This window comes from Carassius carassius, chromosome 27, assembly GCF_963082965.1.
Source record: "Carassius carassius chromosome 27, fCarCar2.1, whole genome shotgun sequence".
NCBI lineage: Eukaryota > Metazoa > Chordata > Actinopteri > Cypriniformes > Cyprinidae > Carassius > Carassius carassius.
Window position 1 is genome coordinate 28,782,633 of NC_081781.1, and position 268,771 is coordinate 29,051,403.

At 41.2% G+C, this 268,771-nt stretch overlaps 7 protein-coding genes and 68 non-coding genes across 76 annotated transcripts in view; 72 read left to right on the plus strand and 3 right to left on the minus strand.

The window, feature by feature from the left end:
• Positions 1–17,740: 17,740 nt before the first annotated feature.
• Positions 17,741–45,251, minus strand: lats1 (large tumor suppressor kinase 1). Its single transcript, XM_059513332.1, has 8 exons — positions 45,063–45,251; positions 43,953–44,381; positions 37,382–37,532; positions 34,252–35,594; positions 30,611–31,193; positions 29,024–29,206; positions 28,312–28,418; positions 17,741–19,613 (listed from the first exon to the last, which is right to left on the minus strand). The coding sequence occupies exons 2-8, from the start codon at positions 44,295–44,297 to the stop codon at positions 19,116–19,118; spliced, it is 3,210 nt and encodes a 1,069-aa protein (XP_059369315.1). The 5' UTR covers positions 44,298–44,381; positions 45,063–45,251; the 3' UTR covers positions 17,741–19,115.
• LOC132107127 (E3 SUMO-protein ligase ZBED1-like) lies at positions 40,677–43,839 on the plus strand. Its single transcript, XM_059513333.1, has 3 exons — positions 40,677–41,625; positions 42,092–42,720; positions 42,808–43,839. Exons 1-3 carry the CDS (start codon positions 40,767–40,769, stop codon positions 43,192–43,194), a joined length of 1,875 nt encoding a protein of 624 aa, XP_059369316.1. The 5' UTR covers positions 40,677–40,766; the 3' UTR covers positions 43,195–43,839.
• Positions 45,252–53,848: 8,597 nt separating the features above from the next.
• On the plus strand, positions 53,849–65,598 carry LOC132107129 (protein-L-isoaspartate(D-aspartate) O-methyltransferase-like). 2 transcript variants are annotated; one of them, XM_059513337.1, is made up of 8 exons: positions 53,849–54,193; positions 56,692–56,796; positions 56,974–57,005; positions 57,097–57,201; positions 58,589–58,709; positions 61,012–61,097; positions 61,260–61,477; positions 63,511–65,598. In XM_059513337.1, exons 1-7 carry the CDS (start codon positions 53,956–53,958, stop codon positions 61,437–61,439), a joined length of 867 nt encoding a protein of 288 aa, XP_059369320.1. In that variant the 5' UTR covers positions 53,849–53,955; the 3' UTR covers positions 61,440–61,477; positions 63,511–65,598. The 2 variants fall into 2 exon arrangements, with proteins under 2 accessions (XP_059369320.1, XP_059369319.1); XM_059513336.1 differs by having other exon boundaries at positions 53,850–54,193; positions 61,260–61,429.
• A 790-nt stretch (positions 65,599–66,388) lies between these two features.
• On the minus strand, positions 66,389–75,806 carry lrp11 (low density lipoprotein receptor-related protein 11). The gene is made up of 9 exons (XM_059513335.1): positions 75,039–75,806; positions 73,522–73,679; positions 72,558–72,699; positions 70,876–71,001; positions 70,641–70,784; positions 70,172–70,342; positions 70,023–70,079; positions 68,487–68,603; positions 66,389–68,375 (listed from the first exon to the last, which is right to left on the minus strand). Exons 1-9 carry the CDS (start codon positions 75,631–75,633, stop codon positions 68,221–68,223), a joined length of 1,665 nt encoding a protein of 554 aa, XP_059369318.1. The 5' UTR covers positions 75,634–75,806; the 3' UTR covers positions 66,389–68,220.
• Positions 75,807–84,671: 8,865 nt separating this feature from the next.
• Positions 84,672–84,753, plus strand: trnas-uga (transfer RNA serine (anticodon UGA)). The gene has a single exon. It is a non-coding gene; the product is annotated as a tRNA-Ser (tRNA).
• Positions 84,754–85,777: 1,024 nt separating this feature from the next.
• Positions 85,778–85,859, plus strand: trnas-cga (transfer RNA serine (anticodon CGA)). Its single transcript has one exon. It is a non-coding gene; the product is annotated as a tRNA-Ser (tRNA).
• A 480-nt stretch (positions 85,860–86,339) lies between these two features.
• On the plus strand, positions 86,340–86,417 carry trnas-cga (transfer RNA serine (anticodon CGA)). The gene has a single exon. It is a non-coding gene; the product is annotated as a tRNA-Ser (tRNA).
• A 477-nt stretch (positions 86,418–86,894) lies between these two features.
• Positions 86,895–86,976, plus strand: trnas-cga (transfer RNA serine (anticodon CGA)). The gene has a single exon. It is a non-coding gene; the product is annotated as a tRNA-Ser (tRNA).
• A 986-nt stretch (positions 86,977–87,962) lies between these two features.
• trnas-cga (transfer RNA serine (anticodon CGA)) lies at positions 87,963–88,044 on the plus strand. Its single transcript has one exon. It is a non-coding gene; the product is annotated as a tRNA-Ser (tRNA).
• Positions 88,045–88,521: 477 nt separating this feature from the next.
• Positions 88,522–88,603, plus strand: trnas-cga (transfer RNA serine (anticodon CGA)). The gene has a single exon. It is a non-coding gene; the product is annotated as a tRNA-Ser (tRNA).
• A 477-nt stretch (positions 88,604–89,080) lies between these two features.
• On the plus strand, positions 89,081–89,162 carry trnas-cga (transfer RNA serine (anticodon CGA)). Its single transcript has one exon. It is a non-coding gene; the product is annotated as a tRNA-Ser (tRNA).
• Positions 89,163–89,644: 482 nt separating this feature from the next.
• trnas-cga (transfer RNA serine (anticodon CGA)) lies at positions 89,645–89,726 on the plus strand. The gene has a single exon. It is a non-coding gene; the product is annotated as a tRNA-Ser (tRNA).
• A 477-nt stretch (positions 89,727–90,203) lies between these two features.
• trnas-cga (transfer RNA serine (anticodon CGA)) lies at positions 90,204–90,285 on the plus strand. Its single transcript has one exon. It is a non-coding gene; the product is annotated as a tRNA-Ser (tRNA).
• A 481-nt stretch (positions 90,286–90,766) lies between these two features.
• Positions 90,767–90,848, plus strand: trnas-cga (transfer RNA serine (anticodon CGA)). Its single transcript has one exon. It is a non-coding gene; the product is annotated as a tRNA-Ser (tRNA).
• Positions 90,849–91,325: 477 nt separating this feature from the next.
• trnas-cga (transfer RNA serine (anticodon CGA)) lies at positions 91,326–91,407 on the plus strand. The gene has a single exon. It is a non-coding gene; the product is annotated as a tRNA-Ser (tRNA).
• Positions 91,408–91,889: 482 nt separating this feature from the next.
• trnas-cga (transfer RNA serine (anticodon CGA)) lies at positions 91,890–91,971 on the plus strand. Its single transcript has one exon. It is a non-coding gene; the product is annotated as a tRNA-Ser (tRNA).
• A 477-nt stretch (positions 91,972–92,448) lies between these two features.
• On the plus strand, positions 92,449–92,530 carry trnas-cga (transfer RNA serine (anticodon CGA)). Its single transcript has one exon. It is a non-coding gene; the product is annotated as a tRNA-Ser (tRNA).
• A 481-nt stretch (positions 92,531–93,011) lies between these two features.
• On the plus strand, positions 93,012–93,093 carry trnas-cga (transfer RNA serine (anticodon CGA)). Its single transcript has one exon. It is a non-coding gene; the product is annotated as a tRNA-Ser (tRNA).
• A 477-nt stretch (positions 93,094–93,570) lies between these two features.
• Positions 93,571–93,652, plus strand: trnas-cga (transfer RNA serine (anticodon CGA)). Its single transcript has one exon. It is a non-coding gene; the product is annotated as a tRNA-Ser (tRNA).
• Positions 93,653–94,134: 482 nt separating this feature from the next.
• On the plus strand, positions 94,135–94,216 carry trnas-cga (transfer RNA serine (anticodon CGA)). Its single transcript has one exon. It is a non-coding gene; the product is annotated as a tRNA-Ser (tRNA).
• Positions 94,217–94,693: 477 nt separating this feature from the next.
• trnas-cga (transfer RNA serine (anticodon CGA)) lies at positions 94,694–94,775 on the plus strand. Its single transcript has one exon. It is a non-coding gene; the product is annotated as a tRNA-Ser (tRNA).
• Positions 94,776–95,256: 481 nt separating this feature from the next.
• trnas-cga (transfer RNA serine (anticodon CGA)) lies at positions 95,257–95,338 on the plus strand. The gene has a single exon. It is a non-coding gene; the product is annotated as a tRNA-Ser (tRNA).
• Positions 95,339–95,815: 477 nt separating this feature from the next.
• trnas-cga (transfer RNA serine (anticodon CGA)) lies at positions 95,816–95,897 on the plus strand. Its single transcript has one exon. It is a non-coding gene; the product is annotated as a tRNA-Ser (tRNA).
• A 1,597-nt stretch (positions 95,898–97,494) lies between these two features.
• Positions 97,495–97,576, plus strand: trnas-cga (transfer RNA serine (anticodon CGA)). Its single transcript has one exon. It is a non-coding gene; the product is annotated as a tRNA-Ser (tRNA).
• Positions 97,577–98,057: 481 nt separating this feature from the next.
• trnas-cga (transfer RNA serine (anticodon CGA)) lies at positions 98,058–98,138 on the plus strand. Its single transcript has one exon. It is a non-coding gene; the product is annotated as a tRNA-Ser (tRNA).
• A 477-nt stretch (positions 98,139–98,615) lies between these two features.
• On the plus strand, positions 98,616–98,697 carry trnas-cga (transfer RNA serine (anticodon CGA)). The gene has a single exon. It is a non-coding gene; the product is annotated as a tRNA-Ser (tRNA).
• Positions 98,698–99,352: 655 nt separating this feature from the next.
• trnas-cga (transfer RNA serine (anticodon CGA)) lies at positions 99,353–99,434 on the plus strand. Its single transcript has one exon. It is a non-coding gene; the product is annotated as a tRNA-Ser (tRNA).
• A 1,033-nt stretch (positions 99,435–100,467) lies between these two features.
• On the plus strand, positions 100,468–100,549 carry trnas-cga (transfer RNA serine (anticodon CGA)). The gene has a single exon. It is a non-coding gene; the product is annotated as a tRNA-Ser (tRNA).
• Positions 100,550–101,031: 482 nt separating this feature from the next.
• Positions 101,032–101,112, plus strand: trnas-cga (transfer RNA serine (anticodon CGA)). Its single transcript has one exon. It is a non-coding gene; the product is annotated as a tRNA-Ser (tRNA).
• A 477-nt stretch (positions 101,113–101,589) lies between these two features.
• trnas-cga (transfer RNA serine (anticodon CGA)) lies at positions 101,590–101,671 on the plus strand. The gene has a single exon. It is a non-coding gene; the product is annotated as a tRNA-Ser (tRNA).
• A 655-nt stretch (positions 101,672–102,326) lies between these two features.
• Positions 102,327–102,408, plus strand: trnas-cga (transfer RNA serine (anticodon CGA)). Its single transcript has one exon. It is a non-coding gene; the product is annotated as a tRNA-Ser (tRNA).
• Positions 102,409–103,441: 1,033 nt separating this feature from the next.
• trnas-cga (transfer RNA serine (anticodon CGA)) lies at positions 103,442–103,523 on the plus strand. The gene has a single exon. It is a non-coding gene; the product is annotated as a tRNA-Ser (tRNA).
• Positions 103,524–104,004: 481 nt separating this feature from the next.
• Positions 104,005–104,085, plus strand: trnas-cga (transfer RNA serine (anticodon CGA)). The gene has a single exon. It is a non-coding gene; the product is annotated as a tRNA-Ser (tRNA).
• Positions 104,086–104,562: 477 nt separating this feature from the next.
• Positions 104,563–104,644, plus strand: trnas-cga (transfer RNA serine (anticodon CGA)). Its single transcript has one exon. It is a non-coding gene; the product is annotated as a tRNA-Ser (tRNA).
• Positions 104,645–105,125: 481 nt separating this feature from the next.
• On the plus strand, positions 105,126–105,207 carry trnas-cga (transfer RNA serine (anticodon CGA)). The gene has a single exon. It is a non-coding gene; the product is annotated as a tRNA-Ser (tRNA).
• Positions 105,208–105,684: 477 nt separating this feature from the next.
• On the plus strand, positions 105,685–105,766 carry trnas-cga (transfer RNA serine (anticodon CGA)). The gene has a single exon. It is a non-coding gene; the product is annotated as a tRNA-Ser (tRNA).
• Positions 105,767–106,247: 481 nt separating this feature from the next.
• On the plus strand, positions 106,248–106,329 carry trnas-cga (transfer RNA serine (anticodon CGA)). The gene has a single exon. It is a non-coding gene; the product is annotated as a tRNA-Ser (tRNA).
• Positions 106,330–106,808: 479 nt separating this feature from the next.
• Positions 106,809–106,890, plus strand: trnas-cga (transfer RNA serine (anticodon CGA)). Its single transcript has one exon. It is a non-coding gene; the product is annotated as a tRNA-Ser (tRNA).
• Positions 106,891–107,545: 655 nt separating this feature from the next.
• On the plus strand, positions 107,546–107,627 carry trnas-cga (transfer RNA serine (anticodon CGA)). The gene has a single exon. It is a non-coding gene; the product is annotated as a tRNA-Ser (tRNA).
• Positions 107,628–108,660: 1,033 nt separating this feature from the next.
• On the plus strand, positions 108,661–108,742 carry trnas-cga (transfer RNA serine (anticodon CGA)). The gene has a single exon. It is a non-coding gene; the product is annotated as a tRNA-Ser (tRNA).
• Positions 108,743–109,223: 481 nt separating this feature from the next.
• On the plus strand, positions 109,224–109,305 carry trnas-cga (transfer RNA serine (anticodon CGA)). The gene has a single exon. It is a non-coding gene; the product is annotated as a tRNA-Ser (tRNA).
• Positions 109,306–109,782: 477 nt separating this feature from the next.
• On the plus strand, positions 109,783–109,864 carry trnas-cga (transfer RNA serine (anticodon CGA)). The gene has a single exon. It is a non-coding gene; the product is annotated as a tRNA-Ser (tRNA).
• A 481-nt stretch (positions 109,865–110,345) lies between these two features.
• On the plus strand, positions 110,346–110,427 carry trnas-cga (transfer RNA serine (anticodon CGA)). The gene has a single exon. It is a non-coding gene; the product is annotated as a tRNA-Ser (tRNA).
• Positions 110,428–110,906: 479 nt separating this feature from the next.
• Positions 110,907–110,988, plus strand: trnas-cga (transfer RNA serine (anticodon CGA)). Its single transcript has one exon. It is a non-coding gene; the product is annotated as a tRNA-Ser (tRNA).
• A 655-nt stretch (positions 110,989–111,643) lies between these two features.
• trnas-cga (transfer RNA serine (anticodon CGA)) lies at positions 111,644–111,724 on the plus strand. Its single transcript has one exon. It is a non-coding gene; the product is annotated as a tRNA-Ser (tRNA).
• Positions 111,725–112,201: 477 nt separating this feature from the next.
• On the plus strand, positions 112,202–112,283 carry trnas-cga (transfer RNA serine (anticodon CGA)). Its single transcript has one exon. It is a non-coding gene; the product is annotated as a tRNA-Ser (tRNA).
• Positions 112,284–112,764: 481 nt separating this feature from the next.
• trnas-cga (transfer RNA serine (anticodon CGA)) lies at positions 112,765–112,846 on the plus strand. The gene has a single exon. It is a non-coding gene; the product is annotated as a tRNA-Ser (tRNA).
• A 477-nt stretch (positions 112,847–113,323) lies between these two features.
• trnas-cga (transfer RNA serine (anticodon CGA)) lies at positions 113,324–113,405 on the plus strand. Its single transcript has one exon. It is a non-coding gene; the product is annotated as a tRNA-Ser (tRNA).
• Positions 113,406–113,886: 481 nt separating this feature from the next.
• On the plus strand, positions 113,887–113,967 carry trnas-cga (transfer RNA serine (anticodon CGA)). Its single transcript has one exon. It is a non-coding gene; the product is annotated as a tRNA-Ser (tRNA).
• A 477-nt stretch (positions 113,968–114,444) lies between these two features.
• Positions 114,445–114,526, plus strand: trnas-cga (transfer RNA serine (anticodon CGA)). The gene has a single exon. It is a non-coding gene; the product is annotated as a tRNA-Ser (tRNA).
• Positions 114,527–115,007: 481 nt separating this feature from the next.
• Positions 115,008–115,089, plus strand: trnas-cga (transfer RNA serine (anticodon CGA)). Its single transcript has one exon. It is a non-coding gene; the product is annotated as a tRNA-Ser (tRNA).
• A 477-nt stretch (positions 115,090–115,566) lies between these two features.
• Positions 115,567–115,648, plus strand: trnas-cga (transfer RNA serine (anticodon CGA)). The gene has a single exon. It is a non-coding gene; the product is annotated as a tRNA-Ser (tRNA).
• Positions 115,649–116,129: 481 nt separating this feature from the next.
• trnas-cga (transfer RNA serine (anticodon CGA)) lies at positions 116,130–116,211 on the plus strand. Its single transcript has one exon. It is a non-coding gene; the product is annotated as a tRNA-Ser (tRNA).
• Positions 116,212–117,242: 1,031 nt separating this feature from the next.
• trnas-cga (transfer RNA serine (anticodon CGA)) lies at positions 117,243–117,324 on the plus strand. The gene has a single exon. It is a non-coding gene; the product is annotated as a tRNA-Ser (tRNA).
• Positions 117,325–117,803: 479 nt separating this feature from the next.
• On the plus strand, positions 117,804–117,885 carry trnas-cga (transfer RNA serine (anticodon CGA)). The gene has a single exon. It is a non-coding gene; the product is annotated as a tRNA-Ser (tRNA).
• A 481-nt stretch (positions 117,886–118,366) lies between these two features.
• trnas-cga (transfer RNA serine (anticodon CGA)) lies at positions 118,367–118,448 on the plus strand. Its single transcript has one exon. It is a non-coding gene; the product is annotated as a tRNA-Ser (tRNA).
• A 472-nt stretch (positions 118,449–118,920) lies between these two features.
• Positions 118,921–119,002, plus strand: trnas-cga (transfer RNA serine (anticodon CGA)). The gene has a single exon. It is a non-coding gene; the product is annotated as a tRNA-Ser (tRNA).
• Positions 119,003–119,481: 479 nt separating this feature from the next.
• trnas-cga (transfer RNA serine (anticodon CGA)) lies at positions 119,482–119,563 on the plus strand. Its single transcript has one exon. It is a non-coding gene; the product is annotated as a tRNA-Ser (tRNA).
• A 654-nt stretch (positions 119,564–120,217) lies between these two features.
• trnas-cga (transfer RNA serine (anticodon CGA)) lies at positions 120,218–120,299 on the plus strand. The gene has a single exon. It is a non-coding gene; the product is annotated as a tRNA-Ser (tRNA).
• Positions 120,300–121,331: 1,032 nt separating this feature from the next.
• Positions 121,332–121,413, plus strand: trnas-cga (transfer RNA serine (anticodon CGA)). Its single transcript has one exon. It is a non-coding gene; the product is annotated as a tRNA-Ser (tRNA).
• A 481-nt stretch (positions 121,414–121,894) lies between these two features.
• Positions 121,895–121,976, plus strand: trnas-cga (transfer RNA serine (anticodon CGA)). The gene has a single exon. It is a non-coding gene; the product is annotated as a tRNA-Ser (tRNA).
• Positions 121,977–122,455: 479 nt separating this feature from the next.
• trnas-uga (transfer RNA serine (anticodon UGA)) lies at positions 122,456–122,537 on the plus strand. The gene has a single exon. It is a non-coding gene; the product is annotated as a tRNA-Ser (tRNA).
• A 481-nt stretch (positions 122,538–123,018) lies between these two features.
• trnas-cga (transfer RNA serine (anticodon CGA)) lies at positions 123,019–123,100 on the plus strand. The gene has a single exon. It is a non-coding gene; the product is annotated as a tRNA-Ser (tRNA).
• Positions 123,101–123,579: 479 nt separating this feature from the next.
• Positions 123,580–123,661, plus strand: trnas-cga (transfer RNA serine (anticodon CGA)). The gene has a single exon. It is a non-coding gene; the product is annotated as a tRNA-Ser (tRNA).
• A 480-nt stretch (positions 123,662–124,141) lies between these two features.
• On the plus strand, positions 124,142–124,223 carry trnas-cga (transfer RNA serine (anticodon CGA)). Its single transcript has one exon. It is a non-coding gene; the product is annotated as a tRNA-Ser (tRNA).
• Positions 124,224–124,703: 480 nt separating this feature from the next.
• On the plus strand, positions 124,704–124,785 carry trnas-cga (transfer RNA serine (anticodon CGA)). The gene has a single exon. It is a non-coding gene; the product is annotated as a tRNA-Ser (tRNA).
• A 655-nt stretch (positions 124,786–125,440) lies between these two features.
• trnas-cga (transfer RNA serine (anticodon CGA)) lies at positions 125,441–125,522 on the plus strand. The gene has a single exon. It is a non-coding gene; the product is annotated as a tRNA-Ser (tRNA).
• Positions 125,523–126,555: 1,033 nt separating this feature from the next.
• On the plus strand, positions 126,556–126,637 carry trnas-cga (transfer RNA serine (anticodon CGA)). The gene has a single exon. It is a non-coding gene; the product is annotated as a tRNA-Ser (tRNA).
• A 481-nt stretch (positions 126,638–127,118) lies between these two features.
• On the plus strand, positions 127,119–127,199 carry trnas-cga (transfer RNA serine (anticodon CGA)). The gene has a single exon. It is a non-coding gene; the product is annotated as a tRNA-Ser (tRNA).
• A 477-nt stretch (positions 127,200–127,676) lies between these two features.
• Positions 127,677–127,758, plus strand: trnas-cga (transfer RNA serine (anticodon CGA)). Its single transcript has one exon. It is a non-coding gene; the product is annotated as a tRNA-Ser (tRNA).
• Positions 127,759–138,938: 11,180 nt separating this feature from the next.
• On the plus strand, positions 138,939–139,020 carry trnas-cga (transfer RNA serine (anticodon CGA)). The gene has a single exon. It is a non-coding gene; the product is annotated as a tRNA-Ser (tRNA).
• Positions 139,021–142,300: 3,280 nt separating this feature from the next.
• On the plus strand, positions 142,301–142,383 carry trnas-gga (transfer RNA serine (anticodon GGA)). The gene has a single exon. It is a non-coding gene; the product is annotated as a tRNA-Ser (tRNA).
• A 22,377-nt stretch (positions 142,384–164,760) lies between these two features.
• Positions 164,761–207,962, plus strand: LOC132107130 (mitogen-activated protein kinase kinase kinase 5-like). The gene is made up of 30 exons (XM_059513338.1): positions 164,761–165,747; positions 174,395–174,534; positions 176,120–176,143; positions 181,125–181,318; positions 186,415–186,583; positions 188,004–188,110; positions 188,889–189,059; positions 189,227–189,339; positions 190,220–190,379; positions 191,747–191,900; positions 192,120–192,227; positions 193,100–193,152; positions 193,337–193,432; positions 193,816–193,897; positions 194,000–194,133; positions 196,185–196,312; positions 196,427–196,563; positions 196,736–196,841; positions 197,031–197,188; positions 197,469–197,649; positions 198,371–198,388; positions 198,570–198,747; positions 198,907–199,075; positions 199,424–199,609; positions 200,396–200,501; positions 200,698–200,941; positions 202,125–202,237; positions 205,523–205,635; positions 205,722–205,798; positions 206,956–207,962. The coding sequence occupies exons 1-30, from the start codon at positions 165,351–165,353 to the stop codon at positions 207,014–207,016; spliced, it is 4,077 nt and encodes a 1,358-aa protein (XP_059369321.1). The 5' UTR covers positions 164,761–165,350; the 3' UTR covers positions 207,017–207,962.
• Positions 207,963–255,162: 47,200 nt separating this feature from the next.
• On the minus strand, positions 255,163–266,940 carry LOC132107134 (S-adenosylmethionine decarboxylase proenzyme-like). Its single transcript, XM_059513345.1, has 9 exons — positions 266,616–266,940; positions 259,532–259,618; positions 258,365–258,491; positions 257,381–257,483; positions 257,244–257,286; positions 256,886–257,030; positions 256,685–256,777; positions 256,444–256,599; positions 255,163–255,958 (listed from the first exon to the last, which is right to left on the minus strand). Exons 1-9 carry the CDS (start codon positions 266,723–266,725, stop codon positions 255,818–255,820), a joined length of 1,005 nt encoding a protein of 334 aa, XP_059369328.1. The 5' UTR covers positions 266,726–266,940; the 3' UTR covers positions 255,163–255,817.
• A 534-nt stretch (positions 266,941–267,474) lies between these two features.
• LOC132107135 (cyclin-dependent kinase 19-like) overlaps positions 267,475–268,771 on the plus strand; it is a 51,447-nt gene continuing 50,150 nt past the window's right edge. Inside the window, exon 1 of the mRNA XM_059513347.1 lies at positions 267,475–267,752. Coding sequence (XP_059369330.1) covers positions 267,625–267,752 — 128 coding nt within the window. The 5' untranslated portion in view covers positions 267,475–267,624. The remainder of the gene's footprint in view (positions 267,753–268,771) is intronic.

Genomic DNA, 268,771 nt, shown 5'->3' on the forward strand with positions numbered 1-268,771 from the left:
CCCAGATTTCTGACTGTAGAGGAAGTAACAGTACATCCGTCTAGTTGCAGATTGTAATCTACAAGATTCTGTGTGGTGTTTTTTGGTCCAATAATTAATATCTCTGTCTTATCCGAATTTAATTGGAGAAAATTATTTGTCATCCAATCTTTTACATTTTTAACACACTCTGTTAGCTTAGATAATTGGGAAGTTTCATCTGGTCTCGTTGAAATATATAGCTGAGTTTCATCAGCATAACAGTGGAAGCTAATTCCGTATTTTCTAATAATATTACCAAGGGGCAACATGTATATTGAAAATAGAAGGGGACCTAGGACGGATCCTTGTGGCACTCCATATTTTACTGATGATAAATGAGATGACACCCCATTTAAGTAAACAAAATGGTAGCGATCGGACAGGTAGGATCTAAACCATCTTAGAGCCTGCCCTTGAATACCTGTATAGTTTTGTAATCGATCTATGAGTATGTCATGATCTATGGTGTCGAACGCAGCACTAAGATCAAGTAAGACTAGAAATGAGATGCAGCCTTGATCTGACGCAAGAAGCAGGTCATTTGTAATTTTAACAAGTGCAGTTTCTGTGCTATGGTGGGGCCTAAAACCTGACTGAAATTCTTCATACAGATCATTTTTATGCAGGAAGGTGCTCAATTGAGCAGACACAACTTTTTCTAAAATTTTAGACATAAATGGAAGATTTGAAATAGGCCTATAATTTGCCAGTACACTAGGATCTAGTTTTGGTTTCTTAATAAGAGGCTTGATAACCGCCAGCTTGAATGGTTTTGGGATGTGACCTAAAGATAACGACGAGTTAATGATATTGAGAAGCGGTTCTTCGGCTACAGGTAACAGCTCTTTTAGTAATTTAGTGGGTACAGGATCTAATAAACATGTTGTTGGTTTAGATACAGTGATAAGTTTATTTAGCTCTTCCTGTCCTATATTTGTAAAGCACTGCAGTTTATCTTTGGGTGCGATGGATGAAACTGAAGTGTTAGACGCTGTAGAATCTACATTCGCTATTGTATTTCTAATGTTATCTATTTTATCAGTGAAGAAATTCATAAAGTCATTACTATTTAACGTTGGTGGAATATTTGAATCAGGTGGCGTCTGGTAATTTGTTAATTTAGCCACTGTGCTAAATAAAAACCTTGGATTGTTTTGGTTATTTTCAATGAGTTTGTGGATATGCTCTGCCCTAGCAGTTTTTAGAGCCTGTCTATACCTGGACATACTGTTTTTCCATGCAATTTTAAAAACTTCTAAGTTAGTTTTTCTCCATTTGCGTTCAAGACTACGAGTTACTTTCTTGAGAGAGTGAGTATTACTGTTATACCATGGCACAGTACGTTTTTCTCTAACCTTTTTCAATTTGATGGGGGCAACAGCTTCTAATGTTTTAGAGAAAATAGTGCCCATGTTGTCAGTAATTTCGTCTAATTCATGTGTATTTTTGGGTACAAATAGCAGTTGAGATAGATCAGGCAGGTTATTTGCGAATCTGTCTTTGGTGGCTGGAACAATAGTTCTGCCCAGACGGTAACGCTGAGACATATAGTTAATATCAGTTATACGCAGCATGCACGATACAAGGAAATGGTCTGTAATATCATCACTTTGGGGTACAATATCTATAGCAGTAAGATCGATTCCATGCGATATAATTAGATCTAGTGTATGATTAAAACGATGAGTGGGCCCGGTGACATTTTGCTTGACTCCAAAGGAGTTTATTAGGTCAGTAAACGCAAGTCCTAATGTATCATTTGCATTATCAACGTGAATATTAAAAACTCCCATGATTAGCGCCTTATCAACTGTAACTAGAAGGTCTGAGAGGAAATCTGCAAATTCTTTTAGGAATTCTGTATACGGCCCTGGTGGTCTATACACAGTAGCCAGAGCAAGAGATACATTAGACTTCTTTTGCATGTCTGACAGTGTAACATTTAGCAGAAGTATTTCAAAAGAGTTAAACCTGTATCCTGTTTTCTGGGTAACATTGAGAATATCACTATATATTGTTGCAACACCTCCTCCACGACCAGTCTGACGGGGCTCATGCTTATAACAGTAGTTTGGTGGAGTAGACTCATTTAGACCAAAATAATCTTTTGGTTTTAGCCAGGTTTCAGTCAAGCAGAGTACATCAAAACTATTTTCTGTGATCATTTCATTTACAATAACTGCTTTGGGTGTGAGTGATCTAATATTTATGAGCCCAAACTTTAAAAACTGTTTTTGTTCATTTACTTTACATTTTTCTGGTTTAATTACGATAAGATTTTTTCTAGATCCTACATTATATTTTGACCTCACTATTCGGGGAACAGACACAGTCTTAATAGTTTTTACAGCACAAGTACTTTTATCATTTAAGCGGGTGGAACAAAACTCATCATAATAGTTATTAGAGAATTGTCTTACTAGTCACATGGAGCGAAGTGTCCTGGAGATGTTGTCAGAGAGCAGCTCCGCTCCGATTCTGCTGGGGTGTAATCCATCAGCACGAAACAGCCTAGGACGCTCCCAGAAAAGATTCCAGTTATTAACAAATAGCAGTTTCTGTTCTTTACACCATGACAACAGCCATTCATTTAAAGCAAAAAGTCTACTGAACCTTTCGTGTCCTCGTCGATACGTGGGCAGTGGTCCTGACACGACGATCGTCGCCGCGGGCGTCGTGCTGCGAACCGTCTCGATCAGGCTGCTGAAGTCCCTCTTCAGTGTCTCCGTCTGCCGCAGCGTGGTGTCGTTAACCCCGGCGTGAAGCACGACCGCTCTGGGGCTCTCGTCGACCTTCAGGATCGCGGGTATCTGCGCAGAAACATCGAGAACACGAGCACCAGGCAAACAATGAGTGTGCACTTTACCTTCGGCTAACGTAGCACTTACGTGTCGGACGATGGAGTCTCCGATGATCACAGCGTCGCGTCCTGTCTCGCGGAGGGGAGCGAAGCGGTTCCGGATGGAGATGTCGAAGGCAGGAGGGGGAGAAGTCGTCGCCCGGGACCCGGCTCGCGTCCTCCGCTGTGGATGCACCCAGGGTCCGTGGTGTCCCGGCGTCGCAGTGAAGGACATCTGGGAAGATCGCGTCCTGGGTGCACCGGGCCTGTGCAGAGAAACACACGGAGTAGACGTGGTGGGACTGTTAGCAGATCGCTGTATACTTACCCCGGACTTGTGAGCGTCAGCCCGGGATGATTCCAGCGCGGTTCTCCGCTCTCTCAGCTGGGCCTGCCTCACCTCCAGGTCGCGAATCTGCTTTCCCACGGCCTCGAGCTCGAGCTGCACAGAGTGGAGACATTCATCTGCCATTAAAGCAAGTAACAGTGAGTACAGCAGTGATAATGTGTGTGAATAGAGTATTAGCAATGTTAGCGCAGTTAGCTGCAACTACGCCGCTGATGCTAACGGGCTAAAAGCTAATAGCGGACCCGGGAGATCAAAATAAAACTAGTGATAGCGAGGCGCTCTGATTGTTTTTGTTGTAGAATACAATAGAGGATATATTCACACGTTATATAAACGGAAACGATGATGTATAAAATTGATTTTTGAGTTAAAAATAGTCAATGAAAAGAAAAGAATATAGTGACGGAGCTCAAACGCAGTACAGCCGCCAACAACAAACAGGAAGTGACGTCCACTTAAGCAGCGTTTGTGAGCTCAGCCCTGCTTTGTTTATTGGGGAAACCTCTATTTCTCGCGCTTTAAAGCATCTCCTGTTTAACACTTCTTCCATGTTTTATTTTTAATAGTAAATTCCCTTTGTTTACCAAAAAATAAAGTTTTCTTAATTTTTTAATATTTAAAAGAAAATCTAAATGAATGTTTTATGCCTTCATTTGATAACCAGAAAAATGTAAATACACAACAGAATTTCTGAGGGGAAAAAGCCTTATTTCATAAGGCTATTTTAAGAAAAAATTAATAAATGAAGTTGTTTTTATTCATTTAAATAATTACACATGCTAAAAAAAAAACTTATGGTGAAGAAAAAATAAAATATTTCATAGGGCCCTAAACATGTATTTTTTTTTCCTTTTAATTAATTGCTGTGAAAATGTGTAAGTGTTATGATTTAAATTAATTAAGACATGCTTTTTGATTAATACAATTAAATTTAACCATTAAAAAGGAGTTGAGAAAAAATAAAATGGAAACAAATGGAATCCAGAAAAATTCAAACGGGAAATGGAATTTGGAAAAAATTAAACGGATTTTATAGTGCCCTAAAAAAATGAAAGTAGTGAAGTTACTTTTCAAATGCAGTAACTAGTAAAGTAATCTCATTACAATTTACAGAAGTAACTAATAACTAATTAAATTTGAGTAACTACCCCAACACTGAATAAAGATATAATAACAAATAAAAAAAATCACAATTGCTGATTCTCCACACATTAGTGTCATTACTATGACAACCAAACTGCTGCAGTTTGCTGTATAACATTTGGAAATGCATCAGTTTTGTTATTTAGGATTTGAGTGTTTACATAATCAGTTTTATGTTATTTTGTATGTAATCTTAAAGTGACCTGTTACGCCTTTTCGACTACTACCTTCCATGCAGTGTGTCTTGTGAAGCTGACAGTACATGATAGATAAAAGTTATTGTCTGTCAAAAAAAAAAAAGTGTCGGCTCACGATCACCGAAACGAGTCGTCAGGAACTTTAATCTTATTCTGTTAGCTCTACATCACAAAGTAACATTTGCATAATGTCTACCCATTTTTAGGTCTTTAACTTGCATGCCCACAAACACAGTAAAATTTCTTACGCTGTGAGAGTAAACTTGTTTGATCACATCTCATACAGTAATTACCACAAACTTGTCACTGACCACTGAGAAATGTCCTGCTCCAGTCGTGCTTGTGAATCGGTCTCTTGTCAATCAGCCAGTTCAACCTTTTCATCATCAGACTTGAGTTGCTAAGGTACAATCCATACCATCTTTTCTATGTATTGACAAGTCTCCAGGGCTGTCATTCTGTCATGGCAATGAGTGTTTCATTTCCGACACGTGCTGTATGCGGTAGACCAATCCAGAGCCAATCTCTCTACGGCTCTGGACCAATCACAAAGGACTGTGGCATCTGACCAATCACAGCAGTGAGGGGCTCAAGGAAAGGAGAAGTTTAGAGAGACTGATTCCTTGAACTGCTTTAGAAATGAGTTAAAATTAAATCTATTTTCTCAGAAAACTAACATGTTTTTTTTACCTTGCATGCATGTAAACCTGTTTTAGGAGACTCATAAAACAATATTAGCAACCTTAAAAATGGCATAATAGGAGCACTTTAAGTGACCTTGTCTGGGAGTGGTATGGGGGACGCCAATAGTGATTTTGCCTAGGGCATCAAAATGGCTAGAAACAGCTCTGGATGCTCAGCCTTCGCATGATTTCCTAATTGCGCCATCAGAGGTTCCCCATTACCTCTCCTGTTGCTGAGCAAGGGTGCAAGAGCACAGTTGCCATATTGACAGGACAGGTGCCGCCAGAATTGTTCATTTTAGTTTTTATGTTTTATCTCATAATAGTGGTGCCGGTAATGTACCTCAAGCTTAGTCAAGACCGAGGCAACAATATTTCATGTATAATAATGTTTCTCTTTCAATGCCACTGGGAAATGAGGGCGGTAAATGAGGTGTCAAACGGTGTGTTTCCACCACAGTGTCAAATCTTCGCTGGAAATGCTACAACGCCACTGCTTTGGGGCGTGTCAAATTTAGGGCAGAGCACACCTCATAAAACAATGTTTACACCCTGTTTGCATTTCATCTACTTTTTCCCACGGCGATTGGTTGCTGGCCAGTGTTTTTCGATCAAAATTTGCATAAAGTCAAGGAATGTACAAATGCTTTCCACAAATGCTCTCGGCCGCTCTCAATGCTTTCCACTTTCAATGCTGCACCACTTTAAATCCCATAATGCACTGCACAAGCGTTTAAGCTCAACTTTCATAGGAAGTAATTCAAAATGCTCGTTCCCCTGTGCTCTCTACATGCCAGTGGAAACGCACCATAAGGCAAGTATTCCCTGTCCCTCTTTCCAACAATTTGGTGCTGTAATCTGTGCTAGGGCTGCATGCATGAAGACTGGTAATGTTACTGAACCAATAAACTTCTTACCATTCAATTTTTAAATCTGAAGTACAATAATTCAGTATTTTTTTTATAGTGCAAGCTTTTTTTTTTTTTTTTTGATGCAACAGTATTTCCTCAATAAAAACTGTAGCCAACAGTGCATACATTATATTTGTCAGTGTCTTACTTAGCTAGCCAGGAAAATGAAGTGGCTGGATTTTACATAAACGTTTCATAAACGGTCATATGTTTTCAGCAGATTTGGCAGCACTGGCTCTTCATGTTAAGGACAGACTGGATGATCAGATCAGACCTCTTTGTTAAGCACTGGCTGTTGTCAGACAAAAATCTCACTTGATTATCACAAAATCGTGAAAATCGTGAAAATCGTGAAAATCGGGAAGTCGTGGCCTAATGGTTAGAGAGTCGGACTCCCAATCGAAAGGTTGTGAGTTCGAGTCCCGGGCCGGCAGGAATTGTGGGTGGGGGGAGTGCATGTACAGTTCTCTCTCCACCTTCAATAACATGACTTAGGTGCCCTTGAGCAAGGCATCGAACCCCCAACTGCTCCCCGGGCGCCGCAGCATAAATGGCTGCCCACTGCTCCGGGTGTGTGCTCACAGTGTGTGTGTGTTCACTGCTCTGTGTGTGTGCACTTTGGATGGGTTAAACGCAGAGCACAAATTCCGAGTATGGGTCACCATACTTGGCTGAATGTCACTTCACAATAAGTGCAACTATTAACTGGTGAAAGTACTAGTGTTCTAATAATTTTGGCCACTATTTAGGTGAACCACATGGAACAAAATCAAAATGTTTAATAAATGTATGATATGACCCGTTTAATGACAAATCAGCTGATGTAGTGCTAACAACTGCACAAACCTCCCTCTCTTCAGTGTCACATTGTCTACAGTCACATCCGCTTTACTCTGGAAAACGATGGATGCTGTTATGATAGTTGTGCCATTTCCTGTTTCCCTACAGGCTTCTCCAAACGACATGAGGGTTAGATCCCTCCAAGAGCTGGACATCTATGGTTCCTCTCTCCACATATCCCAAGGCAGAGGGACTCATTCCTGTTTCTGATCCCAGTTATTCCCACCTCCCCAAGTCTTTCCCTAATTCATGAGCCAGCAGGATGCATCATCTGTGCAAGCCCTCTCTGACTGTCTCCTCATAGCCTCGTACAAGGGCCAAGCTGATCATGTGGTTCAGCTCATCAACAAAGGGGCCAAGGTAGCCATTACCAAGGTGAGTAACATGCTTTAGGAAACTTAGTAATATACTGTGTAACTACTCGCTGGTCATTAAACAGTCCATGTTTCCAAAGTACTGATGTCTATTTGTTTTATTTATAGATATGGAACACCGTGAAAACTACATACAAACAGAAACAAAAGAAATAGTTTTACACGCACACACACAACAATACGAAGGACATCAATGCAAATAAAGAAATATACAAAAATTAACACCTTTACCGTGTTGGCCTGGTTACCAGCAGTAGAATGGTGAAGAGCTCTAACAGGTGTATCTAAATTCAAATCTCATCATTCAATTTGCAGCACTTCCAGGTTAAATCTAATAAGGAAGGGTCACATGACCTTCAATTTAATAAAACTTAGCAGTACCACAAAATAAGCACATCAGAATTAATACAATAGACACACACACACAGTATTATATTTAAATTGTAAAGTTTTCAAAATACAAAAATAGCAAAACCCTGATATTACAAATACCTTATACACAAGCCATAAATGACCTAACAGGGTCAGCTATACTCCCACCAAATAACCTTTGATCTATTCTATAAACATATAGAATGCAACAATTCGAAAAATCAATGGAAATTTCCAGGCATCAACACAATATATGAAACAACTAACATGATTCTAACACACTCTTCAGTTAAAATGAACAAATTGTTCACCATATCTCACATTGTTTTAATATTAAATGCATTACAAATCAACATGTGACCAAAATGCCAATACCTACATGATATCAATACACCTGAATTTCTAATAAAGTGATAAGGCAATTTAACTTTTAGCTACAAGCCCTACTAACTTTTGAATAGGGCGTTCAACAATAGAGGGTTTAGTGAGGCGCACCCCTTTTTCCCAACCCTCGATTCCCCATCTGTATTGTGGCCCTCCGCACCAATCCATCATCATCCTTGCGAACTTTAAGAACCCTAGCCAACCTCCATTCATTACGAGGAACTTCCCCTTCCTTCACAATGACAATATCACCATCCTGCACATTCCGTCTTGGTGTGTGCCATTTTTGCCTGAGGGAAATGTTGGCAAGATATTCTGTCTTCCATCTGCTCCAAAACTGTTCACATAAATACTGCACCTGCCTCCAACGTTTCTTCGCATAAAGATCTTCTTTAACGAATGTACCTGGTGGAGGGAGTGGAACAGATGACTTCATGGTAAGCAGGTGGTTGGGGGTTAGAGGCTCTAAGCTTGTGGGATCACTGAGGCCATCTAGTCAATGGACGGTTATTGACTATAGACATAGTCTCATAAAAGGAACGTACGTAAAGAAGCACAATTTAGTCTCCCAGCAACCTGTGCCAAAACAAAGCTCATTACACCTTTAATGGTTTGTATCTGCCGCTCCCAGATACCTCAATCATGACTTGAACTGGGTGCATTCAGACAAAAATCACACTGCTTAGTTGCCAAATACGCTGCCACTCTCTCTTCACTCCCTTCTTTTAAAGCATCCTTCAACTCACTCTTGGCCCCTACAAAGTTAGTTCCTCGGTCTGATCTAATTTGTCTGACAGCTCCACGGATAGATATAAAACATCGTAAGGCATTAATGAATGCATCAGTTGTCATGTCTTCCAACATCAAGGTGTACCGCTCTAGAGCAGAGACAAGTAAAAAGAAGACCATAACGTTTACATTCCTTACAACCTTGCTTAGTGTAAAAAGGACCAAAACAGTCCATACCACAATAAGCAAATGGCAGGGAGGGATCAGTACGGTCACAGGGCAAATCTGACATCCGTTGTTGTTCTGGCCTACGAGCTCTCCTACAAGAAACACACTGCCGTATATACTGGGCTACCATCTTGCTGCCACCAGTAATCCAGAAGCCATTGACTCGCAATTCATTCAGAGTCTGTCCCCTGCCTTAATGTTGAACTTTTTGATGATAGTGTGCCAGAGTAAGGCGAGTGATGATGCCATCCTTTGGAAGGATTGCTGGATGCCGTAATTCAAGAGGGGCAGATGCTCTCCTCAGTCGTCCTCCCACCCTCATTATTCCATCTTTCATAAATGGATCAAGCTGATACAGAGGATGGTTACAAGGCAGCCTCCCAGATTCATGGCCAAGTACATACATCTCTTCTTTGAAGGCATCTTGTTGTGCTAAACGAATGAGCGTGTATGAAGCTCTTCTTCTCTCCTCCACACTTAAAGGCTCGGATATCTTCACCTTCTTTACTAGTCTTTGAATCCGGGCAATGACATTCACAGCTGTAGTCCATCTTAAGAACCGTGCTAGTCGCTCTTGAAAATCCACTTGAATTATGGCCTCGGTCTTCAATACTTGAACAACCTTGACCTCAGGGTCACCCACCGACACCCATCTAACATACCTTGTTTAGCAACCACCTATTTCTCCCAGAGGAATCTGGGCCCTGTGAGCCAGTTTGAATTAGTAAGCTCTTCTATAGTGAGGCCCCTTGAGTCATGATCAGCAGGGTTTTCTCCTGTATTGATGTAATACCACTGTCTCGGATCGGTGGACTCCTGGATTCTCTGTACACGATTTGCAACAAAGACATGAAATCTTCGGGCTTCATTATTGATGTAACCAAGGACTACTTGGGAATCGGTCCAAAAATATTCTCGGTCAACTTTAAGGGCCAGCTCCTCCTTCAGCATACTACTCACAGCAGCAGAAATCACTGCTGCTGTTAACTCTTGGTATGGTGACAACTTTTGTGGGGGCAACTCTCGCTTTCCCCATGACTAAGGCACAATGTACCTTGGTATCACTCAGCAGTCTGATATAGGAACACTGACCATAACCTTTACTACTTTTACTGTCAGAAAAGTGGTGCAACTCAGTTCTCAAGATCTTCCCGAAGTTTGAAGGTGTGAAACATCTTGGTATCTGTATCTTTTCTAGATTAGACAAATCCTTCAACCAGCTCTCCCACCTTGATCTCAAATCAATGGGTAGTGGTTCATCCCAACTGATGCCCTTATGACATATCTCTTGCAGCACCTTCTTACCGGATATGATGAATGGAGCCAAGAACCCTAATGGATCATAAATGGAAGCCACAATGGAAAGAATACTACGTCGTGTGGCAGGTTTCTCATCAAGCACAGAATTAAAGGTAAAGGCATCATTCTCCACATCCCACCTTACTCCCAGAACATTCTTTACTGGAAGATAATCATTATGGAAATCTTTCACCTCAACAGCACGGTCACTCTCACTGATGGACGCAAGCACTTCTCTATTGTTGGAAACAAATTTGTGAAGGTGTAGCTTTCCTTTAGCACACAGAGCTTGAGCTTCTTCCACCAGCCTTATTTGCCAGCTCAACGGATTCCAGACTTATGAGACCATCATCTACATAGAAATTATTTCTGATGAAACTAGCAGCTAAAGGATACTCCCTCTCATTAATGCTGGCGAGATACTTCAGGCCATAATTGGCACAACCTGTTGAGGATGTTGCTCCAAAGGGATGTACTTTCATTCGATATTCTCTGGGCTCTGTGTTTAGATCACCATTTAACCACCACAGAAAACGCAGGTAGTCCCGTTCTTCCCTAATGACATGAAATCTATTTAACGCTTAATTTGCTTATTAAACGTCATGTAATCACATTTGAATTGAGGATCCTTGTCCAATTTCCTTTTAAGATATTTCAGCCGTACTAATGCAAGCTTCTTATTATTTGGAAGTTGGGGATGAGTTTTAAAAGGAAGGGGCATCTCAAGATGGCCACATTCATTTTGTTAGACACCTTCCTTTAGAACCTGCAGAAACTGAACATCATCCTGAGATATGCTCTTTTCTCCTAACTGACTATCTACAAAATCCAGCTCAAGGGCTTTAATAACAACAGCAGGTGTCACAGAGGGAAGCTCCCTGACTGATATGCGGTGACATATACTGGTCACATCCTTGTGGAGTACCTCCTATGATGCTCCAGCCCAGGTCGGTCTTGATGGCATAAGGCTCTTCATCACCTCCATTGATGACCTGTTGAGGTGCCAATGCTCTGGAGCAATCATAGCCCATCAAAAGACCTACTCCACAATCCATTAGTGCAGGCATTTCATTAGCAATAACTTCTAGATGTCTCCACCTTTTAGCAGTCTCACAGGTGGGAATATGGATGCGCTCAAAAGGAATGAAATCCCTTGTATAAACGGGAGGCAGGTAGATAGAGCTGTCTAAAGAAAACCCTCTCACTCGAAGTCCACAGACTCTCTGACTCTCCACAATGGAGTCTTTTCCCATCATAGTGGAAAGCTTTAGTTTTACTGGTTCCATTGATGCCCGCAAACTTTCACACACTTCCTGATCAATAAATGTGTGACTACTTTGAGTGTCTAATAAGGCATAAACAAGGATTTCAGACTCTGAGCCAGAAGACAGCCATACTGGAACAATCATTTATGTTGTACCACCTTCTCCTCCATTTCACACAGCATGATAGGGAGGATGTACTCTCTTCAGCCTGCAAAACCATCTGTGAACGTAACTCATTTACTGGCTGACTATCTTCATGCAAAGGAGTTGGGTGGTGCTTCTTACATACAGCACAAGGAAGAGAGACTACGGCTCCTTAAATTAGGTAAGACAAAAAGCTGTATTTTTTGCAACAGGTTTATTGACTTGTAATAGCAATTTAAGCTGGAATATGTGACAGTCGGGTCTGTGTCTCCCCGGCGGGTTCGGGTCCAGATTTCAAATAATATACGGGTCTGGGTCGGGTCCGGGTAGGCATTTCTCGGATCTACATGGGTCCAGATCCAGCTTTTGAAATATTAGACGGGTCCGGGTCGGTTCGGTGTAGTCCATTATTGGTCTCTTTCGGGTTCGGGCACAAATTTTTGGACCCGTGAAGACCTCTACACTGAATACACCGGATCTGAACACAGTGGCACACTTCCCTCTGAAAAACGCAGTGCATCAGTTACACTTTATTTTAGGGGCCAATTCACTTTTTGCTTATTAGCATGCATACTGGTGTTAGTTAGTTCCCTGTAAAAAAAAATAATAATAATCAGTTGCCAGCAAGCCTGTAAATTAACAAAGAGTACCATAAATTACCAATTACAATTATACTGTAAAAACACAGTTCTATATTGTAATAAACTTTACAGTATGTGACTAATAATACCATGCACTGAGTTAACTCATTTAATTTAAGGAAACTGATTGCCTTAAATTTCCTTATGAAGAATGCATAGACTTCACAGGCACATGTGCGATTTGGGACAAAACCATATTCTTGAAATACAATATTTTATGCAAATAAGCTCCAAAACCAGTACAGAAATGGAAATCGCTCTACCATGTCCACAGATGGTGGAATGACAACTTCTCATATTTGTGAACCCAGTATGTAGTTGACCCTGTTAGATCATTTACGGCTTGTGTATGAGGTATTTGTAATATCAGGGTTTTGCTCTTCTTGTATTTTTAAAACTTTACAATTTAAATATAATACTGTGTATGTGTGTCTATTGTATGAATTCTGATGTGCTTATTTTGTGGTACTGCTAAGTTTTATTAAATTGAAGGTCATGTGACCCTTCCTGATTAGATTTAACCTGGAAGTGCTGCAAATTGAATGATGAGATTTGAATTTAGATACACCTGTTAGAGCTCTTCACCATTCTACTGCTAGTAACCAGGCCAACACGGTAAAGGTGTTAATTTGTGTATATTTCTTTATTTGCATTGATGTCCTTCGTATTGTTGTGTGTGTGTGTGTGTGTGTGTGTGTGTGTGTGTGTGTAAAACTATATTTCTTTTGTTTCTGTTTGTATGTAGTTTTCATCCCGATGGGGGACTTTCTCACGCAGCCTGATTCATCCGTATATCAGCAGGTCAGACTATAAAATATTAAATGTTATCTTTGGTAAATAATGGATGGTTTTAGAAGTTAAAATAAAATTGTTACAAGACAAAGCTGCCTATAATCAGAGAACAATGAATGTAAGAAAGAAATGTCCTAGTGACAATTGGTTCTTAATTTGCTTAATTGAAATGGTGTTTAAAGTTACATTTAAGTGGCATTACTCTATTTAAGAGTGTTATTTATTGTGATTTCATTATGTTTTGTATTGAGTGAAAATGTCAGTTCAGGGTGATTTAGCAGAGCAAAATGAATCTCCGTTACAAAAGCAAACAGTCTTAATTGGTGATACACCAGGGAATCAAGTTTATGAGTGTGTTGTGAGAGATCGACATGCATCATGTACCACATGCACTGAAAAATCTGAGGCAAGACTTAAAGAGCTTAATTCAGCTTTATTAAAGACCAATGAAATAAGAAAATCTTCCCGTGATAAACGTTTAACACCAAAGATGCAGGAGTTAAAAGCGCAAGAACTGGTTCAAAGGGAAAACAAGTTCATATCTGCATATGAGAATTGGAAGATCCATGTCAGAGATGTTCGTTTAAAGTTAAAACAGGAGTGCTCCGAAAGTGATTTGTGTGACATGATGGATGGGGTTGAGAAGAAAGAGTCTGAATTGAAAGACCTATATGATAACATGCGACTCCAAGCAGTACCAAGTCAAGAAATTAGGAGAAAAATTGATGCATGTTCAGCTGTGACGGCAGACTTGATTAAAATAATGAGGGTACGCTTAGTGGAGGATGGCATGGAGTTTGATGCCGAAGCTGAGAAGGCAAGATTGCGTATGTTGTTGGACTGTGAGTATGCTAGGTCCATATATGGATCCACAGTTTCTAGAGCCACAGTTTTTAGTAATCACTCTAAACCCTCTTCAGGGTCTGCAAGCATTTCCGCTAGAAGAGCAGAGACTGCTGCGTTGTTAGCTGCAAAGAAAGTAAAAATGGAAATGGAGGCTGACATTGATGCACAAAGGCAGCGATTGAAGAAGCTTGAAAATCAAGAGACATTGAGGTTATGGAAGCAAGGCTTCGAGTGTATACTGAGGAGGAGTTAAGAGTAAGAAGTCAGCAGTGTGGTTTAGCATGTAGTGATGTGAGCAACTCCAGTCCCCTGGTTACTAATACATCAAGTTTGAGTCAGCAAGTCACAAAAAGTGAGCTATCCGTAGTACAGGCATTGCAAGAGTCAATGGCCCTATCTCGACTTCCCGTTCCAGAACCCTTTGTATTTTTTGGTAACCCACTTAAGTTTATAGAGTGGAGCACAACCTTTAAGGCTCTTCTAGAGAGACAGGCTGTTCTATTTGCAAAATTATATTGATGGTGAAGCAAGATCAGTTTTGAAAGGTATTTTTTATAGGAAAGATGAACAAGCTTATCAGCAAGCCTGGAAGAAGTTAAATGCTAGATATGGTCACTCCTTTGTGGCACAACGTGCCTTTAGAGAGAAACTTAATCGGTGGCCCAAGATTGGTGCATCAGTAATAACAATAATCCACAAGTAATCCACAGCACTCCAGTCAATCAGTTAACAAGGTTGCATGTTTTTAAGAAACAAATACATCAAGGCATGTTTGCCTTCAAACCATTGCTTTCGTCTAATATATGAGTCCACAATAATGATTCCTCCAGTGAAGAACTTTTGGACTCTTTTGACTTGTAAATGGAGTTTAATCTGTGCATATGTCTCTCCTGATTCAGACCAGAACTCCTTTTCTCCAGAGAAAATAATATTATAGATAGAGGACTTGTATTTTAACCAAAAGCAATGATTTAATGTCTTACTGATGGATGTGTTTAGTTGTGTGGATTACTTGTGGATTATTGTGATGTTTTTATCAGCTGATTGGACTCTCATTCTGATGGCACTCATTCACTACAGAGCATCCATTGCTGAGCATGTGATGCAATACTACATTACTCCAAATTATTTATAAGATTTATTTCAATTATTTAGAGAGCGAAAGTTTGTGTGTGCAACATTTCCTCATTGCTGAGAAATAATAATGGTGCAATTAAGTAGCAAATCTTATAAAATGTATAAGAAGTCCATGGTATTAAGATTTTTGTTACTTAACAATTGCATCTGGTGCTTGTGTCAATGTGTATGCTGCAAACCTTCTGAAGCTGTTCTGTCTTTTCAGAAAAGCAGTCAGCACAGAATCAATCTACACTCCAGTCTCCTTGTATAGTCCGACCTAAGCAAAGATCCTTGACCTGCAGTGACCCTCACCGAGCGCCAGATGAGCCACTGGAGCTGGGACCTGTCCCCGATCAGTGCTGCGAGCACAGGGACCTCAAAAGAGCAAAGAGCAAACAAAACGCTCAAACAGTGATGAGTTCAGGAGACCCGCACACCGCCTACAGATGTCAGCCACAAGACAAGAGTCTTATATGTGATATTTCAACTACACACCAAGTAATTATGACTCAGAGTCAATGTTTTTGGCTTTTATTAATATTTGACAAAGTAAAAGAATGAGCACTCAAATATTATTACATTTATATAAATGCCAGATATCATCCTTTTTTTTTTAAAAGGGACAGTTCACCCAAAAACTGATATTTAACTAATTAATTATCACCAGTCTCACACACGTTCCAAATCAAAAACGACTTTTGTTCATCTTCAGTGAAACCGCAGATTTCTGTCCCTCAGTTTAAAGTCCAGTCACCATAACACTGACACATTAAAACATTAATACAGACAAGACACAATGCCTTTATACTTCGCTTTGAACCGTTTTAATTTAGACATTTATTTACCTATAAACAATGATCGACACATTCATGTAGAACAACAAATATGGAAAACGAAAGCTCAAACTGCTTCATTGATGCATGAGACAAAATGAGATTATTACAAATATCTTTGTACTTCGATGAATAAGATGTCATTTGAGTGGAAGTCGTATATCTCTGGAATGACATGAGGGTGAGTAACTTATGATAGAATTTTAATTTCTGTCTGAACTATCCTTTTAATAAATGGTGACCACTTCGATTTCCAGATAAACTCTGAATTGGATGCCAGTGAGATCTGCCAATTTCTAGTATCCAACCAATGTAAAGACAAAAGCTTGAACAAATCCATCAAGGAGTTTCTAATCTTAAACCATTGCTTACGGAAAAAAGAAAACACTGTGGACCAACACTAGCAGATGACATGGCACCCCAAACCATCACTGACTGTGGAAACTTTACACTGGACCTCAAGCAATGTGGGTTGTGGGCCTCTCCTCTCTTCCTCCAGACTCTGGGACCCTGAAATGCAAAATCTACTTTCATCAGAGAACATAACTATGGATCACTCAGCAGCAGTCCAGTCCTTTTTGAAGCAAGACGCTTCTGACGCTGTCTGTTGTTCAAGAGTGGCTTGACACAAGGGATGCGACAGCTGAAACCCATGTCTTGCATACGTCTGTGTGTAGTGGTTCTTGAAGCACTGGCTCCAGCTGCAGTCCACTCTTTGTGAATCTCCCCCACATTTTTTAATTGGTTTTGTTTCACAATCCTCTCCAGGGTGCAGTTATCCCTATTGCTTGTACACTTTTTTTTTTTTTTCTACCACATCTTTTCCTTTCCAGACGTTCATGCATCTCCTTTAAAGTTACTTTAAGTTTCTTGGCAGCCAACATGTTTTCATCTGGTGTCCTGTTCTTTGGAATGTGTTTGCTGCACCCTTCTGACACTTGTTTACGATGCCATTATTGCAAATACCTATGTACTTGTGTAATTTCTCAATTTCAAACAGAGTACCATGTCTTATAAAAGGGTGTGCATATTCAGGCAATCAGGTAATGTTAGATTTGTATTTTTCTGTACAAATCTAATAAATATACTTTCTATTTATTTCTTACAAAGTTTGTGTTTGTTTCAATAATTCAATAGAAAACGATCTGATTTTAATCTATGTAGCACATGGTTATGCTGGAGGAACTCCTCACACTTGCGTTCTACATCTCATCTCAAAAAACCTTTCTGGACTGGAACCAATTTATTATTAATGCACTTTAGAGGTTAAGCTTAAACTATAATTTCAGCACCCTAACAATGTATTTTGCTTAAGTACTACATTTAAGCTTTTTTTATTCTATTAATTTGACTTGTCATACAGTATATGCCTATATTCTAATGTCCCATTCTTTGAATGTGGTACACTCAGTCTACCATTTACACACACAAAACTGAAGGTTTGAATGGTGTGTGTGTATATATATATATATATATATATATATATATATATACAAATGTTCCAAATGTTGCATAAAGTGAGCTATTAAGGGTGTCGCATTCTTAGCCAAAATTTTATTGTATCGTTCCATCAGTGCCATAAACAATTCTTTACGTACTAAAATAATAATAATAACACACACTGATAAATCAGTTATTAGCACAGCAACATTCCATTTGAATAAATGTAAATTTTGAATTCATAGCAACTTGCTGGATTTACATTTATGTGTCCTGCATTTTTACACTGAATTATGTAGTCTGTGCTTAAGACCTTTTATTTATTCTTTCTCCCATTCAAGGCAAATTTACACTCAAAAAGTAGCTACAGATTCTTTTCCTGGGAATAAGACCACCAGCTTAATCAGGAAAAGGCTTTCCTTATTACATTATGAGATGCACAGGATATTAGAGAGAAATCAGAAAAATAAAATACTAAAACAATGACTCCAGAAGACTGTTCTTGAGGAAAAACAGAAGGCTTTGGTAGTGACAGCAAAATCTCTTCAGAAAAAGGAGAGAAACCAAAAGTCTTGTGCTCATCTGTAGTGATATGTACTGTATTGTTTTGACATCATATCCTGTTGAACAGAACAGTATGTAGCCCATGGTTTCTTTCCTAAACCGTTGGGGCTAAAAAAAAAAAGGGCGTATAGTACTAGGCTAATTTACACTGCATAACTTATATATACAATATCTGTGTATAAATAAAAATACACAGCACAAACATTTACAAGGTTTTTTTCTTTTTCTTGGGAACTCTAAATTTACCAGCGTACACCATAATCTCCCTCATAGTTTTGGTGAAAGAAAGGGAAAAATCGAAATCCCTGTGCAGTCTAGTGCCCTGTGCCACTCAGAACGAGAAACAAATCCACACAATCATAAATAAAGACATAAATTCAGGAAGAAAATATTCAACTTGTTTCAGCTACCATTAAAAAAAGTCTTTAAATAAATTAAAGAGGAGTAAAAATACAGAGCTCCACTGCATCATTATATTCTCGGTTGTTTAAAAGGCACCAGACAAGTGCATCCTGAACGAAACATAATAAATACAGCACAAAGTGTCAAAGCACACTCCACCAGTCACCACCAAAGAAAGAGAGAGAACAAACACACAAACATAAAACACACTCGCATCCTACACAGGTCCGTCTCGTGAAAATATGTACTGATGTTATCCATAAATCAAAAGAAAGAAGAAATCATATTTTACATAATAAAAATCAAGCCCATTTAAGAGCATTTAAAATTGTTGCCATGTTCATGAGAATTAAAGAAATTTACGTTGTGTTCAAATGTTTTCCTTCTGAAACATTTTAATTGTTTTAAATGGCGATTTGACTTACTGTAATCATTTTAATTACATAAAAATATGACTAATGCATCAGAATAAAGATTAAAAAAAGAAAAAAAATACTACCATGATGAATAATAATGATCTATTATTATTAAAATCTATTTGTTTGCATTGCAGTTAAGAGAAATGGAGGTTTGAAATTAACTTACGATGACAATCACAATGCTAATATGAATGCTCCTACATTACAGGCTCACGCAAAATATCATTTCTGGTTGGTTTCTTTTGATTTCTGTGTTCGTTTCCCCCACACACACATTCACACTAAACATAGACTAAATCCCGCCCCTGTTCTGGTCCGAACCCCTTCGATGGGTTGACCGGCTCGTCGTCCTCCCCGTCTGAATCCTCACACTCGATGGGCTTGGGACAGCTGTACGGGTGGCCGTTGTCATCGAAGAAGCGGCGGAAGGTGAACTCGTAGAAGGCGTGCTCGGGGTGCTTGCCATTCTTGAACCAGCGGTTGAGTGTGTCGTGGTTGCTGTCAGCATCGTCGCTCCAGAGCTTGTCGGGGTCAACGGGGTCAAAGTTGGAGGTGTCAGTGCAGTGTGTGATTTTGGGGATGTAAGGCGCATGGTGTTGCTGCCGCATGTCTGTGGAGAAGTCGATGTGTTTGAAGAAGGGATGGGCTTTAATCTCATCGGCTCCGTTTTTCCCAAGCCGGTCTTCAGGGCCACGGCAGAGCTTCAGGATCAGGTCGGTGGCCTCCGGACTCAGCTTGGCCTGCGGGGGGATGTGTAGGGCCGTCTGCCAGTTTATCACCTGAGACGGACACACAAACACACAGCGAGATGATTAAACTCCGTAACTGCACTGACTGACAGCATCTGTTGATTTACTTGGCCAAGTGTCCACTCGGCTCGTTATAATGATGCACAAAGTGGTGGCCAAAATTGTAAGAACACTTGGCATATTTGAGGTTTTCAGATGTTTTTGTTGAATTGACCATTACAATACCATAAAACAAACTACCAGCGGCGGAAGGAAAATGATGGACTGGGCCCCTCAAAGTCCAGACCTCAACCCTATCAAGCAAATTTGTGGCAACACTTCTATTGTACCTTCAATGGAAAGCCTGTGGCTTGAGTTGCAGAAGGCATGGGATAACATTAGTGTTGAAGTTCTCAGGAAATACTGTATATTAACTACGCCAGAGAGACATCTCAATATTATCTGGGATTTTATCGATAATGATAATTAGGTGATATTTTGCTAAGTGTGTAATTGTGTTGGTATCTTAAGGACTGCCGTGGACATAACTCCTTGAGTTTTTGATATTCTTCATGTTCCGTGTCAGTTCACACTGACAGAAATTAATCTTTTCCAATAAGTTTCATTTTTCATTTTAAACATTTAAAAAGTTTATTGATTGTTAAAGTTTATGAGCATTTTTACCTTTCTAAAGCCATTTATCTTTGGTGTCAAATTCTTCAATGTAGTCAGTGAATTAGAATAATAGGGGTGCTCCGATCACGATCGGCCGATTATGATCGGAGCACCCCTATAGAATAATAAGACATTTGGCCTGTTACCAAGCTAATTACATCAGTATCAACAAAATTCATCTTTGCAATGCAGAGGAAACACAGAAGCTGCATCTAAAGTGGCGTTTAGGTGGATTCACATGCTGTTTAATGCTGTACATGAATGCTCTTAAACTGCAGTTACAAATGCAGAAATAACACTTTGATCTATTAAACAAACATTTTAAATACTAATATTTAAATAATAAAAGAGACTTCAAATTTAAAATTGAAATGAAAACTGCCAGTAGGTGGGAGCAAGTCACTTTTAATGAGTGAGTCATTGCGACTGAACAGAATAAATTAAAAGGTTGATTAATTCAGGAATGAAATGCCCTCATGCTGCTCAGAGACGTAAAACAGTGCAGGGCTGTGTTTGGAATTAAAATGTTTTTTTTTTCAAGACAACACAAAAACAGGCAGTATGGTGTAGGGCTGCACGATATTGGGAAAAAATGACATTGCGATATTTTATTTTTCTGCAATATATATTGCGATATGAAATCTAATCTAATTTTTTCTTACAAACAAAAATGGGGTGAGCACACTTATATTCTCATTTTAAATGATTTAAACATCGACACCATATGCACGAGGGAGAGAGAGCAAGACAGCGCTAGTGTTGTTTGAAGACGTGAGCGTGCGGCCGGGGCTCTCTCTCTCTCTCTCTCTCTCGGGTGTGTTGCATGCTGGGAAGCGAGAGTGTGGCGTGGGGTGTGAGAGCGGTGCATTTGAATTCGTTTCAATTTTCCCTTTTTTATGGTGGGGTTTTATTTTTTTCATTTATCACTTTTTGTCTCTTATTTTTGAAAAAAAAAAGAAAAGAAAAAAAATCGTTAAAATCCGTTTGATGATTTAGAAAACTATGGAAAGAAAGAAATTGTGGGACATGGAAAAATAGTCTCGGCCTCCAGAATGAACAAAGCCATCGTAGTTTTTCTGAAAGAGGAAAATTTAGTGAACAGGCTTGTTGAAAACGGAATTGTTGTGTCAGACACTTTGGTGCAGGTAACGCCGTTGCGCGCACCTGCTACTAAAGTAAAGATTTCAAACGTGCCTCCTTTCATTTCTAATAAAGAAATAAAAGAACTTGGTCATTTTGGTAAGTTTGCTAGTTCCAACAAAGCAGTTCCACTTGGATGCAAAAATACTGCATTGAAACGTGTTGTCTTTTCAAAGACATGTTTTCATGTTTTTAAATGTACCCTCTAAGACTTTGGAAATATCTTTTCACATACAACATGGAGATAGTTCGTACATGATATTGGCAACAACAGATAGTATGCGCTGCTTTGATTGCGGAGTTTTGGGGCATAAGAGATTTACTTGCCCGCATAATAAAAAGACGGAGAATGAAGTGAAGGTCGGAAATATTGAAGAGCACGTAGATCGAACCGAGAATACTGAAAATCATGATAAGGAAAAAAGACTTAACATTGTAAAAGACAACGATTCCACCAAAAAAACAAGAGAGGCAGGAAACTCAAGGTGAGGATATCGAGGCATTTGTTTATGCCAGTGGATTTCCTCAACCCAGCGAAACAACCCAGGTTAAATCCTCAACTGAGCAAAGCGCTTCAGAACAGAGTTCAAAATCAGAGATGAGTGCTTCTAATTTATCTAAACAAGATGCTGAAAACAAAGGAGGCTCAATTGTGCCGAAAAATGTAGTTGATTCTGTAAAGGACAGTGGACGGAGTACTGGTGTTGAGGATGAAAGTGGTAGTGGTTTGCAGTCTGCTTTGGTAGTAGATGAAGATAGCGATGAGGCTCAGATGGAGGGATGTGATAGCGGCTCGGAGGTGTCTGAATTTGATTACAGTCAGTCGATCAATGACGTTTTATTCTGTGGAAGAATTAAATGAATTTCTGGATCAAACTAAAGGAAAAAAAATTTATGTCTTAAAATACGTCGTTGATGGTAACAAATTTGTTAAATCGGTAATGATTGCTCAGAAGACTGTTGGTTACGAAGTGATTTCGAAACAAAAAAGATTTAGGCTGAAAAAATTCATGACGGCTGTACGTAAAGCTCAAAATGATCAGGCAAAAATGTCAAGGCGGAAAAAATAAAAAGCACATGGGTGTGGGATCTATTTTTGCTTTTTCTTTTTTCTGCTTTTACTTTTTCTGTTTCTTTTTTCTCTCTCCTATTATGCAGATTCTAAGAGTGGGATCTTTAAATGTTAATGGGTTTGAGGGATGGTGGAAAGAGCTTTACTATCCAAATTTCTTAGGCTTAAAAAAAATAATGTAATATTTTTACAAGAAACGCATAGTGATTCCAATAATGAATCGCAGTTGAATTTGTTGTGGGAAAGCGTTCTAAGCCATGGCACAAATGTCAGTGCTGGAGTAGCGATCCTATTTTCAGCTAATATTATTGTTAATATTTTAATCAATAATAGAATTGGAGAAAGGGCGGCTTTTGATTGTGAAAGCTGAAATTCATAATCAAGTATTTGTTTTTATAAATATTTATGCTCCAAATAGAGGTACAGAAAGAACTTTGTTATTCAAAAAGTTGGGAGATATTTTAAAAACTTTTACCCTGGATGAATTTATAATTGTCGGTGGTGATTGGAACTGTACTCTTAATTTTCTTTTAGACAGAAATAATGAGGAACCAGATACTGTTTCAGCTTCTTTCTTAAAAAGTATTATTGTTAAACATGATTTAATAGATGTGTGGAGAGAAAAGAAAAATTTTGTAAAACAATATACATGGACAAGAGTTTCACAAGGGAGGATTAGCGCAGCTAGACTTGACCGGTTCTATGTCAAGCGTACAGAAAATAATAGATTAATGGAGTGTAACATCTTTCCATGTTGTGTATCAGATCATCATTTTATTACTGTGAATATTGCTTTGACAAATCAAAAATATAAAAGTACATACTGGAAGTTTAATGTAGCGTTGTTAAAAGAAAAAGATTTTTTAGAAAAATGTGAATTGTTTTGGAGTGAGTGGGTTTCCCAAAAGGATGATTTTGAAAGTTTGATACAGTGGTGGGAGACAGGAAAGACCCAAATAAAAGTTTTTTGTCAACAATTTACTTTCTTGTCTACCAGAAAAATTCAACAAAAAATATCTGAAATAGAGCAAGAGATTTTTCAGATTACATCTGGAATGATCCAACAGTCAGATCCATCATTGGATGGAAAGTTATCTGAAAAGAAGCAAGATCTTGAAACTTTATCGCAAGTTCGGGCTAAAGGTGCCCTGATAAGGGCTCGTTTTATGTCTATACATGACATGGATGCTCCCACTGCGTATTTTTTTAATTTAGAAAAGGTCTTAAAGAAACAAAATGAAATGCACTGTTTAACAACACCAGATGGACTAAAGACCTCTGATTCAAGAAAAATGCGGAAGATTGCAGTGGATTTTTATTCAGAACTATATAAAAAGGAGGACACCGATACTGGATGCATTTCACAATTATTACAACAACTTCCTACCATCTCTAAAGAGCGGAGTCAGTCTCTGGACAGTGCTGTTTCTTTTAAGGAGTTAACTGATGCAGTAATGCAGATGAATGCTGGCAGTGAACCTGGAATTGATGTACTACCAGTGGACTTTTATAAGACTTTTTGGAAGATCATTGGAAGAGACTTTTATGAGGTGGTTCAAGAATGTTTTAAAGATAAACTACTTCCCAAAAGTTGTCAACGGGCAGTGTTGTCACTGATACCTAAGAAAGGAGACTTGAGTTTCCTAAAAAACTGGAGGCCTGTTTCAATTCTAACATCTGACTATAAGATAATAGCTAAGTTATTGGCCAATAGAATGAAATCTGTTTTGGGGGATATAATACATCAAGACCAGTTCTATTGTATTCCTGAAAGAACGATACATGATAAATTTTCTTGATCAGAGATATTATGGACTACTCTAAACTTTATGAAGTGGATGTAGGTTTTTTGTGCCTGGATCAGGAAAAAGCCTTTGACAGAGTTGACTATGGTTTTCTGTTCGAAACATTACATGCGTTTTGTTTGGAAATATTTTTATATCTTGGATCAAAATCTTGTATATGAATGTATCTTCTATTTTAAAGATTGGTGGTGGTTTAAGTCAACCAATAAGAATACAGAAGGGTATTAGGCAAGGGTGTCCACTGTCAGGTCAGCTTTATGCTTTAGCAGTGGAACCACTTTTATGTCTACTAAGAAAAAATCTGACTGGTTTAAGGATTGGTGATGATATGTATTCTGTTAAACTGACTGCGTATGCGGATGACATTACTGTAATTGTGAAAGAACAAAACGATATTGATATTATTAATTACAGTATTGGATTGTATGAGAGAGCATCTTCCACAAAACACAACTGGGGTAAAACAGAAGCATTTTGGTGTAATGATAAAACAACATTCTCAGGGATAACTGGTAAATGCATTTTTAAGTGGGTAAAAACTAGGGATGTCCAGATCCGATCACGTGATCGGAAATCGGGCCCGATCGTGTGGTTTCAGACTCGGACGTTACCTCCAGATCAGGACTCGGATATATATATATATATATATATATTCTCATTAATTTTTAACACATCTTTTGTTATGCGGTGGCACAGAGTTAGACCCTTTTGACTCCGCACAGAAACAGCAACCCGTGCGGCATGACATCACTTTGTTTTCAAGAGCTGGTGTGAATAAATATAGATTCAAACTCAAAGAGACATGATAGTTTGCGCATGACCTGATATTTCATTCGGACCCAGGATACAGCGAGATGAACATCACAGAGCGCTAAACTCTCATGCAGTGTGTGTTTCATTCATACTTGAAGCCGGAGCGCGCTCTCACGCTGATATCAGGATATTCCTAATATGGACAAAAGCGTCCAGCTATCGATGTGGTGCTCACAGGAAAACAGAAACTTATGCAAACACGAAGATCACGACAATAAATTGTTCTTCAAGTCATCTCCAGCAGGTGATAAATAAAGTATGAACAATGCAGTGCTGATTGACACAGCAATTATTACAGTATAGAAACTATTCTGCATTATGTGATAAACAGTGTTTGTAGTATATAAACAAATCATTATTATTTGTTATTGTCCAGCATTTATAGATTTCTAAGCCAATAAAATGCTAGAAATTAGAGAAAAAATAAAGTTGCCTATACTACCAGTCAGAAGTTTTTGAACAGTAAGCTTGTTAAGGTTTTTTTTTTTTTTTTTAAGAAGTCCCTTCTATTCACCAAGCCTGCATTTATTTGATCCAAAGTACAGCAAAACAGTAAGATTTTGAAATATTTTTACTAGCCTATTTAAAATAGCTGTTTTATATTTGAATATATTTCAAAATGTAATTTATTGAAGATCCTGGATCTGTTTTTTCGCTCTTCTTTATTCTTTTTTTATGTATTATAGAAGGGAAAGTTGTGGCCTAATGGTAAGAGAGTCGGACTCCCAATCGAAAGGTTGTGAGTTCGAGTCCCGGGCCGGCAGGAATTGTGGGTGGGGCGAGTGCATGTACAGTTCTCTCTCCACCTTCAATACCACGACTTAGGTGCCCTTGAGCAAGGCACTGAACCCCCAACTGCTCCCCGGGCGCCGCAGCATAAATGGCTGCCCACTGCTCCGGGTGTGTGCTCACAGTGTGTGTGTGTGTGTTCACTGCTCTGTGTGTGTGAATTTTGGATGGGTTAAATGCAGAGCACAAATTACGAGTATGGGTCACCATACTTGGCTGAATGTCACTTCACTCACTTAAGTATCGGATCGGGACTCGGTATCGGCAGATACTCAAAATCAAATGACTCGGACTTGAGGACAAAAAAACCTGATCGGGACATCCCTAGTAAAAACTGGTTTTAAGTTTTTAGGTATTTTTATGGGTTCTGAAAACTACCAAAGAAAAAACTGGGAAGGTGTGAAGGACAAAGTTTGTGCCAGATTGTCAGAATGGAACTGGATTTTGCCTCAACTCTTGCCGCCTTTATCCTATGGCATCGATTAATTGTATTGAATCCACCGAAAGATTTTATTGGAGGAGTCCAAAAATTGTTTGTAAATTTTTTCTGGTCTGGACAACATTGGCTACGAGAGTTAGTTTTGTATCTGCAGGTTCATGAAGGAGGTCAAGGTCTTATGGATATTAAGTCTAAAGTGGCTGCTTTTAGACTGCAAACTGCTCAGAAACTACTTTATCATCAGTGTCAGAGCTGGATAAGAGTGGCTTGTGCCTTATTGAATCGAGTGGGACGGTTGAATTTGGATCGACATCTCTTTTTAATGAATTTAAAGGAGATGGATCTTAGTGGGCTCCCATCTTTTTATGCCTCAGTACTCAATGCATGGCAGATTTTTATTGTTAAAAGGGAGACTTCTGAAACACAGACTCTTTGGGATCTTGAAGAACCCTTAATTTTTAACTCTCACCTACCCAGTGCGATATTGGATACTCAGACTGTACGCACAAGTTTGGTGAGAGCAGGAATTTATAAGATCTGCCATCTTAGGTCAAATGACCAGTGGATTAGTGCAGAAAAACTGGCCATAAAGACTGGTATACATTCTTTCGAGTTGTGCAAAAGCTGCTAGCTGAAATTCAAGTCTTTTTTCCTGTTCTGCCACTAAAAGTTGAAAAGTCGAAGAATGTATTCCCCAAGATCAGTGTGACTGTGGATGTAATAGACTTGCAGGAGTTTGAAGGAAGTCTGCTCTCTTTTAGGACGCCTGAACTTGGTCTTTTTAATATTACTTCTAAGAAAGCTCTTTATTGTGTTTGTGTAAAATATCTCAATTTAAGAGCGTTAAAAGAACTTCCAGAAACTAAGTGGACTGAATTTGTTGAGTCTGGTACTTCCCCAAAAGGTAGTTGGAGGTCCTTATATAAGATCGATATAAGGCACGTTTGAACCCTTTGCAGGAGGAAGAGTGCTTGTGGAATTTCAGAAACTGCGTTTCATATTTTTATTGGTTGTTCAAGGCTAAAAGAAATATTTAGTGTATTAAGAGAATTGTGTCATAGTTTTGGTTTCAACTTTACAAATGGTCTTTTTGTTTTTGGACCAAAATATAGTGCCTCAAGCAGAACACACACAGTTTTGATCAATTTTTTGTTTGGTAAGGCAAAAATGGCTATATGGCTGACGAGGAAAAATAGAACACTTCTTAATGGAGAAACTGATCCTTTATATACGTTTAAGATTTTGGTAAAAAGTAGGTTAATTATGGAGTATAAATTTTATGAATTTGTAAATGATACTGATTTTTTTTTCTTTTTCTTTGTGGGGTACTAAAGGTATTTTATGTCAACCAAGTGAAGAGAGAGGTTATGTTATAATGTTATGAAATGAAATTAATTTTAATGTGAGCTAATAACCTATTCATGTATATGTAGATAGGATTTTATTTGTTATTGTGTAACATAATATTTATTGTTTTTTATTAAGTGTCTGTGAATAAAAGAAGCTTAAAAGTCAAAGTCTCTCCCTCTGTCTCTCTCTCGCGCGCTCTCGCTCTCTCTGCAAATGATAAACTTTCACTCTATGATGGTTAAGCTGTGCAATTAATCCGCGAATCACATTTCTCAAGGGCCGTACAGTTAATGAATAACGGATCAACTACGACAGCCTACATCGCACATCCTGCGATGTGACTATCGTGGATTTGTACATCGCGATAACGATGCTTAAACGACACATCGTTCAGCACTAGTATGGTGTCTAAAATGCAAATCTATTAAGTAAACTTGTTTATTGAACTGTTGTAAAAAAAAATCAATATCACATTTGCAATCATGGTAATTGTTGGAGAAAAATGGCTCAGAGAAACCAGCTGCATGTTTCATGAAAATTATGAAATAAAATTATGTTTTTTAGGCAAAAAAAAAAAAGGCCAATAATAATTTTGGCCACCACTGTATGTGTTACAACATGAGACCAAACACATATCCACCTATAAAGACCAGCATATATTCTCACCTTCATCTGGGTCTCAAGAGGAGCTGTTGCCAGAAAAGGAGGCTGACCGACTATCATCTCATAGAGGATAACACCCACACTCCACCAATCGCAGAGCTGGGTGTAACCTTGAATTAATAAAACAAGTAAATGAATAAAACACTCAGAAAAACAGTATGTTTGTGCCACTATTATAAATAAACACAAAATTCTGCAAAAATGTACATTATTCCGGTTTTAAATATATATGTGCAAATAAACCAGTTACTGTAAACTACACATATTCCATCACACAAATAACAGCATTGATAAAAAAAAGGCAAGGCCATAATGAATACTGAAAATTTAAAAAAATGGACAGAAGTATAACTGTGCCTTCATTCTTCCTGCTCAACTGATGAGATCATTTGGTAGTTTGATATTGTCTTTTGTTTCCTAACAAGAGATGAACAGCCTTAAAAATGTTCTGATTATTTGATTTGTTTCAATGTATGCAAAAAAAAAAGATGCAATGAGCATGAATGTCGTCTCAGTCACAAACATCTTCTGAAGACTGAAAGTCATGGAGGTTTTGAATGAAGTGGGTGAGTATATTTATGTGTGAACTACTTCTTACATGAAAGATGCATTTCATTGTCAAGCAATCTTTGTGAGTATATGAAAAGTGCTTGATAAATGAAGTTTATTATGGTTTGCGATTAGGTGCTAACTACACACACACACACTGACGTACCTGTGCGCAGCAGAACCTCAGGTGCGATGTAATTGGGAGTGCCCACCAATGAGTGTGCCAAGCAGCGATGATGTTGTCTAGCGGCTCTGCGCTCCAGTGGTTTCAAACGGTCTCCACAGCGACAGTTAGCACTGTCTTCCCACTCCTTACTGAAGTCCATACTGTCCTGACGCACATGATCACCTGACAAGACACCGATAGAAAAAGTTGAACACCTTACCCTAGTAGAACCAACCTTTATCAATTCTCCAATGCGTTTCGTTCAACAGTACATTCAGGATCTATTAATGTTAACAAAGTTACACTGATGTGATGGTGAAATGTGACTGTTACGTTTGAAGACAACTCCTCACCAAAACTCACTGTTGAGAAGGCTTTTTCACCAAGACATGGAAGTTGGAAAATCTACACATATCCAAGTTTTGACAGTTATTTTTCAAATCTTACATTTTTTGCTACTGTTTGTTTAATAATGAATATAATTAAGAATTAATTAACTACAGAACAGCACGAGCCGAAAGAGGTGCGCCTCTTGCAAGCAGGGCTTATATGCTCCAAGAACGGACACAGCACTAGTGATACAAAAAAACCTGTGTTGAGACCAATATTTTTAATACAAGCAAAATATTATTAGGCTCGGCTACTGTAATTTTTTTTTTTTTTATGACTGCCATATTTAATGCCAACCCACCCAAGACAGTAGAAAGCGCACCCTGTTCGTTTAGTTTATTTTACAAAAGCACAATGTTTTGTTGTTAATGTCAGTGTACACAAATAAAAGTAGGCCCTTTTTAGAGTCGATTCATTTTATCTCATCTGTATCCGAGTATTTAATGTTCAATTTAATAATCTCTGTGAATCAGAAAAAACTGAAAGTGAACGTTCACAGAGTTAAAGACGCTGCATTCAGTTATTAGACTGTAAATTCAGATTTTAAATGCAATATTGATTTTAGAATTGTTTAAATTATTTACAGTACGTAACGCAAGTACTTCATAAGTAACCAATTTCTTTTTTTCCGGACTATATGTCGCACTTTTTTTCATAGTTTGGATGGTCCTGCGACTTATAGTCAGGTGCGACTTATTTATCAAAATTAATTTGACGTGAACCAAGAGAAATTAACTAAGAGAAATGAACCAAGAGAAAACATTACTGTCTCCAGCCGCCAGATGGCGCTCTATGCTGCTCAGTGCTCCTGTAGTCTACACTGAAGACATAGAGCACCCTCTCACGGCTGTTATGTTTTCTCTTGGTTCTAAATAAATGCGACTTATAGTCCAGTCCGACTTATATGTTTTTTTTTCTTCATCATGACGTATTTTTGGACTGGTGCGACTTATAGTCCGAAAAATACGGTAAATTGCCTAAAAATTAACAGTACTTAACTTTTTCAGTGGAGAAGTAATTTAATTACAGTAACACGTTACACCCAACACTGATTACCGTTAATTTAATAAACAAATGTTATGCTCTATGCATTAACTATTGGCAATAAAAGGTAGCTATTAGTCTACAATAGCACAAAATAATGGGGTTAATTTAGCATAAATATATTTTGGTCTTTGAGTTGTATGCTAGGCTCACCGCTTTGGTAGTATTTGGAATCATGAGTCCATCGGAAACCAGTGCACAGGCCAAAGTCTGTCAGTTTAATGTGTCCATCACGATCAATTAAAATGTTGTCAGGTTTGATGTCTCGATGGATGAAACCCATTTTGTGGACGCTTTCCACAGCACAGGTGAGCTCTGCGATGTAAAACTGAGCCAAGTCCTCTTGGAAAATGCCCATTCTGATCAAAAGACTCATCATGTCCCCACCAGGGATGTAGTCCATCACAAAATACAAGTTATCCTTATCCTGAAACGAGTAGTATAACCGGACGACCCACTCATTATCAGCTTCAGCGAGAATATCCCTCTCAGCTTTCACATGAGCCACCTGGTTCCGCAAGAGGACATCTTTCTTACGGAGGGTCTTCATGGCATACAGCGCTCCCGTGTCCACTTTCCGAGCCAAACACACTTCTCCAAATGCCCCGATTCCCAAAGTCTTGATCTTCTCGAACATGGATTTGTCCATTTTGGCACGCTTGAGGCGGATGTAGTTGGATTCTTTCTGGCACAGCATCATGCGCATCTGCTCCTGAGCGTCATTTGAAAGTCCCACCTGGACACACAACACATTGTTGAGAGACCAGTCCTAACACAGCAGATACTTACACATAGGTTTAAATACAACACACAAAGACAGATTAAATTAACTTCTGAAATTATTTGAGAAAACATACAAGCCATTCAATCATGTAATATTCACAACTTTGGCAGGCAGCAGCATCCAGCACTGAAAAAAACGCATGCAATGCACAGGGTTTCCTACAGTGATCAAAACTACCTCAGTACTCTTTTTTTTTTTATAATACTTTGCCACTGATCGTGCTTGCACAACTAGGAAATGCAAATGTACTTGAAAAGTCAATCAGAATTTGCAATGTTGCTAGAATTTCAACTGTAATATGTTTCCCACATGCTTCAGCATGACTGATACTCAGTGTCACTTGCTGGCCGTCTGGATTTCATTTCATGCACATTTTAACACAAGTATGCATTTTACAGGTGCATCTCAAAAAATTAGAATATCATGGAAAAGGTCTTTTTTTTGTAATGTATTATTATTATTTTTTTTTTTTTAAAGCAAACTTATATTCTAGATTAATTGCACAATCTGAAATATTTCAAGAGTTTTTTTTTTTTTTTTAAATCATTTGAGCTTGATTTAATTGATTAGTAATTTTGAGTATAAATACTGGGTACCTCCTGGGCTAGTTTAGAACATTCAACCACAATTATGGGAAAGACTACTGACTTGACAGTTGTCCAGAAGACAATCATCAACATCCTCCACAAGGAGGGTAAGCCACAGAAGGCTTTGATGAAAGGCCTGGCTGTTCACAGAGTGCTGTATCAAAATATATTCATAGAAAGTTGACTGGAAGGAAAAAGTGTGGTAGGAAAAGGTGCACAAGCAACAGGGATGACCACAGCCTTGGGAATATTGTCAGGAACAAAACGATTCAAAAAGTTGGGAGAGCTCCACGAGGAGTGGACTGAAGCTGGAGTCTGCGCATCAAGAACCAAGCCACATTCATAGAACCAAGCCACTTCTGAACCAGAAAAAAACGTCAGAAGCATTTCATCTCGGGTAAGGAGAAAAAGAACTGGACTGTTGCTCAGTGGTCTACAATCCTCTTTTCAGATGAAAGTAAATTTAGCATTTCATTTGGAAATCAAGGTCTGGGGGAAGACTGGAGAGGCACAGAAATCCAAAGTCCAGAGTGAAGTTGCTGAAGTCAGAGATGATTTGGGGTGCTGTGACGTCTGCTGGTGTTCATTGTGGGTCTATAGTGTTTTATCAAGTCAAAAGTCAATGCAGCCATCTACCAGGAGATTTTGGAGCACTTCATGCTTCCATCTGCTGGCAAGCTTTATGGAGATGCTGATTTCATTGTGCAGAAGTACTTTAGTAAATGCCCACAGTGCCAAAACCACTTCCAAGTGGTTTGCTGACCATTGTATTACTGTGCTTGATTGGCCAGACAGCATGCCTGACCTGAACCTCACAGAGAATCTATGAGATATTGTGAAGGGAAAGATCTATGAGGTATTGTGAAGAGCTGAAGGCCGCTATCAAAGCAACCTGGTCTTCAAAACGCCTCAGCAGTGCCACAGGCTGATTGCCTCCATGTCACGCCGCATTGAAGCAGTTATTCGTGCAAAGGAGCCCCAACCAAGTATTGAATGTATAATTAAACTTGCTTTGGAGATCTTGAACATTTCTGTTTTGTAAATCTTTTTTTATTGATCTTTGTGAAAATATTCAAATTTTTTGAGATACTGAATTTTTTATTTTCCTAATCTTTAAGTCATAACCATCAGAATTAAAACAAAAAAAAAACTCTTGAAATATTTCAGTTTGTGTGCAATGAATCTAAAATATAAGAACATTTGCTCTTTTGAATTAAATTACAAAAAATAAAAAACTTTTCCATGATATTCAAAAATTTTTAGATGCACCTGTTTATTCTCTTATCACCTCCTAACACCTACTATACGTTTCTGTTTGAAATATTTTGTCTAAACTAATATTACTTTATCTACCAGTAAATGTGTAGTAACTGCATTCATACACATTACTACCCAACAGACAACAATCAGTGCAGAAAATGTGAAAAGAGAGGACAAACCCCACATGGGCATAGATGGGAACTTACAGAGCTGCAGGAAACCCTTGAGATCTTAGCTTTGTCCTTAAACCCAGTGAGCTGCCTCGCAGTCCATTGTCTAGATAGATAGCTTTTTTTAATCATCACTGAACTGATTTTCATAACAATGTACGCATGACACCATGAAATGCTGTCTTGGTAGGCAGCTCACTAGGCTTTAGAACGGAGCTCTTAAGAATATTTGAGGAACATATACATGCTGTCCAACTGACAGGGTCTTACGTTGCCACACTTGAGTGAAGATTACTCCAGAAGAAACCTTTAAATGTGAAATATGAAAGCCAGTTGATCACACATAGAAAAGAAACTAGGCTTGCGGAGGAGATCCACAGACTGAAACATATAGAAGACAGACAGAGAAAGGAAGCATAAAGGGGAGGAAGGAAAAATTGAAGAAAGTCAATAGAAAAGTTAAGTCAATATGAAATTAAAGGGTTAGTTCACCCAAAAATGAAAATCCTGTCATTAATTACTCACCCTCATATCATTCCAAACTCATAAGACCTTCGTTCATCTTCAGAACACAAAATTGAGATATTGATGAAATCTGAGAGCTCTCCAATTCTGCATAGACCGCACCACAACTGTTGAATTAAGTCACTATTTTTGTTTTCTTAGCACACAAAAAGTATTCTTGTAGAATCGCAAAACTGAAATTGAGCCACTGATATCACAAAGACCATTTTACCAATGTCCTCACTACCTTTCTGGACCCGGGAACATTGCAGTTGCACTGCTGTCTATGCAGGATCAGAGAGCTCTCAGATTTCTTAAGATCTAATTTATGTTCCAAAGGTGAACAAAGGTCTTACAGGTTTTGGACGCCATGAAGTTGAGTAATTAATTACAGGATTTTCATTTTTGGATGAACAAACCCTTTAACAGCAGAGCAGAGAAGCAAAGAACATTGTGAGAGGATGTGTCAGTGAAGAAATGCATGCTAACCCTCTGCATCTCGCTCTCCAACTGCTTCTTCCTTCGGATCCTCTGCTGGTGGTTCTTCAGGATGTTCTCCACATGCTGCTCCATAAAGAACTTGAAAGCCTGCGGGGAGTACATAGGAACTCTGCTTTCGCCCTTGCGCTCCTCGTCACGTTTACAACGCCGCACCGGCACAGGAGATGTGGTGATCTGTTTCTTCTCGCGCTCCTCAGAGACCTCAGCGCGCTCGCTGGAGCAGGTGCTATCAGTGTCATTGTCGTGGTCCACCCCGTCGTCCTCTTTGTTGCTGGGTTTTGGGCCGGGGTTGGGGTCGTACCCCGGTGGAGGCAGGTGTTTAGGGTAAGGCGGAGGAGGGCCTTGGTAGCTCGGGACTTCGGGGGCAGCTGTGGAAGCAGACGGATTTTGATAAGCAGAGGGCGGAGGCTGTTGTATCCATGGTGGGTGTGTAGGGGCCACGGCCGTGTGCAGCTCTGGCTTCTGCACTCGCATACTCTTCACCGGCTGCAAAATGGGGGCCTGAGTAATGGTGGTGACGGTCGTGCCGGAGGGTTGAGAGCTGGGCACAGACAGGCACTGACGTCCATTGGGCTGGGCATTGGTGAAGGAGTTGGAGCGCCCAGGAACGCTGTGGGGCCGTGATGAAGGAACGTCCTGACCAGGTGAAGTCTGAGGCTGCTGCACAGAAGGTCTGACCTGGGGAAGTACCCCAAGGTTGTACATATCAAGGTTGAGGCTATTGCGGTTGGGCACCAGCATGCTTGGGGGAAGGTTGGCTCCGTTCGAGGGTGAAGCAAGAGCGCTGGATTGCATTTGCTGGGCCGTGGGACTCGGTCTGTTAGTCTGGTACATGGGATACGGAGGTGGTGGTACGCTTTGTATGTTGCCATTCTGGGGCCAGGATGGAGGGAAGGTGAACTTGTTGCCCCCATTGATGATGGGTTGCCGACCCACAGGCACTGGACTGATCCCTTGCTGCGCCGGGGACGGAGGGTTTATATAGCCATCGGGTCGGGGCCCCTGAGGCACAGGAGAGAGCCGAGGCACCATGTAATCCAAGTTTGCAGAATACCGCTTGGTTGAGGGATTGGAGTCCCATGAGGAGGGAGGAGGAGTGATGCTACGCACCTGCCGTGGGAGGGGAGGATTCACTCGTTGACCGCTGGCCGCAGCGGAAAAATTTTGAGGAAAGGTAGCAGGCCGTGAGAGGTCACTTTGAGGTCCAGGGCTACTGGGACGGTAAATCATACCATCAGTCATTAGAGCACCGTGTCGCTGTGGGGCCAGAGACTCCTTTGAACCCTTCCAGCTTTGGCGCCGCAACACTTTCGGTAGAATTTGGGACGGACCTGGAGAAGGAAACATCCTTATATCAACAACAGGGACCTGAGAAGACTTTAACAAGTCATCTTAATCCTGTTCATTTAAATCTTAGGTGAACTATACCTTTAATGAAAAAAAAAAACACTCCGGTAAAGCTTTACAGGGAACCCTGCCAGGTGGTACATTATTATAATATTAAAGGTTAAAAATAAGAAGTCCAAACTATTCAATTTGATTGCCATTTCTTTTTAGATAACATTTATTTATAACTCAGAGGCATATTTTATTCCAGTAGGCAGCATTTATGTTTAATGGTATTATGTTATAATAATTTAAAAGTTGGCTGTCAGAAAATTATTTTCATGACATTATTAAACATACTTTAAATAAGACATCAGAAACAGATTAAGTAAAAATGTTATGAATATGTAATACAGGGCATATATTTAGCCAAATTCTTCTCTCTAGAGCAAATTCCCCCCCTAGAGAAATAACAAGCTATTAACACTGAATGGCTTTTGAGAGGTAAATACAATGCCAATGACATTTGTTTTACTGACATTTCCCCAAGTTTAAAATACTGATGGAGATATTACAAGATGTTTGTAAGCTGCATTCTATCTTCTAACATACCTTGTTCAGTCATGCATATTTTATGGCAATAACTAGCAGTAAAGAGGAAAATATTTTTTCACATTCAAGCACATTTCTTTGTGTCACATAATTACTATGCATCATACTGTTCTTTTCATGAAATATCTGCTTAAGGTAATGTTCAGAAAAGCATTTATGTAAATTGTTGTATACCTGGAATACCTAGATACCTATAGATAACCTAAATAAGTTGGCAAAGTGACAGCAAACTGATTGCTTTATTCTACAACGCATGCACACAATGCACTCAACCTTTCATTACCAGTGGGATAACAAATTTTTGATCAGACTGCCAAATGTTTTACAGGGTATATACAGGAATCATGGAGTTAAAAGAATACCTTTAAATTAATTAAATTAATAAAATAATACCTTTTAAGACCTTTTTTAAGACTCTTTCCATACATTTTAAGACCTCATCGCCACAAGTTTTACATCACTTTAACTTACATTTACTATATATTTATTGTAATATAGCACAACTAAACAGACTTACTTTGTGATAACTCGTTATCAATACAACATAATTCAGAGGGGAGGGAATGACAAGCACAAGATAATTAATTGAGTGACTAACTGATGCAACCCAAGAAACAAGAATTGGACCAATAAACAAAACTGACAAAACTTATTGATGAGGGAAAATAAAGCTCTCTGTGCTAACGGGGCAGTAAGTTCACAGTACATTTAAAAGATAACTGTCTGCACACCATAGCTCTTTTGTGAAACACTTCTCATGACAACCATCTGACTGATTTGACTGACTGAGCAGACAGTTTACCTGTGATTAGGACTGCTTGATTTGATGCAGACTTGAGACCGAGTGTCAGTAATACTGCTCCTGATCCTGTCTGAATGATCAGGGAAGGTCAAATAATGATCACAGCTATTACATCATTTAGATTCTCTAAATTGATTTATCAACTTTTAATACTTCTCAAGACCCCACCGACACCCCGTTTTAAATATGGCCAGTGTTGAAGATGCCTCTTTTTATTTAGGCTGGTTAAAGTTCAAGTGCACCAGAAAACAACTTATATAGTTTGACCCCATAACTGCTGCCCCCAAACAATTCCAGCAATTTATATCTACATGTTATGTAGCTATCAAAAGGAATGAATATATCAGATTGTTTATCTGGCTCTTGTAGTATACCTACCTGCTTGTTTTATGGCTGTGTTGTCGGGCCGAGCTGCGGTGGCTGTTATCTGCTCCCTCGCAGGCTCCTGGAAGTTCATCCTGCAGATGTACTCTATGGCTGCCTCCACACTATGACTGTTCGTCTGCTTCAGAGCGCGAACCACCATCTCCTGTACAAACACACAAATACATCTATTCATTTACTGCTACTGAGAATCAATAGACTATGGCGGCACTCATTAAAGGGTTAGTTCACCCAGATAGCAAAATTATGTCATTAATAACTCACCCTCATGTTGTTCCAAACCAGGGAGACCTCCGTTTATCTTCGGGACACAGTTTAAGATATTTTAGATTTAGTCCGAGAGCTCTCAGTTCCTCCATTGAAGCTGTGTGTACAGTATACTGTCCATGTTCAGAAAGGTAAGAAAAACATCATCAAAGTAGTCCATGTGACATCAGAGGGTCAGTTAGAATTTTTGGAAGCATCGAAAATACATTTTGGTCCAAAAATAGCAAAAACGACGACTTTATTCAGCATTGTCTTCTCTTCCGTGTCTGTTGTGAGAGAGAGTTCAAAACAAAGCAGTCTGGATATCCGGTTCGCGAACGAATCATTCAGTTCACCAAATCGAACTGAATCGCTTTAAACGGTTCGCATCTCTAATATGCAGTAATCCACAAATTACTTAAGCTGTTAACTTTTTTAATGTGGCTGACACTCCCTCTGAGTTCAAACAAACCAATATCCTGGAGTAATTCATGAACTGCTGTGAAGAGAGAACTGAAGATGAACACCGAGCCGAGCCAGATAAGAAGAATCGAGGAGCTGATGATACTGCGCATGTGTGATTCAGCGTGAAGCAGACTGACACACAGAGCGCATGAACCGATGCACGAATGATTCTTTTGGTGATTGATTCTGAACTTATTCTGTGCTAGTGTTATGAGCGCGGATTACGTCGAGTGCAAAAGAACCGGTGAATCGTTTTCTTCAACCGGTTTATTCAATCGAACTGTCAGATAGAACTACTGGTGATCCGAAAACCGGTTCTTGACTCGTGAACGAGTCAGTCTTTTGTTCGTTATCTGGCTCGGCTCGGTGTTCATCTCTCTCTTCACAGCAGTTCAGTCAGTGTACTGTTTGAGTGCATGCATTACTCCGGGATATTGGTTTGTTTGAACTCAGAGGGAGTGTCAGCCACATTAAAAAAGTTAACAGCTTAAGTCATTTGTGGATTAATGCGTATTAGAGATGCGAACCGTTTAAAACAATTCCGTTCGATTTGGTGAACTGAATGATTCGTTCGCGAACCGGATATCCAGACTGCTTTGTTTTGAACTCTCTCTCACAACAGACACGGAAGAGAAGACAATGCTGAATAAAGTCGTCGTTTTTGCTATTTTTTTATGTATTTTCTATACTTCAACAAATTCTAACTGATCCTCTGATGTCACATGGACTACTTTGATGATGTTTTTATTACCTTTATGGACATGGACAGTAGACCGTACACACAGCTTCAATGGAGGGACTGAGAGCTCTCGGACTAAATCTAAAATATCTTAAACTGTGTTCCAAAGATGAACGGAGGTCTCACGGGTTTGGAACAACATGAGGGTCAGTTATTAATGACATACTTTTGCTATCTGGGTGAACTAACCCTTTAACTGGCATTTAAATGGAAAACATCCAGAGCTGCTGATCGAGATAATCATAATCTCCCGAAAATTTCCTTTGCTTTGTTATGACACTGTTTTACTATTTCATAGCTCTCTGGAAAACTAGTCAATGGCATTCTATGGTGTGATATTTGTGCATTATGCACACTGTATAACTGACGGCTGTCCAAGGAAAGTGATTCCCTACTGTACACAGCTGTGCTAGATTCATGTCCACCCATATACAGTGTGCCACAAAAGGTATATAATCTGCAAATCAATATTATATGTCCTTCCACTTTTAGTTATTTGGCAAACAACTACGTACAAATCGGAATTACGTGCAGACAGTCGATTTACATTGAGTCCTGATCACCATGTCTCTGACTACACATTATCCTTTACAAAAGTATTTTCATATAAGGCCTAAAAAAAAAATTTGTTTGGTTCCGGTTTCCGACCGACCCTGTCAATTTATGTGCGACCCAAATTTATTTTATGAGACTGGGGAAGAACGGTCTTTCACACATCGTTAATTAAATTACAGTTTCCTTTAAATGCTGTTTTACACTTTAGTAATCCGTTAAAAACCATTAAGTATTGCATCAAAACCCTTTAACTGTCAATTCCTAAAGTGAGCTATAACTTAAGGTTTGGAAATCTTAACATTAAGAGAAACACGGGGGGGGGGGGGGGGGGGGGGGAGTCAACAATATATCGCGGAACAGAGAGGGCACTGACAACATGCTGACAGACAGGACATTAACATTACCAGCTTACTTTTAATATGAAACAAAGTCTCATTTGGTTATTTCACCTTTCAAATGTGGTCATGTTTTAAAGAAATGTAAACAATAAATACCGTTTTGTGGCTCTTGAATGTGTCGAACAGATCGCTGTAAGTTAGATCATCAGTTAAAACTAACTGATCGTCTCTTGCTTCTAGTTAATTTATAGCATCAAAATCAAATAAACCACATAAATGAACATAACAAAGAATGTTGTTTGACTACAAAAAGATGTCTGTACACTCCGTTTTTCAAGTTCAAATCCTCCATGTTAATCTACTATGAGATCGCCTGTCAAACTCCCGCGAAGGCTTTTTGTGTGTGTGTGTGCGTTTTGCGCGTCTATGGCAACAACAGACTTTAAACGGGAATACAGAATCACTGTCGTAAAAGTACCGGTACACACATTTAAAATCAGTGCGTGTGTGTGTGTGTGTAAAACTGCCACTGGAGAAAAAAAAAAAAAATTAAAAAAAAAAATATACATCCCTACCGACCAATGACCTCAACTGACAACCAACCGGAACCAAACTTTTTTTTTTTTTAGGCCTAATCAAATGAAATTAACCTGTAAGGTTACAATGATGGTTTTCCTGTTTTTCTGCTTGTACAACCGCAGCAAGGGACCAAAATTTGTTTTGACAACCTTTGCGTAACCACCACATCAAAAAAAACTAAATATGTACATCACACCCAGTGTTTAATGAGCATTTGAGTATGACATGCTGAGCTCCTTTCTTCAACCAGAGCTGGTCTGGCAACATACCATTTCTGTCATTCCTCAAAAAGGCTGAACGATTAATTGCATTTGCGATAATATCGCGATATGAGAAAATGCGATTTTCTAATCGCTACGTGCGCGATTTGAGGTGGGCACGTGACGCGAGCGAAAGAGCGGAGAACTCGGCTGCAACAACTTTTCATCCTGTCAGTTCATCTTTAACCTGTAGCGCAATGGCCTCTGCCTCGACGGAACAGTCAGTAACTGACACAGCTGCGACTTTAATCTCAAAGAGGAACAGCACGTCGGTGGTGTGGAACTATTTTGGTTTCAAAAAAGAAGATGCTGCACAGCTTCAGGTGTTATGCAGAGCATGCCGTGCTCCCGTTGCGACTTCACGGGGTAACACTACAAACTTGTTTCAGCACTTAAAAAAATACCACAAATCAATGTATGACAGTTGTATGACCAAAATACCGAGCACCAGTGCGCCAGACAGGCCAAATACCTCAAGACAGGGATCACTGACCGAAATGTTCGAAAGTGTCACTCCGTATGAACGTAATTCAAAACGGCACGGGGAAATCACTCGGGCAATAACCGAGTTCATAGCCAAAGATATGATGCCTCTCAGCACGATGACCAAGCCTGGATTCGTGGCATTGACATATACGCTTGATAAACGGTACAATATACCCTCCCGTACATACTTCAGTCAGACTGCCATACCGGAGCTGTACAAAAAGTGTAAAGAGAAAGTCGCCGCGGAGGTTAAAACGGTGGAGTTTTTTGCTAGCACTACAGATATGTGGTCAAGCCGCACAGCTGAGCCTTACCAGAGTCTTACAGTCCATTTTATTGATGAAGATTTCAACCTCAGAGCTCGCTGCCTACAAACTACCTACTTCCCAGACGACCACACAGGGGAAAATATTGCAGCCGGCCTGAGAGAAGGGCTTGCCAGCTGGGATCTCCACGAGGAGAATCACGTCTGCATCACGACGGACAACGCGTCAAATATGGTTCTGGCTGCGCGGCTTAATGAATGGACGAGGCTCCAGTGTTTTGGGCACAGATTACATCTTGCCATTGGTAAGTTATGTCGCGCGTGTGTGTGTGTGTGTGTGTGTGTGTGTGTGCGTGCGCGCAAAAGAGAGAGATGCGTCGATTAGTAATAAGCTGGATACAAATATATAAATTATGTGTAGTTGGGGATTCATTAAATTAATATTTCCTCCCACTCCTTTTCTAATATGTAAATTGAAATATTATGTTTTGATTTTATGTCTGTTGTGGAATGGCCACCTGCATTTTTGTTTTTTTGTTTGTTTTTGTTTTTTTACATGTTCTAAATAAACACAAAAAGTGTGTGTGTGTGTGTGTGTGTGTGTGTGTGTGTGTGTGTGTGTGAGAGAGAGAGAGAGAGAGAGAGAGAGGACAGGGGTGTGGATGTGTGCATTTTAGAATGACAGAGAATGTGAGTGTGTAATAGTGATAGCCTTGAATCACAAAACTCAAATTTAATTGTGTGTAATACACTACTTTCTATTTCTTTCAGAAAATGCACTCAAAGATGACAGAGTGTCAAGGGCAACAGCACTGTGCAGGAAGCTGGTGGGACACTTTTCCCACAGTTGGAAGAAGAAGGCAGCACTGATGGAGGCACAGAGGGAGCTCAAACTCCCTGAGCACAACCTCATAACGGAGTGCCCAACAAGATGGGGATCTAAAGAAATGATGATTGCTAGAGTGCTTGAACAGGCCAAAGCCATTTCTCAGGTATTGTCTGGAGATCGATATGCACGCTCCCTCATCCCAACCTGGCAAGATATTGATGTGTTGGAGTCGATTCACAAGGCACTGCATCCTCTACTGGAATTTACTGATGCTCTTTCTGGAGAGGAGTATGTGAGCATCTCCTACCTCAAGCCAGTTCTTCACCTTTTTGCCACATCAGTCCTGGCTGAAGATGCTGAGGACACTGACCTGACTAAATCAATAAAAACCAAAGTCCTAGCATACCTCAATAATAAATATGGAGACCCAAACATCCAGGAGCTTTTGGATGTTGCCTGTTTCCTGGACCCTAGGTTCAAAATACAGTACATCAGTACTGACAACATCCCTGCTATCAAGACCCGACTGAAGACAGAGATGGTAGACTTAGCACAGCGTACATATCATCGGGTAAATGATAATTATGTATTTCACAAAAACACAATTTTTCTGTAAAATCTAACTGGAAAACTAATGGCTGTTGTTTTTATCTAATAGGAGAAGAGGTCTCGTACTGAAACTGTTCAGATGCCTCAAAGTGCACAGCCCTTGGGGGAAAAGGCGAAGAGGTCTCTTGGCAGTTTTTTCAAGACCAGTGCAGCCTCTCCTTCTTTGCCTGTTGAAGATGTCGCAGAGGCAGAGTTAAACAATTACCTGATGACTCCTACCATTGATGGAGAAGATGATCCCTTGGCTTGGTGGAGGGTGCACAAGATCAGCTACCCACAGTTGTGCATCATGGCCCGCAAGTATCTTTGTGTACCTGCCACAAGCGCTCCCTCAGAGCGTCTTTTTAGCACAGGAGGGAATATTGTGACTTGCACTCGCTCATCCTTGAAGCCAGCAAAAGTCAATATTCTGGTTTTCTTAGCAAAAAACCTGTGAGCCACTGAGAACAAAACTGTTGGATCATTATAGCTGGCAGTGCCATACTCGTAGTGAACTTTAGTCTGTGTGGTGTGTTATTGTTGTGTACTTGATAAGTGAGGTTGATCTATTCCAAATTATAATATTCAAATAGTTTTTGTCTAATTTAAAAGTGCATTTCTCCATTTTTTTATTTATAACTTTATTTATTTTGATTTTACTAAATATTTTCAAAGCAAATGCTGTTGCAGTTGTGTGAAATGTTACTGACTTTGGAGCAGTAAGATAATTATTATTTTTAATTATTTTTTTCTTCAGACTGTAAATTTTGCACACAGTGTTTACAAAGTGCGCATACCTTTGTTTAAATTATTGAAATGCACAGTGGCAAAGCCATAGATGTTTCTGCAACGAGCAGTTCAATAAAAATGTCATTTATTTCAAGTCATACATGTTTTAATTTAATTATAACAAATAGGCCCAGCCTATGGGAAAGAACATTTCACACTAAATGCATCTAATATTGTGTTGGTCATATTTAAATAATTCATTACGTTTTGTTGGGGAAAAAAGAGGATAAAAAAATCTTTACAAAACAAATCGCATATTAAATCGCAATCGCAATATTGGGGAAAAAAATCGCAATTAGATTATTTTCCCAAATCGTTCAGCCTTAGACAGTAGAGAACATTCCTGGCACAAGTGATTGTTACGACACATTCGGTGGGAAGAGCACACAAACTTCTCTTCGTACCAAACTCCACAAGGTCCATTACCTCATCGAAGCCGGCGTCCTGCAGCTCTTGAAGCATGTGTCTGTTGATATCTGCGTAGTTTCCACTGGAAGGCGTTTCATTAGCGAATGGCAGTAGTGACCTGCGGATCTCCTGCAGAGCTCGGTGATGGTGGGGGTTCCTGGGGTTGTTGCTGCGCCCCTGTTGTCTGGGATCGTCCTGCGGTCCCTTCCCGGCGCTCACGTCGGTTTTGGGAGCATCTGACGACCGGGAGAGGTTCCTCAAGCTCTCTCGGATCTCCTGCAGCATCTGTTTACTATTATCACTCACAGGGAACGTCTTGGGTCGCATCTGTCTGTATCCCTCGGATTTCTCGCCCCTCTTCATGTAAAATCATATGTTAAGTGCCAAGGTGGTGATGAAGACACTTCTGGGTGGAAGAGAGAAACGGTCTGGATCTCAATGTTTCACCTGCACATTAAACAGTGCATCAGTAAACATGCGTAAGGGTTATACAGAAGCACTGTTATAAACATTAATATAACTTCAACTGCCTAACTAAAGCTTGTAATAACTACTCAATTAATAATAGTAAAGCCTTTTTTAAATCATGTGTTTCTACATTAGTTTTTAGTAATGTCGGTAGTTCAAAACTATATTAAAAAATACTTCTGTGGTGGGTCTCGATTTGTGTTCATGTCTAAAGCTGCCTACACCACTAACATTTAAGACTCAATAAAAAGCTGATTGATACCAGTGATTGTCAAGATCATAATAAGCTACCTCTGTGATAAATACGTTATATTTATTTTATTCTCTAATGTTGTGTTAAGTTCTGCCTAACTAGACAGCATCACAGGACACGTTAAGAGACGCCTCAGATGGCCAGAAGTGCTGTCTAGGAAGGCATCTCTACAGGGTTTGAAACACAGTCGTAGTGTACAATTAACTCACGCACTGCTAACTCAGACCCGAAACTGCTGAAATGTGCACACATAAAACCCTTAAAAACTTTAAACATTATTCCAACGGCACAATAAACATTTTAAAGCGGGTGAATACTTTTTGAATCGGTACAACAGGTGACCGAGGCCTAAAGTTGAGGCGATAGCATAGTGCTATCATACACCGTTTAAAAACGAATTAACTTACCATTTAATGTTGGCGAGGCATCGTGTTTGGACATGTATAGACCCCTGTGAGTTTTCAAAAGGCGAATACCCCCTCTGCTGTGTCTGACAGAGACATGTATTTGTTGATGGACCGTCTGCTTCTCTTTGGTATTTACTGTCGTCTCGAGTTTTACAACGGCTTGTCATGCGCGTCACAAAAGCCCGGATGTTGCGGAAGCCCCTCCCCCGGAGGATCCCCTCTCCAGAGAAGAGGCTCTTCTGTATGGAAACAGTTCGTTGTATAATATTATACGTGTTAGATTTGCATAACATGGTCATTTTAGAGTAAGCTATATTTGAAGTTTACTACGAAAAATATGTATTTTAGATAGTGGTGTCAAACGAGTAATCGCATCCAAAATAAAAGTTTTTATTTACATAATATATCTGCGTGTACTGTGTATATTTATTATGTATATATAACTACACAGACACACATATTTGAAAATATTTACATGCATATATTTATATTCATATTATTAATTTTATATAGATTTAATATATAAACGTAACATATTTGTACTTAAATATATACATGCACGGTTGTGTATTTATGTATACATTATAAATTTACACAGTAAACGCACATAAGCTTTGCCACTAGCCAATTTAAACATTCAAAAGCGTTTAAAGCATTCAAACACGAGACTCGGAACGAGCTCTCCTTCAGGAAGCTCTCCTCTAAGCTCCTCCTGCACCTGAACGAACAAATACACATCACAATCACAATAAAAGATGTGAAAGAGCCTGATTCAGCACCGCGGTGTTCAAGTATTCAGGGCCCACGCAGAGAGAGGCGGCTCAAAACACTTGAACACCGAATTTGCCTCTTTTTGCTCTTGTACGACAACTACATAAAAATATGTCAAAATACCCGCTTTGGAAAGTATGTTCGAAAAAACTATCGGTTATGTCTGAAAGTAAACAAATCGGATGTGTATTATATGTTATGCATTCATTGTCTCTTAAAGTGACCGCGCCTAATTTAGCTACTAGCTGCTGTAATGTTAATCCAAGAAAAGAAAAATTAAAAAATTAAAATGAAAGAAAAAAAATCACTCACTGCTCTTGACTGAATTACTTTGTAGTTTTAAAAATAATTAATGCATAGTCAAACCAACAATTATTCAGACACCAGATACCTTTTTATTTTATTTTATTTTTACTAGAACATGCAGGACACTAATTAATTTATGTGAGTATAGCAAAATAAAGTGAACTGTGGCATATTATACCCAAAATATTTCATACAGTGTATTAATAGTAAAATTGATAAAAAATAAAAAAATAAAAAAAATAAATTGGGACCAAAAATTATTCAGACACTTTGACCACTAGTTTTGCTTACATGATTTTATTTTTTCCGTAATTGCTAATGCAACCTTTTCACACCCCAGACTGAACAAAATTAATCATTGCTTGGTAATTGGTCAACAAAGTATTGACAGTTGTCTGAAGTTTTGTTTGATTGATTGATAATCCATTACATATCTTTCTATCAAAGTTATCTGATATTAGGATGATATTAAGATTAATTTGTTCTGAAAGTCTAACTCTGAGTTCTTGTCAAATTTTATTACCATTTTCTAAACTAGAGCAAATAAACTGTGATAATGTGAGAAATGTTGAAGGTATCTGAAAACATTTTGGTTTGGGTGTATATTTAATTTTTACAGTGAAGACTCCCTTACGAAAATTAACCATGGTTTTACTACAAATAAAACCAAAAAACCATGGTTACTACAGTTAAACCATGGTAACCACAAATTAACCATGGTTTTGCAATATTAACCATGGTTTAACCATGGTATTTGTAGTAAATCTGTGGTTATACAAATGGTAGTCAACACGCCAAAAAACCATGGGTTACTACAGTTTTACTATAATAAAACCATGGTTATTTTTCGTAAGGGCTATGTCGTGCTATTTTAAATGTAATTATTCGGTTTCTGTACCTGGACACTTACAAACTTGAAAAAAACTTAAACACTGTGTAAATAGCACAAATAAATAAACAGAACGGACATACAAATTAAACACTTTCAAACAGGGCCCACTGGTACAACCTGCACCGGGGCACCGCTAACCCCAGCAATGGACCTGCACTTAAGTTCAAAAGGTTACAGGATGTCAGTACTTTTCTTGATTCAGTTCAAGACTATCAGGACTGTAAAGCACCTAAATACTATCAGAACATATCCACCTATTTTCCTTTTTTTTTTTTTTTTAAGGTACTTAAATATGTATTCACAACATTGTAAAGCAGCACTAGTTTTTCATCAATCATATTGTGGTAATTTTTAAGTTTCTAATACAACAGCTGTGGGAGTGACTGTAAATTTGACATAATTTTCTCTTCTGGCTGCTGTTATCAATCTCTCTCCATTTTCATCTTTTAATACTGATGTGGATGTCATGATTCTGCCTTCATGTCCTGATTTTTCTCTAGTCTTGTGGCAGGATCATGACAGGCCCGTGTTTTGTGTACAAGCACATGGCCTTGTCTTTGGGCCATGTGCTTGCGTTGTCTTGTCATGTAACCCCGCCCCCCTTGTGATCCTCGTTTTGTAATTAATAGCGTATCAGTTCCACCTGTTGTGTTCATTACTAGTCTCCCTTTATAACCTCGTGTGTTTCTCTGTCCTTTGTTGGTTCATTACCAAACGTTGTTAAAGATTGTCAATCATTGTCTGATATTGTCAAATACTGTCTACATTGCGTGTCTACCTGTGTGAGATCTGTCAGTGAGTAAGTCTTGTCTAAGTAGGAGTGTGATCCTGTTTTTGTTATAGTGTAGTTTGTCAAGTGTTAGTCTAGTTTATCTCTCGTCAGTCTTGCCCTTGTTTTGCCCCCTCGTGGGTTTTGTTTTCCTGTTTTGTGTACAATAAACTGTGTTGCTGTGACAACAGTCTGCATTTGGGTTCATCCTCCACCATCCATATAACAGAATGAACCGACCAGCAAGGAACCCAGCAGACAGTATGTCCTCCTTTGAGCACAACACAGACGACCATGCACAATGGTGGCGGAGGGCTACCGACGATGCAAGGAATGGCAAGCTGCCAATTCCTCCCCAGGGAGAGCGGTCCCTGAGAGAGTACGCTCGGGTCGCGAACGAGAGGAGGCTGTTTCTACCAGATAGTCTCCTCAACCGCTACCTCATAGCGGGCCTCAACACTCCTCCACCCCTGGCAGAACGGGAGAAGCTGGTCTGCTGCTCGTTTGGCGATATGGTGGATTGTCTGTCGCAGAGGGAGTCGCAGGGGTCCACCTTATTGTCACGCTCACCCAAGCTGCCAGTGATCCCGGAGGGTCATGTCCTGGCGGTGGTTACCCAGGGGAATCAGGTGTTCTCCACTTCCACCCCTGAGGCTTCAGTCGTCCCCGAAAGTCTTCGTGGCAAACGAGGGAGACGGATCTCGTGGGATTCTTCATCAGAGTCTTCCTCGACTGAGTCAGCGCTGCCTGTGACTGCCCTCCCCACTCAGGTAACAGATCCCGCTGAGCTTCTCCGGCCGGTCTCAAGTCCGGCTATGACTACCACACCACGACCTAAGAGGAAGAAGAGGAGAAAGGGAGCCTCTCGTCCTTCATCTCAGCAGGTCCCAGAGCCCGCCACTGCAAGCGCTGTTCCCGAGCCCGCCTCTGCAAGCGCTGTTCCCGAGCCCGCCTCTGCAAGCGCTGTTCCCGAGCCCGCCTCTGCAAGCGCTGTTCCCGAGCCCGCCTCTGCAAGCGCTGTTCCCGAGCCCACCTCTGCAAGCGCTGTTCCCGTGCCCGCCTCTGCAAGCGCTGTTCCCGAGCCCGCTGTCGTGAGTGCTGCAGAGAGAGCAGCGGCCGATTCAGCTGCTGAAGCTGTCTTGCGGGCTGTTTCCGCGCATCAAGAGATGCCTGTCCTCGTCGCTGCTGACACTTTGGCGGAATATCTAAAGCATCTTGTCCAGATTCTCGAAGCCCCTGGCAAGTCTGTCATGTCTAGTACTGAGTCCAAAGATGCCGTGAGCGCCGAACCCCAGTCAGCTGCCGTGAGCGCAGTACCCCAGTGTGCTGCGGACGATGATCTCCCCGATGTAGAGATGGGGAGCGCTGATACTGAGCCGTCGTTGGGGGGCTCTATTTTTGCTTCTGCTCCAATATCACCCGCAGTATACCCTGTCTTGTCTTCTGTCGTGTTGCCTCCTGTCTCCCCTGTCAAGCTGTCTACTGTTTCCCCCAAGTCATCCCCTCATGTGTCTCCAGCCAAGTTCCCCCGGAGTCCCAGTCCTCAGTCCTCGTCCCGGAGACCCAAGACCCCCAGTCCTCCCATCCACCCTGGACTGCCCTCTAAGGACTTTGTGCTTCCCCCACCTCCTCTGCCTTGTTTATTGTTTTTGATTTTGCACCCTAACCCTGTGATTGTTTTTTCATGTTTGCCTTTAGTGTTATTTGTCATGTTTTGTTGGTTTGTGTCTTTGTCCCAGTCGGTCGTGTCCCGTGTTTGATGTTCCCTTGAGGAGCGTCTGGAAGCCGCTCCTTAAGGGAGGGGTTCTGTCATGATTCTGCCTTCATGTCCTGATTTTTCTCTAGTCTTGTGGCAGGATCATGACAGGCCCGTGTTTTGTGTACAAGCACATGGCCTTGTCTTTGGGCCATGTGCTTGCGTTGTCTTGTCATGTAACCCCGCCCCCCTTGTGATCCTCGTTTTGTAATTAATAGCGTATCAGTTCCACCTGTTGTGTTCATTACTAGTCTCCCTTTATAACCTCGTGTGTTTCTCTGTCCTTTGTCGGTTCATTACCAAACGTTGTGAAGCTTTGTCTCTGTCTATCTTTAATGATACCTTGCTGTGAGTATTTTGTCTAGAGTTCAGTTCTACGTATAATGTTAATTGTTTTGTTGTTAGTTTAGTCTTCGTCAAGTCTTAGTCAAGTCCTAGTCAAGGCTTTTGCCTTTTTGTCTTGTTTTGCCCCCCTCGTGGGTTTTGTTTTCCTATTTTTGTACAATAAACTGTGTGCTGTGACTACTGTCTGCATTTGGGTTCATCCTCCACTCCATCCACATAACAGTGGAGTTTTACTATTGCTATCAGAACTAATGGGAACAGAAAAAAATTCTAAAATGTAACAAGTAGTGTAACCATTTCAATTACTTTATTAATGAAACTGATTACTTTTTGATTACTTCACCAAATTTCTAATGTTTTCAACTATTCATCATCTTCAAACATGTAAACCAGGCGGGGTTATCCTTACAGTAGTGTTCAACACTGATTACTGTCACTTTCAAAATCCTTCATCACTTGAATCAAGATTATAATAATTTAATGTCAAAGCCCAGTCCGCACAAAATCAGACTTTAGCACCTCTTTTTTACTTTGAGATCATTCTGAGGTTAAATACTGATTAAAAAACAAAGCAAGATGATACTGTTTTTTAAATCGAATCTTGCATAGTTATGACAGGAAACACTAGATCTAAGAAAAAAATAGTGATGTAACGATTCACTCGATTCAAGATTCGATTCGATTTTTTCAAACAAAATGAAATTGAAGACATACAATAAATGAGAAGGTAGGTGTCGTTTTTTTAGGCTACTGCTTCACGTTTCTTTGTGAAACTGAAATATTACAAAACTAAACTTAAATTTTAAAACTAGCAAGTTACATAAATAAAATAAATTTATTCATATAAACAAACTAAGGCTTTGTCTGTGCTCTTTCCATTTAATATTAGAGGCAACCACTGCATTTTAATCATCATCTAAACAAAGATGCAGCATGAGCAGTTTTTAATCTGAAGTAGACTGTATAATTTCACAATCTGAAGCAAAAACAGAGTGGTCTGACTTTATTTTTGTTTAACTATACTACATAAAACATATTTGAACTATAAAAACAGCAGACGCTCTGAAGGAGTTGCAGATTCACTCTCTGACAGCAGGTGGCGCTCATGAGCAATGAGACAGCGTTTCCTTGGTTACCGCTGTAAACAAAACAGTAACCTTACTTTAATATGCACCATTGAGATGTTTAGCATCTGAACCAATTTTAATCGTCACATATTTTAATCGATTTTCAACCAGCTCACTGTTCATCGTTACATCCCTAAAGGTAGTTGTTGAATAAACGTGTCCTATCTCCTGAAACAAAGACATCAATTATGTGGGTGTGTGAAAAAAAAAATCTGATGTAAACTCATTTGTAATCGTTTACATTTTCAACTGTAATTTTCTTTAACTATAACAGATTACAATTACTTTTAGATTAAATTAGGTAATTTAGTTAAATGCAACTAGTTACTCCCCAACCCTGCTAATATACAGGTGCTGGTCATATAATTAGAATATCATCAAAAAGTTGATTTATTTCACTAATTCCATTCAAAAAGTGAAACTTGTATATTATATTCATTCATTACACACAGACTGATATATTTCAAATGTTTATTTCTTTTAATTTTGATGTTTATAACTGACAACTAAGGAAAATCCCAAATTCAGTATCTCAGAAAATCTGAATATTGTGAAAACGTTCAATATTGAAGACACCTGGTGCCACACTCTAATCAGCTAATTAACTCAAAACACCTGCAAAGGCCTTTGAATGGTCTCTCAGTCTAGTTCTGTAGGCTACACAATCATGGGGAAGACTGCTGACTTGACAGTTGTCCAAAAGACGACCATTGACACCTTGCACAAGGAGGGCAAGACACAAAAGGTCATTGCAAAAGAGGCTGGCGGTTCACAGAGCTCTGTGTCCAAGCACATTAATAGAGAGGCAAAGGGAAGGAAAAGATGTGGTAGAAAAAAAGTGTACAAGCAATAGGGATAACCGCACCTGGAGAGGATTGTGAAACAAAACCCATTAAAAAATGTGGGGGAGATTCACAAAGAGTGGACTGCAGCTGGAGTCAGTGCTTCAAGAACCACTACACACAGACGTATGCAAGACATGGGTTTCAGCTGTCGCATCCCTTGTGTCAAGCCACTCTTGAACAACAGACTGCATCAGAAGCGTCTCGCTTCAAAAAGGACTGGACTGCTGCTGAGTGATCCATAGTTATGTTCTCTGATGAAAGTAGATTTTGCATTTCAGGGTCCCAGAGTCTGGAGGAAGAGAGGAGAGGCCCACAACCCACGTTGCTTGAGGTCCAATGTAAAGTTTCCACAGTCAGTGATGGTTTGCGGTGCCATGTCATCTGCTGGTGTTGGTCCACTGTGCTTTCTGAGGTCCAAGGTCAACACAGCTGTATACCAGGAAGTTTTAGAGTACTTCATGCTTCCTGCTGCTAACCAACTTTATGGAGATGCAGATTTCATTTTCCAACAGGACTTGACACCTGCACACAGTGCCAAAGCTACCAGTACCTGGTTTAAGGACCATGGAATCCCTGTTCTTAATTGGCCAGCAAACTCCCCTGACCTTAACCTCATAGAAAATCTATGTGGTATTGTGAAGAGGAAGATGCGATATGCCAGACCCAGGAATGCAGAAGAGCTGAAGGCCACTATAAGAGCAACCTGGGCTCTCATAACACCTGAGCAGTGCCACAGACTGATCGACTCCATGCCACGCCGCATTGCTGCAGTAATTCAGGCAAAAGGGAGCCCCAACTAAGTATTGAGTGCTGTACATGCTCATTCTTTTCATTTTTATACTTTTTAGTTGGCCAAGATTTCTAAAAATCCTTTCTTTGTATTGGTCTTAAGTTATATTCAAATTTCCTGTGATACTGAATTTGGGATTTTCCATTAGTTGTCAGTTATAATCATCAAAATCATTAAAATAAATGAATGTGAAATATATCAGTCTGTGTGTAATGAATGAATATAATATAAAAGTTTCACATTTTGAATGGAATTACTGAAATAAATAAATTTTTGGATGATATTCTAATTATATGACCAGCACCTGTAAATCTGCTCCTGATCTCCCCAAAACAAACCAGAGATGTTTTCTTCACACGTTCTTCACTTTCTGACTGTGATGTAGTGCTGTGATAAGATTGCCATGCTGCTGTTCACATTTATTTGTACAGCATTTTCCACAATGTATATCGTTTTAAAGCAGCCTCAAAGAACAATGAGTAAAATTAAGCGAGTACAAGTGTGTTTGAGTGTGGGTAGGTTAATCAGAAGATTGTGAACAGTGTCAATGGTCCATTTGAAAGGTAATGCGTTTATAAATCTGCAATCAGCCATAAATAAATTCTCAAAATTAGAAAACAAATTTAAACACTAATTTCCTCTGAAGTCGTGGCATAGTGGTCCTAACCCTAGGGCCATAACCCTTGAGCAAGGCACTGAACCCCCAACTGCTCCCCGGGGGCCACAGCATGATGCCCACTGCTCCAGGTGTGTGTTCACAGTGTGTGTGTGTGTTCACTGCTGTGTGTGCGCACATTGGATGGGTTAAATGCAGAGCACAAATTTGAGTATGGGTCACCATACTTGGCTGAATGTCACATCACTTTTTAAGTCTCAGCTTTGCATGGTGCCCATTAAAAATGTTTTTTAAGTGAATTGTAGTAGACCTATACATTTTATAATAAAAGTACCATAATAATAATAGTAATGTAATAATTTTTATTCATTAATTGGACATGCCAAATACTCTCGATATCATCAAAAGCTGATGCTTTTTATTATTATTATTATTTTATATATCTTTGGCTGTCGTCCAGTGTCATCGTCTGCGCAGTGTGAGCACGTAAAGCGTGAGCTTTGACTTCACATCGCATGCGATCTGCTCGTACACTGTGTGAGTTGGGACTTTGATGAAATCGCACAGTGTATGTCCGGTCTAATACGTCACGCTTTCTTCCTCTTGGCGGCGCACAGTAAAGCGACTCTACATAAAAGCTAGAAATTTGCCTGAAAATGTGCACAGATATGATCCTATGAGAGAACGCGAGCCTCGCACCGGAGGAGCTGATCAGCGTGTCGCGGTAGCACAGACTGTAGTGCAGGACATGTCTGGTGACGTCACCGCGCTGGACGTGCTGACGCTCGTCGGAAGAGCGGTGTGCACAGGCGCGGCGCTGACAGCCGCACTCTACCTGATCCGCAGAGTCTGTCTAATAATGGCCTGGAAATCCGGAGGAGCGAGCCACGCGGAGCTCGTCAACAACCTCCGCAGTGAGTTTGACCCGTTCTGCACGTTTGAAAGAGCAGAGTCAGTCACGCGCACTGTAGAGCTTAATGACCGGGGTTTGTTTACGTCGCTGTAGTGAAGGTAAGCGCGCGTCTGTGAACTAGCATCGCGTTACAGCCGAGGGGAAAGTGCGCTGATGAGTCTGGGATGGCATGACTCCATCTCAGCTCTGTTTCTGCGTCTGTTTCCGTTTCAGACGAGCACATGGTGGCTGCTGTTTAAAACTTACAGTGCGCTTCATTTCTGTTAGCTAGCTGCTAGCAGTCTATGTGATCGTCTCTCTCAAAACACCTGCTAATAATCCGCTATGTTTAAACGATCGCTGGAACATATAACGTATATGAAATATTTCTCATTTCGGTTCACATGTTGTGTTGCTTAGACTGAACAAACATGGTTTTGTTCACTTCCATGACACAGCAGCACCTGTGTTAGCATTCCTTACTGTATCTAGTCGTTCCTGCAGGTGTCAATATCTGTATACAATAAAGAATTAAGTGCATTTTTCTTTTTTTTTAATCAGTAAAAGTGCGTAGTTGTTTAATGGTCGTATGTGCTGTTTTATGTGGAGTTGTTCAGTGGGCGTGGCACACCACATGCTGCTGATGCCATCGCTTGATGACGCCATCCTGGACTTCATGCATCTGCAGTTTAGTATTTTAAACCTTGATATTATTAAAGCGATGTATGTCTAATATATATATTCTATTATTTAACATATGCTTTTGGCTTACCTGCATTAAGCAGTTGACCACTGGCCAGAGAGACTAATAATAATACCCTTCTGGCATGTGACCCATCCTCCTGAACTCCTGGCTTTATTCTGGGGTCAAGTGGTCAGTGTGCTATATTTAGGGCTGGTCACTAAGACGAGTATCACTGTTACTGTTCCTGCTACTTAGGGTTAGAGATTTGAACAAACTGCTAGCTTAAACTTGTAACTTGTCCTACCAATGGAGTTCAATGGTTTCTCTCACCACTGTGTGCTGGGACATGTTTGACTCTTGGTCATACTCCACAGTTTGTATGCTTAGTCACTTTGGGCTACAGAAGAAAACAAGTACTTGTCTACTTGCAGATTCTCCAAGAGACTCTAGCACTCATAGATACTGACTAATGACTCTGTTTTAGATGGATTACTAACAAACATCCATGAGTGTTTAGTAACATGAAAGATGTCTGTCATTGCCAGTATTGATTTACATCACTTACATGCCTGCTGGAAATCCAGGTCAGAGGTTAGCCTGGAGATGCTGTGCCTGTATATAAGGATTCACTCCCATTTAACTTGCCAAATAATTAGCTAGACACAACTACATCATCTCTACGAAAGTTGGTTAAAATTTTGAAAAGGTTTACTAGAGATATGGGTTACATCAAGTCTGTGAGTGATCATCTGTCTGAAAGTGTAAATGTGTGGCATTTACTATGTTTAAATATGCACAGACTGCTATTAATAGTGTGTAAGTCTTGAATCCCAGGATTGCTGACGTGCTTTTGCTACTCCAGTATTTCTGGTACCATCCCATAAGCACACAGAAAGATGTACTGTAAATGTTAAGACGCAGATCTATAAATTAGTGCTGTCAATCAATAAAAAACTTAAATGAGTTAATCACACTTTTTCCTAAAATGAATTGGGATCCCACCTAACCTTGAAGCTTTTAAATATACATTTATATTGCAATAATTTTTTACAAGCAATTTTCAAATGAATGTAGAAATATAAAAAAAAGAGGCAAAAAACTTTTCAAGGTACTGTGTGTGTATATATATATATATATACGATGTATATAAACGATGGTATACTGAACAAATTACTATTTCTTTAAATTAAATTGTTATAGTTAAAATTTCCTTAGGATTAAAATGTTAGCTCAGCTTCTGCAGGAGCTCTTTTAAATTACTGTAAGATTACAATTAACAACAGTGACTTATACTACTTCAGTCTGTGTGCATTGAATTTATTTAATACACGAGTTTCACAATTTGAGTTGAATTACTGAAACAAACGAACTTTTCCACGTCATTCTAATTTATTGAGATGCACCTGTAAATATAATTAATTGTAGTACTATAACATTTAGCAAAATGCTCTTCACTAGACTTAATTTCGCAAGCAAAAAACGAGCTGTAGACACTCATCATGACTAGTCTGAGGGAAATTAAATTAAATGTGACCTTTTGTTTAAAAGCCCTTTAAAAGCTCGTCTTTCTGCAGTTGAAACACTAATTGAGAGATTATGACTAATTCATTCATGTTTATTTTGTGTAAAACTAGTAATAAAGAGGAAGGGATGGTCGCACCACATCAAAGAGTGCCACAACAGCATTTATTGTCAGAATTTCCTGAAAAATGGAGCAATTTGTTTGATACACATGCATACAGACCTGTGCCAGGAATTACATTACATATTTAATGTATTGTATATTACAATAGTATTAAGCCATCAGTTTGAATGTGTTTGTGTGTTTTGTCCAGAAAATGGGATTATTAAATCAGACCGTGTGTATGAAGTTATGTTGGCCACAGATCGTGCCCACTTTTCCAGATGTAACCCATACATGGACTCGCCACAATCTATAGGTAAGCTCCAGTCCAGGGTTATTCATTTGTTGGCACAATGGAGGTGTCTAATGTGGCCAAAGCTTAGTGACACAAAATTCCTGGTTTCTGTTTTTCCTGCTCTGCACGGCTACACCAGTATTGTGTTTTCTCTTTGGGAGCTTTGGGATGAAAGTCTTTTTTTGTAATTTTGTGCAGGTTATCAAGCAACAATCAGTGCACCACATATGGTAAGTTAAAATGGCTTTAGCAGGATTCGGGGCTAGCAGTTACTGGCCTGTTTGAGGTAGGTGCTGATGAACGCTCATCTGTGTGCTGTAGCACGCGTATGCTCTCGAGCTCCTCCATGATCACCTGTATGAAGGAGCGAAGGCTCTGGATGTGGGATCAGGCTCCGGGATCCTGTCCGTCTGCTTCGCCAGAATGGTGAGTCTCTTCACTGCCAGTCACAAACATGGGATTGCTTAGGATTTTCACAGTTCTGTTGGATAAAATGTAGAGCAATGGCACGCAACCAGTTTATGACATATGAACTACTCTTGTACGTTAGAACAGTTAAACAGTGTGTCTGATACGGAGGAACACTGGGAACCCTGTGGTGACGTAATGTAGTGTTAACCATGTTTTATTTTCTTTCTGACATTGTTTCTGCACACGATACAGTAGCAAAAACAACAACTAAATAGATTGGTACTTCCTTGGGTTTATTATAATTGTTGTACATGCAACAAGAAAATACTTTTTTCAGAAAATCATTGCACCTTTTGCACACTATAAATAAACACGTACACAAAGGGTAAAACTCAAACCATTCATCTTTTTAGCAGCTGTGATGCTAGTACTGTACACTTAAAACATTGTTAATGTTTAGCTTTATTTATTGATTTAAGAAGAAAAAAGTACAGGCACAGTTGCTGAAACCACAGACGCCGCACTGATGACCTATTCTCTGTGGATTTACTCCATTGAGCAAACCCTTAAAAAGGCTTGTACCTCGCTGATGACTCTTCTCTTCTTTGGTTTGTTCTGCATGTGCATCCAACCAATCACAGGCTACAGCACCTCTCAGTTTTTATATGCAAAATATGAGTAGTTCCTTTGAAGTTTCTGAAATGTAGTTCTTGCAGTGGGAAAAAATGCAAGTAAAATTGTATTTTGTTATTTCATATGGATGTTAAATTAAGTTATTAAGAATTTAAGTTGGTGAGAGAGTTCACCCAAAAATAAAATTCTCTCATTAATTACTCACCCTTGTGTCGTTCCAAACCTGTAAGACCTTCATTCATCTTCAGAACACAAATTAAGATATTTTTGATGAAATCTGAGAGCTCTCTGACCCTCTCCATAGACGGCAAGGATCCGAACATGATCACAGTCCAGAAACGTAGTTAGGACATCGTTAAAATAATCCATGGGACATCAGGGGTTCATCAAAGCTCTGCGAATACTCTTTTTTTTGGCTTGAAGAAAACAAAAATAACAACTTTATTCAACAATGAATCTCCTCCACGTCACCCTGGTGCCATTAAGGAGAGTATCACATGTGTAAATAACATATGTATACAGACATGTTGTTTACGTTTTGATCTGAACGTAAACATCATATCCGAAGATGAACAAAGGTCTTACTGGTTTGGAGCGACACAAGGGTGAGTAATTAATGACAGAATTTCATTTTTGGGTGATCTATCCCTTTAATTCAGAGCAACATTAAATGAAAAATCATTAACTTAGTCTACTTCTGCCAGTTTGGTCCTCCATAGTAGTTTGATGAGTGTGTGCATTACAGTGGATGTGTTGTGGTGTTTTACAGGTTGGGCCGAAGGGGAAGGTGATTGGCATTGATCATATAAAGCAGCTTGTGGAGGATTCTATAGCTAATGTAAAGAAAGACGACCCTAGTTTGATCTCTTCAGGGAGAATCAAACTCATTGGTTGGTCTGCTTGCCTATCTTTGGTCTCTACAGTTGTGTTTTACATTGTGTTTTATAATGTACCCATCTTTTAGGTGTGGGCAAAATTTTGGCTGATTTTGATTGGCCAATGATCAATGCTATTTATATGTATTATTAGGGATGCAACAATACGGTTAGTCCACAGCTCAATACATACCTTGGTTCTTAAACATGGTTTTGGGTTCGGTTTGGTTCTGATAGCTTGGCACATCAGAGTTTTTTTGCAACAAATGAACAACAAAAAAACTCCTGTACACTGGAAAAAGCATGTTTTTTTTATATGTCTGTTTAGTATTTCTTTTGAAAGAGGAATTCTTTTTCCAATTCTTACCCAAAATTAGGGTTCGGTATCGATTGGGTTTTTTATGATACCGGTGCCATATCGATACTTTAAAACGGTACCGGTGCCTAAACGGTGATTGAATCGATACTTAAAAAAAAAAGCCACAAAAAACTATGGACAACATTAAAGAACGTTAAAAATATTCATAATAAATCCATAGCTTTCACACGCTTTTTGGATGCTCTTATTTCCCAAGTGCTTCCATTACTCTAAGTCTAATAAATGTATTTCATGATTTGGGTCATTTTTTTAATTAAAAACCACACGTAATGTTTCTATTGTCAATCACTCTGATATTTAGTTAAAATGAGTGCTGTCTGTCACTGTCTTTAATCAGTTTTGTGAATGACTGTATGCTCATTCTTTATAAAGTAGCAGCAATGTCATTTGTAAAGTACAGTACTGTGCAAAAGTCTTAGGCACATTAGTACTTGCACATTTTTTTTTGTTCAGCTAGCTTTGCTGGAAGGTTTCTTCAAGTGTCTTGGAGATACGACCACAGTTCTTCTGGATTTAGTAATAACCGACAGATTCAATGATGGTGAGATCAGATTTCTGTGTGGAGCACCGGCCATTGTCAGACTGCTTGTGCAATCAAAAATCTCACTAGATTATTATTGAAATTAATGGCAAAATGAATGTTTGGAAATGTAAACTGATATTTTCTACTGACACACTACAGCAAAAGATAGAAATAACTGGCCGAACACCATTTTTTTGGGCGAAAATACTAATGTGCCTAAGGCTTTTACACAGTAAAGTATAATTAAATTAAGTATATTTAAATAAGTTCATATGTGTCAAGGGCTAGATTGTCGCTGGAGGAAACAGCGGTGGTGTGATGAGCGTTGAACAGCGAAAACAGTAGATGGGAAACCGACTGCTCCCTCGTGACCTTTTGTAAACTGTATTTATGACAAAGAACTGCACACATACAGATATTCTAACAATCTATCGATAAACACACACTTTGTGTCCTCGGTTTGTGTTTGAGACCGCTCGCGCTGCTCCACCGCGGTCTATGGATTGCGCTGAAAGATGAGGGGGAGACATGTCTGCTGCCGTTTTCATATGAAATTTAAGGGGACTGACTGAGGCGATCATAAATATGTGTACAGTTTATGGATCTAAATGCTACAGCCCCACTTAAAAAGCCTAGCGACGCCCATGCTTCTTGTGTACATTTCGGAGAACCAGGACAAATATTCCATTTGATAGCTCAAGCATTTAAGAGGCACCGAAATCTGCATTTGGTTTGGTTCATAGCGGTTCCATAGGTACCGGTTTCGGTACCCAACCCTACCCAAAATAGGATGGATGGTCCATTATTGAGTGCTATAAGCACATGAAATGTGTGTTTCATTCATTCTGGACACCAGAGGGCGCCCTCGTGCAGAAAATCCACATATCCATCACAGAAGTAATAGAAGTAACTGATGATGTTCCAGGAAATCCCTAATATGGATAAAGGCATGGCTGTCGCTCTAACTGAATAAAAAGAAGATATAACATTAAACGTTTTGAATAATGAAATTTAATGGGCAATAAACACTAAACAAGTAATGTTCTCTTTTGCTGGTTTAGAAAGTAATTTATCAGTACTCATTGCATGTCATTACAAGGGAAGATGCTCGGCAAGTGTTGATAGCCAATTCTGAGAGAAATAAAACACACGGATATTATTTAAATGCAAAACCGAAAAAACAAATGTACAGAAGGGTTAGATATTGTATCTTGAATTGTGACATCCCTAGTATTTATACATATTTAAAAATGACTCGCATATTTTAGCACATGTAAATTCATTCCTCAGACTTTTTTTCCTCAGATTTTTTTTTAAGTTGTGACATTTATAAGACAAATGTACATTCATAGACAGGCCATAGGAAATGAGCAGAAGAGCTGTGTTACTGTGTAATGTTGTCTGTATGTGTGCAGTTGGAGATGGAAGAATGGGCTTTACAGAAGAGGCACCTTATGACGCCATTCATGTCGGAGCTGCAGCTCCCACAGTGCCACAAGCAGTATGTTTTCTTCCAATCACAAATACACTTAGATTCCTAGCCATATTTGTACCTTAAGCGTTATCTTTGAAGGAATAATTCATTCACAAAGTAGAACTTTGTCATCATTTACTCCCCATGTATCTGTATCTTCACATGTAAGTGTGTTTGTTTGTGTGGTAGTTGCTGGACCAGCTGAAGCCAGGGGGGCGTCTGATTCTGCCGGTCGGGCCAGCAGGAGGGAACCAGATGCTGGAGCAGTATGACAAATTGGAGGATGGCAGTACCAAAATGAAGCCACTGATGGGCGTGATTTACGTGCCTTTAACAGACAAAGACAAGCAGTGGTCAAGGTGGAAGTGACTTCCTGTCCTCTGTCCCTTCTCTCTTCTAGGGCACAGGTGAAACGGTGTGGTCCGGAGCAGACAGAGGCTGCATTTGCCGCTTGTCATCTTTTTTGCTGCTCCATACCATGATGAACAGCTGCACTGTTTTTTTAGTTTTTTTTTAACCGTAACCCACCAGCCTGATTTGACCAAACAAAACAAAAACAACATATAATGTTTTAAATGTCTGGTTTGCCATTAACTGCTGGAATGGGCTTGGTTTATTTTTTATTTTAGTTTTTTTCTAAAAAGCTTTCTGAATGATGAGACATGAAAGCATGAAGACATCAAAACCTATTTAGACTTGGCATTATGTCTTGGTTCGCACTGGCAGCCCAGATCGGTTTATTAAGGCAGATCAGAGTCAATTCCAGAAATTTTTCATTCATGGCATCGCTTAAAACTCAACAAGCGAAGCTTAGAAAGTCTCTGTTCCTGAAAATACATTCTAATTAAATTGATTACAATTTGTGTTACTTTAATTTGTGAGACCAGTAATTTCCCCTCAGCACAATTGCACAGCTAACTTCCCCTTCAGATTTCCACCCTGTTAGAGAGCTGCCAATGTGGCGTGTATGTAATGTCATATACAGCGAGCGTGGAGCATTAGTGTGTAGATGTGAATGTGTAAAAGAATGTGTTCTTTGTTGCATTGAACGCATCCAAACCGACAGTTTCTACTGTCTGTTTTTGTAGAAGAAAGTATCTTGGCTTTGTGTTGATGCCTACATTGTGACTGTAGCAGCCAATATAAATACACCAGATATCGAGTCCACTGTCTGAATCTGGTTTCATCAAGTGCCGACCACTGCAATTTGACAAACAAATTGCATGCAGTTTGATCAGCCTGCATTGCACATTAAAGGGTTAGTTTACCCCAAAATTAGCCCATGTTTTACTCCCTTGAGGCATCCTAGGTGTATATGACTATCTTCTTTCAGACAAATCCAGTCAGAGTTACCGTATTTTTCGGACTATAAGTCGCACCTGAGTATAAGTCGCATCAGTCCAAAAATACGTCATGATGAGGATAAAAACATATATATAAGTCGCACTGGACTATAAGTCGCATTTATTAAGAACCAAGAGAAAACATTACCGTCTACAGCCGTGAGAGGGCGCTCTATGTCTTCAGTGTAGACTACAGGAGCACTGAGCAGCATACAGCGCCCTCTCGCGGCTGGAGACGGTAATGTTTTCTCTTGGTTCATTTCTCTTAGTTCATTTCTCTCGGTTCATGTCAAATTAATTTTGATAAATAAGTTGCACCTGACTATAAGTCGCAGCACCAGCCAAACTATGAAAAAAAGTGCGACTTATAGTCCGGAAAATACGGTATATTAAAAATTGTCCTGGCTCTTCCAAGCTTTATAATGGCATGGGTGCGTGTTTCTGTTCAACTGTCCAAAAGAAGTCAAATAAAGCACATCCATCCATATTAAAACATGTCTCACATGGCTCCGGGGATAAATAAATACCTCCTGTAGCAAATTGATGCATTTATGTAAGGAAAATGTTATGAACCATTATCGCGTTCTGCATTCATCACTAATCACCAGCATGTGCGCTACGCCTACATCATCCGACCAGAACAGCTTCCACCTACGACAGTGAGAGAATAGTGTTTATAACGATTATTGATATCTTTCTACAAGAGGCCTTTATTCACCCCCGGAGCCATCTAAGGCATGTTTTATTATGGATGGATGTGCTTTATTTGATGTCTTTTGGAGTGTTGAACAGAAAAAAACCCATCAACTGCCATTGTACAGCTTGGAAGAGCAAGGACAATTTTTAGTGAAAATCCGGCTGGATTCGCCTGAAAGAACAAAGTCATTTACACCTAGGATCCCCGAGGGTGAGTAAAACATGGGCTAATTTTCATTTATGGGTGAACTAACCCTTTAATACCTTCAAGGCTGCTGAAACTAATTGTTGCATGTCTTTTGTTTATACTATGCACGTCAGTCATTATGTTTTCAATGATAGCATCTTATTGTGTATCTTTGATGTTCACAGTAACTTTTTTTTCTCTTTTTTTGTTGTAGGGATGAACTTTGAAAGGATGATCTTTGAAAGGATGATCTGGCAATACTCATCGCACCACATGCACACACACACACACGCACACACACACACACACATCCAACTGGACTTCACTGAGGAGAGCTTGTATAAATGCTCTATTTCCATACCTGTGACAGTCTGATGGTTGTGAAAGACTGATGTATTGATCAGATTCTTTTATTTAAAAAGGAAAAAGTGGAATAGGGCTTTGTGCTGAGATTTTCATGCCTGCAGTTTGAGAATTGTGTGAATGCAGTTTTTTTTTTTTTGGACGCAGGTGCATACTTCTTGTGATGACTTCAGTATTACAGTCAATTGGATTGTTCATGCATCTCAGCATAATGTATTATAAACAGAACACGGGGCCGGCCTTTGTGCTGAATCCAGCCTGTGATTAAAACAGTTCACTGCTGCATTATGTGTAGGGATGTCTTTGCTTTACAAATCCGTGTTAATAGTAATGGCTTGTGCTTTCAGCTGAAGCATGTGATGCTCAGGTAAAATAAACCACTTAACATTTGATAATTTCAGCAGAGGATTCTAGAGTAAGCCATGTGTTACAATGATTTGACCATGGTTATGGGTTGCAAACTATGGGTCATTATAGCAAACTGAACCCCTAACAGTAAGCAGAACTGTTATTCCTGGATGCTTACCAACCAAATAAATAACATGAATTATTGAAAAGTAAGAAAGTGCAGAATTATATAAGAAATTGTTTATCTGGGCCAATGGTCAATTATTCTCTTTAGCATAATTATAAAAATATGTACAAATCACAGAATGCTGCCATACAGCAAACACAATCAGGTATTTCACAGAACCGTGTCTAATGATTGCTTTTAGAGCAGAAGCAATGGGAATATGATAAAAGACTCTAATGCTAAAATAATAACTACCTTTATTAATAAATAAATAATGAGTATACCAATGTTACAATAAAAACATTTCTCCAGGCAAGTAATATAGTCCATTAGCTATAACTTTAGGCTGTTTACAGTTGGTATTATATTGGTATTCTAGACTGATGGCCACAGGTGTGTGCGTGTGTTTAGAGGTTTTGCAACGGGTATTTTACAAGGCGTATTCAATCAGACTCTACAGTCTGAACTAGAGTTTATGCACTATATTGGCAAAAGTATTGGCACCCCCTTCTAATGAACAGGTTTGACTGCTTTAGTGATCTCCATGAATACAGATCTTAATAAATAAACATCATTATATATGCACTATAAAATTAGAAGCACACAGCTCCCTAGAATATAATTATATTAAACATTAAGATCTGTACTCATGGATAGTCAAACCTGTTTATTAGAAGGGGTGTCCCGAACCCTTTTGCAAATATTGTGTGTCGTATAAATTTAAGAAATAAACTCCAGAATACTAAAATAATTTTGTCATCATGTTTTTCCAACCTCATATTATTATCTTTGTTTTGTGAAAACAAATAATCATGCAGCTGCTTTTCTGCATGATGAAATATGATGTTTTATATCGTCAGCTTTTAAAAAATTAGTGTCCAACTCTAGTCGCCTTTAGATTTGATGTTGTGGAACCCCAACAATACTGGTTCTCGTGTTCTCGGCATGTATGATAAACATGAGGTTTGAGAGCTACTGTATGCCGGAAGGGAATGGATTTTGGGATTTGACAGAATGCATGAGATGTATGGATGGACTACTTTTATGGTATGTTTGTTGACAGCAAAAAAACAAAATCCGCTTTCTTGATTTGTAAAACAGAATCTTGAACATTTCGTGTATTTCACAGGAAAAAGAAAATCATACAGGGTTGGAATGATATGAGTAGAGTTGGGTCACAAGTTTAGAGCACATGTCTAGCAATATTACTGCTCACTTTGAAATGTGTTTCACTTCACTGCACTGCTCACAGTAGGTTTGCCTATATCATCTAACATGCAGCTAGTAAAGTTCCACTCGGATCAACACTTGCAAACACAGCTAAACCTTCAGTGGTCATTTTCAAAGCCAAATCTCTGCATGTTTGTGTGTAATCTGCACACACAAACGTGGCTTTTGGCAAATAAACTCACTGCTAAGCAATGATCTGTTCATTCACTGGTCTCTTCTTTCACACAGTCTGACCTATAGAAAAGCTGAATTGTGATAACAAAATCAACTAAATTGCTTCTCTGTCAATCTCCTAGGTAGAAGTTAGTCGGATCACATGCCAATAAATGTTCATCATCAAAAACCTTGAGCGATAAAAGAGAAATAGGCCTATTACTAGTTTCTTAGTAATTCTGGTGATGCACTTCCATTTCTAAATTTGTCTCAATAAAATCTGGGGGAAACCTAACTTTCGGTTAAACTTAATTAGACCATTGTAATGCACTATTGTCTGCCTAGATGTTTATTGGTGTCTTTCGTAATCCAGTAACCCTAAAATGGATTAAAGTCTATTACTATTTTACTTTTTTTTATTTTATTTTTTTTTACTATTTTGTTTATTTATACAAAGTAACATTTTGTTACATTTATGGCATAGAACTGTACACAGAATAGTTAGAAATTTGGCACACAGAAGACCATTTATTCAGCATTACAAATTTTGAAGCCAATCTCTCAAATCTTCTAGCACCAGCAATAGCTCAAACTTTCACTTATGTTTATGCTAATTAACTATTGTACTGTGAGACCTAGAAACAATATTCAAATGCACAAAATGGATAAAAAATTGTGCTAGACGAGTCATTGGATCTTCACAGAATTTAGCTACCTCGTATGATAAGCTGATTTGTGTTACACCATAAAAAAAATCTGAAAGAAATTTTGCTTTTCATATTTGTGTGTGCAGTATGCATGTGACATTAATAAAACACTCTGGATACTCATATAGCTAGTCTACATTTAATGGGGTTTTTAAATGTATTTCTCCAAGATTATTAAATTTTATATTTTACAATCATATATGTTATAAGGTTTCAAAACATGTTTGCACAATTACACTGATTATACAGACTAGTATTTAATATCACAGTAAGCCATTAAACCACATTGGAAACATTGCCCTAACCAGATATTCTAGGATATAAGGCCATTATCAGGGCCAATAAAAAAAAGGGAAAAAAAGCCAAAATTGTAATCTAGACCTTTTAAGATGGCACCAATGATTACATTAACTAAAGCTGTATTCCCTGGACTGAGATTATTAATGAACTCCTACATATGATCATATAAGGATGCAGAAACAAAATGGTTTAAATGTTTATCCTATTAAGGCTGAGCACTTTTTTTTTCTTTCAGAAATTCTCCCAGAATAAGCAGAAAAATACTCTCATTAAAGGTCAAATTCCCAGGTCAAAAAATATCAGGCATGCTTTTGGTATATATCATGCTTCCTTAAAAAAAATAAAGCTAAATTCAAATTCAGTCACTTCAAAAACAAGTATACTCTTCAGTATGCGTTAAGCCAGTATTTAGACATATTATCAAATAATACAACTGCATCTTTATACCATAGGAACCTTTGTTGCAGTCACACACATCTGCATAATTACTACCAAGATAACTCTATAACAGATACAATTTTCTCAGAAACAGTGTCCATAAACGTTTGAAATGTTATTTTCCGGATAGCATGAATTGAGATTCACTTAATTTGGCATCCTATATAGTGAGAGAGTAAAGAGATAGTTTTGTCATTTTGCACGTATATTAAGGTCATGAACACTTACCATTAATCAATAGATCAGTAGTCGTCAACCCTGCTTTTGGAGAACTACAATACCTTCCTGCAGAGTTAAGTTTCAGGCCTGCACCAACACCCCGTCTGTAGTTCTCCATTAACTCTGAGCACCCTGGTTACAGGGGGTCCAGGTCTGTTTGATTAGCATTGGAGCAAGGAAGCTCTATAGGGTTGTACCAACCATTTGCAAGTTCTTAAGGTGGAACATAAAGTCCACTTGGGGCGTATTAATTACTACCGGTAACTAGTTTGTAACTTTGTACTTGTTTTTGAGAATGCAGAATGTAGCTAATAGGTTGTAAGCTCTCTGTAAAGTAATGTGTAGTCGCTGGATGTTTACCTTCTATCCAACAGTAGCCTTCAAATTTATGAACAGACTTGTGTTGTTGTGAATTGGCTTGTTAGGGTTGATCCTTTTACTTGAACTTCTTTTACTTCATGTAACTAATGTTAAAAAGGACACATGGAAATATGATACTAGCTCATGAAAAAAAAAAACTAAAACATAACAGGTGTTTTAAATGTAAATAACATTCATAAAAATAAATTAGCTTTATTTATTACGATTGATCCCTTTTGGATTCCAACATGAGGGATTCCCACTGAGGTGCACTGTTTAGATCTGGGTTCATGTTGAAGAGCTTCAAACTTATTTATGCACATAATGTTCTCTCTTTGTAAATGCCAACATTATATGTATTAAGCATGGTCTGCTGGGTAAAACATTAAACATTAAATTAATGCAGTTCAATTAGTCAGCCGTTTTATTCAATGCATTATTCTTTGTTGGAGGAAATATTTATTTTATATTTGAATGGTGCAGTTTATTGCCCCTTTATGTCATAACTAGGCTGGTGCACCTGGCCCCAGGAGCAGGGTTGACTAGCTGTGCATTTGATGGTTTTGTCAGCTGTACACACACTGTCACACAGATGGTGCAGCAGACTGGACGGGTGATTGGCTGAGAGGTGGCTGTTCTGCTACAGATACATGCCATTGATGAGGTAATCAGACTCTTCTGTGGTGAGAGGCAAAGCTTTCTTCAGTCTGCGGCGCACAAGACAGAGCCTGCAGCCCACCATCAGTAAGAGCAGAGCGCTGATGATCAGACCCAACGCCAGGGGTAAGATCGCACCTTCACACATACACAGAAAGACACTTGAAGAATCGGAGAAAACTGACAAACACACAAAAGTACAAATGACATTTATTTAGTGCTGTATGTGACTCGGATGATAAAACAGACCTGATTCAGGGGGTGGGTGTCCTTCCAGTACACGATGTAATTTAGACGATGGCAGTGAATTTCGAGATTCTGTTAGAGGATCATGCAGTTTTTCCTTATGGACAAAAGCAATGGGAGCTGCACAAAAACAAAAAAAAAAAAGGTTATTTTTTATATTACATGCTGCTGGCATTAAATTGAATCATTTAACACAAGGGCATTAAAGAGTCTAAAGGTCCCTTCACTGCAAGCACAAGAATAGCAGTGTCCACAGCACAACTATAATGTAACAAAGGAACAATATTGTTTTTTAATCTGTTGAACGAAAGCCAGTCAGAATTAATTCTGCTCTAAACAGCTCAAGCACTAATGCTGCCTTCACGTGATATCAGAATTACTGTAAATACAAGCTTCCTAATCAGAAATTAGACATCAACGGACTCTCAAGACATATTCACATCTCAGAAACCCTAACTATTAATCAATTCGTTTTTGATTACTAATTATAATTTTGATACCAGAATTTCCGAGCCCTGAATCAGCCTCAGGCTGAAGGAAAATTCGAAGGTCAGCAGTAAAGACACTGGTTAATAAAATGGGATTAAATACATGAAGGACATTTGTGTTATTCAGAATTTAATTATTACAGGTTTGCGTCATATTCTAAGTTGCATTTCATGGTTTTTATTAATTTTGAGGAATTCTGAATCTGAATTTTTATTTAAAAAATGTTTTTCAAGTGGGATGAATCAATGCATATTTACATTTATTCTAGAACTACAGTAACATCGTACTCTTAATTTCTCTCACCATGAGGACAGGAGGGCTGTCAATCAATTAATGGGAAAACTGGCATGACTTATTTGAAAAAATTAACTTTTTTCTATTTTCTTGTAAATTAAAACGTAATGCGTTACTTTACTAGTTACTTGAAAAAAGGTCATCTAATTATGTAACTTACTTATAATACGTTAACCCCAACATTGGCTGTCATTGTGTTTCTTTATTCTTTTTTTATCACAACTACATGACTGTCTTGCTGCTAAAGTAGTGTATTTATAGGCTATATATGAACAATCATTTGAAGCAAATTGTCAGAAAGCTGATTATCTATATGCTGTGATTTTTTTTTATATGATTGTCAAACAATGGGATGCTACATTTAATTTTTTCTGACAACAAAGCACTTGAATGCAACAACCTCATAATCATGACTGCATTAGTGAGAAATAGGACATTTCTGATAGCATGTGAAGGCAGCATTAAAGTGACGATATACATGCAGAGAGGACGCTTATACACACACACACACATAGATCAGGGGTGTCCAAACCTGTTCCTGGAGGAGCACTGTCCTGCAGAATTTAGCTCCAACCCTAATGAACCGCACCTGAACCAGCTAATGAAGGCCTTCAGACTCACTACAAACTTCCAGGAAAGTGTGATGGAGCTAAACTTTGCAGGACATTGTCTCTCCGAGAGCAGGGTTGGACACCCCAGGCATAAAGAAAACAGAATATTCTATTCTTAACTCTTAACTGATATTGTTGTACATACGTGTGTATGTTTTCACACTGGGTAACGGAGTTGCAGTGCCCTGATGTTTTGTTACTGCTGAAAGATGGCAACAGAACAACTGTTAGCATCAGAGAATTCAACTGAATGATTTATACATTCAAAAATCAGCTAAACCAATCAAGTCTCACGTGGTTTCTGAATGCACTCATTTATGCAATCAGTCTTCTGGAGGAAGTTGTTGTGGTTTCCTTTGCAGCCACCGTACTGGAAGTGCTGGCACTCTCCTGTTTTAGATTCGTAATACCAGCGTGGGAAAACACCTTTACACGGGCCGACCGCAGGGGGCGCTGCACAGGGATCTGCCACAAAGAGGCAGAGACATTTGCTCTCACAGTATCAGATGACTAGACATAGAGGCTTTGTTCATAAAAGCTGCCCGAAGAGAAAGGAAGCAGTGGAGGAATTTTGTGAGCTCATGATTAAAGCAACATCTGTAGTTTTTGAGCAGTCAGTGTGCTTTGTCTTCAATAGAGTCTGCATTAACATTCTTCGAAACATTTAAAGGAACAACATGAGATTGAGTAAATAAGGACACAATGAATTTTAAATTTGCCATTGCTTTAAACGTGTCTTTGAGTGATGAATCGTATGTCGTACCTTGTGAACTGAAGTCATAATGTAGATGTTGTTCAGATTTAGGGCTCTCTTCGAGCTGTATTTCTGTGGGCGTCTGGGCTTCTGCTTCAGTTTGTGTATCTGGTCCATGTTTAGAGGCGGGGTTGGACTTATGACCACTATCAACTATAAAACAGACCCAACCATTTTCATTTTTCTGTAAATAATTAAGATTCTGAAAAGATGGTAGGAGAGTGGCTTGGTGATCTAGGCTTACAATTTTGGCAGAAATCTTCATCTGATCGGTCAGGGCAGTGTTGCTTTCCATCGCAGGCATAACCGATGTCTATACAGCAGCCATCATCACACATGAACTGATACCGAGAGCAGTGACCTGTACACACTTCAGAGGAACAACACACACATCTGTGACACATCCAGATCCAATTAAAACAGTCAGGGAGTAATCTGCACCAAACAGACTCAACTCAAGACACTTGAGAGAAAACAAAGTACAGCAGTAAAGAACAGTGTTTTAGACACTGAATTATGAATAAACTAAAACAGTTTTACATACCGTATTTATCGGACTATAAGTCGCACCTGAGTATAAGTCGCTCCAGTCCAAAAATGCGTCATGATGAGGAAAAAAAACATATATAAGTCGCACTGGACTATAAGTCGCATTTATTTAAAACCAAGAACCAAGAGAAAACATTACCGTCTCCAGCCGTGAGAGGGCGCTCTATGTCTTCAGTGTTGACCTCAGTAGCGCCCTCTCAGGCTGGAGATGGTAATGTTTTCTCTTGGTTCATTTCTCTTTGGGTTCATGTCAAATTAGTTTCGATAAATAAGTCGCACCTGACTATAAGTCGCAGGACCAGCCAAACTATGAAAAAAAGTGTGACTTATAGTCCGGAAAATATGGTATAATAATATATGGACATATACATGCAGAAAGTGGGTCAAGGATGATGACTACTTGACCTGTCAGTTAGTGTGGTCTAAGTGTGTGTAAGTTTCTCATCAGAGAGATCATTATAACAGCTAAACCTTCCTAAAGTTAAAAGAAATGTTTCTTTCCAACCGCTATCAGACTGCTCAATAAACATCACTAAAATAAACATCTTATGACTCATATTTACAAGCATATCAATGTTATCTGTTACTATATTGCATCATTTTCTACTTCATCTCAGTCTTCTGCATACACTGCTCATTTGAACATAAAGAGATTCCAGAACGTTTTGGTAATTTTCAGTATTCACACGGCCAGAGGTTTGCCTTTTTTGTGCTCTCCTTCACACACATCCTAAACAGTCCCTCTTTCATTTTTGTATCATTCCATCAAAAAATGAAAGACTTGGGGTTTGTGTCCTCATTTTTCTCTTTTGCATATTGCATTTTTGAATATACATATTCTTCTTAGCCCTTCACCAGACAAATAATCACTCAACGTCATCATTACCAAATACATTTTTACGGTCATGAAATCAACTGATTATTTTCAACAATATATTTTAATACAGTCAGACTTTTTATTTATTTATTATTTTTTAATGTTAGTCCGTGTACCCATGTATACAGAGATTGTGCCAGATCTCTCTTTGAATGCTGTTTAATTTGAGGTTATTAATAAAACCTCTTAGGACCCCTGTGTTCTGCTCTGTTCAGTTTAGCTTCAAATGAACAGCTCTAGAAAAACAACTAATCGATGTCCAGTCAGCATGGTCCTAAACCAGCCTAAATATCCCTGACACAAGTCGTCTCTCAGACAACCCACCAGCTAGCTGATATTGAAAATATGTAGGTTTTCATATTCCTAACATGCAAGCTCTCTCTCTCTCTCTCTCTCTCACACACACACACCAAATACTAATCATCCATGCTTAGATGTGACCATTTAAAAAAAAAAAAAAAAAAAAGACAAGGAAGGTTTAGAGACAAGTCATTTCTGACCTTCTGCGTTTGGAGCAGGGGCGAGCACACTGACAGACACATTGTCAGATCTCTTCTGTCCCGCCGTGTCGGTGACGGTCAGCTCAAAGGTGTAAATGCCTTCTCTAAGACCACTGAGTTTCAGCAGGCCTGGGTGAGTCACCTGCACACATCACACAGCACCATCAAGACCAGTGAACTTCACATGTTACTCAGTTATGTCTCTCTGACCCTCTGAAGTCTCTGTAATTACTGGTCCACTCAAAGCTACTGAAATATGCAGTACAATTTAAATGCAAAATGATAATGGCTCATTAGCCTTTTCTGAAATGGTTTTCACGCCATCATTTTAACTGGACAGTACCATGAGTTTCTTATCTATCTTGACTAAACTTGAGTAAAATATCGGGTCACAGATATTATTTATTACAATGAAGAAATCTGGTAAAGGATGCTACATATGGTATGAATATTTTGGTCATGATATTACTCAAGCCTATATTTTGCAGTCTCTGCAGTAGTGCACTGCAATGTAACTGACACAACCATAAAATGAATAAACCGAACAGCCTAACTGGCTCATATATTTCAGTAATATTTCAAAAGTTCATATATTTCAGTAATTCAACTCAAATTGTGAAACTTGTGTATTAAATAAATTCAGTGCACACAGACTGAAGTAGTTTAAGTCTTTAGTTCTTTTAATTGTGATGATTTTGACTCACATTTAATAAAAACCCACCAATTTACTTTTATTTATTTAATACACAAGTTTCACAATTTGAGTTGAATTACTGAAATATATGAACTTTTCCACAACATTCTAATTTATTGAGATGCACCTGTATTAAAAATCCCAACAGTACAGCAATCCTTGTTCAAACACTCCCCAGACTTCTATTGGTTGAGCCAATGTGGCTTCGTCCAGCTGTTCAGGTTGCTCAAACAAAGCAATGTCACAGTGTTAAACTTTGAGAGAGTTTACCTTCATTTTAACGGCAGGATCTCCTTTCACAAGAGCCCACTCGTAATGAATGATGTCATGATCATCGGTGCTGTCTCTGCCGTCTAGCACAGCCCAGTCTGTCGGCAGCTGAACCACCAAGTCCTGTCCCGCATCACTGCGAGGCGGCTCATCCAGAGCTGTCAAACCCAAACACGCAGGTCAAGGTCAACTTCTTTTGTGACAATACAAACTTTGGAGGCAGGAAGTGGAGTTTCTTGAGCTTCAGTATAACTTAACAGTAGTAAAAAATAATAATAATTATAATACTAATAATAAATAAAACTAAATATGTCATCTTGTATTCACCCTAAAGGTGTTTCAAACCAGTATGAGTTTATTTCTTCTGTTGAACACAAAATAATATGTATTAAAGAATGTTGGTTAACCAATCAGCTGCTAGTGCGAAGAAAAAAAGAAAAAGAAAACAACTATGCAAGTCTAAGGCTACCAGCAACTGTTTACTTCAGAAAATGATGACGCATTTTAGATTTTCAGGTGAACTATCACTTTAAAGTTTTTCTCTAAGGACTATATGAAATCAAAAATACTATCTGCTAGATTCAAAGTCATCTAAAGTCACCAACTCTGCTGTTACACTTCCAAATAATGACAATTAAGGTGATATGTTAATATTTTTATCTCTTGTTATCTCTTTATCTCAATTTACTATATGTTCACAAATGATAATTAAGTAATATGCTAACGATTAACAAATCTGTCATAACTAATCACTTATAAATGACTTACAACTGAACATTATTATAAAGTTTTAAAGACCGGCCCACTTTTGTTCATGACTGATTATATTAAAACTATGTAATTAAAACCTCATTATATAAGTCAACACAAGTGCCCTGTTCTCTACAGCCTCATAATAATTCATTGTATTTTTATAGAGCTTTCGTTTTGATGTAGAAATGGAAAATAAGGGACAAAATCTTTTTTTTTTAGGAATTAAGGGACTAAATAAGGGACACTCAAAATATTTATACTGTACCATAATGCATGTCTCCCTGCAGTTAAAATGTCCCCAGAAAAAAGGAAAAAATAATATGTTTTGCTTAACCTATTATGCACAATTATTCTAAAAAATATTTTTATGTCACACACAAAAAAATGTCATCTCTTCGGAGTAAATCGTACCATTACTACAGAATTGTGACTGCAATTTGTACTTCAGTAATGAGTTTTTTTTATTATTATTATTCTCTCTCTCTCTCTCTCTCTCTCTCTCTCTCTCTCTCTCTCTCTCTCTCTCTCTCTCTCTCTCTCTCTCTCTCTCTCTCTCTCTCTCTCTCTCTCTCTCTCTCTCTCTCTCTCTCTCTCTCTCTCTCTTAACACAACATTAAATTACATTAGTGGAAGACGTCTTTCCTCAGCTAGATTGAATGTTGGGCTCATGATCAATAGGTTGTTTGCATTCGATACCAAACAACAACAAACCAACATTTTTCCGTCTCTATTGTGAAAGCCCGTGATTAATCGGAGAAACCCACCCTCATCGATCCCATATGAGGGTCTCGTGGCTGAAGTGCTTGGGCTGTCAGTGGCAGCAGAGTCAAGGCCGGGCTCGTGGGGTCTAGAGCTGCTGTTGTCCACCCGACTGTAGGTGCTGAATCCCGGCTGGAAGGAAAACGAGCACACATCCCTGCCCCTGTACGTGCAGTTGAAGAGATAACAGCGCAAACTGTCATCGGGCGCCTTGAGGTCCTCCTGGATGATGGCGGATGTGCAGTGCGGGTGAGAGCAGCAGGCGTGCGCGCAGTCCCTCCAGCTGAACACCCTCTGCGGCGCGGACAAGAACGCGGCGCCCTGCTCGATGGACGCGCTGGCGCGGATGATGCGCTCCTCCGCCGCCCTGAAGCCACTGATACAGCGGTCTCCATTCTCCTCATCCACCCTCGAGTCCGACTCATCCTGCTGTAGCTGCTTACGGAACTCCTCCAGCAGTTCCTCCACGCCAGATATTTTGGATTTGAGGTCGGATGTTGAAGAGGAGCGCGTCATGCCCGTCGTCGTCAAACAGAGAAGAAGAGAACAGATGAGCGCTCGCTGGATGTGATGCGACATGATGACGCTGTAAACACTCATTTGTCAAGATGGAAACAGTGGCACTCTATTTCTCACATCACATTCGAGATTCAAAGTATTAGTTTACGATAAAAGAATCAACGTTTTGCGCATTTTGGAAGAACAACACAAAGCACCTGCACCTGTCGTTTTCACGGCCAACTGAACTGAAAGGAGCGCAGCGGTTAATGCAGCGTTATGCTGCGAAGCCTGTTAGTCCCTGTAGGCGGCTCTCTGTGGCTCAACACAAACACCACTGCACTGACTTACATAATCATATATCTTCTTGAGTATAATGAAATATACGGTGAAATATAGCCGCAAGCAGATTATTGGGGTCCAAGCATCAGTGGCTAGGTGACACTCAAATATGAGTCTAAAAATGTCTCTTTATAGAAGTATGCATTATGATAAATATGACAAATAAAAGACAAATTAAATTATCTCTTTGTTTTAATTGGACAACAATACAACAATAAAACATACAATAAATAAAAGTTTTTAATATTTTTTATATATTTTTTAATGTTTCTAATATCATTCATTTAACTAAAATTATTTTGGAGATCACAGATTTGTTTACAAGCTGATATATATATATATATATATATATATTGAAGTCAGTCAATGTAACTGTACAGTACATCCGGTTGATTAGACTTGTAGCTGAACTCTGCAGGGCTGGATGGAGCAGGAATATTTTGTGATGGAGCAACAGATTTTTGGGCACAGGGCTGTGTTCTACACCCCTAATGATGCAGATTGTAATTTAAGAGATTTACTGTGAATTTCAACATTAGTACTACTGCCTTTTTATAATTCCTATTGACAAAACTGTATCAAATTTGTCGTGCTTCCCCAAAACGTCACTGTGTTTCAAGATTTGCATTCACAAAATATAGGCCAATTATGAGCCACACCCAAAGATGTAGCCTGTCTCCCCGATAGGTAATAAATAATAAGTAATTAAAAGTAGTGTTACTTGTAATAAGCCTATACGTATTGCTGTGAGTACTATGCATTATGTACAGCAGTTTCTGAATTGTCCATACATCTTCTATACCACTTCACTAGGATTGTGTGGAGGCTGGAGCTCAGCATCTTATGCTGAAGGGAGGTGTCCAGTCTTTGCAAAGAAAGACCCAAAAGCATAAGAATGCTTAACTCTAGTTTACTGAAGCACAATAATAAACACAGTACGCACCAGTTCTGGACTAGGAGGAGACAGGATAATGGTCAAACAGACAAAGGTCAGAGTCTGGGCAGTCCACCTGCTAACAAATCTGATTTCGAAGGAGAGGAATCAGGCTCTTATGATAATCAGGGTGTCTTTGTTCCCCTATTTTGGTACTGTGTTAAACATTTATTTTTAAATGCATTTTGTTCCCCATTGTTTCCAGGTTTGCTTTCTGTGTCCTTTTCCTATTTCCCTGGCTGTATGCTATGGAAGGATTTTCCGGACTATTTTCAAATGGAATTCCAAATTGTATTTTCATTTGCGTTTGCAATTCCATTTGAAAATAGTCCGGAAATTCTTTCCATAGTATTCGAAATTGCCCCCATACCCTCAAAAAGGGCACTATTTGAATAAATTGCCCCGTCTCGCCAGAAGATGGAGCCCACAGCTGGATCATCCATCCATTTAGTTTACAAAGCACATATCCACAGTGTAATACTGTGCAAAACAAAACAGGTACAAGTATACAGTATACAGTATATACCACTGTGTTTCATTTGTACATTTGTCCGTCATTGTTTGGTGTAGATCAGGGGTCACCAAACTTGGACCTGTGATCCGGATTTAATCTGCCATGATGACATTATAATGTGACTTAGGACATTATAATAAGCGTAACAACTTAAAACAGTGGTTCTCAATTCCAGTCCTCGCTCCCCCCAGCTCTGCATATTTTGCATGTCTCTCTCTGTTAACGCACCTGAGCCCTATCATCAAAGAAAAATAGAAAGACACTCCGTCACAATTAATGTAATTAAAGTAAAACATGATGTCCAAAAAGCCTTTTATAGTGCTTATTTTTTTCTTTCCTAGCAGATGCCGTGATGACCAACTTCCCAACGGCAACTGAATTAGACTTGAGTAATGGCATCGGGGAGCATTTTAAACAAGCACCAGGAAGAGCGTGGGGGGGGGGGGTTATAGAAATAAAAATAACAGTGAATCACTTCACTCTTGATAGTTTGTCTCGTGATCTGTATTGGATTTAATATTTTTCCATGTTGTCCGAATATTGGTTGTCCTGTTTTTTATTACAAGTTAAAATCTTACTTTATATATATATATAATTACGTTGTTTATATTTTGTTATTGTCACAAATATATTATTTCTTATGTTTTTCATTTTGTATTTAGTCTTCATTATACATTTTTTTGCTTCTATTAATAAAAGCTTTATATTTCATTTGTTTGTTTTAATTGTTATCTTTGAGAAGAACGTTATATTTAGTTAACAAAAAATATTTTAGGTATTGTTTTGTTATCTATTATGTAGGCATTCATAATATGTCTATTTGATGATTATGGTTAGACGTCTATTGGATTTTCACTGACAGCCCAAATTCAGCCTTGTTTTAGCCTAGACACCATCTATAACACCTATACATGTAGTCTTTTAATAGCGGTCTATTTGATGACTAGGCTTTTCTTAGGTTATGATTAGACATCTATTAACTTTTTACTGATAGCCCAAATTCAGCCTTGTTTTAGCCTAGACGTCTGGGCTGTGTTTAGACGGCTATTAGATGTCTTTTAAACCAAAAATTGCTTGCTGGGAAACGTCTGAAGTAATAAGAGAAACATAGAAAATGTGCAAAGCAGGGGACGTGAGGACTGGAACTGAGAACCATTGACTTAAAAGATATGAGCGAAAGGTTTAATTCATCTACGAAAACTTCTTCATTGGTTTTCTTTATTTGGTAATATGTCTTGGGTATGCCAAATAAGTTTTGTATTAATAACAAAATTAAGGAAGTGTCTTACAAAAAATACTTCATATATGATTTATCCTGCTAAGCATGTTTTGGAAAGATTTAAGCTCAATATTTCATACACTGTTAAAAATCGCTGTAAAAACAGTAACATGCTGTTTTCCATTAAAACAGTGCATTCTGTGTAATATTCGTCATTTTCGATGACTATATATCGTTAATTAACAGTGTTCAAAGTCGACACTCAGAGACTGTGTCTCAAATCACACCCTACTCCCTCGTTCACTATTCCCTACATGAGTTTACTAATATAGTCCACCTGACAGGGAGAATGAACACTAATGAGTGAATTCAGTCACTGATGAACAGCTGCTGTTAACAAGCAGAATCACTGAAGAAAAGAGAAACAAGACACACACAGGAACTACAACTGACTTCAGCCACAGCCTTAGATTAAAACAACTGAAGATTTAAACAATCAACAAACAGCTTTACCAGCTTCACACATTACTAACCAGACTGACTTTATTTCTGGCAGATGTCTACAGAAGATCTTAATGAGAGTTACAGCGATTTAGATTATGATATTTGTTTAGTTTTCAATGTTTTTTTTTCTTGTGATTTGTAGTATAATATCAAATATGTAACAACCAGAAATTAAAGAATAATAATAAAAAAAAATTGGTTTAAAACATTTTGATCTACCATGCCATTGACACTTAAAGAGACACATCAACAATCAGCATATGAATCTCAACAATGATGCAATGCATGCTGGGTACCAGCAAAGGGCAAAACTCATCCATGACTCCCAGCATGCATTGCAGCATGAATAAATTATGCCTGTGAATTGTCCACTTATTTTCTTGAATTCTTACTATGTGCTTGTATTTGTGCTTCTGTCTTGCGTTTTAGTAGCATGTTTAGTGATGTCCAGAACGTATCTGTTTATTTATTTTGTGGATTGTCACCATTGTTGAGATTCATACACTGATTCTTGATGTGTCTTGATTTCTTGTTATTGTCTTAAAGGGTGATGTCTTTTTAATGATCTGTTATTACTGACGGCTCAGCACTGCTTGTTCTTCTGCTCTATTATCAACATTCAGTAAGACACTGGATAAAATTAGTGACTCTAAATTAAAGAATGCTTGTTCTTATCAATCTTTAAACAACAGTACCATTGTTTTTCTTTTGTTCCTTTTTTGCTGTAACAAAAACATTTAAAAACCACATTGATACTGCAGACAAAAAAAAAAAAAAAGAAAATTAAAAGGTCATGGTGTTCAAGACCTCAACTAAAGTAAACACTGATTTCCATCATAGTGAGACAAAAAAAACATCTAAACATCTGTAACTCTCAATAAGACCTTCTGTAGACATATGACAGAAATAAAGTCACTTTGGTTAGTAATGTGAAGCTGTTTTATGAGTTGTTTAATCAGATCTTGAGAGATTTAATCTAAAGCTGTGGCTGAAGTCAGTTCTTGTGTGTGTTTGTCTTTCCTACTGGGATTCTGCTTGTTAATAGCAGGTGTTCATCACTAATGCTCAATCATTTATTAATTAATCACACAACATTAGTTCAGAGGACCCCCGATGATGCTAACCCTAAATCAACAAACAGAACTAACAAATATTGCTACAAGTGTGACTGGATCATATAATAATTATTATATTATTAAAAGGCTGACTACGTCTTGTATTAATTTTTCAAAAAATCCTGTCATACGTGCACAAACTGACAGTCACCACTTATAAGCTACTACAAAATATCGTAGAAACAAAAGTTGTTTAGTAACGTAAAGTTGCTTTGTAACGATTTGTATTGTAACAAAGCGCTATACAAATAAACTTGAAAAAAATAATAATAAACTTGAATATTATCTCATTAACTTCACTGATTCAGTGTTGCTCTAACATTCTGTATTGTGTAGTTGTTTTACCATAAATCTACCATGGAAATTAACTCAGCTCCAATTGCTTCAAACAGTTCGAGTTTAAAAACTAGCATTCAGACAATGTTAGTATTGTGAACTTATTTCATAACTCATTTCATAATGTGCAATAGTAAAGTAAATAAAAACCTGATTCTTACTCATCTATTCATCTCATCTAATCTTTGTAGTTAATTGTCAGCTATAGCACACAAGTATGTGTTCATGTACTTATCACAGGGATCATCATTGTATCAGCAACTCCACCGTTATTGTTTTGCAGTTGTTGTTGCAGTTTTTTAAAGCAGCAGAACATCAGTGTTTGATATTTTGCATAACATTTTTTCTATGGATGTTCTCAAATATTTCGATCAAATTAACTTTTTTTTTTTTTTACTTGGTAAATCTGACTCTGACACAGCAACAAACTGTGTGTCTCATCTGTCCCTGTAACATCCAGTTACCTCTGTGATTTTTCTGTTCAGTACTACAGTTAATTTGAGCTAGTTGCTGATATATTAACTCACTTTTTATCAAACACAAATGTTCCTCAATTTATCAATAGTCCTAATGGACAAATTGAATATATAAATTATGTTTAGTTACTCTATGTAGATTTATGTACATTACTTACATTAATTTAAAGCAGTGTTGACTGCAGTGTCACTGTTGTAGAATACAACAGTGAATTCTACATTATAGCACACATACATCACACACTCAGATGTCTGTTCATGTTATAATGTGCTCATCTGCAAATATTATATAAAAAAAATCCTTTCACATATTAAATAGAAATGTAATCATCTTTAAGATGTACAAGGTTTATGTGAATGCACATTGGAGACGTACTTGTGCTTAGTGGAGTTCCGTTGTTCGCTTATACATAATAAAATGTGTTTTTACAGGAAAAATAACAAATATACTGTAACGTTACTGTCTAGCGTCTTACACCTTAAGCAAATCAACAGTTTACTATACAGTAGCTCAACAAATATGATTTTAACACGAGGAACCGTGTTTTTGGTTTGTAATACTCAAATTTGTGTATACCCTTGTCGTTGTTCTCCATGACGTCCACTGGTGAGGTATCCTCTCCCATGGGCTTCCGGAACCCCAAGGATTTCTTGGCTACACTTTTATGAATACTATGGTTTTGGACATATTAATCTGTTCACGTACTGTTTTCTCCTACTATATAGCAGGTAAGTAGGCATATTAGAATGCAAATTAAGTATACGTATGTCCTAATCTCACAAGATTTAGTGCAATTTTCTCCTACTCTGTAATGAATACTGAGGATTCAAATATACTTACTCGCTTGCCTTCAGAATTTTGCCTACTATATAGTAGGGAAGTATGCCATTTTGATTGCACTTTCTGAGCAAACCCTGTTCAAATCCAGGTAATGGCAGCCTTTTGCGACGAGAAACAGGGACGCCAGGCTCCTTTTAGTCACCTCATCCTCAACTCAATTTTGTGTCTGAAGCTTGGTGGCATCCTTGCTTCCCTGCCCCCAGCCAATAAAGCTTGCTAGCTGCGGCTGAGCAAAGTTGTGGCTGAGAGGTTAAGGTGATGGCCTTGAAATCCATTGGTGTCTCCCCGCACAGATTAAAATCCTGCCGACTACCGTTCTTTCACTGCCCTTTTGTGCTGATAACTGTGCCTTCCAGGGCCTTTGCTCTCTCTGCCGTAATTTCTTGTAAGATTCTGCATGGCAGTTTGTGGAGATACTGCAGTTATATAAAAGATTATATAAAAGTTATATATTATATAAAAAATCCATTGGGGTCTCCCCGCACAGGTTTGAGTCCTGCTGAATAATTTGTTCACCTACACATCCCTAACAAGCATTTATGCTCCTCCTCTGCAATGGACAAATATGCCGCTGGACCGTTTTGGATCTGTGGACTGGTGGCAAGATGTGATCGCATAGTGGTTAATACTCTGTGCTGAAACTGCAACAACACTTGTTCAAATCTGGCTAATGATATCCTTTTGCATCGAGGAAACTGGGACGCCAGGCTCCTTTTAGACACCTCATCAATCCATTGGGGTCTCCCTGCGCAGGTTCAAACCCTGCCGACTATGTTTCCTTCACTGCTGTTAATTGTGGCATCCAAGACATTTTGCTCTCTCTGTCATCATTTCTTGTAGGCTTCTGCAGTTTGTGGAGATATGCTGTTATATGAAAGGTATAAAAAATACATAAGGTTCTCCCCACACAGGTTTGAGTCCTGCTGACTACGTTGTTCACCTGCACGTCCCCAACAAGCATTTATGCGCCTCCTCTGTAACGGATAAATATGCCGCTAGACTGCTTTGCATCTGAGGCCCAGTGGCACACTGTGATCTTACAGTGTTTAGTACTCTGCGTTGTGGCTTCAGCAACCCCTGCTCAAATAGGGGTAATGACAGCCTTTTGTGTCGAGAAAACTGGGACGCCAGGCTCCTTTTAGCCACTTCATACTTCAGCTGGATTTTTGTCTCAATCTTAGTGGCATCCTTGCTTCCCTGCCTCCAGCCAAGAGAGCTGTCTGGCTGTTGCTAAGCATAGTTGTGGTCAACAGGTTAAGGCGATGGACTTGAAATCCATTGGGGTCTCCCCGCGCAGCATCAAACCCTGCCGAATACGGTTCCTTCACTGACGTTTTGTGCTTATAACTGTGCCTTCCAAGTCATTTCTTCATCTTTGCCATAATTTCTTGTAAGATTCTGCATGGCAGTTTGTGGAGATACTGTGGTTATATAAAAGGTATAAAAAAATCCACTGTAGCCTCCCCACACAGGTTTGAGTCCTGCTGACTATGTTGTTCACCTGCACACCCCTAACAAGCATGTATGCGCCTCCTCTGTAAATAACAAATATGCCGCTGGTCCATTTTATAGCAGTGGCCCAGTGGCACGCTGTGAGCTTGAAGGGTTTAGTACTCTGTGTTGTGGCTGTAGCAACCACTGTTCAAATCAGGGTCATGGCAGCCTTTTGTGACAAGAGCTGGGACGCCAGGCTCCTCTGCAATGGCAAATATGCCACTGGACCATTTTGTAGCAGTGGCACGCTGTGATCTTATAGTGGTTAGTACTCTGCGTTTTGGCTGCAGCAACCCCTGTTCGAATTCACATAATAGCAACCTATTGCATCGGGAAACTGGGACGCCAAGCTCCTTTTAGCCACCTCATCCTTCAGCTGGATTTTGTCTCTCAATCTTGGTGGCATCCTTGCTTCCCTGCCTGCAGTCAAGAGAGCTGTTTGCTGCTGTTAAGTGTAGTCCTGGCTGAGAGGTTAAGGAAATGGTCTCAAAAGCCATTGGGGTCTCCCTGCGCAGGTTCAAACCCTGCTGACTATGTTTTCTTCACTGCTCTGTTAATTGTGCCATCAAAGACATTTTGCTCTCTCTGCCGTAATTTCTTGTAGGCTTCTGCTCGGCAGTTTGTGGGCATACTGCTGTTATATGAAAGGTATGAAAAATCCATAGGGGACCTCCCTGCACAGGTTTGAGTCCTGCTGACTATGTTGTTCACCTGTACGTCCCCAACAAGCATTTAATGCGCCTCCTCTGCAATGTACAAATATGCTGCTGGACCTTTTTGCAGCAGTGGCCCTGTAGCACGCTGTGATCTTATAGGGGTTAGTATTCTGCATTATGGCTGCAGCAAACACTGTTCAAATCGGGGTCATGTCAGCCTTTGGTGTCGAGCATCAGGGATGCCTGGCTTCTTTTAGCCACCTCATCCTTCAGCTGGCTTTTGTGTCTGAATTTTTTTGGCATCCTTGCTTCACTGCCTGCAGCCAAGAGAGCTGTTTGACTGCTGAGCATAGTTGTGGCCAAGAGGTTAAGGCGATGGACTTGAAATTCATTGGGGTCTCCCTGTGCAGGTTCAAAACCTGTCGACTCCGGTTCCTTCACTGCCCTTTTGAGCTGATAACTGTGCCTTCCAAGGCTTTTGATCTTTCTGCTGTCATTTCTTGTAAGCTTCTGCATGGCAATGTGTGGAGATACTGCGGTTATATAAAATGTGTAAAAATGTGTGTAATGACAGCCATTTGTGTCGAGAAACTGGGACGCCAGGCTCCTTTCAGCCACTTCATCCTTCAGCTGGATTTTGTGACTCAATCTTGGTGACATCTTTGCTTCCCTGCCTCCAGCCAAGAGGGCTGTTTGACTGCCACTAAGCGTAGTCGTGGCTGAGAGGTTAAGGTGATGGACTTGAAATCCATTGGGGTCTCCCCGCGCAGGTTCAAACCCTGCCGACTACGGTTCCTTCACTGCACTTTTGTGCTGATAACTGTGCCTACCAAGGCTTTTGCTCTCTCTGTCATCATTTCTTGAAAGATTTTGCATGGCACTGAATGGAGATACTGCGGATATATAAAATGTATAAAAAAAATTCATTGGGGTCTTCCCGCACAGGTTTGGGGCCTGCTGACTATGTTCTTCACCTGCATCTCCCCAACAAGCATTTATGCACCTCCTCTGCAACAGACAAATATGACACAGTGGCCCATAGTGGCACGCTGTGATCTTAAAGGGGTTATTACTCTGTATTGTGGCTGCAGCAACCACTTTTAAAATCGGGGTCATTACATCCTTTGTGTCGATAATCTGAGATGCCAGGCTCCTTTTAGCCACCTCATCCTTCAGCTTGCCTTTGTTTCTGAATCTCTGTGGCATCCTTGCTTCCCTGCCTTCAATCAAGGGAGCTGTCTGTCTGCCACTAAACGTAGTTGTGGCCGAGAGGTTAAGGCGATGGACTTGAAATCCATTGGGGACTCCCCGTGCTGGTTCAAACCCTGCAGACTACGGTTTCTTCACTGCACTTTTGTGCTGATAACTGTCCCTTCCAAAGCTTTTGCTCTCTCTGTTGTCATTTCTTGAAAGATTCTGCATGGCACTGTGTGGAGATACTGCGGTTATATAAAATGTATTAAAAAATTATTGGGGTCTCCTCGCACAGGTTTGAGTCCTGCTGACTACGTTCTTCACCTGCACGTCCACAACAAGCATTTATGCACCTCCTCTGCAACGAATAAATATGCCGCTAGACTCCTTGCATCTGAGGCCCAGTGGCACACAGTTATCTTACAGTGTTTAGTACTCTGCGTTGTGGCTTCAGCAAGCCCTGTTCAAACTGGGGTAATGACAGCCTTTTGTGTCGAGAAAAACTGGGACGCCAGGCTCCTTTTAGCCACTACATCATTCAGCTGGATTTTGTGACTCAATCTTTGTGGCATCTTTGCTTCCCTGCCTCCATCCAAGAGGGCTGTCTGGCTGCAACTAAATGTAGTCGTTGCCGAGAGGTTAAGGCGATGGACTCGAAATCCATTGGGGTCTGCCCGCGCAGGTTCAAACCCTGCCGACTACGGTTCCTTCGCTGCACTTTTGTGCTGATAACTGTGCCTTCCAAGGCTTTTGCTCTCTGCCATCATTTCTTGTAAGATACTGCATGGCACTGTGTGGAGATACTGTGGTTATATGAAATGTGTAAAAAAAATTCATTGGGGTCTTCCCGCACAGGTTTGGGGCCTGCTGACTATGTTCTTCATCTGCATTTCCCCAACAAGCATTCATGCGCCTCCTCTGCAACAGACAAATATGACACTGGACCGTTTTGCAGCAGTGGCCCACAGTGGCACGCTGTTATCTTAAAGGGGCTATTACTCTTTATTGTGGCTGCAGCAACCACTTTTCAAATTGGGGTCATTACATCCTTTTGTGTCGATAATCGGAGACGCCAGGCTCCTTTTCAGCCACCTCATCCTTCAGCTTGCTTTTGTTTCTGAATCTTTGTGGCATCCTTGCTTCCCTGCCTGGAGTCAAGGGAGCTGTCTGGCTGCTGCTGAACGTAGTTGTGGCCGAGAGGTTAAGGCGATGGACTCGAAATCCATTGGGATCTCGGCAGGTTCAAACCCTGCCGACTACGGTTCCTTCACTGCACTTTTGTGCTGATAACTGTGCCTTCCAAGGCTTTAGCTCTCTCTGTCATCATTTCTTGAAAGATTTTGCATGGCACTGTGTGGAGATACTGCGGATATATAAAATGTATAAAAAATATTATTGGGCTCTCCCCGCACAGGTTTGAGTCCTGCTAACTATGTTCTTCACCTGCACATCCCCAACAAGCATTTATGCGCCTCCTCTGTAACGGATAAATATGCCGCTAGACTCCTTGCATCTGAGGCCCAGTGGCACACTGTGATCTTACAGTGTTTAGTACTCTGCGTTGTGGCTTCAGCAAGCCCTGTTCAAACTGGGGTAATGACAGCCTTTTGTGTCGAGAAACTGGGACGCCAGGCTCCTTTTAGCCACTTCATCTTTCAGCTGGATTTTGTGACTCAATCTTTGTGGCATCTTTGCTTCCCTGGCTCCAGCCAAGAGGGCTGTCTGGCTGCCACTAAATGTAGTCATGGCCGAGAGGTTAAGCCGATGGACTCGAAATCCATTGGGGTCTCCCTGCGCAGTTTCAAACCCTGCTGATTACGGTTCCTTTGCTGCACTCTTGTGCTGATAACTGTGCCTTCTAAGGCTTTTCTCTCTCTCTGCCATCATTTCTTGTAAGATACTGCATGGCACTGTGTGGAGATACTGCGGTTATATGAAATGTGTAAAAAAAATTCATTGGGGTCTTCCCGCACAGGTTTGGGGCCTGCTGACTATGTTCTTCACCTGCATTTCCCCAACAAGCATTCATGCGCCTCCTCTGCAACAGACGAATATGACACTGGACCGTTTTGCAGCAGTGGCCCACAGTGGCACGCTGTGATCTTAAAGGGGTTATTACTCTGTATTGTGGCTGCAGCAACCACTTTTCAAATTGGGGTCATTACATCCTTTTGTGTCGATAATCGGAGATGCCAGGCTCCTTTTAGCCACCTCATCCTTCAGCTTGCTTTTGTTTCTGAATCTTTGTGGCATCCTAGCTTCCCTGCCTGCAGTCAAGGGAGCTGTCTGGGTTCTCCCCGCGCAGGTTCAAACCCTGCCGACTATGGTTCCTTCGCTGCACTTTTGTGCTGATAACTGTGCCTTCCAAGGCTTTTGCTCTCTCTGCCATCATTTCTTGTTAGATACTGCATGGCACTGTGTGGAGATACTGGGGTTATATGAAATGTGTAAAAAAAATTCATTGGGGTCTTCCCGCACAGGTTTGGGGCCTGCTGACTATGTTCTTCATCTGCATTTCCCCAACAAGCATTCATGAGCCTCCTCTGCAACAGACAAATATGACACTGGACCGCTTTGCAGCAGTGGCCCACAGTGGCACGCTGTGATCTTAAAGGGGTTATTACTCTGTATTGTGGCTGCAGCAACCACTTTTCAAATCGGGGTCATTACATCCTTTGTGTCGATAATCGTAGTTGCCAGGCTCCTTTTAGCCACCTCATCCTTCAGCTTGCTTTTGTTTCTGAATCTTTGTGGCATCCTTGCTTCCCTGCCTGGAGTCAAGGGAGCTGTCTGGCTGCTGCTGAACGTAGTTGTGGCCGAGAGGTTAAGGCAATGGACTCGAAATCCATTGGGGTCTCCCCGCGCAGGTTCAAACCCTGCCGACTACGGTTCCTTCACTGCACTCTTGTGCTGATAACTGTGCCTTCCAAGGCTTTAGCTCTCTCTGTCATCATTTCTTGAAAGATTTTGCATGGCACTGTGTGGAGATACTGCGGATATATAAAATGTATAAAAAATATTATTGGGCTCTCCCCGCACAGGTTTGAGTCCTGCTGACTATGTTCTTCACCTGCAAGTCCCCAACAAGCATTTATGCGCCTCCTCTGTAACGGATAAATATGCCGCTAGACTCCTTGCATCTGAGGCCCAGTGGCACACTGTGATCTTACAGTGTTTAGTACTCTGCGTTGTGGCTTCAGCAAGCCCTGTTCAAACTGGGGTAATGACAGCCTTTTGTGTCGAGAAACTGGGACACCAGGCTCCTTTTAGCCACTTCATCTTTCAGCTGGATTTTGTGACTCAATCTTTGTGGCATCTTTGCTTCCCTGCCTCCAGCCAAGAGGGCTGTCTGGCTGTCACTAAATGTAGTCATGGCCGAGAGGTTAAGGCAATGGACTCGAAATCCATTGGGGTCTCCCCGCGCAGGTTCAAACCCTGCCGACTACGGTTCCTTCACTACACTTTTGTGCTGATAACTGTGCCTTCCAAGGCTTTAGCTCTCTCTGTCATCATTTCTTGAAAGATTTTGCATGGCACTGTGTGGAGATACTGCTGATATATAAAATGTATAAAAAATATTATTTGGCTCTCCCTGCACAGGTTTGAGTCCTGCTGACTATGTTCTTCACCTGCACGTCCCCAACAAGCATTTATGCGCCTCCTCTGTAACGGATAAATATGCCGCTAGACTCCTTGCATCTGAGGCCCAGTGGCACACTGTGATCTTACAGTGTTTAGTACTCTGCGTTGTGGCTTCAGCAAGCCCTGTTCAAACTGGGGTAATGACAGCCTTTTGTGTCGAGAAACTGGTACGCCAGGCTCCTTTTAGCCACTTCATCTTTCAGCTGGATTTTGTGACTCAATCTTTGTGGCATCTTTGCTTCCCTGCCTCCAGCCAAGAGCGCTGTCTGGCTGCCACTAAATGTAGTCATGGCCGAGAGGTTAAGGCAATGGGCTCGAAATCCATTGGGGTCTCCCCGCGCAGGTTCAAACCCTGCAGACTATGGTTCCTTTGCTGCACTTTTGTGCTGATAACTGTGCCTTCCAAGGCTTTTCTCTCTCTCTGCCATCATTTCTTGTAAGATACTGCATGGCACTGTGTGGAGATACTGCGGTTATATGAAATGTGTAAAAAAAATTCATTGGGGTCTTCCCGCACAGGTTTGGGGCCTGCTGACTATGTTCTTCATCTGCATTTCCCCAACAAGCATTCATGCGCCTCCTCTGCAACAGACAAATATGACACTGGACCGTTTTGCAGCAGTGGCCCACAGTGGCACGCTGTGATCTTAAAGGGGCTATTACTCTGTATTGTGGCTGCAGCAACCACTTTTCAAATTGGGGTCATTACATCCTTTTGTGTCGATAATCGGAGACGCCAGGCTCCTTTTAGCCACCTCATCCTTCAGCTTGCTTTTGTTTCTGAATCTTTGTGGCATCCTTGCTTCCCTGCCTGGAGTCAAGGGAGCTGTCTGGCTGCTGCTGAACGTAGTTGTGGCCAAGAGGTTAAGGCGATGGACTCGAAATCCATTGGGGTCTCCCCGCGCAGGATCAAACCCTGCCGACTACGGTTCCTTCACTGCACTTTTGTGCTGATAACTGTGCCTTCCCAGGCTTTTGCTCTCTCTGTCATCATTTCTTGAAAGATTTTGAATGGCACTGTGGAGATACTGCGGATATATAAAATGTATAAAAAATATTATTGGGCTCTCCCCGCACAGGTTTGAGTCCTGCTGACTATGTTCTTCACCTGCACGTCCCCAACAAGCATTTATGCGCCTCCTCTGCAACAAATAAATATGCCGCTAGACTCATTGCATCTGAGGCCCAGTGGCACACAGTTATCTTACAGTGTTTAGTACTCTGCGTTGTGGCTTCAGCAAGCCCTGTTCAAACTGGGGTAATGACAGCCTTTTGTGTCGAGAAAAACTGGGACGCCAGGCTCCTTTTAGCCACTACATCATTCAGCTGGATTTTGTGACTCAATCTTTGTGGCATCTTTGCTTCCCTGCCTCCAGCGAAGAGGGCTGTCTGGCTGCCTCTAAATGTAGTCGTGGCCGAGAGGTTAAGGCGATGGACTCGAAATCCATTGGGGTCTCCCCGCGCAGGTTCAAACCCTGTCGACTATGGTTCCTTCGCTGCAATTTTGTGCTGATAACTGTGCCTTCCAAGGCTTTTGCTCCCTCTGCCATCATTTCTTGTAAGATACTGCATGGCATTGTGTGGAGATACTGTGGTTATATGAAATGTGTAAAAAAAATTCATTGGGGTCTTCCCGCACAGGTTTGGGGCCTGCTGACTATGTTCTTCATCTGCATTTCACCAAAAAGCATTCATGCGCCTCCTCTGCAACAGACAAATATGATACTGGACCGTTTTGCAGCAGTGACCCACAGTGGCACGCTGTGATCTTAAAGGGGCTATTACTCTGTATTGTGGCTGCAGCAACCACTTTTCAAATTGGGGTCATTACATCCTTTTGTGTCGATAATCGGAGACGCCAGGCTCCTTTTAGCCACCTCATCCTTCAGCTTGCTTTTGTTTCTGAATCTTTGTGGCATCCTTGCTTCCCTGTCTGGAGTCAAGGGAGCTGTCTGGCTGCTGCTGAACGTAGTTGTGGCCGAGAGGTTAAGGCGATGGACTCGAAATCCATTGGGGTCTCCCTGCGCAGGTTCAAACCCTGCCGACTACGGTTCCTTCACTGCACTTTTGTGCTGATAACTGTGCCTACCAAGGCTTTAGCTCTCTCTGTCATCATTTCTTGAAAGATTTTGCATGGCACTGTGTGGAGATACTGCGGATATATAAAATGTAAAAAAAAAATTATAGGGCTCTCCCCGCACAGGTTTGAGTCCTGCTGACTATGTTCTTCACCTGCACGTCCCCAACAAGCATTTATGCGCCTCCTCTGTAACGGATAAATATGCTGCTAGACTCCTTGCATCTGAGGCCCAGTGGCACACTGTGATCTTACAGTGTTTAGTACTCTGCGTTGTGGCTTCAGCAAGCCCTGTTCAAACTGGGGTAAAGACAGCCTTTTGTGTCGAGAAACTGGGATGCCAGGCTCCTTTTAGCCACTTCATCTTTCAGCTGGATTTTGTGACTCAATCTTTGTGGCATCTTTGTTTCCCTGCCTCCAGCCAAGAGGGCTGCCTGGCTGCCATTAAATGTAGTTGTGTCTGAGAGGTTAAGGCGATGGACTCGAAATCCATTGGGGTCTCCCCGCGCAGGTTCAAACCCTGCCGACTACGGTTCCATTGCTGCACTTTTGTGCTGATAACTGTGCCTTCCAAGGCTTTTGTCTCTCTCTGCCATCATTTCTTGTAAGATACTGCATGGCACTGTGTGGAGATACTGCGGTTATATGAAATGTGTAAAAAAAATTCATTGGGGTCTTCTCGCACAGGTTTGGGGCCTGCTGACTATGTTCTTCATCTGCATTTCCCCAACAAGCATTCATGAGCCTCCTCTGCAACAGACAAATATGACACTGGACCGTTTTGCAGCAGTGGCCCACAGTGGCACGCTGTGATCTTAAAGGGGCTATTACTCTGTATTGTGGCTGCAGCAACCACTTTTCAAATTGGGGTCATTACATCCTTTTGTGTCGATAATCGGAGACGCCAGGCTCCTTTTAGCCACCTCATCCTTCAGCTTGCTTTTGTTTCTGAATCTTTGTGGCATCCTTGCTTCCCTGCCTGGAGTCAAGGGAGCTGTCTGGCTGCTGCTGAACGTAGTTGTGGCCGAGAGGTTAAGGCGATGGACTCGAAATCCATTGGGGTCTCCCCGCGCAGGATCAAACCCTGCCGACTACGGTTCCTTCACTGCACTTTTGTGCTGATAACTGTGCCTTCCAAGGCTTTTGCTCTCTCTGTCATCATTTCTTGAAAGATTTTGAATGGCACTGTGGAGATACTGCGGATATATAAAATGTATAAAAAATATTATTGGGCTCTCCCCGCACAGGTTTGAGTCCTGCTGACTATGTTCTTCACCTGCACGTCCCCAACAAGCATTTATGCGCCTCCTCTGCAACAAATAAATATGCCGCTAGACTCATTGCATCTGAGGCCCAGTGGCATACAGTTATCTTACAGTGTTTAGTACTCTGCGTTGTGGCTTCAGCAAGCCCTGTTCAAACTGGGGTAATGACAGCCTTTTGTGTCGAGAAAAACTGGGACGCCAGGCTCCTTTTAGCCACTACATCATTCAGCTGGATTTTGTGACTCAATCTTTGTGGCATCTTTGCTTCCCTGCCTCCAGCGAAGAGGGCTGTCTGGCTGCCACTAAATGTAGTCGTGGCCGAGAGGTTAAGGCGATGGACTCGAAATCCATTGGGGTCTCCCCGCGCAGGTTCAAACCCTGTCGACTATGGTTCCTTCGCTGCAATTTTGTGCTGATAACTGTGCCTTCCAAGGCTTTTGCTCCCTCTGCCATCATTTCTTGTAAGATACTGCATGGCATTGTGTGGAGATACTGTGGTTATATGAAATGTGTAAAAAAAATTCATTGGGGTCTTCCCGCACAGGTTTGGGGCCTGCTGACTATGTTCTTCATCTGCATTTCACCAAAAAGCATTCATGCGCCTCCTCTGCAACAGACAAATATGATACTGGACCGTTTTGCAGCAGTGACCCACAGTGGCACGCTGTGATCTTAAAGGGGCTATTACTCTGTATTGTGGCTGCAGCAACCACTTTTCAAATTGGGGTCATTACATCCTTTTGTGTCGATAATCGGAGACGCCAGGCTCCTTTTAGCCACCTCATCCTTCAGCTTGCTTTTGTTTCTGAATCTTTGTGGCATCCTTGCTTCCCTGTCTGGAGTCAAGGGAGCTGTCTGGCTGCTGCTGAACGTAGTTGTGGCCGAGAGGTTAAGGCGATGGACTCGAAATCCATTGGGGTCTCCCTGCGCAGGTTCAAACCCTGCCGACTACGGTTCCTTCACTGCACTTTTGTGCTGATAACTGTGCCTACCAAGGCTTTAGCTCTCTCTGTCATCATTTCTTGAAAGATTTTGCATGGCACTGTGTGGAGATACTGCGGATATATAAAATGTAAAAAAAAAATTATAGGGCTCTCCCCGCACAGGTTTGAGTCCTGCTGACTATGTTCTTCACCTGCACGTCCCCAACAAGCATTTATGCGCCTCCTCTGTAACGGATAAATATGCTGCTAGACTCCTTGCATCTGAGGCCCAGTGGCACACTGTGATCTTACAGTGTTTAGTACTCTGCGTTGTGGCTTCAGCAAGCCCTGTTCAAACTGGGGTAAAGACAGCCTTTTGTGTCGAGAAACTGGGATGCCAGGCTCCTTTTAGCCACTTCATCTTTCAGCTGGATTTTGTGACTCAATCTTTGTGGCATCTTTGTTTCCCTGCCTCCAGCCAAGAGGGCTGCCTGGCTGCCATTAAATGTAGTTGTGTCTGAGAGGTTAAGGCGATGGACTCGAAATCCATTGGGGTCTCCCCGCGCAGGTTCAAACCCTGCCGACTACGGTTCCTTTGCTGCACTTTTGTGCTGATAACTGTGCCTTCCAAGGCTTTTGTCTCTCTCTGCCATCATTTCTTGTAAGATACTGCATGGCACTGTGTGGAGATACTGCGGTTATATGAAATGTGTAAAAAAAATTCATTGGGGTCTTCTCGCACAGGTTTGGGGCCTGCTGACTATGTTCTTCAACTGCATTTCCCCAACAAGCATTCATGAGCCTCCTCTGCAACAGACAAATATGACACTGGACCATTTTGCAGCAGTGGCCCACAGTGGCACGCTGTGATCTTAAAGGGGCTATTACTCTGTATTGTGGCTGCAGCAACCACTTTTCAAATTGGGGTCATTACATGCTTTTGTGTCGATAATCGGAGACGCCAGGCTCCTTTTAGCCACCTCATCCTTCAGCTTGCTTTTGTTTCTGAATCTTTGTGGCATCCTTGCTTCCCTGCCTGGAGTCAAGGGAGCTGTCTGGCTGCTGCTGAACGTAGTTGTGGCCGAGAGGTTAAGGCGATGGACTCGAAATCCATTGGGGTCTCCCCGCGCAGGTTCAAACCCTGCCGACTACGGTTCCTTCACTGCACTCTTGTGCTGATAACTGTGCCTTCCAAGGCTTTAGCTCTCTCTGTCATCATTTCTTGAAAGATTTTGCATGGCACTGTGTGGAGATACTGCGGATATATAAAATGTATAAAAAATATTATTGGGCTCTCCCCGCACAGGTTTGAGTCCTGCTGACTATGTTCTTCACCTGCACGTCCCCAACAAGCATTTATGCGCCTCCTCTGTAACGGATAAATATGCCGCTAGACTCCTTGCATCTGAGGCCCAGTGGCACACTGTGATCTTACAGTGTTTAGTACTTTGCGTTGTGGCTTCAGCAAGCCCTGTTCAAACTGGGGTAATGACAGCCTTTTGTGTCGAGAAACTGGGACGCCAGGCTCCTTTTAGCCACTTCATCTTTCAGCTGGATTTTGTGACTCAATCTTTGTGGCATCTTTGCTTCCCTGCCTCCAGCCAAGAGGGCTGTCTGGCTGCCACTAAATGTAGTCATGGCCGAGAGGTTAAGGCAATGGACTCGAAATCCATTGGGGTCTCCCCGCGCAGGTTCAAACCCTGCCGACTACGGTTCCTTTGCTGCACTTTTGTGCTGATAACTGTGCCTTCCAAGGCTTTTGCTCTCTCTGCCATCATTTCTTGTAAGATACTGCATGGCACTGTGTGGAGATACTGCGGTTATATGAAATGTGTAAAAAAAATTCATTGGGATCTTCCCGCACAGGTTTGGGGCCTGCTGACTATGTTCTTCATCTGCATTTCCCCAACAAGCATTCATGCGCCTCCTCTGCAACAGACAAATATGACACTGGACCGTTTTGCAGCAGTGGCCCACAGTGGCATGCTGTGATCTTAAAGGGGCTATTACTCTGTATTGTGGCTGCAGCAACCACTTTTCAAATTGGGGTCATTACATCCTTTTGTGTCGATAATCGGAGACGCCAGGCTCCTTTTAGCCACCTCATCCTTCAGCTCGCTTTTGTTTCTGAATCTTTGTGGCATCCTTGCTTCCCTGCCTGGAGTCAAGGGAGCTGTCTGGCTGCTGCTGAACGTAGTTGTGGCCGAGAGGTTAAGGCGATGGACTCGAAATCCATTGGGGTCTCCCCGCGCAGGATCAAACCCTGCCGACTACGGTTCCTTCACTGCACTTTTGTGCTGATAACTGTGCCTTCCAAGGCTTTTGCTCTCTCTGTCATCATTTCTTGAAAGATTTTGCATGGCACTGTGTGGAGATACTGCGGATATATAAAATGTATAAAAAATATTATTGGGCTCTCCCCGCACAGGTTTGAGTCCTGCTGACTATGTTCTTCACCTGCACGTCCCCAACAAGCATTTATGCGCCTCCTCTGCAACAAATAAATATGCCGCTAGACTCATTGCATCTGAGGTCCAGTGGCACACAGTTATCTTACAGTGTTTAGTACTCTGCGTTGTGGCTTCAGCAAGCCCTGTTCAAACTGGGGTAAAGACAGCCTTTTGTGTCGAGAAACTGGGATGCCAGGCTCCTTTTAGCCACTTCATCTTTCAGCTGGATTTTGTGACTCAATCTTTGTGGCATCTTTGCTTCCCTGCCTCCAGCCAAGAGGGCTGCCTGGCTGCCACTAAATGTAGTTGTGTCTGAGAGGTTAAGGCGATGGACTCGAAATCCATTGGGGTCTCCCCGCACAGGTTCAAACCCTGCCGACTACGGTTCCTTTGCTGCACTTTTGTGCTGATAACTGTGCCTTCCAAGGCTTTTGTCTCTCTCTGCCATCATTTCTTGTAAGATACTGCATGGCACTGTGTGGAGATACTGCGGTTATATGAAATGTGTAAAAAAAATTCATTGGGGTCTTCTCGCACAGGTTTGGGGCCTGCTGACTATGTTCTTCACCTGCATTTCCCCAACAAGCATTCATGCGCCTCCTCTGCAACAGACGAATATGACACTGGACCGTTTTGCAGCAGTGGCCCACAGTGGCACGCTGTGATCTTAAAGGGGTTATTACTCTGTATTGTGGCTGCAGCAACCACTTTTCAAATTGGGGTCATTACATCCTTTTGTGTCGATAATCGGAGATGCCAGGCTCCTTTTAGCCACCTCATCCTTCAGCTTGCTTTTGTTTCTGAATCTTTGTGGCATCCTTGCTTCCCTGCCTGCAGTCAAGGGAGCTGTCTGGCTGCTGCTGAACATTGTTGTGGCCGAGAGGTTAAGGCGATGGACTTGAAATCCCTCGGGGTCTCCCTGGCAGGTTCAAACCCTGCAGACTACGATTTCTTTTGTACTTTTGTGCTGATAACTGTGCCTTCCAAAGCTTTTGCTCTCTCTGCCGTCATTTCTTGTAAGATACTGCATGGCACTGTGTGGAGATACTGCGGTTATATGAAATGTGTAAAAAAAATTCATTGGGGTCTTCCCGCACAGGTTTGGGGCCTGCTGACTATGTTCTTCACCTGCACGTCCCCAACAAGCATTTATGCACCTCTTCTGCAACGAATAAATATGCCGCTAGACTCCTTGCATCTGAGGCCCAGTGGCACACTGTGATCTTACAGTGTTTAGTACTCTGCGTTGTGGCTTCAGCAAGCCCTGTTCAAACTGGGGTAATGACAGCCTTTTGTGTCGAGAAACTGGGACGCCAGGCTCCTTTTAGCCACGTCATCCTTCAGCTGGATTTTGTGACTCAATCTTGGTGGCATCTTTGCTTCCCTGCCTCCAGCCAAGAGGGCTGTTTGACTGCAGCTATTTTAGTCGTGGCTGAGAGGTTAAGGCAATGGCCTCGAAATCCATTGGGGTCTCCACGCCCAGGTTCAAACCCAGCTGACTACGGTTCCTTTACTGCACTTTTGTGCTGATAACTGTGCCTTCCAAAGCTTTTGCTCTCTCTCTCATAATTTCTTGAAAGATTCTGCATGGCACTGTGTGGACATACTGCGGATATATAAAATGTATAAAAAATATTATTGGGCTCTCCCCGCACAGGTTTGAGTCCTGCTGACTATGTTCTTCACCTGCACGTCCCCAACAAGCATTTATGCGCCTCCTCTGTAACGGATAAATATGCCGCTAGACTCCTTGCATCTGAGGCCCAGTGGCACACTGTGAACTTACAGTGTTTAGTACTCTGCGTTGTGGCTTCAGCAAGCTCTGTTCAAACTGGGGTAATGACAGCCTTTTGTGTCGAGAAACTGGGATGCCAGGCTCCTTTTAGCCACTTCATCTTTCAGCTGGATTTTGTGACTCAATCTTTGTGGCATATTTGCTTCCCTGGCTCCAGCCAAGAGGGCTGTCTGGCTGCCACTAAATGTAGTCGTGGCAGAGAGGTTAAGGCGATGTACTCGAAATCCATTGGGGTCTCCCCGCGCAGGTTCAAACCCTGCCGACTATGGTTTCTTCGCTGCACTTTTGTGCTGATAACTGTGCCTTCCAAGGCTTTTGCTCTCTCTGCCATCATTTCTTGTAAGATACTGCATGGCACTGTGTGGAGATACTGCGGTTATATGAAATGTGTAAAAAAAATTCATTGGGGTCTTCCCGCACAGGTTTGGGGCCTGCTGACTATGTTCTTCACCTCCATTTCCCCAACAAGCATTCATGCGCCTCCTCTGCAACAGACAAATATGACACTGGACCGTTTTGCAGCAGTGGCCCACAGTGGCACGCTGTGATCTTAAAGTGGTTATTACTCTGTATTGTGGCTGCAGCAACCATTTTTCAAATTGGGGCCATTACATCCTTTTGTATCGATAATCGGAGACGCCAGGCTCCTTTTAGCCACCTCATCCTTCAGCTCGCTTTTGTTTCTGAAGCTTTGTGGCATCCTTGCTTCCCTGCCTGGAGTCAAAGGAGCTGTCTGGCTGCTACTGAACGTAGTTGTGGCTGAGAGGTTAAGGCGATGGACTCGAAATCCATTGGGGTCTCCCCTGCAGGTTCAAGCCCTGCCGACTATGGTTCCTTCACTGCACTTTTGTGCTGATAACTGTGCCTTCCAAGGCTTTAGCTCTCTCTGTCATCATTTCTTGAAAGATTTTGCATGGCACTCTGTGGAGATACTGCGGATATATAAAATGTCTAAAAAATATTATTGGGGTCTCCCCGCACAGGTTTGAGTCCTGCTGACTATGTTCTTCACCTGCACATCCCCAACAAGCATTTATGCGCCTCCTCTGTAACGGATATATATGCCGCTAGACTCCTTGCATCTGAGGCCCAGTGGCACACTGTGATCTTACAGTGTTTAGTACTCTGCGCTGTGGCTTCAGCAAGCCCTGTTCAAACTGGGGTAATGACAGCCTTTTGTGTCGAGAAACTGGGACGCCAGGCTCCTTTTAGCCACTTCATCTTTCAGCTGGATTTTGTGACTCAATCTTTGTGGCATCTTTGCTTCCCTGCCTCCAGTCAAGAGGGCTGTCTGGCTGCCACTAAATGTAGTCGTGGCCGAGAGGTTAAGGCGATGGACTCGAAATCCATTGGGGTCTCCCCGCGCAGGTTCAAACCCTGCCGACTACGGTTCCTTCGCTGCACTTTTGTGCTGATAACTGTGCCTTCCAAGGCTTTTGCTCCCTCTGCCATCATTTCTTGTAAGATACTGCATGGCACTGTGTGGAGATACTGCGGTTATATGAAATGTGTAAAAAAATCCATTGGGGTCTCCCCGCGCAGGTTCAAACCCTGCCGACTACGGTTCCTTTGCTGTACTTTTGTGCTGATAACTGTGCTTTCCAAGGCTTTTGCTCGCTCTGCCATTATTTCTTGTAAGATACTGCATGGCACTGTGTGGAGATACTGCGGTTATATGAAATGTGTAAAAAAAATTCATTGGGGTCTTCCCACACAGGTTTGGGGCCTGCTGACTATGTTCTTCACCTGCATTTCCCCAACAAGCATTTATGCGCCTCCTCTGCAACAGACAAATATGACACTGGACCGTTTTGCAGCAGTGGCCCACAGTGGCACGCTGTGATCTTAAAGGGGTTATTACTCTGTATTGTGGCTGCAGCAATCACTTTTCAAATTGGGGTCATTACATCCTTTTGTGTCGATAATCGGAGATGCCAGGCTCCTTTTAGCCACCTCATCCTTCAGCTTGCTTTTGTTTCTGAATCTTTGTGGCATCCTTGCTTCCCTGCCTGGAGTCAAGGGAGCTGTCTGGCTGCTGCTGAACGTAGTTGTGGCCGAGAGGTTAAGGCAATGGACTCGAAATCCATTGGGGTCTCCCTGCGCAGGTTCAAACCCTGCCGACTACGGTTCCTTTGCTGTACTTTTGTGCTGATAACTGTACCTTCCAAAGCTTTTGCTCTCTCTGTCATCATTTCATGAAAGATTCTGCATGGCACTGTGTGGAGATACTGCGGTTATAAAAATGTATTAAAAAATTATCGGGGTCTCCCCGCACAGGTTTGGGTCCTGCTGACTATGTTCTTCACCTGCACGTCCCCAACAAGCATTTATGCACCTCTTCTGCAACGAATAAATATGCCGCTAGACTCCTTGCATCTGAGGCCCAGTGGCACACTGTGATCTTACAGTGTTTAGTACTCTGCGTTGTGGCTTCAGCAAGCCCTGTTCAAACTGGGGTAATGACAGCCTTTTGTGTCGAGAAACTGGGACGCCAGGCTCCTTTTAGCCACGTCATCCTTCAGCTGGATTTTGTGACTCAATCTTGGTGGCATCTTTGCTTCCCTGCCTCCAGCCAAGAGGGCTGTTTGACTGCAGCTATTTTAGTCGTGGCTGAGAGGTTAAGGCAATGGACTCGAAATCCATTGGGGTCTCCACGCACAGGTTCAAACCCAGCTGACTACGGTTCCTTTACTGCACTTTTGTGCTGATAACTGTGCCTTCCAAAGCTTTTGCTCTCTCTGTCATCATTTCTTGAAAGATTCTGCATGGCACTGTGTGGACATACTGCGGATATATAAAATGTATAAAAAATATTATTGGGGTCTCCCCGCACAGGTTTGAGTCCTGCTGACTATGTTCTTCACCTGCACGTCCCCAACAAGCATTTATGCGCCTCCTCTGTAACGGATAAATATGCCGCTAGACTCCTTGCATCTGAGGCCCAGTGGCACACTGTGAACTTACAGTGTTTAGTACTCTGCGTTGTGGCTTCAGCAAGCTCTGTTCAAACTGGGGTAATGACAGCCTTTTGTGTCGAGAAACTGGGATGCCAGGCTCCTTTTAGCCACTTCATCTTTCAGCTGGATTTTGTGACTCAATCTTTGTGGCATATTTGCTTCCCTGGCTCCAGCCAAGAGGGCTGTCTGGCTGCCACTAAATGTAGTCGTGGCAGAGAGGTTAAGGCAATGTACTCGAAATCCATTGGGGTCTCCCCGCGCAGGTTCAAACCCTGCCGACTATGGTTTCTTCGCTGCACTTTTGTGCTGATAACTGTGCCTTCCAAGGCTTTTGCTCTCTCTGCCATCATTTCTTGTAAGATACTGCATGGCACTGTGTGGAGATACTGCGGTTATATGAAATGTGTAAAAAAAATTCATTGGGGTCTTCCCGCACAGGTTTGGGGCCTGCTGACTATGTTCTTCACCTCCATTTCCCCAACAAGCATTCATGCGCCTCCTCTGCAACAGACAAATATGACACTGGACCGTTTTGCAGCAGTGGCCCACAGTGGCACGCTGTGATCTTAAAGTGGTTTATTACTCTGTATTGTGGCTGCAGCAACCATTTTTCAAATTGGGGCCATTACATCCTTTTGTATCGATAATCGGAGACGCCAGGCTCCTTTTAGCCACCTCATCCTTCAGCTCGCTTTTGTTTCTGAAGCTTTGTGGCATCCTTGCTTCCCTGCCTGGAGTCAAAGGAGCTGTCTGGCTGCTACTGAACGTAGTTGTGGCTGAGAGGTTAAGGCGATGGACTCGAAATCCATTGGGGTCTCCCCTGCAGGTTCAAGCCCTGCCGACTATGGTTCCTTCACTGCACTTTTGTGCTGATAACTGTGCCTTCCAAGGCTTTAGCTCTCTCTGTCATCATTTCTTGAAAGATTTTGCATGGCACTCTGTGGAGATACTGCGGATATATAAAATGTATAAAAAATATTATTGGGGTCTCCCCGCACAGGTTTGAGTCCTGCTGACTATGTTCTTCACCTGCACATCCCCAACAAGCATTTATGCGCCTCCTCTGTAACGGATATATATGCCGCTAGACTCCTTGCATCTGAGGCCCAGTGGCACACTGTGATCTTACAGTGTTTAGTACTCTGCGCTGTGGCTTCAGCAAGCCCTGTTCAAACTGGGGTAATGACAGCCTTTTGTGTCGAGAAACTGGGACGCCAGGCTCCTTTTAGCCACTTCATCTTTCAGCTGGATTTTGTGACTCAATCTTTGTGGCATCTTTGCTTCCCTGCCTCCAGTCAAGAGGGCTGTCTGGCTGCCACTAAATGTAGTCGTGGCCGAGAGGTTAAGGCGATGGACTCGAAATCCATTGGGGTCTCCCCGCGCAGGTTCAAACCCTGCCGACTACGGTTCCTTCGCTGCACTTTTGTGCTGATAACTGTGCCTTCCAAGGCTTTTGCTCCCTCTGCCATCATTTCTTGTAAGATACTGCATGGCACTGTGTGGAGATACTGCGGTTATATGAAATGTGTAAAAAAATCCATTGGGGTCTCCCCGCGCAGGTTCAAACCCTGCCGACTACGGTTCCTTTGCTGTACTTTTGTGCTGATAACTGTGCTTTCCAAGGCTTTTGCTCGCTCTGCCATTATTTCTTGTAAGATACTGCATGGCACTGTGTGGAGATACTGCGGTTATATGAAATGTGTAAAAAAAATTCATTGGGGTCTTCCCACACAGGTTTGGGGCCTGCTGACTATGTTCTTCACCTGCATTTCCCCAACAAGCATTTATGCGCCTCCTCTGCAACAGACAAATATGACACTGGACCGTTTTGCAGCAGTGGCCCACAGTGGCACGCTGTGATCTTAAAGGGGTTATTACTCTGTATTGTGGCTGCAGCAATCACTTTTCAAATTGGGGTCATTACATCCTTTTGTGTCGATAATCGGAGATGCCAGGCTCCTTTTAGCCACCTCATCCTTCAGCTTGCTTTTGTTTCTGAATCTTTGTGGCATCCTTGCTTCCCTGCCTGGAGTCAAGGGAGCTGTCTGGCTGCTGCTGAACGTAGTTGTGGCCGAGAGGTTAAGGCAATGGACTCGAAATCCATTGGGGTCTCCCTGCGCAGGTTCAAACCCTGCCGACTACGGTTCCTTTGCTGTACTTTTGTGCTGATAACTGTACCTTCCAAAGCTTTTGCTCTCTCTGTCATCATTTCATGAAAGATTCTGCATGGCACTGTGTGGAGATACTGCGGTTATAAAAATGTATTAAAAAATTATCGGGGTCTCCCCGCACAGGTTTGGGTCCTGCTGACTATGTTCTTCACCTGCACGTCCCCAACAAGCATTTATGCACCTCTTCTGCAACGAATAAATATGCCGCTAGACTCCTTGCATCTGAGGCCCAGTGGCACACTGTGATCTTACAGTGTTTAGTACTCTGCGTTGTGGCTTCAGCAAGCCCTGTTCAAACTGGGGTAATGACAGCCTTTTGTGTCGAGAAACTGGGACGCCAGGCTCCTTTTAGCCACGTCATCCTTCAGCTGGATTTTGTGACTCAATCTTGGTGGCATCTTTGCTTCCCTGCCTCCAGCCAAGAGGGCTGTTTGACTGCAGCTATTTTAGTCGTGGCTGAGAGGTTAAGGCAATGGACTCGAAATCCATTGGGGTCTCCACGCACAGGTTCAAACCCAGCTGACTACGGTTCCTTTACTGCACTTTTGTGCTGATAACTGTGCCTTCCAAAGCTTTTGCTCTCTCTGTCATCATTTCTTGAAAGATTCTGCATGGCACTGTGTGGACATACTGCGGATATATAAAATGTATAAAAAATATTATTGGGGTCTCCCCGCACAGGTTTGAGTCCTGCTGACTATGTTCTTCACCTGCACGTCCCCAACAAGCATTTATGCGCCTCCTCTGTAACGGATAAATATGCCGCTAGACTCCTTGCATCTGAGGCCCAGTGGCACACTGTGAACTTACAGTGTTTAGTACTCTGCGTTGTGGCTTCAGCAAGCTCTGTTCAAACTGGGGTAATGACAGCCTTTTGTGTCGAGAAACTGGGATGCCAGGCTCCTTTTAGCCACTTCAACTTTCAGCTGGATTTTGTGACTCAATCTTTGTGGCATATTTGCTTCCCTGGCTCCAGCCAAGAGGGCTGTCTGGCTGTCACTAAATGTAGTCGTGGCAGAGAGGTTAAGGCGATGGACTCGAAATCCATTGGGGTCTCCCCGCGCAGGTTCAAACCCTGCCAACTATGGTTTCTTCGCTGCACTTTGGTGCTGATAACTGTGCCTTTCAAGGCTTTTGCTCTCTCTGCCATCATTTCTTGTAAGATACTGCATGGCACTGTGTGGAGATACTGCGGTTATATGAAATGTGTAAAAAAAATTAATTGGGGTCTTCCCGCACAGGTTTGGGGCCTGCTGACTATGTTCTTCACCTGCATTTCCCCAAAAAGCATTCATGCGCCTCCTCTGCAACAGACAAATATGACACTGGACCGTTTTGCAGCAGTGGCCCACAGTGACACGCTGTGATCTTAAAGGGGCTATTACTCTGTATTGTGGCTGCAGCAACCATTTTTCAAATTGGGGCCATTACATCCTTTTGTGTCGATAATCGGAGACGCCAGGCTCCTTTTAGCCACCTCATCCTTCAGCTTGCTTTTGTTTCTGAAGCTTTGTGGCATCCTTGCTTCCCTGCCTGGAGTCAAAGGAGCTGTCTGGCTGCTACTGAACGTAGTTGTGGCCGAGAGGTTAAGGCGATGGACTCGAAATCCATTGGGGTCTCCCCTGCAGGTTCAAGCCCTGCCGACTATGGTTCCTTCACTGCACTTTTGTGCTGATAACTGTGCCTTCCAAGGCTTTTGCTCTCTCTGTCATCATTTCTTGAAAGATTTTGCATGGCACTGTGTGGAGATACTGCGGATATATAAAATGTATAAAAAATATTATTGGGGTCTCCCCGCACAGGTTTGAGTCCTGCTGACTATGTTCTTCACCTGCACGTCCCCAACAAGCATTTATGCACCTCCTCTGTAACGGATAAATATGCCGCTAGACTCCTTGCATCTGAGGCCCAGTGGCACACTGTGAACTTACAGTGTTTAGTACTCTGCGTTGTGGCTTCAGCAAGCCCTGTTCAAACTGGGGTAATGACAGCCTTTTGTGTCGAGAAACTGGGACGCCAGGCTCCTTTTAGCCACTTCATCTTTCAGCTGGATTTTGTGACTCAATCTTTGTGGCATATTTGCTTCCCTGCCTCCAGCCAAGAGGGCTGTCTGGCTGCCACTAAATGTAGTCGTGGCCGAGAGGTTAAGGCGATGGACTCGAAATCCATTGGGGTCTCCCTGCGCAGGTTCAAACCCTGCCGACTACGGTTTGTTCGCTGCACTTTTGTGCTGATAACTGTGCCTTCCAAGGCTTTTGCTTTCTCTGCCATCATTTCTTGTAAGATACTGCATGGCAATGTGTGGAGATACTGCGGATATATAAAATGTATAAAAAAAATTCATTGGGGTCTTCCCGCACAGGTTTGGGGCCTGCTGACTATGTTCTTCACCTGCACTTCCCCAACAAGCATCCATGCGCCTCCTCTGCAACAGACAAATATGACACTGGACCGTTTTGCACCAGTGGCCCACAGTGGCACGCTGTGATCTTAAAGATGCTATTACTCTGTATTGTGGCTGCAGCAACCACTTTTCAAATTGGGGTCATTACATCCTTTTGTGTCGATAATCGGAGATGCCAGGCTCCTTTTAGCCACCTCATCCTTCAGCTTGCTTTTGTTTCTGAATCTTTGTGGCATCCTTGCTTCCCTGCCTGCAGTCAAGGGAGCTGTCTGGCTGCTGCTGAACGTAGTTGTGGCCGAGAGGTTAAGGCGATGGACTCGAAATCCATTGGGGTCTCCCCGCGCAGGTTCAAACCCTGCCGACTACGGTTCCTTCACTGCACTTTTGTGCTGATAACTGTGCCTTCCAAGGCTTTTGCTCTTTCTGTCATCATTTCTAGAAAGATTTTGCATGGCACTGTGTGGAGATACTGCGGATATATAAAATGTTTAAAAAATATTATTGGGGTCTCCCCGCACAGGTTTGAGTCCTGCTGACTATGTTCTTCACCTGCACATCCCCAACAAGCATTTATGCGCCTCCTCTGTAACGGATATATATGCCGCTAGACTCCTTGCATCTGAGGCCCAGTGGCACACTGTGATCTTACAGTGTTTAGTACTCTGCGTTGTGGCTTCAGCAAGCCCTGTTCAAACTGGGGTAATGACAGCCTTTTGTGTCGAGAAACTGGGACGCCAGGCTCCTTTTAGCCACTTCATCTTTCAGCTGGATTTTGTGACTCAATCTTTGTGGCATCTTTGCTTCCCTGCCTCCAGTCAAGAGGGCTGTCTGGCTACCACTAAATGTAGTCGTGGCCGAGAGGTTAAGGCGATGGACTCGAAATCCATTGGGGTCTCCCCGCGTAGGTTCAAACCCTGCCGACTACGGTTCCTTCGCTGCACTTTTGTGCTGATAACTGTGCCTTCCAAGGCTTTTGCTCTCTCTGCCATCATTTCTTGTAAGATACTGCATGGCACTGTGTGGAGATACTGCAGTTATATGAAATGTGTAAAAAAAATTCATTGGGGTCTTCCCGCACAGGTTTGGGGCCTGGTGACTATGTTCTTCATCTGCATTTCCCCAACAAGCATTCATGCGCCTCCTCTGCAACAGACAAATATGACACTGGACCGTTTTGCAGCAGTGGCCCACAGTGGCACGCTGGGATCTTAAAGGGGCTATTACTCTGTATTGTGGCTGCAGCAACCACTTTTCAAATTGGGGTCATTACATCCTTTTGTGTCGATAATCGGAGACGCCAGGCTCCTTTTAGCCACCTCATCCTTCAGCTTGCTTTTGTTTCTGAATCTTTGTGGCATCCTTGCTTCCCTGCCTGGAGTCAAGGGAGCTGTCTGGCTGCTGCTGAACGTAGTTGTGGCCGAGAGGTTAAGGCGATGGACTCGAAATCCATTGGGGTCTCCCCGCGCAGGTTCAAACCCTGCCGACTACGGTTCCTTCACTGCACTTTTGTGCTGATAACTGTGCCTTCCAAGGCTTTAGCTCTCTCTGTCATCATTTCTTGAAAGATTTTGCATGGCACTGTGTGGAGATACTGCGGATATATAAAATGTATAAAAAATATTATTGGGCTCTCCCCGCACAGGTTTGAGTCCTGTTGACTATGTTCTTCACCTGCACGTCCCCAACAAGCATTTATGCGCCTCTTCTGTAACGGATAAATATGACACTGGACCGTTTTACAGCAGTGGCCCACAGTGGCACGCTGTGATCTTAAAGGGGTTATTACTCTGTATTGTGGCTGCAGCAACCACTTTTCAAATCGGGGTCATTACATCCTTTGTGTCGATAATCGTAGACGCCAGGCTCCTTTTAGCCACCTCATCCTTCAGCTTGCCTTTGTTTCTGAATCTCTGTGGCATCCTTGCTTCCCTGCATTCAGTCAAGGGAGCTGTCTGGCTGCCACTAAATGTAGTCGTGGCCGAGAGGTTAAGGCGATGGACTCGAAATCCATTGGGGTCTCCCCGCGCAGGTTCAAACCCTGCCGACTACGGTTCCTTCGCTGCACTTTTGTGCTGATAACTGTGCCTTCCAAGGCTTTTCTCTCTCTGCCATCATTTCTTGTAAGATACTGCATGGCACTGTGTGGAGATACTGCGGTTATATGAAATGTGTAAAAAAAATCCATTGGGGTCTCCCCGCGCAGGTTCAAACCCTGCCGACTACGGTTCCTTTGCTGTACTTTTGTGCTGATAACTGTGCCTTCCAAGGCTTTTGCTCGCTCTGCCATTATTTCTTGTAAGATACTGCATGGCACTGTGTGGAGATACTGCGGTTATATGAAATGTGTAAAAAAAATTCATTGAGGTCTTCCCACACAGGTTTGGGGCCTGCTGACTATGTTCTTCACCTGCATTTCCCCAACAAGCATTTATGCGCCTCCTCTGCAACAGACAAATATGACACTGGACCGTTTTGCAGCAGTGGACCACAGTGGAACGCTGTGATCTTAAAAGGGTTATTACTCTGTATTGTGGCTGCAGCAATCACTTTTCAAATTGGGGTCATTACATCCTTTTGTGTCGATAATCGGAGATGCCAGGCTCCTTTTAGCCACCTCATCCTTCAGCTTGCTTTTGTTTCTGAATCTTTGTGGCATCCTTGCTTCCCTGCCTGGAGTCAAGGGAGCTGTCTGGCTGCTGCTGAACGTAGTTGTGGCCGAGAGATTAAAGCGATGGACTCGAAATCCATTGGGGTCTCCCCGCGCAGGTTCAAACCCTGCCGACTACGGTTCCTTTGCTGTACTTTTGTGCTGATAACTGTACCTTCCAAAGCTTTTGCTCTCTCTGTCATCATTTCATGAAAGATTCTGCATGGCACTGTGTGGAGATACTGCGGTTATAAAAATGTATTAAAAAATTATCGGGGTCTCCCCGCACAGGTTTGGGTCCTGCTGACTATGTTCTTCACCTGCACGTCCCCAACAAGCATTTATGCACCTCTTCTGCAACGAATAAATATGCCGCTAGACTCCTTGCATCTGAGGCCCAGTGGCACACTGTGATCTTACAGTGTTTAGTACTCTGCGTTGTGGCTTCAGCAAGCCCTGTTCAAACTGGGGTAATGACAGCCTTTTGTGTCGAGAAACTGGGACGCCAGGCTCCTTTTAGCCACGTCATCCTTCAGCTGGATTTTGTGACTCAATCTTGGTGGCATCTTTGCTTCCCTGCCTCCAGCCAAGAGGGCTGTTTGACTGCAGCTATTTTAGTCGTGGCTGAGAGGTTAAGGCAATGGACTCGAAATCCATTGGGGTCTCCACGCACAGGTTCAAACCCAGCTGACTACGGTTCCTTTACTGCACTTTTGTGCTGATAACTGTGCCTTCCAAAGCTTTTGCTCTCTCTGTCATAATTTCTTGAAAGATTCTGCATGGCACTGTGTGGATATACTGCGGATATATAAAATGTATAAAAAATATTATTGGGGTCTCCCCGCACAGGTTTGAGTCCTGCTGACTATGTTCTTCACCTGCACGTCCCCAACAAGCATTTATGCGCCTCCTCTGTAACGGATAAATATGCCGCTAGACTCCTTGCATCTGAGGCCCAGTGGCACACTGTGAACTTACAGTGTTTAGTACTCTGCGTTGTGGCTTCAGCAAGCCCTGTTCAAACTGGGGTAATGACAGCCTTTTGTGTCGAGAAACTGGGACGCCAGGCTCCTTTTAGCCACTTCATCTTTCAGCTGGATTTTGTGACTCAATCTTTGTGGCATATTTGCTTCCCTGCCTCCAGCCAAGAGGGCTGTCTGGCTGCCACTAAATGTAGTCGTGGCCGAGAGGTTAAGGCGATGGACTCGAAATCCATTGGGGTCTCCCCGCGCAGGTTCAAACCCTGCCGACTACGGTTTGTTCGCTGCACTTTTGTGCTGATAACTGTGCCTTCCAAGGCTTTTGCTTTCTCTGCCATCATTTCTTGTAAGATACTGCATGGCAATGTGTGGAGATACTGCGGATATATAAAATGTATAAAAAAAATTCATTGGGGTCTTCCCGCACAGGTTTGGGGCCTGCTGACTATGTTCTTCACCTGCACTTCCCCAACAAGCATCCATGCGCCTCCTCTGCAACAGACAAATATGACACTGGACCGTTTTGCACCAGTGGCCCACAGTGGCACGCTGTGATCTTAAAGATGCTATTACTCTGTATTGTGGCTGCAGCAACCACTTTTCAAATTGGGGTCATTACATCCTTTTGTGTCGATAATCGGAGATGCCAGGCTCCTTTTAGCCACCTCATCCTTCAGCTTGCTTTTGTTTCTGAATCTTTGTGGCATCCTTGCTTCCCTGCCTGCAGTCAAGGGAGCTGTCTGGCTGCTGCTGAAAGTAGTTGTGGCCGAGAGGTTAAGGCGATGGACTCGAAATCCATTGGGGTCTCCCCGCGCAGGTTCAAACCCTGCCGACTACGGTTCCTTCACTGCACTTTTGTGCTGATAACTGTGCCTTCCAAGGCTTTTGCTCTTTCTGTCATCATTTCTAGAAAGATTTTGCATGGCACTGTGTGGAGATACTGCGGATATATAAAATGTTTAAAAAATATTATTGGGGTCTCCCCGCACAGGTTTGAGTCCTGCTGACTATGTTCTTCACCTGCACATCCCCAACAAGCATTTATGCGCCTCCTCTGTAACGGATATATATGCCGCTAGACTCCTTGCATCTGAGGCCCAGTGGCACACTGTGATCTTACAGTGTTTAGTACTCTGCGTTGTGGCTTCAGCAAGCCCTGTTCAAACTGGGGTAATGACAGCCTTTTGTGTCGAGAAACTGGGACGCCAGGCTCCTTTTAGCCACTTCATCTTTCAGCTGGATTTTGTGACTCAATCTTTGTGGCATCTTTGCTTCCCTGCCTCCAGTCAAGAGGGCTGTCTGGCTGCCACTAAATGTAGTCGTGGCCGAGAGGTTAAGGCGATGGACTCGAAATCCATTGGGGTCTCCCTGCGTAGGTTCAAACCCTGCCGACTACGGTTCCTTCGCTGCACTTTTGTGCTGATAACTGTGCCTTCCAAGGCTTTTGCTCTCTCTGCCATCATTTCTTGTAAGATACTGCATGGCACTGTGTGGAGATACTGCAGTTATATGAAATGTGTAAAAAAAATTCATTGGGGTCTTCCCGCACAGGTTTGGGGCCTGGTGACTATGTTCTTCATCTGCATTTCCCCAACAAGCATTCATGCGCCTCCTCTGCAACAGACAAATATGACACTGGACCGTTTTGCAGCAGTGGCCCACAGTGGCACGCTGGGATCTTAAAGGGGCTATTACTCTGTATTGTGGCTGCAGCAACCACTTTTCAAATTGGGGTCATTACATCCTTTTGTGTCGATAATCGGAGACGCCAGGCTCCTTTTAGCCACCTCATCCTTCAGCTTGCTTTTGTTTCTGAATCTTTGTGGCATCCTTGCTTCCCTGCCTGGAGTCAAGGGAGCTGTCTGGCTGCTGCTGAACGTAGTTGTGGCCGAGAGGTTAAGGCGATGGACTCGAAATCCATTGGGGTCTCCCCGCGCAGGTTCAAACCCTGCCGACTACGGTTCCTTCACTGCACTTTTGTGCTGATAACTGTGCCTTCCAAGGCTTTAGCTCTCTCTGTCATCATTTCTTGAAAGATTTTGCATGGCACTGTGTGGAGATACTGCGGATATATAAAATGTATAAAAAATATTATTGGGCTCTCCCCGCACAGGTTTGAGTCCTGTTGACTATGTTCTTCACCTGCACGTCCCCAACAAGCATTTATGCGCCTCTTCTGTAACGGATAAATATGACACTGGACCGTTTTACAGCAGTGGCCCACAGTGGCACGCTGTGATCTTAAAGGGGTTATTACTCTGTATTGTGGCTGCAGCAACCACTTTTCAAATCGGGGTCATTACATCCTTTGTGTCGATAATCGTAGACGCCAGGCTCCTTTTAGCCACCTCATCCTTCAGCTTGCCTTTGTTTCTGAATCTCTGTGGCATCCTTGCTTCCCTGCATTCAGTCAAGGGAGCTGTCTGGCTGCCACTGAATGTAGTCGTGGCCGAGAGGTTAAGGCGATGGACTCGAAATCCATTGGGGTCTCCCCGCGCAGGTTCAAACCCTGCCGACTACGGTTCCTTCGCTGCACTTTTGTGCTGATAACTGTGCCTTCCAAGGCTTTTCTCTCTCTGCCATCATTTCTTGTAAGATACTGCATGGCACTGTGTGGAGATACTGCGGTTATATGAAATGTGTAAAAAAAATCCATTGGGGTCTCCCCGCGCAGGTTCAAACCCTGCCGACTACGGTTCCTTTGCTGTACTTTTGTGCTGATAACTGTGCCTTCCAAGGCTTTTGCTCGCTCTGCCATTATTTCTTGTAAGATACTGCATGGCACTGTGTGGAGATACTGCGGTTATATGAAATGTGTAAAAAAAATTCATTGGGGTCTTCCCGCACAGGTTTGGGGCCTGCTGACTATGTTCTTCACCTGCATTTCCCCAACAAGCATTCATGCGCCTCCTCTGCAACAGACAAATATGACACTGGACCGTTTTGCAGCAGTGGCCCACAGTGGCACGCTGTGATCTTAAAGGGGTTATTACTCTGTATTGTGGCTGCAGCAACCATTTTTCAAATTGGGGCCATTACATCCTTTTGTGTCGATAATCGGAGACGCCAGGCTCCTTTTAGCCACCTCATCCTTCAGCTTGCTTTTGTTTCTGAAGCTTTGTGGCATCCTTGCTTCCCTGCCTGGAGTCAAAGGAGCTGTCTGGCTGCTACTGAACGTAGTTGTGGCCGAGAGGTTAAGGCGATGGACTCGAAATCCATTGGGGTCTCCCCTGCAGGTTCAAGCCCTGCCGACTATGGTTCTTTCACTGCACTTTTGTGCTGATAACTGTGCCTTCCAAGGCTTTTGCTCTCTCTGTCATCATTTCTTGAAAGATTTTGCATGGCACTGTGTGGAGATACTGCGGATATATAAAATGTATAAAAAATATTATTGGGGTCTCCCCGCACAGGTTTGAGTCCTGCTGACTATGTTCTTCACCTGCACGTCCCCAACAAGCATTTATGCACCTCCTCTGTAACGGATAAATATGCCGCTAGACTCCTTGCATCTGAGGCCCAGTGGCACACTGTGAACTTACAGTGTTTAGTACTCTGCGTTGTGGCTTCAGCAAGCCCTGTTCAAACTGGGGTAATGACAGCCTTTTGTGTCGAGAAACTGGGACGCCAGGCTCCTTTTAGCCACTTCATCTTTCAGCTGGATTTTGTGACTCAATCTTTGTGGCATATTTGCTTCCCTGCCTCCAGCCAAGAGGGCTGTCTGGCTGCCACTAAATGTAGTCGTGGCCGAGAGGTTAAGGCGATGGACTCGAAATCCATTGGGGTCTCCCCGCGCAGGTTCAAACCCTGCCGACTACGGTTTGTTTGCTGCACTTTTGTGCTGATAACTGTGCCTTCCAAGGCTTTTGCTTTCTCTGCCATCATTTCTTGTAAGATACTGCATGGCAATGTGTGGAGATACTGCGGATATATAAAATGTATAAAAAAAATTCATTGGGGTCTTCCCGCACAGGTTTGGGGCCTGCTGACTATGTTCTTCACCTGCACTTCCCCAACAAGCATCCATGCGCCTCCTCTGCAACAGACAAATATGACACTGGACCGTTTTGCACCAGTGGCCCACAGTGGCACGCTGTGATCTTAAAGATGCTATTACTCTGTATTGTGGCTGCAGCAACCACTTTTCAAATTGGGGTCATTACATCCTTTTGTGTCGATAATCGGAGATGCCAGGCTCCTTTTAGCCACCTCATCCTTCAGCTTGCTTTTGTTTCTGAATCTTTGTGGCATCCTTGCTTCCCTGCCTGCAGTCAAGGGAGCTGTCTGGCTGCTGCTGAAAGTAGTTGTGGCTGAGAGGTTAAGGCGATGGACTCGAAATCCATTGGGGTCTCCCCGCGCAGGTTCAAACCCTGCCGACTACGGTTCCTTCACTGCACTTTTGTGCTGATAACTGTGCCTTCCAAGGCTTTTGCTCTTTCTGTCATCATTTCTAGAAAGATTTTGCATGGCACTGTGTGGAGATACTGCGGATATATAAAATGTTTAAAAAATATTATTGGGGTCTCCCCGCACAGGTTTGAGTCCTGCTGACTATGTTCTTCACCTGCACATCCCCAACAAGCATTTATGCGCCTCCTCTGTAACGGATAAATATGCCGCTAGACTCCTTGCATCTGAGGCCCAGTGGCACACTGTGAACTTACAGTGTTTAGTACTCTGCGTTGTGGCTTCAGCAAGCTCTGTTCAAACTGGGGTAATGACAGCCTTTTGTGTCGAGAAACTGGGATGCCAGGCTCCTTTTAGCCTCTTCATCTTTCAGCTGGATTTTGTGACTCAATCTTTGTGGCATATTTGCTTCCCTGGCTCCAGCCAAGAGGGCTGTCTGGCTGCCACTAAATGTAGTCGTGGCAGAGAGGTTAAGGCGATGTACTCGAAATCCATTGGGGTCTCCCCGCGCAGGTTCAAACCCTGCTGACTATGGTTTCTTCGCTGCACTTTTGTGCTGATAACTGTGCCTTCCAAGGCTTTTGCTCTCTCTGCCATCATTTCTTGTAAGATACTGCATGGCACTGTGTGGAGATACTGCGGTTATATGAAATGTGTAAAAAAAATTCATTGGGGTCTTCCCGCACAGGTTTGGGGCCTGCTGACTATGTTCTTCACCTGCATTTCCCCAACAAGCATTCATGCGCCTCCTCTGCAACAGACAAATATGACACTGGACCGTTTTGCAGCAGTGGCCCACAGTGGCACGCTGTGATCTTAAAGGGGTTATTACTCTGTATTGTGGCTGCAGCAACCATTTTTCAAATTGGGGCCATTACATCCTTTTGTGTCGATAATCGGAGACGCCAGGCTCCTTTTAGCCACCTCATCCTTCAGCTTGCTTTTGTTTCTGAAGCTTTGTGGCATCCTTGCTTCCCTGCCTGGAGTCAAAGGAGCTGTCTGGCTGCTACTGAACGTAGTTGTGGCCGAGAGGTTAAGGCGATGGACTCGAAATCCATTGGGGTCTCCCCTGCAGGTTCAAGCCCTGCCGACTATGGTTCTTTCACTGCACTTTTGTGCTGATAACTGTGCCTTCCAAGGCTTTTGCTCTCTCTGTCATCATTTCTTGAAAGATTTTGCATGGCACTGTGTGGAGATACTGCGGATATATAAAATGTATAAAAAATATTATTGGGGTCTCCCCGCACAGGTTTGAGTCCTGCTGACTATGTTCTTCACCTGCACGTCCCCAACAAGCATTTATGCACCTCCTCTGTAACGGATAAATATGCCGCTAGACTCCTTGCATCTGAGGCCCAGTGGCACACTGTGAACTTACAGTGTTTAGTACTCTGCGTTGTGGCTTCAGCAAGCCCTGTTCAAACTGGGGTAATGACAGCCTTTTGTGTCGAGAAACTGGGACGCCAGGCTCCTTTTAGCCACTTCATCTTTCAGCTGGATTTTGTGACTCAATCTTTGTGGCATCTTTGCTTCCCTGCCTCCAGCCAAGAGGGCTGTCTGGCTGCCACTAAATGTAGTCGTGGCCGAGAGGTTAAGGCGATGGACTCGAAATCCATTGGGGTCTCCCCGCGCAGGTTCAAACCCTGCCGACTACGGTTTGTTCGCTGCACTTTTGTGCTGATAACTGTGCCTTCCAAGGCTTTTGCTTTCTCTGCCATCATTTCTTGTAAGATACTGCATGGCAATGTGTGGAGATACTGCGGATATATAAAATGTATAAAAAAAATTCATTGGGGTCTTCCCGCACAGGTTTGGGGCCTGCTGACTATGTTCTTCACCTGCACTTCCCCAACAAGCATCCATGCGCCTCCTCTGCAACAGACAAATATGACACTGGACCGTTTTGCACCAGTGGCCCACAGTGGCACGCTGTGATCTTAAAGATGCTATTACTCTGTATTGTGGCTGCAGCAACCACTTTTCAAATTGGGGTCATTACATCCTTTTGTGTCGATAATCGGAGATGCCAGGCTCCTTTTAGCCACCTCATCCTTCAGCTTGCTTTTGTTTCTGAATCTTTGTGGCATCCTTGCTTCCCTGCCTGCAGTCAAGGGAGCTGTCTGGCTGCTGCTGAACGTAGTTGTGGCCGAGAGGTTAAGGCGATGGACTCGAAATCCATTGGGGTCTCCCCGCGCAGGTTCAAACCCTGCCGACTACGGTTCCTTCACTGCACTTTTGTGCTGATAACTGTGCCTTCCAAGGCTTTTGCTCTTTCTGTCATCATTTCTAGAAAGATTTTGCATGGCACTGTGTGGAGATACTGCGGATATATAAAATGTTTAAAAAATATTATTGGGGTCTCCCCGCACAGGTTTGAGTCCTGCTGACTATGTTCTTCACCTGCACATCCCCAACAAGCATTTATGCGCCTCCTCTGTAACGGATATATATGCCGCTAGACTCCTTGCATCTGAGGCCCAGTGGCACACTGTGATCTTACAGTGTTTAGTACTCTGCGTTGTGGCTTCAGCAAGCCCTGTTCAAACTGGGGTAATGACAGCCTTTTGTGTCGAGAAACTGGGACGCCAGGCTCCTTTTAGCCACTTCATCTTTCAGCTGGATTTTGTGACTCAATCTTTGTGGCATCTTTGCTTCCCTGCCTCCAGTCAAGAGGGCTGTCTGGCTGCCACTAAATGTAGTCGTGGCCGAGAGGTTAAGGCGATGGACTCGAAATCCATTGGGGTCTCCCCGCGTAGGTTCAAACCCTGCCGACTACGGTTCCTTCGCTGCACTTTTGTGCTGATAACTGTGCCTTCCAAGGCTTTTGCTCTCTCTGCCATCATTTCTTGTAAGATACTGCATGGCACTGTGTGGAGATACTGCAGTTATATGAAATGTGTAAAAAAAATTCATTGGGGTCTTCCCGCACAGGTTTGGGGCCTGGTGACTATGTTCTTCATCTGCATTTCCCCAACAAGCATTCATGCGCCTCCTCTGCAACAGACAAATATGACACTGGACCGTTTTGCAGCAGTGGCCCACAGTGGCACGCTGGGATCTTAAAGGGGCTATTACTCTGTATTGTGGCTGCAGCAACCACTTTTCAAATTGGGGTCATTACATCCTTTTGTGTCGATAATCGGAGACGCCAGGCTCCTTTTAGCCACCTCATCCTTCAGCTTGCTTTTGTTTCTGAATCTTTGTGGCATCCTTGCTTCCCTGCCTGGAGTCAAGGGAGCTGTCTGGCTGCTGCTGAACGTAGTTGTGGCCGAGAGGTTAAGGCGATGGACTCGAAATCCATTGGGGTCTCCCCGCACAGGTTCAAACCCTGCCGACTACGGTTCCTTCACTGCACTTTTGTGCTGATAACTGTGCCTTCCAAGGCTTTAGCTCTCTCTGTCATCATTTCTTGAAAGATTTTGCATGGCACTGTGTGGAGATACTGCGGATATATAAAATGTATAAAAAATATTATTGGGCTCTCCCCGCACAGGTTTGAGTCCTGCTGACTATGTTCTTCACCTGCACGTCCCCAACAAGCATTTATGCGCCTCCTCTGTAATGGATAAATATGCCGCTAGACTCCTTGCATCTGAGGCCCAGTGACACACTGTGATCTTACAGTGTTTAGTACTCTGCGTTGTGGCTTCAGCAAGCCCTGTTCAAACTGGGGTAATGACAGCCTTTTGTGTCGAGAAACTGGGACGCCAGGCTCCTTTTAGCCACTTCATCTTTCAGCTGGATTTTGTGACTCAATCTTTGTGGCATCTTTGCTTCCCTGCCTCCAGCCAAGAGGGCTGTCTGGCTGCCACTAAATGTAGTCATGGCCGAGAGGTTAAGCCGATGGACTTGAAATCCATTGGGGTCTCCCCACGCAGGTTCAAACCCTGCCGACTACGGTTCCTTTGCTGCACTTTTGTGCTGATAACTGTGCCTTCCAAGGCTTTTCTCTCTCTCTGCCATCATTTGTTGTAAGATACTGCATGGCACTGTGTGGAGATACTGCGGTTATATGAAATGTGTAAAAAAAATTCATTGGGGTCTTCCCGCACAGATTTGGGGCCTGCTGACTATGTTCTTCATCTGCATTTCCCCAACAAGCATTCATGCTCCTCCTCTGCAACAGACAAATATGACACTGGACCGTTTTGCAGCAGTGGCACGCTGTGATCTTAAAGGGGCTATTACTCTGTATTGTGGCTGCAGCAACCACTTTTCAAATTGGGGTCATAACATCCTTTTGTGTCGATAATCGGAGACGCCAGGCTCCTTTTAGCCACCTCATCCTTCAGCTTGCTTTTGTTTCTGAATCTTTGTGGCATCCTTGCTTCCCTGCCTGGAGTCAAGGGAGCTGTCTGGCTGCTGCTGAACATAGTTGTGGCCGAGAGGTTAAGGCGATGGACTCGAAATCCATTGGGGTCTCCCCGCGCAGGATCAAACCCTGCCGACTACGGTTCGTTCACTGCACTTTTGTGCTGATAACTGTGCCTTCCAAGGCTTTAGCTCTCTCTGTCATCATTTCTTGAAAGATTTTGCATGGCACTGTGTGGAGATACTGCGGATATATAAAATGTATAAAAAATATTATTGGGCTCTCCCCGCACAGGTTTGAGTCCTGCTGACTATGTTTTTCACCTGCACGTCCCCAACAAGCATTTATGCGCCTCCTCTGCAACGAATAAATATGCCGCTAGACTCCTTGCATCTGAGGCCCAGTGGCACACAGTTATCTTACAGTGTTTAGTACTCTGCGTTGTGGCTTCAGCAAGCCCTGTTCAAACTGGGGAAATGACAGCCTTTTGTGTCGAGAAAAACTGGGACGCCAGGCTCCTTTTAGCCACTATATCATTCAGCTGGATTTTGTGACTCAATCTTTGTGGCATCTTTGCTTCCCTGCCTCCAGCAAAGAGGGCTGTCTGGCTGCCACTAAATGTAGTCGTGGCCGAGAGGTTAAGGCGATGGACTCGAAATCCATTGGGGTCTCCCCGCGCAGGTTCAAACCCTGCTGACTACGGTTCCTTCGCTGCAATTTTGTGCTGATAACTGTGCCTTCCAAGGCTTTTGCTCCCTCTGCCATCATTTCTTGTAAGATACTGCATGGCATTGTGTGGAGATACTGTGGTTATATGAAATGTGTAAAAAAAATTCATTGGGGTCTTCCCGCACAGGTTTGGGGCCTGCTGACTATGTTCTTCATCTGCATTTCCCCAAAAAGCATTCATGCGCCTCCTCTGCAACAGACAAATATGACACTGGACCGTTTTGCAGCAGTGGCCCACAGTGGCACGCTGTGATCTTAAAGGGGCTATTACTCTGTATTGTGGCTGCAGCAACCACTTTTCAAATTGGGGTCATTACATCCTTTTGTGTCGATAATCGGAGACGCCAGGCTCCTTTTAGCCACCTCATCCTTCAACTTGCTTTTGTTTCTGAATCTTTGTGGCATCCTTGCTTCCCTGCCTGGAGTCAAGGGAGCTGTCTGGCTGCTGCTGAACGTAGTTGTGGCCGAGAGGTTAAGGCGATGGACTCGAAATCCATTGGGGTCTCCCCGCGCAGGTTCAAACCCTGCTGACTACGGTTCCTTTGCTGCACTTTTGTGCTGATAACTGTGCCTTCCAAGGCTTTTCTCTCTCTCTGCCATCATTTCTTGTAAGATACTGCATGGCACTGTGTGGAGACACTGCGGTTATATGAAATGTGTAAAAAAAATTCATTGGGGTCTTCCCGCACAGATTTGGGGCCTGCTGACTATGTTCTTCATCTGCATTTCCCCAACAAGCATTCATGCTCCTCCTCTGCAACAGACAAATATGACACTGGACCGTTTTGCAGCAGTGGCACGCTGTGATCTTAAAGGGGCTATTACTCTGTATTGTGGCTGCAGCAACCACTTTTCAAATTGGGGTCATTACATCCTTTTGTGTCGATAATCGGAGACCCCAGGCTCCTTTTAGCCACCTCATCCTTCAGCTTGCTTTTGTTTCTGAATCTTTGTGGCATCCTTGCTTCCCTGCCTGGAGTCAAGGGAGCTGTCTGGCTGCTGCTGAACGTAGTTGTGGCCGAGAGGTTAAGGCGATGGACTCGAAATCCATTGGGGTCTCCCCGCGCAGGTTCAAACCCTGCCGACTACGGTTCCTTCACTGCACTTTTGTGCTGATAACTGTGCCTTCCAAGGCTTTAGCTCTCTCTGTCATCATTTCTTGAAAGATTTTGCATGGCACTGTGTGGAGATACTGCGGATATATAAAATGTATAAAAAATATTATTGGGCTCTCCCCGCACAGGTTTGAGTCCTGCTGACTATGTTCTTCACCTGCACGTCCCCAACAAGCATTTATGCGCCTCCTCTGTAACGGATAAATATGCCGCTAGACTCCTTGCATCTGAGGCCCAGTGGCACACTGTGATCTTACAGTGTTTAGTACTCTGCGTTGTGGCTTCAGCAAGCCCTGTTCAAACTGGGGTAATGACAGCCTTTTGTGTCGAGAAAAACTGGGACGCCAGGCTCCTTTTAGCAACTACATCATTCAGCTGGATTTTGTGACTCAATCTTTGTGGCATCTTTGCTTCCCTGCCTCCAGCGAAGAGGGCTGTCTGGCTGCCACTAAACGTAGTCGTTGCCGAGAGGTTAAGGCGATGGACTCGAAATCCATTGGGGTCTCCCCGCGCAGTTTCAAACCCTGCCGACTACGGTTCCTTCGCTGCAATTTTGTGCTGATAACTGTGCCTTCCAAGGCTTTTCTCTCTCTGCCATCATTTCTTGTAAGATACTGCATGGCACTGTGTGGAGATACTGCGGTTATATGAAATGTGTAAATAAATCCATTGGGGTCTCCCCGCGCAGGTTCAAACCCTGCCGACCACGGTTCCTTTGCTGTACTATGGTGCTGATAACTGTGCTTTCCAAGGCTTTTGCTCGCTCTGCCATTATTTCTTGTAAGATACTGCATGGCACTGTGTGGAGATACTGCGGTTATATGAAATGTGTAAAAAAAATTCATTGGGGTCTTCCCACACAGGTTTGGGGCCTGCTGACTATGTTCTTCACCTGCATTTCCCCAACAAGCATTTATGCGCCTTCTCTGCAACAGACAAATATGACACTGGACCGTTTTGCAGCAGTGGCCCACAGTGGCACGCTGTGATCTTAAAGGGGTTATTACTCTGTATTGTGGCTGCAGCAATCACCTTTCAAATTGGGGTCATTACATCCTTTTGTGTCGATAATCGGAGATGCCAGGCTCCTTTTAGCCACCTCATCCTTCAGCTTGCTTTTGTTTCTGAATCTTTGTGGCATCCTTGCTTCCCTGCCTGGAGTCAAGGGAGCTGTCTAGCTGCTGCTGAACGTAGTTGTGGCCGAGAGGTTAAGGCGATGGACTCGAAATCCATTGAGGTCTCCCCGCGCAGGTTCAAACCCTGCCGACTACGGTTCCTTTGCTGTACTTTTGTGCTGATAACTGTACCTTCCAAAGCTTTTGCTCTCTCTGTCATCATTTCATGAAAGATTCTGCATGGCACTGTGTGGAGATACTGCGGTTATAAAAATGTATAAAAAAATTATCGGGGTCTCCCGCACAAGTTTGGGTCCTGCTGACTATGTTCTTCACCTGCACGTCCCCATCAAGCATTTATGCACCTCTTCTGCAACGAATAAATATGCCGCTAGACTCCTTGCATCTGAGGCCCAGTGGCACACTGTGATCTTACAGTGTTTAGTACTCTGCGTTGTGGCTTCAGCAAGCCCTGTTCAAACTGGGGTAATGACAGCCTTTTGTGTCGAGAAACTGGGACGCCAGGCTCCTTTTAGCCACGTCATCCTTCAGCTGGATTTTGTGACTCAATCTTGGTGGCATCTTTGCTTCCCTGCCTCCAGCCAAGAGGGCTGTTTGACTGCAGCTATTTTAGTCGTGGCTGAGAGGTTAAGGCAATGGACTCGAAATCCATTGGGGTCTCCACGCACAGGTTCAAACCCAGCTGACTACGGTTCCTTTACTGCACTTTTGTGCTGATAACTGTGCCTTCCAAAGCTTTTGCTCTCTCTGTCATCATTTCTTGAAAGATTCTGCATGGCACTGTGTGGACATACTGCGGATATATAAAATGTATAAAAAATATTATTGGGGTCTCCCCGCACAGGTTTGAGTCCTGCTGACTATGTTCTTCACCTGCACGTCCCCAACAAGCATTTATGCGCCTCCTCTGTAACGGATAAATATGCCGCTAGACTCCTTGCATCTGAGGCCCAGTGGCACACTGTGAACTTACAGTGTTTAGTACTCTGCGTTGTGGCTTTAGCAAGCTCTGTTCAAACTGGGGTAATGACAGCCTTTTGTGTCGAGAAACTGGGATGCCAGGCTCCTTTTAGCCACTTCATCTTTCAGCTGGATTTTGTGACTCAATCTTTGTGGCATATTTGCTTCCCTGGCTCCAGCCAAGAGGGCTGTCTGGCTACCACTAAATGTAGTCGTGGCAGAGAGGTTAAGGCGATGGACTCGAAATCCATTGGGGTCTCCCCGCGCAGGTTCAAACCCTGCCAACTATGGTTTCTTCGCTGCACTTTTGTGCTGATAACTGTGCCTTTCAAGGCTTTTGCTCTCTCTGCCATCATTTCTTGTAAGATACTGCATGGCACTGTGTGGAGATACTGCAGTTATATGAAATGTGTAAAAAAAATTCATTGGGGTCTTCCCGCACAGGTTTGGGGCCTGCTGACTATGTTCTTCATCTGCATTTCCCCAACAAGCATTCATGCGCCTCCTCTACAACAGACAAATATGACACTGGACCGTTTTGCAGCAGTGGCCCACAGTGGCACGCTGTGATCTTAAAGGGGCTATTACTCTGTATTGTGGCTGCAGCAACCACTTTTCAAATTGGGGTCATTACATCCTTTTGTGTCGATAATCGGAGACGCCAGGCTCCTTTTAGCCACCTCATCCTTCAGCTTGCTTTTGTTTCTGAATCTTTGTGGCATCCTTGCTTCCCTGCCTGCAGTCAAGGGAGCTGTCTGGCTGCTGCTGAACGTAGTTGTGGCCGAGAGGTTAAGGCGATGGACTCGAAATCCATTGGGGTCTCCCCGCGCAGGTTCAAACCCTGCCGACTACGGTTCCTTCACTTCACTTTTGTGCTGATAACTGTGCCTTCCAAGGCTTTAGCTCTCTCTGTCATCATTTCTTGAAAGATTTTGCATGGCACTGTGTGGAGATACTGCGGATATATAAAATGTATAAAAAATATTATTGGGCTCTCCCCGCACAGGTTTGAGTCCTGCTGACTATGTTCTTCACCTGCACGTCCCCAACAAGCATTTATATGCCTCCTCTGCAACGAATAAATATGCCGCTAGACTTCTTGCATCTGAGGCCCAGTGGCACACAGTTATCTTACAGTGTTTAGTACTCTGCGTTGTGGCTTCAGCAAGCCCTGTTCAAACTGGGGTAATGACAGCCTTTTGTGTCTAGAAAAACTGGGACGCCAGGCTCCTTTTAGCCACTATATCATTCAGCTGGATTTTGTGACTCAATCTTTGTGGCATCTTTGCTTCCCTGCCTCCAGCGAAGAGGGCTGTCTGGCTGCCGCTAAATGTAGTCGTGGCCGAGAGGTTAAGGCGATGGACTTGAAATCCATTGGGGTCTCCCCGCGCAGGTTCAAACCCTGCCGACTACGGTTCCTTCGCTGCAATTTTGTGCTGATAACTGTGCCTTCCAAGGCTTTTGCTCCCTCTGCCATCATTTCTTGTAAGATACTGCATGGCATTGTGTGGAGATACTGTGGTTATATGAAATGTGTAAAAAAAATTCATTGGGGTCTTCCCGCACAGGTTTGGGGCCTGCTGACTATGTTCTTCATCTGCATTTCCCCAAAAAGCATTCATGCGCCTCCTCTGCAACAGACAAATATGACACTGGACCGTTTTGCAGCAGTGGCCCACAGTGGCACGCTGTGATCTTAAAGGGGCTATTACTCTGTATTGTGGCTGCAGCAACCGCTTTTCAAATTGGGGTCATTACATCCTTTTGTGTCGATAATCGGAGACGCCAGGCTCCTTTTAGCCACCTCATCCTTCAGCTTGCTTTTGTTTCTGAATCTTTGTGGCATCCTTGCTTCCCTGCCTGGAGTCAAGGGAGCTGTCTGGCTGCTGCTGAACGTAGTTGTGGCCGAGAGGTTAAGGCGATGGACTCGAAATCCATTGGGGTCTCCCCGCGCAGGTTCAAACCCTGCCGACTACGGTTCCTTCACTGCACTTTTGTGCTGATAACTGTGCCTTCCAAGGCTTTAGCTCTCTCTGTCATCATTTCTTGAAAGATTTTGCATGGCACTGTGTGGAGATACTGCGGATATATAAAATGTATAAAAAATATTATTGGGCTCTCCCCGCACAGGTTTGAGTCCTGCTGACTATGTTCTTCACCTGCACGTCCCCAACAAGCATTTATGCGCCTCTTCTGTAACGGATAAATATGACACTGGACCGTTTTACAGCAGTGGCCCACAGTGGCACGCTGTGATCTTAAAGGGGTTATTACTCTGTATTGTGGCTGCAGCAACCACTTTTCAAATCGGGGTCATTACATCCTTTGTGTCGATAATCGTAGACGCCAGGCTCCTTTTAGCCACCTCATCCTTCAGCTTGCCTTTGTTTCTAAATCTCTGTGGCATCCTTGCTTCCCTGCATTCAGTCAAGGGAGCTGTCTGGCTGCCACTAAATGTAGTCGTGGCCGAGAGGTTAAGGCGATGGACTCGAAATCCATTGGGGTCTCCCCGCGCAGGTTCAAACCCTGCCGACTACGGTTCCTTCACTGCACTTTTGTGCTGATAACTGTGCCTTCCAAGGCTTTAGCTCTCTCTGTCATCATTTCTTGAAAGATTTTGCATGGCACTGTGTGGAGATACTGCGGATATATAAAATGTATAAAAAATATTATTGGGCTCTCCCCGCACAGGTTTGAGTCCTGCTGACTATGTTCTTCACCTGCACGTCCCCAACAAGCATTTATGTGCCTCCTCTGCAACGAATAAATATGCCGCTAGACTCCTTGCATCTGAGGCCCAGTGGCACACAGTTATCTTACAGTGTTTAGTACTCTGCGTTGTGGCTTCAGCAAGCCCTGTTCAAACTGGGGTAATGACAGCCTTTTGTGTCGAGAAAAACTGGGACGCCAGGCTCCTTTTAGCCACTATATCATTCAGCTGGATTTTGTGACTCAATCTTTGTGGCATCTTTGCTTCCCTGCCTCCAGCGAAGAGGGCTGTCTTGGCTGCCACTAAATGTAGTCGTGGCCGAGAGATTAAGGCGATGGACTCGAAATCCATTGGGGTCTCCCCGCGCAGGTTCAAACCCTGCCGACTACGGTTCCTTCGCTGCAATTTTGTGCTGATAACTGTGCCTTCCAAGGCTTTTGCTCCCTCTGCCATCATTTCTTGTAAGATACTGCATGGCATTGTGTGGAGATACTGTGGTTATATGAAATGTGTAAAAAAAATTCATTGGGCTCTCCCCGCACAGGTTTGAGTCCTGTTGACTATGTTCTTCACCTGCACGTCCCCAACAAGCATTTATGCGCCTCTTCTGTAACGGATAAATATGACACTGGACCGTTTTACAGCAGTGGCCCACAGTGGCACGCTGTGATCTTAAAGGGGTTATTACTCTGTATTGTGGCTGTAGCAACCACTTTTCAAATCGGGGTCATTACATCCTTTGTGTCGATAATCGTAGACGCCAGGCTCCTTTTAGCCACCTCATCCTTCAGCTTGCCTTTGTTTCTGAATCTCTGTGGCATCCTTGCTTCCCTGCATTCAGTCAAGGGAGCTGTCTGGCAGCCACTAAATGTAGTCGTGGCCGAGAGGTTAAGGCGATGGACTCGAAATCCATTGGGGTTTCCCCGCGCAGGTTCAAACCCTGCCGACTACGGTTCCTTCGCTGCACTTTTGTGCTGATAACTGTGCCTTCCAAGGCTTTTCTCTCTCTGCCATCATTTCTTGTAAGATACTGCATGGCACTGTGTGGAGATACTGCGGTTATATGAAATGTGTAAAAAAAATCCATTGGGGTCTCCCCGCGCAGGTTCAAACCCTGCCGACTACGGTTCCTTTGCTGTACTTTTGTGCTGATAACTGTGCCTTCCAAGGCTTTTGCTCGCTCTGCCATTATTTCTTGTAAGATACTGCATGGCACTGTGTGGAGATACTGCGGTTATATGAAATGTGTAAAAAAAATTCATTGGGGTCTTCCCACACAGGTTTGGGGCCTGCTGACTATGTTCTTCACCTGCATTTCCCCAACAAGCATTTATGCGCCTCCTCTGCAACAGACAAATATGACACTGGACCGTTTTGCAGCAGTGGACCACAGTGGAACGCTGTGATCTTAAAGGGGTTATTACTCTGTATTGTGGCTGCAGCAATCACTTTTCAAATTGGGGTCATTACATCCTTTTGTGTCGATAATCGGAGATGCCAGGCTCCTTTTAGCCACCTCATCCTTCAGCTTGCTTTTGTTTCTGAATCTTTGTGGCATCCTTGCTCCCCTATCTGGAGTCAAGGGAGCTGTCTGGCTGGTGCTGAACGTAGTTGTGGCCGAGAGGTTAAAGCGATGGACTCGAAATCCATTGGGGTCTCCCCGCGCAGGTTCAAACCCTGCCGACTACGGTTCCTTTGCTGTACTTTTGTGCTGATAACTGTACCTTCCAAAGCTTTTGCTCTCTCTGTCATCATTTCATGAAAGATTCTGCATGGCACTGTGTGGAGATACTGCGGTTATAAAAATGTATTAAAAAATTATCGGGGTCTCCCCGCACAAGTTTGGGTCCTGCTGACTATGTTCTTCACCTGCACGTCCCCAACAAGCATTTATGCACCTCTTCTGCAACGAATAAATATGCCGCTAGACTCCTTGCATCTGAGGCCCAGTGGCACACTGTGATCTTACAGTGTTTAGTACTCTGCGTTGTGGCTTCAGCAAGCCCTGTTCAAACTGGGGTAATGACAGCCTTTTGTGTCAAGAAACTGGGACGCCAGGCTCCTTTTAGCCACGTCATCCTTCAGCTGGATTTTGTGACTCAATCTTGGTGGCATCTTTGCTTCCCTGCCTCCAGCCAAGAGGGCTGTTTGACTGCAGCTATTTTAGTCGTGGCTGAGAGGTTAAGGCAATGGACTCGAAATCCATTGGGGTCTCCACGCACAGGTTCAAACCCAGCTGACTACGGTTCCTTTACTGCACTTTTGTGCTGATAACTGTGCCTTCCAAAGCTTTTGCTCTCTCTGTCATAATTTCTTGAAAGATTCTGCATGGCACTGTGTGGACATACTGCGGATATATAAAATGTATAAAAAATATTATTGGGGTCTCCCCGCACAGGTTTGAGTCCTGCTGACTATGTTCTTCACCTGCACGTCCCCAACAAGCATTTATGCGCCTCCTCTGTAACGGATAAATATGCCGCTAGACTCCTTGCATCTGAGGCCCAGTGGCACACTGTGAACTTACAGTGTTTAGTACTCTGCGTTGTGGCTTCAGCAAGCTCTGTTCAAACTGGGGTAATGACAGCCTTTTGTGTCGAGAAACTGGGATGCCAGGCTCCTTTTAGCCACTTCATCTTTCAGCTGGATTTTGTGACTCAATCTTTGTGGCATATTTGCTTCCCTGGCTCCAGCCAAGAGGGCTGTCTGGCTGACGCTAAATGTAGTCGTGGCAGAGAGGTTAAGGCGATGTACTCGAAATCCATTGGGGTCTCCCCGCGCAGGTTCAAACCCTGCCGACTACGGTTTCTTCGCTGCACTTTTGTGCTGATAACTGTGCCTTCCAAGGCTTTTGCTCTCTCTGCCATCATTTCTTGTAAGATACTGCATGGCACTGTGTGGAGATACTGCGGTTATATGAAATGTGTAAAAAAAATTCATTGGGGTCTTCCCGCACAGGTTTGGGGCCTGCTGACTATGTTCTTCACCTGCATTTCCCCAACAAGCATTCATGCGCTTCCTCTGCAACAGACAAATATGACACTGGACCGTTTTGCAGCAGTGGCCCACAGTGGCACGCTGTGATCTTAAAGGGGTTATTACTCTGTATTGTGGCTGCAGCAACCATTTTTCAAATTGGGGCCATTACATCCTTTTGTGTCGATAATCGGAGACGCCAGGCTCCTTTTAGCCACCTCATCCTTCAGCTTGCTTTTGTTTCTGAAGCTTTGTGGCATCCTTGCTTCCCTGCCTGGAGTCAAAGGAGCTTTCTGGCTGCTACTGAACGTAGTTGTGGCCGAGAGGTTAAGGCGATGGACTCGAAATCCATTGGGGTCTCCCCTGCAGGTTCAAGCCCTGCCGACTATGGTTCCTTCACTGCACTTTTGTGCTGATAACTGTGCCTTCCAAGGCTTTTGCTCTCTCTGTCATCATTTCTTGAAAGATTTTGCATGGCACTGTGTGGAGATACTGCGGATATATAAAATGTATAAAAAATATTATTGGGGTCTCCCCGCACAGGTTTGAGTCCTGCTGACTATGTTCTTCACCTGCACGTCCCCAACAAGCATTTATGCACCTCCTCTGTAACGGATAAATATGCCGCTAGACTCCTTGCATCTGAGGCCCAGTGGCACACTGTGAACTTACAGTGTTTAGTACTCTGCGTTGTGGCTTCAGCAAGCCCTGTTCAAACTGGGGTAATGACAGCCTTTTGTGTCGAGAAACTGGGACGCCAGGCTCCTTTTAGCCACTTCATCTTTCAGCTGGATTTTGTGACTCAATCTTTGTGGCATATTTGCTTCCCTGCCTCCAGCCAAGAGGGCTGTCTGGCTGCCACTAAATGTAGTCGTGGCCGAGAGGTTAAGGCGATGGACTCGAAATCCATTGGGGTCTCCCCGCGCAGGTTCAAACCCTGCCGACTACAGTTTGTTCGCTGCACTTTTGTGCTGATAACTGTGCCTTCCAAGGCTTTTGCTTTCTCTGCCATCATTTCTTGTAAGATACTGCATGGCAATGTGTGGAGATACTGCGGATATATAAAATGTATAAAAAAAATTCATTGGGGTCTTCCCGCACAGGTTTGGGGCCTGCTGACTATGTTCTTCACCTGCACTTCCCCAACAAGCATTTATGCGCCTCCTCTGCAACGAATAAATATGCCGCTAGACTCCTTGCATCTGAGGCCCAGTGGCACACTGTGATCTTACAGTGTTTAGTACGCTGCGTTGTGGCTTCAGCAAGCCCTGTTCAAACTGGGGTAATGACAGCCTTTTGTGTCGAGAAACTGGGACGCCAGGCTCCTTTTAGCCACTTCATCTTTCAGCTGGATTTTGTGACTCAATCTTGGTGGCATCTTTGCTTCCCTGCCTCCAGCCAACAGGGCTGTTTGACTGCTGCTAAGCGTAGTAGTGGCCGTACCTTCCAGCGATCGGACGGCTGAACACTTCCTAACACTTCCTAACAACATTTGAATACTTCCGAACAAGGTCGCAACACTTCCTAACAAAGTCAGAACGAAAGTCCGAACACATCCTAAATTAATCCGAACAGGTCCTAACGCAAATCCGAAACTTTCGAACAGATGGGGCAAAGGAGCCAATCAATTCCTACCGAGAGGAAAGAGCCAATCAGCAAAGTTGACATGCCAATCTCGCCGCTGATTGGCTGAATGAGTTTCGTGATATTCCAGCTGTTTGTAACTCACTGGACATCTGCTATGCGGAGATTCAAGGTAAGCGTTATCACAATACAAATCCGTGACATCAGTGTTAACCTATTTGTTCTAACATTAATTCATGATTTGGAATAAAGATTATTCTGATCGTTCTACGCTTGCGTAGCAAGGCAAGCTAACTTAACGTGTCGCTAACTGATGCTTGTTAAGCCTTCGATTCATAACAAGTTTTTATTTTCTATATCTTTGCAAGAATTTCATTTCATCATTCAGTATTCCAAGTATCCATTCCCTATGTTATTTCAGTCATGACTGAGTGATTCTTTACTGAATGTATTTAAATCTTTTACTATTCCAGGTATTCATTAAATATCTAGTTTTTTCCCCCCTTCTTACTTTATATACAAACACAGTTTTTATAATTATACATCAAAAGCTATTTGCAATTTTTTGCAAGTAGGAACATATTTACTGCAGAAAACTATTAACCTGCCACATATTTCACCACTCAACATGTCTGCTTTTATATACTTGATGTGAGTCTTATATATATATATATATATATATATATATATATATACTGTATATGTGTGTGTGTGTGTGTGTGTATATATATATATAAATATAAAACTCCAATAAACTCCTTTCTACTGTTGCTATGTTAACACATATTTAACCACATTGATTTGTTCCCCATTATTGTTCAGATATGACCAAAACAGGCAAATCCTCTGCTTATTGGAACGACATCTGCCACAGGTATGCCCAGGGCACCTTCCAGTTCAGTACAGGAAAAAGGCCTGGAAGCAGAAAATGGAAGGAGGTCCTGGAGCGGATTGATGCCTGTCCCCTGCAAAGGGGGAATAAGGTGGACCTGTTTGGCAGGCACATAGTGTGCACTTGTGGGTTCCATAAGGTAGGTATATGATATAATATATCAAAGGCATGATAAGTCCCTGTATCATGTAATACACTATTTTATGCACCAACCCCTGATATATTCTCAGAATATATTCTCAGTACAGTTCTGCAGAGTAATTGGTGTAATTATTTAACATGAATAGTAAGACATTGTTTTGTTCCTAATATTAATTTTCTCCCAGTCAACAGATAAGGTCTTGATTGAGTCAGGGCCTAAGGTAAAGGCAGGCGGCAGCTCAGAGGAGACCGGGACATCACAGGAAGTACATGGGGTGAAATGTTCTCTGTGTAGTGTGGTTGTGGAGGCAGAGAAGTTCTCCGAGCACCTCTCTGACCACCACGTTGAAGAGAGGTGTGACAGCTGTGGGGTCAGGGTCCAGGGTGCCGTCGGACTCCTCCAACACATTGAGTCGAGCCATTATGGGGCTCTATTGGCTCCACGTGTCAGCCCTTCAAAAAATCCCACACCATCTCCTTGCCCCTCACCATCTCCATGGCTGCCTCCACCTCCACAGCACTTGCCGTCTCCAATGCCAGTACCAGTGTCTCCATCCCCAGGGCCCACTCCATTCCCACACCACTCTCCAGCTCCAAAGCCCTCACCACCACCTCCACGGTGCTCTCCATCTCCACAGCCCACTCCATCCTCACATCCAGTACCCTCACTGCAGCCTACACCATTTCTGCCTCAGGCTATTACTGACTGGGAGAGCTTTCTTCCCAGTCAGTTCAAGAGAGTCCTCCAGCCAGCAGATTGGGTGTGGATTGCCAAGTGCCTCTATGAGCCCACAGGGCAGCTGAGGCAGAAGATCCAGGTGAACTGGTTTTATCCATCGATGCAGCCCAAGCCATGTCCTCCTGAGCCCGGGTGGTACTTCCGACAGAGGATGTTCTTGTGGGCACCAATGAGGATGTGGGGCATTCCTCTTAAATGCCCACAGTGTGGCCGGAAGATGCACCATTCAGGAATTTACCCGAAGGTCAGGGAGGTGATTGACATGGATAGCCGCTATTACCTTGTGGGTGGGGACTATCCACGCTGCAGTGCATGCAAGTTGCCAGTATGCCCATGGAGCCAGGACATCCTTTCACAACTGGATGTGGCACACAGGACCATGTTTCCAGCGGTGCTGACCACTCAGCTAGCCCTGGACATGTGTGACTTTCCTCAGGCCAAGGACCAGTGGTAACAGTTCCTCCTACTTCCAGTCAGCAGTAGAGGAAGCCCACAGTGAGGAGTGGGCACGACGCACCATCCAATACCTCTCTGATTGTGAGCATCATTTGAGAAAGGTTACCCTGGTCCAATCTGCAACGGCACCTGCCTTTTCTGCACCCGCACCCTTCAGGCCACTTCCACTCGCCCAGTGGTTTGAGACTGTCCACTCCAAAGATATCCTCAGCCATTTGGACGAGATGAAGGGGGTGATTACCTCCACCTATGGCCGAATCCTGAAGATGGATTCTACAAAGAAGGTACAATACATGAAGGTTTCAGCATGAGGTTTATTTTCAGCCAGAAAGAATTTCAACATGATGAAAAATGTTGTGTTATATACATTTGTGTTATATATATATTATAATGTACCATAACAAATCAAAGAAAATGTATAATTAAGCTTGTCAGAATGTCTTTATTTTTCCTTCTTTTTGTTTTTCAGATCACCAAAAGCTGGCTGGTGGCATTGGGGACACGGCTGCATGGATGACCAACATTGGCAATGAGCTCGGCCAGGTTCTGAACAGTGTTCTGACAACAGCTGAAGGCGCAGGACTGGAGGAGCTGTACCAGGGCATCGTCAAACACTACCAGAATGCTGGCGAGCCAGAGCCTGAGGTCATCTATGTTGACCGGGATTGCTGCAGTCAGTCAGGTGAGATTTTCAAATTACTACTTTATCAAATGTGCACTGCAATATATTTTATAAAAGTTAATAGTGGTGTAAAAAAGTTCCCCTTTCCCTTTTGGTGATGGTAATTAATTAGTATTATTTTTACAGCCAGTGTATTAAAAATTGTAATAAATTATATTGACTGAAAAGTATGTTTGAAATTAAATCAAATGCATGTTTTTTATTTTTTCTCCTCCACAGGTGCATCTTCAGTGTTAAAACTTTTTCGGCCATGGAAGTCTATTGTAAGGCTAGATATCTTCCATTTTATGAGATGATTCAACTGTGGCCTTACTACAGAGCACCATCCTCTCTATGATACCTTTTGTTCAAAACTTTCCTCCTGTATCTTTGAGTGGGATCAGGAGGATGTGAAAGAACTTAAGGCTGCCAAGAGAGGGGAGTGGAAGTGCAGCCATGGTGGAAAGGCTCCCACTGAGGCTCAGCTCATGGCCAGCATCAGCCCAGGTGAACTCGTGAAGCACTGTAGGCGGCAGACACGCAGGGCTGAGGAGATCCGGGCCATGATTTCAGGGCTGCTGGAATCAGTGTGGGAGCTAACTGACACTACAGGGTTTCGCCTGGTTAACCCTGACAGCATGCACCATGTCTGGGAGATGCAACAAAAACACCTCGAGTGCATCCAGGACCCTCCACATGTAGAGTTGTACACAAAGACGGGGACACTCCAGAAGGGTGGCAAAGTCCTAAACGTGCTTAGGTGCGGCAGGGGGTCATCCTCGCTGGAGAGTTTTCACCGCCACCAGTGTGCCTTCATTCCTGGTAAATTCTGAATATTAAATTGCAGTATGTTTTGTAGATTTTTACGTTGAAAAGATAGCTATTGTGTCAACAACAGAACCCTGGGTGCTACCTGGATTTGGCTTGTTTTCATGGAATTTACTATCAGTCTCATTATTATGTGTTACTGTTCTATAACTGTGTCATTAAATTTGTATGTCCTCAGTTTAAAATAATTGCTGACTGAATCTGTGCATTTTCATTCTTAGGATGGAGATGCAATGCCATGCACACACAAATGTACATGTTAGAGGGGGCCTCGAGGTGGAACATGAGCCGGGCAAAAGAAGCTGTATCTGTGGTGGGGGCCTCAACCATAAGGACATTTGATATCTGCACAATGTCTCATTTAAACAGCATGAGCCAACGGGTCCTTGGTCGGGCTTTGATGCCAGAATTTACCCCTCCAGGAAAACCCACTGGTAAGATATCTCACAGGAAAATGCTGAGCATTGGAGTATTTCTCTCTCTCCTGTGTTTGTTTGTTTGTGTGTGTGTGTGTGAGTGTGTGTGTCCTCTCCCCATTAAAAATGTGGTACAAATTATTGCAGGGGAGCGCATTGCAGTGGAGTACTTGTTGGCCCAGTCCAATAGAGGCGACCAGTTGATTGCACACCACAATGACATGCCTGAAGTCCCCCCAGAGGAGCCCGAAGAGGATAGTGAAATTGACACGACTGTGTGCCATGCAGCTGACCTTAGGGCTGATGACTCTCCAGTAGCTGTCGTGCAGGCCCAGGTGACAAGTCAGGTGGGTGACACTGAACCCAAATCCCCAGATGAGGAGGTCACTGAGGAAGAGGAGGATGACACTGCAAGTCCTAGCACATCAAGCCAGGTAATATTGCTATCCTGTACTATTTTTTACTTAAAAAAAAAATGTATCTGGTACAGTGCAAAACGCCTATTGTCACCAATGTGTAAAGTTAAAATATATGCATGTACAATGCAAAATAATTATTACAACACCGTATATGTTTATTGGACTGTGTTTGGCATTTTTCTTATTTTCCAGAGTACACAGTGTGATTCCAGAGGTGTCTTGGGCTGGGAGGCAGTTGATGCCCTGGCAGCCTACTTGGTTGGCCTAAACCGAACGATCACTGCCTTGTCATCGCAAGAGGAGGCCAACATAGTCCAGCTGTACATGGCTCTGCATGCCATGGACAAGGTACCATCAAAATATAGCCAGAGGGTTAAGAAGAAGGCTTTGACAGGACCTTGGAGAGCATCCAGGAAGCAGAGTGGCTCTGCTCCAGGACAGCAGGCAGCAGAGAGGTAATTTGACTATTTGGATCGTCACTAGTTTATAACCCAGTATACAGTTCAGATTATATCATCTTTCTTTTCCATAGATTGTTCATGACTCATGGGCAGGCAGCTCAGGACCCTGAAGTCCACAGGGTCTGTGAATGTGTTTGCCTAAGGCTTTTGAAAGAGTTTCAGCAAGCACGGAACAGGCCCAGGGACACACAAGGAAAAACTCTGCCAATTCCACAATCTATTGTGGTGGTATACAGCCACTTAAAACAGCTGATGGAGGACAGCAGAGAGGTTCTAGGACAGACTAACCTAGTTCTGGTCCCGATCAACACCACTACTGTCTCCTCGTGGTGAGTCTTGTTTTATGCGATACTTTTGCACAATCACAGTAGTATATCAAGATTGTACTTATAAAACCTTCTTGTACATGCTTTTAAAAATGATGCTACAGGAAGTAAAGACAATGGGCTTTTATTCACTTAAATTGCTTATTTAAAGGAACACTTCACCCATTTGCATTTAGCTTTGTATTGTTAGAAACCCAGTCATATATTATAATGATCATGGATTTTTCCTTTATTTTTCCCTGAGATGGGAGAAATAAGGATTTAAGTGTTTTACTTCCTGCTTATTATGACGTAAAAATCGTCATTTTGCGTCATAATAAGCAGGGAGTCAAAATTCATTGAAAAGTGTATAGACACTAGCTTATTATTATTCCAGGGGGTGGGACCCACTCACCCTACAGGCCTATTACAGATCAGTGGGTGGGACTAAACTTACAGAAACGAAAATGAAAATCCGCCATCTTGTTTGGAAGCTATGTAGCTAAGCTAAAAAGCGCTTATGGAGTCAGATTTACGAGAATGGCTGGAGGAACAACTCATGATATGGAAGAAGAGGATTTTCAAAGTCTGTTGCTCGAAACAGATGTTCGTGGCTATCTTTACGAGCCACAATATAGCGCAGAGGAGGAACAGGAGGCGGCGGCTGCAGCCGAGGCCGGAGACCTGCCTTTTGCGTCCGAGGAGCCCGGGCGTGCTCGAGCTGGCGCGGACTGGTGGTGCCTGTGCTCTCGTTGTGCGCCTACGGACACAGAGCTAGAGTCCGTCTGCTGCCAAGAATTTCAAAGATGCCAATTTCTCCTCGAAGAAATGTCCGAGGCAGACAAGGACACGGATGTTTGCGTTGTGAACCATCCTAGTTTCGCCACGCATATGGACAGAGGCGTCCTGGAGACATACTTCAGAATTCCGAAGGTAAACTGGAAACGCCAGCCGAAGCCTGCAGGGACAAATGGACGTCTAACTGTAAAGTAAGTGTTTTTATTATCGCTAACTGTGTCCTCAATGTCTTGGGAGTGGGAGTGGCTTGTGGAGCTGTGCAAATGTGTTGCATTGTGGGAGTTGTGGTTTTCCATACAAATGAGCCCTAAAGTTACTTTCTGTAATAACTCGGTCAAAAAGGCACCAAATTCGAAAATTTTAATAGATTTCGACTACATATATGACCCACTTTCAATGAAGATCAATGTTCCCACGGGTGAAATGCTCCTTTAAGATGAAGAATGTTTCTCTTGCAGGCTACTAAAAAGACAGAAACGTGTAGACAGGGACATGCTTCTGCAGGGTACTGCACTGCCCAAACAAGTATATTTGGCAAAGGAGGCTCTTCCTGAAGTGCGCGAACTTCCAGCTGTTCCTGCACAGCATGGGCATGAGGCCATGGTATTTCAGGATTCAGCAAATCAGGAGGGAGAGGCCTTCATTCGTAAGCGTATCTCCAACAGGTGCCCAATGCCCACCCCTCCTCCTAGATCTTACTCTGCATTTCCCATATACCCACCAGCACCACACTTTGCATTCCCCCCTGGGTCCTACCCACCCTTTCCCAGCTACCAACCAGGTCTACCACTGCCTCATTCTACCCAATTCCATCCCCCTCCCCAATTCCAGCCCCCTCTCCAATTCCAGCCACCTTCCCAATTCCAGCCCCCTCCCCAATTCCAGCCACCTTCCCAATTCCAGCCACCTCCCCAGTTCCAGCCACCTCCCCAATTCCAGCCGCCTCCCCAATTCCAGCCCCCTCCCCAATTCCAGCAGCCTAATACCTTGCCATCACAAACTTGTCCCTCCACTCAGCCCAGGCAGCGCACATGGAGAAGGCAGAAAGCTGCCCAAGAGGATGAGGAGCGAGTGGCTAGAGGTGAACCACCATGGAAACGACTAGCAAAGGATATATATCACTATATCTGCAAGCAGTGTGGGCTGGCAAAAAATAAGACAACTAGCCACACTCAGCTGAAGGGCCGGTGGTATTGTCCAGCCTCAGGCCTCTCTGTTGCACAGTGGAGGGAGAATGTACAGGGAGTTCTTTGATTTTTTTTTCATTGGTGTATATAGTAATGTATATAGTTAGGTTTTTATATAGTTGCATATGTTGTGCTGTGTGTGTGTTGTGCTGTGAACATTTTGTTTTTAGTTGCTGTTTTCAGTGTTTAATTTGCAGTGTTTGTAAAAAAAAGGAAAGACACAACTCTTAGTAATAGTAATGTAATAGTAACACATCCAGCCTTTGGGTGGAAGATTCCAGGTGCAAGTCCTGGCAAGAGTTTGTGGTGTGTTTGTCAGATTATTATTATTATTATTCATTTTTTTATTAAAAATATAGTCAAAAACCAATCAAACACTTTACTTAAATCCTTTGTGAGTGTTCATGAAGTTTGATGGATAATTTTTTTTCTTTTTCTTGCTTTCCCTCCTTTCTCCTTCTCTTTTCCCTTTCTTTCCCCCTTGTAGCAGTCCCTTTTGCCCTGTTTTTGGCCGAGAGGTTAAGGTGATGGACTTGAAATCCATTGGGGTATCCTCGTGCAGGTTCAAACCCTGCAGACTACGGTTCCCTCATTGCCCTTTTGTGCTGATAAGTGTGCCTTCCAAGGCTTTTGCTCTCTCTGCTGTGATTTCTTGTAAAATACTGCATGGCACTGTGTGGAGATACTGCGGTTATATAAAATGGTTAAAAAAATTATTGGGGTCTCCCCACACAGGTTTGAGTCCTGCTGACTATGTTCTTCACCTGCACTTCCCCAACAAGCATTTTTGCGCCTCCTCTGCAACGGATAAATATGCCGCTAGACTCCTTGCATCTGAGGCCCAGTGGCACACTGTGATCTTACAGTGTTTAGTACTCTGCGTTGTGGCTTCAGCAAGCCCTGTTCAAATTGGGGTAATGACAGCCTTTTGTGTCGAGAAACTGGGATGCCAGGCTCTTTTTCACCACTTCATCCTTCAGCTGGATTTTGTGACTGAATCTTGGTGGCATCTTTGCTTCCCTGCCTCCAGCCAAAAGGGCTGTTTGGCTGCAGCTAAGTGTAGTTCGTGGCTGAGAGGTTAAGGTGATGGATTTGAAATCAATTGGGTTCTCCCCGCGCAGGTTCAAACCCTGCCGACTATGGTTCCTTCGCTGTACTTTTGTGCTGATAACTGTGCCTTCCAAGGCTTTTGCTCTCTCTGCCATCATTTCTTGTAAGATACTGCATGGCACTGTGTGGAGATACTGCGGTTATATGAAATGTGTAAAAAAAAATTCATTGGGGTCTTCCCGCACAGGTTTGGGGCCTGCTGACTATGTTCTTCACCTGCATTTCCCCAACAAGCATTCATGCGCCTCCTCTGCAACAGAAAAATATGACACTGGACCGTTTAGCAGCAGTGGCCCACAGTGGCACGCTGTGATCTTAAAGGGGTTATTACTCTGTATTGTGGCTGCAGCAACCACTTTTCAAATCGGGGTCATTACATCCTTTGTGTCGATAATCGTAGACACCAGGCTCCTTTTAGCCACCTCATCCTTCAGCTTGCCTTTGTTTCTGAATCTCTGTGGCATCCTTGCTTCCCTGCCTGCAGTCAAGGGAGCTGTCTGGCTGTCACTAAATGTAGTTGTGGCCGAGAGGTTAAGGCGATGGACTCGAAATCCATAGGGGTCTCCCCGCACAGGTTCAGACGCTGCAGACTACGGTTCCTTAATGGCACTTTTGTGCTGATAACTGTCCCTTCCAAAGCTTTTGCTCTCTCTGTCGTCATTTCTTGAAAGATTCTGCATGGCACTGTGTGGAGATACTGGGGTTATATAAAATGTATTAAAAAATTATTGGGGTCTTCCCGCACAGGTTTGAGTCCTGCTGACTATGTTCTTCACCTGCACGTCGCCAACAAGCATTTATGCACCTCCTCTGCAACGAATAAATATGCCGCTAGACTCCTTGCATCTGAGGCCCAGTGGCACACTGTGATCTTACAGTGTTTAGTACTCTGTGTTGTGGCTTCAGCAAGCCCTGTTCAAACTGGGGTAATGACAGCCTTTTGTGTCGAGAAACTGGGACGCCAGGCTCCTTTTAGCCACTTCATCCTTCAGCTGGATTTTGTGACTCAATCTTGGTGGCATCTTTGCTTCCCTGCCTCCAGCCAACAGGGCTGTTTGACTGCCACTAAGCGTTGTCGTGGCTGAGAGGTTAAGGCAATGAACTTGAAATCCATTGGGGTCTCCCCACACAGGTTCAAACCCAGCTGACTACGGTTCCTCTGTCATCATTTCTTGAAAGATTCTGCATGGCACTGTGTGGAGATACTGCAGGTATAAAAAATATTATTGGGGTCTCCCCGCACAGGTTTGACTCCTGCTGACTATGTTCTTCACCTGCACGTCCCCAACAAGCATTTATGCGCCTCCTCTGTAACGGATAAATATGCCGCTGGACTCCTTGCATCTGAGGCCCAGTGGCACACTGTTATCTTACAGTGTTTAGTACTCTGCGTTGTGGCTTCAGCAAGCCCTGTTCAAACTGGGGTAATGACAGCCTTATGTGTCGAGAAACTGGGACGCCAGGCTCTTTTTAGCCATTTCATACTTCAGCTGGATTTTGTGACTCAATCTTGGTGGCATCTTTGCTTCCCTGCCTCCAGCCAAAAGGGCTGTTTGGCTGCAGCTAAGTGTAGTTTGTGGCTGAGAGGTTAAGGTGATGGATTTGAAATCCATTGGGGTCTCCCCTCGCAGGTTCAAACCCTGCCGACTACGGTTCCTTCGCTGCACTTTTGTGTTGATAACTGTGCCTTCCAAGGCTTTTGCTCTCTCTGCCCTCATTTCTTGTAAGATACTGCATGGCACTGTGTGGAGATACTGCGGTTATATGAAATGTGTAAAAAAAATTCATTGGGGTCTTCCCGCACAGGTTTGGGGCCTGCTGACTATGTTCTTCACCTGCATTTCCCCAACAAGCATTCATGCGCCTCCTCTGCAACAGACAAATATGACACTGGACCGTTTTGCAGCAGTGGCCCACAGTGGCACGCTGTGATCTTAAAGGGGTTATTACTCTGTATTGTGGCTGCAGGAACCACTTTTCAAATCGGGGTCATTACATCCTTTGTGTCGATAATCGTAGACGCCAGGCTCCTTTTAGCCACCTCATCCTTCAGCTTGCCTTTGTTTCTGAATCTCTGTGGCATCCTTGCTACCCTGCCTGCAGTCAAGGGAGCTGTCTGGCTGTCACTAAATGTAGTTGTGGCCGAGAGGTTAAGGCGATGGACTCGAAATCCATAGGGGTCTCCCCGCGCAGGTTCAAACGCTGCCGACTACGGTTCCTTTACTGCACTTTTGTGCTGATAACTGTCCCTTTCAAAGCTTTTGCTCTCTCTGTCGTCATTTCTTGAAAGATTCTGCATGGCACTGTGTGGAGATACTGCGGTTACATAAAATGTGTAAAAAAAATTCATTGGGGTCTTCCCGCACAGGTATGGGTCCTGCTGACTATGTTCTTCACCTGCATCTCCCCAACAAGCATTTTTGCGCCTCCTCTGCAACGGATAAATATGCCGCTAGACTCCTTGCATCTGAGGCCCAGTGGCACACTGTGATCTTACAGTGTTTAGTACTCTGCGTTGTGGCTTCAGCAAGTCCTGTTCAAATTGGGGTAATGACAGCCTTTTGTGTCGAGAAACTGGGACGCCAGGCTCCTTTTAGCCACTTCATCCTTCCGCTGGATTTTGTGACTGAATCTTGGTGGCATATTTGCTTCCCTGCCTCCAGCCAAAAGGGCTGTTTGGCTGCAGCTAAGTGTAGTTCGTGGCTGAGAGTTTAAGGTGATGGATTTGAAATCCATTGGGGTCTCCCTGCGCAGGTTCAAACTCTGCCGACTACGGTTCCTTTGCTGCACTTTTGTGCTGATAACTGTGCCTTCCAAGGCTTTTGCGCTCTCTGCCATCATTTCTTGTAAGATACTGCATGGCACTGTGTGGAGATACTGCGGTTATATGAAATGTGTAAAAAAAATTCATTGGGGTCTTCCCGCACAGATTTGGGGCCCGCTGACTATGTTCTTCGCCTGCATTTCCCCAACAAGCATTCATGCGCCTCCTCTGCAACAGACAAATATAACACTGGACCGTTTTGCAGCAGTGGCCCACAGTGGCACGCTGTGATCTTAAAGGGGTTATTACTCTGTATTGTGGCTGCAGCAACCACTTTTCAAATTGGGGTCATTACATCCTTTTGTGTCGATAATCGGAGACGCCAGGCTCCTTTTAGCCCCCTCATCCTTCAGCTTGCGTTTGTTTTTGAATCTTTGTGGCATCCTTGCTTCCCTGCCTGGAGTCAAGGGAGCTATATGGCTGCTGCTGAACGTAGTTATGGCCGAGAGGTTAAGGTGATGGACTCAAAATCTATGGGGTCTCCCTGCGTAGGTTCAAACCCTGCCGACTACGGTTCCTTCACTTCACTTTTGTGCTGATAACTGTGCCTTCCAAGGCTTTTGCTCTCTCTGTCATCATTTCTTGAAAGATTTTGCATGGCACTGTGTGGAGATACTGCGGATATATAAAATGTATAAAAAATATTATTGGGGTCTCCCCGCACAGGTTTGAGTCCTGCTGACTATGTTCTTCACCTGCACGTCCCCAACAAGCATTTTTTGCGCCTCCTCTGTAACGGATAAATATGACACTGGACTCCTTGCATCTGAGGCCCAGTGGCACACTGTGCTCTTACAGTGTTTAGTACTCTGCGTTGTGGCTTCAGCAAGCCCTGTTCAAACTGGGGTAATGACAGCCTTTTGTGTCGAGAAACTGGGACGCCAGGCTCCTTTTAGCCACTTCATCTTTTAGCTGGATTTTGTGACTCAATCTTTGTGGCACCTTTGCTTCCTTGCCTCCAGCCAAGAGGGCTGTCTGGCTGCCACTAAGTGTATTTGTGGCTGAGAGGTTAAGGCGATGGACTTGAAATTCATTGAGGTCTCCCTGTGCAGGTTCAGAACCTGCAGACCACGGTTCTCTCACTGCCCGTTTGTGCTGATAACTGTGCCTTCCAAAGCTTTTGCTCTCTTTGTCGTCATTTCTTGAAAGATTCTGCATGGTAGTGTGTGGAGATACTGCGGTTATATAAAATGTATAAAAAAAAATTATTGGGGTCTCCCCGCACAGGTTTGAGTCCTGCTGACTATGTTCTTCACCTGCACGTCCCCAACAAGCATTTATGCGCCTCCTCTGCAACGGATAAATATGCCGCTAGACTCCTTGCATCTGAGGCCCAGTGGCACACTGTGATCTTACAGTGTTTAGTACTCTGCGTTGTGGCTTCAGCAAGCCCTGTTCAAATTGGGGTAATGACAGCCTTTTGTGTCGAGAAACTGGGACGCCAGGCTCCTTTTAGCCACTTCATCCTTCAGCTGGATTTTGTGACTCAATCTTGGTGGCATCTTTGCTTCCCTGCCTCCTGCCAACAGGGCTGTTTGACTGCTGCTAAGCGTAGTTGTGGCTGAGAGGTTAAGGTGATGGACTTGAAATCCATTGGGGTATCCCCATGCAGGTTCAAACCCTGCAGACTATGGTTCCCTCATTGCCCTTTTGTGCTGATAACTGTGCCTTCCAAGGCTTTTGCTCTCTCTGCTGTGATTTCTTGTAAGATACTGCATGGCACTGTGTGGAGATACTGCGGTTATATAAAATGTATAAAAAAATTATTGGGGTCTCCCCACACAGGTTTGAGTCTTGCTGACTATGTTCTTCACGTGCACGTCCCCAACAAGCATTTATGCGCCTCCTCTTCAACGGATAAATATGCCGCTAGACTCCTTGCATTTGAGGCCCAGTGGCACACTGTGATCTTACAGTGTTTAGTACTCTGCGTTGTGGCTTCAGCAAGCCCTGTTCAAATTGGGGTAATGACAGCCTTTTGTGTCGAGAAACTGGGATGCCAGGCTCTTTTTAGCCACTTCATCCTTCAGCTGGATTTTGTGACTCTATCTTGGTGGCATCTTTGCTTCCCTTCCTTCAGCCAAGAGGGCTGTTTGACTGCAGCTAAGTGTAGTCATGACTGAGACGTTAAAGTGATGGACTTGAAATCCATTGGGGTCTCGCTGTGCAGGTTCAAACCCTTCAGACCACGGTTCCCTCACTGCCCTTTTGTGCTGATAACTGTTCCTTCCAAGGCTTTTGCTCTCTCTGCCGTCATTTCTTTGCAAGATACTGCATGGCACTGTGTGGAGATACTGCGGTTACATAAAATGTGTAAAAAAAATTCATTGGGGTCTTCCCGCACAGGTATGGGTCCTGCTGACTATGTTCTTCACCTGCATCTCCCCAACAAGCATTTTTGCGCCTCCTCTGCAACGGATAAATATGCCGCTAGACTCCTTGCATCTGAGGCCCAGTGGCACACTGTGATCTTACAGTGTTTAGTACTCTGCGTTGTGGCTTCAGCAAGCCCTGTTCAAATTGGGGTAATGACAGCCTTTTGTGTCGAGAAACTGGGACGCCAGGCTCCTTTTAGCCACTTCATCCTTCAGCTGGATTTTGTGACTGAATCTTGGTGGCATCTTTGCTTCCCTGCCTCCAGCCAAAAGGGCTGTTTGGCTGCAGCTAAGTGTAGTTCGTGGCTGAGAGGTTAAGGTGATGGATTGGAAATCCATTGGGGTCTCCCCGCGCAGGTTCAAACCCTGCCGACTACGGTTCCTTCGCTGCAGTTTTGTGTTGATAACTGTGCCTTCCAAGGCTTTTGCTCTCTCTGCCATCATTTCTTGTAAGATACTGCATGGCACTGTGTGGAGATACTGCGGTTATATGAAATGTGTAAAAAAAAATCATTGGGGTCTTCCCGCACAGGTTTGGGGCCTGCTGACTATGTTCTTCACCTGCATTTCCCCAACAAGCATTCATGCGCCTCCTCTGCAACAGACAAATATGACACTGGACCGTTTTGCAGCAGTGGCCCATAGTGGCACGCTGTGATCTTAAGGGGGTTATTACTCTGTAATGTGGCTGCAGCAACCACTTTTCAAATTAGGGTCATTACATCCTTTTGTGTCGATAATCGGAGACGCCAGGCTCCTTTTAGCCCCCTCATCCTTCAGCTTGCTTTTGTTTCTGAATCTTTGTGGCATCCTTGCTTCCCTGCCTGGAGTCAAGGGAGCTATCTGGCTGCTGCTGAACGTAGTTATGGCCGAGAGGTTAAGGTGATGGACTTGAAATCTATGTGGTCTCCCCGCGCAAGTTCAAACCCTGCCGACTACGGTTCCTTCACTGCACTTTTGTGCTGATAAATGTGCCTTCCAAGGCTTTTGCTCTCTCTGTCATCATTTCTTGAAAGATTTTGCATGGCACTGTGTGGAGATACTGCGGATATATAAAATGTATAAAAAATATTATTGGGGTGTCCCCGCACAGGTTTGAGTCCTGCTGACTATGTTCTTCACCTGCACGTCCCCAACAAGCATTTATGCGCCTCCTCTGTAACGGATAAATATGACACTGGACTCCTTGCATCTGAGGCCCAGTGGCACACTATGATCTTACAGTGTTTAGTACTCTGCGTTGTGGCTTCAGCAAGCCCTGTTCAAACTGGGGTAATGACAGCCTTTTGTGTCGAGAAACTGGGACGCCAGGCTCCTTTTAGCCACTTCATCTTTCAGCTGGATTTTGTGACTCAATCTTTGTGGCATCTTTGCTTCCCTGCCTCCAGCCAAGAGGGCTGTCTGGCTGCCACTAAGTGTATTTGTGGCTGAGAGGTTAAGGTGATGGACTTGAAATTCATTGAGGTCTCCCTGTGCAGGTTCAAAACCTGCAGACCACGGTTCCCTCACTGCCCGTTTGTGCTGATAACTGTGCCTTCCAAAGCTTTTGCTCTCTTTGTCGTCATTTCTTGAAAGATTCTGCATGGCAGTGTGTGGTGATACTGCGGTTATATAAAATGTATAAAAAAAATTATTGGGGTCTCCCCGCACAGGTTTGAGTCCTGCTGACTATGTTCTTCACCTGCACGTCCCCAACAAGCATTTATGCGCCTCCTCTGCAACGGATAAATATGCCGCTAGACTCCTTGCATCTGAGGCCCAGTGGCACACTGTGATCTTACAGTGTTTAGTACTCTGCGTTGTGGCTTCAGCAAGCCCTGTTCAAATTGGGGTAATGACAGCCTTTTGTGTCGAGAAACTGGGACGCCAGGCTCCTTTTAGCCACTTCATCCTTCAGCTGGATTTTGTGACTCAATCTTGGTGGCATCTTTGCTTCCCTGCCTCCAGCCAACAGGGCTGTTTGATTGCTGCTAAGTGTAGTTGTGGCTGAGAGGTTAAGGTGATGGACTTGAAATCCATTGGGGTATCCCCGTGCAGGTTCAAACCCTGCAGACTACGGTTCCCTCATTGCCCTTTTGTGCTGATAACTGTGCCTTCCAAGGCTTTTGCTCTATCTGCTGTGATTTCTTGTAAGATACTGCATGGCACTGTGTGGAGATACTGCGGTTATATAAAATGTATAACAAAATTATTGGGGTCTCCCCACACAGGTTTGAGTCCTGCTGACTATGTTCTTCACCTGCACGTCCCCAACAAGCATTTATGCGCCTCCTCTGCAACGGATAAATATGCCGCTAGACTCCTTGCATCTGAGGCCCAGTGGCACACTGTGATCTTACAGTGTTTAGTACTCTGCGTTGTGGCTTCAGCAAGCCCTGTTCAAATTGGGGTAATGACAGCCTTTTGTGTCGAGAAACTGGGATGCCAGGCTCTTTTTAGCCACTTCATCCTTCAGCTGGATTTTGTGACTCAATCTTGGTGGCATCTTTGCTTCCCTTCCTCCAGCCAAGAGGGCTGTTTGACTGCAGCTAAGTGTAGTCGTGACTGAGAGGTTAAAGTGATGGACTTGAAATCCATTGGGGTCTCGCTGTGCAGGTTCAAACCCTTCAGACCACGGTTCCCTCACTGCACTTTTGTGCTGATAACTGTTCCTTCCAAGGCTTTTGCTCTCTCTGCCGTCATTTCTTTGCAAGATACTGCATGGCACTGTGTGGAGATACTGCGGTTACATAAAATGTGTAAAAAAAATTCATTGGGGTCTTGCCGCACAGGTATGGGTCCTGCTGACTATGTTCTTCACCTGCATCTCCCCAACAAGCATTTATGCGCCTCCTCTGCAACGGATAAATATGCCACTAGACTCCTTGCATCTGAGGCCCAGTGGCACACTGTGATCTTACAGTGTTTAGTACTCTGCGTTGTGGCTTCAGCAAGCCCTGTTCAAATTGGGGTAATGACAGCCTTTTGTGTCGAGAAACTGGGACGCCAGGCTCCTTTTAGCCACTTCATCCTTCAGCTGGATTTTGTGACTGAATCTTGGTGGCATCTTTGCTTCCCTGCCTCCAGCCAACAGGGCTGTTTGACTGCTGCTAAGCGTAGTTGTGGCTGAGAGGTTAAGGTGATGGACTTGAAATCCATTGGGGTATCCCCGTGCAGGTTCAAACCCTGCTGACTATGGTTCCCTAATTGCCCTTTTGTGCTGATAACTGTGCCTTCCAAGGCTTTTGCTCTCTCTGCTGTGATTTCTTGTAAGATACTGCATTGCACTGTGTGGAGATACTGCGGTTATATAAAATGTATAAAAAAATTATTGGGGTCTCCCCACACAGGTTTGAGTCCTGCTGACTATGTTCTTCACCTGCACGTCCCCAACAAGCATTTATGCGCCTCCTCTGCAACGGGTAAATATGCCGCTAGACTCCTTGCATCTGAGGCCCAGTGGCACACTGTGATCTTACAGTGTTTAGTACTCTGCGTTGTGGCTTCAGCAAGCCCTGTTCAAATTGGGGTAATGACAGCCTTTTGTGTCGAGAAACTGGGATGCCAGGCTCTTTTTAGCCACTTCATCCTTCAGCTGGATTTTGTGACTCAATCTTGGTGGCATCTTTGCTTCCCTTCCTCCAGCCAAGAGGGCTGTTTGACTGCAGCTAAGTGTAGTCGTGACTGAGAGGTTAAAGTGATGGACTTGAAATCCATTGGGGTCTCGCTGTGCAGGTTCAAACCCTTCAGACCACGGTTCCCTCACTGCCCTTTTGTGCTGATAACTGTTCCTTCCAAGGCTTTTGCTCTCTCTGCCGTCATTTCTTTGCAAGATACTGCATGGCACTGTGTGGAGATACTGCGGTTACATAAAATGTGTAAAAAAAATTCATTGGGGTCTTCCCGCACAGGTATGGGTCCTGCTGACTATGTTCTTCACCTGCATCTCCCCAACAAGCATTTTTGCGCCTCCTCTGCAACGGATAAATATGCCGCTAGACTCCTTGCATCTGAGGCCCAGTGGCACACTGTGATCTTACAGTGTTTAGTACTCTGCTTTGTGGCTTCAGCAAGCCCTGTTCAAATTGGGGTAATGACAGCCTTTTGTGTCGAGAAACTGGGATGCCAGGCTCCTTTTAGCCACTTCATCCTTCAGCTGGATTTTGTGACTCAATCTTTGTGGCATCTTTGCTTCCCTGCCTCCAGCCAAAAGGGCTGTTTGGCTGCAGCTAAGTGTAGTTCGTGGCTGAGAGGTTAAGGTGATGGATTTGAAATCCATTGGGGTCTCTCCGCGCAGGTTCAAACCCTGCAGACTACGGTTCCCTCACTGCCCTTTTGTGCTGATAACTGTGCCTTCCAAGGCTTTTGCTCTCTCTGCCGTCATTTCTTGTAAGATACTGCATGGCACTGTGTGGAGATACTGCGGTTATATAAAATGTGTAAAACAAATCATTGGGGTCTTCCCGCACAGGTTTGAGTCCTGCTTACTATGTTCTTCATCTGCACATCCCTAACAAGCATTTATGCGCCTCCTCTGCCGTTTTGCAGCAGTGGCCCAGTGGCACGCTGTGATCTTATAGGGGTTTTTACTCTGTGTTGTGGGTGAAGCAACCCCTGTTCAAATCGGGGTAATAACAGCCTTTTGTTTTGAGAAACTTGGATGCCAGGCTCCTTTTAGCCACTTCATTCTTCAGCTGGATTTTGTGTCTCAATCTTGGTGGCATCCTTGATTCCCTGCCTGCAGCCAAGAGAGCTGTCTGGCTGCAACTATGCGTAGTTGTGGCCGAGAGGTTATGGTGATGGATTCGAAAGCCATTGGAGTCTCCATACTCAGGTTCAAACCCTGTAGACTACGGTTCCCTCAATGCCCTTTGTGCTGATAACTGTGCCTTCCAAGGCATTTGCTCTTTCTGCCATCATTTCTTGTAAGATTCTGCATGGCACTGTGTGGAGATACTGAGGGTTCCCCACACAGGTTCAAACCCTGCCGACTACGGATCCTTCACTGTACTTTTGTGCTGATAACTGTGTCTTCCAAGGCTTTTGCTCTCTCTGCTGTCATTTCTTGTAAGATTCTGCATGGCACTGTGTGGAGATACTGCGGTCCTCTGCAATGGACAAATATGCCACTAGACTGCTTTACATCTGAGGCCCAGTGGCACACTGTGATCTATAGTGTTTAATACTCTGCGTTGTGGCTTCAGCAACCACTGTTCAAATCGGGGTAATGACAGCCTTTAGTGTCGAGAAACTGGGACGCCAGGCTCCTTTTAGCCACTTCATCCTTCAGCTGGATTTTGTGACTGGTGGCATCCTTGTTTCACTGCCTGCAGCCAAGAGAGCTGTCTGGCTGCTGCTAAGCGTAGTTGTTTTTGAGGGGTTAAGGTGATGGACTCGAAATCCTTTGGGATCTCCCCGTGCAGATTCAAAGACTGACGACTATGTTTCCTTCAATGCTGATAATTGTGCCATCCAAGACGTTTTGCTCTCTCTGCCTTATTTTCTTGTAGAACTCTGCTCAGCACTTTGTGGGAATACTGCTGTTATATGAAAGGTATAAAAAATCCATAGGGTTCTCACCACACAGGTTTGAGTCCTGCTGACTATGTTGTTCACCTGCACGCCCCCAACAAGCATTTAGCGCCTCCTCTGCAACAGACAAATATGACACTGGACCGTTTTGCAGCAGTGGCCTAGTGACACGCTGTGATCTTATAGGGGGTTTTACTCTGTGTTGTGGCTGCAGCAACCACTGTTCTAATCGGGGTCATGGCGACCTTTTGTGTCGAGCATCGGGAACGCCAGGCTCCTTTTAGCCACCTCATCTTTCATCTGGCTTTTGTGTCTGAATTTTCGTGGCATCCTTGCTTCACTCCCTGCAGCTAAGAGAGCTGTCTGAATGCTGCTGAGCATAGTCGTGGCCGAGAGTTTAAGACGGTGGACTTGAAATCCATTGGGGTCTCCCCGTGCAGGTTCAAACCCTGCCGACTGTGTTTCCTTCACTACCCTTTTTTGCCGATAACTGTGCCTTTCAAGGCATTTGCTCTATCTGTTGTAATTTCTGGTTGGATTCTGCATTGCAGTTTGTGGAGGTACTGTGGTTATATAAAAGTTATAAAAAAATGCACTGGATTGAGTCCTGTTGACTACGTTGTTCACCTGCACGTCCCCAACAAGCATTTATGTGCCTTCTATGCAACTGACAAATATGCTGCTGGACCGCTTTGCAACTGTTGCCAAGTGGCAAGCTGTGATCTTACAGTGTTTAGTACTCTGTGTTGTGGCATCCCCTGTTCAAATCCTGGTCATGGCAACTTTTTGCATTAAGCATCGGGGATGCCAGGCTCCTTTTAGCCACCTCATCCTTCACCTGGATTTTGTGTCTGAATCTTGGTGGCATCCTGTCTTCCCTGCCTGCAGCCAAGAGAGCTGGCTGGCTGAAACTAAGTGTAGTTGTGGCAGTACCTTCTAGCGATCGGATGGCCCAACACTTACTAACAGTTCTTAACAACATTTGAATACTTCTGAACAAGGTCACAACACTTCCTAACAAATTCCGAATGAAAGTCTGAATAATGTGCAAACACCTCCTAAATAAATCCAACAGGGGGAAAGGAGCCAATCAATTCCTACCAAGAGGAAAAGGCCAATCAGCAATTGAGTTGACATGCCAATTTCGCTGCTGACTGGCTGAATGAGTTTCGTGGTTTCATTCCAGGTTTTTCTAACTCACTCTCACTGGACATCTGCTATCCTGAGATTCAAGGTAAGCATTATCAAATTACAAATCCATGACATCACTGTTAACCTATTTGTTCAAACATTCATTCATGATTTGGAATAAAGATTATTCTGATCGGTCTACGCTTGCATAGCAAGCTAATTTAACGTGTCGCTAACTGACGCTAGTTAAGCCTTTGATGCATAACAGGTCTAAAGTTTTTATTTTCTATATCTTTGCAAGAATTGTATTTCATCATTTCGTATTCCAAGTATTCATTCCCTATGTTATTTCAATCATGGCTGAGTGATTCTTTGCTGAATGTATTTAAATAATTTATTATTCCAGGTATTCATTAAATATCAAGTTTTTGTTTTCCGCTAATCATTGCGTTATTTTTTTCCTTTCTTACTTTATATTCAAACACAGTTTTTGTTATTATGAATCAAAATCTATTTGCTAATATTTTTGTAAGTACGAACATATTTACTGCAGAAAACTACTAACCTGCCACAAATATATATAAACTCCATTAAACTCCATTCTGCTGTTGTCATATTAACACAAGATTTGTTCCCCAATATTGTTTAGATATGACCAAAACAGGCAAATCCTCTGCCTATTGGAATGACATCTGCCAGAGGTATGCCCAGGGCACCTTGCAGTTTGGTACAGGCAAAAGGCCTGGAAGCAGAAAATGGAAGGAGGTCCTGGAGCGGATTGATGCCTATCCCCTGCAAAGCGTAAATAAGGTGGACCTGTTTGGCAGGCACATAGTTTGCACTTGTGGGTTCCATAAGGTAGGTATATGATATAATATATCAAAGGCATGATAAGTCCCTGATTCATGTAATAGACTATTTTATGGACCAACCCCTGATCTATTCTCAGTGTGCACAGTTGTGCAGAATAATTGGTGAAATGATTTAACATAAATAGTATGACCTTGTCTTTTTTCCTAATATTGATTTTCTCCCAGTCAACAGATAAGGCCTTGATTGAGTCAGGGTCTAAGGTAAAGGCAGGCAGCAGCTCAGAGGAGACAGGGACACCACATAGAGAATAGAGGGTAAAGTGTTCTCTATAGCTGCATTTCCACTGTCGGGCCAGTGCAAGCCAGGTCTTAAAACGGGCCGGGCTGGGCTAATAGCCTCGGGCCAGTAGCACGAGGCCAGAATAGCGCAGGGTTTCCACAGTCAGGCCAGAAGCTCCGCTGCGCTTCACTTAAAATCGCCCTTTACACGCCTCTCAGGAGCAGCGTCACACAACCCCATCATTTCACCAACAAAGAGAAGTTATCAGAAAACTAAGAAATAAGTCACTGGAACTAGCGGGATCACAAAACAAATATGATAAAAGCGGCCGTTTGTTTGCATGCTTTATTAAATATTCAAATTCAAAAGCATCAATGTTTTACTATAGAATAAGTGATGCATTGATCATAATGACTTAATTTATCAGGACTCAAAATTAATCACACAGAAATAAATTTATTTTTATTTTATTTATTTTTAACGCTTATGAAAATAGCCTGCTTATTCAATCGAGTCTGTTTCTGTTTATTTGTAGCCACAGTAGCCTATACGTCATATTTAGAATGAATGATAATATCTCCATTTTTATAAAAGCTCCCGAACAAAAACCATTGTTATATTGTGATGACATATGCTACGCGGAGCTAAACTCTCGAGACGAGACTTATGACAGATAAAATATGTTACTAAATAAATACACGATTGTGATAGATAATAAGAAGCTGACATCTGATTTCTTCAAGACGTCATATTTACCATGTTTACTATGGTTGTAGTGTTTCTTCTGTTGCAGTGTATCCAATAGACTACGTACACGGAGAGTTATAACTCAGAACCACATATTTATTATAGAACACAAGCCGCTCCTGCTGCTAACCTGCTCATGCAAAACCACTGTCTAACTCTTCTAACCTGGTAACCCCCACTCAATCAACCCAAGGTGGCCCTCTGGTGGAGTCAATATGCAATTACACCATAAATGCATATAACACTACATCACATCATCCCTTTTCACAGAAAACAATACAAGCAATAAACAGGATATGCACTCTGGATATAGATCTTAAAGTCCTCGTAACAGGAACATTTTCTTTCTTACTTATAGCAAATATCTTGCATATTAAGCAGTTCGGAGCTTAAAAATGCTTAACCTTAATTACTAGGCAAATATACAGTCAATTCATACAGTAGTCCTGAAACCTCACAGGAACTTTCACAACCCGACCACTCCTTGTGGTTGTGGTGCTGCTGTTACATACAGATTGCTCTGGCACACACTGTACAGGCTGATCTGTCACTTCATGCGCCTCCGGGATGTGAGAGTGTGTATCGTCATGGGTCTCAACTTCAGGATTAAATGTTTCTGTAGGCTTGTGAATTGTTTTCCTCAGGTGGCGCCTGTTGCGGCGGAACTGTCGTCCTGCTTCATTGACAACATTATAGGATCTTGGTTCATCTCGTTTTGAAACAATAAGACCCAGTTGCCACCCTCTGTCTGTTTCAATGTGCACAGTATTTCCCGCATGCAGTTCTGGAAGACTTTTTGCCCCCACATTGTAGTGACACGCTTGCTTCTTTTGCAGGGTTTGGAGCGCCTGATGAACACCTTTGGGAGTAGTTGGGCGCAGGACTTCACTGGACACTGGTAAGGTGCTCCTTAGAACTCTTCCCATCAGAACCTGAGCTGGTGAGTAGGATGTACCAGTGATAGGAGTATTTCTCAGTGAGAGGAGAGCAAGGTGATGGTCCACTCCTGAATGTTCAGCTTTCTTTAGGACTTGTTTGACCATTTTGATTCTTCTTTCCACCAGCCCGTTTGACTGAGGATAGGCGGTACTTGAGTGTGTCAACTTAATGCCCCACTCCGCAGCAAACGTCTTCATTTCATAGCTAGCAAAGGGTACATGATCGCACACTAGCTCTTTTGGAATGCCATGCCTTGCATACACTGCTTTCATCGTTTCAATTACTGTGTGCGCAGTCTTGTCTCTGGAAATTTTGACAAGTAATCGACAATCAGTAGAAATAACTGACCTCTGATTTCAAAGATGTCGGCAGCTACTTTTAACCAGGGGAGCTCTGGGATTTCATGAGAGATGAGTGGCTCTTTCTGGTTCCTGGGCTGAAACTGCTGGCACGTTGGACACATTTCAACCATCTGCTCTATGTGTTTGGTCATTCCAGGCCAATACAGAAGTTTTCTGGCATGTGCTTTTGTGTGCTACATTCCTTGATGTGAGATATGTAGTTTCTGCAACTCTCTGTTTTCATTGACTCGGGAATCAAGATTCTTCCTGCTACCAGTAATATGCCATCTTGCACAGCCACAGTGTGTCTGACAGGCCAGAACTGATGAATTGAGGGACTGAGTTTCTTTCTATGTGTCGGCCATCCTGTCTTCTGAGTTTTCACAAGCAACTGGAGTGTACTGTCTCTTGCAGTAGCATCTGTAAGCTGCTTCAGCATTTCTTCACTGAGAGCCTCTGTTGCTTCAAGTGAATATATGACCCTTTCATCACTGAGATTATCTGCACATGTGTGTTGGCCTTCAGCGACAGCACGTGACAGTGTATCAGCAATTAACATGTCCTTACCAGGCGTGTATTGGACAATGAGGTCATTCTTCTGTAGCTGTAAGAGCATACGTTGGAGTCTCGCTTGAGCTTTGCTCAGTGGCTTCTTGAAGATAGCCTCCAATGGCTTATGGTCAGACTGGACATTCACACTACGTCCCTACACATACTGATGGAACTTTTTGGTCGGAAAGACAATCGCCAGTAGCTCCTTTTCAATCTGGGCGTAGTTCTTTTCTGTATCCGTTAAAGACCTGGACGCATATGCTATTGGTTGCCCCTCCTGCAACAGACATGATCCTAAGCCGTCTTTGGATGCATCTGTTTGTATGGTGAGTGCTGTGTTGGGGTCATAGTACCTGAGAACTGGTGTGTTTGTCAGTGCTGTTTTGAGTGCAGAAAGTGCCTTGTCATGTTCTGGTTGCCACTGGAATGCAATGTCCTTTCTCAACAGCTGTCTGAGAGGAGCCGTGAGTGATGCCTCACCTGGAATAAATGGTGCAAGATATCTTATCATACCCAAATACGCTGCAGTGCTTGTCTGTCCATGGGTGCTGGCATGCTTACTACTGCCTGTATCTTGCCGTCATCTGCTTTCACACCCTGTGGAGTTATCACATGGCCCATGAAATGTACATTGTTCACCTTGAACTGAATCTTGTCGGGGTTGAATTTCACATTTTTTTTTTGCCCTCTCCATAATTTTAGCAACAATAACATCATGTTCTTGTTCTGTGGCAGCTGCGGCAATCATATCATCAGCTACAATGTGTACACCACCTATGTCTCCAAACACTTCATTACTGTACTGCTGGAAAACTTCACTAGCAGACTTGATACCAAATGGTAGACTTCTGAATCTGTATCTACCCCATGGCATGTTGAATGTGCATAGCAGGGAGGATTTCGTGTCAAGTTTGACTTGCCAATATCCGTCCTTTTCATCAAAGATGGAGAAAATCTTCTTTCCAGCAAGCTTGCACAGGACATCTTCAGTTGTTGGAATAGAGAAGTGTTGACGAACAACAGCTTTATTTAGGTCACAAGGATCCAAGCATACTCGTAATGACCCATTCTTTTTTCAGTGACAACAAGGCTGTTGACCCAAGGAGTGGGTGACGTCTGCTTGTAACCGCTGACCCAGTGACCCAGTGTGTCCTTTAGTTTGCCCATCACCGCCAAGGGAATTTTTCTGCAGCCATGTATGACCGGGATTGCTTTTGGATCAACATGAATATGATGTTCACCCGGAAACTGACCGAGCCCTTCAAAAACTGTTGGATGTTGTGCTATCAATTCCTCTTTGGAGTTAGAACGCTTGATTACAACAGTCTCAACTCTTTTTAGCAGTTGCATCTGTTCACATGCTTCCTTACCAAGTATTGGAATGGACGAGTGTCGGTGATGCAAAAGGGTAAGCAAACTTGCACTTTGGGTGTGACACACTGAAGATTGCATGACATGTTGCGCCAAAGGCTGGACAGGTGAGATTTTCCACACTTTTTGCAGGTGAATGAAACTGCTTTGTGCTGTTGAGATGATGTTCTTTCATATCTCTTGTTCTGTTTTGCATCTTTTGTCTTCTTTTTAATGGCATGAACAGTTTTATTCTGCTCTCCCATTGCTTGAATCTGTGTTTTAGCTGCCTCTGCCGCTCTGCAAATATCCAATGTTTTTTCAAGAGTCAGGTTTGTTTCTCTTAAGAGCCTCTCCTTTAAACGTTGATCACTGATACTGAACACAATCTTGTCTCTTATCATGTCAGATTCTGTTGAGCCAAATTCACAGTCCTTACTCTTTTGTTTTAGTTCTGTGACATACTTATCGATGGTAATCGAATCAGGCATGGGGTAGGCCCAGAACTGGTGCCTTTCGAAAACAACATTCTTTCTGGGTAGGCAATACTTCTCCAATGCAGTTACTATATCTTGCATTGTTTCATTCTCCCCATCTGGCTCAATAGACAGTGAATTTTATACTTCTAAGGCCTCCTCTCCTAAAGCACGAAGGAAAATTGCGATTTTTACCTTTTCACTTTTTGAATCTGAACCTGTAGCAGTCATGTAAATGTTGAACCGCTGTATCCATCTTCTCCAGTTTTCACCTGTATTCCCTGACAGGACTAATGGAGGTGGTAATCTGAACTGATCCATGGTTGTTGGATTTTTTTTTTTATGGCAGACTCACTTAAGTCAGGATGAGCTCACTATCTTCGTCAAGTCTCAGTGCTGTCGAACGCAGGCTCGGGTTCATGAAATGACTCTTCTGACACCATGTAGTGTTTCTTCTGTTGCAGTGTATCCGATAGACTACGTACACGGACAGTTATAACTAAGAACCACATATGTATTATAGAACACAAGCAGCTCCTGCTGCTAACCCGCTCATGCAAAACCACAGTCTTTAATACTGGTGTGAAAGCTGTTGTCTTTCTGAAATGATCTGCAGCGCTGAGCTCTCCAGACGTGGAAAAACTCTGCCTTTGTTCATAACCACTTTGTTCAGCCCCAGCTGGCTCGCTTTGGCCCAAGGTTTTCGTCGGGCCAAAAAAACCCTGGACGTTGGCCCCGAGGAAGCCCTGACGAAGCACAATCAAGCCCCGGAAGTGACAGTGGAAACACGACTGGCCCTGGCACGCACTAGCATGTCTGCTTTTAGCCCGACAGTGGAAACGGGCTTATGTAGTGTGGTTGTGGAGGCAGAGAAGTTCTGTGAGCACCTTTCTGACCACCACATTGAAGAGAGGTGTGACAGCTGTGGGGTCAGGGTCCAGGGTGCTGTTGGACTCCTCCAACACATTAAGTCGAGCCATTATGGGGCCCTATTGGCACCACGTGTCAGCCCTTTAAAAAGTTCCACACCATCTCTGTGCCCCTCACTATTTTCACAGCTGCCTCCACCTCCACAGCACTTGCCATCTCCACTGCCAGAACCAGTGTCTCCATCCCCAAGGCCCACTCCATTCCCACACCACTCTCCAGCTCCACAGCCCTTAATGCCACCTCCACGGCACTCTACATCTCCACAGCCCACTCCATCCTCACTGCAGCCCACACCATCTCTGCCTCAGGCTATTAATGATTGGGAGACCTTTCTTCCAAGTCAGTTCAAGACTTGGGTGTGGATTACCAAGTGCCTCTATGAGCCTACAGGGCAGCTGAGGCACAAGATTCAGGTGAACTGGTTTTATCCACCGATTCAGCCCAAGCCATCTCCTCCTGAACCTGGTTGGTACTTCCAACAGAGGATGTTCTTGTGGGCACCAATGAGGATGTCGGGCATCCCTCTTAAATGTCCACAGTGTGGCCGGAAGATGCACCATTCGGGAATCTACCCAAAGGTCATGGATGTGATTGACATGGATAGCTGCTACTACCTGGTGGGTATAGTAAAGTAGTAAGTTTTGTAAAACTGCATTTTTCCATCTCAAAAATATATCTAAATTACGGCCTATGCTCTCAGTGTCAAATGCAGGAATGTTAATCCATGCATTTATGACCTCAAGGTTAGATTATTGTAATGCTTTATTGGGTGGTTGTTCTGCACGGTTAGTAAACAAACTACAGCTAGTCCAAAATGCAGCAGCAAGAGTTCTTACCAGAACCAGGAAGTATGACCATATTAGCCCGGTCCTGTCAACACTGCACTGGCTCCCTATCAAACATCGTATAGATTTTAAAATATTGCTTATTACCTATAAAGCCCTGAATGGTTTATCACCTCAGTATTTGAATGAGCTCCTTTTACATTATAATCCTCTACGCTACGTTCTCAAAACTCAGGCAATTTGATAATACCTAGAATATCAAAATCAACTGCGGGCGGCAGATCCTTTTCCTATTTGGCGCCCAAACTCTGGAATAACCTACCTAACATTGTTCGGGAGGCAGACACACTCTTGCAGTTTAAATCTAGATTAAATACCCATCTCTTTAACCTGGTTTACACATAACATACTAATATGATTTTAATATCCAAATCCGTTAAAGGATTTTTTATGCTGCATTAATTAGGTAAACCGGAACCGGGAACACTTTCCATACCACCCGATGTACTTGCTACATCATTAGAAGAATGGCATCTACGCTAATATTAGTCTGTTTCTCTCTTATTCTGTGGTCACCGTAGCCACCAGATCCAGTCTGTATCCAGATCAGAGGGTCACTGCAGTCACCCGGATCCAGTACGTATCCAGACCAGATGGTGGATCAGCACCTAGAAAGGACCTCTACATCCCTGAAAGACAGCGGAGACCAGGACAACTAGAGCCCCAGATACAGATCCCCTGTCTCAGATGACCACCAGGACAAGACCACAGGAAACAGATGATTCTTCTGCACAATCTGACTTTGCTGCAGCCTGGAATTGGACTACTGGTTTCGTCTGGTCAGAGGAGAACTGGCCCCCCAACTGAGCCTGGTTTCTCCCAAGGTTTTTTTCTCCATTCTGTCACCGATGGAGTTTCGGTTCCTTGCCGCTGTCGCCTCTGGCTTGCTTAGTTGGGGACACTTCATCTACAGCGATATCATTGACTTGATTGCAAATAAATGCACAGACACTATTTAAATTGAACAGAGATGACATCACTGAATTCAATGATGAACTGCCTTTAACTGTCATTTTGCATTATTGAAACACTGTTTTCCTAATGAATGTTGTTCAGTTGCTTTGACACAATGTATTTTGTTTAAAGCACATTTAAATAATTTATATAAATAAAGGTGACTTGACTTGATTTGACTTGACACTTCAGAAGGGTGGCAAAGTCCTAAACGTACTTACACGTGTGGCAGGGGGTCATCCTCACTGGAGAGTTTTCATCGCCACCAGAGTGCCTTCATTCCTGGTAAATTCTGAATGTTAAATTGCAGTATGTTCTGTAGATTTTTAATTTGAAAAGATTGCTATTGTGTCAACATTATAGAAGTAGAACCCTGGGTGCTACCTGGATTCGGCTTGTTTTCATGGAATTTACTACCTCTCTCATTATTATGTGTTACTGTTCTATAACTGTGTCATTAAATTTGTATGTCCTCAGTTTAAAATAATAGCTGACTGAATCTGTGCATTGTCATTCTTAGGATGGAGACACAATGCCATGTACATACAAATGTACATGTTAGAGGGGTCCTCGAGGTGGAACATGAGCCTTGCAAAATAAGAATTTACCCCTCCAGGAAATCCCACTGATACGATATCTCACAGGGAAATGCCGAGTATTGGAGTATTCCTCTCTCTCTCTCCTCTCTGTGTTTGTTCGTGTGTGTGTGTATTCTCCCCCATTCTCCCGCCCAGTCCAGTAGAGGTGACCAGTTGATTGCACACCACAATGACATGCCTGAAGTCCCCCCAGAGGAGCCAGAAGAGGATAGTGAAATTAACTGTGTGCCATGCAGCTGACCTTGGGGCTGATGACTCACCTAGGCTGAGGCCCAGGTGACCAGTCAGGTGGGTGACACTGAACCCAAATCCCCTGATGAGGAGGTCACTGAGGAAGAGGAGGATGACACTGCAAGTACTAGCACATCAAGCCAGGTAATGTTGCTATCCTGTACTATGTTTAACTTTTTTTTTTCAAATGCTGGTGCAGTGCAAAACACCTTTTGTCAACCAACACCGTATATATTTATTGGACTGTGGTTAGCGTTTTTCCAGAGGTGTCTTGGGCTGGGAGGCAGTTGATGCCCTGGCAGCCTACCTGGTTGGCCTAAACCGAATGATCACTGCCTTGTCATCACAAGAGGAGGCCAACATAATCCAGCTGTACACCGCTCTGCATGCAATGGACAAGGTACCATCAAAATATAGCCAGAGGGTTAAGAAGAAGGCTTTGTCAGGACCTTGGAGAGCATCCAGGAAGCAGAGTGGTTCTGCTCCAGGACAGCAGGCAACAGAGAGGTAATTAGACTATTTGTATCTTCACTAGTTTATAATTTTCAGTTTACAATTCAGATTATGTCATCCTTATTTTCCATAGATTGTTCATGACTCATGGGCAGGCAGCTCAGGACCCTGAAGTCCATAGGGTCTGTGAATGTGTTTGCCTATGGCTTTTGAAAGAGTTTCAGGAAGCACGGAACAGGCCCAAGGACACACATGGAAAAACTCTGCCAATTCCACAATCTATTGTGGTGGTATACAGCCACTTAAAACAGCTGATGGAGGACAGCAGAGAGGTTCTAGGACAGACTAACCTGGTTCTGGTCCTGATAAACACCACTACTGTCTCCTCGTGGTGAGTCTTCTTTTATGCAATACTTTAATACAATCACAGTAGTATATCAAGATTGTACTTATAAAACCTTCCTGTACATGCTTCTTTTAAAAATTATGCTACAGTAAGACAATGGGCTTTAGTTCATCCATCTCCATCCATCTTCTTCCGCTTATCCGGGGCCGGGTCGCGGGGGCAGCAGTCTAAGCAGAGAACCCCAGACTTCCCTCTCCCTAGACACTTCCTCCAGCTCTTCTGGGGGGACACCGAGGCGTTCCCAGGCCAGCCGGGAGACATAGTATCTCCAGCGTGTCCTAGGTCTTCCCCGGGGTCTCCTCCCAGTGGGATGCGCCCAGAACACCTTCCCGGGAAGGCGTCCAGGAGGCATCCGGAACAGATGCCCGAGCCACCTCAGCTGACCCCTCTCGATGTGGAGGAGCAGCGGCTCTACTCTGAGCTCCTCCCGGGTGACTGAGCTTCTCACCCTATCTCTAAGGGATCGCCCAGCCACCCTGCGGAGAAAGCTCATTTCGGCCGCCTGTATCCGGGATCTTGTCCTTTCGGTCATGACCCAAAGCTCATGACCATAGGTGAGAGTAGGAACGTAGATTGACCGGTAAATCGAGAGCTTCGCCTTGCGGCTCAGCTCTTTCTTCACCACGACAGACCGGTACATCGACCGCATTACTGCAGAAGCTGCACCGATCCGTCTGTCAATCTCCCGTTCCATCCTTCCCTCACTCGTGAACAAGACCCCAAGATACTTAAACTCCTCCACTTGAGGCAGGAACTCTCCACCAACCTGAAGTGGGCAAGCCACCCTTTTCCGACTGGTTTAGTTAATTTAAATTGATAACTTGAGAATGTTTCTCTTGCAGGCTACTAAGAAACATGCAGCTGCAGAGTACTGCACTGCCCAAACAATTATATTTGGCAAATGAGACTCATCCTGAAGTGCGCACACTTCCAGCTGTTCCTGCACAGCATGGGCATGAGCCCATGGTATTTCAGAAACCAGCAAATCAGGAGGGAGAGGCCTTCATTCGTAAGCGTGTCTCCAACATGTGCCCACTGCCCACACCTCCTCCTGGATCTTACTCGGCATGTCCCATATACCCACCAGCATTCCCCCCTGGGTCCTACCCACCCTTTCCCAGCTACCCACCAGGTCTACCACTGCCTCAGTCTACCCAGATCCTAACTTTTCTGTAAAATAACAGCTACAGCACTACTATTGCTGAAATCTACAGCTAAACAGAAAGGCTGAGAAAAATCTGGTGCAACAAGCACAGGAGCACTAGACAACGAGACTTTGGCTCCATCAAATGCCTGTTGAGAAACAGTGGTCCACTCAAAACCACTTTAGTACTTATAAGATCAATCTAGGGTGCCACAATGGATGCAAAATTTGGGCAAACCCACGATAATACCCAGCCATTCCCAGAAACCTATGCAATTCTCTGCGATTTGTAGGTACTGGAAATGGGGTTAAATGCAGAGCATGAATTCCGAGTATGGCTCACCATACTTGGCTGTATTTCACATCACTTTCACTTGACTTTCTGATAATTCTGTCCAGGGAGGCATTTAAGGACAGAATAAGGGCTTTAAAAGGGTTAGTTACAAGAGGCAACAACCCGCATCTCAATAAATTAGAATGTTGTGGGAAAGTTCATTTATTTCAATATAATAGTGTATTAAATTAATGAAATGCACACAGACTGAAGTAATTTAAGTCTTTGGTTCTTTTAATTGTTATAATTTTGGCTCAAATTTAACATATAGTTTTTTATGATTATAGTATTGGCTTAATTTTTTTTGTTATACTCATCAAATTTAAGTGTTTATTTTGTATTACAGAGAGCTAGATCAAGTATTCAGTTCAGATGAATAATACCTTTTGCGAACATTTTGGTTGCATATGCTCCTGAAATGTAAGCTGTGCAACCCCAAAATATATTTGGGACCATTTATGCGCGTACAAATAATTTCTTCATTTCTCTGCTAAACGTTTGCTAATTACTACACGTGCCTACTGTGAGCTCATACCGGTCCACCATCTAATGCGAATTTTAATAATTAGATTGGTTATATATTATTAACGGATAATGTATTGACAGTATCGAGTTGCGTCAGTTGAGGCTCGTGCAGCCGGTCTGACTCGTGGAGAAATCAACACTATTTCCGCAACCTGAACAATACTGCTGTAGAAAAAATATAAATATTTGATGTAGTATGCAACATCACATGAACAGGAGTGGTGTTTTCCCCACTTTCAGCTCGATTCCAAATGTCATATTGATTTTATACAACTTTAGTTAAATAAACAAGTAATATTACCTGACTTACATTTTAGACACATTATGGATTTTGCTCCATTTCAAACAAAAATAGTTATAAGCAAAGCCACGACAGAACAGTCGTGACTCATCTCCGAGCAAAACACAGTCTTTCGTTACTAAATGATTCATTTTTGAACGAGTCAATGATTCAGTGAACTATTTATAAAAACGATTACTTGCTTCATTTATTGAAACAATTTATTAAATCAGCCGTTTGAACAAATCGGTTGAATCAATGATTCATTCATTAAAAGTGTGACTTGCCACCACCTACTGGTGGTTTAATTTCATATTTAAAAGTATCATTGCATTTTTCCAACATTTCGTATTTGCATGTCAAAAAAGTAAAACATTAATCTAATAACATTAGTTATGCATTTGGACAGATGGTGTTTGTTGATACTGATTCAATTTGAATAGTAACAATCATACAGAGTCTTATTATTCTAACATAATGTATTGATCAAATGTAAGAATTCAACATAAATGGAGACATGTACATTTAATCAGTTTAGGAAAATATTGTCCTCCATAAAGTTAAAAAGTGTAACAGCAATCAATTTAAGGCAAATATAAAAAGTATGCTGATTAAAGTAATAGCTGATAAAGCACTGATGAGACTACTTAAGAATAAATGACATTTGTGCAAAATGTTTCCAAAGTTTTGGTCTGTATATATATATATATATATATATATATATATATACAGTACAGACCAAAAGTTTGGAAACATTACTATTTTTAATGTTTTTGAAAGAAGTTTCTTCTGCTCATCAAGCCTGCATTTATTTGATCAAAAATACAGAAAAAAACAGTAATATTGTGAAATATTATTACAACTTAAAATAATAGTTTTCTATTAGAATAAACTTTCAAAAAAAATAATGTATTCCTGTGATGCAAAGCTGAGTTTTCAGCATCACTCCTCCAGCCTTCAGTGTCACATGTAACATCCAGTCTATCACATGATCATTTAGAAATCATTCTAATATTCTGATTTATTATGAGTGTTGGAAACAGTTCTGCTGTCGAATATATTTGATGAATAAAAGGTTAAAAAGAACTGCATTTATTCAAAATAAAATAAAACAATTCTAATAATATATATTCTAATAATATATTTTCTTTACTATCACTTTTTATCAATTTAACACATCCTTGCTGAATAAAAGTATTGATTTTATTTAAAAAAAAAGAAAGAAAAAAAATTACTGACCCCAAATTACTGTCCAGTAGTGTATATTGTTATTACAAAATATTTATATTTAAAAAGCATAGCTTCTTTTATTTTTATTTTTTTACATTTATTCATTTATTCAAAATAAAATAAAAAATTCTAATAATATATATTCTAATAATATATTTTCTTTACTATCATTTTTTATCAATTTAACACATCCTTGCTGAATAAAAGTATTGATTTTATTTAAAAAAAAAAAAAGAAAAAAAAATTACTGACCCCAAATTACTGACCAGTATTGTATATTGTTATTACAAAATATTTATATTTAAAAAGCATAGCTTCTTTTATTTTATTTTTTTTTTACATTTATTCATCAAAGTATCCTAAAAAAGTATCACATGTTCTGAAAAAATATTAAGCAGCAGAACTGTTTCCACCTTTCATGATAATTTAAAGTATAAGAAATTTAAAAACAATTATTTTAAATTGTAATAATATATCACAATATTACATTTTTTTCTGTATTTTTGATCAAATAAATGCAGGCTTGATGAGCAGAAGAAACTTATATATATATATATATATATATATATATATATATATATATATATATATATATATATATATATAAATATATATATATATATATATATATATATATATTTTTTTTTTTTTTTTTTTTTTCTTGGACAAGTAACTTTTTTTACTCGGACAAGTAAATGGTTGGTTTACTTGTCTGAAGGACAAGCTCATGTCAAAGCTTAATGTCGAGCCCTGGGGTTTATATGACTGTGTTTTGGTTTTGCTGTATTACATTTAAAGACTTCAATAGACTTCAATGAAGTTACAAGACTTGAGTAAATGTGAGTAAATGACTGTAATAAAGCCATTACTAGAGTGGCTAACTTTGAAAAAACAATGCAACTTTGACCGTATCATTATTACTACAATTGCAATTGTCATCAATCAAAACTTTGCTAGGAAGACACTGGTTTGCTTTTATCCAGTACCTATAGTCCGGACTTTTGCAATGGCTTGTTAAAATACTAATATAATAGTTGCCATTTTTGGATTAGATTTTTAGATATTGATTGGTTAAATTCTATGTCATGTAATAAACATAAACTGCTAAACAGACACATCTCATGTGGCCGATATCTCTGTTGCCCCAGAGCTGAATTTGAGCCATGCAGATATTTTGTACATATGAGTTTCTATCATATATTAAAGGGTTAGTTCACCCAAAAATTTAAATTCAGTCATTAATTACTAATACCCTCATTTTGTTCCAAGCCCGTAAGACCTTTGTTCATCTTCAGAAAACAAATAAAGATATTTTTAATTAGATCTGAGAGTTCTCTGACCTTGCATTGATAGCAACACAACTGAAATGTTCCCACCTCCAGGAATGTAGTAAGGACATTGAAACCATAATGTTATGAAGCTATGAAAATACTTTTTATGTGCAAAGAAAACTAAAATAACGACTAACAATTCTTCTCCTCCTCATCCTGTCTGCTGCAGCACACTGTCATTGTGGAGAGTATCACGATGCATGCGCTTGCTTTCGGTTCATGTAAACAACGCACTTTTAAATCAGACAGTTGACTTCTACTTAAGACAATTAGTCCAAACGCTTACAGTCAATAGTTATTTTACTTTGTAAAACTTTATGTAATGAATAAATATGAACCGGGTAGTTATCCACTTACAAACATTACCATTGGACCTATCCCGATACCAACACTTTTGGTCTTGGACACTGGAGAGTGTATTCATTCAACAGGAAGGAAGTGTGCAAGATTTTAACAAGCCTGAAAAAATGCCAAAGCTCTGTGACCCAGTGTTTAAGATACACTTAATCCATGCTATCTTTTACACCACTCTGGGATAGTACATTCATCATGTTCTGGTACTCATGTGGCCCAAAAATGCAAGATATTACGAAATTTTCAGTATCAGTTAAATTAATTAGATATTACATATAGTAGTAAATGTAAAGTGTTTCTCAGTGTATTTGGTGCAGAGATGTTTATTTTGTAATACATTCACAACTGGTTTTTATCATGTAGGGTTAGGGTTAAATTTGTTAAATTCATAAATTATGGCTTCTGTTACATAGAAACAAACTCCTACAGACATTTTTATTTAAAAATGCAATGCCAATACTGAATATTAAAGTGTAAATAATGCTCTGGATATAACACTACAGTTTTATCCTATTTGGCTAATCAATAAAGTTCTACACACACCTGTGGTCTTCATGCCCTTTTGAACACTTGGACCAGATACTGGAAATCACATCAAGTAGACAAGCAACAGGCACAGACCACAAGTGTAGCACATTTTCTACATTTTGAGTTTGAGCTTTTTCAGTATCTTAAAGCTTCAAATGGGTCTAAGGAACAGCAAGGCAGAAAAAGTATACAGCTAGTTCCGCATTATCTGTTTATTTATTTGTATGTTTTATTAATTTTATTATTATTATTATTTTAAATGTGTTACATATTGCAGTAGTAACTGCTGTAATTATATGTGTTGTAATTATTTATTTTTAGTATTTGTTGTGTGAGTGGTCAGTAAATAAATGTCTTCTTTACTGTGGTCAACTGGGGGAGCATTACGTTACGTATTTAATATTCATTGGCCAAGCCTTTGCCATAGTAGGTCTCGTCATTTCACTTCCTGTAAGTTCGGAGTGCTACTCCACCCCCTGAGCATAAGTTGTGTTGAAGATAATAATAGAAACAGGGCAGGGTCCAACAGACAAACGCGCTTCAGTCGAGTGCGATTTCGCAATTTAATGACATAAACACAATGACGTACACAGGAACGACAAGGACTGAGGAAACGCGTTTGATGTCTCTCTCCGGTGAAACGGCTTGACACGATACACGAGGAGTTTAGCGATCGACAGAACTGCGTTATGCGCTCATATAGATGAAGTTCTTCCGAAACGCTTGTGTTGCAGGACATCGATGCATTTTCGAGAGTGTAATATCGTTTCTTCGAGTCGTGACGAGCGTGTCCGTGATCAGTCCTTGATCTATGCAGATATTCAATTCTTGCCATTATTTCCCGTCCAGACCTATATATGCTGCTAAGAGGATTTTTACATTTTCATCTAAAAATAAAACGATAATCGCCTTTATCGTAGGTTGTCGCTGCTAATGACATCACGTCATGTATTTGTTCGTTAGGTGCCAGTAGTATAGCTGCCAGGAATGTGAAACTATGAAGTGTGCCGGTTGAGAAGCTGTACTCTCGGGGTTGAGGCTCTTTACCAAACTGATGAAAAAATGAATTCAGATCTGGAGGCCATTTCTCTTTCCGTTCCCTCTTTTGGCCAACCCCTAGACATGATGGCAGGGAGTAATGGAGAATCCAGTGGCCGTGTGAATCCTGGTGCTGGGGCCTTCTGGCAGGACCCCTCCAGCTGCAAGAGTGCCAACCCTGGGGTGATCAGTTTGCCCTCGGACAGTAGCACCTTGTTGACCACGGGTAAAAGTAAAAACCGGGCCGTACAAGTGGCCTACGTGAGGAACTCTGAGACGAGCCAGCCTCTCAGCACAGAGAACATGGCTTTACAGTGTCTGAAGGATGCTTGTGACATTATGGGGTTTAAACTAGATATAATCCCCTTTGGGAAGCTGGACTTTGGGGAAACATTGGTCCTTGATCACTTTTACAATGCAGGTAAGTCTACAGACAGACGTTTTGGGGAATGTCCTGCAAATAAATGTGAATGTAATTTGCTGTATGGGCACAAAAATATGCTATGAACAGTCTGTTGACCACCCAGATGCTCGGTAGACACGGTCTTTACTGTCTTTTAGGTGTGTTTGGTCTGCCTGGTTTCTTTCTGTTTGCTTTCTTAGCTTTCTACAAAAACATAGTTATCAGAATGAAGTGATGGCATCACTCTCCCACACGCTCACAACCCAAGGTGGAGTCTTCAATCTCATTTCCATTAGAAACGACTCGCATTTAAACTTGAATGGAAATGAAGTTATGTGCAATAGCTTGAAAATAAACTTAGACTAAGGCACAGTCTAATTTAAATATTTCACTATCACCATAGTCAGAGCTTCATGCATTTCCTTGCAAAGTGCAATCCTTTGCCCAAGTCATGCGGAACTAATGAAAGTAAAACTAATAAGACTGAACCTTTTTGTTTTACTTCATCCCAAAACACTTAATAACAACACAATTCCCTGACCTGAGCCTCGCAAAACTCTCCTCATCTATGAGATCACTGCATTCAGTGACAAAACGCTGAATTTAAAGTAGTTTGATTTAATCGTTTTGCAAATGTTGTAGGTATTTGCGGCTAGTTAGAAACCCTAAAAATAACCAAATAACACCCATTACTGTAGAATGAGTGGAATAATGGTATTGAGGTGAAATAAAGTGATTTAAAAATTGATGAAATTGATTAATCATTCATTAATCAGTAGTTAGTTTTAATGAGTATCCAATCACTCAATGTCGTCAAATATCAGTATTTGCACATGCTGACAGTTTTTGCCCTATAGTCTCTACTGTGCTTGTTACACCAGGGTTGGGCAACTTTGATAGTGATGAGGTCCAGAAATGTTCTCATTTATACCAAGAGGCCAGATTACTAATCTACATCTACGCATCTTTTACATCGTCTTACTCTGTTTCCTTTTTATTGAAGGAAATCAAAGTACAATTAATGTCATTTTTTTAAAGTATATTATTAACTATAAAACTTGTGCAGTTATGCTAATTAAGAAGGGAAACTTTGTTGTCAGTAGACAGAAATATTGTCTCAATGAGCCAATGTAAACATATCTATTGCAAACAAATGTGCAGAGTAGAGATCGACCGATATGGGTTTTTCTATAGCTGATGCAGATGCCGATGTTTAGAGGTCAGGGTCGGCCGATGTGTGCTGCTGATTTTTAGGGCCGATATCTTGAAATTTTCCCGTTCATTTGCATGCTAAAATGAAACACTAATAATAAGTGGATGCACAGCATTTCTTAACTTATCATCATTTATTGAGCACTGACTTGAACCATCTCTCGAATCTTAATTTTGTGCACTGCACGGTATTAAAATAAAAAATGTATCCAAAGTTAACCAAACAAATCAATAAGCTGACCAAGTATTAAATATATAAAACAGGTAATATATATATATATATATATATATATTACCTGTAAATAAATAAAAAAATAAATAATAAATAAATAAATAAATAAAAAATATTATAGTTTAACATTCAGATACATTGCGAATATGGAAACATTTGGATATGTGCAGAAAGAGACGTGAGCAATAACCTCCAAATACATCTAGTCAAACCCGCAACAGAGGATGCTCGGGATAGTTCATCCACAACTTTTTTCTTCTCCTGTTCATAAAGATCTGGCACAATCTTTTCACTCTAACCTCTTTCCTCATCATTATATCTGACAGGGAATCCAAAATGCGCGGGGCGTTCAAGCTCCTCCGTTCCTCCGCTCGCCATGACCACTGAGTGTGGACTGAACATGCGCAATTTTTTTTTTTCATAAATCAATCCACGTGTCATGTGTGTGCCGAACCGAAGATATTGATCCGAACGGATCACGGATCAATGATGATCCGTTGCACCACTACTATAGTGTGTCATTTGAAAACATTGCAGTTGCATTTTAAAATACAACAAGCAGCACCACGAAACCATTTAAAGAGGCGCATTCAGCGGTCTTCCTTGACGGGAAACAGTCAACAAAGTAAAATGATCTCCAACGTATGGCGCGCTCTCTTCATTTTATCAAATGATCATAATCACATATATTCATTTTACAGTCCTGCTGCTAGCATTTTATTCAGACTAAAACCCCTTTAATTCGGGTGAGAAAGCTTTTTTCCCAAGTGGCTTTTGCACATTATAATAATACCGCTGCAGACGCATTTTGCAGCATTAAGGTTATTAATTGATCGTTAATTTAAACGATGATCGATCATGGAAATTATCGAATATTGACATCTCTAAATACAAATGAGTTGGATGGAAAACTGGTTATTGTCTGCATCAAACCATGCTTCCGAACAAATGTGATTCACGGTTCTGGGCAGCTCCAGGACAGCTGTCTCTCCTCGCGTGCTGCTGTCTGTGAGCGGGACGGAGTAACGGAGCCCTCAATCACGCTGCAGTGTTTGTAAGAGCTGTCAACTTCTCCACCCCGTTTACAGAGTGAGATTATCTGACTACCTTATCTCTCAGGAATGTTGTTGAATCTTCCAAAAGTTTTGGCTTGTACCAATAATACGGGGCTGCCCGCCGACGTGCCTGACTTTAAATCGGCGCTACTAAACACGGATATCGGCCGATGCCGATATATTAAAAAATGACAAATATCGGTCCGATATATCGGTCGACCTCTAGTGCAGAGGTCTTTTTATAAAGTTGCCTTATAAAGGATATTTTAAATCAAATGTAAGACCTTTAAATACTTTTTTAAGAACTAAACTTCACATTTAAGTCTTCAAACAATTTTTAAGAAAAGGAATGAGGAAAAAGTATGAATTATTATATTAATTAAAAAATTATTATCAATAAGTTGTTAAATTACATATAGTGTCTTAATTGTTAACTTTAGATTTTTATAATGCACTAGCTTCTTGTTGAGCCACAGGTTCATATGTAAAAATATGCAGCAAAAATAGCAGATGTTCTTATTGAAAAAGCAAATTCGTTCTCTGCCAGCAGGTGTCACTTTCTGAACGGTAGAAATATAACAGTTTCCCTGGTAACCGCAGTACACAAAGCAGCAGAAATCACAGCCTTTCGAAGTTTAATCAACATATTAATCTATAGCAATTATTGTCTTTCTGTCCCCAAATTTAAGCCCATTTATAATGAAGACTTTGTGTACCACTGAACTGTTTTCATGGCCTTACATTTAAACAATTAAACTGAATCCCCTAAAAACAGGAACCCCCTAAGAACCCACAGTTCTGTGCAAACATTTCTGACATGCATTTTTCAAAAAGGTTTTGTTTCCTTTGCAGTTTACCTTTTTTTTATTTAAGGCTAGTTGTTTGTGAGCAGTGGTGTGATGGTGATTTAAATAAAAATACTGATTTCCAAACGATCCAAACACATGGGAATCCCCTTAAACTTGGTGAAAAGATAATCTGTTTACCATCTTGACTGGAAAATACTGTTTTTTTTATTTTGCTAATGTTATTAAATGTTTACTAATTCCTACCGCGCTGTAATTAATAGGTGAGCTGCTGGAAACTATCGTGACTTCTCCTGGTTGGAGACAATATTAACGTCATAAACTGAACGCAAACTTTACTTGACTTTTTATATATTTTAAAATTGATCGTCCGAGTCTAATATAATCTTTCTAGTTGCCCATTCCTGATGTACACTGTGTGACTATAAGACTTTTACTTCAGATTGTTCTTTTATGTATATGTATGTAGATTTATTAAGTATTACTTTTAAGATTAGGAATTTAACGTTTCATATCTAAAAGGCAGTATATCTTTTCTCTAATCCTTTTCTCCTAAATAGCCTATTTATTCTTGTGCTTTGGGTGAATTGTCATTTTGTGTGACCTAGTTTCTTTTGGACTTTATATCACAGACAGACTTTCAGATGGTTTTTTGTTTCTGCCTGGAGTTATGCTCACAGTATTGTTCTCCCTTCATCATTTGTGATAGGTTTTTGATGCGCGGTTTGATTTCGTTTCGCAATAGTTTTGTCCTAGTCAGTGTAGAATGCTTTTTCATTCATGTGGCCTTTAGGTTTAACAAAACTTGAGATGTGTTGCAATGAAAACAGTTGTTTCCTGTGTGGTAACAGCCATTTGAAAATGACTGCAATTTCTTACAGCATAATTTCTTCAGTTCAATGCAGAAAATAAATAAACATTCTGATTCTAATCATACAGGTGAGCTATAGGAAGGCCTTAACAATTTGCTGGAGTAATAACACTATAGGAACTATATAAAAGGTAGCTTAACAGGAACAACCTGTCAAACAGTCAAAGGGGAGTATGTCGGTAAACTAGTTATTAGAGATGTGTTATCGAGATGGATAGTAGCTGTAAAGAGATTTTGTTTCAGGTGTCCTTCTCATTTCTTGTAGAGAAGTAGCACATTCCCTGTACATTAGATGAGGCCCTACTAACTCATGCTGAATGGTTTTCAGTTCATATCTGAGAGCTGTACAGTGAGCTGAATGTTTTCATAGTAGTTTTTGTTAACATTTAATGTTTTAATAAAAATATCAGAAATATTCGGAACCAGACCAGTGCATAGATTTTAGACTAAATAACCAATGGTATGTGAGCATTGGTTGGAAAATAACACACCGAGCGCCAAATGCGGGTGATTTTCCAATGATGCATATTTGGAAAAGATATTACAAAAACAAACATGGATAGTAATGGTTCACTGGTATGTGGTTTCCAGTTATTAGGCTACAGGTTTGTATCAACCTGTGGGTGTGTAAATGATGACTAAATTTTTTTGTTGAACTATCCCTTTAAGTGAGACAGTCTAATGTGAACAAGCTTCTCTGCAAACGGCACGTTCATCATTAGTTACTGGACTGACGCATTGATAACTTTCCCGTTCAACCCTACATCTGGATAATCTTGTGTTCAAAGGGTGGATGTGAGCTCCAGATGTTTTAAACCGCACAGGTTTAGCGCATGCTATGGCCGCGCGAAAAGGCTTTAATGGTGCGCGTTCTGGGGAATCTGTTGCTAGGGAAACAGATGCCAAAATGCAATCAGGGAAAAAAGAACTTTTCTAATAATTCTTATGAAATTGATTTAATTATAATTGTGACAAGTATTATAAACAATATAACTCTAACTCTACAAGGTTTATTCTGAAATATTATACCATTGTGATAAAAAATTTAGACAGTAATTTCTTCGTTTTTGTCAGGAGGTATGCAAAATAAAAAATGGAGGCCATGCTATCACACAGTTCAACTATAAACACTCTCCAAACTACACACCAGCTTGTTCAAACCACTAACTTCCAGGTCAAATATTTCAGTCAAAAACATATTCTCTTTCAGTCTACAGCATAAACTGATTGGTGCCGATATACAGTGAAATGTTCATTACACTGTACACTTACAAAATAAGAGAAGAAGAGTAAAGAATGTCAACTTGATTTGCAACACAAAACAGGATACTGTCAGTTACATCACATTAGAAAATAAATTGCATTCAAATATTTTAAATGGCCTTATTTGCCATACCCATAGTAGTTTCTTAGTTTTCTGACATAAGATTTTATATTTCTCCTTGTTAGAAAATACAGTGCATGTAAGAATTTGGTGCTACAAATCAATTTGACATTTAAGCGGTTGAGGGTTTACAACATGCTACAGTATTTACAGTACATAGAATTGAAATGCTCTCTCATCTAAAGTATGGCTACTGCTGTAATTATACTGTATGTGCAAATACAGTAGTATAAAAACCTTGATGACCCTGTAGGCCAACTTCCTTCATGGTCGTTCCCTGCACAAGAAAATGTCTTTTTTGTTTTGAGATCTAAATGAATGATTTGGGAAATTGGGAAAAAATGAATCAGTCATAGTGTGTTAGCATTCAAGAAAAAACTGTAATATGCATTCATTGTGGGGGAAAGAAATCCCTCCTCTACACTTCTGTACACGGGAGAAGAACATGGATTATCATATGTTTACTTTCTGTAATTTTCTGTAAAGAGAAATATCATTTTTCTTATTTTCACCCAAAATAGGATGGAATGAGCATTTAAATCATGGCTTGAGTTCAGCTAATTAAAAGTTTTGCAATCTTGCTAATAAATACTCATTGCTTGTTTTTTTGTATTTTGGCTACATGGTAATTAGTCACGTATCAACATGATTAGAGGATCGCTGCTGTCTGTTAGCCGCCTAAATCTTATTTGCATTAAAATCAAGCATTTTTTAGCTTCCTGTCATTATAGAAATTTGCAAAGCTACAAATGTTCATACTCGACAGTCAGTCTTTAAAAACCTAAAATGTAAAATGGCTGCAGCATGTCCACTAGACCCCAATCAGAGGCATTTCTTTGCAGTAAATTCCTACTAGGACTTTCAAGAGGGTAATTGGCAGATATTCAAATAATAAACAGACTGCACAAAACTGTCTGTGCTTATAAGAAAGGGTCAAAAAACATACTGTGGCACAAAAAGTTGTGCATCTCAGTTGTTTGACAATTGTAAGCTTAACATTAAAATACTGAACTCACTAATCATTTGTTGGATGACTTCTAGCTCATCCCAGCCTCGCATGACATTTCCCATTGATGTGATTTGTGCACTTTGTGTGACTGAATAAATTAATGTCATTGCAGCAGCTGTACACATGCAGAACTGTGGCCCATTTATGTGGGAGAATTCAAATCTACATTTGCATGTGTGAAATCTGAAGCAGATTTCCTTTTGTGCATTGAAATGTTAGGTCTTGTATTCACAGAAATGAAATGATCATCGTTGTTACATTAACAGGTTCCAAACCTGTATGATTTTCTTTTCCCATGGACCATAACCTGAAATATTCAGTGCACCAGATGTTAGTGGAAGACAACCTTGAAAGCCTTTCCCTTTCATTGCACCTGTTTTCCATAAATTGCAATTGGATGATGGCTTAATGTTGTCTTACCTATGTTGTGTGGCACGGAAGAAAGTCATACAGGTTTTGAATGGCATGTGGGTGAGTAAATGATGACAGAAGTTTTCTTCATTCAAAATATGGAAGGATCCAAAACCAAACAAATACACAACCCATGGCCTGACAAAATCTTGTCAGTTTTTTTTGTTATACCGATGGCAGCATAAAATTCAATACATTTGCATCACTTTTACATAACCTGTATGATTATTTAAATGTTGTATTTAACAAATTAACTAATTTGCATCAAGGAGCCCTTGGAATATGAATCATTAGCATTACATTAGTTGACTACAAGCGGTGTTGTACACATCACCTTATTATGAAATGCAGCATTGAAAAACTGTTACTTCAGATAAAAACATTCATGATGATCGACATTGTCTGATAACCAACACATAGATTAACAGAAGCATCATCTTCACTTCAACCCTGTCAATGGATTGTAAACATTTATATTTAAAACAAATATATATATATATATATATTAAAGTATTTTAGTATATTTGGTTGATTTGTGATATGCTGTAAAACAGTGACATTATATCAGCCTTAGGCCACCCTGCTTTCTAAGTGTACACATTTGCATTGGCCACTGAAAAACCCACTTTGGTCAACCACTACTTCCAGTGGTACGACTCTGGTAATGTCTTTTTGAGAATTTGTGGCTGTCCAAAAAGTATTATCCATTATTTTAGAGGGTCGATTTTCAGATCAGGTTGTGGATATTTACGCTAATCAAAAACTTTCATCAGAGTTGTTCTAAAACCTTACACCAGAATGTGTTCTCGTTTTAGGACAACTTTGAGCTTTTTTGATCCACTTCAAATGTTGACTACTGTAACTAGACACTTGCTACTAAGGCTCTTATACTTCTCGATTCTGATTTATTGCTCGGATCGGTTTTTCCCCCTACACCAATAACATTATTATTATTATTTATTATTTTAATTTTGTTTGTTTTGGCCAGTATCAGATTCAAGTGTGCACTAGTCACGGTCCTGAACTGACTCGCTTACGCAAAAAGAAAAGCAAAGATAGCACAGATGTCACTGAAGTCAGTGTTTCTGATCATTTATAAGATGTTGTGACGTGGAATCCAGTGAATTTGTGCACAGGTGATAAGATAATAATATTTAATATTTAAAAAATCAAGTTTTGCTTGTCGTCTCAATAAAGCGTTACTGTCTAGAAGCTGTCATGACCAGGTTAAGAGCAGGTTAAGAGAGATTTTGTTTCCCCAGTAGATCCAAATTGTCTTCATGTCCTTTGTTTTGACTTCATTTTTTTCTCATGTATTTTTGTTATAACTATAAAGCATGGAGAATGAAGAAGTTCCAAGAAATCCTTGCACTGTCCTAATTTATTTGAACTAGAAGTCACTGGCTGTTCATACATTACACACGTCCTTCTGCTAAAGAATCTATGTTGCTTTGTTTGTTTTTCTCTATCTTTCGTTTCCTTTGGGTTAACTGTGACAACAGCTCCGGCACATATGCATGCAAACAGAGGAACTGACTTCCTGCTGATATTTAAATGTGGCGTGTAGGGTGTTGAACTCAGCTTTAGGGACAGGCCTGATATAAATGAGCCCCCACACTGTCTGTCTGTCAGGTCTGGGTAAAAGTGTTTCAGAATATGTGAGCTCTCTCTGTCTCTGTTCACAGATATTGCAGTGGTTGAAATGACGGATGCATTTCGGCAGCCCTCTCTCTTCTATCACTTGGGTGTGAGAGAGAGTTTCAGCATGGCCAACAACATCATTCTTTATTGTGATCTCAACTCAGACTCGCTGCACTCTCTCCAGGTCAGAAATTCTTTTGTCTCTGTGTCACTCGAGTCAAGAATCAAATTAGTAGGGTTGAAAAAAGGTGAACATTTTCCAGTAAATACCGGAAACATTTTGGAAAGTTTCTAGGATTTTTTTTTGCAATATTCCAGGGATTTTTGGAAAGTTTCCAGAAATGTTCCACCCCTTTGCAATCCAACAAATGAGTCTAATTTAAACTGAAAGGGTAATTTTGTTCAGCATCTTACTTTTCATAATGTTCCAGTCTGAGGTTTAGATAAAACTATTGAAAACTATAAAACTCAGAGAAAAATATTACAGGCCAAAAATATTGCCTCTATATCCACCCCCCCCCCCACCCATATCATACAATATCAAAATTTGTCTCTGTATTAATTTACCAAAAATGGTTGATATTAATCAAAGAATGTCCATTATGTGGATATGTGTAGTAAAAGATAAAAAGATTGTTGGCAGCCATTATAAACAAACGTAATGCATCCAGGCTGTTAAATATTTAGAAAAAAACTAAAATATTTTATAGGATGTGGATGAAGGTCCATATCTTGCTTCTCAAAATCAATGTAAGCATGTGCATCATGGTGTGTTGCAAACATTTAGTGTAAAATACATGTACTTTGGGCTAGTTGGAGGAACGCTCTGTGTTGTAAGCAAAATGGTGCTCACAAATTTATTGGATGGACTCAAATTATTAATACAACCCACATTATTTGCAGTGCAGCACTTCCAACAGTTTCATCACAATGATAAACTGGAGGTTTTTATTACCACAGTGAATTGTAGGCAGGCATTATTGTCATGGAGATCCTCCTGGCAAGGTCACACAACCATTATTACTTTACATTACTAAATGGAATTATGCCAGGTGAGTGGGGAGTAAATTGCATAATATGAGATATATTTAGATTAGCTCTTTAAGGCAGTGATTTTATTACTAGGCAGAATTCAGTGGAGGATGGTCCTTGTAAACACATGCACACAGATGTTCAGAAGGAAGTGCATTGCATGGGAATTGCAGTTTCAGGAAACACTCTACAATATGCATCGATAAGGTTTTTACCTGTAGCATGCTACATTGTTGAAGAATCATGGTGTTATTACAGTGAATGTTTAATTCACCATGTCCAGTTTATCATAACTGGAATTAAGAATTGCAGAACAGGCATTCATTTGAACACATCAGTGTTTACACTTGTTTTTCTCTGCAAATTATACTGGTTTAGGAGATTTTTTTTTTTAAATCAAACATGATACTGTGCTTTAAAAGTTCAAAGAAACATCCCCACAAGGTATTGACAGTATTAGTGATCACTTTTGATTTATTGTTGTAAATGGAACTGGATGGCCAAGTTGAGCAAAGGGCATGCTCAACAGAAACAGAATATACCTCAGACCTAGTTAAACCAGTATAGTGTTCCGAACATGGTCTCACACACACACACACACACACACACACACACACACACACACACACACACACACACACACACACACAGAATGTTCTGTTGGATGTTATTGATAGATTTCAGTCCTGGTCGTTAATACCACCAATTCATTTGTGTCTGCTGTTTGTCTCATACAGGAGGTGATATGTCAGAAGAATATGGTAAGTCTTAATCTTTACTTCCTCTCTGCCGCATGTTCATTTGCTATCATTTTCAAACAGAAAGAAGGAAGTCTTTGTTTGCCTCCTTTCTTAAAGGCATAGTTCACCCAAAAATGAAAATTTTGATGTTTATCTGCTTACCCCAGGGCATCCAAGATGATTTTGTTTCTTCAGTAGAAAACAAACTGGGATATTGGTTTTGAGTCTAGATTTAAATGTGACTAGTGTTTTAGCACATCTGATCTCTTCTGGAAGCTGATTCCAGCTGCGGGCGGCATAGTAACTAACGGAGGACTCCCCTTGTTTAACCCTTGGTATTTCTAACTGACTCGATCCTAATGATCTGAGTGGTCTGTATTTCGGTCCTAGGTCATAGAGTGATTTATAAACGAGTAAAAGTACTTTAAAATCAATCCTAAATGTAACTAGGAGCCAGTGTAAGGACCTGAGGACTGGTGTGATATGCTCAGATTTTCTGGTTCTAGTCAGAATCCTGGCAGCAGCGTTCTGGATGAGCTGCAGCTGTCTAATGGTCATTTTGGGAAGGCCGGTGAGGAGCCCATTACAATAGTCCACCCTGCTGATGATAAAGGCATGAACAAGTTTCTCCAAGTCTTGGCTGGAAACAAAACATCTAATTCTTGCAATGTTTTTTAAATGATAGTATGCTGATTTAGTTACTGCTTTGAAATGACTACTGAAACTAAGGTCTGTGTCCAGAATCACACCAAGATTCCTGACTTGATTTTTAGTTGTTTGACCCCTAGAGTCAAGGTATGCATTCACCTTGAAAACTTCATCTTCGTTTCCAAATGCAATAACCTCAGTTTTTTCCTTGTTTAACTGAAGAAAGTTCTGGCACATCCAACTATTAATTTCACCAATAGATTGGCAGAGGGAGTCAATGGGGCTGTAGTCATTTGGAGATAAAGCTAGGTAAATCTGGGTATCATCAGCATAGCTGTGATAGGCAATTTGGTTCTTTCTCATTATTTGACTTAGTGGAAGCATATTCAGGCTAAACAAGAGCGGTGCAAGAATTGACCCTTGTGGGACTCCGCATGTCATGGACGTCCACTTCTAAGTATGACCTGAACCATTTGAGTACCATCCCAGAAAGCCCGACCCAGTTTTCCAGTCTCTCTAGTAGTATGTTATGATACGACAGTGTCAGACGCTGCACTGAGATCTAGCAATACCAGCACTGATATTTGAGTTTAAGTATTTGTTCAGCTGATTAAAGACTACTTTTTCTATAATTTTGCCTATAAAAGGAAGATTATATATTGGTCTATAATTGCTCAAAATGGTGTTATCAAGATTGCTTTTTTTTCAGGAGGGGCTTAACAACAGCAGTTTTTAGGGAGTTTGGCAATGTCCCAGAAAGAAGTGAGACATTCACCACTTCTAAGAGATCTGCTTCTAAATAGTTAAGCACACTTTTGAAAAAAGATGTGGGAAGTGTGTCAAGATAGCAGGTTGAAGATTTTAGGTGCTGCACTATTTCTTCCAAAATTTTGCTATCAATTGTTTCAAAAGAAGACATAGTATCTTTTTGATATTGTGGCCAAATCTGTCTGACCTCTGCATTGCTTGAGGATGTGCTAATCGCCTTCCTGATATTGATGATCTTCTCAGAAAAGAAGGATGCAAACTCATTGCATTTGCTGTCTGAGAGCATTTCACTGGGAACCTGAGTTGGGGGGTTTGTCAGTCTCTCAACAGTGGCAAAAAGAGTACGAGTGTTGTTTAAGTTACTGTTTATAAGGTTTGAGAAGAAATTCTGTCTAGCTGTGGCTAGTTTCACATTAAAAGCATGAAGGCTGTCTTTATAGATGCTATAGTGAATTTCAAGTTTTTTCTTCCGCCACATCCACTCGGCATTTCTGCATTGTCTTTTCATGGTCTGAACTGCTGTTGATCTTCTCTAAACTGATTTCTGTCTGTTTGTTTTCTTACTGACTATTTTTGGATCAATATCATCAATAACATTCTTAACTTTTGAGTTGAAGGAATCAAGGAAAAGATCAACGGAGTCTGCCGAACTGCTTGGTGTTAAAGATATTGCCTCCATAAATAGTACACTTGTGTTCTCGTTAATGCATCTCCTTCTGACAGAGACAGATCTAGATTCAGTGGTAGCAGAGATCAAAATATCAAAGAAAATACCGAAGTGATCAGATAGTGCTACGTCCTTAATAACAATGGATGAAATGTTTAGACCCCTACTGATGATTAAGTCTAGAGTGTGTCCACCTTTGTGTGTGGGTCCATGCACATGCTGAATCAGGTCAAAGGTGTTTAGAACCGTTATCATTTCTTTTGTAGTTTTGTTTTCTGCATTATCTATGTGAATTTTAAAATCCCCTGCAATAGCAAAACAGTCAAACTCTGAGGAAATCATTGATAACATTTCTGTGATCTCTTCAACAAAGGCTGGAGAGTATTTTGGAGGCCTGAAAATAATGATAAACTAGATTAAGTAGAGCAGCTACACCTCCACCTCTCCTAACAGTCCTGCAGACACTCATGTAAGTGAAGTTAGGAGGGGCTGCTTCATTGAGGACTGTTGCGTTGCAGCTGTCTTCTAGCCATGTTTCGTTTAGAAAAATAAAATCCAGATTGTTTGTGGTTATAAAGTCATTGATTAGAAATAATAATTTTTTTGTGAGCAAATGTTTGAAGATGCTAACTTGATGGCTGTGCTTTGTGTCTTTACATCAATTTTAGTTTGATGCATAATAAGCCGCAGATTAGATGAGTTTGCCCTTCGGCTTGAGAAGGCCTTAGACTTTCTATCACGTGATAAAACTGAAATAGAGAAAGCTACAGGCACACTGGGTTCCCGCTTGTTCTGTAAACATTTGTGAATGTTGCTGCTATTATAGCGGGGACCTGACACATATCACTGAGAGCTGCTATCAGTAGTTTTTGGTTCACCTTCAGCAGATAGAGGGTTTGGGCCCTGGCGTTGTGGCAGTGGTCGGAGAGCTCTCACAGGAGCAGGGCCCACAGGCTTTGGTGGTTGGGGGGCCCGCCGTTTTTTTGTTGATATCTGCGGGCTTGCAATGAATGAGTGTGAGAGTTTAGTCCCAGCATTAGAGCTGTAATCGGGCCATAAAAGTCAGGCCCGACAGGTTTCGGCCCAAGCCCGACAAGTACATTTTGATTGACAGCTTTTTAAAAGCCCAAACACATTTACAGCCTGACATTATTCAAATGTGCGCACACACACAGCTCTTTTGCCTTTTTGTCAAGAATGAGTCATTTATACGTGTTTTAACAATGTATTCGTGACTAACGTAGACTATAGGCCACTTGGAAATTGGAATAAAGAAATAAAATAAGTCCTGTAACATCGTAACATCTTAGCACAGACATAGGCTCATTTAGCCTATAAATAGACCAACGCACCAATAAAAACGAGTCTTTTTAACAAATTTAAATAAGATAAATGTTTAATTAAGATGGGTATGTGGCAATAACGAAATTAAGATAAAGGCTCCGCTGGATTTGCTTCGCCACTATCAGCTGACATTTAATAAAAGAATGCCAACATTATCCTATGCACTCTGTCTACAGTATGCATTTAAGACTCAATGAATATTTAGTTATCATTTGAAAAACCTTTACTCACAAAGATTAGGCTAAGCCTACATGTTTTTGTGGAGGAAAATGATTGAATCCACTGTAGATGGCTTCAGCGCGTTCCTGCGCTCACTGACGGTGCCTCATTATTCACTCAATATTCTCATTATAAACATGGTCAAAACTTTTCACACCTCAGACTTTGCTTTAGTTGCTGGTGCAACCAAAACGTAATCACCAGAGGCAAGCCTCTGCTACACCAACTCAGCACCCATTTTCGCATCTTTCTCGCGCTAATCGAAACACATCACATGACCGCTCATTTACCTCCGGAGCACAAGCTCGAGCCCGGCCCGAGTCCGCGTAAAATTATATAAATTAAGCCCGAACCCAACCGAACCCGTCGGGTCGCATTGGGTCCCGTGGGGTTCAGGTAAAGATCTTCAGCTCTACCCAGCATACACCAATTCCAAGTGGAGATGCTGGAGAGAGGGATAATGTGTCCGGTGAGCGGGGCTTTGCCTCTGGTGTTTCCAGTGACTGTGATATGATGATACATTGATGTCTAACGATACAAAAGGATCGGTCTGTGAAGGAAAATTGTTTATATTGTTTTTATTTTACCTCTGATGCACTGAAATGCCTCAACTGTCTGAACTGTATGAGCGCCTCCTCAAAACACAGCTTGCTGGTGAGGCGTCTTCTCGCTTTATGGCGGATCACAGACTTATAAGTGCATTACTGCCACCTTTCTCTCAAATGGACTATTGACAGTCTATCTACAATCTCAATTAGGAGTGTCAATGGTCTAACAAGTTTGGACATTATGTGAATTAGAGGTAAAAAATAAAATAAAATAAAAAACCTTAAAAAATATCTCAGTTTGTGTTCTACTGAAGAAACACGGTCACCTACATCTTGGATGCCCTGGGGTAAGCAGAAAAACATCAAATTTTCATTTTTGGCTGAACTAACCTGAAAATTTGAAAATTATTGAAAATTATTTTTATGTTTGGTTGTATCATGTTGTAGGAGATAAGCAATTTGACAGACATTATTAGAGTTTGAGACTTTTGCAACAAGCTTTGTTGTAGGATTTCATAATTGGGTACCAAAAACTGTTTTAGCCAACAAAATAATTAGGGGCAGGATAACTCGTAGAGGTTTATGACTTAACTACAGGAGATTTGTCAGATATGAAATACAATGATGTACTGTAGGTGGCCAAGAAAACACATCAAACTGCCAAATGACTCTAAATCATGTGTTTATTTATTTTTTTCTCCTGCTGTCCACAACCCATTTTTGGGGCATGATATACCTGCTTATTATTAATTTATTCTTTAGCGTTTGCTCATCTTCTGGACATATTTCCTATTTGCTCTTTTTCCAGACATGTGCCGCTAACTACACGTTCATCCCATACATGGTGACGCCTCAGAATAAGGTGTATTGCTGTGAGGGCAGTCTGATGAAGGGTCTGAGTGAACTGATGCAGCCCAGCTTTGAGGCCCTGCTGGGGCCCATCTGTATGCCACTGCTGGACAGACTCACTCAACTGCTCACCAGCTGCAAGACCAACACCTGGTGGGAACTCACTACCTCCTTTATCTCCTCACTTCTCATTTTCATCTCACAGCTCACTAAAAGCCATTTAGAGCAGTAATACAACAGCCATAAACAGAATGACACATGATATGGTTTCAAATTTTGGTCTTATCACCCACGCTTATGTATTATTTGTTTATTGTTTTTCACATTGTTTCAGTTCCAGTACATGCATACATACATATATATACGTATGTATATATACATATATATATATATATATATATTAGTGCTGTCAATCGATTAAAAACTTTAACTAGATTAATCACACATTTTTTCTGTGATTAATCGCAATAAAAAAAGAAATGTTTTTGTACGTTTTTAATATATTTTTTTATGTAATAATTTCACAGTTAAATTTAAATGCTTGTTTAAATGACATCTTTTTATGAATGAAGGCCAGTATTACTGATATTAATACAGCTACTGATTTTTTTTTTTTTTTACATTTATTATTAGGCTTCAAAAATATAACAGTTTTTAATTTAAGTAAACTTAAAACAATGCTAACATAAACCCATAATAAATGTCATGTTTACTCCTGCCCTTCCTGTCTTAACAGTTAGGAAATATACAGAAATTTAATGAAGTTATCAAAGTTATATGCAGTCTGCACTGCATAAACTATAAATTAAATAGTTAATCCTTTTTAAAGCTACAAAAGTTATTTAGTCAAGAGCAGCGAGTCATTTTCTCTGTTCCCTTTGTTCTTTACCTTTACTGACAGGAAGCTTTATTGGCTGCTGTCCCTTTAAGAGCAGACAGACACGCGGATCTCACCGTTTATATACTGTCTATGGATCTCGCCTCATTCTCTCACAACTCTTTTTGTTCATTTTAGACTTTATATAAATCATTTAAGATTGCTCTTATGAGGATAATCGACAAAACTGGCACTTTGAGATGTTTATTGTTAGTTCAAGCGCTTAAGAGAACTGGATTCTGGCGCCCTGTCTATGCATTGTGTGTGTGTGTGTGTGTGTGTGTGTGTGTGTGTGTGTGTGTACGTGTGTGTGTGTACGTGTGTACGTGTGTATGTGTCACATAAGGGCATTCACAGACAGCGCATTCTCTTTTGTCTTGCCGCGCTTGAAATGTTTAAAAGCATTTAAATGAATAAGAGCGTGATCATATAATGTAAAGCTAGCCAACGGATGGCAGAAAATACGGATGCTGCGTTAATTGCGTTAAATATTTTGACACGTTAAACCAGACAAAAATTAATCGCATGCGTTAACGCGTTAACGTTGACAGCACTAATATATATATATATATAATATCATACATTCTGGTGATGATATCAACAATCAACCAGTTGAAATTTGCTATATTGTAAATATTATTATCAGGTAAAAGTTGCATAATAGTTTTCAAGTGAAGTTAGTCAATTATTTCTGCAGCTCTAAAAGTATAACTCAACCTTTTCCTGGACCGTGCCCAGCCGGTGGAATGACCTCCCAATCTTAATCCAAACAGCCGAGTCTTTACCCATTTTCAAAAAACATCTAAAGACTCATTTTTTTCAACAGCACTTGACTAACTTATACTAGCACTAACCTTTCCTTGTCTATTCTAAAAAAAAAAACATAGCTATGGGTTCTGAACTGAGACTTGTAGGGCTGTCACTTTTGAGAAAAATCAAATTCGCAAGGATATCGACTATCATGCAATGTATTCGAATATATTCAAATATCTACCCCCCACTCCCCGCGGATAAAAAAACCCACCGTAGCCTAATGGAGATTCAATCACAAATGTATTAACAGTGAGTCATAAACAGGACTGTCTGGATTATTATTTTTTTACTTAATGTTTGAAACAGCAGGTTATCAACTTGTATGAATATCAACTAGTATGAAGTGCCACTATGCATATCCCACAACATTAGGCTAAATGAAAAAAACAAACAAAAAAAAACGATTCAGAACAGGCACGAACAATAACGTGACGACTTAAACAGCAGCAGGAGTAAGGCATATAGCATAGCCTAGTTCATTTCTTAATATTGTTTGGAAGAAACACCGGTCTATCAACTTGATCTGGATCAAGTGCGGCTGTCTTTTTATTTACAATGTTCCCCGCGGTGGAGAAGTTACACATGTTCGAAACGCACAGACATGCCTGGCTACTAGCTCTTATTCGCGTGATTTGGTCATGGGCCTACGCTACACTACGTCTAGAGTGTCCTCTACTGGATAAGATGGCAAAAAATAAAATAAAAAACAAACGGCCTAAGACTGTAAAAAATGGCATTTTAAAAAACTGATATTTTATTTATCGTTCGATTACGGATATTTCACGTCATGTTCGAATGCATATTCGAATATCAAATAAAAAGTGACAGCCCTAGAGACTTGTCATGGCACTCGTATACTGTTGTTGTTCTCTTGTTGGTCTCATTGCTTCTATTGCTCTCATTTGAAAGTCGCTTTGGATAAAAGCGTCTGCTAAATGATTAAATGTAAATGTATAAAAATGCCAATGCCATGGGTTTGATTTCCATGGGATGCATAAACCTGATGTATCGCTTAAATGCTCTGCAAGTGGCTTTGGATAAAAGCGCCTACCAAATGCATAAATGTCAATGCAATATAAGGTTCCTGTTTTGATTCAGAACATTTTGGTTTTCAGCCACAGTTAGGTGAGGTGTATATCTGTCAGAAAAGTGCATGATATGGTTTAAGATTTTGGTCATATCACCCACCCTTCCTCAATAAGTGTGAATGTCATGCCCTAATGCCATAATAATTTAGACAAACTATTTAGCATCGACAAAATGACAAACCCTCAATGCAGGATAACTCAAAGATTTCATAATCGGACATGGACACCAGTCCTCAGCAGTGAATCTAATCACCCTACAGGCAATAATTCCTTTAAAAATAAATTATCAAAGTGGCATCAAATTATGTTTGAAAAAGCAGTGCAAATGGAAAGTATGAGCTGTATTAGGATATTAGTCTATATGAAGCATATATTTTATTCAAACCACATATTAATACAGTCGTGGCCAAAAGTTTTGAGAATTACATAAATATTGGAAATTGGAAAAGTTGCTGCTTAAGTTTATATAATAGCAATTTGCATATACTCCAGAATGTTATGAAGAGTGATCAGATGAATTGCATAGTCCTTCTTTGCCATGAAAATTAACTTAATCCCAAAAAAACCTTTCCACTGCATTTCATTGCTGTCATTAAAGGACCTGCTGAGATCATTTCAGTAATCGTCTTGTTATCTCAGGTGAGAATGTTGACGAGCACAAGGCTGGAGATCATTATGTCAGGCTGATTGGGTTAGAATGGCAGACTTGACATGTTAAAAGGAGGGTGATGCTTGAAATCATTGTTCTTCCATTGTTAACCATGGTGACCTGCAAAGAAACGCGTGCAGCCATCATTGCGTTGCATAAAAATGGCTTCACAGGCAAGGATATTGTGGCTACTAAGATTGCACCTAAATCAACAATTTATAGGATCATCAAGAACTTCAAGGAAAGAGGTTCAATTCTTGTAAAGAAGGCTTCAGGGCGTCCAAGAAAGTCCAGCAAGCGCCAGGATCGTCTCCTAAAGAGGGTTCAGCTGCGGGATCGGAGTGCCACCAGTGCAGAGCTTGCTCAGGAATGACAGCAGGCAGGTGTGAGCACATCTGCATGCACAGTGAGGCGAAGACTTTTGGAAGATGACCTGGTGTCAAGAAGGGCAGCAAAGAAGCCACTTCTCTCCAAAAAAAAACATCAGGGACAGATTGATCTTCTGCAGAAAGTATAGTGAATGGACTGCTGAGGACTGGGGCAAAGTCATATTCTCCGATGAAGCCCCTTTCCGATTGTTTGGGGCATCTGGAAAAAGGCTTGTCCGGAGAAGAAAAGGTGAGCGCTACCATCAGTCCTGTGTCATGCCAACAGTAAAGCATCCTGACACCATTCATGTGTGGGGTTGCTTCTCATCCAAGGGAGTGGGCTCCCTCACAATTCTGCCCAAAAACACAGCCATGAATAAAGAATGGTACCAAAACACCCTCCAACAGCAACTTCTTCCAACAATCCAACAACAGTTTGGTGAAGAACAATGCATTTTCCAGCACGATGGAGCACCGTGCCATAAGGCAAAAGTGATAACTAAGTGGCTCAGGGACCAGAATGTTGAAATCTTTGGTCCATGGCCTGGAAACTCCCCAGATCTTAATCCCATTGAGAACTTGTGGTCAATCCTCAAGAGGCGGGTGGACAAACAAAAACCCACTAATTCTGACAAACTCCAAGAAGTGATTATGAAAGAATGGGTTGCTATCAGTCAGGATTTGGCCCAGAAGTTGATTGAGAGCATGCCCAGTCCAATTGCAGAGGTCCTGAAAAAGAAGGGCCAACACTGCAAATACTGACTCTTTGCATAAATGTCATGTAATTGTCGATAAAAGCCTTTGAAACGTATGAAGTGCTTGTAATTATATTTCAGCACATCACAGAAACAACTGAAACAAAGATCTGTAAGTGCTGTCACATCGTAGGAGCGTGACCCACATCAAGTTTGTTAATAATAATATTGTTTTCAAAATTGTTTGAATACTGAAATATACAAAGTCACTGTCTTAAGATGATCTTTGAGGCATTCATTTAACCAATTAATTCAATCGACTGATTAATTCAATGTTGTAATGAATGGCTCATTGAATTGATTTGTTGATATGTTTGTTTGCTTGGGGTCGCACAACTATTCTGTGAGTGCTTTGTTTGGATCTATTTTTGTTGGTGAAATAAAGAGAAAGGATACATTATTAAAAGTATTTTGCTTATGTGTGCTTATTTATGTCATAAAGAAATGTAACGCAAACTTATACAGGGGCATTTTTGCATTTCCTGTGTATTGAAATTTAGGGTCATTATATACTGAATACACTGGTAGCCATCAGTGGAGATATTTCATACGAATCATCTTTGGGGCTGAAACGTTGTTCCTATAATTGTTTGCTCAGTGTGAGTGTATGATGATAACTTCTGTGAATCTGCAATGTGTGTTTCCATTCCTGCATAGTTCAGTAACTTTTCCCTTTGTCTGTTTTGTGTGCTTGTGTAGCCAGTACTTCCGCGAGACGGTTCTGAATGAGATTCGTAAAGCGCGTGAGCTTTACACCGGAGCCGAGCTAGCGGCTGAGCTCAGACGGATCCAGCAGCGGCTCGATAACGTTGAGTGTCTTTCAGCCGATGTCGTCATCAACCTCCTTCTATCATACAGAGATATTCAGGTGACTGCATCACGTAGACTTTTGGTTGTTCTGCACGTTTTCTTTATGCCTGACGTGTATGCACTGGTGAATTGAGTGAAGGGAGTATGTTTTTGGTTGATTTAGGTCACACTTTCACAGGATGTGCCAGGTTCAAGACAAGTTAAAGTTGATGATTATTTTTTTAAATCTTGCAGTACTGCTAATTATTTTTCAATTATTTCAATTATTTTTGCGATTCTGTTTTCTCACTTCGCCTGAATGCTCTGTCACATACCGTTTTATTTCTCCAAAAAGTATTGTGTCTCAGTCTTTAAAACGATCTAAAATCGTTTGTACAGTAATGCTCTTACGACGGAAGTCTACAGGGCAACTGTGAACACAGTTTTGTAAATATTACACAAGTGTCTAACGGGTTCAGCGTGTCCACATTTAGTTGGGACTGTTAGTACCTTTCCTGTTAAAAATGAAGAAGAGAAGAAAAGGAAGTCTGCTATAACTCAGACAAACCTTGGCGGTAAGTTTCTTTACAAGTAAAAAGTATGATAAATGACTGTTAACTACAGTTACCTAGTTTCCTTACCTTTTGTTACATTAATTTCCTCATTCATTAAGCCACATTCGACACTTTTATAGCATTCGTTCCTGATGCCTACTTGTAGTCCATGTTTCTTGCACTAAAGTAAGAAAACAATCTTAAAGCCTTAAAATGTAACTTTTTCTTTAAGTTTGTGTATGTTAATTACCTCTTTATGTTTGCTAACCTCCTTCATGCCAGCATTGTTCAACAGAATTAAGTGGGTGTTAATGTAAAAATATGGCTGGTCATGTATTAATAATTACCTAAAAATCATTAAGAGGTTGGACTCATTTGGTTTTGGTTAAATGAATCATTCTTGTTTCAACTTGATTCATTGATTCTTGTACATCATTACATCATCACCAGACATCACATACTTGACAGGTTTTAATAATTGGACATGAATGAAAGACTGACTTATGATTTTTTTACATAAACTAAGAACTGTTTGTTAATGAATCAGACATTATTACTTTCAATTACTTACTTTCGAGTTGAAAACCATAGTGCAGTGCAATACATTGAACTTTTTAATCAAAGCTCAAGCTATAACTCTTGTTTTTTTTTTTTAAAGAGGATATCATTAATATTTTAGTGCTTTTGTTTGAATGAAGTAGAAAGCAAATGCATTTTAGAGTCATTGTGTTTGAACATTGTGTTTTTTTATTATTTACTAAAGGTTTAAGAAATACAGTGTACGAGGGAACTGAATGCACTTTAACGACAGAATTATTCTTTACGATTTTCCTTCGTAGTGTTTTTTTCATGTGTTGTAAATGAGTGTAAGTTCATAATATTGTATATTAAATATTGATTTTCTGTGAACGGTTTCTTTTTTGTTTTGTGGTGATCTGTTTGTAGGATTATGAATCCATTGTGAAGTTAGTTGAAACACTGGAAAATCTGCCGACCTTTGACCCAGTGGCTCATCCTCACATAAAGTTCCACTACGCCTTTGCCCTCAACAGGTGACACTGAACACCTCACTGTGTCTTAACTAGGCACAGTTGTCCTAGATTTACAACATCAAGTCATTTTACTAACTTTACACTGAATGTTAAAATGCTGTGTGACTCCACGTAATCCTAATCACACGATCAGAAGTTGATGTTTTTCAATAAGGCCTCACTAAGCTCACCAAGGCTGCAGTTATTTGATCAAGAATACAGTAAGACCAGATATATTGTGAAATAGAAATTGTCACATGATCCTTGAGAAATCATTCTAATATGCTGATTCAGTCCTCAAGAAACAATGATTCTTATGTTGAAAAAGGTTGGTCTGTTTATGCTGCCTTTTTCCAGATTGTTTAAAGTTACAACAACTATTTATTTTGATCAATAGAATGTGTCCTTGCTAAATAAAAGTATTCATTTCCTTAAACTTCTCCAAACTTTTGAACGTAGTGCATACAGGAATGTGAAGTGGGACAATGCGATTATAATACAAACTGAGTTAAACAGAAATAGCATGCAGTGCCTGCTTTGGACATGAAGTAGTATACGAATAACATCCTGGAGACCATTGATGAGAGATCTTCTGAACATGGCCTTGTTCCAGACTCACACCATTGGTTGAGTCAGTGGTACTTTAAAGCAATAAAGCAGCACAGGGTCGTGGCGTTTACACATTAAAGTAGCCTATACAAAGACTTACATATAGTTGACCGTGCCTAACATTTAATTCCAGAATATTGTTTTGGTTAATTTCTGAATTTCCCCATCTCTTTTTGGTCTGTTTCTGCAGGAGAAACTTAGCAGGAGACAGACAGAAGGCTCTGGACATTATGTTGCCATTGGTGAACACAAATGAGCAGGTGGCGTCCGATATTTATTGTTTGGTAGGCCGAATCTATAAGGATATGTTCCTGGACTCTCATTTCACCGACACGGATAGCAGAGATCAAGGCATGCACTGGTGAGGACTTCAGCTCACATTTCACACACAAAATCGAAATAATATTGTGTGATCAAAATGAGATCTGTTTGTAGGACCATTGCAGTTTTTGACAGATTCACCAATGAAGTGGCCAGAGTAACAGGAGCAATGGCATTGTACTGTACTTTTCTTTTCTCCATGTACAGGTTTAGAAAAGGTTTTGAATCGGAGCCCACGCTGCACTCTGGTATAAACTATGCAGTGCTGCTACTGGCTGCAGGTCATCAGTTTGACTCCTCCTTTGAGCTGCGTAAAGCAGGTGCGTTTGATTGACCCTTTCTATAATACTGGGTTGGCACTCACCTATTCGACCTATATAGAGTATATAATATAGAATATAGAGAGGATGAACATTTTGTTTGTCGATAGTGAACAGTGTACTTAGTTCAGTTCTAGAAGGTTTTGCAGAATCTGACCAATCAGTTTGTAGTGGTTCTCGAGCAAACAACTCACTGATTCAGGGAATCACACTCATATGAAAAAACCTTTGTTATTAATATGTATTAAATCAGTTGAGCGGTGCATTATATTCAAGAGAGGTTTTAGTCTAGGATTAAAACTTGAATGCATTGCTTATTGTAATTAAAAATCTGTCTGCATTGGTTTTCTTAATTGTGCACACTCATTTTGACAATATTAAACAATTAAATAGCATATTAATGTTGTCATTTTTTGAAATAGTACTTTGGATACTTGCTAATAAAGAGCAATCGAGAGTATGCTCTTGTCTGTCTCATATATTAGTGAGAGTAACCAACATATCATTCATATATATATATGTAATATGCCTCTTAATTAGTGCTGTCAAACGATTAATTGCGGTTAATCGCATACAAAATAATAGTTTTTGTATGCATAATATATCTGTGTGCTCTTTGTATTTTCGCTATTTTTATATATATATATATATATGCACATACATTGAGTTTATATTTTGAAAATATTTACATGTCTATATTCATATAATTGATATTATAAATATATTTTAATAGATAAACATAACTTTTTTCTGAAATATATATTTGTGAATGTGTGTTTATATAAACACACATACGTATATTATGTAAACAAAATCTTTGATTTGGATGCGATTAATCGTTTGACTGCACTACTCTTAATATAACATCTGTCTCTTGTAGGTGTGAAGTTGAGCAGTCTCCTGGGGAAGAAGGGCAGTTTGGATAGATTACAGAGTTACTGGGATGTTGGTTTCTTTCTCGGGGCTAGTATTCTGGCCTGCGACAACACCCGAGTCATCCAGGCCTCTGAGAAACTCTTCAAAATTAAAGCTCCCATTTGGTATGTGCACACATTCACATTTCACATGCATCACTGTTTAAAAGAATATGCATATGTTATTATATAATGTGTTATGTATTATTTATAGTTGGAAAAAATGCCATTCATTATTAGTGTTTGCTAAGACATTACTATCGCTATTACTATTGCTCACACTGATTTTGAATAAAAAAAAACAAATAAAAAAAACATGTTTAGGAAATTTTATAACTGATTTCCAGGCCTGGGAAAGTAATGGATAATACTGAAACCTTTTATTGAAATATTTTCTTTCTTTCTTTCTTTTTTTTTAAGTAATGAAATAAATGATCTGTAGTAAATATTCTAATATAACCTCAACCTCTAACACACCTCAAGGAAAATGTGCTGTTCACTCCTCCCACAGTGTGTAAAAAAAATAATCTTTTATTAAACATTGATGGAGCAGCTTTTTGTGAGAAAATAAAACATAGAAGTGTTTTTTTATTTAATAAAGATCCTGTCATTAAAATATTTAATTATAATATTGCAGCAGAAAAAAAAACTAATATGTAAAGATTCTGAAATCCTTGGAGTTCCCATAATAATTATATATATTATGGGAATATATATATATATATATATATATATATATATATATATATATATATATATATATATGTATATGTATGTATATATATGTTTTTATTTTTTTCCAGTTACATGACTTTCATATTGTAAAATATGGTTAAATATTATCTTTAATGTGCACACCCAACTTAGTTAATTATATTAACCTTAAACTTAATTTAACCATGTCAAGTCAAGAAATGAAAAAAATCTGGCAACAATTACAATGCCTTTATCCATAGCAGCAGCTGTGCATTTTATACCATCCTTTTACATATTCTTTAGTTATTGAAACAAAATTGAAAATCATTATGAAGATCTCTCAAAACATACAGGTATTTGGTCATTTTATTGATTCTCATTCGCTACATAAATCTGAAACATTTAAATACTAGATCAAATTAGCACAGAATCACATGGATTGCTGTTCACAATTGCACCAAGGAGCAGCCAGATTTCCATGGGCAGGATGGTTAGAAAAGTTCTGTTGTCATTTTATTTTTTTGTGCAATCTAGCGGTTAAGAGGAGAATAGAATCAAATGCACCTTTTGCACCTCTTAGTCCTATCATATATTCAAAGCCATATCTAGAGACCGTATAAAAACTTTGGGGTGGACTTCTTCGGCTTGGGCTGGCTTTATAGTAAGGAATTTTAAAAAGGCATGCAAACACTTCAGAAAATGTTAGAATGTAGCTCTCTGTTAAACGTGAGTCATACTTGTAGTCTTTTAGAGTATGCCATTGTTCATTCATTCAGGTGTTTTATGTTGTATTTCAGGTATCTACGCTCGCTGGTTGAGACCATTCTCATCTATAAGCACTTTACAAAACCAACCACTGATCCACAGTCCCCTAAACAAGAGCTTGTGGACTTCTGGATGGACTTCATGGTGGAAGCCACCAAAAAGGATGTGACCTCTGTCCGTTTTCCTGTATGAGCCCTCCTCACACAATGACTCTTCTGCTAAGTTGCCGCATTACATTGCCACATCACAACTCTTACTGCGAGAAAGCCATTTAAGACACAAAAGACACTCTGACGATTATTATTTTTTTTTTGTATTGACTTGAGACACTGCATTATGTTATGGGTCATTAATAAAGCTTTGTCTGTTGTCAGAATTAATTTAATTTGTTTTTGGTGTGTGCAGGTTTTGATATTGGAGCCCACTAAAGTCTACCAGCCATCTTACCTCTCAATCAACAACGATGTGGAAGAGAACACGTTGTCCATCTGGCACGTGACCCCCGACGACAAAGTAATAACATACTATTCTGGATTTCAGATGCTCTTTTTGGATTTGTTGGCTTATTAAACCTTTAAATCCTTACAAATCCGAACATGACACTGTTCCATGTTCGGCTGGTTTTATTTATTTTGAGCTTGTGTAAGTTTACTACAGTAGTCCTTCAACATTTGAAGTGGATCAAAACCTAAAACCCAAAATGTGTTCTTTGAGCTTTTTTGATCTACTTCAAATGTTGACTACTGTATATTAGTTTTATTTGAGCTGGTCTTAAAAATAGCTCCTAAAATGTTCTGTACTTGGCAGATACTCTGTATCAAGCCTTTTTAGTGTATTAATTATTGATATATAATGATTTTAAATGGGGGCGTCTGAATTATGGGCCGGTACAGAATTAGCACTCAGCAACAGAAGTTTTGGCTGATTTTTCTACGTTCATCCACCATCCTCCCAAATCTAGCAGTAAACCGAAAACATTTAGGTCCCAGGTTTACATTTGAAATGTAACCATAAATCTAAAACACACTTTTAGACTCTTTAGTATCATTTAGTATTGAAATGATAAAATATTTGCTTTATTTCACCAACTGTGTCTATATTTTGTTGTACATAATTAGACCATTGTGCTCAAAGCCTCTCTGAAATAAATTTTAAGAGGTAACTTCTTGCGCAAACGTTGCTTGCAAAGTCATTGCCTGACAGGACAGTGAGGAAACAAGTCAGTCTGAATATCATCAAAGAGATCTGAATGAAAGTCAGTTCATGGTGAACATCATTGACTGCGAGTGTTATGATGTTTCCAGTGCTGTCAGTCCTGCTGGGCTTTGCTCATTCATGTCATTGGCACTGGATCTGGATGAATACAGTTTCTCTCTGTGTTTCAGAGTAAAGGGATCCACGAGTGGAACTTCAGTGCAACATCAGTACGAGGTGTGAGGTAAATGCTGTAAAAACTTGTGATGAAATGTGAGGTAAAAACTTTATTTTTAAGAACATTAATGTCACTTCTACTAGAAGGTGAGGTAAAAGATACTCTTTATATGTATAGTATGTAAATACATAACAGGATTTTTCACCTAGGATAAAGCATTTTTTTACCACCACCTTTTTTTGGCATTCAGCATCTCCAAATTCGATGAGCGCAGCTGTTTTCTGTATGTGGTGAACAACTCGGAAGACTTTCAAATCTATTTCTGCACAGAGATGCACTGTAAAAGGTATGTCATGTGTGTGTTTGACATAGACTCTTTAAGGACAGAAATTGCAGGTTTGGTTGTGTATAGACTTATTCCAAAAATTAGCAGTGCAAAAAGCATCGGCCAGTAATTCTAAAAGCAATAGACATTTTATCAGTGAATTATTTCCTTTCAGTAACGAGTGGACAAGAGAACGAGACGGTTACAAACTCATGCAATGAAAAAAATATATATACATCTTATTTATACTATTTGTAGGGCACACTATAATGAGGCCTAAAAGTAATGCACAGTGTGCATCTTTGTGTATTTAAAGCATGAGCACCGTCATTTAATTAATTTGACTTTATTTGTTGTAGATTGTGATCATGTCAGTGTCTGTGTTTTGTGTCTGTGTTGTGTAGGTTCTGTGATCTGGTAAACACTCTCACTGAGGAGGCCTGGAAAGGCTCAGAAGAGCCTGAGTGTGAATCCGAGGCTTTAGAGGTAAATAAGGATAAGGATATGTTGCATACGTCTGTTAGATATAGTTCTGAACAACAGGGAGGTAAGACATTGAGTGATCTGTGTGTTCTTGTGTGCCTGCAGTATGATTATGAATACGATGAGCATGGAGAGAGAGTGGTTCTGGGTAAGGGCACGTTCGGGGTAGTCTATGCAGGTCGTGACCTCAGTAACCAGGTGCGCTTAGCCATCAAAGAGATTCCTGAACGGGACAGTAGGTGAGCCACAGTTTCCTTTTTTGAAATCAAATCTTTTGCATAGGAATGTCTTTCATAGCAGTGGTTTTATTTATTTTTAACAACATTTTGACAAGGTTGACAAATTTTGCCCTTTATTGAGTACTATAACAAAAGGTACTTTCTCATTGCATTCATGAAGACTTGCCACAATGTCATATTTTTCATACCAGTGTTGTGCGGTTGGACGCTAGGTTGATTTAAAACGTAAAAAAAAAAATTATATTAAATCGTATTTTGATTACCAAAACCTCAATGCCACTCGTTGCATCAAATTCAGCATTGTCCTATACAGGGCTGAAACGATTCCTCGAGTAACTCGATTACAAAAAATGATTACAAAAAATGAAAGCCTCTTTTAATTTATTTTAAATCTCACGTCAGGTTCTTTCGCAATGTTTTTTTTAATGTGACACAATGCGTTTACGTCACTCACAAAGCGGAAAGAGACACAAGCGCTGCGTCCGAAACAAATCGCATACTGCAAGGAGTCAGCAGCGTTTTGATTTGAGGGCGCGGGCAAGCGTGAAGAGAATGTCGTGGCGTGTGTCCAGTGCAAGATAGAGCTGGCATACCACAACTAGGACCCTATGATTTCCCCGATGCAGAAAACGCGGAGGGAATCGCGGAATCCAGTCATGAAAAAGGATTTTACAGTTAAACGCGGAATTTGCAAAATTTTGAATGAATTAATCAAAAATAGGTCATTGCACTTACATCAAATCACGATATGGACTAATATCTGTAAATATTAAGCCGGAACAGTCTATTTAAATATGAATCCTGCATGTTCTGCGTGTCTGTGTTAATGAATGGAGCAGAAGCGCGTCTTCCTTTATTAAACACACTGAAGCACGCGTGACGCTCCGGTGATTTCAGCGTCTGCTGTCTCACTAAATAAGACGTGAACACATGAACAACATCTCCAGAACTGCTCTGACAGTCACTTCATGAGCATTTGACCGTTTGATTTGATTAAAACTAGCATCACATCACATACACAGAACTGTAAAGGTACGTCAACCCGTCAAAATAAAAGTCTGGTTAAAGACTATTGTCAAAGCCCTTTTATAAATCGTCTCTGCTATTGTTCAGCAGAATGTACATAGCCTACTACTAAAAAAAAAATCAAATTTTTTTTTAAGGTTTAATCTCACAACATTTCTTCCATGTTTTATTTTTAATAGTAAATCCCCTTTGTTAACCAAAATTAACCTTTTTAACCTAATTAACCTAAGTTAACCTTTATTGTCATTGTTTACAGTACAAGTACAGACAGAGAAACAATGGGTAATAAATGTTTATTTTTGATGTATGCATTGCATTCTATGCATTTAAAAAATAACAATATTTTTTTCTAAAAAAGGAAACTTATTTGTTCATTTTAAGAGACCTAGGAGTCTTATTTTATCTTGCATAATTTATATTGCACTTTAATTAAGCAAAAACACATTTTATCCGATTACTCGATTAATCGATGGACTTTTTTGGTAGAATACTCGATTACTAAAATATTCGATAGCTACAGCCCTAGTCCTATATTCCAAAAAAAAAACGTAAGCATCCCATATCGAATCAATACAGTATGTGATTTGATCTATAAATGTACTGTGTTACAATGAGAATGTCATAATAGTGAATGAAAGTAAATTTCACAAGAAATAGCAGGATAGCATAACATCATGCAGGTGTGAAAAATAATGAGAATATATTTAATATATAGTAAAAAATAATAACCAGCATCACTGTACTCTATGGCAAAGCTGTCTTCATTATGGCATGCATCCAATGTAAAAAGTCTGATTACTTGTTACTGTTGTCAAGCATAATTTCTAGTGTTGATGTGTTCGTTCGGCCAAGTTAGTTTTGTCATTATGCTGTTATCCGTAAGAGCCCGGATGGCTCAGTCAGTAAAGCATCAGACTTCTCATCTGAGGGTTTATACAGTGTATATAACACACAAATGAATGTAGGAGGATACGATTTCATGCAATCACACAGCAGTAGTTTATCTAAGGGCTCTGTGTTGATAGATATTCACAGCCTCTGCATGAAGAAATCGCCCTGCATAAATACCTGAAGCACAAGAACATCGTGCAGTACCTCGGCTCCATCAGCGAGAACGGCTTCATCAAGATCTTCATGGAGCAGGTGCCTGGAGGTGAGACACATTGTTAGACCTTTAGAGTGGTCTTACAGGTAACACATCTTCAGGCCAAAATTCGTCCACTTTATTCAAATGTAAAATATATTTGTGTTTTGCTGTGAATGGCAGGCAGTCTGTCAGCATTGCTCAGGTCAAAGTGGGGGCCTCTAAAAAACAATGAGCCAACTATCGGTTTCTACACCAAACAGATACTGGAGGGTCTCAAATACCTGCATGACAACCAGATAGTTCACAGAGACATAAAGGTAATTACCCTTGAGGTGCATAAAATGAGGTGTACATGTGAATGTTTTGAGAGCCTCGGCTGTACACATGCCGTATGCATTATTAGGCCTTTATATTCCTGCGTTATTTTGATCTCGGTCAGATTCTGAACTCTGAGGAGTGATTGATGCAATAACTACTTTTGACCTGCAGGGGGATAATGTCTTGATAAACACCTACAGTGGCGTTTTGAAAATCTCTGATTTTGGAACATCTAAACGTCTGGCCGGGATCAACCCCTCCACCGAAACCTTTACAGGTACTGAGCGTTTTATTTGTTTTGCCATGTATTTTCACTTATCCCTTTGTCAGTAACCAGCTGATGTTGCTTCTGTAAGGACACAGCTGTTAAATGTGCTGCAGATTTGGTCTGTTGACATTTGGTTAATATCTTTAATATCTTTTATTAGCAGTTATTTATTTCGTCCATGCTGTTTGTGTATGTCAGGTACATTGCAGTACATGGCTCCTGAAATCATAGATAAAGGGCCGCGTGGGTACGGCAAGCCAGCGGACATCTGGTCTCTGGGATGCACCATTATAGAAATGGCTACTGGGAAACCTCCCTTCTACGAGCTCGGGGAACCGCAGGCAGCGATGTTCAAGGTCAGGCGTGATCACTTTGTGTTCAGTCTGCTGAATATGCAATCAATTTACCACAAATATTTTTGCACAAAATGTGCATAATATCTTGCCATGCTTTTACTGTGTACTGAATGTGTGCTTTGTTAAACATAGATGCGTTTGAATGCAATTGAGTAGATTTTAAACGTTTTATAAACCCAACAGGGCAAAATACACTTATCCTGCGTTGGGAAATTGTGTTCGATTTGGTCCAGAGTTTTGAAAATGTGTTTTTGTGATTGTGCTGGTGTGTGTTGTTTAGGTTGGGATGTTTAAAATCCACCCAGAGATTCCTGACTCTATGTCCACTGAAGCCAAAGCATTTATCCTGCGCTGTTTCGAGCCTGATCCAGACGGCCGAGCCCCGGCCACCGATCTGCTCACCCACGAATTCCTCACTGTTACATCACGCAAAAAACGATCAAAGAACAGCAGTTTCACAGGTGTGTGTGTTATAGGCATTACTCCTCATACCAAGCAGTAATTTCAGTTCCATGAACAGGGAACAAATCTATTATGTTAGATTAAACTCCGCAAAAAGAAATGCCCTCTCTTTCATCTCTTTCCTCTTTTATTTCTTATTAAATCTACTTTTAGGTTTTATTTTGGACATAACTCTCTTAGCTGTTTCCACTGACTAAAGTAATACAGATTTTGGCATAAACGGTAGCATTTTCAGATAATTTAATAAACAATTGCTGTGTCAGATTTCACCTGCTTAATCTTCTTCTGTAAGAAAAAATGTTGCACTACTTTAAATTGTTAAATCCAAAAAGTGACACACAATCATTCGCACGACATGCTGGGGGAACAAGTAAATAATAATTACAGAATTAATAAAAAAATAAAAATAAAATTAGCAAAATTACTGAGATCAATTTATCTTTTATTTATAGTAAATACATTAATATCTGGCCCGAATGACTGGCAGGTTAATTTAGGCTACTAAATTGATTTTAGTTCTTTACTTGGTGCATTTTGTATTGTATTTATTTAATTTGATCAATTTTATATTTTTATAGTTTTGTAATGCCAGATTCAAGGCAATTTAAGAACTGCTCTTTGCTGAAAAAGAAAGAAAAACTTAGAAAGAAAGAAAGAAAGAACCCCCCCCCCCCCCCTTCTGATTATTTTGTGAATTATGTCTTCTCATCTTTTTTGCAGCTCTTTCACCAGGACCTGGTGAGTCTTGTCTGTTTTGCATATAAGCAGTGTTAATATATTATACTTTTTGTCTTTGATTAGAAGTTCCTTTAAATGGAGTCACATTTAGTGATGTTCATTCATTTGACTCTTTTCATATTTAAGTTCAGTCATTGTAGAAAAAGATGCAAGGGCAACTGTAAATGATCGTGTCTTGTAGAGTATCTGCGTAGCATATCTCTTCCCGTTCCCGTTGTGGTGGAGGACACCAGCAGCAGCAGTGAATATGGCTCTGTCTCACCTGACAATGAGCTCTGCACAAACCCCTTCAGCTTCAAACCCAGCACCAAGTGCTACAGCGACAGAGAGGTCAAAGGTCATCGCTCCCTCTTCCTAAGGTCAGCAGAGAGTTTGAAGATTCATTCCAGCGTAGATTATTGTGTTGCAGTGTAACATTTGTTTTGCATCGAGTAGAAAAGTGAGATTGATGCATGCTTTTGTTTGTATTGTTTGCATCGAGTGCATCTGTAAGTATACTCCTCCACACATTGTTGCAGTATTCCTGTGGAGAACTTTGAAGACCACAGCGCACCGCCTTCCCCAGAAGAGAAGGACCCTGGTTTCTTCATGCTGAGGAAAGACAGCGAGAGGAGAGCCACTTTACACCGAATCCTGACTGAGGACAGAGAGAAAATAGTGCTTCACCTGCTGGAAGCGCCCACACAGGTGAACCCGACTACAACATCTGGTGTGAATGATAGCAAAACGAGCCATACGTCTTCTTTTAACACAAGATGCTTCCAAACACATTTTCTAAATCACTGAACAGTACTATTAACTTTATTTTGCATGTCAGGGATCTTCTAATAGAAGCTTGACACTTTGTTTAAATGTGGTAATAAATAACATTTTCATTTTATGGTAGCCTTTTTTATAAAAGAAATGCAATGCATTGTATGTGTTTGTCACTCTGCTGCACATAACGAGTCTTTTACCTAGAATTACACATTTAGTACAACATCAGAGAAATAATTATTATCAAGTGCATTGTGTCTCTTCTCGGTCTCAATACAGGGGTCTGAGGAGATGAAACTGAAGCATCAGCATATCTCCACATTGGTTGCAAGTCTGGGTGATTTTGTGAGGATGGCAGACAGAAAAATAATAGCCAGCACCCTCTCTCAGCTCAAACTAGAGCTCGACTTTGACAGCACAGCGATCAGCCAACTCCAGGTGGCGCTCTTCGGCTTCCAGGATGCGGTGGGTGTCTAGCCAAAGCCTGATAAATTGTGCTCACAAATATTGCCCAAATTTCAGTCAAAATACATGATTTTTTTTTTTTAGTTGTGATGTATAAAGCTCTGTTAAACAAAACAGCTTTCATTCGGTCAGTTTAGCAAATTCACAAAATCTGAATGAAATCTCCATGGGGAACTTTTTTGCCCGTGTGCAAAACTCGCAATCGCACAGATTCCTATTGAAATGAACAGAATTTGCAGGCGAAATTTTACAGAGCAACGGTGAAGACATGAAACAAAGTGTAAGCTTTCTAATTTGTTTTTTAAAGAAACGTTAATAATAAATGTGTTTAATGTGTTGCGACAGAACCTTGTAGCGACTCAGCAGCTCAGTTCAAGTGGCTTAAAGCATGAAATAAGCATGAACGAACATCAGAAGGTATTGGTGGAAAGACATCAGAGCACACCATTTTTCAAGTTTAAGTTCACCCACATGAATCTACTCTCTTGTCTGGTTTGTTTGCCGGACAAAAACGGTGGATTCAGTCTTATGATTGGTCAGTAAAGCTCCCAGCGAAGCGTCACTTGATACAAATCCTGCCCTATTTTTTTTTACTTCTCACTTCACTTGAAATGATCACATCATGGAATTAAAATGTGTTGCGAATGCCATTTTATGTACACTTGAAAAACTCAATAATGACTTATTTCGCATGAAGTTCGAATTTAAATGTGACTTTTCAATAAAACTCCCAGTTCATTACAGTAAACGGGAATAGTTATGGCCCAACATTTTGTGTTTCTCCAGGTAAATAAAGTCCTGCACAACCACAACATAAAGCCACACTGGATGTTTGCTCTGGATAACATCATTCGAAAGGCTGTACAGACTGCCATCATCATATTAGTACCTGGTAAACAACAACAGTTTCTATTTAAAACAATCCATTTTCTTGGCTGTTGTTCATTAATGGCAGGGAATCTCAAGGCCCCTTATTTAACACAACTGAATTGACTCTCCATGATCTGACCTGGCTGTGTCCGGTAAATGTGCAACCCTGGGGGGCTTCAGGAAGCGTTCATCTGATGTGTTTGTCTGTGCGCTCTCAGAGTTGCGGACACATTTCACGCTGGCGTCTGAGAGCGACCCCGCTGAGCAAGAGGACATTGATGATGACACAGTTCCTCAGGGGAGCGCTGCGCTGAAGGATATAGCGCCACCTATCGCTCATCATGACGACACTGTGGTCACATCTGGAGTGAGCACGCTCAGTTCAACAGTTTCCCATGAGTCTCAGAGCGCTCAGCGATCAACTAGCATGGAGCTGGGTCGCATGAAGCTAGAAACCAAGAGGTAGGTGATGGTTTTTTGTTTTATTTGCAGCTCTATTATACAGGATTGGGTGCATTTGTAAACATGTGAATGATAGTGACAGATTCTGATCATCTGCAACACATAATGCAAGTTAGTTTTACATTTTGTATTTAATTGAAGTGAATGGTTAATGTGTCGGTCACACCCTAAGAGTGTCATTAAGTATATCCCATAGATTGTCCAGATGACTCCTGCATTATTCCAGGGATTCTGAAGTAATTCGATAGCTATTCTTGAAGAACAAACCCAGACCCAAGTCATTATTCCCCTGTAACTCTCAAATCTTGCTCGGGCTTCCACGATTTTAAGCACATCGAGATAATTCTCTGATAATCAGTTCATCTGTCGATCATTTCTTATGAATCAAACCAAATATCTAAATACTCCTGTATTTTGTTAAAAGAATAGTTTAGTTTTGGCCCCCAAACAATTCTTCCGGGGTACACAGATTCACTCCAAACACGAGCCTCTTTCATAAAGAGATTCTGGGAAAGTACTGAGAAAGTTGTTATGGTAATCTGGGGATCTTGCTCATTCCCACAGATCCCATATAATGCCATAAAGATGAAGTGGCGTTTTCCCCATCAAGACCATGTGAACCTTAATGTGTTCATTGAGTAGCCCTGCTCATTCATTTTTATGATGCTCTCTCATAAACAACTGCATTGTGTAAGTTATCGGTCAAATAGTGGCAGAATAAATGTTATCACTAGTAGAACAAATCCTACAGAATCTGGCTCACGTTCAATCACGTTCAAGTGTTAATCCTGGGAATGTCCTGAGCCTGGGTTTGAGTTTGCCTTCGGTTACAATAGCCAACTAAACAACTACTGTTTGTAGAAATGGCTCGAGGAGTGCTATATAAGCATACAAACATGTAAGCCGACCCCAGCCCCCACTAATAGATAAGAATGCACTACGGTTGCAAAAGGGGGGAAAATGTCCAAAAATCGCTGAAATATTCCCCAAAATCCTGGAAAGTTTCAGAACTTCTGGAATGTTTCCCAAATTTACTGGACATTTTCCACCTTTTTGCAACCCTAGTATGCGCCGAGCAGTGTTTATTTGCGTTAAGTCGTACATTTAACCACTCTACACTAATTACGCGATGATCTCTGTTGTTCTAGACTTGCACATGACTGTGTTGGTTTGTGTGCTGTAGGCTGTTGGATGAATTAATAGAGAAGGAGAGAGAGTATCAGGCCATCTTACAGCAAGTGCTGGAGGAGAGAAAACAAGAGATCAACCTACTGAAGTGTCGATCCGGGCCGGCCGGTGAGTCTAACACACACACACAACTAACATAGAAGAGAGAGAAGACAAACAGTCTTGAATATAAATGAAATGCGAGTGTCACCATGAAAAACTGTTTAAAACTGGTAGTGTTAATTAGAAAAACCATCATCATAGATAAGTCATCTTTGTGATGTGCCTTTGCATTCGCAGAGAGAATTGCTTTGTTCAGATGGTTGTTTTTCATTGCAGTATTTTGTATTTCACCTCTTGCTATGAATTAAATCATTGCACTAGAATATATTTTCAGTGTTAAGGCCATCCTTAAAAATATTTTGGTTTGCAGTAACAGTAATTAAAAAAAAAAAAAAAAAAGGTTCAGTAGGTCGGTCTATTTTTTTTTTTCAAGTTTCAATGTAAAAAAAAAGGAAAATTTTTGTGATGGTGATGACGTATGAATTTAAACAAATTAGCATATCGTGACGTCACTAACTGGGTCTTCAACCTGTGCCTTCGGGTGCATAATTGCAAACCTCATTTTGATGCAGGCTATATAGACCACAAACAAATTAAAATCTTTGTCAAAAACATGTTTATTGCATGAATTTCAAGTGAGAAGAAAAAAATGAGGTACTGTTATACTGTTTTACTTGCATCCACCGCTGTCAATGCAACCTACAAATGAGAGAACGTTTACTTTGCTTTCTTGGGTTGTCACTTTTGTGAAAAAAATCCTGTTTGATTTGAGTGACATTTGTTCATTGAATCGATTGTAAAATCAATTTTGCATGTCTAAATAAGTTTTATTCGGCAAATAACACCAAATATAGGTAAATCCACGGACAACAGGCAGGAGGAATGTAAAGATTCAGTATATTGGTAAAGACCAATATTTCTGATGATTTATTGGCGTGAAGTTACGTGCAAAATGACAGACAGGAGTGCAACATTTTTGAAAAACAATAAGCAGAGACGACTGCCATAATGCAAAACATTTACTGCAGGCTTCAACATGGCTGTGTTTACCATTAGAAATGTCAACAACAACAAAAAATCGCATTCTAGGGCTCTCAAAAAAAAATCGGATTTCGAATATTCGTTGAATTTAAAATAAAAATCCACATCCGAATGCAAAAACATTGATTCTAATTTTAGGTGTGCATTAAGGAAGCTGCCTTATGAGCCCCGGTATGTGTTCCATTCCACCTCGCCGTGCGCACAGCCGTGTTAGGGGCCGTTCACATACCGCGCCTAAAAACGCGTGGAAAACGCTAGGCACGCTGCTTTCTCCTTCTTTCCAAAGCGCTCGGGCAGTTGCGCTCCAGAGGCGTCTGCTGTTGCTAAGCAACCATGACCTGCTCTCACCATGAAGACGCGGAAATTTCAGGAAAAAGGATAAATGGATTTGCAGCACTAAAAATCGCTTGCAGTAGCTCTGCTACTAAATTTATTTCAAAATGGCAATCTATATACAGCTATGGTCAGCTGTTCCTTCATCTTGGCTGAACTTTCAAAGTTGTTATGGGAAAGGATGAAGGTGATTGGTTAGTTCTTGTCACATGACCCGCGGTGCGCTTGCGGCATTCTGAAAAGTTGAGATGTTTTTAACTCGATGCAGTGCGGACGCGCCTGGAAAAAACGAGCGCGTCGCACCGCGTCGCTTCCATTATGAGCGCGCATACCGCGCACCTATATTGGAAATAATGAACTTAAGCGCGCAAAAGACGCGATATGTGAACGGCCCCTTATTACACAACTTTCAAAGGCAGACGAGCTCGACACGCAGTATCTGCTGTCTCATCTTTCACCTCGTGTACGCTCACCATCCACGCGGTCTCAAAAAATGAATAGTTGTCACGCGGATGATGAAAAGGACATAATGCAGACAGTGTGCGGACGGCCGAAGTATACTTGATCTTTATCAGTGGCGCACGAGATGCGATGGCATTGCATTATAAGGTTATGTTAGCCTATCCAGTTGAAGCCACTTCAAAAAAAAGAGAACATCAATGTGGAGAAGATCTTGTTTACATCAAAACTGAAACCAAGCCGTTCACACAGAACGCATATTTCGCGCATTTTCTAGAGGGACACAGTTGCACTCGCGTCTCGCACAAGAGAGCCGCATGTTTAGAAAGACATATAAAATGAATGATTTAATTTAATTTTCTAAAAATATCTTGAGACTTTATGTTGGGTTTTTGTTCCCCATCCCACTGCATCTCATGTTTTTAAATGAAAAAAAAAGAAATTATTGTGTGACTGGTTTTCCGCCCTTTTTATTTATTTAACAATGCATGCATGACGCTGTTTTGTTTATAGTTCTTTAAGCAACTTAATTAATAATAATTGGATCATAAAAATTATTTTAAATATTATGTTGTTTTTTCACAGTCATGTATTCTAAGGCTTTGAATGAACATGCAGTAATATTTAAATTCGAATACAATTTGAATTTTGATCATATTTAAGCAAAAAAAATTGTGCAGAAGTAATATTTGCTGTTATGCGTGTTTGTCCGAAGCTGCAGTTGCTGTGTGACGCGTGTTCCAAAAACAAAACAAAACTGGACGCGCTCCAAAAAAATTAAAAAAAACCTGGACGCGCTCCGAGAGAAGGTCGTTAAAATCAATTTCCTATATTCGTTTTCGAAACTTGTGTTGGTTGGTCTAATCGATTTATGCAATAGATTTTCGAACATAAAGTGACAGTCGACACGGTCACGGTTTTAGACTAGAGAGGAGAAGGGATGGGAAAAGATCTGGGCACAGTTTTTCCAGAACCTCGTGCCAAGTTAAAGCGTTAAAGTGTCGAGCTGTTTTAATGCATTTTTTAGATGTATTATGGTGCCCTAACCCGTATGACTTTGAACAGTGACCGCGAACATTTAGTTTACTGCAGCCGCAGCCATCATTACCAAGCGCGAACCGTTCACTCTGACAGTGAGTGAGAATGAGACGAAGCGAATGCACAGGCCACAGTGTGACATCCGTGTAAACCATTGATTTTTTTAAGAAAGAACGTAGTCTTCGTTTGTATGGAGGCCTAGGCAATTTATATATTTACAATACTTACTTAAATATAATTAATAGTATTTTATTGCTTTTGTATTAGTTGTTTGAAGAGTAAAAAAAAATTGGTCGGTCTTAACGCAAATTTACAATCGGCAAGTCGGTCGGACTAAAAGCAAAAAAAAAATTAATAATTGAGTCGGTCCTAAATTGACAGGGTCGGTCGGGTTACGGCAAACAAGAATATTTTTAAGGATGGCCTAACCTTTTAAAATGAACACTACAGTCTAAGCCTATGCTTCACTGTTCATAGCAGATGTTCCTGCACACTTCTTCATGAGCACCAGTAGTTCATTTGAGCGAGAGGGAGACCAGGAACTTCTGGAATGGCTCAAACAGCACGGGGCCGATGCAGATTCCATAGAGAGGGTAACATACAGAAAGGTCACCAGACATTGGACATAAGAGTGGTCCAGTATAAACAGATAATGGATTATTTTCTGTCCATATCACAGATTATATCTGAAGATTACAGTCTTGATGACATCCTTCATTATGTCACAAGAGACGACTTGAAGACTTTGAGATTACGGTGCGTGAATATTTATGATATTCTGTTTGTTTTTTTTTTGTTTGTGTTTACAACGTCTCAAAAAGGACATTTATAGGTGTTAATTGTAATATTCAGTACACTACTGTTCAGAAAGTTAGGATCAATAGAATGTTTTTTAAAATAAGGATTAACTAGGATTTAACTAGGATGCATTTATTTAAATGATTAATTGCATCCACTGTTTAAATAATAAATGTGTGTATACTTTGTATATGTATTATGCAAATATAAATATACATACATGTATATATTTAAGAAAAATATATACACACAGACACACACACACATTTTATACAGAATATTTATATACTTAATGTGTGTGTGTATTTATATAAACATAACAAACATACACAGTACACACATATTATGCAAACAAAAACCTTTATTTTGGATTTTTGAGAGCAATAATCTATTTAAAAATAAAATTATATTGTTTTGTATTTTAATACATTTGCCAGTAATCCAGTCATCAGTGTCGCATTAAAACAGTGTTTATTTGAAATGCAATTCACCTTTTTATCTGCATAAGCTTCTATAAAAAAGCATTAGATTGTGTAATAAACTGCTTGTTCATTGTTTGGAAGAAGAAGAAAAAAGATGGTTAGAGAGTCGGACTCGCAATCGAAGGGTTGTGAGTTTGAGTCTCGGGCCGGCAGGAATTGTGGGTGGGGGGAGTGCATGTACAGTTCTCTCTCCACCTTCAATACCACGACTTAGGTGCCCTTGAGCAAGGCACTGAACCCCCAACTGCTCCCCGGGCGCCGCAGCATAAATGGCTGCCCACTGCTCCGGGTGTTTGCTCACAGTGTGTGTGTGTTCACTGCTCTGTGTGTGTGCACTTCGTATGGGTTAAATGCAGAGCACGAATTCTGAGTATGGGTCACCATACTTGGCTGAATGTCACGTCACACTTAAACTCACACTTAAATATTCTCAGTGGCACACTCTGAGTAAATATTTGTATAATTAAATGGGAATTTTAAAGGAAGTATTCAGTGTTGCAGTGATGCTGTGTTTTTGACATGTGGTGTGAAACTGGCATTATTTACATTAGCTCTAGAATTATAACATTACTGTGCACAGTCAGTAAGAAGTGTGCGCCGTGTAGTGTGTGATGCTGTGTCTTGTGTTTCCAGAGGTGGAGTCCTGTGTAAACTCTGGACCGCTATCAGCGAGCACAGAAAGAAGCCAGGCTGAAGACGATAGCGACATATATGTGCCCTGCTCACGCTTCAGACATAACCAAATATGTAATGGGATCAGTTCAAGTCTTTGTGATAATTCATATCACGTGTAAATACGTGTTTTACCTTTTTTATCCGTCTGTGAAATTGCAGTTGTACAAGTGACTGTAAATGAATTGTTGCAGATCCACACATTTGATACGTGAGCGCTGTTACGGCATCTTTATACAGGAAGCTTGTTTTATTTTTGATATTTGTTTACAGAAACGTCTTGACCTGCCTGAGAACCTTTTCCAGCCCAAATCCCTTCTCCTGTCAGAAAAAGACACTGAAACTAAACACATAAGTGTCTGTTTTACATATTTTTAATGTATCATTTATAAGGTATATTGGCACATAATATGCCTTTTTTAAATCAAACCTAGTTATATTTACTTATATTCTGAATCACAGCTATGAAGAAACACAACAACCAATCAAATTGTACTGTATTTCCTCAAACTAGGGGTGACAAATGAATAAACCACCTCTGAAGGGTATTTCCTGAGATATGTAAATTGCACTATATTTCACCATCCAGAAGCACACAGAATTATGTCTATTTATTGTGCACAATCTCCAAGACCTTTTTAAATTTTGAAAAATTACCATTTTAATTGAAATTGATGGCACTGCGAGTTTCTAGTGAAATCGTTAAACATAAATACACATCTAATGAATTAATATGGTAATTTCATTTCAGTGATTATTTATTTTTTTAGTCAGTGCTAGTTCATTGGAGGGAAAAAAGCTTAGTTTATATATTTATATATGCATATACAGGGCTGTGTAATGTGACAATCATGTAATAAGTTGGAAATCTGTGGTAAATGTTTGCATGATCAGTGTTTTCATTTTAACTCCTTTTGTGCAAATTTGAATTTCACTTTTGAAGCAAATAAAAACTTAAAAAAAAAAAATTCCAAATAATTCTTGTTGTATAGATACGTCAATTTAAGAATATATATATACTGAGTTTACACAATGCAGAAAAAGAGGCAAAGCATTCCACAGCCTAGGAGCGACTGCCTGGAATGACTGGTCCCCTTTAGTTCTAAAATGAGTACGGGGAACAACTAATAGCCTCTGATCTAATGACCTGAGACTCCGGATAGGAGTATGAAGCTGTATCAGGTCAGTGATGTAGGTAGGGACTTGGCCATGCAAGGCTCTAAAAGTAAGGACCAGGATTTTAAAATGAATTCTATACTGGACAGGTAACCAGTGAAGTCCTACTAAAGCCGGTGTGATGTGTTCTCTTTTCTTATTGTGAGTTAAAAGCCTTGCAGCAAAGTTCTGAACCGCCTGGAGACGATAAAGCTCCTTACTCAAACAAGTAAAAAGACTGTTACAGTAGTCTAAACGAGAGGAGATGAATGCATGAATGATCATTTCCAACTCACCCTTAGTCACAAATTATCTTAATTTGGAAATGTTCCTCAGTTAAAAGAAACAGTTTCTAACTAATTGTTTAGAGTGCAGCTCCAAGGACATAGCTGACTCGAAAACAACACCTAAGTTCCTGAGGCTCGGTTGGACAGAAGAGCCCAAGTCACCAATATGTTGAATTGTCTTTGGGATTTTACTTTCAGGGGCGGTAATTAGTGTTTCTGTTTTGTCAGAATTCAGAAGCAAAAAGTTTTCACATAACCACTGTTTGATACTAGTCAGTTGATTAAGGAAGTCGTGGCCTAATGGTTAGAGAGTCGGACTCGCAATCGAAAGGTTGTGAGTTTGAGTCCCGGGCCGGCAGGAATTGTGGGTGGGGGGAGTGCATGTACAGTTCTCTCTCCACCTTCAATACCACGACTTAGGTGCCCTTGAGCAAGGCATCGAACCCCCAACTGCTCCCCGGGCGCCGCAGCATAAATGGCTGCCCACTGCTCCGGGTGTGTGCTCACAGTGTGTGTGTGTGTTCACTGCTCTGTGTGTGTGCGCATTTCGGATGGGTTAAATGCAGAGCACAAATTCTGAGTATGGGACACCATACTTGGCTGAATGTCACTTCACTCACTTTTTTAAAAAGGAAGACAATTTAAGGAACTCCGTTTCCTTAAAGGAACAATACAGTTGGATATCATCCGCATACAGATGGTAAGATATGTCGCTAAACTGACTAATTATCTAACCAAGAGGAAATATGTACAAGAGGAAAAAGATAGGTCCCAAGACAGAACCCTGAGGTACCCCACAGGACAACTCTGCAGTTTCAGACCAGCGCTGTATATTCTTTCGAGTCAGCTGACATCATAATATCACTCTAGACTTTAAGTGCAGAAAAGCTAGTTCATGCATTTATGACCTCTAGACTAGACTATTGTAATGCACATCTAGGTGGTTGTCCTGCTTCGTCAATAAACAAGATGAAACTTCGTCCAAAATGCAGCAGCTAGAGTCCTTACGAGGTCAAAAAAATATGATCATATTACCCCAATTTTACAGTCTCTGCACTGGCTAACTATTAAGTTCCATATCAGTTACAAATTATCATTACTTACCTATAAGGCCTTAAATGGTTTAGCTCCTGCGTACCTAACTAGCCTTCTACCACGCTACAACCCATCACGCACCCTAAGGTCACAAAACGCTGGACTTTTGGTAGTTCCTAGGATAGCAAAGTCCACTAAAGGAGGTAGAGCTTTCTCACATTTGACTCCTAAACTCTGGAATAGTCTTCCTGATAATGTTCGGGGTTCAGACACACTCTCTCTGTTTAAATCTAGATTAAAAACACATCTCTTTCGCCAAGCATACGGATAATGTATCTCTTAAATTGTGAGTGTAGTTGCATCTGATCAAATGAGCATTTTTATTCATTAGCTTGGGTTTAACTAATTTTACTTTGTTGGATCAGCAGCTATGCTAATGATGTCTCTATTTTGTTTCTATGTTTTACACAAGCTCCAGTCTGGATCCAGAACACCTGAGAAGAGATGATGCTGACCCTCAGAGGACCCCAGATGATGTTAACCTTGAATCAACAAACAGAACTAACAATTATTGCTACATGTGTGACTGCATCATATAATTACTATTAACTAATAATATTGATAGTTCATCGTCTAGCTGACTACGTCTTGTATTATTATTATTATTTATTTTTTATTTTTCTAAAATCCTGTCAAACGTGCACAAACTACTAGCTACTACTAAATATTGTAGAAACATAATTTTCTGTAAAGTTGCTTTGTGACGATTTGTATTGTAAAAAGCGCTATACAAATAGAATTGAATTGAATTAAATAAGTAATGCCGTTTCTGTGGAATGTTTTTTAAAAAATTTTAGGACTGGATAACTCTAATAATTTGCAATGTTTATGTTAGACAAGATAAAGAAAGTGTTTTTTGCAGTGGTCAAGCTATTCCTGCTGCTCTATTTAATATGATGCACAAACATCTGATATATTGAAAAGGCAACAGTAAAGACCTTCCTTGTAAATTGTAAGGATATATTTGACCGAAGATTCAAGTTATTCCAAGGAGCTAATTTTAAAAATAATCTATCCTAAATAATATGGTAAAAGACTTGGATGTTGCTATACAAATGTTACATTTTATATAATATAAGAGAAAAATTCATGATAACAAGAAAAATGTTCTATACAGCGCTGGACATTTTACTGGGACAGTGCCAGCTTTTCTTGCTCCTGACCCTGGACCACAGAACCAGTTTTAAGGGTCAATTTTTAAAAATTTTGATTTATACATCCTCTGAAGTAAATAATCTTTCCATTGATGTATGGTTTGTTAGGAGGACAATATTTGGCTGAGATACAACTATTTGAAATTCTGGAATCTGAAAAACAAATAGAGAGAAAATCATCTTTAAAGTTGTTCAAATGAAGTTCTTATGCATATGCTTATGCCATGCATATCACTAATCAAAAATTAAGTTTTGATATATTTACAGTAGGAAATTTACAAAATATGTTTAACATATTGACTGTGTTGCCTTTTTGGTGCATTAGATGTTTTCCATAATCAAAAATTGGAGTATCTGCAATTTTATTTTGTGTTTAATCAAACTTTATATGCATGTAGTTATAGAACAACTCTGTATCTCTGTATCCCTGACTCGCATGGTTTATGGTATCTTTATAATCGTAAAAATCCGACTGTGTCGAATCTCGACGACAAATTACAAAAAGATGCATTGTTTCAGAAATACAATCTTTCTTAGGAAAAATGTTCAATTCTGCCAGCTATAACTCACGCGAGTGGGTGTTTCCCCAGAGACAAAGGAATGTTTTTCCCACTTTAGATCGCGGACGTTCATTGGTTGTTCACGCAAACAGAGGCGTGAACCAGTCAAGCCATAAGAACTGAAACCAGGAAGTTCCTCCGTCTCTTGGTTCCCTCTCTTGGTCCTCTTCTCTTGTCCTCTTGTTCTGCTCTTCTATCATCTCTGATCTCAGCACGGCAGCTGAGAGAACAGCCTGTTCTCATGGCTCCTTCGGGAGCTTCCATCTCCGTTTTCTTTTGTTTTCTGTACTAAGTTCCTCTCTACACGAGGAAGACAAACTCAGACTCATTACGTTCATTGGACATTTCAAATATCGCGAGTCCGCAGCAGCCCTGGAAGACACGAGAGAACACGCCCACACAAAGAGACCACATGCAAGTATTATTTTCTAGAGAGATTTAAATGCTGCTTAAAGTTTGTCTATTGCCTTTTCAAGGCGATCTGATTCCTTGTTGTCTTTCAAGGGTTACTGTCTGTAAGTTTGCATAACTGAGCGATTATTCTGTGATCGCGCCTATTCTCTCACCTCTCTCTCTCATCCTCTCTCACTCATTCTCTCTCTCTCTTTCTCTCTCTCTCTCCCTCATTTGAATTCCGTTATGTCTTGTACAAAATTTACTATCTGTATTGTCGTACGCATATTTACTCTGTGTGAATCGTAGTTTGAAGTATTATTAGTTCAATTATTAAAACCCAATATATATTCATGATTGCTTCTGTCTAAAATGCTCACATCACGAGTCAATGAAATGTTTGATCTTAGCTACAAACTCGTTACTTTTCAGTAACCGAAATTTCATAAGGATAGGAGAATGTTTTCATAGCCAGAAACTATTTTTCCTTGAACTATAAGAAGTGATAAGTTTGAGTTAATTATAATGTACAACCCAGTGCGGCTACACACAATTACCTTTAAAATATGAAAAAAGGTACTATTTCTTTTAAAAGGGCAAACATTGCTTGTTCAAGTGTGTTTAATTTGGGTTGGAACTAAACTCAGGAATATGGATCTTTGAGAACCCCTGTTCTATTTATTTATTTATTTATTTTTGATGAGACATTTTAATATGAAAGTTTCACATTGATGCATAAATGAAGACTTTACACTTGCATAAAAAACAATTGTGCCTACACCTACTTCCCTTTATTAATAATAATAATAATAATAATAATAATAATAATAATAATAATAATTGAACAATCAATACAAAAAGAACATTTCAAATCTTCCATTTATGTCTAAAATTTTAGAAAAAGTTATGTCTGCTCAACTGAGCTACTTCCTGCAAAAAAAAAAAAAAAAGATCTGTATGAAGAATTTTAGTCCGGTTTCAGACCCCACCATAGCACAGAAACTGCACTTATAAAATAACAAATTACTTGCTTCTTGCAGCAGATCAAGGCTGCATCTCATTGCTAGTTTTACTTGATCTCAGTGCTGCGTTTGACACCACAGATCATGACATACTTATCCTCCCTGTCTGATCGCTACAACTTTGTTTATTTAAATGGGGATTCATCTCATTTATCGTCAGTAAAATATGAAGTGCCACAAGGATCTGTCCTAGGTCCTCTGCTATTTTCAATATACATGTTGCCCCTTGGTAATATTATTAGAAAATATGGAAGCAGTTTCCACTGTTATGCTGATTAAACAACTATAAATCTTAATGAGACCAGATGAAACTTCTAAATTATCTAAGCTAACAGAGTGTGTTAAAAATATAAAAGATTGAATGACCAGTAATTTTCTCCTTTTAAATTTGGATAAAACTGAGATACTACTTATTGGGCCAAAAAACTGTACACAGAATCTCGTAGATTACAATTTGCAACTAGCAGTGTTTGGAATAACGGCGTTTAAAAGAACGGCGTTAGGTAACGACGTTATTTTTTTAGTAACGGGGTAATCTAACTAATTACTTTTCCCGTCGTTACAACGCCGTTAACGTTACTGAACGTTAAATGCGGTGCGTTACTATGCAATCTGAACGCACCCCTGGCTCACACAGCGAGTGAGCAGGTGGGTTAATAACGAGATTAGCGATTATGATTGGCTAAGGCAGAGTCATGTGTTTCATGGTAGCCAATCAGAGCCAGTGTTTTTACAAACACGCGCCAGCGGCGCCAAACACACAGTCACACACACGCAACAGCTACACAGAGATTCGCAGCAGCAGCAGAAATGGCGAGTCAGGAGCAATTCGATGAAAAGTTGGCATTTTCAAGGTGGAGATATAAGCACTACTTCAAATTCATTGTAGTCAAAGGCAAGAACTTGCATGTAATGTGTGACACACGCATCTACAAAGCTAGTGGCCAAAAACACTTTTCTTACAAAGAGTGCAGGATAAAACTCTTGCTGTCTGTTGATGTGCAATAAATCTCGAAAGTTATGTCCGAACACCTGTCTGTTTTACTTATTTCAACTGACTTGTGAAAACTGCTAAAAAAAAATTATTTGACATATAGCAACTTTTTTTTTTTTTTTTTACAGTAACGCAAATAGTTACTTTCCCTGGTAACGAGTTACTTTTATTATAGAGTAATTCAGTTACTAACTCAGTTACTTTTTGGAACAAGTAGTGAGTAACTATAACTACTTACTTTTTTAAAGTAACGTTCCCAACAGTGGCAACTAGACAGATGTACTGTTACTTCCTCTACAGTCTAAAATCTGGGTGTTATATTAGACAGCAAATTGTCTTTGAAACCCATATTTCCCATATCTCACAATTATATTCCTTCTTAGAGAAAAATGGTATATGTGAGGATTTCCAGTCAGGATTTAGACCGTATCATAGTACTGAGACTGCTCTCCTTAGAGTTACAAATGATCTGCTTTTATCATCTGATCGTGGGTGTATCTCTCTATTAGTTTTATTGGATCTTAGTGCTGCGTTTGACACAATTGACCACAACATTCTTTTGCATAGACTTGAACACTTTGTTGGCATCAATGGAAGTGCATTAGCATGGTTTAAATCGTACTTATATGACCGCCATCAGTTCGTAGCAGTGAATGAAGATGTATCATATCGATCACAAGTGCAGTATGGAGTACCTCAAGGTTCAGTACTAGGGCCGCTACTCTTCACGCTTTATATGTTACCCTTGGGAGATATCATCAGGAAACATGGTGTTAGCTTTCACTGTTATGCTGATGATACTCAGCTCTATATTTCTTCGCGGCCTGGTGAAACACGAGTAATTTCTTACTGCTAAATTCTGAAAAAACAGAGGTGTTAATTATAGGACCTAAAAACTCTGCTTGTAAAAACCTAGCACACTGTCTAAGACTTGATGGTTGCTCTGTCAATTCTTCGTCATCAGTTAGGAACCTAGGTGTGCTATTTGATCGCAATCTTTCCTTAGAAAGCCACGTTTCTAGCATCTCAAAAATATATCTAAATTACGGCCTATGCTCTCAATGTCAAATGCAGAAATGTTAATCCATGCATTTATGACCTCAAGGTTAGATTATTGTAATGCTTTATTGGTGGTTGTTCTGCACGCTTAGTAAACAAACTACAGCTAGTCCAAAATGCAGCAGCAAGAGTTCTTACTAGAACCAGGAAGTATGACCATATTAGCCCGGTCCTGTCAACACTGCACTGGCTCCCTATCAAACATAGTATAGATTTTAAAATATTGCTTATTACTTATACAGCCCTGAATGGTTTTGCACCTCAGTATTTGAATGAGCTCCTTTTACATTATAATCCTCTACGTCTGCTACGTTCTCAAAACTCAGGCAATTTGATAATACCTAGAATATCATAATCAACTGCGGGCGGCAGATCCTTTTCCTATTTGGCGCCTAAACTCTGGAATAACCTACCTAACATTGTTCGTGAGGCAGACACACTCTTGCAGTTTAAATCTAAATTAAAGACCCATCTCTTTAACCTGGCTTACACATAACATACTAATATGCTTTTAATATCCAAATCCGTTAAAGGATTTTTAGGCTGCATTAATTAGGTAAACCAGAACCGGAAACACTTCCCATAACACCCTATGTACTTGCTACATCATTAGAAGAATGGCATCTACGCTAATATTTGTCTGTTTCTCTCTTATTCCGAGGTCACCGTAGCCACCAGATCCAGTCTGTATCCAGATAAGAGGGTCACTGCAGTCACCCAGATCCAGTACGTATCCAGACCAGATGGTGGATCAGCACCTAGAAAGGACCTCTACTGCCCTGAAAGACAGCCAAGACCAGGACAACTAGAGCCCCAGATACAGATCCCCTGTAAAGACCTTGTCTCAGACGACCACCAGGACAAGACCACAGGAAACAGATGATTCTTCTGCACAATCTTACTTTGCTGCAGCCTGGAATTGAACTACTGGTTTCGTCTGGTCAGAGGAGAACTGGCCCCCCAACTGAGCCTGGTTTCTCCCAAGGTTTTTTTCTCCTATCTGTCAGCGATGGAGTTTCGGTTCCTTGCCGCCTCTGGCTTGCTTAGTTGGGGTCACTTCATCTACAGCGATATCGTTGACTTGATTGCAAATAAATGCAAAGACACTATTTAACTGAACAGAGATGACATCACTGAATTCAATGATGAACTGCCTTTAACTATCATTTTGCATTATTGATACACTGTTTTCCTAATGAATGTTGTTCAGTTGCTTTGACGCAATGTATTTTGTTTAAAGCGCTATATAAATAAAGGTGACTTGACTTGACTTCCCATTTTACAAAAACAGCATTCTTCCATCTTAGAAACATTGCTAAGCTATGAAACATGTTACCTGTTTCTGATGCAGAAAAGCTAGTTCATGCATTCATGACCTCTAGATTGGACTAATGTAATGCACTTCTAGGTGGTTGTCCTGCATCTTCAAAAAACAAGCTACAGGTAGTCCAAAATGCAGCAGCTAGAGTCCTTACTAGGTCAAGAAAATATGATCATATTACTCCAATTCTACAGTTTCTGCACTGGCTACCTATTAATTTCCGTATCAATTATAAAATATTATTACTTACCTATAAATCCCTTAATGTTTTAGCTCCTGTGTACCTAACTAGCCTTCTACCATACTACAATCCGTCTCGCTCCCTAAGTTCACAAAACACTGGACTTTTGGTAATTCCTAGAATAGCAAAGTCTACTACAGGAAGTAGAGCTTTTTTGCAAACTCTGGAATAGCCTTCCTGATAATGTTTGGGGTTCAGACACACTCTCTCTGTTTAAATCTAGAAACACATCTCTTTCGCCAAGCATTCAAATAATGCATTTCATAATTTTGGACTGCAGTTATATCTGATCAAATGTGCATTATTATTCTTTAGCTTGGGTTAAACTAATTCATTTTACTTGGTTGGAACAGCAGCTACGCTAATTATATCTCTATTTGTTTCTCTGTTTTGCCTCGGGATTGACATCCAGTGGTAACTAGGATTTACACAAGCTCCAGTCTGGATCCAGAACACCTGAGAAAAGATGATGTCACCCCCTCAGAGGACCTCAGATGATGCTAGCCCTGAAACAACATACAGAACTACCAAATGTTGCTACAAGTGTGATTGCATCATATAATAATTGCTGTTAATAGTGTTCATCGTCCGTTTGACCATGTCTTTAATTATTTTTTCCAAACATTTCTGCTATTTGCACATAATTTGACAGACACCACTGATAAGATACTACTTAATATTGTAGAAACTTAATTTTCTGTAAAGTTGCTTTGCAATGATTTGTATCGTAAAAAGCACTATACAAATAAACTTGAATTTAATTCTCCAAACTGGTCAAGTAAATGAATGAAATTTGGCTTGGATCCTGACCATTTCTTCTTATTCATGTGAAATTGTCTCAAAATAATAAAAATTTGTACAAGAAAAGTAAAATTATTATTATTACTTTCACTGGAATAATACATACATAATCAAAATTATTCAACTTGAATACAATAACTATTTGTCTTCCTTCTAATAAAATTTTCCATATTTACCCAGAAAATCCTTGTGTATACACAATTTCAAAACAGATGGACAATAGATTCATTTTCCATTGAACAAAAATCACAAGAATAACCAATAGCTCCTCCTCTAGGAAACTCCTGTACTAGAGTTGTGATGTAACGTCTGCGACTCTTCTCAATGCACATGATGTCTGCATCTGTCTGGCGCATGTTGATGACACTTGAGTGACATGGCGGTGTTGTTAGAAACATCCCGGTTATATATGTAATCTTGATTCCCTGAATAGGTTCACTTCAATTCTGTTATGATGTCATCGGTATGGGAACGCCTCCGGTGTGACGAATGTCTGAAGCCCTTATACCATCACGCCAATCTATTGGCCAATAGGGCTTAGCACCACTCCAAGCATACGTAACGTATGCTCATATATGCTTGCTGTGTGCTATTTCATCAGATTTTACACAGGACGAAGGAAGCACTATCGAAGGTACGGAATGGCCAGCATCGCAGCATCTCGTATTCAGGGAACCAAGGTTACAAACGTAACTGAGATGTTCCCTCTCATAGGTTCACTTCAATGCTGCTATGACATCATTGCTATGGTAATGCTATACCATCATGCCTGACATACCTAAGATAGCTGGAAGACCCAGGGTCCAAGAGCCATCCTCACATCTGGACAATAACATCCATCTACCATCGAAAGATAGCCCTTTAAAGAGAGCCTGAGAAGAAGCCATTGCTCTAGTAAAATGAGCAAGCACCTCATAGGCTAGAGATATATTTCTATCTGACCTCGCATAGCAGGGGAGAAAAACCTCTAACCACTTGCTAAAAGCAAAATGGAGTCTAAGCAGCCTTAGGATTAACTAGGCCTAGGAAGCGGTTAGACCATGGGCGAGGCTAGCCCCTTTTTAGGGTTGCTTCAGCACCCCTAAAAAGGAGCTCAGCACCCCTAAAACTTGGAGTAAGAAATGTTGTTATTCTAAAATTTTTGTTCGTCTTTTACCCGGTTAAAGAAACATACTCCGTAGTTTGTGGTTTAAAATGTATGTGTTTAGGAGGAAAATGAAAACATCCCCGCATAGCAAATGGTGTCATCCTCTTCTCTTCTTCTACTTCTCCTCTGTACCTGCACCGCTCAGCACGACCGTCATCCAGCGCGAAACACACACAGAGTGAGAACCCGTGGATGTAGTCTTGTGATCGGTTGTGATGCAACTAAGTTGCTGCAAAGCTGTGTCTGACACTTCTTTCCTTTTACCTAGAGTTACCGATTCCGAAACCATATCGGTGAGTACTGGAGTCAGTATCCTGAATCACCATGGTGGTACACCTATAATAAGTGTTTATTTTCGGACTATTTTAGTCCGGCGGGTCGCCGCAGCTGTGGAGTATCACAGGACCTGGGTGACTCGTCCATTGTCATAAACGGAGAGAAGTAACGCCGGTTACAATGTTCTTTCTGTTCAGTTGTCATGGAAACATGATGGCGTTTGGCGTGAAATCAAACGACGTATCACTGAAAACACCAAAGTCTCTGAAAACACTCACTGTGGCTTTTTAAATGAATTGTTATTAATTCCTAGATTTAAATCTGTTATTTTTCAGTTGTGGCTGACTATCAAACTAGACAATAAAAGAAAGTTTCATGTTTTTCTTTTGCTGTATTTATTCATTCATCACACACAGGATTTAACCTGAACCAGGCTTAACTCCTGAACTCCTAGCATTACTCTCTCTCTCTCTCTGTGTGTATGTGTGTGTGTGTGTGGCCTGGCAGTGAGCAATGGACATACGACAGTTCTTTAAAAGAAAAAAAGACAGATTAAGGTGAGAGACTAGGGACAGTCCATAATGCCCTCTGTCTTGTTTTTTGTTTTTTTGTTCTTCTGAAAAGTGTTAAGCTAAAGTAACAGATAATGCAAACCAGCTGTTGTTGTATCAAATTACTTATCTAGGCAATGGCCCACTGCTTTTATTTTATTTATTTTTTATTTCAAACTCACAAGCTTCTCTTGTGAAAGGAATTTGTCATTTAAAAAAGTTTCTAAGCTCAATAATAATAATAATAATAATAATAAAGACAATTAAAATGACACGCCTCTGTGTGCCTTTTGATCATATCCTTAGAATCTGTAAATGGTCTCATGGTCTCATTTTTGTGACATGACAAACCTCAACTCTCCTGCCTACAATATATTTGTGTATGATTGTCAGTGCCAAGGGAAAGAGAGGGAGATGGCGAAGGAGAAAAAGGAAAGGGAAAGGGAGAGCATGCAGGAAGAACCAGGTGAGGAAACAACAACAATAAACTGACATATAGTGAATAGTGGCAAGTAAAACAGTAACTACTCATAATCCTATACAAACTTATTGGCATTAATAAGCCTATATTACATTTTTTTTGTAACATTATTTTACACCACATTTTTTCATAATAAAGGAGGAGGAAAACAACAGGGGGAGTCCATAAGGGATGAGAGGGAATTGACTAGTGAAAGAAATGAAGAGACAGAGGGAGTGCAACATAGAGACCACCAAGCCAAAGCAGCAGAGACAGAAGAAAGCTGTTCAGACTTAGGGGATAAGGACACTGGTCCTAAACAGTTAAAGCTGTCTCAATACCCTCATACTCAGTTTGGCACACAAAAAAGAGCCTTTCAAGAACAGTGGTTCAAAAGTTTCAGATCAATGATCAATGTTGAATCAATGTTAAAATGATAAAGTTATTTTTCAATAGACATATTGTTTGTTTTTGTGTGAAAAGAGGGTGGGTGGTGGCAGTGGGGCTCATTGGGTGCTCAGCACCCCTAAAGCTCTGACCCTAGAATTGCCCCTGGGTTAGACTTTAGGAACCTTGGGGCAAAGTCAATACAAGAGGAGATGACAGAGCCTGCAGATCCTCAGTTCTCTAAAAAGAGGATTACTAAAAAACTAGTTCAAAGTTATCTTACAGACTTAAACGAATAAAATCACTTTCCAACCAAAACTATGTCCCAAAAAGGAATCTGTGCTGGGTGGAAAGCCTAAGCCGTCTTTTCCGTGCATGAAACAGGAAACAGAGGGTGACATCCCACTGAAACACCTCTATGGGTAATGCTCAACAGACATGGCAGCCACATAAACCTTAAGAGTGGCATGTCCCACAGGTTAACGGACTGGGTCCAGATTGGGTCCACTTAAGGGCATACAGCGTCTCATGGAGGGAGCCATAGATTTAATAATAGGGTCGTAATCTCTGCCAAGAGACCAAAATGCATTACAACTCTGCTCAGGGGTCACACACATTAGCTCCAAAAATCCTGATGAGGATGTCCAAATCATACCCCAAGCCCGAGTCAGCTGGTCGTGTCTGAGGGGAACTTCCCAAGTGGGTCGGCTAATAGACTGACCACTTCTGAGAAACCACGTACGAGTGGGCCAAAATGGCACCACCAACAAAAGACGTTCACTCTGACCACCCTTACTCTGAACAGAATCATTTGGGAGCAAACAGGTCAACGGGAAGGCATAAAGACTGGTCCTGGGCCATTCTTGGGCTAGAGCGTCCACAACCAATCTCTGGTTCAGATAGAGACAGGATGAACTTCTGCATCAGCATCTTGAATTTGCTTACTCCAAGCACAACGTTAGGTGATGCAAATCCAAATCAACCCATAGGAGCTGGATGGTATAACCATACAACCTGATCCTACTTCATGAGGCCCTGAGACAACTGAGTTGCAGGAAAAAACCTCTGAAACAGGAATGGATCCTAAACAACCACAGAGTGGGGACTTGGATGTTAACAAATATGGCAAATAGTCTTGGTGTTTATACTTGACTAACTGGGGCCCAGGTCAGGAAGCAGCCAGACTGGCTAAACCGACCGTCTGCTAGCTGCCTCCCGTCACAGAGGTCAGTTAATTCTCAGCACATAGAGACTTTTTCACCTAGATATCACACTATAGAGACTGTGTCTGTTCCCCGAACTAGAAAAAACAAAAAACGTCCAAACCAAGTTAAGATTAACAATTTAATTGAGGTTCAACAAATAAAAAACAGAAGCAATATGGATAAACAAATGATAAAGCTTGTCTTATTGAATATCACATCCCTTTCTACGAAAACACTTTTTGTAAATAATATGATCACTGATATGTACTCTGTTTGACAGAAACCTGGCTAAAACCTGATGATTACATTATTTTAAATGACTCCACCCCCCAAGATCACTGTTATAAACATGAGCCGCGTCTAAAAGGCAAAGGGGGAGGTGTTGCTTCAATTTATAACAACGTTTTCAGGATTTCTCAGAGGGCAGGCTTCAAGTATAACTCGTTTGAAGTAATGGTGCTTCATATAACATTATCCAGAGAAACAAATGTTAATGATAAATCCCCTGTTATGTTTGTACTGGCTACTGTATACAGGCCACCAGGGCACCATACAGACTTTATTAAAGAGTTTGGTGATTTTACATCCGAGTTAGTTCTGGCTGCAGATAAAGTTCTAATATGTGGGGATTTTAATATCCATGTTGATAATGAAAAAGATGCATTGGGATCAGCATTTATAGACATTCTGAACTCTATTGGGGTTAGACAACACGTTTCAGGACCTACTCATTGTCGAAATCATACTCTAGCTTTAATACTGTCACATGGAATTGATGTTGATGGTGTTGAAATTATTCAGCCAAGTGATGATATCTCAGATCATTATTTAGTTCTGTGCAAACTTCATATAGCCAAAATTGTAAATTCTACTTCTTGTTACAAGTATGGAAGAACCATCACTTCTAACACAAAAGACTGCTTTTTAAGTTATCTTCCTGATGTAACAAAATTCCTTAGCATATCCAAAACCTCAGAACAACTTGATGATGTAACAGAAACTATGGACTCTCTCTTTTCTAGCACTTTAAATAAAGTTGCTCCTTTACGCTTAAGGAAGGTTAAGGAAAACAGTTTGACACCATGGTATAATGAGCATACTCGCACCCTAAAGAGAGCAGCCCGAAAAATGGAGCGCAGCTGGAGGAAAACAAAACTAGAGGTATTTCGTATTGCTTGGCGGGAAAGTAACATATCCTACAGAAAAGCATTAAAAACTGCTAGATCCGATTACTTTTCTTCTCTTTTAGAAGAAAACAAACATAACCCCAGGTATTTATTCAATACAGTGGCTAAATTAACGAAAAATAAAGCCTCAACAAGTGTTGACATTTCCCAACACCACAGCAGTAATGACTTTATGAACTACTTTACTTCTAAAATCGATACTATTAGAGATAAAATTGCAACCATTCAGCCGTCAGCTACAGTATCACATCAGACAGTGCACTATAGACCCCCTGAGGAACAGTTCCACTCATTCTCTACCATAGGAGAGGAAGAATTGTATAAACTTGTTAAATCATCTAAACCAACAACATGTATGTTAGACCCTATACCATCTAAGCTCCTAAAAGAGGTGCTTCCAGAAGTCATAGATCCTCTTTTTACTATTATTAATTCCTCATTGTCATTAGGATATGTCCCCAAAACCTTCAAACTGGCTGTTATTAAGCCTCTCATCAAAAAACCACAACTTGACCCCAAAGAACTAGTTAATTATAGACCAATCTCGAATCTCCCTTTTCTGTCCAAGATACTAGAAAAGGTGGTATCCTCACAATTATATTCCTTCTTAGAGAAAAATGGTATATGTGAGGATTTCCAGTCAGGATTTAGACCGTATCATAGTACTGAGACTGCTCTCCTTAGAGTTACAAATGATCTGCTCTTATCATCTGATCGTGGGTGTATCTCTCTATTAGTTTTATTGGATCTTAGTCTGCCTCCCGAACAATGTTAGGTAGGTTATTCCAGAGTTTGGGCGCCAAATAGGAAAAGGATCTGCCGCCTGCAGTTGATTTTGATATTCTAGGTATTATCAAATTGCCTGAGTTTTGAGAACGTAGCGGACGTAGAGGATTATAATGTAAAAGGAGCTCATTCAAATACTGAGGTGCTAAACCATTCAGGGCTTTATAAGTAATAAGCAATATTTTAAAATCTATGCGATGCTTGATAGGGAGCCAGTGCAGTGTTGACAGGACTGGGCTAATATGGTCATACTTCCTGGTTCTAGTAAGAACTCTTGCTGCTGCATTTTGGACTAGCTGTAGTTTGTTTACTAAGCGTGCAGAACAACCACCCAATAAAGCATTACAATAATCTAACCTTGAGGTCATAAATGCATGGATTAACATTTCTGCATTTGACATTGAGAGCATAGGCCGTAATTTAGATATATTTTTGAGATGGAAAAATGCAGTTTTACAAATGCTAGAAACATGGCTTTCTAAGGAAAGATTGCGATCAAATAGCACACCTAGGTTCCTAACTGGTGACGAAGAATTGACAGAGCAACCATCAAGTCTTATACAGTGTTCTAGGTTATTACAAGCGGAGTTTTTAGGTCCTATAATTAACACCTCTGTTTTTTCAGAATTTAGCAGTAAAAAATTACTCGTCATCCAGTTTTTTATATTGACTATGCAATCCATTAGTTTTTCAAATTGGTGTGTTTCACCGGGCTGCGAAGAAATATAGAGCTGAGTATCATCAGCATAACAGTGAAAGCTAACACCATGTTTCCTGATGATATCTCCCAAGGGTAACATATAAAGCGTGAAGAGTAGCGGCCCTAGTACTAAGCCTTGAGGTACTCCATACTGCACTTGTGATCGATAGGATACATCTTCATTCACTGCTACGAACTGATGGCGGTCATATAAGTACGATTTAAACCATGCTAATGCACTTCCACTGATGCCAGCAAAGTGTTCAAGTCTATGCAAAAGAATGTTGTGGTCAATTGTGTCAAACGCAGCACTAAGATCCAATAAAACTAATAGAGAGATACACCCACGATCAGATGATAAGAGCAGATCATTTGTAACTCTAAGGAGAGCAGTCTCAGTACTATGATACAGTCTAAATCCTGACTGGAAATCCTCACATATACCATTTTTCTCTAAGAAGGAATATAATTGAGAGGATACCACCTTTTCTAGTATCTTGGACAGAAAAGGGAGATTCGAGATTGGTCTATAATTAACTAGTTCTTTGGGGTCAAGTTGTGGTTTTTTGATGAGAGGCTTAATAACAGCCAGTTTGAAGGTTTTGGGGACATATCCTAATGACAATGAGGAATGAATAATAGTCAGAAGATGATCTATGACTTCTGGAAGCACCTCTTTTAGGAGCTTAGATGGTATAGGGTCTAACATACATGTTGTTGGTTTAGATCAGTGGTTCCCAACCACATTCCTGGAGGCCCCCCAACACTGCACATTTTGCATCTCTCCTTTGTCTAACACACCCATTTCCGGTCTTGGAGTCTGTACTAATGAGCTGACAAACTGAATCAGGTGTGTTTGATTAAGGAGACATGGAAAACATGCAGTGTTGGGGGGCCTCCAGAAACGTGGTTGGGAACCACTGGTTTAGATGATTTAACAAGTTTATACAATTCTTCCCTCTCCTATGGTAGAGAGGGAGTGGAACTGTTCCTCAGGGGGTCTATAGTGCACTGTCTGATGTGATACTGTAGCTGACGGCTGAATGGTTGCAATTTTATCTCTAATAGTATCGATTTTAGAAGTAAAGTAGTTCATAAAGTCATTACTGCTGTGGTGTTGGGAAATGTCAACACTTGTTGAGGCTTTATTTTTCGTTAATTTAGCCACTGTATTGAATAAATAACTGGGGTTATGTTTGTTTTCTTCTAAAAGAGAAGAAAAGTAATCGGATCTAGCAGTTTTTAATGCTTTTCTGTAGGATATGTTACTTTCCCGCCAAGCAATACGAAATACCTCTAGTTTTGTTTTCCTCCAGCTGCGCTCCATTATTCGGGCTGCTCTCTTTAGGGTGCGAGTATGCTCATTATACCATGGTGTCAAACTGTTTTCCTTAACCTTCCTTAAGCATAAAGGAGCAACTTTATTTAAAGTGCTAGAAAAGAGAGAGTCCATAGTTTCTGTTACATCATCAAGTTGTTCTGAGGTTTTGGATATGCTAAGGAATTTGGTTACATCAGGAAGATAACTTAAAAAGCAGTCTTTTGTGTTAGAAGTGATGGTTCTTCCATACTTGTGAAAGTGAAAGTGACGTGACATTCGGCCAAGTATGGTGACCCATACTCAGAATTTGTGCTCTGCATTTAACCCATCCGAAGTGCACACACACAGAGCAGTGAACACACACACACACTGTGAACACGCACCCGGAGCAGTGGGCAGCCATTTATGCTGCGGCGCCCGGGGAGCAGTTGGGGGTTCGGTGCCTTGCTCAAGGGCACCTAAGTCATGGTATTGAGGGTGGTGAGAGAACTGTACATGCACTCCCCCCACCCACAATTCCTGCCGGCCCAAGACTCGAACCCACAACCCTTCGATTGTGAGTCCGATTCTCTAACCACCAGGCCACGACTTCCCCAAAAAGAAGTAGAATTTACAATTTTGGCTATATGAATTTTGCACAAAACTAAATAATGATCTGAGATATCATCGCTTGGCTGAATAATTTCAACACCATCAACATCAATTCCATGTGACAGTATTAAATCTAGAGTATGATTTCGACAATGAGTAGGTCCTGAAACGTGTTGTCTAACACCAATAGAGTTCAGAATGTCTATAAATGCTGATCCCAATGCATCGTTTTCATTATCAACATGGATATTAAAATCACCAACTATTAAAACTTTATCTGCAGCCAGAACTAACTCGGATGTAAAATCACCAAACTCTTTAATAAAGTCTGTATGGTGCCCTGGTGGCCTGTATACAGTAGCCAGTACAAACATAACAGGGGATTTATCATTAACATTTGTTTCTCTGGATAATGTTATATGAAGCACCATTACTTCAAACGAGTTATACTTGTAGCCTGCCCTCTGAGAAATCCTGAAAACGTTGTTATAAATTGAAGCAACACCTCCACCTTTGCCTTTTAGACGGGGCTCATGTTTATAACAGTAATCTTAAACAAACTACAGCTAGTCCAAAATGCAGCAGCAAGAGTTCTTACTAGAACCAGGAAGTATGACCATATTAGCCCGGTCCTGTCAACACTGCACTGGCTCCCTATCAAGCATCGTATAGATTTTAAAATATTGCTTATTACTTATAAAGCCCTGAATGGTTTAGCACCTCAGTATTTGAATGAGCTCCTTTTACATTATAATCCTCTACGTCCGCTACGTTCTCAAAACTCAGGCAATTTGATAATACCTAGAATATCAAAATCAACTGCGGGCGGCAGATCCTTTTCCTATTTGGCGCCTAAACTCTGGAATAACCTACCTAACATTGTTTGGGAGGCAGACACACTCTTGCAGTTTAAATCTAGATTAAAGACCCATCTCTTTAACCTTGCTTACACATAACATACTAATATGCTTTTAATATCCAAATCCGTTAAAGGATTTTTAGGCTGTATTAATTAGGTAAACCGGAACCGGAAACACTTCCCATAACACCCTATGTACTTGCTACATCATTAGAAGAATGGCATCTATGTTAATATTTGTCTGTTTCTCTCTTGTACCGAGGTCACCGTGGCCACCAGATCCAGTCTGTGTCCAGATCAGAGGGTCACTGCAGTCACCCGGATCCAGTACGTATCCAGACCAGATGCTGGATCAGCACCTAGAAATGACCTCTACATCCCTGAAAGACAGCGGAGACCAGGACAACTACAAATCCCCTGTAAAGACCTTGTCTCAGAGGAGCACCAGGACAAGACCACAGGAAACAGATGATTCTTCTGCACAATCTGACTTTGCTGTAGCCTGGAATTGAACTACTGGTTTCGTCTGGTCAGAGGAGAACTGGCCCCCCAACTGAGCCTGGTTTCTCCCAAGGTTTTTTTCTCCATTCTGTCACCGATGGAGTTTCGGTTCCTTGCCGCTGTCCACTCTGGCTTGCTTAGTTGGGGTCACTTCATCTACAGCGATATCGTTGACTTGATTGCAAATAAATGTATTTAGGGCTATCCTTCTCAATCTCCAAAGCTAAGGCATGGAAAATGGTCAAAAACAGTCCAAAACGCAACAAACAGCATAGAGATAGAGAGGCAAACACACTTGTAGGTTGCCCACATTCATACAAAATTTCAACTCAGTGAAACAGCGGAGCTGAAGAAAAAATAAAATAATAATTAGTCATGCAAACCACTGCTTGGTAGAATGAAGCACCCAACATCTCTAGTGCACAATAATGTAGGTGAAGCGAGTGTTGGTAGCAAAAGCACTGCATCAATCACATAAAGTAGGCTGACCATGGTGAGCAATAATAGCTTGCCATAAAAGATACTCTTACATGTGAACTCAGTGCATCTTAGTTGGGATGTCTTGGTAGCCTGAAGTGCCAAAAACCATGTTGTACGACAAATGTGTGTTGCAAAACTCCACAGAGTCCACTATTTGTTCCAGCTCAAAACAACAGTGGAGCTGAAAGAATAATAATTATTAGCCAGGCAGACTAGTGTTTAGTAGCCTGAAGTGCCAAAAACCATGTTGTATGACAAATGTGTGTTGCAAAATTCCACAGAGTCCACTATTTGTTCCAGCTCAAAGAAGCAGCAGAGCTGAAAGAAAAATAACAGCCAGGCAGACTAATGCTTGGTAGCATGAAGCACCAAGACCATAATGCATGACAAACATTCACTGCAGGAGTCTGCACTAAAAGCAGTACATGAAATTGGAGCTAATGCACATGCCAGCATTAGTACAGTGCAGAGAGAGATAGGAAAACCTGTCTGCTCAACTCTACAACCTGAGCCATTAAAGCATTAACTCTTTCCACGACATTGACAAGTTATCTCGTCATTTAGAAGACAACACTTCTCCACTATTGGCGTGTTTTTACAGCTTTTCGTGTTTTCACTGTGTAGCATTTGGACCAATCAAACACACAACTGTTTGTTATATTTAACAAGTAATCTATAATGCCCCCTTCACGTAACCAAAGTGCCAACTATGAGGGTCTATGGACCCTTCCCCCGAAATGCAACATAGCAACCAATGACAAACTATCTGATAACACTAGTTTTATGGCTCAAAGTAATGCGGGCAAAGCAACTCTTACTCAAGTCTCTAAAACAAACACATAATGCCCATAATAAGGGACTCTTCTCTAATTAATTCATAGGAAACAGTCCATGCAGTCCATGTGGAGAGCTGGAACTGGTGCAGGTGTGCCCGGTGGGCTCAAACACACAGCTCACCCAGTCTGTGGTTCTGTTAAATTCTGAGAAGATGAGGATGTGAGCTAGAAGTCTTCTGTACTTTAAGTCTGTGCCAGGCCTCGGTCTTGACTTTCCATTCATCAAAATCCTAGGATCTCAGCTGATGTCTCTCTTAGCTCTTTTTCTCTTTCCACTGGAAAGAAACTCCCAATCACCATCGAATCAGAACATCTTTGGAATTCATCACTCTTCAAACCCAGAAGAAGGTAATCGTGATTCCTAAACCACTGAACCTCCAAACCATCAAGACTTCCATCCAAGACTGCATCCCAACGCTCATTCCAGGCTAAGGCAATGCAAGTAGCGTACATTTAACTTAACAAAACATAGGTTTAGTATAATATATTGACCCTGTTATAAACGGTGCTGATGGTTTTATTCAGGTGGTTAACTGACTCTTTCCATAACTGCATTCTCTGGTTTATCTAATGGCTTCATCCACTTTGCTCTCCTTTTGTATGTACACTTGAGTGTAAGTATGTTTGTTAGACTAGTTTGTGTTAGTGTTTGGTTAATAAAACTCTTGTTCACAAATTACATGAGTAATTATGTTTCCATGAGTTTCTGATTCTGCCTGTCAAATGAATTGTCCCTTTATGATTTGATCCTTGCTACATGCTCTAATGCATTATTAGGCTACTGTAAGAAGGTTGTTATTCTGTGACCATGAAAATATACTTTCTTATAGTTTATATTAAATTACACTAAATGTTTGCTGGGCTAACAGATTCGTTGATGGCAATTTAATTCTGCTACTGGCAGCTCATATAAATAATTGTGTCAGGAACTCACAGTCACAGTCACCCCAATCATGACCAGCACCTGATCCCAATCACTCCTTATCCCATTTGCCGGAGTACTGATTACTGTCCCTGCACCCATTAATCACTCACCTAGATAAAGCCATCAACACGCCAGTACTCCGGTGTCTGGTCTACCATTCACTACCTCGAACTGGTGCCCAACCCATCTCCTCTAACCTGTCCTCTCTGTGCCCTCAGATCCCTGTTGACGATCCCCAGTGATCCACCATTGCCGTCTCAACCTGTAATACTCTCCAGAGCTCTGGGATTAATCCATTCAATGACTTGCCTTTTCATTGTCACACAGCAACCTGTAAAAAAACTATCTGCTTTTTTAAACCCTCCGCTTGCATCCTGGTTTGTGACAGAAGACCGGACCATACTAAACAACTATACAGATCCCCAGTCACCCGCTCCTGCAGACTTTCTGCAGGAGCTGGGCACCCTTCTCCGTGTAGCAATCACATCTACATACACTCCCCAATCTGCATCTGCCATTCCCATGGCACTGCCTGCGTCATATGAGGGGGGACCAGCTGGATGTGGCGGCTTTCTACTACAAATCTCTTAATACATCAAGGTGCAACCACAGAAATCAAAAAAGGTAGCATTCTTAATTTCTCTACTGTCTGGGTGTGCCCTGCAATGGGCAAAGGCCATATGGGATGCTAATAGTATCATGAATAACTCTTGAAACCACCATCACGGAGTGGCCAGTTCTGCAGTCTGTGAAGGAACTGTGAAGGTTCTTGGGATTTGACCACCCTCCTTCGAGGAAAGTCCTTGTCCTGGACTTCCACTTCCCACGAAGCCTTCCAAGCTCTCAAAGAAGCCTTCAGCATGGCCCCTTTCTTTCACCACCCAAATCCTGAGTCTCCATTTTTGATCGAAGTTGACCCCTCCACCACCAGTGTAGGAGCCGTGCTGTTCCAGCAGTTCAGTGAGCCTCCACGCCTCCAGCCTTGTGCTTACTTCTCCAGGAAACTGACCCCAGCGAAGCAAAATTACGACACTGGGAACAGGGAGTTGTTAGCTATAAAGCTCGCTCTGGATGAATGGAGGCATTGGCTGGAGAGAGCTAACCACCCATTTACTGTAATTACAGATCATAAAAACTCCAATACCAATGTGAAGCCCACGACTGAATCCCCGGCAAGCCCACTTGGCCCTATTCTTCACCAGATTCAACTTCACAATCACCTACTGCCCTGGAAACCGAAACAGCAAGGCTGATGCTCTCTCTCATCTACACTCCCCTGACACTCCATCTGACCCCCAGCCTATACTCCCTCCAGCCATGATCATCAGCCCCATCATTTGGAGTTCGGATGAGGACATCAGAGCGGCTACACAGAATGATGCTCCACTGGCAGGCCCAGAAGGGAGGATTTACATTCCCCAGTATCAGCGGCAATCCCTTCTGGGCTCAGTGCACTGTGTACCGGGCTCTGGACATCCAGGCAGCCAACGGACCCTCTCACTCCTCCAAGCTCATTACTGGTGGCCCAGTATGTCCCGGGATGTCATCCGAAGTTGCTCAGTCTGTGCTATGTCTTCCACTTCATGTCAACTCCCGGCAGGCAAACTCGTACCCCAACCTGTTCCTCGGAGGCCCTGGTCCCATCTGGAGATTGACTTTGTACACTGACCTGACTGATTCAGAATGTAACACATGTATCTTGGTGGCTGTGGATCGATTTTCTAAAGCCTGTAAATTACTTCCCCTGCCAGGAATACCAACTGCCCTGGAAACGGCTGAGCACCTATTTACCCATGTTATTCGGTCCTCATTGTGCGTGACTGTACACAAATCGAAAGATAGCTAACAGGCTTCAAGAGAAAGTCAGAGGCTGGAGTAAAGTTCAAGGCTCTTTACTGTTGTCTTAATTCTCATGAAGGAATCTTTGTAAAACTGAAATGAGACAGAAAGATAGCACCAATCACTGAATGCTATTCAAACATGTCATACATTAACAGACATGAAATAATATACCTTTAAGCTACAAAGTTCTAACACATATATTACATTCAGCTAATATGCTTATAACTATAAAAAACATATAACTTATAGTAAATATAGTATGTGCAGCTCAACAGCTAAACTAACAAACTATTGACGACCTCTTCACTGAAAGGCTATACAATAGCAGTTTTCATGTGTAAACAAATAAATATTCAAGAACATTGCAGAAAGTTTTACATGACATATGTATCAACGTAATTAACTATAAACTCAAATACAACTTACAAGCGATGCTTTCTCAAGACACAAACACAAAATGAAGACAGGATTAGATGCAAGTGGACCGATACTGATGAATATCCTGATCTGACTGCATCATGTGATAAAATCAACCAATGAAAGCAATGTAAGAATTATATATGAACACAATGAATTACTCCTAGATGACCACTAGGGGGAGAAAGAAACAAACTAAATGCAAAGTATTCTTACAGAACATGACACATGTCTTTCGAAACTTTGGACTACCTGAGGATATTGTGTCAGACCGGGGTCCCCAGTTCATTTCACGAGTATGGAAGGCCTTCTTTCACCTACTGGGGGTCACGGTGAACTTGTCTTCTTGGTATCATCCTCTGACTAACACCCAGACTGAGTGGAAGATTCAAGAACTCGGATGAAACTGCCGGGCATACTGCCAAGAAGATCAGCACAGCTGGAACCGTTTCCTTCCCTGGGCAGAGTATGCACAGAACTCCCTTCAACAGAGTACAGCCGGCCTTACCCCCTTCCAGTACATGCTCGACTATCAACCTCCACTGTTTCCATGGACAGGAGAACTACTGTGGACTACTGGTTCCGAGTGAGAGAGTGTGGGACTCAGCTCACATCAAACCTCCAGCGTGCCATACTGAGACACAAGGCATTTGCTTATGCTCGATGTGCTGCCACTCCAGTTTACCATCCAGGAGACAAGGTATGGCTTTAAACCAATGATCTGCGTCTCCGACAGCAATGCAGGAAGCATTCCCCAGTCCCCATTACATTGGTCCGTTCACGGTCGAGAGGTACATCATCGAAGTTATCTACAGGCTACACCTATCACCCAGGTACCGCATTCACCCCTCTTTCCATGTGTCCCTACTAAAACCCTTCTCTCCTGCCACTCCAGATGCCCTGGAACCTCAGAAACCCCCTCCTCTGGAGATCCTCAACCAATAATCCATTTACCAAGTAAAGGACATCCTGGACTCGCAGCGACGGGGTGCCCGGCTGGTACCTGGTGGACTGGGAGCGATACAGACCAGAGGAACGTTCCTAGGTGGCCCGAGATGATATTCTAGATCTCATGCTTCTGGAGGAATTCAATCGACTACATACTAATCATCCCGCACCCAGAGGCCTTGGTCGCCCTCGTCGCATCGGGACATCAGGAGCCACCCCTGGAGGAGGGGGTAATATCAGGAACTCACAGAGAGAGCCACCCCAATCATCACCAGCACTCGATCCTAATCGCCGGAGTACTGATCACCTGCACCTGCACCCAGCAATCACTCACCTGATAAAGCCATCACACCAGCACTCCATCATTCAGTCTATCGTTCACTACCCAGAACTGGTGCCCAACCCATCTTCTCTAACCTGTCCTCTCTGTGCCCTCAGATCCCCGTTGACGATCCCGAGCAATCCACCATTGCTGTCTCCACCTGTTATACTCTCTAGAGTTCTGGGATTAATCCATTCAACGACTTACCTTTTCATTGTCACGCTGCAACTTGAAAATAACCTATCTGCTTTTACTAAACCTTCCGTTTGCATCCTGGTTTGTGACAAATTGTAATTAATCATAATTAATTGTAATTATTTATATACATTTCCCTTTTAAGCTAATTTACTGCAACTGTTATATACTCGGGGGCACATACATCGTCTGAACAAGTACAAAACCTCCCAAACAAAAACACACGTGAACAGGACGGAGAACTAAGCGATCTCTTATGTAAACAGATGCATATTAAAAATAATGCGATCATCAGCAATAGACAGCATATAAATTAAAACTTCATAATGTTACAGAGTAAAATGTTGATCCAGGAAGTGGTATATGTCTGTGCAAGCTTTGAAGGAATTGATGGAAGCGATTTACTGGATTTATGCTTTGATAAACGTACTGAATATTAATCAGCTTTTGACTAAAATTATTTTGGTGTATTGCATATTCATACAGTAAGTCCATCAAATTTGAGTGAAAATCATCAAAATCGCTGGCAGTGGCTGGCAACTTTTTAAAAAAATGCTGGCGTGGAAAGAATTAATGTTTAAACAGCTTGACGCTATATATTCCAGCTCAAAAGTAGCAGCAGAGCTCAAAGAAATGTTATATTACTCCGGCAGACCAACGCTTGTTAGCATGAAGCACCAAAACCATGGTGCACGACAAAATATCTGCTGCAGGACTCCTCAGAGTCTGCGTCTAAAAACAGTACACGAACAAGAGTTAGAAGCATAAGCACCAAATCAAATGAACATGTCTGCATCAGTGCAGCGCAGCAGGTAACAAGAGAGGGGAAAACCCGCCAGCTCAATGTTATAGCTTGCTATAAAAATACTCTGAAACACGTGAGCTCTTTCACTTTCCTCAATGCAGCAGCGGACCTGAGGGAAGTAGTCGGGCAACTAATGCTTGGTAGCTCGAAGCGCCACAAACCATAGTGCATGACTTAAACGTCATAATAATCATTTCCTCTCATGTTTAATAAACTTGAGAAAAAACACATGAATGGGGAATAATCAAGTTCTCCAAAAATCTGACAACAATTTTGTCAACTTTGCTCAAATAGCGTTATAAAAAGTGTATTTTTCAGGCTAGATCAGCCAGTGCGCATGCGCAGTCTAAGAGCGCTGACTGTTTCTATAGTAACCAGGACATCTGCAGCTGCAAAGACACGCTTACTTTACCAATTAGTGACTGGCTCTTTCATTCAGAAGGCGGGGCTTCCTGCGATTGAGCGGCTACCCAGCTAGGAATGTTATTGTTCTAAGAATGTCCCGAGAACATTATATGTTATGGGAATACTTTCAGCGCCAAGTTTTATTTTAGTTCCCAGAATGTACCCCTAAAAGGTAGGAAAACATTCTCTAAAAACATTCTCAAAATGTTTATTAAGAACATTTTTAGAACAGTATTATAATTATAAATTATTATGCCCTAACATTCTATTTAAGATTTAAGCAGGAACCTTTCCATTGGACAATGCATGTGGACTTGAATGTTGCTCAGATGTCAGATTTTGGTTGAATGTAAAAACCCAACCTTTGCCAACTTCATTAAATAACTCCAAAAACAGTATTTTCAGCTTCACTTATTATAAACCAGATTGAATTTATTTCTGTCATACATTTATAATGTCAAATGTATATGTCAAATTCTTATTGGGATTAAAAGAGGTTTAAATGTTGATTTCTGTTTAAAAGTAATAGTTTGGTTTATCAGTGAGCAGTGTTAGCTTTAGTTGGGGCAATTTGACACTTGACTCGTCAATGTTTTTTTTCTAGCTGCTGTAGCTATGTTTGATATGGCAAAAACAGCAAGAGAGTATTGATTTTACTCCCCACTGCTCTTCTCCCTGTACACTAATGACTGCACATCTAAGGACCCCTCTGTCAAGCTCCTGAAGTTTGCAGATGACACCACACTCATCGGCCTCATTCAGGACGGTGACGAGTCTGCTTACAGACAGGAGGTTAAAGAGCAGGCTGTCTGGTGCAGTCTCAACAACCTGGAGCTTAACACGCTCAAAACAGTGGAGATGACTGTGGACTTCAGGAGAAACCCCCCTGCACTCCCTCCACTCACCATCATGAACAGCACTGTGACTGCAGTGGAGTCATTCAGGTTCCTGGGCACCACTATCTCTCAGGACCTGAAGTGGGACATTCACATTGACTCCATTTTGAAAAAGGCCCAGCAGAGGTTGTACTTCCTTCGCCAGCTGAGGAAGTTTAACCTGCCACAAGATCTGCTGAAACAGTTCTACTCCACCATCATCGAATCCATCCTCTGCACTTCAGTAACTGTCTGGTTCAGCTCAGCTTCTAAATCTGACCTCAGAAGACTACAGAGGGTAGTCCGGACTGCTGAGCGAATCATCGGTTCAACACTCCCTTCTATTCAAGAACTGTACTTATCCAGAGTGAGCAAAAGGGCTGTTAAAATCACTCTGGACTCCTCACATCCAGCACACTCCCTCTTTGAACTGTTGCCATCTGGTCGACGCTACAGAGCACTGAGCGCCAGAACGACCAGACACAGGAACAGTTTCTTCCCTCAGGCAATCCATCTTATGAACAGCTGATACACACTGAACACACTGAACACACTACACTTTATATTTATATACACATACACTTAATTTATCTAACACACATACTTAGTATACACTTAAATTTTGCACATAATATACATGTACATACATAACTGCATTTTTGTAATATACCTGCCTACAATTGTCAATTTGTATATTGTCATTCCTTGTCTACTTATTTGTATTTTTTGTATTCTTTTATTATGTGTTTTATGTTCTGTCGCTGTCAATCTGTTGTACTGCGGAGCTTCTGTCACGAAAACAAATTCCTCGTATGTGTAAACATACCTGGCAATAAAAGCTCATTCTGATTCTGATTCTGAGAGCATGTGGTTAGATGATGCTGGTTGATTGCTGATGATTAAGATATCCTCACATAGTGGTCTGATTGTTTGACTTCATACCATCTAATCTTTGGTATTAGATGCACATTAGTTTTTTTTATAGCAACTCAATGTATCAACAGACTGAGACCCAGCAGAGTTTCAGTGTGATTGTTCCAAGGATTAAAAACAAAAACTTGATGGTTACACTTTGAGCTACTGAATGCTTAGACACACACAGACATCAAGAATCAGTGTATGAATCTCAATAATAGTGACATGCTTCATCCTGCAATGTAGTCTGGGTGCATCATGCAAAACTCATCCATTGAAATTAATAACATATATTAAACTCTAGATGAGAGCAATTGATTAAATCTTTAACATCAACAAGTAGCCAACAAGGGCTTGACATCAAAAAAAGGTTGGGTTTTTCACTTTCAACCAAAATTTCTGAGCAATGTGTCCATATCTAGTGTGATGGGAAGCTTTATTATAATGTTAGAGGATAACTTTTAAACTATGCTAATGCACAAGCCTGAGTGACTTCGCGGGAAAAACAGTGCCATCACGTTAGGTAACATTAAGTTGGACTGAATTTGTACTTAGACTGAATTGATCAATACTTGTATATTAAAAAAGGTGTAAACATATTACTTAAAACTTATGTATTTATACACAAATGTACAACATATAAAAATATTGAATAAGTGTTGTATAGATATGTCTGAGGTAAATGAGCTGTTTAAGTGAAGGGAACATGGTCTTTCTTTTCGTTTAATCCATAAAACACTTAATGTCAAAAGCTGTGTAAATATAATGTATTTTAGGTTTAATTTTGGTGTGTTGTATGATATTTTTTTGTTTCCGTGACGTTAAAATATATTGTAATGTATTCAAGTGTGATACGTCGTGATGTAAGAGTGTAACGTAAAAAGGCACGTGACAAGTAAGAACAAGGAGATAGATAAAGCATGAGAATTCTAGAGCCATAGCTTGTCTATTTTAATGGTTAAAAAACAACAATACATGATGTCAGAAGTTAATCGAAAGTAGAATGGCACAGTTACAGCCACCATCAAACCTGTGTTTACAAGGAAATCTTGCCAAAAACTGGAAGATTTGGATACAAAAATTTGACATGTTCTTGATGGCTAGTGGTATCGAAGAAAAATTGGAAACAGTGCAGTGTGTCACGTTTCTGCATGTCGCAGGTGAGGATGAAGATGAGAGAGACAAGATCGACATTCTCAAACAGAAATTCAGAAATTATTGTGAACCGAGAAAAAACCTACCTTACATACATCACATGTTCTTCACGAGGGCTCATGGACCGTCTGAGAATATTGATGCCTATTGAAGGAGTTAAAGAACAAGGCAAAAGACTGAGTTTGGAGAATTGCAATTGCATGATTCACTAATCAGAGACACAATTGTTTGCAGCATAGGAGATGACACAGTATGAGCCAGATTGCTAAGAGAAGCAGATCTCACACTAGTAAAAGCGGTGGACATTTGTCGGGCTAACGAAATAACGTCTAGCCAAGTAAAAGCATTAAATGAAGAAGTAGACATGCACAAGCAAATAATCAACAAGAGTATGCCAATGAGAAGTGATTCTAGTGACGACATAAAGTGCAGCAGATGTGGTTATAAACATGAACAGAGAAAATGTCCTGCCTTTGGACAAATGTGCAGACAGTGTAATAAAAAGAACCACTTTGCAAAAATTTGCAAAAATGAGTGGAAACACCCTAGAAAGATGCACATGCTTGAACAGACAGAGGAAGGTGACAAAAATATGTTCCTGGGCACACTAGAAATTCAGATAAAAAATAAATAAAAATAAAAATAAAAAACATACAGTCTGTCACTACTGAGATCCAGAAAGAAAAAGAAGAGTGGTCAGAAGTGCTCAAGATAAGAGGAAAACAAGTGAAATTCAAGTTGGACACTGGTGCAGAATGTAACATTCTCTCATTAAAGATTAAAGAAAACTCACTGAACATAATGGACAAGCTGCTAAAATCCACCTGCAAGTTACTTACATACTCTGGACACCAGATGTTGCCATTGGGACAGAAACAGCTAACCTGTGAGTACAAAGGTAAAAAACACAAGATTCAGTTCCAGATTGTGGAAAAAGATGCTCCTGCAATATTGGGAAGAGTCACATGTCAAACATTAGGCATGATAAAAAGGATACATGATGTGTTTGCTAATGATAATGACATTCCAAAAGAGTTTGAAGATCTGTTCAGTGGCCTAGGATGCATGCCAGGATATCATCATATTCAACTTGATCCATCAGTAAAGCCTGTTGTACATGCTCCAAGAAAAGGTCCAGTTGCACTGAAAGAAAGAATAATTGAAGAATTGCACCGGATGGAAGACATGAATGTAATAGAAAGAAAAACAGAGCCAACTGATTGGATGAGCAGCATGGTAATGATTGTAATGATTGTACTTACGGAAGAGGAAGTTGTGTCAAATAACCCAAATGCCAAAGTTTTCTCAGTACTTGATGCCAACCAAGGGTTCTGGCAGATCACATTGGACAATGAAAGTTTCAAGTTGTGTACATTCAATACATCTATAGGAAGATACAGATTCCTGCATTTACCTTTTGGAATATCGCCAGCATCAGAAGTATTCCAAAGAGCTGTAGCACAGATGATTGACAATACGGTTGGGGTGATAAACATTGTGGATGATTTACTGGTTTGGGGTGAAACAGTACAAGAGCATGATGCCAGACTGAGAAAATTGCTCCAAAGGGCAAGAGAATACAACCTCAAGCTGAAAAAAAAAGAAATGTCAGAAATCACAAATCAAGTATATCGGTCATGTACTTACAGCAGAAGGACTGAAACCAGATGAAGAGAAAGTAAGAAGTGTAATTCAGTTACCTCCACCAGAAGACAAGCAATGGCTGCAAAGATTTCTGGGTATGCTGCATTATTTAGCCAAGTTGGTTCCAAACTTGTCAGATGTAAGTGCACCACTCAGACAGCTGCTAGAAAATGATGTGGAAAAGTTCGGGGGAAGTGAACAAGAGAAAAGTTTTCAGTGGCTCAAAGCTCTAGCAATGAATGCTTCAACCTTGAAATTCTACGATGTTAAAAAGCCATTAACATTGTCAGTAGATGCCAGCTCTGACGGCATGGGTGCAGTTTTGTAACAAGATGACAGACCTATAGCATATGGATCAAGAGCGCTCACAGATTGCCAGCATCGGTATGCTCAAATTGAGAAGGAACTACTTGCAATTGTATATGGATTTGAAAAGTTTCACCAATATGTATGTGGCAGAGACATTCAAGTAGAAAGCGATCACAAGCCACTCGAGAGCATCTTCAAAAAAGATGAGGCTGATGATACACCATTGAGGCTGCAAAGAATGTTGCTCAGACTCCAAAGGCACAATCTGAAAGTTACATACAAGCCAGGCAAAGAGATGCACATAGCAGATGCATTGAGTCATACCTTGATGAACACAACGAAGACCTGCTTGAAGAGGAGTTAGAGGTAAACTATGTCACAACTCAGCTACATGTGTCTGAAGAGAAACTGAAAGAGTTCCGAAAACCAACAGCTAAAGATCCTGAAACGCAGAGACTAAAAGAATACATCATGAAAGGATGTCCTGCAGAAAAAAGTTCAGTGCACAAAGACGTTCAGAAAGATTGGACATATAAAGAGGAACTCAGCTACAAATCAGGACTGGTGTTCAAAGCTGCAAAACTCAATTCCAATCAAAATGAGATGTGAAATGCTGGACAGAATTATGTCCCTTATGCATCACTCATTAAAATAGTCACACAAATGAATCACTGATACCTCATGCACAGCAGACCATGGGCAAAGGTTGGTACTGACTTGTTTCATCACAATGGTTCTAAGTATTTGCTGTGTGTAGATTACTACTCCAAGTTTCCAGAGATTGCAAAGCTGAATGACACTACAAACAGAAGTGTAATCATTGCATTGAAATCACTGTTTGCAAGACATGGCATACCTGATGTGGTAATATCAGATAATGGTCCACAATATGCAAGTCAAGAATTCAAGTCTGTTGCAGAAAACTGGGAGTTTGAGCACAAAATGTCTAGTCCGGGATATGCTCAGTCAAACGGACAAGCAGAAAGAATGGTTCAGACAATCAAGAGAATGCTCACGAAGGAACAAAGTGAGAATGGAGATCCATATATTGTGTTGCTGGAATATCGCAATATTCCCCTAGATGGCATCGGAATGTTACCAGCACAAATTCTAATGGGCAGAAGGTTGAAAACTAAATTGCCAACTTCCACCACGCTTTTGACTCCAAAAGGAAGTAAACAAATTCAAGAAAAACTCAGACAGTCAAAGCAGAATGACAAAAACACCAAAGCAATTGCCAGACATATCACCAGGAGACAAAGTGAGGATACAGCAAGGACAAATTTGGAATCCTGCAACAGTTCTTAAGAAACATGATTCTCCAAGGTCATACATTCTTCCACACTTGATGGAAGGATTTATAAAAGAAACAGAAGGCATCTGTTAAATACAAAATAATTTCCATCAAGAAGTGATCAAGATGACTTTGACAATGAGTCAAACACTAATGCAAACCTAGAAAGCGAAATGAGTCCAGACTTACCTGTTATGGTGGAGCAAACACATCAAGAAAAATCCTCTGAGAACAAGCAGATCATCATCACAAGATCTAGAAGAGAGGTTAAAGTTCCTACAAGATTCAGAGACTTTAAAATGCACTAAAATAGTTACTGAAATAAATGCATCAGAGTAATTGTTTAATTATATAGTTAAGGAATAATGCTTATGTTGATTGATGCATTATTGAATGTTGAGATAACTGTTTAAAAAAGGGTGATTTAATGTATTCAATTGTGATACGTCATGATGTAATAGTGTAACAAAGATCACCCGGTCTCTCTCTTTTTTAAGCCATTGATGCTTAAGATGAAGTGTGTTATGTACACCAGAGTAAGCTTATTTGAAGTTAACATGGGTATGTTGAATGGGTTTTTGAGTGTGCAAACTTTTGCAATTGTCCCGTGAAGTTAAAAGTCGACATTAAACATGACTAACATCCAGGATCTTTTCAAAAGGGGTGGATTACATGCCGTTTCTGGTCTTGTGAAAGCGCTTCGGAGAAAGGTTTGTCATTCCGCATGAGAATAAACAACTGAAGGCTGATATCAAAGCAGACTGTGTCTCAGTCAGTTCCCCATTGAATTAATGACATTGTGCACATGAGTCCTTGCACTGGTAAAGAGACCATGGCTTAGTAAACACTGGGACAATTGACCGATCAATTTGTAAATCGTCACCATTGGTATTTATCAACAATATTTTGATAGTATTTTAATGCTGTTTAAGTTAGACTTATAATATGAAATGTATGTTCTGTTACAAATTCTTGCAACTAATGAACAGTCAACATCAATGCTCCCTGTGTCTTCTTTCATCACAAATTGAATTAAATGCTTTTACATTTTAAATGATTTAAAAGGCATCATTTCATTACTTGAGATAAATTGTACTTTAAATTTGACTCTCAAAAGCAGACAGCCAGAAACATGCAGTTTATGAATTGTAATGATTTCACCTAAAAATTTCCTTTACTGTTTAACTGAAGAAAAAAAATGTTAACTATATCTTGGATGGCTTGAGGGTGAATCAATTAACAGCAAATTTTCATTTTTGGGTGAACTATCCCTTTACGCCTGCATTTAGTCTGTATGACAAATGTTATAAATGCAGATTGTAATTAAAGGCTATTATGTGTTGTAATGTGTGTATTTTAGTGATTGACAGACACCAGGTAATAATTTTCTTAAAGTCAATATAAAATATAATAACTAGTTCCACAGCAATTTCTTATTATGGCCAAATAATAAATCTTAGTTGAGGTAACATATGAAACACATGGAGTAAATAGTTAAATTTTAATTGACACAATTTGCTGTAGTTTTCTAAATGTTTGACCAATTAAATAATTATAGACTATAAAATGTTTTCAGTAAATGTTGAGCCAACTAAAAAATAATTCAGGCAACAAATTTCTGTGGAACTTGTTACTAAATAATAATTAGTGAAACGACTTAAATTTTTTACAGTGTGTGGTATTGCTTATCATGATGTAAATAAGAGACAAAAACTCATACAATGAATTATACAGTTCTGGGGGCAGGGCCAGTGCATTCACTGCATTAAAATATTTTAATTATTATTTTATATTTTTAATTATTTTAGTGTTCCTGTAGCTCAATTGGTAGAGCATTGGGGCTTGGATTCCCCGGGTACACATGATAGGTAAAAATTGGTAGCATGAATTTTCTTTTATGAATTTTCGCTTTGGATAAAAGCTTCTGCTAAATGCATAATTTTAATTTTAATTTTTTTAATTTAATTGCATTATTTTTTGATAACTATTTAATTTAGTAAACGCGTTTAACTTGACAGCTCTATTTTAAATAGATTTTTTTTTCTATTTGAAAAGCAAGACAAAACAATAAAAAGCACATTTTGGCTATTTAATTTATGCAATGGTGAAAAAAACTACATGGTACATGTGGGAATATGTTGAAAAAATAAATAAATGTATTTGGCCTTCAGCCAAGTGTTTCATTTTGTTCGGCTTTGGCCAAGAATTTTAATTTCAGTGCATCCCAAATTTTTCCCAACAATTTGCTATAATCTATTTCCACATAACAAAAAAAAAATATCTTTTTTTTTCTTGTCAGAGAGCTGTTTCTAAGTATGTTGTTCTTGGACAGAATAAAATTACTAATACAGTTCGTACACAATTTTGTAAAATTTAGCGATTTAGCGAATTTTGTAAAACGTTGATTCAGCAGTTGGTTTGTGTCATGACACATATGTTTTACTTTTGAACAGCAGTTAATAGAGACAATGTGTTAATATTGGGGAAGGTACTTTATAAACACAATGTTGCCATTTTCTGTTTTTGCACCAAACAAAGTTACACCAGAATCACCTCTTGCATGTAGTGGCTGTCAAAATAAATTGGTGTTTTTAAACAATGTGTAAGTGAATGATTTGGTGACTCACAAAGATTTGTCATGGCCAACAAAAAATCCATTCCTCCAATGCACTGACTGACTGAAACACAGACATAGTCAAGTGTGAGATGTCAGCACTGAAAAGTCTCAATGTTATAACAGCACTCGGTGAACAGTGCTGAAATATAGTCAATATTTATATAAATACGGTCACTACATAATTCCCATATTTAACTTTGCCATAATTTTGAGGTTTTGGTGTTTCACATTCATAGATCAGTGCCATAAGGGCTAAAGGCTAAGCTTCAGTTTTTGGTTGCAGAATTAATCACACAGTGATTCTGGATGACTTGTTTGCTGATCCTGTAGGTCTCCCTGTTCCAGACAGATCGCCTGAATCTGAGTCTTCACTTATAGGACTCATAATTCAAACTTTCTGACAGCTAAGAGGTGGAGATTGTAAGTTTCAATGATTAACATGCAGGAGTTTCAAACATCAACATTCCAACATTCCAAATATTTTTGGTCATTATTACATTAGGTTACTTGTTGCTCTTCATTCGTGAATAATAAATACATGCTACAGTAAGTGTATAGTTTGGGTATGAGTGAAAGGTGGCTGATCTGCCAGATGCAGATATTAAACCTACAGAGAACTTGCTCTTTGTATGTAAACTTAACACGGTGAACACAGATGAAGATCCAGAGATCATCTTCTCACAGCGATCTTCTCTTCACTTCTTCATCTGCAGTTGTCAGATCGTCAGAGACTGGAAAACAGGAGAATCTTTGTGATTTGCATTTATCGAGTTTTAAAAGGTTTGTCTGTTCTGTAAATATGACATCTTTGGAAAAAAGGGAAAAGATACCGAGCAAGCTGTTAAAGTCCATGGCATGTTTTCAAAAGTAGATAAGAATAGTTACACATCCAAATTCACATACTGTACATACAATTTTTATACTAAATACAGATGTTTCTGTTTTGTGCAGTTGTAGTTGCAGTCACCCTTGATAAATCCTGATAAAACCTAGCTATATACACAACTACAAATGATAGTGATTAGTTTTAAGCAAGCCCTGTGTATAACATGCTGCATCAGGTTCACGCATCCATTCAAATATTGAGAACTTATAGACTATAAATATTGTGAGTGTGAAACACTTAGTTCACCAAACATCTAGTAAAAAAAAAAGTTTAAAGGGGTCCTGAAATCTATTTTAAAATGTGTCCTGAGGTGCTTTTAAAATCTTTTTTTATTTTCCATCAAGCCAGTCAAAATGGAGAAATAAATGGTCAATTTCTATGCTGAATTTGAAAAGCTCAGTTGGAAAGGACATATCTGCTGTGAGACTCCAATTGAAACACCACTGCATTGATATTTGCATATGAAATGAGCATTTTACTTTAACGGCTGCCAAGATTAACTAATGGTGAAAAATGTTGATTACAGCATTATATTTAGGACTACTCCTGTTGCATCAGAGGTTGCCAAACACAGTCATGTCTACTGAGCGCACAATGCAATTCGATTTCTGCAATCCCACAAATGCTTGCCCCATAACAAATAGAGTGAAAACATGATGTGAATAAGCAGTTCGTTGAGCAGTGCAAACTCTGTCGTTGAATATAACAGGAGGAGTTTTGGCAGAAATCAAATCGCTGAGAGACTCAAAAAGAAAAAGAACAATCTTTGATCACTTTCTGTATATACACTCACTGGCCACTTTATTAGTGCCTTGCTAGTACTGGGTTGGACCCCCTTTTGAGATCTGTTGACTGTGGAAGCCATTTGAGTAAAGTAAACTCATTGTCATGATTTGAGCTTTGTGACATGGTGCATTATCCTGCTGGAAGTAGCCATCAGAAGATGGGTTCACTGTAGTCATAAAGGGTTGGACATGGTTAGCAACAATACAATACCCAAAGTGTGCCAAGAAAATATCCCCCACAGCATTACACCAGCAGCAGCGGCCTGAACCGAGACAAGTCAGGATTGAATCATGCTTCCATGTTCTTTACACCAAATTCTGACTCTACCATCTGAATGTCGCAGGAGAAATCGAGACTTATCAGACCAGGCAATGTTTTTCCAATCTTCTATTGTCCAGTTTTGGTGAGCCTGTGAGATTTGTAGCCTCTGTTTGCTGTTCTTAGCTGACAGGAGCTTCACCCGGTGTGGTCTTCTGCTGCTGTAGCTCATCTGTTTCAGGGTTTGATGTGTTGTGTGTTCAGAGAAGATCTTCTGCATACCTTGGTTGTAATAAGTGGTTATTTGAGTTACTGTTGGCTTTCTATCATATCTAACCAGTCCGCCCATTCTCCTCTGACCTCTGACATCAACGAGACATTTCTGTCCACACAACTGCCGATCGCTGGATATTTTCTCTTTTTCGGACCAACTCTCTGATGGTTGTTAAAGAAATACTCAGGTCACCCCCGCACCAATAACCATTCAATGTTCAAAGTCACATAAATCCCCTTTCTTCCTCATTCTGACATACATACATAAACTGTCTCCATTTAACTGCACCACTAGGAAGTGCATAAAGTGGTTGGACTAATCAATGTGGAGGAGTCTTATATCACCCTGAAAATTGGTTGTTTTGCAATTAATGGCCTGCTTTTAAAATGCATTTAAAAGTGTCTTAGTTAAGTCCTTGTACTGTGCATTCAGAGAAAAAGCATGGTCAGTCTTTTTGTAATAATGAAGGTGGAGGACTGTGGAAAAGTGTACTTCAAAATGTATAGTGTCCTGATAGATGACCATCGCATTCACGTGGAAAGGCAGAGGTGAGTCCGTGCCATTTATTAAAAGAATAACATGTAATATTATCAATTTCTGTAGAATTTTACAGCTTTTTAAATGTTAACATTAGTAAATCAAAATTAAAGGTAATGTGTACAGTAGTTAAAATATTGGATAAAAAGTGGTTTTACTGTCAGTTTATTTAATTTCTGGGAAATACACTAAAGATGATTTTAAGGCCTGTGAGAAAGACCTGGACAACAAATCCAAATTGGCTTTGAAAGACAATGTCAAAACCAAGCAGGAGTCTCCCTCTAATAATATCTTTACATTTTAATCATACTTGGACAATTGCATTTCACTTTATAGCATTTGCACTTTAGATTTTATATATAATTTAGTGGTTTACAGTAGATACTTTGCCGAGATGGTTTGTCTTGAATCACAGGTTTAGTTCTTAGTTATTTGATGTTATTGTTGTAAGCATTACCCATTAACGTGGCATTCTAACAAAGATTCAGCAGGCTGTGTACTGCGTTTTGGAGAAATGCAAATTGTTTTTCTCTGAAGTAACATGCACTTGATGCCAATGGTCCACATCTGCCTTGAAATTAATAGGATCATATGGCATCTTCCAATGGTGATTTGAGAACCAAAAATGTCTTTTTCTAAGTGTCCTACTGCACCATTTTTCTGTACAAGAATATTAGACACACTGACCCAGCCTCTGTAATGTTTACTTTTTTATATAACACATTTAGAGAAGCAGGAAAAGAGCAGGACACAGGATATAGTGATGGTAAAATAAGCTTATTGTTTATTGAATAATCCTTGTTGTGTCTTCCTCAGCAATCATTCTGACTTCAACCAAAAGCAGTGGAAAGTTACTGCTTCACAACAACATGCTGTAATGATAAACAACCTTGAAATGGAGACATTCACTTATCTCCAGCTGACTCGTTAGGGCAACATAACACAAAACATTAGATTACATACGAAATCTTTCTATTTCAGATAAATTGCTGTTATTTTGAACTTTCTATTTGTCAAAGCGATCACAAACGCCACAGATGAGATATTACAGCTGACTGTTACTTTGGGTTTCCTAAGAGCTTCCTGATTTCAGCTGTGAACGGTGAAAAAATAGAAAGTTATTCAGTTCTCTTACAAGAGTTCTCTCGTACTGCGTCTTAGCTAAGACGCTACGGGAAAAGTCTCTTTTCACGAAATACTGAAGCAAAAAATTATCCTTAATTTTGAATTTTTGTAAAGCGCATTTGCAGCAGTACACAGCCATAGGCGAGACGGCTCGCTCGCTCATTGGCTGCTCTGCAGCAAGTGCACAGCCTATCGAGCGCAGGCTGATGCAATATCAGACCAATTAGGACGCTTCGCGCCCATCACGCCACTTCCCGCCGAAACGGGTGTGGCCCAACCCTATAAAAGGAGCTCGAAAAGGCTGACTCACCTGATTTTTCATCTCTTCAGCGAAGCTCACGCATCGCTGGATCACGGAGGAAGCAAGCGCCGTCTGAGAAGCATATCAGCGGGACGAGCCATTCTGAAGCTGCTGGCCTCGCCGCCTTCCACTGCCATTCCTGCTGCGCTGTCCGGCGCCTATATCCTTTATATCCTTGTGTGAGTTCGCCCTGCGACGCACACTCATAAAAGAGCTGCGTCTTATTAAAGATGCCCTCGTGCGGCTCGTGCAGAGCCCCGCTCAGCGAAGGAGATCGTCACGTCATCTGCGTCTCCTGCCTGGGTGAGGACCATGCAGTGCTCGCGCTCGCTGATGGCGGCTGCCCTCATTGCGAGTTAATGCCTATGGTGACTGAGGACTCGCCGGGCGTTCTTCTCGAAGCCTGCATCATCCGCTGCGCCACAGCGCCGTAAAAAGTGCCGCTCGCAGCGTCTACCGGAACCGCCTCCAGCTCTGCCGAGCTCGCCGGTTCCCCCCGCTTCACCGGCCTCCCCTGAATCGCTTCCCGATGGTCAGCGTCCGCTGTCTGCCGCCGCGTCATCAGAGGAAGTGGATCTCAGGGCCGCGTCGGAGGAAGAGGACACGTGCTCTCTGCTTGCTTCGGGCAGTGAGGGTTGGGCGAGCTCCGTGGATCTCGCGCCTTCTGCTCAGAGGCCCAGCAGATGGGCGGATATCGATAAAGAGCTGATGCGAGTGCTCACGCTGGCCGCGGCGAGCCTCGGCCTCGGCCTCGAGTGGTCTGGCACCAGCGCCCCCTTCTCGTTCCCGGCTGGATGGTAGCTTTCTCCCGGATGAGCGTTTTTCTTCCAGCTCAAAGCACGCCCCCTTTCTTCCTGAGCTTCACGAAGAAGTGGCGAAAGCTTGGAACGCTTCTTTCTCGGTGAGAGTTCGTTCATCTGTTTCACCAGCATTCTCCACACTGGACGATGCTAAAAACAGAAGCTACCTGTCACTTCCGCGGGGGAAAAGGCTATAGCAGCGCACCTTTGCCCGCCCTCTGCTGGACGGCGGACTAAGGCGGCGTTGCCATCCAAAGCCTGCCGCATGACGTCATCGCTGCTCGCATGGATCTTCTCTGCTGCTGGGCAGGCTGCGTTTGTGCTGCACACCATGGCCACGCTGCAGATTTTCCAGGGCGATCTCCTCCGCAAGCTGGATGAGATGGGACCTGAAGCGATCTGTCTCGCGGATCTGAGGAGTGCTTCGGATCTCTCGCTCCGCGCTACTAAGTCCGCTGCACAGGCTATGGGAAGGGTTATGGCTTCCACTACGGTGGCTGAGAGGCATTTGTGACTGACGCTTTCTGACATCAAAGAGTCTGAGCGCGCTGCGTTCCTCGACGCGCCGCTGACTCCTGCTGGTCTCTTCGGATCATCTGTCAGGGAGTTTGTGGAAAGATTCGCAGAGGATCAGAAAGCGTCGCAGGCGTTCAAGCACTTCTTCCCGAAGCGCTCCGGTTCTGCAGCTAGCCGCGATAGGCCGGCCCCACAGAGCTCTCAGTCACGCCCACCGCCTCCAGCTGCGTCATCGCGACAGCGTCAGCAACGCAGCTCGGGACCCCGTTCTCGCTCTTCCAGCCGTCGCGCCGCGGGAGCCGCGGCAGAGGATTGCGGTGAAACCAGAAGCCCCGAAAACATCCTAGCACTGCTAGGAAAGCGCCGGTGTATGAGTTCCGCTGCGGCCGAGCTCTCACCCAAGCACGCCGCTGTTGCAGTTCCAAGAATTGTGACTGTCTCAGCGTCATCTGCAATGCGCAAGCCTGCACGAGTGCCCGCTTGCCTGCACACAAAAGCCGTTATCACGGCTACCCAGATATTGTCTGTGTCTCAAGCTCAAAGCGAGGCGGGGCTGTACAGCAGATATTTTCTGGTGCCCAAGAGAGACGGGGGTCTCAGGCCCATACTGGATCTAAGACAGCTGAACAGGGCATTGATGAAACGCAGTTTCAGAATGCTTACGACCAGGAAGCTCCTCGCGCATATTCGCAGAGGAGACTGGTTCATGTCAATAGATCTGAAGGACGCGTATTTTCAAATACAGAGAGCGTCAAATCACAGGCGATATTTGAGATTCGCCTTCGAGGGCCAGGCATACCAGTTTACAGTCCTGCCGTTCGGCTTGTCTGTAGCTCCTCGTACGTTTACGAGGTGCATGGACGCAGCGCTCGCTCCTCTCAGACTCAGAGGCATGCGAGTGCTGAACTATCTGGACGACTGGCAAATTGTGGAACACAGAACCATTTTACTCGATCACCTCAACGCTCACTGCCCCGCGTTCTTTTCCAAGAACGAAAGCGCGCTATCACGGAGATGGCCGTGCTGCCCGCTTTATGCTTTCCCTCCCGTCTCCCTCCTTCCGCAGGTGATAGAACGGGTGAGAGAAACGAGATGTTCCATACTGCTTGTAGCACCTTTTTGGAAGAACCAACCATGGTTCCCAGATTTGATGCGGTTAGCAGACATCGCCCCGTGGCCATTGCCTTGGAGGAGGGACCTCCTCTCACAGGCCAAGGGCTCGGTTTGGCACCCTCAACCGGAGTTGTGGTCCCTCCATGTGTGGGCGCTCAACGGTTACCAGCTGATCTCTCAGTGGGAGTGCTAAATACCATCACTCAGGCTAGGGCTCCGTCAACGCTGCGGCTCTATGCCTCGAAGTGGTCGGTGTTCTCCAGCTGGTGTACAGCTCGGGGATGTTCACCCCTTAGTTGAGAGGTGACGGAGGTTCTCTCCTTCCTGCAAGAGCTGTTGGATAAGGGCAGAGAGAGATTTGGTCATCCGCTTCCTTGGAGGAGCTAGGAGGCTGAATCCTCCCAGACCTCCGTCAGTCCCTATATGGGATCTCGCGACGGTTTTGGAGGCCATGAAGGGCCCCCCCTTTTGAGCCTATCCAATCGATTAGCCTCCAGCATCTGTCGTTCAAGACGATATTCTTGTTGGCTCTTGCCACACGCTCTCGGTGAGCCAGTCGTGCTTGGAGTTTGGGCCTAATGACTCAAGGGTCATACTCAAACCTAGGCACGGTTATGTGCCAAAGTCCCTCAACACGCCGTTTCGGGCTCAGGTTATTACCCTGTCTGCCCTGTCGGTGTCAGGAGAGGATGGAGACTCGAGTCTTCTTTGCCCTGTTAGGGTTTTAAGAGCTTATGTGTCTCGCTCCGCTGTCTTTCGACGGACTGAGCAGCTGTTTGTCTCGTTCAGTGGACGTTCCAAGGGAATGGCTGTTTCGAGACAGACTCTATCCAGATGGATAGTTGACGCCATAGCGTTAGCTTACGCTTCCAAGGGCCTTCAGTGCCCACTGGGTGTCAGAGCTCACTCCACAAGAGGCGTCGCCTCGTCGTGGGCGTGGTCTACTGGGATTTCCTTGCAGGATATATGTATGGCGGCAGGTTGGGCCTCGCCGTCTACATTTATCAGGTTTTATAACCTGGAGGTTCCCGCCTTGTAAGCGAGGCTGCTGTCGGTATAGCCGAATCAGGGCCCTGATGGGAATTCTGAGTTCGTGTCATATGGGCAGTATTACGTAAGACCCGCTTTGCCACATTGGTCAGGCCTTGCCTCGACTGTGTGATGATTGTATTGCCGCATCTACGGGTGCTGCTAGATATGGGACGGAGGGCTTTCTCCCTCTCCTGTCCTGGGCTCTCTGTGAGTCCCTCGGGTGACTGTGCACTGTAAATCCTGGGCGTTGCTTCAGGTTTATTGGTGTGTGATCCCTGCGCGCACGGCGTTTTACATGAGGTTCCCGTAGCGTCTTAGCTAAGACGCAGTACGAGAGAACTCTCATAAGAGAACGTACTCGGTTACTAACGTAACCTCGGTTTTCTCTAGAAGAGGGAACGAGTACTGCGTTCTCTGCCGTGCGTACGATTCACTCTGGTTCGCTTCGGCGATGAAATAAATAAGGTGAGTCAGCCTTTTCGAGCTCCTTTTATAGGGTTGGGCCACACCCGTTTCGGCGGGAAGTGGCTTGATGGGCGCGAAGCGTCCTAATTGGTCTGATATTGCATCAGCCTGCGCTCGATAGGCTGTGCACTTGCTGCAGAGCAGCCAATGAGTGAGCTAGCCGTCTCGCCTATGGCTGTGTACTGCTGCAAATGCGCTTTACAAAAATTCAAAATTAAGGATAATTTTTTACTTCAGTATTTCGTGAAAAGAGACTTTTCCTGTAGCGTCTTAGCTAAGACGCAGTACTCGTTTTGTACATGAAAATAAAAATCAGTCAATTTATTTGTATTTAGGCTTTGCAAAAGTTTGTAAAGTTCTTAATGCATATATATGGATTGATACGATCCACAGCAGCCCTCTGGTCTTTTAACTTCTCCGATAATCTTTCAGTTCAGCGCAAAAACCTCTACTCTGGCACTTCATTGTATTTAGCAGGTCAGAAGAAAGAATATAGAAACAAATTTTTTTGTTGTTGTTGAATAAAGGTGATCATAGAATTAAATCATTGATAGGGTTGTGGTAAGCTTGGGCAATTAAGTCGTTACGTTAAGTGGAATAATTTCATGTTGGTTTCACTTTCAACAGAACTATTTCAGCATTTATAACTGCGCCTCAGTGATGAGCTGCCTCCTGCTTTACAAATGCTGCTGTGGTGAAAGATTAGCTCATGAATATTCATTTGAGTAAATTCATGTGAAGTGGGACACTTTTTGTTAAATATCTAATCTATCATTTTTGTTAACATTAAGGTCCAGCTGTGATATTTGCATTTGTATTCAGTTCACATAATGTTATTTGGAAGGGATAACCCAATATACATATTTTAAGATGCACCACAGACAAATGTATTTCTAGTGAAAGTGGGCTGTCTCAGATTTTCTCAAATGATCCTATATTCTAATTGGAAATTAAGAATTATTATTATTATTTTGTTTAACAACACATTAAAAAACTAAGACAAAAAATATTTAACACACCCAAAAACATGTAAGCTAGGGAGGTTTGTTGAATTAAATACAACACCATTCAGAATGTGTTGTCTTAACGTTAATGAAATTTAACAGGATTTTGATTAACTATATAACATTACAATTGTAACACATGCAACAACAGTAGCCCCCTCCCTCTTTATCATTTAAAGAGTGTCCCTTACCTTCATCTAATCCTGTCACATTATTCCTCCTGTAATATAACATTTCATGTGTTTGGGAAAGTACCGTTAATCGACATCTAAACCATTTTAACAAAAAGTAAATAGATAAAAAACAAACATCTTGTATAGCTCTGCTCCCATTCCTCCGTTTGTTTTCCAGTGAAATGTCTATAAAGATTCTTTAAATCAATATGCAATATTTTTTTCAGATGCAAAATGATGAAAAAAAAAACCAAGTTCTTACACAATGACATTAAACTCGAGCTCAATTCAGAAAGCAAGACTTCATGTTTAGTCTGACATACATTTACTTAGTCATCTTAAGTAAATGTATCTTGATTTAAGGAGGTTTAGATATTTCAAAGAAAAGAAAACTATTACAGTGCATGCGTAATTTAATGCAATTACTTTCTGCTCTGATTTGAGACTTTAAGGCCATTATGAATTTAAGGGTGAATTATGACTTGAGACATGAATTCCTGATTTTCGCAGACAAGGCTTGAGCTGGTCCCAGACTACATTGCATGTTTGAGTGGTCTCAGCTGAAAAGATCTTAAAATTTGTCAGTGCCATTGTTCTTTGTCAAGATGCACACTTGTAACGCTTTCTTCGAAGGCATTTCTGTAAAAGCGGCTTATTTTTAAAGGTCTCGTTTAATTAAGGCCTAGTGCTGGCTTAAGCCTATTTGTGAAACAGATGTCCTTTTGATATACACCAACATATGGTTAAAATAAACTAAAGAAATGGACTTAACTCATTATGAAAGGTAAAACAAGGTAACCTGTAAAATTTGAAAGACAACTTCTTGTAAAAATTTGAATCAAATTTAATAAAATGTCTATAAACCTCAGTGTGTACAATTTAATTTTGAATCCACTTAACCCAGCCAAATATCATATTAATATACAGCAGTGCATTCTGGGCAATGAATAAAAACTCTATAAATAAATCTCAAGTACACAGCTGATATAGTTACGAACTTTATTGAAAGCATCAAGCTCTTAAGTACAGATATATTTAGCACATCTTGACCAACCAAGGAAATAGCAAGAGAATTGGAGCAGCAGTTTCCCCTACCCAACTTCCTGTGAAAATCCTTTCTATAGAGTTTCCTTACCAACCAACACAGGCTGGAAAGAACCAGCCTGAAAAGGTCCCTCCCCGCCTCAGAACAGGGTCAGAAAAAAATAAAAAATAATAATTAAATATATAGATTATACAGTTGGTCCGCAGCATCAGTTTCTCCCCTCCACTCGTGAACGGTGTAAATCCCACATAGAAAGAGCAGAAACACGTTTGAAACCACCACCCCTTCACCGGAAAAACACTAGGTGTGATATGCGATCATACTCATGTTATTTCTCCACGTCTGACACCTATATTGTCCGTTAAATCAATTTTAATTGCTTTGTTTTCCCCCTGGGAACTGCTACTGTAAACTTCCAGCTGCCCTTTGACCTCTCAGACGGCAGAGCCACATTTAAAACCCATTGGTTACTGTAGAGAGGTTTTCAGATTCTCTCAGCGGCAGGACCTCCACGTCAAGAAGCTTTCAGAGTCCTCTCAACTACACCAGCTGCGTGTAACAGCTACTCCGTCAAAATAAAACTCACTGCTCATCACATTTAGGAGCTATCAGCAAAGTTTGTTAAGTCGTGCGAACAGAAATTAAACACGTTACAAAGGGCTGAAGCAGAGACACTGCACGGTGAATATCCTGCTAGTCACTATGTGAAAAACTATTTTTTCTCAATGCACAAAGAGAGCATGATCTGGAGAGGTGTAAAAATATACTGCAAAAAAAGAGAAGTGTGCTTGGCGCTGTGCAGCGTGGGGTGTGGAATGATCCGGGTCAGCCCTGACGTGCTCAGATCAGTGCAAGCCTATTGTGTGCTCACCGGCTTCTGTAGAGAAAAGAGAGAGAACTCATTTTGTTTAGAAAAAGAAAAATGCTTTGCTGTGCGATCGGCACACTATTGCAAAGTGTCTGTCACAGTGTGTGCACTGTGCAGGCTCTGTGCTGGACAGCCCCAGGGTCCTTCACAATGACACCAACGACGGACGGAAGGCAAAGAACACCATTCTCTCTTTCTCCAACACTCCTGCATTTGCTACATTCAGAAAAATCAATTATTTTTATAGAACATATTGTCACCTTTCAACTATGTTTTTTTGTTTTGTTTTTTTACTTGTAATACATTCATGTTAAATGCCATTTGATTTTGAGGAAAGGAAGACAACAGCTGACTTTCACCATAATGGTTATATATTGCAGAGTATATGTTTTTGACACTTAAGGCAACAGTTGAGTAACATTCACTTCTCTGTAGATTTTGAATAAAGTTGACCACCTGTAAAGCTGATGAAGGGAGTCATGAGAATCGTGCTCAGAGTTCAGTTTAATCCTGACCACCTAACCTTGCGTATTATTGAAACAAGCACTGTTTTCCAAAACAGTCCCTAAAAGAAGAGCAGGCTGTCGACATCGAAGAAGACAGTTAAGTTACTCAACTTCTAAAACGCTCACTTCTCTAATACACAGAATAAAGACAGCTGGCTGCAGGGTTAAAGAAAATAAGATGATCGAGGAATATTTTACGTTTGTTTTCAGGACATTTTCACTGTCAGAGTAGTTGGCTAGCTACACACAGTTGAGCTGAACACTATGGAAGCCCGTTTCCGCCACTAAATAAAAACTAAAACAAGGCAACTGCAACTTTTTATGTCAATTCTGACTTTATAACTCACAATTCTGAGAAAAAAAAAAAAGTAAGAATTGTGACTATTTCTCAGAATTGCGAGTTACAAAGTCAAAATTTCAAGATATAAACTTGCATTTGCGAGAAAAAAACTCAGAATTACGACAATTTCTCAGAGTTTACATCTCGCGATTCTGAGGAAAGTCATAATTGTGAGAAAAAGCTTGCAATAACCTTGTTTAATTTTTTATTCAGTGGTGAAAACGGGCTTCCATACACATACTGAGCGAAAAACTCAAGATTTAAATAACCAACGCCACATGTATTGAATGAAATGCAAATCAAACCCTGCCCAAAAACACCTCTACGCACACCGATGAACTCAAACAAAACACTGGTGTGTATGGTGAAACACGGTCGGGAGACGAGATGGATCGGAGCACGTCAGGGTCCTTGTCTAGTGAGGTCGGAAACCCTGTCTGTGGGGGATGCGAGGGGACACCTGCAGGAAGGGAAGGGAACATTGCATGTCCTGGGATGGAGTGACATGCCTCATACACACCACCACCACGTTCAAGAACTCTACATGCACTTCAAGATCACAGCAAGAATGGGCTAGAATATCTACAGAGACACGGGAAGAGCTTTCATGCACGATATCTACGTCATAGGTACAAGAATGCATAAATGTTAAACTCAGGGAAGATCTACAGCCAGAAGATTCCACGCACAAACACCGCCGGCCGCAGAGTTGTTCCTCGCGACAGCGGGATTTCTTTTTACGCTTCATTTCGGAGGTTCAGCTCCGCTTCTGCTGCTGATTCTTGGTGTAACTGGTGAAGACGAAGTTGTAGTCGTTGAAGTGTGCCAACTGGCGGTCCAGGAGGCGGTACCCCTCCAGCTTCTGAGCCGAAGAGAAAACGCTGCGACATTTGGAGCTCTGTTGGGAACCAGATAAATGAGAAGAATGGGTTTGACGGTCACACTTTATTTTAAAGTCTAATTCTCGCTATTAACCAACCATTCACTATGACTTCTGCCACAGTAAACTCCTAATTTGCTACATTGCCAATAATGAGCCAGTATCGCATAGCATGTCAGTGATCTACGGCTCAGTGTATTAAATGCTGCTCCATCTGAAAGCAGGTGATGGAGATTTACTACTAATCACAGAACCGGCTTTATTGACCAGATGCACATGATCGTTGCATTCGATTATTTGCACAGCCCTAATTTGAAGCTTGTGACACTTATGCATGTAGTTAATTTATATTACTCAGTACTTAAATGCATAATTACAATGCAACCTTGAAAAAAAAATATATATATATATATATATATTTTTTTTCAGAACAATTAGAAAAAAGTTGTTGAAGCACCTGTTCGAAAAATAATTATTTGTCGATTAGTTGTGTAATAATGTACCTGATTGACGAAAAGCGTTGTCACAAATTTCCCTGGTTTGAAGACATCCACGACTTTGCGGATAAGCTCATCATAAGAGGTCTGGGAGAGGTTGGTTTCAAAGCTGACATAGGAGAACTCTGGTTCGGGGGTGATGTGAATTGTCCAGTAAGTTCCCTAGAAAGACAACAACCTCAATCACGCTGCAGAACACAGAGCGACTTTCTCACAAATAAACACAAAGCCTTGAATGACTCCTTACATCCGTTTTCATTCCATTCATGGAGTATCCACAAGGGTTGAACATTGTGGAATCAATCACTGAACCTGGAATCAGGTCACGAATTCCACTCATCTGTGAAGACACCACAGATAACCTTAAAGACACCTCTCGAAATAAAATCAATCAGAATACTGTGCTGGATTTTGCACAAATGACAGAAGCCTAGAGGACGAATCGTACACGAGTGACATCATTAGCAGAAACACCGTCTTTCATGTAGAACTGGTCCATCACCGCTGGGTCGAGGTCACTCATCAGAACTTCTAGGGTCTGGTCCGCCTGCTTGTTCTCGCAGAAGTCCGGCAGCTCCAGCGTGAACAGATACCTTCAGGACAGAACGGAGAACAACACCACAGAGACAGACATCAGATGAGGAGTTTGTTATTTTCCAATCAATAATCATTTAATCATTATGAAACTATGGCATAAAACACCCCAAACAAACCGACTAAAATCGGGCCTTATTTAAATTTTCTGGTGATGGTTTATCTGAAGTCAGACAGATTGTGTGAAGTCTAGATGAAGTAAAACAGCTCACCAGCAGTCTGAGTTCAGACGTCCCATACAGTAGGCTGCTCCATCTGCGCATGTAAACAAACAAGAAAACACCCTTTAATCAGACAATACTAATTTCATTCATAATGTTCACATCATCTGTTGCATCTGAAAGCGTACTTGGAAAAATCTGGCTGAGGAACTCGACTTCCTCCTGGAAGTTGCGGTGAGGGAACTCTTGATGGGTGGGCTTCATAAAATTTTTACGAGAATAGAAGAAATTCTAAAAGAAAATGAGATGAGGTCAAGTCACATTTTCATAAAGACACCATGATTAACCTGACATCACGTGTAATCTAGGGGTGCAACGGCTCATAGATGACCCCACGGTTCGGCACACATGTGATTCCACGATTAAATTAACCATCATAGAGTGAAAGTTTATCGTATGCATGTGTGTTGTCTTGCCAGTTTACCCATTCAAACCATTTTAAACAAAAGAGAACACGCGCTCCGTTTTCTACCGCTGCCACATGATTCCTCTTTCACTCTCACATACACACAACGTTATATTAAAATACCGGTTTTGGCAAATAAACAGTCGGTTATGTCTGAAGTGAAGCGAAACCGCTGAGAAAGCAAGCAGATGTGTGTCAGTATATTAGGTCTTAAAGTGACAGCAGCCTGCTTAAACGCCTGCTTCTGTCTGCTAGATTTAACTTATGCAGTGAAGAGCTCTAGTGTGTTATTTTACAATTATTACATTTCTGCACTTGAATAATAGTGTTACTGTCTGTTACCTTTGTTGTATTATTGATCTATGTATGTAATTTGTGTTTGTTCTTGTTTTATTACTGACATCATTGGTTCAGCTAGTATTTATGCTGTGGTGTAGAAGCACTTAAAGTAAGCTTTCAGTAACAAATGAAAAGCAAACTATGTTTTTTTTTTTACTTATTTGAAAAATGATCCGTAAGAAGGTGTGAACCGTGAGTTTTGTGATCCGTTGCACCACTAGTGTAAACTGACTCATCTGAAGCGCACGTGAACTCATAAACCTGAGCTTTTCATGTTGTTATATCTTGCTTTACTGCAGTCGGATATGATGAAGTGCCATAAATTCTTCCCTGAACATGCATCTGAGAGTTTGTGTGTGTGTCGTACCTCGATGGCATCAAAGCCGCAGTACTCACGAGCCAGCTCCAGCAGTGGCACCAGTGCCTGCAGTAAGAGGGTGGTTCCGCATGTCTTCAAAATGAAACGTCTCTTGGAGACAAACATGCTACTCTCACTAGCAGAGAGAGAGAGAGAGGGAGAGAGAGAGAGAGGGAGAGAGGGAGAGAGAGGGAGAGAGAGAGAGAGAGAGAGAGAGAGAGAGAGAGGGAGAGACAGAGAGAGAGAGAGACAGACAGAGAGAGAGAGAGAGTGAGAGAGAGACACCAAGGAGTGGTTAATCCTTTAAATTATGGCTCATTTACAACAAAGTGGAGTATTCACAATATTTACTTTAATATTTTTGCTAATATAAAATGAATCAACATTGTGAATAGCAATGGCTTTAAAGCCATTTCAGCAGAACTGTAAAGTAAAAACCCGTCCAGCTTTTTTTCTCTCCACACAGCTATGAATAGCTTTGACCCTTTGTCTCTCAGACCAAATAAATGGCTTAGCGTCATCCTTAGCAGGACGCATTTACAAGTCCTCTGAATCATTTACCCCCATGACTGTGAGAGTCACACAGATGCCTTTCATATTCGTCTTATCAGCTTGTGAGTATCTCGAAGCTGAAACGCTGCTGTGTGCATTAATAATGCATCAAAATCATGATAAACATTCAGCCCACGGCTTTGCTATCCAGCAATGAGCCAGTAAAATGTTTCAGTAACACTTTATTTTAAGATATCCTTGTTACACGTTACATACACGTACTATTATAATAACAAATTATGCATAATTAAAATTACATTAGTAACTCTAAGCCAAACACCCTAACCATATAGTAAGTAGATGTAGTTAATAAATATAACTTAGTATAATTAGACTAACAAGGACACCTCAGAATAAAGAGCAAAACACGTACCATTTGAGCTATTTAGTTTTTAAAACTTATCTACCTTCTTTAAGCCTCATTTCTGAATTGCACAACATTCTCAATTTATCTTTAAATCAGTTTGTGCTGTAACATCGCTACGAATAACCCAGGCACTTTTCTGATTCCATTTCTCAGTGGTGTGAATGAAATCTTAATTTGCTGTGGATTTCGAGCCGTTATGAACGCTGAAGGATCACAGTGTTGTCACAATCCTGTCCTCTGATGAATCAATAACTCACCTGAGTATATAAGCTTCCTGCTTGTCAGTCTTTGTCACACTTATAATCAAACAATGCACATTCTCCAGAAGTTTGTCCCACTCAAATCTGTAAAGGCACAGAGAGAGACAAACATTATTAGGTTATTATTAGGAAACATGATTCTAGGATTTTCTGCATGAAGCTGAGTATTATTTGAAAAATAACAACAAAAAGGCTGGAACAATGGCAAACAAACGGCAAAATTAGACAATCAAACTTTCTGGAAAGAATCAATAAAAAGTAATTATAGAGCACAAATGAAGACAGATCGTTTCGGAGGACACACAGCTGCTGGCTCTGTTGAACTCTCAAATTTCACACATTTGGCACAATCAAAAAAGAAAAAAAAAGGGTTTATTTTGCAATAATATAATGCATTTTCACAAATCTGCCTATTACAAACTAAATTTGCTCACACTGACTCCACTCGAATTTATTCAAAAGACCCATCAATCTCTGTTGAGTGAGTCTCCTGGGTTTCACATATGAACTATTGACTTGTTCGGTGTCGCATCAGCTGTGTGGGCGGAGTCGGCGTGGGGGAAAAACAGTCCTTTCCCCCTCATTGGAAAAGCATGGTGTAGACTCAGAATGGCCTACATTAAATAATTTCTGCCGCTTGACAGAGTAACATACGTATAAAAACTGAGCTGTATTGGGTCGGACTGTCCGTGCGGTATCTGTGACTGGACAAACAACCCAACGGAATGGACAAAAGTGTCTTTTCCCTACATTTTCTGTTACCTAATGGAGCAAGAGACCGCTTACTACAAGCCTCTACGAGAACGAGACGGCTTGTCAAAAGAAAACATTAGATGTTTTGTTTTGCTTAATATTAATAAAGTGATAAAGACTTGAGTAAAAGCCTGTCTTACTTTATTATTGATATATTAAAAATGTGTAAGAATGACAAAACCAGTCCGCTGAAGTGCCTTGAAATGCGCAGCGTTATTCTGCGTTGTGTGTGCTACAGCTGCCTAATCATTTTTACAAATAGGCCTACATGCCGTAAAATAAATATGTAACATGAACATTTGTATATAAAATACGAAAAAACATGGTTATTTTTTACTAGTTAAACCATGGTAAAAACAACGTTTTGCTACACTAACCATAGTTTAACCATGGTATTTGTAGTAAAACTGCGGTTCTAGGCTATAATTGGTAATAAAAACGCAAAAAAAAAATACCTGGCTAGCCTACTATACATTTACTATAGTAATACCATGGCTAATTTTCATAAGGGATTGTGTATAATAATACAAAATAAATGTTTTAATAGATTATGACATCACAACATATCAGGGAGTGAGATGTTATTTGATTGTGATGTGAAGGAGGGTTACTGTAAGCCGTGCAGGGGACAGGACTAATGACAGTAGTGTAGTCTATCTGTGCTACCCGCTCAGTCCGTCTGTTTATTAGTCATATACAGCTTCAGATCAGTTTATTTTACTTATTAGAGGTACAGAATGCCACACATCAACTTTTCGGTACTGCAGCAAGCAAAAATCAATCGAAATCTTCACAAAAAGTAAAGATAGTGCCTAACAAGGTCTCCGCGCGTGAATTTGAATTGTTTGTTTTCCCCCACGGCATAAACGGAAAGTCAATACTTGTTACCTTGTCAAATAAATCCACTTGTCACATGCCTGGCCAAGTCAAATCATTTCCAGATTACACCGAAGTAGTAAGTACCATGAGTCTCTAGTAATACATGCTTTAGGTTTCCTCTCAATAATCAAACATCATTTACAGGATGTAACGATTAAGAGCGAGCTGGTTGAGAATTGATTCAAATCAGTTGAGATGCAAAGATGTGTGTCTGAGGGGAACTTACTGTCTTTAGAAAAGTTAAGATGGATTTTTTCTTTTCAGCTAGCCTCTGTATTATGCATATTAAAGTTCATAAGTGCAGAGCTGCTTTGTTTACAGCAGTAACCAAGGAAACGCTTTAAGCTTCATCTGCTGCAGCGTTCACAGGTGCTTTGTTTACAGCGGTAACCAAGGAAACGCTTTAAGCTCCACCTGCTACGGAGTTCACAGGTGATTTGTTTACAGCAGTAACCAAGGAAACGCTTTAAGCTCCACTTGCTGGCAGAGAGTGAATCTGTAGGTGTTTCTCAATGTCAAGGAAGGATCCTCGGAAGCCAGTATTCCGAGGATGCTATGTCATCGACATCCGTCGAAGGACTGTTCCAATGTCAAGGATCGGAATTTCAACCAAGGACTGAGTCCTTCGTTAGAAGAATATCCCATACACAGGAAAGGATGCATGTGTGTATCCTTTGCGCTCTTCGCGCTCTCAAATCACCCACAATCCTATGCGCGCAGCTTTGCTATCTTGTTCAAAAATTCAAAAATGTCGAACGTTAGCGGAGTCGGAGCATTAACGGTTTTTATTTACGTTACCAAACATTTGTTATAACTGTAGTAAATATAAGTAAAGTTTAACGTTTAAATGCCACTACAAATTACTACCATATTGATATTGTAAATTATACAAATACAAATGGTTAACTGAACCGGACCTTTCATTTAACAATTGGTTGCGTCATCGGCATTTCTTTTATAAATAACTAGTTAAGTTGTCCAAAGTAATTTAACGATACAGCGTTATTCAAACAGACCTTTTCACTGACGTAATGACGCAATTACGTGCACTTGCTAGCCTGTTCTATTTACGTGTTCTCCGAATGCTTAAGAGGAGTCTCGCCTAGCCTCTGAAGGAAGTGACTTGGAAGGACACGTCCTGCCAAGGAAGGATCTTGACATTGAGAAACATGTATGCATGTATGCAGCATTTATGTTCAGATCATGATTAAAATGCAGTGGTTGTCTCTAATTTTAATTACATTTTTGTTTATACGAAGTTATTCATTTTATTTGTGCTATTTATTTTATTTGGGGCTTGTTTTAAAATTTAGTTGTTATTTACATTATATTTATATTTAGTTATTTAGGAGATGCTTTTATCCGAAGCTTAAAAATGCAGACAACAAAAGAGCAATTATATGCCATAAGTGATATATTAGAATATTATTTTAGTGTTATATTTCAAATTCACAAAGAAATGTGCAGCATTTTGTGCAAGCAATAATAAAAGAACACATATGATTTATCATTTGTTTTAAATCTCATTTTGCTAAAAAATATATTTTTTGGCCAGACAAAGGCTGATTTGAGCACAGTAAAGTGTTTCCTCGTGCTGTAGGAAGACAAGGGGCAGTTAAACTGGACTTATCAGAGAACTAGCTGTGCTCAGACTCTAATGATCCTCTTTCTAGTATCTCGGAGTGTGCTAATGCTTTCCCAGAAGTAAACTAATAGCCCTCATCATTCAATCTGCCAGCCGAACCCTGAGAAACCACAGAGATCAGCTTTCAGTTCTGAGAAACCTTACTGCAGGACACTATAGACATAGCAGAGATGTCCTCACTCATTCATATTTTACACATCTAGCTTCTGTATGAGCTGCAAGACTGACCGTAACATTACAGAGTACCGGACTTTATGAAAATATGTACTGTAGATCAATGGTATAAAATACAACTATATGAAAGCATACAGTGCTGGGTGGATTACTTACAAATTGTAGTCCATTACGGAGTCCAAATTACATGACAAAAATTGTAGTTAGTAACGTAATCCATTACATTACACATTTTAGATAATATAATCAGACTACTTTTAGATTAATTTTGATCCATCTCGTTTATCAAATTGATTTAAATAGGATAACCATACTGATATAACAATATGAAAAGTAAGAAAATATATTCCATTCCTTCCAACATGAAGTGCGTTAAACATTATATTACATCTAGGTTTACCAAATAGTAATAATTCAAATAAAAATGTATGTGTTCGTCAGTAGTTGATGCAATGTTGAAACACTTCTTAAACCTGAAAAGATTTCTGTAAATCAAAGCTCAGATGCTGTGAGATCTCTGCGTTAATCTCCACAAAACTGAAAGACTTTCCGAGTGTATATAAGCGGAAGGCTATTTCAGGAAGTAAAATAATAAAAGACGAAAAAGAGGAATTGGTGATAGGGGTGTAGCACGGATAGTCGAACATTCGAATATTCGTTCTGCTCTAATTATTCGATAAATAAAAATGATATTCGAATTTCGCAAAAAAACATTCTTCGCAAAAATCAAAAATTCTCCACGGCATATTTGAAGATGTACGCAGGCAAAAAATAATTAATGAATGAATAAGGGGCTGTCCACATATAGCACCTAAAAACACGTGGAAAACGCTAGGCGCGCTGCTTTCTCCTTTCCAAAGCGCTCGGGCGGAAACGCTCCTGAGGCGCCTGCCGTTGCTAAGCAACAATGACGCGCTCTCTCCATGAAGATGCGGAAATTTCAGCAAAGGATAAATGGATTTGCAGCACAAAAATCGCTCTCAGTAGCTCTGCTCCTAAATTTATTTCAAAATGGCAATCCATATACAGCTATGATGAGCTGTTCCTTCATCTTGGCTGAGCTTTCAACGTTGTTATGGGAAAGGATGAAGCTGAATGTTTAGTTCTTGTTACATGACCTGCTGTGCGCTTGGGGCATTCTGAAAAGTTGAACCCTAACCCTACCCCTAACCCTTCCATTATAAGCGTGCATACCGCTCGCCTAACGTTACATTGGAAATAACGAACTTGAACTAAGAACTGCGGTCTTCTACAGTGCTTCAAATATGCCGTGGAGAATCACAGAAAGTGACCGAATTCAAGAACATTGTTGCGGCATCTCTCAAGCAATGAATAAACACTGCTAACTTGGAGAATGCAGTGAAAACTCCTCTTCTCGCGTCTGCCCTAGACCCTCGGCACAAACATCTCAGGTTTCTCGATAAAAACATGAGAGAAGTAAGAAAAAAAAACTTTTTTGAACATTATCAGAACATTTTCCTTGATGCGAGTGGTGCGGATGCAGTCGCCACGATGAAGCGCATGCAATGCCCACTCGTCGGAAAAGGCTGAGCCATGAGGATCCCATTCAGTGGTGAAACGAAAACACGAAGCGCTTCACAAAATGTATTCGCTTAGCACACCGTTATTTGTGAGTCACGCCAATGTCTGTTCCGTCAGAGCACGTTTTCTCCGTGGCCGGCCTTATTGTTAACAGACTAAGGAGCCGACTTTCCCCCGATCATGTGTACATGCCCGTGTTTATTAACAAGAACATGTAAAACAATAGAAAAAAAGCAAAAAAGATTTGCTGACAGTTTAAAAGTTTCAAAGTTAAGTGTAGGCTACGTTCTGCAATAGCCTAATTGCTGCTTTACATTTTTTCTTTGTTCACTTTTTTTTGGCTTTTAATCTGTACTTTTGTTTGTTTACACGCATTGTTAAAGGTTTTCAGCTACAAAACACGATGTGTAATGTTCAAGCTTATTGTGTTTAAGCTTGTTCAAAATGACGGAAACAAATATTGCTGAAAAATAACGTCTGTCTCATTGAACTTAATTTAAATAAACAAATATTCGAATATTCGTTTTTTGTGAGCTCAAATATTCGATTGTGATCCCTAATTGGTGATAATCCATAAATTATGAATACATTATTGCTATTGAGGTAATATGTAATCCATAAAAAGTAACTGTAGTCTGATTACAAGTATTTCAAAATGTAATTTTATCTAATTACAAGTACTTAATGTTTCTGTATTTCTCTGATAACGTTATCCAATTACTGCCCAGCTCTGGAAACATGATCATGAATTGTTTTGGATATTGCAATGGCATTACTATGACATTATTTACAGTGTCTTTTATTTGCAGAATCATTTAAGTTTTTTTGTAGCTGGCAGGCATCATAGTATTAATACTATGGACTCTTTTTTTATTTTATAGTAATAGTAGACCAATATTTTGAGAACAGCAGTATCAGAGATTTCTCCCAATATTTCGAGAATGTTAGTATCAGCCAATAAACATGTTCATTACTGGACGATCTGTTAACCTAATATCTAGCCTTGCTAAATCATAATGTACACGTGTTAACTTCCACATTAAGTGTAGAATTTATTTTATGTCATTATCTGTAATTATTACTCTATTATATATAGCCTAGACATCAAAACAAATACATTCTTATGTCCACCCATTATTGCACATTAATTTTATGTTGTTTTCTGTCCGCAGTCACTGATTTATGTTCTCTGTGGTCCGCAGGAGACGCGCGTGCACACCGCAACAGCTGTCTGCGCATACGTACCAACTAATGAGTGAATACAACTCCCGACCAATCACAACACGTGGGCGGAGCTTACGACATGTGACGCAGACGCGTGACTTTCACATGGAGGCTGCGGCGCAGGATCAACCGCCATGATCTTTCCCAAAAATAGAGCTCTTGCATGCAATCAAATGCATGTGCTGAAGCACAGCTGCAATCGCAAATCTTAAGATTATTTAAATACCTAACGTTATAACGTTGCGAAAAAAAAATAATACTAGTAACGCTACGTCAACAAAACAGGAATCAAAACATCCAGTTTTTGCATTCATATGTACAGAAGCACTGAGAGAGGACTGTGGTGTTTGAGGAGGCGTGTTCCTCATGGCGCCATCAGCTAGCTGTAAGATAGCCCCTGGCTAATCAATCGATCAGCCTTCACTCACACTCCAGCCCATCAATAACTGATTCAGAGCTGATCCAGATACAGCCAAACGAGCTCCAGTGACAGATGGACATTCAGAGCGATGTGAAGAGACACAGACAAGGCCAGACTGAGATCAAAACCTGTAACGTCATCTAAACGTTGATTAGATCTGTTGATAATGACGACTCTGAATAGTTTAAGTATGTCTAAAGAAGGGGGAGGAAAGCAAGCTCCTGTAGCTCGAGGTTCAGCTCCAGTCCTGACAGCTCGAATAAATGAATGAATGAGAGTAAAGGAGGATGGTGTCAGCACTGGATCCCGCCTCGGGTGACACAGCCACATGTCACTCATCTTCAGAGCTATCACTGTGACATTACTGATAGTTTATACACCCTTTATGACGGAGTAAAGCGTCAGGGCGAATGACTCAATCTCTCTCGGACTCATTCACTCACCGGGGGATAGTGCGCAGATCTCCGGTTCCTTTGGTTTGGTCTTCTCGGGAGAACCACACTTCCAGGAGCTTCTCGGTCCCCTCGAAGAAGTGTGCACTGCTCTCTTCCATCGCGAGACAAACAGACTCCAAAAACAGAAATTAAACCGTCGGATGCAATCCCAGTGAATCAGTCCTTTGTTGGTTGTTATAATTTATTAGGTTAGTTGCGGTCCTAGAGCAGTCCAGATGTAGTTGCCTTGTTTTGTTTTACCGTCTTCCCTTTTACAGAGAATACCGTGGGCGAGTGCTAGCTAATATCGCCGGCCATACTGTGTAAGCGCGGAATGGCAGCTTGCGCGGAGGTTTTATTACCTACCCGCCGACGTCATCCGCATAGCGGCCAATCACGGCCAAGAAGCCGCCCTCCTGTCAGCAACGATTGGCTATAAGTGTTGTCAATCAAATTGGCGGTTGCAAAGCTGTGAGTTCAGACTGTAGTAGCACAGCTTGAGCTTGTTTTCTATATAATGCCCTTGTATAGGCGAATAAACGCTGCGCCAGTACATACGCAACTGGTACTTGGTCCCCGTTTATTCACTAGTCTGTTGAAAAAAAAAAAGGTTTGCTTGTGCTTTTTACACCATCGTGTGACAGTACTTTTTTTAGGACGCAAATTATTATCGTGCTTCTGTTAGAATGACAGCTAATGCAAAGTTTGAATATTCCAAAGACCTCGAAAATTTGAAAAGGAATGGGACGACATCCGACATCGCGATCTGCGCGTTGTAGTTTACAGACGACCTTCCGTCGTTACCTCAAACCGGCGGAGTATTCCGAATACACCACAGTACCCAGAAGGCAATCGGCCACAATAACACACGTCATCGAGCACGTGACCATTAAGCGGAGCCGACCAAAATCCCAAACAAGGAAATGGTGGGGTAATAAAACGATCGGATCATTTAATTAATGCATGTTATAATTTATATTTTATTTTATTGTAAATTAAGAATTATTTATGGGTTAAAATGGACCACGACTTCAAAACGAAGCTCGCCGCCGAGAGGGAGAGAGTGGAAGATCTGTTTGAATTTGAAGGTTGTAAAGTGGGTCGCGGCACATACGGGCATGTTTATAAAGCGAAGCGTAAAGACGGGTAAGCGATTGATGGACACGTTTCTCTCACTCTAATGTGTGTGTGTGTGCAGGGTGTTCATATGTATCGAGGGAACTGTGCTGTTATCTCTGCCCTGTGCGATTGTTTTTGTTTTCATGGGCGCACCCCCAAACCAGCGTGATGTATGCTGCTATGTGCAGGAGTTCACGTGTTTACCTGTTCACGTGCTCATACTTTCACATGGCCAGGAGTTTACATGCTTCGATGTTCAGCGGTTGTGCAGAAGTTGTCATTTCCCTGAAAGCGTGGCAACAGATGTTCCGAAATGCATGTTTACATGAGCAGAAGTTTCTGTTGGAGTTCACACTGCATGCACACTGTCATAGGAGATCGTGTGCTTATGTGCTCAGCCCCTGAGTTCATGCAGAACCAATAACCAATGAGTAATGCTGTCACACTGTCATATGCAGAAAATACTCTAGTGACAGCGAGAGGTGATCACAGGTGTCTGGGGCAAGCACTGTGGTAAAACATAGACTTCAAACAATTACAACAGTGTTATAATAGAAGTGATCTGGATCAATCATATTACAGCAATCGCATCAAAGCATAATATAAAAAGATTTTGGTTCTCATTAGTAAAGAGAAAGTGTGCTGGACGTCATTGTGGACCATCAGCTGATCATTCACACTCATTATTCAAAATATCTTCTGCGTTGAGTGTGTGCGTCCACTTTTCAAACCGCTCGTCCTCTCTCGGGCCGAAACACCCTGGACACACACACACACGCACGCGCACACACACACACACACACTCCCACACACACACACAAACTCACTCACTCACTCGCTCACTCACTCACTCACTCACTCACTCGGTCACTCACTCACTCACTCCCACACACACACACACACACTCGCTCGCTCACTCACTCGGTCACTCACTCACTCACTCCCACACACACACACACACTCGCTCGCTCACTCACTCACTCACTCTCACACACACACACACTCGCTCGCTCACTCACTCACTCACTCTCACACTCACTCACTCC

What these genes read in the sequence shown, in the direction of transcription:
- lats1 (XM_059513332.1), bottom strand. Translation starts at nt 44,297, where the DNA reads ATGAAGAGGGGCGAGAAATCCGAGGGATACAGACAGATGCGACCCAAG. An exon ending in CACAGCCATAAAACAAGCAG is followed by an intron (nt 35,595 to 37,381) that starts GTAGGTATACTA and finishes TTCCTTCTCCAG; the next exon opens with GTCCGTCCCAAATTCTACCG. An exon ending in TTCCAAATACTACCAAAGCG is followed by an intron (nt 29,207 to 30,610) that starts GTGAGCCTAGCA and finishes GTGTCTTGTCAG; the next exon opens with GTGATCATGTGCGTCAGGAC.
- LOC132107129 (XM_059513336.1), top strand. Translation starts at nt 53,956, where the DNA reads ATGAGAGAACGCGAGCCTCGCACCGGAGGAGCTGATCAGCGTGTCGCG. An exon ending in GCTCGTCAACAACCTCCGCA is followed by an intron (nt 54,194 to 56,691) that starts GTGAGTTTGACC and finishes TGTTTTGTCCAG; the next exon opens with AAAATGGGATTATTAAATCA. An exon ending in AGGGAGAATCAAACTCATTG is followed by an intron (nt 58,710 to 61,011) that starts GTTGGTCTGCTT and finishes GTATGTGTGCAG; the next exon opens with TTGGAGATGGAAGAATGGGC.
- LOC132107130 (XM_059513338.1), top strand. Translation starts at nt 165,351, where the DNA reads ATGAATTCAGATCTGGAGGCCATTTCTCTTTCCGTTCCCTCTTTTGGC. An exon ending in CGCAGGCAGCGATGTTCAAG is followed by an intron (nt 197,189 to 197,468) that starts GTCAGGCGTGAT and finishes TGTGTTGTTTAG; the next exon opens with GTTGGGATGTTTAAAATCCA. An exon ending in TGCTGGAAGCGCCCACACAG is followed by an intron (nt 199,076 to 199,423) that starts GTGAACCCGACT and finishes GTCTCAATACAG; the next exon opens with GGGTCTGAGGAGATGAAACT.
- lrp11 (XM_059513335.1), bottom strand. Translation starts at nt 75,633, where the DNA reads ATGAGTGTTTACAGCGTCATCATGTCGCATCACATCCAGCGAGCGCTC. An exon ending in CCCTGCTCCAAACGCAGAAG is followed by an intron (nt 71,002 to 72,557) that starts GTCAGAAATGAC and finishes GTTCCTCTGAAG; the next exon opens with TGTGTACAGGTCACTGCTCT. An exon ending in TGAGTGCATTCAGAAACCAC is followed by an intron (nt 70,080 to 70,171) that starts GTGAGACTTGAT and finishes GCCATCTTTCAG; the next exon opens with CAGTAACAAAACATCAGGGC.
- LOC132107127 (XM_059513333.1), top strand. Translation starts at nt 40,767, where the DNA reads ATGGCCTCTGCCTCGACGGAACAGTCAGTAACTGACACAGCTGCGACT. An exon ending in CAGATTACATCTTGCCATTG is followed by an intron (nt 41,626 to 42,091) that starts GTAAGTTATGTC and finishes TATTTCTTTCAG; the next exon opens with AAAATGCACTCAAAGATGAC. An exon ending in CACAGCGTACATATCATCGG is followed by an intron (nt 42,721 to 42,807) that starts GTAAATGATAAT and finishes TTTATCTAATAG; the next exon opens with GAGAAGAGGTCTCGTACTGA.
- LOC132107134 (XM_059513345.1), bottom strand. Translation starts at nt 266,725, where the DNA reads ATGGAAGAGAGCAGTGCACACTTCTTCGAGGGGACCGAGAAGCTCCTG. An exon ending in GCGGCTTTGATGCCATCGAG is followed by an intron (nt 257,484 to 258,364) that starts GTACGACACACA and finishes ATTTTCTTTTAG; the next exon opens with AATTTCTTCTATTCTCGTAA. An exon ending in CCTCAGCCAGATTTTTCCAA is followed by an intron (nt 257,287 to 257,380) that starts GTACGCTTTCAG and finishes TTACATGCGCAG; the next exon opens with ATGGAGCAGCCTACTGTATG.